The sequence below is a fragment of the Hyla sarda genome, chromosome 2 (genome assembly GCF_029499605.1).
Source record: "Hyla sarda isolate aHylSar1 chromosome 2, aHylSar1.hap1, whole genome shotgun sequence".
Taxonomy (NCBI): domain Eukaryota; kingdom Metazoa; phylum Chordata; class Amphibia; order Anura; family Hylidae; genus Hyla; species Hyla sarda.
In genome coordinates this window covers 220,568,479-220,818,862 of record NC_079190.1, presented here as the reverse complement: position 1 = coordinate 220,818,862, position 250,384 = coordinate 220,568,479, and the positions used below count along the sequence as shown (strand labels likewise).

Below are 250,384 nucleotides of genomic sequence, written 5' to 3'. Positions count from 1 at the left end.
CAGTGGTCTTGCAATTCTTCTGTGATTTTTCCCCAATATTTATTATTAACAGCTTACCAATTAATTCAGGTCTCAGGTTTTTCCAGACTGCAGTGCGGCCGAGACATGATATCACTAGTCAGGTGTGCAAAGAGAGCCTGTCCTGCTTCAATGGGTGGAACAACCGCTTGGTGGGAGAGTATTATTTTGCAACAGCTGGAGGCCTGGTTAGAAAACACTGGTCTTTTCAATGGGTGGGTGACTGATGTGTGGGAGGGATTAAAGTGACCTCACAAACAATAAACTATGGGATTTTTAGTTTGAGAGAATTAACTCCAACAGGAAATAGATAGCCACAGCATTATGGTAATGTCACAAAATAGCAATTTAGCCCAAGACATGCACAGATCGTTCCTAAGAGTGTCCATTACTGTCTGGCATGTCTGTACTAAAATCCCCTTATGGGGGATAACCCCTTTAATTATGGTTTTGCATATTCTATGCTGTCACATATTTTTAAAGCATTTTTTTAATAAATATAAAATTAGTATAACTTATCATCTGCTATAAAATATATTTTTAATTATTTGCTCTAACCCTTTGAACTATTCTCTTATTACTGCCTGGGATGCACTTTTCTATGGTTAATTAATTAATTAATTTTATATGAGTGCATACATAATCTTTTGATGGCCATGACTAAGAGCTATGCATTACCTCGAAACACGTCAATGTTTCACTACTTTTTATTATGACCTGTCTACTTTTGTGTTTGATTTTTAAATTGATATATTAAAGGATATGTTTTAACTGTTCCATTCCTGTGAGCTGAACGCCATTTTGTTTTGCATTCTGGACTTCTACATAGGATGCTGCCCATAGCCTGTTGTCTTTCTTATGTGGTGTGAGCTAACCTTTTATTGCTTTTTCTTTTTTCCGTAAATGGGAATGGGTCTTCTCAAAGGGGTGGTCTTTTCGGTTTCTCTGCACTTTATAAATGCTCCAATGTTTTATTAAACATAAAAAAAAAACATGATATACTTTGGGGTATGGTAACTGTCTGACAATCTTTACTTAGATCATTTTCATAGAAAATATACCAATAAAATGTATGCAACCTGGGGCATAGGTAAAGGTGTTAGCAGAGCATATTTTCTGGTTGCAGGGTCTATGGAAGGCACAAACAAGCCATTCTGCCTTTGACAAAGTATTTAAATACAAGACTAGGGTAGTATAGAGAATTTTGCCAGTCAATAGAAAGTCTAACTATGACCCTGAATGTAACCATATACAGAATGAAAGAGGTTATCCAGGAAAAAAAACCTTTTTTTTGTGTATATATATATATATATATATATATATATATATATATATATATATCAACTGGCTCCAGAAAATTAAACAGATTTGTAAATTACTTCTATTTAAAAAATCTTAATCCTTTCAGTACTCATGAGCTGCTGAAGTTGAGTTGTTCTTTTCTGTCTAAGTGCTCTCTGATGGCACCTGTCTCGGGAACTGTCCAGAGTAGAAGCAAATCCCCATAACAAACCTCTTCTACTCTGTTCAGTTCCCGAGACAAGCAGAGATGTCAGCAGAGAGCACTGTTGCCAGATAGAAATGAACAAAACAACTCAACTTTAGCAGCTGATAATTATTGGAAGGATTAAGATTTTTTAATAGAAGTAATTTACAAATCTGTTTAACTTTCTGGAGCCAGTTGAGATATATATATATATATATATATATATATATATATATATATATATTATAAAAAGTTTTTCCTGGAATACCCCTTTAAGTCATTCTTATTTTGCAGTGTAGAAAGTGATGGCTGGTGAGATCTGAACCAGGTGTCAGATGGTGTCCTCCCAAAGTCATATGTCAGAGTAGAGAAGGATCCAGCATACTGAATTCAACTGTCTGAACCTTGTGTTCTTGGGGAAATAAGGCATTGAGAGGTGTCTGTCAGTGGCTAAATCTTTTTTCCCTATTCAGGGGAGATTAGGAGAGATAGCTGTCAGTTGATTAAGTGCCCACTAACAGCTATCTTACATGTGTACAGCTTTATAACTGGCACAGCATAATGAGGACAAGAAGAGGGACATGGCTGAGCTTCTGGGACAGGAAAACATTCTAGGTTGTGATGTCATGATCTTAAAATCAGCCTCTTGCAACGGAGAAAAAACATTGTATATGGCCGATTAAGTCCCTTTAGTACCCTGTTCTTTCAATATTTGCAGGTACTTGGGTTGGCAAGCTACTACATTGCACAGGGCAAGCCTGACTCTTGGTTGAAGCCTATTATAAACTCAGTGCTGCTACTGCCAAGGTATGCTGTCCCATAATTTATGTTCATTAAAGTACACCTACAGGCACTGACATATACTCCACAGGCTATATAATTGAAAGAGCAGAAGATAACACAAAATGTCCAGTGCACACCCGAATAATCTAGACTGTACAAAAAAAAATGTACACAGACGCAGACCCGTGGCTAATAGCGCGCGGCATTGATCGCGGTGCCGCTCGCTATTTTTTTTTTTTAAATCACCTGGTGCCAGAAAGTTAAACAGATTTGTAAATTACTTCTATAAAAAAAATCTTAATCCTTCCAGTACTTATCAGCTGCTGTATGTCCACAGGAAGTTCTTTTGTTTTTAAATTTCTTTTCGGTCTGACCACAGTGCTCTCGGCTGACACCTCTGTCCATGTCAGGAACTGTCCAGAGCAGGAGAAAATCCCCATAGCAAACCTATCCTGCTCCGGACAGTTCCTGACATGATGACAACAGAGGTGTCAGTGCAGAGCACTGTGGTCAGACTGGAAAGAAATTAAAAAAGAAAATAACTTATAAGTGCTGGAAGGATAAAGATTTTTAAATATAAGTAATTTACAAATCTGTTTAACTTTCTGGCACCAGTTGAAAAATTCCACTGGAGTACCCCTTTAAAGTGTAGTTCCAATGATGGCTCAGAAGTAGGATATCTGTTTAAGGGTGCATTCACACACTATTACTAGCAGCGGGTTTCACGCTGCGGGAAACCTTCTGCTAGTTACGCTACCATTGATTTGAATGGGTCCACAGACAGTCCGCAATAGTGTCAGATTTGCGGACTGTCCGCGGACCCATTTGAGTCACTGGTAGTGTAACTTGCAGCAGGTTTGCCGCAGCGGGAAACTCTCTGCTAGCTACTAGTATGTGAACGCACCCTTAATCTCCCAGCAGCTTTGTGGCCCAATACTTGCCTGGAACTAAAGTGATCAAGATACGGATTTGTTGGAAGTCCCATAAATGTGCATGTAACTTCCATCAAATCCGTATCCTGATCACTTTAGTCTCGGGCAAGTATATGGCTACAAAGTTGTCGGGAGATTTAAACAGATATCCTGCTGCGAGTCATCATTGGTGTAATCATTGGTGTTATGCTTAAAAACAATTAAAAAGTACAATAAGAGGTATTTACTACATTATAATGGAACTGTGTGAACAAACACCCTCAGGGAAACACATGACATATATACTTTGTGCATAATTATTACTTAAATGGGCACTGTCATGAAAAATAATTTTTGATATGTTGTAGTACTCAAGTACTACAACATATCTCTAATATACTTTTATTAAAAAAAATGCTTTTAAAATGTTTTAAAAGCAATTTGAAATTCGGCCACTAGGGGGCGCCCTCCTAGTGGCCGAATGCAGTGCAGAGTGACGTCACAGCAAAATTCCGACTGATTCCGGCAGGGCATCAGTCGAAATTTTGCGCAGGCGCAGTAACAGCCAGGGCTCCGCATCGGCTGACGGCCCTGCTGCAAGGTGCGGGCGGCGCGTGGGGGTTGGCTGCTACAGCAAGGTGCGTGGAGTGCTGCTCTAAGGTACGGGGGGGATGGGGGGCGCTGCTGCAAGGTGCGGGGGGATGGGGGGCGCTGCTGCAAGGTACGAGCGGGATGGGGGGCGCTGCTGCAAGGTACGGGGGAGGATGGGGGGCGCTGCTGCAAGGTACGGGGGGGGGGGGGGGGGGGTGTTTGGGTTTACTTACCGAGCGGCAGGAAGAGTCTCTCCCGCATCCGTCCCTCCCGCATCGGCTCCTGGCTCACTCCTTCCCCCATGAAACTCCTGTCCTGGGTGCCTCCAGTTGTTTTACCACTACAACTCCCAGCATGCCCTGACAGCCAATAGATGTCAGGGCATGCTGGGAGTTGTAGTGGTGAAACAGCTGGAGGCACCCTGTTGGGAGAACTAAGGGCGGAAGTCCCCCCCCAGCAGGCATCAGTGACGTGGTGCCTGCTGGGGAAGTCTGCCTGGTAGTGAGCACACTACCAGGCAGACTAAATGCCATTTTGAAAATAGTAAAAAAAATTAATAAAGGCAGGGAGGGTGTTAGGGATAGAAGGGCAATAGGCAGGGACAGAAAAAAAAAATCATGATGGTGGGAGCTACCCTTTAAGTACTTTGACCATGTCACCATTTTATGCATATTTGTAATCTCCAAGCTGTATTAACAAGAATGCTTATTGGATTTAAGCATATCAGGTGATGTGTATATGTGTAATGAGGGATGGTGTGGTCTATGGAGATGAACACCCTATATAAAGGTGTGCATAATTATTAGGCAGATTCTGCTCAGGGAAAAAATGGTCCAAAAAAGGAGATTTAACTGCAGTACTCTTGAAATTGCTTAGTTATTGGGACGTGGTCACAAAACCATCAAATAGTCAACAGGGTCACAATAAATGTGTTAAGAAAAAAAAAATGCAAATGAACTTACAAAGATCTGAGAAGAATCAAAGGTGAAGCCACTAGGAACCCATTATCCTTTAATGCTGTCATATTCCAGGACTGCATCTGTTCATCTGTTCCTTTTATTATTGGTGTGCTCCGTTATATGGACTGACTTGCAAACCTAATGGATAATTTTATTAAAGACAAGACGCTCCTATTATGCTTTTTAACCTCTTTTCCTAACTCAGCAGAAGAATGTATAGGTACAATATACAGAAAAACTTTGAAACATAAAGCATTACATTACGTAGCCAAATAGCAATTACATAGCCATTACATAGCAAATCAGAATACAGTATAATATATATAAATAACTGTTAATAATATCTCTTCCTTCTTTTGCTGCTCAGCAGTAATTACAGATTAGTATTGCTTTTGTCCCTTATATTTCCTATATTTTCACTGTTTTATATATTTGCATATGTGTTTTTTCACTTAATTGTTATTTACATTATTAAATAATTTTTTATATATATATATATATATATATATATATACATATATATTTCTTTTGTATTTTATATTTTCATTCCCGTATTTTTATTTGGCTCCATTTATATACTTCGTATTTATTTCTTATACATATATTTATTACCCCCTTTTCCCCCTTTTATTGTACAGTTTCCCCATTTTCTGCTTATTCAATATATCCTCTCTTTTCAATTGCTTGTTGCCTGCTTATTTATCCATTACCTATTCCTGTGACCATTTCCTTCATTTCTCCTTTCCCTCTTTACTGCCGAAACCTTTCCTACCCTCCGCTCTGTCCTCATCTTCTTTTATTTCTTCCTGTGTCACTTGCGCCATCTTCTGTGCTCTTCCGTTGAGTCCCGCGATATCTGCGCAGCAGAGTATTTATCACTTGTTGTGCAGAGATGGGAATCCTGTCACTCGACGGGCTTACAGTGACGCAATAACTTCGTCTCCTCCTCCCTCATATCCTATTGGTGAAATTTGGCTATTCACACCCATTTAGAAATTTTCTTCATTATTTACATCCCTTAGCCTCTGCTGCAATCTAGTGGTTGTTTTACAAACTGATTTTATAAAAGCAATTATTTTCCCTGTCACCTTTTGTGATTTCTATTATTCATATTAGCCTCATATATATATATATATATATATATATATATATATATATATATATACATATACATATCATTACCAGTTGGATATTACTGAGGACTCCAGAAATCTCACCAGAGATATATGTTCTCAATCTTTGACATCTGATATTATCACCCGTGACCACCTAAAAAAATTTGGTGGATGACTCTGTGGCCTGTTCTGTTCATACTGCAGTTCAATCCGCAGTTTCTATGCTACAGGATAGCATATCTAAGTCTGTATCTATGGCTCTAGCATGCCCTAGTCATGTTATCTCTACTCCTACTATCCCTTCTCCTTCAGATCAATATTGGTCTCCAGAAACTTCTGTTTCTAAATTGGCCAAGGGCTTCAATATTCATAAGAAAGCTACTTCTAAAAGACATAATTCCCATGACGGTAATGTTCCCTTTAAATAACATTCCAAAGGGGTTCACCAAGACACCTTAAATGATGACAGACCTATATCAGGTCATTATGAAAGTGTTGCTCCAGCACACAAACTACCCTCTGCCCAAGAGAAAGATCATAATAAACTGGCTCTGAAAACCGCAAAGCGGTCAAAACCAAACTCTTTTAACAAGTCTATTTCTGACAATTCCGCTGATTTTCAAATGGATGATGCCTTAGATGAATATGAATATGTCTCTGATGAGAGCGGAGAAATTATAGAGGACCCTGATACCCAGGAAGATGTTGTATTAATGGATTCGGATCCCTCATATTTTGATCTATCCTTAATCCGCCACCCCAGGTCTGGGGAACGGCTCCCCAACTCTATTGTTGCCAAATTTCTTTCAATCCGGGTCAACAAGAGTTTGGACAAATCTACCCACAATAAACTTAAAGCGGAATGTCCAACATCTACCCTCCCTCATAGCTCTTCCATCACTCCTGAACTTGACCCTATCTTAAATAAGTTCCTAATGAAAACTGACAAGAACTCTAAAAAGGGGATTGACATAAGCTTCCAAGCCTGTCAAGATAAGCTACTTGATATTCTTGGCCCGATATCTAAAATTCATGATTTGATTGAAGACTCTTCTGCCACCAATAAACCATTGACACGGAAGTTCTACGTGGTTGGGCACAACATGCCGTATGCTTCCTAGGCAATGCTAACACAGCCTTGTCAACCGAGCGTAGACGCTCAATTATTATGAAGATCGACCACCAACTTACTAACCTTGCCTCCAATGATCCTTCTCGCCACCCAGAAGACATGTTGGGAAGATTTTATACATGAGATGGGGAAATATGTAGGACTTTTCTCCTCTATCAATAAAGCATGGACCTCCTTAAAAAAGGTCTTCTCAAACCGGGTTTTTGGTTGGGCTGGAAAAGGGAGGAGCCACTTTTCCGTCCGCTCTCTCCCACCCAGACACCATACAAGAGGCTCCTACCAGTCATGCCAACAACCCTACACAGCTCCAACTTCAAACCCCCCACCATTCTTTCCCTACCGAGCCAGACCCTGGCGCGCTAGAGGACAACGAGGAGTACCACAAGCAAGATCCTTTTCAGATAAGTCTTCCTCTTTCTTCCAAAGATGTTCCATTAGGCGGAAGACTCATCCATCAGATTTCCTAAAAGAATTTGTATCTCAACCCATCCAATATTCTCTTCCTCACCCCATTCAATTTTCTTTAACAGACCAAAATCTGATCAATTCAGAAGTAGAGGATCTTATTACAAAGGAAGCCATTATATCTGTCCCTCTAAATTCTCCAGGTTTTCTCAGCAACCTTTCTTGTGAAAAAGAAAGATGGAGGTCACAGACCTGTTATCAATCTAAGACTACTCAACAATTTTGTTCTGTACTGACATTTCAAGATGGAAGGTATCCATCTATTGAGAGATATACTACTGAAAGACAATTGGTTAATCAAGATAGACCTGAAGGATGCCTATCTGACTGTTCCGATTCATCCTTCTTCCCAAACCTTTCTATAATTCCTTTGGAACAATCAAAAATGGCAGTTCACCTGCCTCCCATTTGGCCTATCTTCAGCCTCATGGTGCTTTACAAAACTTTTAAAGCCAATCGTTGCCTTACTAAGAAGTCAAGGAGCCTTATTATTTACCTCGACGATATTCTCATTATGGCACAATCCGAATCTCTTCTTCTCACTCAAAGAGATTGGACTCTATCTCTTCTTACCAATCTGGGTTTTCTAATCAATCACAAAAAATCAATTCTTCACTCAAGAGATAGAGTTCCTAGGATTTATGATCAGCACTCGATCAACCACGTTGAGTCTCCCTCACAGGAGACTAAAAACTATTTGGAAAGAAATTTGCCAAGTTCTTCACAAGGACCTTATTTCTCTGAGGACTATCGCTCGGATTGTGGGCCTTCAATCAGCATCCAATGAAGCTATCTTTCCGACTCCTCTACATTATCGAGACCTTCAATGTCTGAAAATTTGTCATCTGAGAAAGGTCTGGGATATTCGGATGAAGTTCGTCTATCCTTAGACGCCAAAGGAGAACTTTTTTGGTGGTTGTCCCACATTCAAACATGGAACAGCAAGACTATTTTCCATCCAAATCCAGACATCATTATAGAATCAGATGCAAGTCTAATTGGATGGGGAGCTCGCTGCGACTCCCTCTCTACTGGAGAGAATTTGTCTCCTTCCGAATCCAAATTACACATCAACTGCTTGGAGCTTTTGGCCGTGTCCTTCGCACTAAAGAGCTTTGCAAAGGATTCCTCACATTGCTGTGTTTTACTATGCATGGACAATATCTCGCCTGGCCAATATATAAATCATCTTGGTGGAACGACTTCAAAAGCCCTTGCCGATATTGCCAAAGATTTTTGGCATTTTTGTCTAGAAAGATGTATCACTCTGAAGGCAGAATATCTTCCAGGCATTTCCAACTTAATCGCAGATTGGAACTCCCGCTTCCTGACAGATTTCAGCGATTGGAAACTCCATCCCATGATATTCCAACATATCAACAAACTGTGGGGTCCTCTTCAGCTAGACATGTTCGCTTCTCGTCTGAACTGTCAAATCCCTCAGTTCTTCAGCTGGGGACCAGATCTAGAAGCCTTGGAAATAGATGCCTTCTTTCAATTTTGGCCTCAAGAAATGCTTTACTCATTTCCTCCTTTCAATCTTATTTCATGAGTTCTTCTTCAAACCTCTCTTTGGAGGTCAACTATGGTTCTCATCACCCCTTGGTGGCCAATTCAACCATGGTTCCCTTAACTTCTACATCTATTAATATATTATCCTCACATTCTTCCTTCTATCCCGGATCTCCTCCAGGACCCTCTTGGCAACTTTCATCCTTTAATTCTATCAGATCAACTAATTCTGGTTGCCTGGTTAATATCAGGGCTTCCAAAACGGTCTCTCCACTTTCTGTCACAACTAGAGAACTACTTTCCGATGCTTGGGCTCCAGGTACCAGATCTGCTTACAGATCAGCCTCGAAATTTTGGCTTCATTGGTGCTCTCAACGGGATTTGGATCCCTTACAAACTTCTATCTCAAACATCCAAAATTTTCTTTCGGCATCTTTTGACGTATGGGTACGTCCTGTGTCCCAGTCCTGCGATATAACGCAGGGTCACACGGTGACCCCGCATCATATCGCGGCGGGCCCAGCGTTATAGTGAAGCCGGGACCCGCCTCTAATAGCGCGCGGCACTGATCGGCTAAAAACGAAAGTGAAAGTTGCCGGTTAGCTCAGGGAGCTGTTCGGGATCGCTGCGGTATAATCGCGCCATCCCGAACAGCTGTAGCACAGGAAGAGGTCTGCTTACCTTCCTTCCTGCAGTCCGATCGCCGAAAACACTGATTGATCCATTCCCATGGAGATGGATCACTCAGTGTAAAAGATCAGTTAATGCAATATTATAGCCCCCTATAGGAGCTATAATATTGCATAAAAAGTGTAAAAAAATCATTAACCCTTTCAATTATCCCTTCCCCCTAATAAAAGTTTGAATCACCCGGCATTTCCAAGAATAACAAAAACACAGTGTAAATAAAAATAAACATATGTGGTATCGCCGCGTGAGGAAATGTCCAAATTATAAAAATATACCGCTTTTTAAATAGCACGTTCAATGGCGTATGCGCAAAAAAATTCCAAAGTCCAAAATAGTGCATTTTTGATCACTTTTTATACCACAAAGTAAATACAAAGTGATCAAAAAGTCTGATCAGAACAAAAATGGTACCGCTAAAAACTTCAGATCACAGCGCAAAAAAAGAGCCCTCATAGCACCCTGAACACAGAAAAATAAAAAAGTTATAGGGGTCAGAAGATGACCATTTTAAATGTGTAAATTTTCCTGCATGTATTCATGATTTTTTTCTGAAGTGATACAAAATTAAACCTATACAAGTAGGGTATCATTTTAACCGTATGGACCTACTGAATAAAGATAAGGTATCATTTTTGCCAAAAAATGTACTGCGTAAAAACGGAAGCCCCCAAAACTTACAAAATAGTTTTTTTTTGTCATCAATTTTGTCGCACATTGATTTTTTTTCCCGTTTCACCATAGATTTTTGGGTAAAATGACTAAGGTCATTACAAAGTAGAATTAGTGACGCAAAAAATAAGCCATCATATAGAATTTTAGGTGAAAATTTTAAAGAGTTATGATTTTTTAAAGTTAAGGAGGAAAAATTGAAAATGAAAAAACGGAAAAAGCCCGGGTCCTTAAGGGGTTAAAACACAGAATTCTTTAACGTTTATGCCGTTCACTACATGGGATCATTAACATTATATTTTAATAGTTCAGACATTTCTGCACGTGACAATACCAAATATGTTTATTTATTTAAATGTTCTATGTTTTTTATTTGTAAAATGGGAAAAGAGCGTAATTTTTTTTTTGTGGGGGGCTCATTCACATTTATTAAAAAATGTTTTCCCACAGAGGACTTTTTATTGTAATATTTAACCTACTACTACTGATCAGTGTTATCTGTGATATACTTCTATGGCAGACTAGGGGAGAAGATTGTGTATGAGTTAACCAGAAGCTGGTTACCTCCAGCAGCCATCTTATCGTACCGCTACAATCTCGCTGCAAGTGGTTCAATGAGTACCTCCGAGTCCCGCATGAACTTAGTATTGATCCTGGTATCTGCAGGGTTAATGGCAGACATCAGCGGGATCACTGACGTCTGCCAGTATCCATGAGGCTCCCACCGTGTACGTCGCTGTGCGCTAAGTACCAGGGCACAGTGACTTACAGGTCCATTGCATGTTTTCTAAGGTTAACTATTACTTTAGTTTAACACAAAAAATACACATAAGGTGATTATGTGTATAAGGCAGCATCATTTCTTTTTTCTTTAATCTTTCTAAAATAAAAAGTTAAATAAATTAAATGCTAATGTATATGGTTAAGATATGGCACTTACATAAATTTCAAGTCATTCTTTACAACAAACATTAGCTATTTAGTTTATATCAATAATTTATATTTAATCATCCATAATTATTATCATTTTATAACAGTTTGACATTTCATATAAGTATCCACTGGGAGTGCGTTTAGGTTCACTCTAATGCATTTCCACTAGATGGCGATATTTCTTTTTGTCTGCAACCAGCAGTAATAGTATTACCTTTTCCCATATTTTGTTATATAGCTATACAACATATACTCCAAAGAAATAGGGCAACACTCCAAAATTATAATGAACATATAAATCAACTTTATTAAAGTACACACAATGTAAAAATGTATTAAAATGACTATCACAGGAAATAGATCACGGAATACATGCATAAAGGTAGGCCAGTAAAGAAACTAGCAGAAGAAAAAGGTATCACACCCTATATTCTACCATGTAAAATGTAGCAATCCAACAGTAGGAGTACATAGGCAGAGAGGGAGATAGACACACGATAAATATTGCACAAATACATAATGAGCCTTACCAAATACACATGCAATACCACTACATATGTTTCGCTCCGTTGAGCTTCCTCAGGGGGCGTATACAACATAGATACAAAGGTTTATAACATAGATACAAACGTTTAGCTTTGAAAATGGATTGGTACAATAATAGCATTTCTATTGTAAAATTTGGAGCGAAAGGCAGAAGGAAACAAAATATAAATAAAATAGGAAAACTGGATTATAAAAAGATTGTGACATAAAGATAAACTAGTAGAACGTTAAGGAGTACAATATATAACACTAAATGTGCCTCTAATCCTTCCAATATGGCACCATCTGCATCTGAGCAACTCCACTACTTAGAGCCAATAATGCACACTGAAGTTATTGCCCATGCTATTAAAGGGGTACTCCGGTGAAAAACAAATAGTGCCAGAAAGTTAAACAGATTTGTAAATTACTTCTATTTAAAAATCTTAATCCTTCTAGTACTTATCAGCTGTTGACATCAGCTCCAGAGGAAGTTCTGTTCTTTTTGAATTTTTTTTTTCTGTCTGATCACAATGCCCTCTGTTGACACTTCTGTCCATGTCAAGAACTGTCCAGAATAGGAGAGGTTTTCTATGGGGATTTGCTCCTGCTCCAGACAGTTCCTAACACAGACAGAGGTGTCAGCAGAGAGCACTGTGGTCACACAGAAAGGAAATTAAAAAAGAAAAGAACTTCCTCTGGAACATACAGCAGCTGATAAGTACTGGAAGGGTTAAGATTTTGAAATAGAAGTAATTTACAAATCTAAAAAGAAGAAAAATATGTGGATGTGTGCAGCTCACAACTATTACGCACCGAGGTCAAACAGGGCAAGCAACTATACCTTAATTGCTAAAAAAGGGAAACCAGAAAAATGCAATGTAGCCCGGACCTTCTAGGTGAGTATAAGATGGATATACAAGGATCGTGCTTCAATAATAATTATCATTTATTTATAAAAATAAAATTTCATCACTTCTCACAGGGCCCTTGTGAGAAGAGCATACATAATAAAAAGGCAACCTAACAAGATATTAGGCAATAGTATTAAAATTAAAATTCTACACTTGGCATAGAGTATAGAGTAATAGAATAAAATAGCAAAGTAAGAGCTGTACCATACAAATATATTAGAAAATTGCTCTTCTAGATGTTTAGGGTAAATATGTCCCTTTTTTTGGATACAGTGACAAACAGTCTGTATTGATAGCAATTGTTACCGGTCTGTCGATTGTGGCTCAGGCGGTAGATGTTGCTCCCGCAATAGCTAAGTGTCCGTAGTGTATACAGTCCACTGTGTGGTGCCTCCGATCATAAGCCTGGTCCAGTAGGGTCTAAGCGTGGTGGCAGTCGCTGTCGGATAAGGCGCTGGCAGGCGCCAAAGATCGTGATGGTGTCCGGGGACTGCTGGCGCTGGCGTGCGCTAAAGTTGATATTCCTCACCGCTTCATTAGTTGGAAAGCAGGACCATATACTGGAAGGCTGGAGGTTCACCTCGTGGTGCCGGCGTCTGACGTCAGAGCCGGGATGGTTACAGCAGAATAGTTGCACCGGGATGATTGCGCCGGGATGGATCTGAACCGCTGGACCGGGTGAACAGCAAAGCGTGAGCACAAATGGTGGTACAGTTCATAGAATGTAACTGGACATAGAATTTGGGCACAGTTTTGATACTACTATGCCAGTAGATAAAGACTAGACGCGTTTCAGGGTTGTATGGTATAACCCTTTCCTCAGTAGTCATAATGGTTGCCATAGATCATCAGTTGTTTTATATGGGCACAAATCCCACCCCTTAACACATTGATAGATGATAGTAAAAAACATGAATGAATTTAATGGATCGGTTCACCTAGAGAGCAATACTAGATATAGAGTAGTGTGTCAATTTTGTTGGAAAATTGTAGCGATGCGTTTTCAAATAAATGAGTTTTTCTTGTATAGTAAAGGAACATAGTATTGTATAACAAAGTGTTGGAAATAAATAAATGAGGGAATACAATGAAATACAATTAAAATAAAACAATATAATAAAACAAAATAAAATATTTTTTTTTTTATCTTTATTATTATTTTTATTTTTTCATTCATGTCTTCCTGTTTTATTTTATTTTGTTTTATTATATTGTTTTATTTTAATTGTATTTCATTGTATTCCCTCATTTATTTATTTCCAACACTTTGTTATACAATACTATGTTCCTTTACTATACAAGAAAAACTCATTTATTTGAAAACGCATCGCTACAATTTTCCAACAAAATTGACACACTACTCTATATCTAGTATTGCTCTCTAGGTGAACCGATCCATTAAATCCATTCATGTTTTTTACTATCATCTATCAATGTGTTAAGGGGTGGGATTTGTGCCCATATAAAACAACTGATGATCTATGGCAACCATTATGACTACTGAGGAAAGGGTTATACCATACAACCCTGAAACGCGTCTAGTCTTTATCTACTGGCATAGTAGTATCAAAACTGTGCCCAAATTCTATGTCCAGTTACATTCTATGAACTGTACCACCATTTGTGCTCACGCTTTGCTGTTCACCCGGTCCAGCGGTTCAGATCCATCCCGGCGCAATCATCCCGGTGCAACTATTCTGCTGTAACCATCCCGGCTCTGACGTCAGACGCCGGCACCACGAGGTGAACCTCCAGCCTTCCAGTATATGGTCCTGCTTTCCAACTAATGAAGCGGTGAGGAATATCAACTTTAGCGCACGCCAGCGCCAGCAGTCCCCGGACACCATCACGATCTTTGGCGCCTGCCAGCGCCTTATCCGACAGCGACTGCCACCACGCTTAGACCCTACTGGACCAGGCTTATGATCGGAGGCACCACACAGTGGACTGTATACACTACGGACACTTAGCTATTGCGGGAGCAACATCTACCGCCTGAGCCACAATCGACAGACCGGTAACAATTGCTATCAATACAGACTGTTTGTCACTGTATCCAAAAAAAGGGACATATTTACCCTAAACATCTAGAAGAGCAATTTTCTAATATATTTGTATGGTACAGCTCTTACTTTGCTATTTTATTCTATTACTCTATACTCTATGCCAAGTGTAGAATTTTAATTTTAATACTATTGCCTAATATCTTGTTAGGTTGCCTTTTTATTATGTATGCTCTTCTCACAAGGGCCCTGTGAGAAGTGATGAAATTTTATTTTTATAAATAAATGATAATTATTATTGAAGCACGATCCTTGTATATCCATCTTATACTCACCTAGAAGGTCCGGGCTACATTGCATTTTTCTAATTTACAAATCTGTTTAACTTTCTGGCACCAGTTTGTTTAAAAAAAATGTTTTTCACCGGAGTAAAGGAGCCATGACAGATCTGTTGTGTAATAGATCCTGACAGATTCCAATGACATCCATGGAGTTCAATCAGGTATTTGCTTTTAACTGAAAGCACAGTTGAATGCACAAACTATGTGCTTCTGGCAATAAAGTACTAACAGAATTAAGTGTACAAACATCACAAGATAAATAATGAAAAAAATCTATAGGAGCTGTATAAATACCTATACATTAAGCTTCCCTAGTGTTGGGGGACAACACACTGGCTGTATACCAGATCAGCAAGTGGTTGTTTTCATCCCCACTCATTGCATATGCTGCTGCCTACCGATCATAAACAAGATAAATATGATATAGGACTTTTTGTTTCTACAGTTTGTTTCTTTTTGTGCATGTGATTGTTTTGGATTAAAGAAACCACTTTAAAGTTGTTTAAAGGAGATGTTCGGTGCTCACTTTTCTTATTTTATCCGTTCCGGGCTGAAAAATAAAAGAAAACAAATTTTCTCTTACCTGCCTAGGCTCCCCCGGTACTTCAGTACAGGTGTTCGGTCCCCGGGCTGTATTCTTCTTACTTCCTGTTAGCCCGGCACGTCACACGGAGCTTCAACCTATCACCGGCCGCAGCGATGTCCCGCCTCGGCCAGTGATAGGCTGAAGCTCCGTGTGACGTGCCGGGCTAACAGGAAGTAAGAAGAATACAGCCCGGGGACCAAACGCCTGTACCGGAGCACCGGGGGAGCGTAGGCAGGCAAGAGAAAGCTTATTTTCTTTTTTTATTGCAGCCCGGAACGGATACAATAAGAAAAGTGAGCACCAGACATGTCCTTTAATACAAAAAGTATTGAGTTTTAGGGTTTACCCTTTTGCTGCCAACATCAAGCTCTGGATGTTTATTTTGTTGACTATATTATTTTATTATACTCACAAACGGCATTGCACCAAAGCCATTAGGTCTTCATGCAAAACACGTGACTCGAGTTTAGCCTGTTCCTATAGCTTGCTTGAGTCAGGTTGGAAACAAGTCAATTTAGATTGGAAGCCCTTATGGGGACAGGGGCCAATTTAAGTGATGACAAACTGCATAGAGCACTGTTTATTATATAAAAAATAGACTTATTTTTTTATTATTTACAAAAAAAAAATGGATGCCAAGCATTAACACCCACTAAAATGACCACCTGTAGGGTTATTATCATAAGACAACACCTTTAATTTTTTATGGAAATTGAGTACACGTTGTAGATCACTGTCTTTCACTATACAGTACTGTGGGCTATCTAACCCCAGGGAACACCACGCATAAAGGAAATGTCTTGATCATCAAACAAAAAATACTGTAAGGAAGTTCCCAGGATTTTATAACAAACTCAACATCACATGTATCACCCGGAGTGATGGGCCTTTGAAATGCAAATGAATCCAAATATATGCAAACATTTGGAACATTCTATTGAATCTTAATAAGGTGGCCCAATTATAGGAAAATGTAACAATGGGAAAATGTGTCTACAATACAAACAACAAAGGCTGAATAGTAAGCGAATCAATACATGTAATTAACATTGAAGACTGGATAAAGTAATCGGCCCCATGCATCTCTATCTGCTGTTATTAATTATTTTATCATTTCAATATAAAGCTTGTAATTCTCACATTTCTAATACATCCTGAGATTTATTAAGTGAGTAACTTCATAAAGTTTTAATAACTAAAATCATTTAATATATGTGATTAAACCTTGCATGACCCAACAGCAGGTTAAATGTGGCAAAATATGATATGCAAAGATAATCTTGCATTTAAAAGAAAAACTATGGGAAAAGTGATAAACTGTTTTGGTGTCGGACAGGGTAATGTGTAATTAACCTTATTGTGACGCCAGGGAGTGGTTGACCTATACACCACGTGAGGTACTTCAGCTTCACCTGTGCACAGGGAAAATAATCACTCCGACGCAAGGTTACGGTTAACTGGCTTACTTTACTGAGGTTAGAAAGATGGTACATTCCATTACAGTTCAGATTAGCGTGAAGGAGTTGCAGGCTGAACTTAGGGAAGCTTATCGGCTTGCTGGGACTTATAGTTGATTGTGCTGTATATAATTGACTTGACTGGTATGCAGCCCACGATATACTTTAGGGACTGGGACTTGACTAACTTGACTGAAGTAATCCCAGAGACTGTAGGCTTACCGCAAGGCTTTGACTTTCACCTGGATAGTGGGGTTAACTTGTAGTTGATGCATGGTTGCTGGACTAGGCCTCAGGCCTCCTTTCAGATCCACCTCACAGACAGACTTCACTCCTCACCAAACTGTACCTCAGAACAATCTCAAGAGAGCAAACTGAACTCTGACCTCACTATGAATGGGAGTAATTTAGAGAGATCCCATTGGCGGGATAAGTCAACTGGTTCACCTCTGCATACTCCCCTTAACAACAAGGTGCTTGACAACAGGTTTCTTATGGTAACAAGTGCATAGAAAATACAATACATTAACTCCTATGTAACATTACATTATTTAGTGCATTATGGAGAGTTCTAAGGAGAGTGGGCCCAAGACAGACATTGAAGCAGCATCTGCCACACAGGATGGGCAGGAGTACAGAAGAACACGTGATTCTGTACTGGGTCACCGCACTGTGCTACAAAGAGAGAATGTCTATGTCCTGCACCACCCTATAGGGCCGGCACTAGGTATAACATAATGGTTTTTTTTCAAAGAGGGCAAAAAAGCAGGGGCCTCCAGCTGCTCCAAAAAGGTGATGATGTAGTAGATTAAAACTTCACTTTTAATTAAAATTATTTAAAACCAGAGGATATCCATGGATATCCTCTGGTTTTAAATATTTTCAATTAAAAGTGACGTTTTAATCTACTACATCATCACCTTTTTGGAGCAGCTGGAGGCCCCTGCTTTTCTGCCCTCTTTGAAATTATTTCCCGGGAAATGGCCCGCTGTTTGCCTGCCCTCCTCTCCAAACCTACAGTGGATTTCCAGTCATCCATTACTCCACAGTGGTGAGCTGAATTTTTTCTACTTTTCCTTTGTGCTATAACATAATGGGGCAGATTTATTGAAACTGTCAACTACACTAGACAGTCTAACAATGCATCAGACTTACCATAGACACTTTAGTCTAGCTTTACACCACCTAGTTGTAGGCTTAATTTGCAATGGAATTTTTGCTAAAACTGTGATGCACTTTAACCCCTTAAGGACCCAGTCATTTTACACCTTAGGACCCGGCCATTTTTTGCACATCTGACCACTGTCACTTTAAACATTAATAACTCTGGAATGCCTTTAGTTATCATTCTGATTCCGAGACTGTTTTTTCATGATATATTCTACTTTAACTTAGTGGTAAAATTTTGTGGTAACTTGCATCCTTTCTTGGTGAAAAATCCCAAAATTTGGTGAAAAATTTGAAAATTTAGAATTTTCTAACTTTGAAGCTCTCTGCTTGTAAGGAAAATAGATATTCCAAATATATTTTTTTTCACATATACAATATGTCCACTTTATGTTTGCATCATAAAATTGACGTGTTTTTACCTTTGGAAGACACCAGAGGGCTTCAAAATTCAGCAGCAATTTTCCAATTTTTCACAAAATTTCAAAACTCACAATTTTTCAGGGACCAGTTCAGATTTGAAGTGGATTTGAAGGGTCTTCATCTTAGAAATACCCCACAAATGACCACATTATAGAAGCTGCACCCCCCAAAGTATTCAAAATGACATTCAGTCAGCGTTTTAACCCTTTAGGTGTTTCACAGGAATAGCAGCAAAGTGAAGGAGAAAATTCACAATCTTCATTTTTTACACTCGCATGTTCTTGTAGACCCAATTTTTTTATTTTTACAAGGGCTAAAAGGAGAAAATGTATACTTATATTGTAGCCCAATGTAGCCCAATTTCTCTCGAGTAAGTACATACCTCATTTGTCTATTTAAAGTGTTTGGCGGGCGCAGTAGAGGGCTCAGAAGCAAAGGAGCGACAATAGGATTTTGGAGAGTATGGTGCCAGAACAGCAAAAAAAAAACCACATGGCATACCATTTTGGAAACTAGACCCCTTGAGGAACGTAACAAGGGATAAAGTGAGCCTTAATACCCCACGTGTTTTTCACGACTTTTGCATATGTAAAAAAAAAAAAATTTCACTAAAATGTGTGTTTTCCCCCCAAATTTCACATTTTTGCAAGGGTTAATAGCAGAAAATACCCCCAAAATTTGTAACCCCATCTCTTCTGAGTATGGAGGTACCCCATTAGTTGACCTGAAGTGCACTATGGGCGAACTACAATGCTCAGAAGAGAAGGAGTCATATTTGGCTGTTTGAGAGCAAATTTTGCTCGGGGGCGTGTCGCATTTAGGAAGCCCCTATGGTGCCAGGACAGCAAAAAATACCTACATGCCATACCATTTTGGAAACTAGACCCCTTGAGGAACATAACAAGGAATAAAGTGAGCCTTCATACCCCACAGGGGTTTCACGACTTTTGCATACGTAAAAAAAAAAAAATTCACAAAAATGTGTGTTTCCCCCCAAATTTCACATTTTTGCAAGGGTTAATAGCAGAAAATACCCCCAAAAATTTGTAACCCCATCTCTTCTGAGTATGGAGGTACCCCATAAGTTGACCTGAAGTGCACTACGGGCGAACTACAATGCTCAGAAGAGAAGGAGTCATATTTGGCTTTTTGAGAGCAAATTTTGCTCGGGGGGCATGTCGCATTTAGGAAGCCCCTATGGTGCCAGGACAGCAAAAAAAAAAAAAAAAAACACATGGCATACCATTTTGGAAACTAGACCCCTTGAGGAACATAACAAGGGGTATAGTGAGCATTTACCCCCCACTGGTGTCTGTCAGATCTTTGGAACAGTGGGCTGTACAAAATTTTTTATTTGCACAGCCCACTGTTCCAAAGATCCGTCAGACACCAGTGGTGTGTAAATTCTCACTGCACCCCTCATTACATTCAGTGAGGGGTGTAGTTTCCGAAATGGGGTCACATGTCGGGTTTTGTTTTTTTTGCGCTTGTCAAAACCGGTGTAACTATCAGCCACCCCTGTGCAAATCACCTCAAATGTACATGGTGCACTCTCCCTTCTGGGCCTTGTTGTGCGCCCCCAGGGCACTTTGCGGCCACATATGTGGTATCTCCGTAGTCGGGAGAAATTGCATTACAAATTTTGGTGGGATTTTTTCCCCTTTTACCTCTTGTCAAAATGAAAAGTATAGGGCAACACCAGCATGTTAGTGTAAAAAATTTATTTTTTTGCACTAACATGCTGGTGTAGACCGCAACTTCACCTTTTTATAAGGGGTGAAAGGAGAAAAAGCCCCCCAAAATTTGTTAGGCAATTTCTCCCGAGTACGGCGATACGCCATATGTGGCCCTAAACTGTTGCCTTGAAATACGACAGGGCTCCAAAGTGAGAGCGCCATGTGCATTTGAGGCCTGAATTAGGGATTTGCATAGGGGTGGTCATAGGGGTATTCTACGCCAGTGATTCTCAAACAGGGTGCCTCCAGCTGTTGCAAAACTCCCAGCATGCTTGGACAGTCAATGGCTGTCCGGCAATACTGGGAGTTGTTGTTTTGCAACAGCTGGAGGCTCCATTTTGGAAACAGTGGCGTACCGGACGTTTTTCATTTTTATTGGGGAGGGGAGGGGGACTGTGTAGGGGTATGTGTATATGTAGTGTTTTTTACTTATTATTTTATTTTGTGGTAGTGTAGTGTAGTGTAGTGTTTTTAGGGTACAGTCACACAGGCGGGGGATTACAGCGAGTTTCCCGCTGCATGTTTGAGCTGCCGCGCAAAATTTGCTGCATCGCAAACTTGCAGCCTGATACTCACTGTAAGCCTGCCCATGTGAAGGTACCCTGTACATTCACAGGGGGGGGGGGGGGGAACCTCCAGCTGTTGCAAAACTACAACTCCCAGCATGCACAGTCTATCAGTGCATGCTGGTAGTTATAGTTGTGCAACAGCTGGAGGCACACGGGTTGGGAAACACTGAGTTAGGAAACAGACAATGTTTCCCAACCAGTGTGCCTCCAGTTTTTGCAAAATCACAACTCCCAAACATTCTCAGGCATGCTGGAAGTAGTAGTTCGGCAACATCTTTAGAGCCAGATGTTGCCGAACTACAACTCCCAGCATGCTTGGAGTTGTAGTTTTGCAACATCTGGAGGACTACAGTTTGCAGACCACTAATACAGTGGTTCCCAATCTGTGCCCTTCCAGATGTTGCAAAACTACAACTCCCAGTATGCCAAAACTGTCCAGGCATGCTGGGAGTTGTAGTTCTGCAACATCTGAAGGGCCAGATGTTACAGAACTACAACTCCCAGCATGCCTGGACAGTAAAGGCATGCTGAGGATGTGTAGTTTTGCAACATCTGGAAGGGCACAGTGGTCTCCAAACTGTGGACCTCCAGATGTTGCAAAACTGCAACTCCCAGCATGCCCAGACGCCAAGGGCTTTCTGGGCATACTGGGAGTTGTAGTGTAAGGGGACCAGATGGAGCTTTACGGCGGTCTGGACTGCGGCAAAGGTCCCGCAACGCCGCCGAAGATCCACTCACCTGTCGCCACCGCCGCCGTCTCCGTCTTCAGGGACGAGGTAAGTACCGGAGCCGGGCCCCAGCACTCCCCCATCCCCTGCCGCGTCCTCCAGTCTTCCTCCCGTTCTCTCCGGACTTCCAGGGGCCGGGCAGGGCGGGAGGAAGTAACCGCCCCCTGCGATTGGTCGGTTAGCTAACCGAAGAATCGCAGGGGATAGGAGGAGGTGGCAGGCTTGCCACCTCGCTCCTATACTTCAGCATGGTCCTGGCTGTTTGTGACTGCCGGGATCATGCTAAATTACCAGGTGGTCGGGTCCCAGAGACCCGATCAGCCCGGTATCGCCACAGATCTCAGGGGCGATTTCCCTTGTGATTTGCAGCGATCATGCGGCAGACATGGCCCCCCTCTGCGTTTGCCCTGGATGCCTGCTGAAGAATTTCAGCAGGCATCCGCTTCCGATCTCTGCCCGGGGCGCGGCAGAGACCGGAGAAACACCAGGACGTACTAGTACGTCCTGGGTCCTTAAAGCCCAGGCTGCCAGGACGTTCTAGTACGTCCTGGATCCTTAAGGGGTTGAGCCACACCCCTTGCCAGTAATGCCTCACCCATTTTCAGTCATGCCTTCTCTCTTGTCAGACAAGGCACAAAAAGTGGCTACGGCACATAATAAATGTGCATTAGTTTCTTCATGCAAATTGTATCAGAATTCTAGTAAATTGCGCACATTGTGATTTTAGTAGGTACCTGGAAGACAGTAATGGACATGCTTAGGAAGGATCTGCACTTGTCTTTGGGCTAAATGGCTATGTTGTGAGATTACCATAACACTGTGGCTAGCTGTTTGTGTACTGGTATTTCCTGTTTGACTTTTCTTTTTTTGACTACAAATCCCACAATTCCATCTTCCTTCCTCCCACACATCAGCCAGCCCACCCATTGAAACATAAATGAGCTGCATCCATTCAAATCAGTGTGGTTTTCAATCAGGGTGCCTACAGCTGTTGCATTAGTTGCAGATTGGTCTCTCTCCCACCAAGTGATCCCTCCACCCATTGAAGCAGACAGGCTCCCTGTCATCAGCGGTCTAGTGAGTCAGGTCTCGGCCGCATTGCAAGCTGGGAAAAATCTGAGACAACCGTCATTTTGTATACTGGTAAAAATAAATATTGGACTGAAAATCACATAAGAATTGTGAGAAAACCGTCACACACAGGTACAGACACTATATTATGAACTACACTAACTTTACAGCCACTGTAGCACAGTCAAATAAAAAAAAATCCTGGAATACCCCTTTAATTTTGTGTTCTTTAATCTCTTTTACATCATGCATAAGGTGAGGGAGTATGGAGCACACTCAGGAGCCAGGCTTGTGCCCTACCTGGCACATATAAGTCATTTGACTGTTTAAAAGCTGTACCTGTAGAGTGCCGATCTGAAAGACCAGTGTAATGCATTTGCCTTAGATTGATTTATATAAGCAATTGAATAATTGGTTTTAAAAAGGCCCTAGGGAGTGCAAAAAGTTGTTTAAAAAAAAAGTGAAAAATGTTTTTTTTTTAAATATAACCAGCACAATAAAATTCAATCACCCTCTTTTACGATTTTCCATCTAAAAAAAAAATATTTGGTATCGCCACGTGCAGAATTGTCCAAACCAATAAATTATCACAATCTCTATATTTAAATGTAAAAAATGATCCAAATTGGGATCGTACTGACCCATATATTGAATTTACCATGACGGTTTCCCCGTACAATGATCGACGAAAAAATGATTGCCCCACGAATTTGCGCACTACCATTTTTTTTTTCAATATTCCCCCTACAAATATTTTTTTTCTGTTTTTGGAATACCTTATACTGTATAGTACAATAAAAGGTGCCAGTAAAAAAGTTCAACTTGTCCTGCAAAAAAATCAACCCTAATACAACTCTTTCAGTGAAAAAATAAGAACATTATTTGTCTTAGACGGTGAGGAGGAAGAAGAAGTTAAAGGGGTATTCCAGAACGATTTTTTTATTTGAAAATGCTACAGTGGCTGTAAAGCTATTGTAGTTTATAATATAGTCTATACCTGTGTGTGACGGTGGTCTCACAATTCTTCTGAGATTTTCGCCCCAATATTTATTTTTGACAGTATACAAAATTACTCAGGTCTCGGGTTTTCACAGTTTGCAGTGTGGCCGAGACATGGCATCACTAGTCAGGATTGCAGAGGGAGCCTGTCCTACTTCAATGGGTGGAGTGACCACTGGGTGGGAGAGAGATCATTTTGCAACAGCTGTAGGCACCCTGGTTAGAAAACACTGGTCTTTTGAATGGGATTCAACTCATTTGTGTTTTAATGAGTGGGGTGGTTGATGTGTGGGAGGGAGGAAAAGTGACCTCACACTTACAAACAAAGAACTATGGGATGTATAGTTTTAGAGAACAAACTCAAACAGGAAATACAAAAAGATAACCACATCATTATGGTAATATCACAACATAGCCATTTAGCCCCAAGACAAGCACAGATCCTTGATAAGCATGTTCATTACTGTCTGGCAAGTACCGTATTTATCGGGGTATACCACGCACCGGCCTATAACACGCACCCTCATATTTCCAAGGAGTATCCTTGGTAAAATGAGGGTGCGTGTAGGTGCATGTATACCCCGATAAACTCTGGCCCCACAAAAGCCGCTGCAGTAACTGCTTTGCCCGATTCCCTCCCCACCCCCAGCTTTCATATTTACCTGTCCAGAGGCGCGCACCAACAGGCTCCAGTGGCATCCTACGCTGTCGCTGTGCGCTGTGCAATGACGAGTGACGTCACTCGTCAGTGCACAGCAACAGCGCAGGACGCCGCCGGTACCGGAGTCTGCAGGAGTGTGCCCCACAACAGGTAAATATGAAAGCCGGGGATGGGGAGGGAATCGGGCAGCGGCGGTGGGACTCTGACCCCGCAGAAGCCGCTGCAGTTACATGATTTAAAGCAGCCACTTTAAGCTAAGTGACTTTAAGCTAAAAAAATATTAAGCTAAAAATGTTATCTTAAAAATGCGTATTATACGCATTATGTAAGAGGCTCAAAAGATACCGTATATACTCGAGTATAAGCCGACCCGAGTATAAGCCGAGACCCCTAATTTCAACCCAAAATCCCAGGAAAAGTTATTGACTCGAGTATAAGCCTAGGGTGGGAAATACATCATCCCCCCCTGTCATCATCCAGACCCGTCATTAACATCCTCATCATCATCACCGCCTGTCATCATCCAGACCCTCATCATCATCACCTGTCATCATCCCCTTGTCATCATCCCACACATCCCCCCTTCATCATCCCCTTGTCATCATCCCACACATCCCCCCCTTCATCATCCCCTTGTCATCATCCCACACATCCCCCCTTCATCATAACCTTGTCATCATCCCACACATCCCCCCTTCATCATCCCCTTGTCATCATCCCCACCCCCCTTCATCATCCCCTTGTAATCATCCCACACCCCCCCCCTTCATCATCCCCACCCCCCTTCATCATCCCACCCCCCCACTTCATCGTCCTCTTGTCATCATCCCACACCCCCCCTTCATCATCCTCTTCTCATCATCAGCCCTCAGTGGTCTTCAACCTGCGGACCTCCAGAGGTTTCAAAACTACAACTCCCAGCAAGCCCGGGCAGCCATCGGCTGTCCGATCTTGCTGGGAGTTGTAGTTTTGAAACCTCCGGAGGTCCGCAGGTTGAAGACCACTGCGGCCTTCGACATCATCCAGCCCCCTCTCACCCCCCTTTAGTTCTGTACAGTACTCACCTCCGCTCGGCGCTGGTCCGGTCCTGCAGGGCTGTCCGGAGAGGAGGTGGTCCGGAGGGACAGTGGTTCCGGGCTGCTATCTTCACCGGGGGGCGCCTCTTCTCCGCGCTTCCGGCCCGGAATAGAGGCGTTGCCTTGACAATGACGCAGAAGTACATTGGCAATGAATGTACCTCTGCGTCGTTGTCAAGGCAACGTGACTATTCTGGGGCCGGGCCCGAAGCGCTTAGAAGAGGCCTCCCCGGTGAAGAAAGCAGCCCGGAACCACTGTCCCACCGGACCACCTCCTCTCCGGACAGCCCTGCAGCACCGGACCAGCGCCGAGCGGAGGTGAGTACTGTACAGAACTAAAGGGGGGTGAGAGGGGGTGGGATGATGTCGAAGGCCGCAGTGGTCTTCAACCTGCGGTCCTCCGGAGGTTTCAAAACTACAACTCCCAGCAAGCCCGGACAGCCGATGGCTGCCTGGGCTTGCTGGGAGTTGTAGTTTTGAAACCTCTGGAGGTCCGCAGGTTGAAGACCACTGCGGGTGGAGAGTTCACTCGAGTATAAGCCGAGGGGGGTGTTTTCAGCACGAAAAATCATGCTGAAAAACTCGGCTTATACTCGAGTATATACGGTACTCAAATTGTGATGTAAATATGAAAACAGGAAACATTTTCAGTTGTAGTTTAGTTTCAGGCTATTGAGACGTTTGAATGCATTTTTTTTTAACTGCACTGTACCTCCATCGATCTTTATTAAAAATGTCCCTAGGTATGTAAAAAAATGCTGCTCAGTTTGTACCATTCGAAGTGAAATCCATTAGAAAAGCATACATCAGTTCAGTCTACAACTCCCTTCTCGCTTAAATGATCTTCCAGACCAGTGGTTCTCAAGCTTTTCATCGACCGTACCCCCAAGGCCTGAAAGTATGTCCGTAGCCACCCCCTCACGCGGAACTTGCACGCGAGGGGTACCTGCGGACAAAAGGCGTGTTCTTACCTTTATACTAATGCATCCCCCCTCTATCTTAATCCCCTTGTGCCATTATTCCCCCCTCCATTTTAATCCCCTTGTGTTATTATTCCCCCTCCATCTTAATCCGCTTGTGCTTTATTCCCTCCTCCATCTTAATCCCCTTGTGCCATTATTCCACCTCCGTCTTAATCCCCCTGTCCCACTATTCTCCCTTCCCTCTGCTCCCCTTTTGCCATTATTCCCCCTCCATCTTAATCCGCTTGTGCCATTATTATCCAATATGGCAAAAGGGGATTCAGATGGAGGGGGTAATAATGGCACAAGGGGATTAAAATGGAGGAGGAATAATAGCACAAGGGGATTAAGATGGAGGGGGGGGGGAGGGGGAAGATAATCAACCCCCCTCCATCTTAATCTCTTGTGCCATTATTCCTCCCTCCCTCTGATCCTCTTGCGCCAGTTTCCCACCTCTATCTTAATCCTTTTGTGCCATTATTTCCCCATCCATTTTAATCCCCTTGTGTTATTATTCCCCCTCCATCTTCATCCCCTTGTGCTATTATTCCCCCCTCCATCTTAATCCCTTTATGCCATTATTCCACCACCGTCCTAATCCCTCTGTCCCACTATTCTCCCTTCCCTCTGATCCCCTTTTGCCATTATTCCCCCTCCATCTTGATCCACTTGTGCCATTATTATCCAATATGGCAAAAGGAGATTCAGATGGAGGGGGTAATAATGGCACAAGGGGATTAAAATGGAGGGGGAATAATAGCACAAGGGGATTAAGATGGAGGGGGGGGGGAGGATAATCAACCCCCCCTCCATCTTAATCTCTTGTGCCATTATTCCTCCCTCCCTCACATCCTCTTGCGCCATTTTCCCACCTCTATCTTAATCCTTTTGTGCCATTATTTCCCCTTCCATTTTAATCCCCTTGCACCATACCCCCTTCCTCTGCTAACCTTTTTGCCATTTCTGATAATAATGGCACAAAAGGATTAAAATGGAGGGGGAGGGGGGAGTGGCAAAAGGGGATCAGAGGGAGGGAGGAAAAATCACAATAGGGGATTAATATGGAGGAGGGGGGAATAATGACACAAGGGGATTAATATGGAGGGGGGGGTGATAATTCCCCCCCTCCCTCTGATCCCCTTTTGCCATTGTTCCCCCCTCCATCTTAATCCCCTTGTGCCATTATTCCCCCTTCCTCTGATCCCCTTTTGCCATATCGGATAATAATAGCACAAGGGGGGATGGGATGGCAAAAGGGGATCAGAGGAAGGGGGAATAATGGCACAAGGGGATTAAGACAGAGGGGGGAATAATGTCACAAGGGGGTTAAGATTGAGGGGGAATGATAGCATAAGGGGATTATGATAGAGGGGGTTATAATACCACAAGGGGATTAAGATGGAGGGGGGGGGGATAATCAACCCCCCCTCCATATTAATCCCCTTGTGTCATTATTCCCACCTCCCTCTGATCCCCTTTTGCCATTTTCCCCCCTCCCTCTTAATCCCCTTGTGCCATTATTATCCGATATGGCAAATGGGGATCAAAGGGAGGGGGAATGGTGCAAGGGGATTGAGATGGAAGGGGAGAGGGATAATGGCGGAGGGGGTAGATGAGGGGGGATGGGGAGTAATAAAGCACAAGGCATTACATTTTAATGCCTTGTGCTTTAATACTCCCCATTCTCCCTCCACTATTATCCCTCTCCCCCTCCATCTTAATGCCTTGTGCTCCGTCCCATACATCCCCCCTCCGTCCCATACAGTCCCCCCTCTGTCCCATACAGTTGTTTTTTTTTTTACCTGGTGTCCTGCGGTCACCTAAGTGTTCCTTCACGCACCGCATCCCGTTCGGCGGGGCCGCACTGACGTGTGACGTCCTCCTGCGCTGTGCGGCAACTCCGCGCAACGTCAGGGTAGGTCACACGTCTCCCCGGCAACCACACAGCTCACTTACAGTAGCCGCGGCCGCAGCTCTGGCCGCACTGCTGTACAGTAAGCTGCTGCGGCTATGTGCTGGCAAATACTGGCGTGTACCCCCAAGCAACCCCTGGTGTACCCCTAGGGGTATACGTACCCCAGGTTGAGAACCCAGGTTCTAGACTGATTTATGACCAAAAATAAATGCAATAAAATAATGACCTACATGATTACATTTAAACTATGTTTATTGAGTTTAAAATGTTTTCCCAATGATTAGAGAATCTAAAACACTGCAAATGCCATATGGAATTTTTTTGTAGCATTGCTATGCAGTGGGTGGGTGGATAGCAGAGTAGAAGAGATTTACCAAAGTAATGCTATCCACCCACCAATGTAAGTTCATATAAATCCGCAGCACACAGGTCCAATATGGTGAAAAGGAAAAAACTTTATTCCATCATGTGAATGTCATACAGCGACATTTCTGCTGGCTCTCCCAGCTTGAGAAAGGCTGGGAGAGCCAGCAGAAACGTCGCTGTATGACATTCACATGATGGAATAAAGTTTTTTCTTTTTCACCATATTGGACCTGTGTGCTGCGGATTTATATGAACTTTCTGTGAATTGGGACCCCTGACCAAGGTCTGGTTCTGCGTGCACCCACAGATATTGAGCTCAAGGGAGTGCTGTTTCTCTTTGGATTACCACCCACCAATGTAACTATGCTCTCCTGATGACCATGTGACTTATGACATATTGTCTCTGGCCACATGGAATGCTGGGAAAGGTCAAGACAGTAAAATAAAAACATTTGCACTGCAGCACTTCATAGTGTGGCTTGAAAATGAGACAAAGCGGCACCTGAAGGTAATAAAAGCATATTACTCAGTATTATAACTTGGCATAATTGGCTTTAAGGCTAGGTTTCCACTTGTTTTTTTTTTGTACACCTAAAAAACGCCAGAAAAACTGCCACAAGTTTTTCCTGCGTTTTGGCAGTTTTTCTAGCGTTTTTTCTGGCGTTAGCCCCAGGCTGGCATTATTTAGGCTCGGGAGGGCCAGTAACAATGGTCCTCGCCCACCCTGGTAACGTCAGACTGTTGCTACTTGGTTGGTATCTGGCTGATACTGAAAATAGGGGTAGCAGCCTGTTACCGCCTTAGGCCCAGGAGCACCATCTTTGACGCTCCGGGCCTGTTAGTATCGGCTCTTCCCGGCACCCCTGTGGTGGTGGGTACTGGGGTAATAATTGGGGCTTAGCGCTAGCTGTTTTTGGGGCTAATGCTAAGACCCAGCTTAGTAATGGATTCCGTCTATTAGACAGCCTCCATTACTAAGCCTGAAAATTCAATAAAAAACACAACACATTGGAAAAATTATTTTATTTTAAAAAACACTCCCCCACAGCCCTTGTTAACCATTTTATTAAAATAAAAAAAATCCAGTTCATCCGTTGTAATCCATAAAATCCGCTGTAATCCTCTGTATTCACGGATCTGAAACGAGAAGGAAAAAAAACATAAAAAAAGGGGTTAGGAAACTTTTTGCGCTCTCCGCCTTCGGCTGTCTGGGCATGCTGGGAGTTGTAGTTTGGCAACAGCTGGAGTCTCCCTGTCTGGGTAGACACTGCCAGAAGGGTCTGTTCACATTATCCAAATGGACAATGTTAACAGAGCTTCAGACTTACCAGCCTGGATCCCGTCTGTAGCTCCGCCCCCTAATGACATCATCACTAGGGGGCGGAGCTAAATGGACCTGCAGGAACTGGATGGAGGTAAGGGGACTTCTCCATTTTCTGTATACACTATATACAGCTATCTATAGATAGCTGTATATAGTGTATACCACCCAAAGGGTTAACCTACACTGTCCAGCAGTGTAAGTTAACTCTTTCCTTGCCGGGCTGGCTTATTGTACAGCTTAGCAAGGGGTTAAGTGAGCCAGCAATGTGTATACTGTATACACATTGCAGGCTCACTGTAAGTTCTTGCTGGGCAGTAGGTATACGATGTATATCGACTGCTCAGCATCAGCTGTTCTCTCCGCTCTGTAGCCTTGAGAACAGCTGATCCCAACAGTCACTTCAGGAGGATTGCAGCGGGTGTCAGGAGAAGTGGCATCTGCTGTGATCTGTCCCTTACTGCAAGTACTACTACTGCCAACATGGAGCACACTCTGCACACTCTGCTCCATGCTGGGAGCTGTAGTACCTGCATTAATAGACAGATTGCAGCGAGTGTAACTTCTGACACCCGCTGTGATCCTCCTGTATAATGTATAGATACGGGTGGCTGCTCTTCTCTGGTCCCCTGCACTGACGTATATATACACCTATTCAGATATCCCACAGAGAGCTGTGATTGGCTGGAACCATCTGACCAATCACAGCTCTGCGGGAAATATGAATAGTTGTATATATATACGGCAGTGCAGAGGACCATAGAAGAGCATCCACATCTATACATTATACAGGAGGATCGCAACGGACCCTGTGATCTTTCAATTGGTACAGGCAACTACTACTCCCATCATGGAACAGTGTGTTCCATGCTGGGAGTAGTAGTACTACCTAAAAAATGTTTAAAAAAAAAAAGTAAAAAACACACACATACACACTACATTTTTATTATTGCTGGCTACATTTTTAGTGCCCTACCCGCCCACATAAATTGATCCCTGTTTAAAAATTAATTAAAATTTTGTTATAAAAAAAGATACATTTTGTTAAATACTATTTTTTCCATCACTACTGTATCTTTTTTATTATTATTTCTTAATGGTACCCTACTAAATTTTAAGAAAAAAAGGTATCACCATCACTTTTTTGGATCGCTAAAGTCCAAAAGAGAGTAAACACCCCCTGAAAAAACGCCAAAGTTAAAACTCACATGGCGTTTTTCTTGGCGTTTTTTCACTCCCATAGATTTTCCCGAAAAAACGCCAAAGTCTCGACAAGAGGTTGTTTTTTAAAAACTGCCAAGGAGCCCAAAAACCCCAAAAGGATTAAAAAAAAACGCCAAACTGAAAAACGCCAAGTGGATTTGGCATTTTGCAGTTTACTATTGACTTGCAGCTAACATCTGGCCACAGCGTTTTTTCACAAAAAAAACGCCATGCGGCAGAATGGGCGTTTTTATTGGCGTTTTAAAAAAAAAAAAAAAAACAACAACTGGAAACCTAGCCTAAGGCTGAAGAAAAATAAAACCTTGAATACTCTATTAGGTTAGCGTCACACGTGGCATATTTTGCTGTGTATTTGCTGCTCTGTATTTCTCCACCCATTCAAGTCAATCGGTAGCAAAATAGTTGACTTCAATTGGTAGGAAAATAAGCAGCAGAAAATACGCAGCAAAATACGGCATGGTGACCCTACCCTTAAACAGTCAACAGATGTTTTTCATGTATACTTACTATTTTTACTTTTTACTTTCTATCAATAAAAAATATGCTAGTTTGACCCTGGGTCAGCCTCATTCACTTTATTCTCATGACCAGACAACTGCAACAAATTATACTTCAGAGGTCTCCTCATTTCAGAGAGTTCCTGGATTTTTAAACTCAGGAAATTCCATGGATTTAGTGGCATAACCATTGCATTATATTCTGGAATTGCTGGAAACAATTAACTACTTAAACCACATTCAGCACAGCTAGGCATCCACCAAGTGGTATTATTCATATTCTGTGCAAAGTGCAAAATAAAAGCACATTTAGGCAATGTTTTACTGTGAAGAAACTTTGGTTTTAGGTGCTAAAACAGCCTTAAAATGGAAATTTTAAGTCTTTCAGTACTCATCAGCTGCTGTATGGTCCTGAGGATGTTGTGTAGTTCTTTCCAGTCTTACCACAGTGCTCTCTGCTGACACCTCTGTTCATATCAGGAACTGTCCAGAGTTGGAAAGGTTTGCTATAGGGATTTGCTCCTGCTCGGGACAGTTCCTGACAGGGACAGAGGTGTAAGCAGAGAGCACTGTGGTGAGACTGGAAAGAACTACACAACTTTCTCTGTAGTATAAAGCTGCTGATAACTACTGGAAGGGTTAGGATTTTTAAATAGAAATACTTTGCAAATCTATTTAACTTTCTGGCACCAGTTGATTTATAAAAAAAAACATTTTTGCTAGGCCAAATGTACTACAGACATCACTCATTTTACCACAAAATCTATGTGAGCAAGCTTTGTAAGAAGATAAATAGAGAAATACTTGATGACATTTAAAAAGGAAAACTGCAGGGGACACCTAATAAAGGGGGGAAGATACTAGCAGCAGAATATAGACTCTTTACATGGTGGCAGGTACTCTATAAGGTTACACTAACATTATATTTTAAAAGTTTAGACCTTTCCACATGTGGCAGTACCAATTATGTGTATGTTTATTTATTAATTTTTTATTTTAGCCCCCATGGGAGCCAATTTCATGCAATCTAAGGATTGCTAACACTGTTCGATGCTATGCCAAGTAGGGACCCCCCAACCATCATTCAGCTGATCGGGACACCGTAATTACCCCTCAATGGTTCCAATTAGCCCTCCTGAGCCCACCACTACCAGAATTGTTACCCATTAGATCCTGGGATCAACTTTGATTAAGAGATCTAAAGGGTTAATATAGAGCATCGGCTTATAGCAGCCATTCCTCAATGTCTGAGAAGCAAGTGAAGCTCCTATGCTCTTTTTGAATTTACGTAAATATACACATTAACATATTCCCAGCAATGATACATCATAGGGCTGTAAAGGGTTAAAGGAGTATTCCAGGAAAAAACTTTTTTATATATCAACTGGCTCCAGAAAGTTAAACAGATTTGTAAATTACTTCTATTAAAAAATCTTAATCCTTCCAATAATTATCAGCTGCTGAAGTTGAGTTGTTCTTTTCTGTCTGGCATCTCTGCTTGTCTCAGGAACTGCATAGAGTAGAAGAGGTGGATTTGCTTCTACTCTGGACAGTTCCCGAGACAGGTGTCATCAGAGAGCACTTAGACAGAAAAAACAACTCAACTTTCTGGAGCCAGTTGACATAATAAAAGTATTTTCCTGGATAACCCATTTAAAGTCTATAGTAGAATATAAAATGCACTGAATACAAAGCATTTTGGTTTGCAAAATTTTTGTGGCTTTTTGGGCCAGTGCGAAGCTCTTAGTAGTTACATAGTTACATAGTTTATAAGGTTGAAAAAAGACCAGAGTCCATCAAGTTCAACCTATATCCCTAATCAGTCCCTACTGAGTTGATCCAGAGAAAGCAAAATAAAAAAAACTCATACTAGAGGTAAAAATTCCTTCCCGACTCCAAATATGTCAGTCAGAATAAATCCCTGGATCAATGTTCTGTCCCTATAAATCTAGTATACATAACCAGCGATGTTATTACTCTCCAAAAATGGATCCAGCCCCTTTTGAACTCCTTTACAGAGTTCACCATGACCACCTCCTCCGGGAGAGAATTTCACAGTCTCACTGCTCTTACAGTAAAGAACCCCCGTCTGTGCTGGTGTACAAACCTTCTTTCCTCTAAACGTAGAGGATGCCCCCTTGTTATAGATACAGTCCTGTGTATAAATAGATCATGGGAGAGATCTCTGTACTGTCCCCTGATATATTTATACATAGTTATCAGGTCGCCCCCTGAGCCTTCATTTTTCTAAACTAAATAACCCTAATTCTGATAATCTTTCTGGGTACTGTAGTCCTCCCATTCCCTGTATTACTCTGGTTGCCCGTCTTTGAACCCTCTCCAGCTCCACTATATCTTTCTTGTACACTGGTGCCCAGTACTGTACACAATATTCCATGTGTGGTCTGACTAGTGATTTGTACAGCGGTAGAATTATTTTCTTGTCGTGGGCATCTATGCCCCTATTGATGCATCCCATGATTTTATTTGCCTTGGCAGAAGCTGCCCGACACTAGTCACTACAGCTAAATTTACTTTTAACTAAGACTCCCAAGTCCTTTTCCACGTCAGTCATCCCAAGTGTTCTGCCATTTAATACATAATCCCAGCCCAGATTTTTCCTCCCCATGTGCATTACCTTACTGTCACGATGCCGGCTGGCAGGTAGTGGATCCTCTGTGCCAGAGAGGGATGACGAGGACCGCGCTAGTGGACCGGTTCTAAGCCACTACAGGTTTTCACCAGAGCCCGCCGCAAAGCGGGATGGTCTTGCTGCGGCGGTAGTGACCAGGTCGTATCCACTAGCAACGGCTCACCTCTCTGGCTGCTGAAGATGCTGAAGATAGGCGCGGTACAAGGGAGTAGGCAGAAGCAAGGTCGGACGTAGCAGAAGGTCGGGGGCAGGCGGCAAGGATCGTAGTCAGGGGCAACGGCAGGAGGTCAGGAACACGGACTAGGAACAGACAAGGGAACGCTTTCACTAGGCACAAGTGCAACAAGATCCGGCGAGGGAGTGCAGGGGAAGTGAGGTGATATAGGGAAGTGCACAGGTGGGAGCCAATTAAGCTAATTGGGAAGATTGGGCCAGGCACCATCATTGGTGCACTGGCCCTTTAAATCGCAGAGACCCGGCGCGCGCGCGCCCTAGGGAGCGGGGCCGCGCGCGCCGGGACAGGACCGAGGGAGAGCGAGTCAGGTACGGGGACCGGGGTGCGCATCGCGAGCGGGCGCTATCCGCATCGCGAATCGCATCCCGGCTGAAGGCGGGACCGCAGCGCACCCGGTCAGTGGATCTGACCGGGGCGCTGCAACAACGAAGATGAGGCGAGCGCTCCGGGGAGGAACGGGGACCCGGAGCGCTCGGCGTAACAGTACCCCCCCCCTTGGGTCTCCCCCTCTTCTTGGGGCCAAAGAACCTGAGGAAAAAAAACTCAATTTTTCCGTGATGAGGTCCGATGCAAATTAGGAGGGGTTCTGTGTGGAAACGTACGAGACAGTCCAATCTTTTATTGTAAAAACAATAGATGTAGAGGGGTCTGGCGAGACTGGTCACAGGAACGTAGAACCTGTTGATGAGAGAGGCCAAAAAAAATTTTCCTGCAGATCCGGAATCCAAGAAGAGCATAGTAGAGAAGGAGAAGGTAGAGGCAGATATCCGCACAGGCACAGTAAGGCGTGGAGAAGCAGAGTTGACATCAAGAACTGTGTCACCTTTGTGCGGAGTCAGCGTACGTCTTTCCAGGCGGGGAGGACGGATAGGACAATCCTTCAGGAAGTGTTCGGTACCGGCATAGTACAGGCAAAGATTCTCCATGCGGCGTCGTGTCCTCTCTTGAGGTGTCAAGCAAGACCGGTCAACATGCATAGCCTCCGCGGCGGGAAGCACAGGAACAGATTGCAGAGGACCAGAGGAGAGAGGAGCCGGAGAGAAAAAACGCTTCGTGCGAACAAAGTCCATATCCAGGCGGAGCTCCAGACGCCATCCGGAAGAACGCATGTCAATGCGAGTGGCTAGATGAATGAGTTCATGTAGGTCAGCAGGAGTCTCTCGTGCGGCCAGAACATCTTTAATGTTGCTGGATAGGCCTTTTTTAAAGGTCGCGCAGAGAGTCTCACTATTCCAGGACAACTCGTAAGCAAGAGCACGGAACTGAATGGCGTACTCGCCAACGGAAGAAACACCCTGGGCCAGGTTCAGCAGGGCAATCTCGGCTGAAGAAGCTCGGGCAGGTTCCTCAAAGACACTTCGAATTTCCGAGAAGAAGGAGTGTACAGAGGCAGTGACGGGGTCATTGCGGTCCCAGAGCGGTGCGGCCCATGACAGGGCTTTTCCAGACAGAAGGCAGAACACGAAAGCCACCTTAGACCTTTCAGTAGGAAACTGGTCCGACATCATCTCCAAGTGCTGGGAACATTGCGAAAGAAAGCCACGGCAATACTTAGAGTCCCCATTAAATTTGTCCGGCAAGGACAGGCAGAGGCTAGGAGTGGCCACTCGCTGCGGAGGAGGTGCAGGAGCTGGCGGAGGAGAAGATTGCTGGAGAAGTTGCGACTGAAGTTGGTGCGAAATGGTGGACATTTCCGACAGCTGACGGGTTAGAAGGGCGATCTGTCGGGCTTGCTGGGCGGCCACCGTGGTGAGGTCAGCGACAACTGGCAGAGGAACTTCAGCGGGATCCATGGCCGGATCTACTGTCACGATGCCGGCTGGCAGGTAGTGGATCCTCTGTGCCAGAGAGGGATGACGAGGACCGCGCTAGTGGACCGGTTCTAAGCCACTACAGGTTTTCACCAGAGCCCGCCGCAAAGCGGGATGGTCTTGCTGCGGCGGTAGTGACCAGGTCGTATCCACTAGCAACGGCTCACCTCTCTGGCTGCTGAAGATGCTGAAGATAGGCGCGGTACAAGGGAGTAGGCAGAAGCAAGGTCGGACGTAGCAGAAGGTCGGGGGCAGGCGGCAAGGATCGTAGTCAGGGGCAACGGCAGGAGGTCAGGAACACGGACTAGGAACAGACAAGGGAACGCTTTCACTAGGCACAAGTGCAACAAGATCCGGCGAGGGAGTGCAGGGGAAGTGAGGTGATATAGGGAAGTGCACAGGTGGGAGCCAATTAAGCTAATTGGGAAGATTGGGCCAGGCACCATCATTGGTGCACTGGCCCTTTAAATCGCAGAGACCCGGCGCGCGCGCGCCCTAGGGAGCGGGGCCGCGCGCGCCGGGACAGGACCGAGGGAGAGCGAGTCAGGTACGGGGACCGGGGTGCGCATCGCGAGCGGGCGCTATCCGCATCGCGAATCGCATCCCGGCTGAAGGCGGGACCGCAGCGCACCCGGTCAGTGGATCTGACCGGGGCGCTGCAACAACGAAGATGAGGCGAGCGCTCCGGGGAGGAACGGGGACCCGGAGCGCTCGGCGTAACACTTACATTTATCAGTGTTGAACCTCATCTGCCACTTCCCAGCCCAAACCTCCAACCTATCCAGATCCATTTGTTACAGTGCACTGTCCTCTATTGTGTTTACCGCTTTACAGAGTTTAGTATCATCTGCAAAGATTGTTTAGTTACTATTCAACCCCTCTACAAGGTCATTAATGAATATATTAAATAGAACAGGACCCAAGACTGACCCCTTTAGTACCCCACTAGTAACAGTCACCCAGTCAGAATAAGTACCATTAATAACCACCCTCTGTTTCCTATCATTGAGCCAGTTGCTTACCCACTTGCACACATTTTCCCCCAGTCCAATCCTTCTCATTTTATGCACCAACCTTTTATGTGGCACCATATCAAATGCTTTGGAAAAATCCAGATATACGACATCCAGAGATTGCCCCTGGTCCAGTCTGGAGCTCACCTCCTCATAAAAGCTGATCAGGTTAGTTTGACAGGACCGATCCCTCATAAACCCATGCTGATACGGAGTCATACATTTATTTGTATCAAGATATTCCAAAATAGCATCTCTTAGAAAACCCTCAAACAATTTACATACAACTGAGGTTAAACTAACAGGCCTATAATTCCCGAGGTTACCTTTTGACCCCTTTTCAAATATTGGCACCACATTTGTCATGCGCCAGTCCTGGAGAACAGTCCCTGTTACTATAGAGTCCCTGAATATTAAAATAAGGGTCTGTCTATTACATTACTTAATTCCTTTAGAACACAAGGGTGAATGCCATTTTTGTAGGCAGCACTGTACTTCTTCCTGGGTTAGACAGGTGACCTGTACTGGGGAGTTTACCTTATCTCGCTGTATTTCAGTACAGTCCTTAAAGGGGTATTCCAGGCAAAAACTTTTTTTTATATATCAACTGGCTCCGGAAAGTTAAACAGATTTGTAAATTAATCAATTGGATATAGAATATGGATTACTGGGTCGTGCTCCAATGATAATTCAAAATGATTTTTTATTTAAAATATATTCTAATACAGTGCATTACTCCTCACAGGGCCCATGTGAGAAGAACACATATAATAAATATACAAATTCAGACAATCTTAAAATAAACAGATTTTTTAAATATAACACTGGCATATGTAATGGCTCTATATAGACATATTGTAACTCGATCTTATATATATCCTCGCAGTATTAGAATGATGCAATATATTTCTTAAGTGTCCTTTTATATATAACAGTTATGTATCAAGTTAAATACTGTGTTACCGGTCCTGTGATGGAATAGATGATTTGGCTCAGACAGCTCTTGTTGAGGCAATTAGGGTTGTTCCTATGCCCAGATATAGGAACTACAGTCGGCGGTCTCAGATGGTACTGTGGCTTTAGCTTGCAGGGTCCAGATGGATCGCGGTGGTGGTCGTCACAGGATGGTGGCGCTGGCAGGCGCCGATGGTATATTTGCCGGGAGACCGAGCGCTGGCATGCGCTTGTCATGTCGGTTTCCTCACTGCTGGACTTGGAAGAAGCCGGAGACCGCACGCTGAGTAGATGGAACTCGCCTCGTGTAGATGGCGTGTGACGTCAGCTGAGCCGGAGCTGGACAGGTAAAATCAGGACCGGACACTAGTCTGAATCGACTAATACGTAGAGAGTCCACAGTAAGTGATCGGCTTACTCCGTGGGTAATGGACACAGTTCATAAAGAGCATATGTGCCAGTGAGAAAAACTAGACGCGTTTCAGGGTTCTCATAATGCGACCCTTTCCTCAGTAGTCGCATTTGAGAACCCTGAAACGCGTCTAGTTTTTCTCAATGGCACATATGCTCTTTATGAACTGTGGCCATTACCCACGGAGTAAGCCGATCACTTACTGTGGACTCTCTACGTATTAGTCGATTCAGACTAGTGTCCGGTCCTGATTTTACCTGTCCAACTCCGGCTCAGCTGACGTCACACGCCATCTACACGAGGCAAGTTCCATCTACTCAGCGTGCGGTCTCCGGCTTCTTCCAAGTCCAGCGGTGAGGAAACCGACATCACAAGCGCATGCCAGCGCTCGGTCTCCTGGCAAATATACCATCGCGCCTGCCAGCGCCACCAGCCTGTGACGACCACCACCGCGATCCATCTGGACCCTGCGAGCTAAAGCCACAGTACCATCTGAGACCGCCAACTGCAGTTCCTATATCTAGGCACAGGAACAACCCTAATTGCCTCAGCGAGAGCTGTCTGAGCCAAATCATCTATTCCATCACAGGACCGGTAACACAGTATTTAACTTGATACATAACTGTTATATATAAAAGGACACTTAAGAAATATATCGCATCATTCTAATACTGCGAGGATATATATAGGATCGAGTTACAATATGTCTATATAGAGCCATTACATATGCCAGTGTTATATTTAAAAAATCTGTTTATTTTAAGATTGTCTGAATTTGTATATTTATTATATGTGTTCTTCTCACATGGGCCCTGTGAGGAGTAATGCACTGTATTAGAATATATTTTAAATAAAAAATCATTTTGAATTATCATTGGAGCACGACCCAGTAATCCATATTCTATATCCAATTGATTACACTACCTTGGAAGGTCCGGGCAACATTTTTTCTATACATATTTTCTAGTTTTTGCAACTGTGGTATAGTTGCATGCCCTGTTGACCTCGGTCAGTGATATCTATTAATTGTGATCTGCACTTACACTTTTTCTTTTTCTTTAGATTTGTAAATTACTTCTATTAAAAAATCTTAATCCTTCCAATAGTTATTAGCTTCTGAAGTTGAGTTTCTGTTTTCTGTCTAACTGCTTTCTGATGACTCATGTCCCGGGAGCTGTCCAGCTCCTATGGGGATATTCTCCCATCATGCAAGGGATATTCTACCATCATGCACAGCTCCCGTGACGTGACATCATCATTGAGCAGTTAGACAGAAAACTTCAGAAGCTAATAACTATTGGAAGGATTAAGATTTTTTAATAGAAGTAATTTACAGATTTGTTTAACTTTCCGGAGCCAGTTGATATATATAAAAAAAGTTTTTGCCTGGAATACCCCTTTAAGCTTTACACAGGTAAGTTGACTCTGTAAAATTTGCAGAGTCAACTTACCTGTGTAAAGCTTAAAGGGGTATTCCAGGCAAAAAAAGTATGTTCAAAATTACACTTAATAAAAGGCGATACAAATGATGCTTATAAAAGCATTTAAAAATGCTGTGTTTTTAAACACCAAAAATTCTTGCTCTGTGTAGAAGCCCTTAAAGGGGTATTCCAGGAAAAAACTTTGTTTTATATCAACTGGCTACAGAAAGGTAAACAGATTTTGAAATTACTTCTAGTAAAAAATCTTAATCCTTCCAGTAGTTATAAGATGCTGAAGTTGAGTTGTTCTTTTCTGTCTGACAACAGTGCTCTCAGCTGACACCTCTGCTTGTCTCAGGAACTGTTCAGAGTAGGAGCAAATCCCCATAGCAAACCTCTAATGCTTCGGACAGTTCCTGAGACAAGCAGAGGTGTCTGCAGAGAGCACTGTTATCAGATAGAAAAGAACAACTTCAGCAGCTGATAACTACTGGAAGGATTAAGATTTTTTAATAGAAGTAATTTACAAATCTGTTTAACTTTTTGGAGCCAGTTGAGATATATATATATATATATATATATATATATATATATATATATATATATATATATATATTATATATATGAAAAAAACATGTTTTTTCCTGGAATGCCGCTTTAACCCCTTAACCAAGGACCCATTTTTTACTTTAATGACCAGGCTCTTTTTTTTATTTAACATGTGTCCTTTTAAATGGTAATAACTTTAGAACGCTTTTTCTGAGCGGAGCGATTCTAATATCCTTTTTCGTGACATATTGTACTTTATATAAGTGATGCATTTTTGTTGACACATGCAGCAATTTTTTTTAAAAACTCCGAATTATTGTGAAAAACTGGAAAATTTCTGAAATTTTTTTAAATTATTTTTTTATGGTGTACACTGTGCGGTAAAAGTGATGTTATATTTATTGGGTCAGCACGATTATGGCGATACCCATTTTATATAGCTTTCTATGTTCTTTTTCCTTTTCTGAGCAAAATTATAATTTTTTTTTCTCGGCCGACGCCATTGAGTGAGGGCTTATTTTTTGTGGGATGACCTGTACTTTTCATTGCTATAATTTTTGCCATATGTGCTACCTTTTGATCTTTTTTATTCCGCTATTTGTACCAAAATTGGCGAATTTTGCGCTTTTTTGTTGTTGTTTTTTTTACGGCATTCACCGTATGGGATAATTTACATTACAGTTTTATAGTGCATGTCATTACGGACGTGGCAATACCTATTATGTATATGATTTGTGTTTTTGATCTTTTTTGGTGATAATACAGGGCTTTTATTGGGAAAGGGGCATTTTTTTTATTGAAGAAGTTTTAATTTTATTTTTTTACATTTTTACAGGTTATACTATGCTGCAATACATTTGTACTGCAGCACAGTATGACCTGATCAGCTGCACACTGTACAGCCTATGCGATTCAGCCTGTGGCTGGATCTCACAGGCTTCCTTAGCAGGCAGACAGGAGGTCATGATCTGACCTCCTGCTGCCATAGCAACCAACCGCGACCCGCGATCGTATCACGGCACTGCCGTTGGTGAACAGGGGGTGAACAGCGCGTTCCCCCTGTCGACACCATAGATGCCGTGATCAGGATTGATGACTGCATCTATAGGGTTAATGCTGCAGGAAATTGCGCTATCGCGGCTCTGGCAGCTGCGGCGGGACTCCGGCTGTGATTGACATCTGGGTCCCGTTGCCGATCTCCTACACTGCCCACGGCAGGAGATCGCTAGGATGTATGAATACATCCCAGTGCGCGAACGTGTCAGATGCTGGGACGTATGGACCCAGGGTTTTTCCGTTATAGCATTTTCATTTTTTCTTCCTTACACTTAAAAAATCATAACTTTGTAATGACGTTAGTCATTTTACCCAAAAATCTACGGCAAAACGGAAAAAAAATCATTGCGAGACAAAATTGATAAAAACAAAAACGCCATTTTGTAACTTTTGGGGCTTCCGTTTCTACGCAGTACATTTTTTGGTAAAAATGACACCTCATTATTCTGTAGGTCCATACAATTAAAATGATACCCTACTTATATAGGTTTGATTTTGTCGTACTTCTGAAAAAAATTCATAACTACATGAAGGAAAATTTGTACCTTTAAAATTGTCATCTTCTGACCCCAATAACTTTAAAATTTTTCAGCGTATGGGGCAGTATGAGGGCTCATTTTTGCGACATGATCTGAAGATTTTAGCAGTACCATTTTTGTATTGATCGGACTTATTGATCGCTTTTTATACATTTTTACATGATATAAAAAGTGACCAAAAATATGCTATGTTGGACTTTGGAATTTTTTTGCATACGCCATTTACCGTGCGGTTTAATTAACAATATATTTTTATAATTCGGACATTTCCGCACGTGACGATACCACATATGTTTATTTTTATTTACACTGTGTTTTTTTTTTTTTTTAAATGGGAAAAGGGGGGTGATTCAAACTTTTATTAGGGAAGGAGTTAAATGATCTTTATTAACTTTTTTTTCCACTTTTTTTTGCAATGTTATAGCCCCCATAGGTGGCTTTAACACTGCACACACTGATCTTTTACATTGATCAATGGTTTCTCATAGATGCTGGGACGTATGGATACGTCCCATAATGGGAAGGGGTTAAGGAGCCAGGGTTTTTCCGTTATAGCATTTTCATTTTTTCTTCCTTACACTTAAAAAATCATAACTTTGTAATAACGTTAGTCATTTTACCCAAAAATCTACGGCAAAGCGGAAAAAAAATCATTGCGAGACAAAATTGATAAAAACAAAAACGCCATTTTGTAACTTTTGGGGGCTTCCGTTTCTACGCAGTACATTTTTTGGTAAAAATGACACCTCATTATTCTGTAGGTCCATACAATTAAAATGATGCCCTACTTATATAGGTTTGATTTTGTCGTACTTCTGAAAAAATTCATAACTACATGCAGGAAAATTTATACCTTTAAAATTGTCATCTTCTGACCCCAATAACTTTAAAATTTTTCAGCGTATGGGGCAGTATGAGGGCTCATTTTTGCGACATGATCTGAAGATTTTAGCAGTACCATTTTTGTATTTATCGGACTTATTGATCGCTTTTTATACATTTTTACATGATATAAAAAGTGACCAAAAATATGCTATGTTGGACTTTGGAATTTTTTTGTGTACGCCATTTACCGTGCGGTTTAATTAACAATATATTTTTATAATTCGGACATTTCCGCACGTGACGATACCACATATGTTTATTTTTATTTACACTGTGATTTTTTTTTTTAAATGGGAAGGAGTTAAATGATCTTTATTAACTTTTTTTTCCACTTTTTTTTGCAATGTTATAGCCCCCATAGGTGGCTTTAACACTGCACACACTGATCTTTTACATTGATCAATGGTTTCTCATAGTATACCATTGATCGATGATTCTGCCGCTTGACTGCTCATGCCTGGATCTCAGCCACTGAGCAGTCATTCCACAATTGGACACCAGGAGGCAAGGTCAGGGACCCTCCTGCTGTCCTACAGCTGTTCTGGATGCCGCGATTTCACTGCGGCGATCCCGAACAGCCCACTTTCACTTTAGACGCGGCGTTCAACTTTGAACGCCGCATCTAAAGGGTTAATAGCGCGCAGCACCGCCATCAGTGCCGCGCGCTATTAGCCACGGGTCTAACAAAGGCCGGGCCACGCCTAGGCCCCGTATTATAGGACGGGAGCGGACTCAGGACGTACAGGTACGCTCTGGGTCCTTAAGAGGTTAAAAGGGTTTACTAGGCTGAAATTATCAATGGCCTATCCTCAGGACAGGGAATCAATTGCTGATTGGCAAAGTGCCACCCCTGCTGATCAGCTGTTTGGGAGAGCCACGACAACCTTTGCTATGCAGTAAGTAGGTCCAGAGGCGGCGGAAATTCAAATTCTGGACTTAAGGACACATTTTGCTCAGACATGCATTACCATCAGTGGTGACATTGACATGATGACATGGTCAAGTTGAACTCTTTCTGGCACACCTGCCATAACCACTGGCATCCCGACATAGGGGAATGATTGTTGGTGTGCTCCTGTTAGGGGCAGCTAAGACCCCTGAGTTGATAGGTGTGTTAAGATTTGCTGTTCCATTGATCTTAGTGCACAAAGACCTGCAAAACATCTGCTGACAGAAGTAGCTGTGGTCAAAAGTCTAAGATTGACACGAGAGGCAAAAGAGCACCATATTACAAAGTAATGAATGCAATGTATCAGCAATACATGGTAAAAACACTGCAAATATCCTACAGCCAACTTTTAACTCTTTGAGTGTAACAGGAACCTTTAGTTGGACACTGCATATAGAAATAGAGATTATTGATATTACCTTGTGTTAGGGACTTCATACATCTCATTTTAAACCCATTTGTCTCACATTAGTAACACATATGTAAGGCATATTGGGGTTAGAAATGCGAGGGACATATGGTTACCAGTTTATTAACCCCATATGCCATATGTCAAAGGACTGGTGAAAGAGAAAAAAAATACAATTTCTCCAACTTATCCTAGAACAGATAATGTCCAGCACCAGGATTGCAGTAAAACTCAGAGTTTTAATTTGTGCATATTCAGATGGAACAAATAATTTGCATGCGTTTCGGACCTTGCAGGGTCCTTATAATGCCATGCCAAAACACGTCAGTGTTTTTTGTTCCATGTGAATATGCATCAATATATGCAGCAATCCTGGTTCTGGACATTATCTGTTTTTTGACTCCTGGGGATTGGTGACATTGCTGATCACGCCCAAGCACAGGTGGAACAGGTGGAGCATGGAGTCGTGTGCTTCCAGTTACTGAGTTTTCCCACTAAGGCAAGGTTAACACGTTAGGAAAATGTGTGGAATGTGTTCACGCAGAAAACACGTGCGGACATTCCACACATTTGCCCAATGTGTGGAATGTCCGCACGTGTTTTCTGTGGGCGCTAGGACCGCTCGGAAATGTACACTACACCTTCTGTTCCCTGGCGTCCCTGCCGACCACAAGTCCTCCTGTGTTCTATGTTGATGTTCAACGGAATAAAGAACCTGTGCACGTTGATCGGGTGAGTGCGGTTTCTTTCTACATTGTCCCAATTGTGTCAAGCGATATGTGCTTTCTCTAACCAGCACCCCCACATAGCACACACCGTCCAGTCTCTACCTATACCTGAGAAAGCGGATACCATATTACCTAGTAAACTGCCTTCACCTGCATAGCAGTGCCTGACTTATACTCTTTCTACTTGCTCCAGATTTGTAAATTACTTCTATTAAAAAATCTTAATCCTTCCTGTACTTATTAGCTGCTGAATACTACAGAGGAAATTCTCTTCTTTTTTAAACACAGAGCTGTCTGTTGACATCATGAGCACAGTGCTCTCTGCTGACATCTCTGTCCATTTTAGGAACTGCCCAGAACAGCATATGTTTGCTATGGGGATTTCCTTTTACTCTGGCAGTTCCTAAAATGGACAGAGATGTCAGCAGAGAGCACTGTGCTAGTGATGTCAGCAGACAGCTCTGTGTTTCAAACGGAAAAGAATTTCCACTGTAGTATTCAGCAGCTAATAAGTACAGGAAGGATTAAGATTTTTTAATAGAAGTAATTTACAAATCTGTTTAACTTTCTGGCACCAGTTGATTTAAAAAAAAAAGTTTTTCACCGGAGTACCCCTTTAACCCCTTAACCTCTTCAGGACATAGGGCGTATGGATACGCCCTGAATCCCGAGTCCTTAAGGACCGAGGGCGTATCCATACGCCCGTGGGAATTCCGGCCCCCACCGCTAGCCGGTTGGGGACCGGAGCCGGATGCCTGCTGAAATCGTTCAGCAGGCATCCCGGCATATCGCCCAGGGGGGTCATTATGCCCCCCCATGTCGGCGATCGCCGCAGATCGCTGGACAATTCAGTCCAGCGATCTGCGGCGATTCCGGGTCAATCGGGTCTCCGGTGACCCGGTGACCCGGAATTACTGGCTGTTCGGGGCCGTCTCTGACGGCCCCGAACAGCCAGAGTCTGCAGGGGTTAGATGGCACTGGTGCCACCTCACGATCGCCCTGATTCGTCGGCCGGATTACCGGCCGACCAATCAGGGCGCCTGCTGCGGTTGTCACTCCCGCACCCGCTCCGCCCCTCTTCTGGAGGACGTGAGCGGGTGCGGGAAGACGACCCCCGGTGCTGGGGACCCCGATCCCCGGCGCCCCTGTTGGGATCGGGGCCCCAGGAGCAGCTGCGGCGGCGGGACTGACCTGCAGCGTCTGGATCGTTGGAGGTGAGTGACAGCCTCCTGCTGTTGCTTAGCAACAGCTCCCAGCATGCAAAAAGGGCATGCTGGGAGCTGTAGTTATGCAACAGCAGGAGGCAGACCACCACAACTCCCAGCATTGCAACAGCTGGAGGCACATTCTTTCTATGGAAAAGTGTACCTTCAGCTGTTGTCTAACTACAACTCCCAGCTTGCACAAACAGCTAAAGTGCATGCTGGGAGTTGTAGTGGTGCATCTGCTGGTTGCATAACTACAACTCCCAGCATGCCCGTTGGCTGTCGGTGACTGCTGAGAGTTGTAGTTTTGCAACAGCTGAAGGCACACTGGTTGTGAAACTCAGAGTTTTTTTTTACCTAACTCAGTGTTTCACGACCGGTGTGCCTCCAGCTGTTGCAAACTACAACTCTCAGCAGTCACCGTACACCATGCACCGTACATGCTGGGAGTTGTAGTTTTGCAACAGCTGGAGGCACACTGGTTGTGAAACACTGAGTTAGGTCACAAACTCAGTGATACATAACCAGTGTGCCTACAGTTGTTGCAAAACTGCAACTCTCAGCAGTCACCGACAGCCAACGGGCATGCTGGGAGTTGTAGTTATGCAACAGCTGGATGTCCCCCCCCCCCCCCCCCCCAAAGTGAACGTACAGGGTACACTCACATGGGCGGAGGATTACAGTAAGTATCTGACTGCAAATTTGAGCAGCCGCAAACTTTCTGCTGCAGCTCAAATTGCCAGCGAGAAACTACTGTGAACCCCCGCCCGTGCGACTGTACCCTAAAAACACTACACTACACTAACACAAAAAATAAAATAAAAAGTAAAAAACACTACGTATACACATACCCCTACACAGCCCCCCTCCCCTCCCCAATAAAAATGAAAAACGTCTGGTACGCCACTGTTTCCAGAACGGAGCCTCCAGCTGTTGCAAAACAACTCCCAGTATTGTCGGACAGCCGTTGACTGTCCAGGCATGCTGGGAGTTTTGCAACAGCTGGAGGCACCCTGTTTGGGAATCACTGGCGTAGAATACCCCTATGTCCACCCCTATGCAATCCCTAATTTAGGCCTCAAATGCGCATGGCGCTCTCACTTTGGAGCCCTGTCGTATTTCAAGGCAACAGTTTAGGGTCACATATGGGGTATCGCCGTACTCGGGAGAATTTGTGTTACAAATTTTGGGGGGTATTTTCTGCTTTTACCCTTTTTAAAAATGTAAAATTTTTGGGAAAACAAGCATTTTAGGTAAAAAAAAAAAAATTTTTTTTACATATGCAAAAGTCGTGAAACACCTGTGGGGTATAAAGGTTCACTTAACCCCTTGCTACGTTCCCCGAGGGGTCTAGTTTCCAAAATGGTATGCCATGTGGTTTTTTTTTCCTATCCTGGCACCATAGGGGCTTCCTAAATGCGGCATGCCCCCAGAGCAAAATTTGCGTTCAAAAAGCCAAATGTGACTCCTTCTCTTCTGAGACCTGTAGTGCGCCAGCAGAGCACTTTTCACCCCCATATGGGGTGTTTTCTGAATTGGGAGAAATTGGGCTTCAAATTTTTAGGGGTATTTTCTGCTATTACCCTTTTTAAAAATAAAAATTTTTTGGGAAAACAAGCATTTTAGGTAAATTTTTTTTTTTTTTTTACATTTGCAAAAGTCGTGAAACACCTGTGGGGTATTAAGGTTCACTTTATCCCATGTTACATTCCCCGAGGGGTCTAGTTTCCAAAATGGTATGCCATGTGTTTTTTTTTTTGCTGTTCTGGCACCATAAGGGATTCCTAAAGGTAACATGCCCGCCAAAAACCATTTCAGAAAAACGTACTCTCCAAAATCCCCTTGTCGCTCCTTCCCTTCTGAGCCCTCTACTGCGCCCGCCGAACACTTTACATAGACATATGAGGTATGTGCTTACTCGAGAGAAATTGGGCTACAAAAACAAGTAAAAATTTTGTCCTTTTACCCCTTGTAAAAATTCAAAAATTGGGTCTACAAGAACATGTGAGTGTAAAAAACCTTCACTTTGCTGCTATTCGTGTGAAACACCTAAAGGGTTAAAACGCTGACTGAATGTCATTTTGAATACTTTGGGGGGTGTAGTTTTTATAATGGGGTCATTTATGGGGTATTTCTAATATGAAGACCCTTCAAATCCACTTCAAACCTGAACTGGTCCCTGAAAAATACTGAGTTTGAAAATTTTGTGAAAAATCGGAAAATTGCTGCTGACCGTTGAAGCCCTCTGGTGTCTTCCAAAAGTAAAAACACGTCAATTTTATGATGCAAACATAAAGTAGACATATTGTATATGTGAACCAAAAAAAAATGTATTCGTAATATCCATTTTCCTTACAAGCAGAAAGCTTCAAAGTTAGAAAAATGCAAAATTTTCAAATTTTTCATCAAATTTACGGATTTTTCACCAAGAAAGGATGCAAGTATCGACAAAAATTTACCACTATGTTAAAGTAGAATATGTCACGAAAAAACAATCTCGGAATCAGAATGATAACTAAAAGCATTCCAGAGTTATTAATGTTTAAAGTGACAGTGGTCAGATGTGCAAAAAACGCTCCGGTCCTTAAGGCCAAAATGGGCTCCGTCCTGAAGGGGTTAAGGACTCAGCCCATTTTGGCCTTAAGGACTCAGACAATTTAATTTTTACGTTTTCATTTTTTCCTCCTCGCCTTCTAAAAATCATAACTCTTTTATATTTTCATCCACAGACTAGTATGAGGGCTTATTTTTTGCGTGACTAGTTGTCCTTTGTAATGACATCACTCATTATATCATAAAATGTATGGCGCAACCAAAAAACACTATTTTTGTGGGGAAATTAAAACGCAATTTTGCTAATTTTGGAAGGTTTTGTTTTCACGCCGTACAATTTATGGTAAAAATGACGTGTGTTCTTTATTCTTAGGGTCAATACAATTAAAATGATACCCATTATTATATACTTTTATATTATTGTTGCGCTTAAAAAAAATCACAAACTTTTTAACCAAATTAGTACGTTTATAATCCCTTTATTTTGATGACCTCTAACTTTTTTATTTTTCCGTATAAGTGGCGGTATGGGGGCTCATTTTTTGCGCCATGATCTGTACTTTTTTTTTTAAACCACATTTGCATATAAAAAACTTTTAATACACTTTTTATAATTTTTTTTAAAATAAAATGTATTAAAAAAGTAGGAATTTTGGACTTTTTTTTATTTTTTTTCGTTCACGCCGTTCACCGTACGGGATCATTAACATTTTATTTTAATAGTTCGGACATTTACGCACGCGGCGATACCAAATATGTCTATAAAAAATGTTTTTTACGCTTTTTGGGGGTAAAATAGGAAAAAACGGACGTTTTACTTTTTTATTGGGGGAGGGGATTTTTCACTTTTTTTTTACTTTTACTTTTACATTTTTTTACATTTTTTTTTACACTTGAATAGTCCCCATAGGGGACTATTCATAGCAATACCATGATTGCTAATACTGATCTGTTCTATGTATAGGACATAGAACAGATCAGTATTATCGGTCATCTCCTGCTCTGGTCTGCTCGATCACAGACCAGAGCAGGAGATGTCGGGAGCCGGACGGAGGAAGGAGAGGGGACCTCCGTGCGGCGTTATGAATGATCGGATCCCCGCAGCAGCGCTGCGGGCGATCCGATCGTTCATTTAAATGGCGAACTCCCGCAGATGCCGGGATCTGTATTGATCCCGGCACCTGAGGGGTTAATGGCGGACGCCCGCGAGATCGCGGGCGTCGGCCATTGCCGGCGGGTCCCTGGCTGCGATCAGCAGCCGGGATCAGCCGCGCATGACACGGGCATCGCTCTGATGCCCGCGGTTATGCTTAGGACGTACATTTACGTCCTGCGTCCTTAAGGGGTTAAAGTAGCTGAGTACCCCTCTTTTTAAAGGACTTTCTCATTATAAGCATTTTGGCATATCTACGGAAACATGCAGCAGGCTGCAAAAACTACCAAATTGTTCTAAAAGGCTACCATGGGCAATGGCTAAGGAGAACTTTAATCCCATGATATATTGTAATTTTATGAATTTTTCGGTATATTCACATGCAGCAGAAATTTCTGCACTTGCCCCACTCAAACGAATGGAGTTTGCATAAATCCATGTACGTCATGCAAATATCTGCAAAACTCTTTCGCATGCCAACATACTAAAGTATCAATAAAATTGCTAGGGTCTCCATGGACCAGAAAAGTTGGTGTTGTCTTTAAGAAAAAAGGTGCAAGTAATGTGCCAAATGTTAGAAAGCTGGGTATACTTTATATTTTGTTCTGTCCCATGTATGACAAAATAAAAAAAAACATTATCAAAAGGATTGTGATTAAGCAACTGGTTATGATTGTGCCAAAATATATTATTGATTTGTGGCTTTCATAATGGTAAGGCCATATTATTACTGCCTAACAATATTTATTTTTATTTCATGTTCTATGAAGAATCTGCCTATACTGTAGGACCTAGGTCTCCAAACTGTGGACCTGCAGCTGTTGCAAAACTACAAATCCCAGCATGCTCTGACGGCCAACAGGCATGCTGGGATTTGTAATTCTGCAACAGCTGAAGGTCTGAAGTTTGGAGACCACTGCTATAGGAACTTATTGGGGGTACTTTTAGGGGCGCATTTGGTAAAGTTGATGCCCTTATCAGGATGGTTACCCTAATCATAGAGGGACTGGCATCAGTGGTATATGGTGATAGAGATAATCTGCATATGGCGATACACTCATTCACAATGGATCCTGTCAGGCCCAAGGCCTGATTATGGAAACATACATGTGTTTTATAATTGTATCTGTGTATAAACTAAGACCTGGGGTTGAGAGGTCATTCAGACTGTGGGTTTGTGTATTGCATTTTATTGGGGGTCTGGCTGTTTGGTTTCTCCTTTGAAGTCATGCACTCTGGTCCCATCATATAATCAAACAGATAAGGGGTCAGGAAGAGAGATGCCCCACCTGGTGGGATCAGATGGGGGGGGGGGGGGAATGGAGTTTCCCTCCAAAGAAGCAGATAAGAGTTAAAATGCTGGACTCAACTGTGTTCAAGGCTGTGCCCAAAGCTGACAAGAGCTGGACTCTCACTCACAAAGGAGGGCTATACCATCATGATGTAAGAACTTCATTTTTGTTTTCTGAACTTGTCTTGCTAAACTCTTTTCTATATTGTTATACCTGTATGTCATTTGTTCCTGTATTTTTATATATTTAGCACTGTGATACCTTTTATCAGATTAAATCTTTAATTAATCAGCTCTGGTCTTTGATATCTAAATATAGGAGCTCACCTTTCTGAAGGCAGCTCTGGTGGAAACACGTTTATCTAAGGGTTAATTTGGTGACTTGCTGGGACTAGTAGTGTATACCCAGAGGTCTGGTGGCTTTAACCCTTGCACCATCACACTCTCTCTAGCGTCTTGGCTAGACCGATAGGGTGTGATCGTGACAGATCCAAACCACTTTTTTGTTAGGTATAAAAAACATGTTATTTAATCCACCTATTATGCCATTCGCTTTTACTAGGTGGATTTTATTGTCTTATTGTCACCAATTGTCTGACATTGATAAACTGTAACTGCTATTGAGCCATTTTGCAGCACAGTTGGTAAACCTGATGAAGAGAGCTGGACCCTCGAAACGCGTTGTTGTATGTATAATAAATAGAGTTGAGCAAATCGAATCTGACTAATCCAAATTCGTTACGAATTTCATGATAAATTTGATTCGTAATTAATACGAATATTGCTGCGATTCTATTGCGCAAATCGCTTCATTAAACTCCATTTTGTGAGGTCCAGGCTCCAGGGCATCTTAAATGGCAGATCCACATGTGAGGACATGGGGCAAGGAAACCTGGGAAGGGGGGAACAAGGGTAGGTGCTTTGACCCTGAATCACATGCAGGATGCAGCCTATCGACAGCCAGTCACCCCTGTGATGTCACAGCCCTATATAATCGACAGCCATATTCCGGCTAGTCACTTAATCCTTTCACTGCAAAGAGATAAGACAGACAGCGCTCTGTGTTACACAGAAAAGCTTTTTCCAGCAGCGTTTCACCTCCTAGTCACGTCAGCGTTCTGTTGGACCGAGAGCAGTGCGTTTTTCACAGAAAAGAATTCTTACTCCAGTGATTAACCTCCCAGTTACTGTCCATAGCATTGTATTACAGAGAGGGGCAGAGAGCTGTGTGTTGCCTCATACGTTTAAACAAGCTGGCTCAGCTGGAGAAACGTTAGGAGAGGAGGGAGGAGGGTGGCCACCGCCATCTAGTGACCACCGAGCACATGTTTTCAAACTCTCAGGGGCCTAGATACTGTGAAAGGCAAGGCAAAAGTACTCACCGGCTGGTGTTGTACTCAAATGTTTTTTTAAGTGTACTGTAGCGCATTTTTCTCCCCACATAAGTGCATACCACATACGTACATCTAAGTAGTGTACTATTTTGTAACTGTTACGTTCAAGGGCCTAGATACTGTGAACGGCCAGGCAAAATTACTTGCTGGCTGCTATTGTACTCAAATACTTTTTTAAGCATACTGTAGCGCATTTTTCTGCCCTCATAAGTGCATACCACATACCTACATCTAAGTAGTGTACTATTTTGTACCTACTAAACTCTCAAGGGCCTCAATACTATGAAAGGACAGCCAAAAGTACACACCTGCTGATGTTCTAGACAAATACTGTTTTAAGCGTAGTGAAGCGTATTGTACTCTCCTCATGTACGCACTAAGTATGTCAGGCAGAGAAGTGCAAGGACGTGCACAGAGGAGTGGCAGAGGCCTAAATTCATCAGGTGCGGGCAGGGGTCACAGCAGACCGCGAGTGGCAGCAGGAGTTGCAGCGAGAGGCCTGATCTCCTAGTATAAGCTAGCGGTCGTGTTTCGACCAGCAACCCATCTGTCGTCATCGATTGGTTAACACAGTCATCCACTTAATCACAAGTGACATCTGATACCCCCCCAATCAACAGTCGGTGGGTTCTTCAGACACAACCCTCAGTTGGCATGGCCTGGGAGCAGTCCCTGTCCTCCCACTGCCTCTGTCCTATGCCGTTCCCTCCCCTACAGAAGTATCTTATGCTGTGGGTTCAGCTCCACTATTTAGTGAGGATGATCTAATAGAGGATAGTCAGCAGCTACTGCCCAGCCAAGAAGTGGAGGAGACATCTGCCGCTTCCTCCGCTAAGCGGGCAAGTAGTGATGAGGAGAGTGACGTGGGAGGTGGTGTTGCGAGTGTTCAGGGTCCTGAAGCAGACACTGTTAAGGAACCTGAGGAGGACATCAGTGACAGACACTTGTTGATGATGATGAAGCCGATCACAATTGGGAGCCGGGTGCAGAAGGGGCTTCATCATCATCAGGAGAAGAGGGTTGCAGGTTTCCCTTGAGGCAGAAGCTGAGCCAACAAGGTGGTAGCATGGTTGGCAGTCAGCATGGTGACAGAAGTAGAAATTCTGGACCCAAACGTGCCTGGGGGAGACCACCTGCTTTGCGGCAGCCTAACTTCCCGGGAGGTAGTGAAACAGGGGTTCCTGGAGGCTGTGGCAGTAGCAGTCAATTAGTGCGGACTGTTGGTGGGAAAATCAGCTATTCGGCGGTGTGGCAGTTTTTCATCAAGCATCCGGAGGGCAGAAGATGAAGCGTGGCAAGGGTCCCAATGTTGGCACCACAGCCCTGCGTCAACATATGCTGCACCACCATAAAGCTGCCTGGGAGAACTGTGGTACCGAAGTGGTGGTCCAGCCTGCTTCATCACCCAGCTGCTCCCTCTTTCAGCCAGCCAAGGCTCCACAACCTAAGCATAAGGGAGCTGTGTGTCATACCCTCCTACTGTCGCTCCAGATGCTCCTGCTCCTCCTACTTTTAGTCAGTCATTCCGCCAGCAATCCATTGGCAAAGCCATGTCCAAGAGACAACAGTATGCGCCCACTCATCCAACGGCGCAGAAGCTGAATGTGCTCCTGCCCAAGTTGCTGGTGCTGCAATCTCTTTTCAAGTGGTGGACTCTGCACCTTTCAAAGAACTGATGGCTTGTGCCGAGCCAAGTTGGAGAGTCCCAAGCCATTATTTCTTTGCAAAGAAAGCAGTACCAGCCCTGGACAATTTTGCGGAAGAGAAGGTGGGCCAATCCTTGAGCCTGTCGGTGTGTACCAAAGTGCATGGCAGAACCGATGTCTGGAGCTTTAACTATGGTCAGGGACAATACATGTCCTTTATGGCCCACTGGGTGAATGTGGTTCCTGCACAGGCACATCACCAACTTGGACAGATCATGCTGCTTCCTCCTCCACGCTCTCAGGCCGTTGGTCCTGTGACAATGTGCGACTCTTCTCATCTTCCACCATGTCCTCAGCTTCCACTGCACGGACAAGTCTCAGTGCCCGCTCAGCATACCGGTCAGCAGACCAGTCCAGGGCACGGCAGTGTCACGCTGTTCTTCACATGGTTTGCCTTGGCGAACGGAGTCATACAGGGGAGGAACTGCTAAAATTCATTCATAAAGAAATCGGAGCATGGCTTACACCACGAAAACTGGAAATGGGAACCATGGTGACTGACAAAGGGAAGAACATCTTGTCTGTGCTGCAACATGGAAGGCTAAGCCATGCGCCCTGCATGGCACACGTGTTCAATCTGGTTGTTAAGCGGTTCCTGAAGTGTTCCCCCCATTTGCAAGACATCCTAACAATGGGAAGGAAACTTTGCATGCACTTCAGCCACTCGTACAACGCAAAGCACACCTTCCTTGAACTGCAGCGTCAGAACGGTATCCCCCAATATAGTCTGATTTGCAACGTTGCCACACGTTGGAATTCCACCCTCCATATGTTGGACCAACTATACAAACAGAGAAAAGCCATCTCCGATTTCTTGATGATCCAAGCGGATAGGGGTACTCCCCTCTGTAACTTCAATGTCAACCAGTGGCAGCTCATACATTACACCTGCCATTTGCTCCGGCCCTTTAAGGAAACCACATTATTAGTCAGTCGCCAGGATTAAGGGATGAACGACGTCATTCCTCTGCTTCATTTCCTACAACACGTGTTGGAAACGATGGCTGGTCAGGGCACTGGAGATGCACCTATATCTCACGGCCACATGAGCCCTGTGGGGGCTGAACTGGAGGAGTGGGAGGGGCACAATGGAGCACAGTTTAGGCTTTGCAAAATGGGTGGTTTTTCTAGTCATCTGACAGGAGAGGAGGAGCAGGAGCAGCCAGGGGAGCTAGAGGGTTTTGAGGAAGGTGAGACAGAGGACCCAGACACACCGTGGTAGTATGCTATGGAGTTGGGGTCAGGGAGTCCCTCCGAGTCACTTGCACAAATGGCACGATGCATGCTCACTTGCTTGCGTACTGCCCGCCGAATTGTCCCCATTTGGCAGCGGGAGGACTTCTGGCTCCACACCTTATTGGACCCTCATTTTCGGCACAAAATGGGGGCCTATTTTACACCCACTGAGAGGGAGGAAAAATTGACCTACTAAAGAGACATCCTACATAGTCAGTTGGCCGATGCCTATCGGCGCTATCGTCCATCCTCTCGCAGGTCTGACTCGAGGGGACCCTCTGCGCTCACCTTCCACTGCCATGGTTGTTGTGTGTGGGGTGGCAGGAGCAGTACCATCTCTACAGTCGCTGATGAGTACCTTTCTTCATCCGCATAGTGAAGCAACTCATCAGCCACAGGTAGACCTGGAGCAGGACCTGAACCAGCAGATGGTGACATACCTTGACATGACCATGCCAACACACCTTGAAGATCTGCTGGACTTCTGGGCAGCCAATCTTGATTTGTGGCCGCAACTAGCTGAGCTTGCCCAGGAAAAGCTGTCCTGCCCGGCCAGTAGTGTGCCATCAGAGCGGGTGTTTAGTGCAGCGCTGGCCATAGTCCCCCCAAGGAGAACTCCTCTGTCCACGAAAAAATGTGGAGAGACTGACCTTTGTGAAGATGAATCGGGCATGGATCAGCCAGGAGTAGATTGGCAATGGTGCCACACCAACACTTCACAAATATGGATAGTGGCAAACAGATTTAAGGTGCTGCATTCCTCCGCATTAGACCTTTTTTCACCCACCTTCATCACCGGGTACTGGTATTGCCACCCACCGCACCTCTCTGTCACCAGGTCACTTTCAGGACTCCTGATGCTGCTGCTGCCACCTCCAGGCTCTCTCTCTTTCTGCCACCACATGTTCTACTCATGCTGCCACCACCTCCACGCTGTGTCATTCAGACACTGTATGTTCTACTCATGCTGCCTCATTTACTTAGAAAATTGGGTTGTAAGTCTATGTTGCTTACCCGATTGCTTTTTTCCCCTGGTATTTATTATTATGTCGCATCCTGTTTGTCGCATGTGCGTCTTTTTGGCTTGGTTTCCAACTCCTCTGAGTTGTCGGGAAAAAATCCACAACAATTGAACAAATTCGGGTTGGAAAGCTCAGAAATGTCGGGTTACGCCCCTTTTTCGCGTTTGGTAGAATCCACATCGAGTCCGTCGTGAAAAAATGTCACATCGTGTCGCAGACTAGCGCACGATGTCTGCGACATGTCGCAGACAAAGATGCGACAGAAAAACCTGACAAAACAAGTCGGGTTTAGAATAGTAAATGAGGGCCTATATGTTCTACTCATGCTGCCACCAATTCCAGGCTGTGCCATTCAGTCACTATATGGTCTCCTCATGCTCACGCCAACTCCACGCTGTCATTCAGCCACTATATGTTCTACTCATGCTGACGCCAATTCCAGGTTGTGCCATTCAGCCACTATATGTTCTACTCATGCTGCCGCCAACTCCAGGCTGTGCCATTCAGCCACTATATGGTCTCCTCATGCTGCCGCCACCTCCACGCTGTGTCATTCAGCCCCTATATGTTCTACACATGCTGCCCCCAACTCCAGGCTGTGCCATTCAGCCACTATATGGTCTCCTCATGCTGCCGCCACCTCCACGCTGTGTCATTCAGCCCCTATATGTTCTACACATGCTGCCCCCAACTCCAGGCTGTGTCATTCAGCCACTATATGTCTCCTCATGCTGCCGCCAGCTCCACACTGTGTCATTCAGCCACTATATTGTTACGGTGCTGGATGTGGATCCTACTAACCAGTGTGACGATGACTCGGACCGTATCAGGGAGCGGAGTCTAAGGTGCCACTGGTCTTCACCAGAGCCCGCCGCAAGGCAGGATGGGCTTGCTGCGGCAGGTGACACCCAGGTTGCTACCAGACTCCCTTTCTTGGCGAAGTTCCTCACGTCATTCAGAGAAACGGATATCTATCTGAAAGCCAACTGTATGAGTTCATTCAGGGTAGCGAGCAATTCCCAGGTGGCAAAGACATCCTTGATATAGCTAGAAAGTCCTCTCTTGAAAGTGGCACATAGAGCTTCATTGTTCCAAGATAATTCTGATGCTAGGGTACGAAATTGAATGGCGTACTCGCCCACAGAGGTGTTGCCCTGCGAAAGACTGAGCAGTGCCATCCCAGCAGAGGAGGCTCGGGCTGTTGCGGCTGTTGTTGAGCAGTTAGCAACTGCTGCATCATGGCGGATAAATGGCTCAACTGCTGCGCCTGCTGGCCAACTGCTGTGACTGGAGCACCACAATAGACGTGAGATCCGGATTTTCTGGCAGAGGAACCCCAGCGGGATCCATGGGCAGATCTTACTGTTACGATGCTGGATGTGGATCCTACTAACCTGTGTGACGATGATGACCGTATCGCGGAGCAGAGTCTAAGGTGCCACTGGTCTTCACCATAGCCCGCCGCAAGGCAGGATGGGCTTGCTGCGGCAGGTGACACCCAGGTTGCTACCCCCTGACACAGCTGGACCACACAGGTAGCTGGGCAAGATGAGGTACCAGAGTATGAGGCAGAAGTGTAGTCAAACTTAGCAGGAGGTCAGGGCAGGCGGCAAAGGTGCATAGTCAAATAACGTAGCAGGAAGGTCTGGATACACAGGAAGAGGCAAACAGGCAAAAGGAACGCTTAATCTCAGGCTAGGGGCACTGAAGATCCGGCAGGGAAGTGGGGGAGGAGCTGGCATAAATAACATATGGGATGGACCAGACACCAATTAGTGGTGCGCTGGCCCTTTAAATCTAGAGAAGGTGCCGCGCATGCCCTAGGAGGTGGGTCCTTTCTTCTGAAAAGTGAGTGTTACAGTAAGATCCGGCCATGGATCCCGCTGAGGTACCCCTGCCTGAAGTCGCGGATCTTCCCTCTGTTGTGGTATGTCAGTCTCAGCAATTGGCGCAACAGGCGCAGCAATTTACCCAACTGTCTGCTATGATACAACATCTTTTGGCCTTGCAACAGCAGCAGCGCCCACAGCCTGTCCCACTCCCTCCTCCAGCTTCTGCAGTGTCTTCTGACTCCCAGCTACGTCTACCATTACCCTCTAAATATGTTATGCAGAGGCTTCGTTACACAGTGCTCCATGCATTTGGAGCTCCTGTCTGAACTGTTTCAGACGGAACGTGCTAAGGTGGCCTTTGTTATTAGCCTACCGTGCGGAAAAGCTCTGGCCTGTGCTGCACCCATTTGGGACCGCGGTGATCCGGTAGCTTCCAACTTGACGGCTTTTCTGGCAGAATCTTGCTGTGTCTTTGAGGAACCCACACGTGCCTCTTCTGCTGAGACAGCTTTGCTGAACCTATGTCAAGAGAATTCTTCCGTTGGTGACTATGTGGTTCAATTCCGCACTCTAGCCTCCGAGCTAGCATGGAATGATGAGGCCTTGTGTGCCACATTCAAAAAAGGACTGTCTAGCAGGATTAAAGATGCCCTGGCTGCACGCAATCCTCCTTCTTCTCTGACTGAACTTATCCACCTGGCCACACATATTGATGTGCGTTTTGCTGAGAGGCAGGAAGAACTGCGCTTAGAGAGGTAACCTGCTCGAACACGGAGATATCCTTGGCTTGCACCTGTGTTTCAATGTCCACCTCTACAGTTTCCTGCGCCTCTTGCCGAAGAGGCTATGCAAGTAGATTGTTCCCGTCTTACGCAACAAGAGAGATCACGACGAAGCAGTGAGAATTTGTGTTTGTATTGTGCTAGCCAGGAACACTTCCTCAAAGACTGTTCTGTTTGTCCACAGTATCCTGGAAAATGCTCGCACCTAGGGCACGTAGGAGAGGTGTCCCTAGGTGTGAATATCAGCTCTCCTCCCTTGATCATTTCTGTACAAGTCTTCGCTTCTGCCAAGTCTTCCTTCAGCGCAACTGCATTTTTGGATTCTGGATCTGCAGGTGACTTTATTGATGCTTCTTTCATCCACAAATATCATCTTCCTGTTACTTGGCTTGCCAAGCCTTTGTTCATCTCCTCTGTTAATGGACAAAATTTGGACTGTAAGGTACTATTCTGTACTCAGCCTCTCGTCATGCAAGTGGGTGTCTTGCATAAAGAAAAGATTGAATTCTATGTACTGCCTCACTGTACTTCTGAGCTTCTTCTTGGTCTTCCTTGGCTCTAACATCACTCTCCGCAACTAGATTGGAGAACTGGAGAAAATATTCGCTGGGCACAGTTCTGTCAGAATCTTTGTCTCAGTCCAGTCCAGCCTAAAGTTGTTTCTCGTCCTCTTTTGCTTGGTCTGCCTCCACCTTACCAATATTTCTCAGACATATTCTTCAAGAAAAAGGCTGAGTCTCTGCCTCCTCAACGTCCTTATGACTGCCCTATAGATCTTCTGCCTAGTACCACTCCTCCTTGTTGAAGGATATACCCTCTATCGGTTCCTGAGACCAAAGCCATGGCTGAGTATTACCCAGGAGAATCTCCAAAAGGGATTTATCCATAAATCCTCTTCTCCTGCTGGAGCTGTTTTTTTCTTTGTAGGGAAGAAGGATGGCTCACTCCGTCCATGCATTGGCTACAGGGGACTTAACAAAATCACGGTCAAGAACCGTTATCCACTACCTCTTATCTCAGAACTTTTTGACCGTCTACGTGATGCCAAGGTCTTCTCCAAGTTGGAAAATGGCATTAAATACATTTGACATTTTGAGTATCTCGTAATGCCTTTTGGTCTCTGCAATGCTCCAGCCATTTTTCAAAAGTTTGTCAATAACATCTTCCGTGATCTTCTGTACACCTGTGTTTTCGTATAACTATAGGACATCCTGATCTTCTCTTCCAACTTAGAGGAAAATGGTACTCATGTTCATCTAGTTTTTCAGCGACTATGGAAGAATCATCTATATGCCAAACTGGAGAAATGCCTGTTCGAGAAGTCTAGTCTTCCGTTTCTTGGCTACATTGTCTCTCATCGGGGCCTGCAGATGGATCCAGATAAATTGTCTGCAGTGTTGGATTGGCCTCGTCCTTCGGGCCTATGTGCTATTCAATGCTTTCTGGGATTTTCTAACAATTATCATCAATTTATCCCACATTTTTCGTCCTTGGTTGCTCCTATTGTGGCTCTCACTAAGAAGGCTTCTAATCCTAAATCTTGGCCTCAAGAGGCTGAAGAGGCCTTCTCCTGTTTAAAGTCTGCGTTTGCCTCTGCTCCCGTGCTTCCAAGACCTGATACGGAGAGGAACTTTGCTTTGGAGTTTGATGCCTCATCTATTGGAACGTGTGCTATTCTTACTCAGAAAAACGCCAAGGGCAAGACTGTAACTTGTGGGTTCTTCTCCAAGAAAATTCTCTCCTGCTGAGAGGAATTACTCCATTGGAGATCATGAACTTCTCGCTATTAAGCTAGCTTTGGAGGAATGGCGACATTTATTGGAAGGTTCTTCTCATCCTGCCAGCATCTACTCCGACCATAAGAATCTTCTATACCTTCAGTCTGCTCTGCGTGGTCACTGTTCTTTTCTAGGTTCAACTTCTTCATCCACTTACATCATCAGACAAGAACATCAGAGCAGATTCCTGCCACTCCTGCCGAAATTCAGCAAGTTCCTCTGTGAAAATCCTTTGTGCCTGCCAGATTGCGACGCAAGGTACTGAAATGGGGTAATTCTTCCTTGACAGCAGGACATCCTGGAATACGCAAGACTCTACTTCTAATCTCCCAGTACTACAGGTGGCCCCATCTCTAAAGTGATGTTTCGGATTTTGTTTGTTCCTGTGAAACTTGTGCCCATGACAAAACCCCTCGACAGAGACCTGCAGGACTCTTACAGCCTTTACCCATTCCGGAGACTCCCTGTTCCCATATTGTCATTGATTTAATCTCCGATTTGCCACCATCTCATAATAACACTGTCATTTGGGTCGTTGTAGATCCGTTTTCCAAGATGGCTCATTTCATTCCTCTACCAGGTCTTCCTTCTTCTCCACAGCTGGCAAAGTACTTTTTGCTGCATGTCTTTCGTTTACATGGACTTCCTCAGTATATCATTTCGGATCAGGGTGTGGCGAGCCCTTTGTAACCGTCTGGACATCAAGCTGGACTTCTCATCGGCCTACCACCCACAGGCCAACGGTCAGGTTGAAAGGGTTAATCAAATCCTTGAGACTTATCTTCGGCATTTTGTTTCAGCTCGCCAAGACGATTGGGTCGACCTTCTCCCCTGGGCTGAATTCTCTTATAATCATAAGGATTCAGAGTCCACGAGTTTGTCTCTTGTCTTTTTTGTTGTCTACGGGCTCCATCTCCATTCTCCTCTTCCTCTCCCAGTTTCCTTCGGTGTGCCTGCTTTTGATGAGCTGGTCCGTGATTTCTCCACCATCTGGCAACAGACCCGACAGTCGTTATCCCAGGCTTCTTCACACATGAAGGTGTAAGCTAATAAAAGACCTCCTCCATCCTTCTCTCCTGGTGACATGGTGTGGCTTTAATCTAAGTACATCCGCTTCAAGGATACCCTGTTACAAGCTTGGGCCTCGCTACCGTGGTCCCTTCCAGATTCTACGAAAAATGTATCCTGTCTCCTACAAACTCCATTTACCTGCTGCGTTAAAAATTCTCAATTCCTTCCACGTCTCTCAAGCCTCTTGTCATAAACCGGTTTTCTCAAAAGAATCTTGTCCCCACACATGTTGTAACGCTGAGCGCTCCGGTCCCTGTTCCTGGACCGGAGCGCTCGCAACGTCTGCCCCGGCGGGGTGCCCCTGTCGGGCTCTCTGACCGGGGACACTCCGTCTCTGCTCCCGTCGGAGACGCGGTCCGCGCTGCATGATGTCCCCGCTGCAGGATGTCCCCGCGCGCGCGCCCAGTGCCACTTACCTGTGCCCGCTCCGGCCCTCTCCTCTGCTTCCCGCTCACGTGACTCCCGACGCGCGCGTCCCTGCACTATAGGGCACGCGCGCGCCGGCAGTTTAAGATTTAAAGGGCCAGTGCACCATTGATTGGTGCCTGGCCCAATTCGTTCTTTGTCCCTCCTATAAAGGTGTCCTGCCCCTTCCTGCCCTTGCCGGATCTTTGTTGCCTCAGTGCCCTAGAGAAAGCATTTTGTGTATATCCTTGCCTGTTGCCGATCCCGTTGCTAACGACTACCGCCTGAGAACCCGTGCTGCCTGCCCTGACCTTTGCTACGTCTGACTACGCCACTGCCTGCCCCTTCTGTCCTTCACCTGTGTCAGCTGCCAGTGAGGTAGAGCCGCCATCGGAGGATATGACCTGGTAGTTACCACCGCAGCAAGTCCATCCCGCTTTGCGGCGGGCTCTGGTGAAAACCAGTAACTGCTTAGAACCGATCCTCCGGTACGGTCCACGCCAATCCCTCTCTGGCATAGAGGATCCACCACCTGTACCGCTTCCTGCTATTAGTCCGGATCCTGACAGTAAGATCCGGCCATGGATCCCGCTGAGGTGCCTTTGCTAAGTGTCGCGGACCTTTCTACGATTGTGGCCCAGCAGTCGCAGCAGATCGCCCAGCAAGGCCAACAACTGGCACAGTTGACCGCCATGTTGCAGCAACCACTACCTGCGCAGCAGCAGCCGCTACCTCCGCCTGAACCAACTTCACCACCGCAGCCTGCGGCCGCCTCCTCTTCTAGAGTCTGTTTGTCCATGTCGGCCAAGTATGACGATGATCCCAAGTTGTGCCGCGGATTTCTGTCTCAATGCTCTCTCCATCTTAAGATGTTGGCGGACCAGTTCCCCTCTGAACGAGCCAAGGTGGCCTTCGTTGTTAGCCTGCTTTCTGGGAAGGCCCTGGCCTGGGCTACACCGCTTTGGGACCGCAACGATCCTGCCACTGCAAGTGTCCAGAGTTTCTTCCAGGAATTCCGGAGTGTCTTTGAGGAGCCAGCCCGGGCTTCCTCTGCTGAGACTGCTTTACTGAACTTGTCCCAGGGGAGCTCATCTGTGGGAGACTACGCTATTCGTACCCTTGCTTCAGAACTCTCCTGGAATAACGAGACGCTCTGTGTTACTTTCAAGAAAGGCTTGTCCAGCACCATAAAGGATGTCCTGGCTGCACGAGATGTGCCTTCCAACCTGAGTGACCTCATTCAGTTGGCAGCCAGGATTGAGCTGCTTTTTGCTGAGAGACGAGAGGAACTGCTGCAGGAAAAGGGAAGTGCTCGCCACAGACGTTTTCCTCGTCTGGCTCCTATCTTCCAGCATCCACCTCAACCCTCTACTGGGCCTCCCGCTGAGGAAGCCATGCAAGTGGATCGGTCTCGCCTGACCACGCAAGAAAGGAAGCGCCGTGGAGACGAGAATCTCTGTATGTACTGCGCTAGTACTGAGCATTTCCTAAGGGACTGTCGTCTTCGTCCACCATGTCAGGGAAACGCCCGCACCTAGTCAATGTTGCAGAGGCGTTACTAGGTGTGAATATCTCTTCTCCACACATTACAGTATCCATGCGGATCTCTGTACCCGCCAAGACATCCTTTGCTGCCACAGCTTTTCTGGATTCCGGTTCTGCCGGTAATTTCATCGACGCCTCGTTGGTAAACAAGTTGAACCTCCCTGTGGTTCACCTGCAAAAGTCCTTCTTCATCTCCACAGTCAATGGAGAGAGACTCGACGGCAAGGTGCAGTTCCGTACGCACCCCCTCCAGATGGACATCGGAGCTCTGCATTCCGAGCGATTGGAGTTTTTTGTGTTACCCCATTGCACCTCTGAACTCCTCTTGGGTCTGCCCTGGCTCCAGCGCCATTGTCCAGATCTGGATTGGATCTCCGGAGAGACCGGAGCTGGGGCCCGGCTTGTCTTGGCAGATGCCTCAAGCCGGTACAAGTCAAGTCTGCACCAGTCGTCCTTCCTCCTCCTCCCGGTCTGCCTGAACCTTATGTGGATTTTTCGGACGTTTTTTGCAAGAGACAAGCGGATGTGTTGCCTCCACATAGGCCATATGACTGCCCCATTGACTTGCAACCTGGTTCTTCGCCACCTAGAGGAAGAATCTACCCTCTGTCTCCTCCAGAGACTCTTTCCATGTCGGAGTATATCCAGGAGAATCTGCAGAGAGGGTTTATCAGGAAATCCTCTTCCTCTGCTGGAGCAGGATTCTTCTTTGTTTCTAAAAAGGACGGCACCCTCAGACCTTGCATTGACTATCGAGGACTTAACAGCATTACTATTAAGAACCGTTACCCTCTTCCCCTGATTGCTGAACTCTTTGACCGCTTACAAGGCGCCAAGTATTTTACCAAGTTGGATCTCAGGGGAGCCTATAATCTCATTCGCATCCGAGAGGAGGATGAGTGGAAGACGGCTTTTAATACCCGAGACGGTCATTTCGAGTACTTAGTCATGCCCTTTGGACTCTGTAACGCCCCAGCAGTCTTCTAGGAGTTCGTAAATGACATTTTCAGAGACCTGCTCTATACCTGTGTCGTAGTCTATTTGGACGACATCCTCATCTTCTCTTCTAACTTGGATCAACATCGAACTCATGTCCGCTTGGTGCTCTCCCGTCTCAGGAAGAACCGCCTTTATGCCAAATTCAAAAAGTGCTTATTCGACCACACCAGTCTCCCCTTCTTGGGCCACATCATCTCCGCCAAGGGGCTTCAAATGGACCCTACCAAACTCTCTGCCATCCTGGAATGGCCTCGTCCTTCTGGCCTCAAGGCCATTCAGCGATTTCTCGGATTCGCTAATTGCTATAGACAGTTTATCCCGCATTATTCCACCCTTGTGGCACCAATTGTGGCCCTAACCAAGAAGGGGGCTAATCCGAAATCCTGGCCTCCTCAGGCTGAGGAGGCCTTCTGCGCTCTCAAGTCTGCCTTTGCCTCGGCTCTAGTTCTGTCCAGGCCGGACCCCACAAAGCCTTTCTACCTGGAGGTTGACGCCTCCTCTGTGGGTGCTGGTGCTCTGCTCATGCAAAGGACTCCGAAAGCCAAATCTATTACTTGTGGGTTTTTCTTTAAAACTTTCTCTCCCGCTGAGAGAAATTATTCCATTGGGGATAGAGAATTACTCGCCATCAAGTTGGCTTTGAGGAGTGGCGGCATTTACTAGAAGGTTCTGTACATCCCGTGAACATCTACACGGATCATAAAAATCTATCATAATTTCAGTCTGCTCAGAGATTAAACCCCCCCAAGCTCGCTGGTCTCTATTTTTTGCCAGATTAAATTTCCTAATCCACTTTCGTCCAGCGAGTAAGAACTTCAGGGCTGACGCCCTCTCTCGTTCCTCCGATGTCTCAGGGGATGAGGCCAAGCCACGACACATTGTGCCGCCGGAATGTCTTGTCACCGTGGCGACTGTAGACTTGCGCAATCTCCCACCAGGGAAGACCTATGTTTCTCCCTGTCTTCGTCTAAAAATTCTTAAGTGGGGGCATTCTTCTCTACTCGCAGGGCATTCTGGTGTCGGAAAAACTGTACAACTTATCTCCAGAAGATATTGGTGGCCGTCCTTAGAAAAGGACATCTCTGAGTTTGTGCAGTCCTGTTCTGTGTGCGCTAGAGACAAGACCCCTCGCCAGAGACCCGCCGGCTTTCTCCAGCCACTTCCTGTACCAGAGACCCCTTGGTCCCATATCGCTATGGACTTCGTTACTGATCTACCACCCTCTCACGGAAAAACAGTTATTTGGGTCGTCGTGGACCGCTTCTCTAAGATGGCGCACTTCATCCCATTGCCAGCCTTACCATCTGCGCCACAGTTGGCCAAGCATTTCTTGCGACACATCTTCCGGTTACACGGCCTCCCTTCGCATATTGTCTCCGACAGAGGGGTCCAATTTGTGTCCAAATTCTGGAGGGCCCTTTGTGGACGGCTTAAAATCAAGCTGGACTTCTCTTCATCTTACCACCCCCAAACCAACGGTCAAGTGGAGCGGGTAAATCAAATTTTGGGCCACTTCGCCACTTCGTCTCCTCCCACCAAGATGACTGGGTCGACCTCCTCCCGTGGGCGGAGTTCTCGTATAACCACAATGACTCTTCCGCCACCAACAAGTTTCCCTTCTTCGTGGTTTACGGTCGTCATCCTCTGCCTTTATCCTCCTCCTCCGGAGTACCTGCAGTGGACGACCTGGTGCGGGACTTTTCCTCCATCTGGCGCGAAACGCGCCTCTCTCTTATACAGGCCTCATCCCGAATGAAAATCCAAGCGGACAAGAAACGTCGGCCTCCTCCTGTCCTGGTCCCTGGGGACAGAGTTTGACACTCCTCCATGTACATCCACTTCAGGGTCCCTAGTTACAAGCTTGGTCCTCGCTACTTGGGACCCTACAGAGTCAAGAAAAGGATCAATCCTGTGTGTTATCAGCTTCATCTCCCTTCCCCTCTTAGAATTCCCAACTGTTTTCATGTTTCCCTCCTCAAGCCTGCTGTCTTTAATTGCTTTTCCCCCCAAGAGTCTTCCTCCCACACCTGTTTCCGGTACCACTGATGTCTTCTCCGTCCGGGAGATATTGGCCTCTAAGTTTGTCAGGGGGAGAAGATTTTTTCTGGTTGACTAGGAGGGTTGCGGTCCTGAGGAGAGATCATGGGAGCCAGAGGAGAACATCTTGCGCCGCAACCTCATCTTCAGGTTCCTGGGTACCAAGAGGAGGGGGAGACCAAAGGGGGGGGTACTGTAACGCTGAGCGCTCCGGTCCCTGTTCCTGGACCGGAGCGCTCGCAACGTTTGCCCCGGCTGGGTGCCCTGGTCGGACTCTCTGACCGGGGACACTCCTCTGCTCCCGTCGGGGACGCGGTTCGCGCTGCATGATGTCCCCGCTGCAGGATGTCCCCGCGCGCGCCCAGTGCCACTTACCTGTGCCCGCTCCGGCCCTCTCCTCTGCTTCCCGCTCACGTGACTCCCAGCGCGCGCATCCCTGCACTATAGGGCACGCGCGACTGCAGTTTGAGATTTAAAGGGCCAGTGCACCATTGATTGGTGCCTGGCCCAATTCGTTCTTTGTCCCTCCTATAAAGGTGTCCTGCCCCTTCCTGCCCTTGCCGGATCTTTGTTGTCTCAGTGCCCTAGAGAAAGTGTTTTGTGTATATCCTTGCCTGTTGCCGATCCCGTTGCTAACGACTACCGCCTGAGAACCCGTGCTGCCTGCCCTGACCTTTGCTACGTCTGACTACGCCAGTGCCTGCCCCTTCTGTACTTCGCCTGTCTCAGCTGCCAGTGAGGTAGAGCCGCTATAGGAGGATACGACCTGGTAGTTACCTCCGCAGTCCATCCCGCTTTGCGGTGGGCTCTGGTGAAAACCAGTAACTGCTTAGAACCGATCCTCCGGTACGGTCCAAGCCAATCCCTCTCTGGCATAGAGGATCCACCACCTGTACCGCTTCCTGCTATTAGTCCGGATCCTGACACCTGTCTCCGGCTCTTCTGATGTCTACAAAGTTAAACAGATTCTTACCCCTAAAACCGTGAGAGGTAAACAATTTTTTCTGGTCAATTGGGAGGGTTACGGTCATGAGGAGAGATCTTGGGAGCCTGAGGAGAATATCCTGGACCGTGACCTTCTCAGGAGTTTTCTGAGTCGTAAAAGGAGGGGAAGACCAAAGGGGGGGGGGGTACTGTTAAGTTATGCGCTCCGACCACACACGCTGGCTGTGAGCACATGATCCCATTACCTGCTGCTGCCGTCAGGGGCTGGGATTCACATAGTGGGACACGTCCGCATGTGAATCCCAGTCCGTCACTCACCAGGTCGTTCTCCAGCCCCTGCCTCTCTTTAAGATTTAAAGGGCCAGTGCACCCATTAGTGTAGTACATCTGTGGCTCATAGAAAAATTCCTCCTCCTCCCACACTTCCCTGCCGGAACTTTGCTGCCTTGTGCCTGAGAGAAAGCATACCTGAGAGTTGCCTTGCCGTGTATCTAATCCTTTGCTCTGTGACCTGACCTTGCTCCTCTGGAGCCTGCCTACTGACCTCCTGCTACGTCCTGATTACGCTACTGTGCCGCCTGCCCTGACCTTCTGCTATCCTGACTACGAGCTGCCTTATCCCTCCTGTGCCTCGCATCTCCTAAGCCGTCTGTGTGCTCGAGTCGTGCCAGGGGTAGCGACTTGGGTGCCGCCTGCCGTAGCAAGTCCATCCTGCTTTGCGGTGGGCTCTGGTGAAAACCAGCGGCACCTTAGACTGCGCTCCCTGGTACGGTCCGAGACATCTGCCACAAAGGTCCAGCGGATCCACATCCTGACTTCTGAGACATGAGTGTTACAGTCTCCTCATTCTGCTGCCAGCTCCAGGCTGTGTCATTCAGTCACTATATGGTTTACTGATGCTGCTGGGCCTGGGACATTACCTAAAACATTTTATGGTAGCATTAGCTACCATAAATCATCAATTTAAATTTGAAAATTAATCTTTTAATTTTAGGGATTGTGAGGCCCTATGGTCTCCTCATGCTGCCGCCAACTCCAGGCTGTGTCATTCAGCCACTATATGGTCTCCTCATGCTGCCGCCAGCTCTAGGCTGTGTCATTCAGCCACTATAAGGTTTACTGATGCTGCTGGGCCTGGGACATTACCTAAAAAATGTCATGGTAGCACTAGCTACCATAAATCTTCAGTTTAAATTTGAAAATTCATCTTTTAACCTGTTAAGGACCAAGGGCGTACAGGTACGCCTTTGCTCCCTGGTACTTAAGTACCAAGGGCGTACCTGTACGCTCGTGGGAATTTCGGTCCCCGCCGCACGCTGGGGACTGGACCGGGGTGACTGCTGATATCGATCAGCAGGCACCCCGTGCAAATGCCCAGGGGGGTCATCAGACCCCCCCATGTTGGCGATCGGCACAAATCACAAGTGAATTCACATTTGCAATTTGCGCGATTCCGGGTCATTACGGGTCTATGGTGACCCAGAAAATAAGGGGGATCACATTTGTCCAAGACACCCACGATCCCCCTGAAGGGATAGGAGTTAGGTGGCAGGGGTGCCACCCCTCCTATCCCTGCTATTGGGCATCTAGAAGCGACGTCCAATAGCAGATCGGGGGCGGGGGGTTAACTTTCATTTTCCCCGTTCTTCCCACCCACAATAGGCGGGGCAGGATGGGGAAACGAAGGGGACCGGCGCCGAAGATCCACTTACCCTGCGGGCGAGGCTACGGGCGCCGATCGGTGTCGGTGATCGGCGCGGTGGGCATGTCATGCGGTTGGCTCCCTGGATCCGACAGGAGCTGATAAGTTGCTTAGCAACATCTAGGGGACTACAGTTTGAGACTACTATACAGGGGTCTCTACACTGTTGCCCTCCAGATGTTGCAAAACTACAACTCCCAGCATGCCCAGACAGCTGTCATGCTGGGATTTGTAGTTTTGCAACAGCTGGAGGGTCACAGTTTGGAGATCACTGTGCTGTGAACTGTGGCCCTCTAGATCTTGCAAAACTACAACTCCTAGAATGCCCACATAGCAGTTTGCTGTCTGGGCATGCTGGGATTTGTAGTTTTGCAACATCTGGAGGTCCACAGTTTGGAAATCACTGTGCAGTGGTCTCTAAACTGTCTCAGCATGCTGAGAGTTGTAGTTGCATACCTCTAGCTGTTGCATAACTACATCTCCCAGCATGCATTTCAACGATCAGTACATGCTGGGAGTTGTAGTTTTGCAACAGCTGGAGGCACACTGGTTGGAAAATACTGAGTTAGGTAACAGAACCTAACTGAAGGTTTTCCAACCAGTGTGCCTCCAGCTGTTGCAAAAGTACAACTCCCAGCATGCACGGTCTGTCAGTGCATGCTGGGAGTTGTAGTTTTGAAACAGCTGGAGGTTTGCCCCCCCCATGTGAATGTACAGGGTACATTCACACAGACGGGTTTACAGTAAGTTTCCTGCTTCAAAAAACGTTGCCGCTGCGCAAACTCCTAGCGGTAAGCTCACTGTAAGCCTCGGCCCGTGCGAATGTACCCTAAAAACACTACACTAACACAAAATAAAGGGTAAAACACTACTTATACACCCCTCCCAATAAAAATGAAAAACTTATTGTTCAGCAGTGTTTCCAAAACGGAGCCTCCAGCTGTTGCAAAACAACAACTCCCAGCATTTCCGGACGACCACTGACTGTCCAGGCATGCTGGGAGTTTAGCAACAGCTGGAGGCACCCTGTTTGGTAATCACTGGCATAGAATACCCCTATGTCCACCCCTATGCAATCCCTAAATTAGTCCTCAAATGCGCATGGCACTCTCTCACTTCGGAGCCCTGCCGTATTTCAAGGAAACAGTTTAGTGCCACATATGGGGTATTTCCGTACTCGGGAGAAATTGCACTCCAAATTTTGGGGGGCTTTTTCTCCTTTTACCCCTTATGAAAAGGAAAAGTTGGGGTCTACACCAGCCAGTTAGTGTAAGAAAAAAAAGAGGTAAAAGGAAAAAAAGACCCCCAAAATTTGTAACACAATTTCTCTTGAGTACGGAAATACCCCATAAGTGGGCTTAAAATGCTCTGCGGACGCACAACAAGGCTCAGGAGTGAGAGCGCACTATGTACATTTGAGGCCTAAATTGATTATTTGCACAGGGGTGGCTGATTTTACAGCGGTTCTGACATAAACGCAAAAAACATAAATACCCCATTGACCCCATTTTGGAAACTACACCCCTCACGGAATGTAACAAGGGGTATAGTGAGCCTTAACACCCCACAGGTGTTTGACAAATTTTCATTAAAGTTAAAAAATAAAAAAAATTTCACTAAAATGCTGGTGTTACCCAAAATTTTTCATTTTCACAAGGGAAAATAGGAAAAAAGCCACCCAAAATTTGTAACTCCATTTCTTCTGAGTATATCAATACCCCATATGTGGATGTAAAGTGCTCTGAGGGCGAACTACAATGCTCAGAAGAGAAGGAGCACCATTGGGATTTTGAAGAGAAAATTTGTCCGGAATTGAAGGCCACGTGTGTTTACAAAGCCCCTATAGTGCCAGAACAATGGACCCTTCCCACATGTGACCCCATTTTGCAAACTACACCCCTCACGTAATGTAATAAGGGGTGCAGTGAGCATTTACGCCCCACAAGTGTCTGACACTTTTCTGGAACAGTGGTCCGTGAAAATGAAAAATGTAATTTTGCATTTGCTCAGCCCACTGTTCCAAAGATCTGGAGTGTAAATACTCACTGCACCCCTTATTAAATTCTGTTAGGGGTGTAGTTTCCATAATGGGGTCACATGTGGGGGGGTCCACTGTTCTGGCACCACGGGGGGGCTTTGTAAACGCACAATTGCGCTCCTCCTCTTCTGAGCATGGGGTATTTCCATACTCAGAAGAAAGCGGGTTACAAATTTTGGGGGTAATTTTCTCCTATTACCCCTTGTAAAAATGTAAAATTTGGGGAAAAACCAGCATTTTAGTGAAAAACATTTTTTTTTAATTTACACATCCAACTTTAACAAAAAGTCGTGAAATACCTGTGAAGTGTTAAGGCTCACTGTACCCCTTGTTACGTTCCTTGAGGGGTGTAGTTTCCAAAATAGTATGCCACGTTTTTTTTTTTTTCCTCTGCTGGCACCATAGGGGCTTCCTAAATGCGACATGCCCCCCACAAACCATTTCAGCAAAATTTGCTTTCAAAAAGCCAAATGTGACTCCTTCTCTTCCGAGCATTGTAGTTTGCCCGCAGAGCATTTTACGTAAGACAAAAAACCCAGGAGGAGGAGGGGGGGCAGGAAACATCGAAAAAGATCCTTCACGCCTTCGCAGTCAGGCTCGGAGGAACTAGCGGTGATGAACCTGTCTAGCAGAGTTCTCTCCCCGAATCAAATCTCATTACTTGCCAGGGGGTTGAATTTTTCACCGGTCAATGGACTTAATGTGTTTGGCACCCTTTGTGAAATAAATCGTTTTGTACGCAACCTCACTGTCAGAAAACATTTTTTCAGTGAGGACTCTATTGACATAGTTGATTCTCATTCCCATATGCATGCTAATAATGAATTTCAGGGACAATCATTTCCTGACCAGATTACTTTGAGTCAACTCACTGAGCTGAATGCTCATAATGTTGAGGTTGTATCCAAAAATTTCATGCATGTCAACAAAAATCCCTCATTTTACCCCCTGTCCTCCCGCACTGACGGTATGGATCTGTTCCAGGCCGCGGTAGAGGAGGATCTCATCTCCCTTGGTAACACCGCTTCTGCCACTCCCCCCAGGTCAGACAACCTTACTCGTAAGGAGCGTACCGCTCTACAAGAATTAACCACTTATGATGATATTATCATCAGGATGTCTGACAAAGGGGGTTTGGTAACGGTTATGAATAAGGATATGTATGTTGAGGGAATCAATACCCTGTTGCGGGATCACACCACATACCAAAAACTTACTGCTGATCCCACCATGAAATTTCAACTTGAGCTATCCAAATTACTAGATGAAGGTGTTGCACTGGGGGGTCATCACTGGGAGGGATAGAGATTATCTCTTTGTGAACGAACCAGTAATTCCGGTTATGTATGCCCTGCCCAAAACCCATAAAGGGACGATCCCTCCACCCATGAGGCCCATTGTTTCCAGCAGTGGGTCCTTGTTGGAGCGACTGTCCAATTGGGTTGATTTACTACTGCAACCTCTGGTACAACGTGTTCCGGGATATCTCAGGGATTCTAGGGACGTTTTGAGGGCCATGGAAAATGTACAGTGGACATCAGGCGCATATTGGCTCTCCTGTGATGTAGTGTTTCTGTACACTAATATACCTTGGGTAGTTGCCATGACTGCTCTTGAATTCCACCTTAATATCCACAGCCAATATTCTTCAGATCTTAAAGAATTTATCAAAATGGTCATCTGGTTCCTCATGTCCCGCAACTATTTCATATTTGATAGAACATTCTACGTACAGACTAGTGGTGTTTCCATGGGAGCCAAACACTCACCATCCCTGGCTAATTTGACTATGTCCTTTTGGGAGTCTAATTACATCTTCACTACTGATAATCCATTTGCCAACAGCATACAGTGGTACGGTCGCTTCATTGACGACCTCCTCCTCATTTGGAAGGGGGACGCCGCGACCGTACCACTGTTTGCTGCATATCTGAATGATAATCCATATAATCTTAAATTTACATACCAGTTTGATTCACAGACCATGGCATTTTTGGATTTAACCTTCACCACCAACTCATCAAGTCAAATTTCCACCTCAACTCACCGCAAGCTCATCTCCGGTAACACTGTCCTCAGAGCTGACAGCAATCATCCATTACACACCACCAGATCCATACCAGTAGGGGAGTTCACTAGACTCAAGAGAAATTGCTCCGATATGACCACATACAAATCTCAGGCCGAGGATTTAAAGAATATGTTGTCTAATAGGGGTTATTCCCATCATACCTTAAATAGGGCTGAAGGTATTGTAGCCAACAAGGATAGAAGTGCTCTTGTTAATCCACAACACGCACCAACAAAACAAAGTAAAAAACCCATTGTGGCACTCACTTATTCACCCTATTTCAATAACATCAAACAAATTATTAATAGACACCTTCACTTCCTCAGGAGGGATGAAACGCTATCATCCCTTCTGAGTGAGGGATGCCAAGTAGTGTCCAAAAGAGCCCCCACACTTGGTGATCAGCTATCGCCAAGTGTGGTGGTGAGTGAAAGATCCAGTCACTCACACTGGTTAGCCCAAAAGGGTTTTTTCAAGTGCGGACAGAGAATATGCCGCACTTGTAATTATGCAAAACCCACAAAAACTTTCACCTCTGCCGACGGCACCAGGACTTTTTCCATAAAGTCATATATTAATTGTAATTATACCAATGTGGTGTACATCATAGAATGCTCACTCTGTCAACTTAAGTATGTGGGTTACACAACCAGAAAGTTAAAAACCAGAGCGTTAGAGCATTTGAATGACAGTACCACTACATCGAGCAGACACAGATCAGCTGCATCTGCTCACTTTCAAACTGTGCATCATGGTAATACGAGTGGCTTTACCATCTATGCTATTGAACTTGTTAAATCTAACATTAGAGGAGGATGTATCAGGAAAAAATTAGCTGACAGAGAAGCTTTCTGGCAGTTCACTTTAGGAACACGCAGTCCCACAGGGTTAAATATCCGACGGGAACTGTTGTTTCATTATTAATTTCCCATATTTTGTCCTGTTAGTCCTGTTACCCTTTGTTAGTTTTTAGCCTTTTTGGTATGTGGTATTATACATTTTATTTATGTATTTTGATACACTTTTATATATATACTTCTTTTGTATTTTGTATCCTGCATGTGCATTTTACCTGTATACCTCGATCCCTGTCTATCAGTGTGATGTCAGGTACATGGGCGTTGTTTCACCTTGCCCCACCCTTTGAATTGGGTATATAATGGCTCACCTGTGCTCAAACTGATGTCACCGAGGAAGAGCGTTCGCGCTTGAAACATGTCTGACTAGTGTGCTTTTAATGCTTGCTCCTCACACAATAAAGCTGCCTTCACTGCAGTGCTGGACTCCTTCTTCATTTCTAGTATCCGGGGCGCCTGGCCGGGCACCGGTCCGTGCATAGCACGACACGGGAGGTGAGCTGGACTCTCTTCATTCCTTTGCCATTTTACGTCCTAACATGGGGTGTTTCCATACTCAGAAAAGATGGGGTTACAAATTTGGGGGGGCATTTTCTCCCATTACCCTTTATAAAAATGGTAAATTTGGGGGGGAAAAATGCACTTTAGTGAAAATTTATTTTTTTAATTTACACATCCGACTTTAACGAAAAATCATCAAACACCTGTGGGGTGTTAAGGCTCACTGTACCCCTTGTTACGTGCCTTGAGGGGTTTAGTTTCCAAAATGGTATGCCATGTGGGGGGTTTTCTGCTGTTCTGGCACCATAGGGGCTTCCTAAATGTGACATGCCCCCCAAAAACCATTTCAGAAAAACTCTACAGTGCCCGCCGAACACTTGACATTCACATATGAGGTATTTCCTTACGCGAGAGAAATTGGGTTACACATTATGAGAGGATTTTTCTCCTTTTACCTCTTGTAAAAATAAAAAAAACTGGGTCTACCATAACATGCGCGTGTATAAAATGAAGATTTAGAATTTTCTCCTTTATTTTGCTGTTATTCCTGTGAAACACCTAAAGGGTTTTTATAATGGGGTCATTTGTGGGTATTTCTAATAGGAAAACCCTTCAAATTCACTTCAAACCTGAACTAGTCCATGAAAAATTCCGATTTTGAAAATTTTGTGAAAAATTGGAAAATTGCTGCTGAACTTTGAAGCCCTCTGATGTCTTCCAAAAGTAAAAACACGTTAATTTTATGATGCAAACATAAAGTAGACATATTGTATTTGTGAATCAAAGTATAATTTATTTGGAATGTCTATTTTCCTTACAAGCAGAGAGCTTCAAAGTTAGAAAAATGCAAAATTTTCAATTTTTTCATCAAATTTGGGAATTTTTCACCAAGAAATGATGCAAGTATCGACAAAATTTTACCACTGACATAAAGTAGAATATGTCACGAAAAAACATTCTCGGAATTAGAATGAAAGGTAAAAGCATCCCAGAGTTATTAGTGACAGTGGTCAGATGTGCAAAAAACGCTCTGGTCCTACAGTGAAAATTGGCCCGGTCCTTAAGGGGTTAATCTTAGGGATTGTGAAGCCCTATTGTCTCCTCATGCTGCTGCCAACTCCAGGCTGTGTCATTCAGCCACTATATGGTTTACTGATGCTGCTGGGCCTGGGACATTACCAAAACATTTTCATGGTAGCATTAGCTACCATAAATCTTCAATTTAAATTTGAAAATTCATCTTTTAATCTTAGGGATTGCGAGGCCCTATGGTCTCCTCATGCTGCCGCCAACTCAGGGTTTTGTCATTCAGCCACTATATGGTCTCCTCATGCTGCCGCCAACTCAGGGCTTTGTCATTCAGCCACTATATGGTCTCCTCATGCTGCCGCCAGCTCCAGGCTGTGTCATTCAGTCACGGAGGACCGCCAGCTCGATGCTCACCAGAATGGGTAATCAAAAAATGTAAATAAATTCAAATTAAATTAAATAAAAATGACATTAAAAAATCTGTCACAACCAGACGCTCTGCGGCAGTGATTCTAATAGCGATGCCTGTAATCTGCATGTCATACTGAATAACAGTAGTATTTCCCTAACACAGCACACTCCCTATGCTTGTTAGGACAAGGCAAAGTGTTCTACACCCCTATTGAGCCTCTCTGTAGGCCAGACATAGCCGTTTTTATTAGCGATTCGCCACGAATAAATTCAGTCCGAAGCAAATTTTTTCAGAAAATTTGGCGAATCGGTCAAATCAAATTTTTCAGAAATTCGCTCATGTCTAATAATAAACCTTTATTATTTTTCAATTTGTTAGATCTTTGCTTTTAGAATATTCCAGTTGGCCAGTGCCAAACCACAAGTCTGATTTCTTCTGAGGACTCCTGTGGTTCTTCTGCCACAACCGTGGATTCCAGAGGGACCCATCTTCTGCTCTGACATACCGTCCGTTACGGTGGGACGTGGGCTGCTTCAGATTATTCACACATGCATATGTACGCACCTTGGGGTGCTAAGTGCAAGATGGCGTTGTGCTTATAGCGCAGTGTGCATGTCTGTTACCATTGTATACTTAGAGTGCATTTTCTGTGTTTTTTGTTTTTCCATTTTATTTAGGATGGATTTGGCACAGGCAGTCATGAGGTGTCAGAAATGTACCGTATTTTTCGCCGTATAAGACGCACTTTTTCTTCCCCAAAACTGGGGGGAAAAAGTCGGTGCGTCTTGTACGGCGAATACACCCCTATCGCGGCGGTCCCTGCGGCCATCAACGGCCGGGACCCGCGGCTAATACAGGACATCACCGATCGCGGTGATGCCCTGTATTAACCCTTCAGATGTGGCGATCAAAGCTGACCGCCGCGTCTGAAGGGAAAGTGACACTAACCCGGCTGTTCAGTCGGGCTGTTCGGGACCGCTGCGATTTCACCGTGGCGGTCCCGAACAGCCCGACTGAATAGCCAGGTTAGCGCTTACAGGACACAGGGAGGGACCTTACCTGCCTCCTCGGTGTCTTCTCCGTTCAGGGCTTAAAATGCTCTGCGGACGCACAACAAGGCTCAGGAGTGAGAGCGCACTATGTACATTTGAGGCCTAAATTGATTATTTGCACAGGGGTGGCTGATTTTACAGCGGTTCTGACATAAACGCAAAAAACATAAATACCCCATTGACCCCATTTTGGAAACTACACCCCTCACGGAATGTAACAAGGGGTATAGTGAGCCTTAACACCCCACAGGTGTTTGACAAATTTTCATTAAAGTTAAAAAATAAAAAAAATTTCACTAAAATGCTGGTGTTACCCAAAATTTTTCATTTTCACAAGGGAAAATAGGAAAAAAGCCACCCAAAATTTGTAACTCCATTTCTTCTGAGTATATCAATACCCCATATGTGGATGTAAAGTGCTCTGAGGGCGAACTACAATGCTCAGAAGAGAAGGAGCACCATTGGGATTTTGAAGAGAAAATTTGTCCGGAATTGAAGGCCACGTGTGTTTACAAAGCCCCTATAGTGCCAGAACAATGGACCCTTCCCACATGTGACCCCATTTTGCAAACTACACCCCTCACGTAATGTAATAAGGGGTGCAGTGAGCATTTACGCCCCACAAGTGTCTGACACTTTTCTGGAACAGTGGTCCGTGAAAATGAAAAATGTAATTTTGCATTTGCTCAGCCCACTGTTCCAAAGATCTGGAGTGTAAATACTCACTGCACCCCTTATTAAATTCTGTTAGGGGTGTAGTTTCCATAATGGGGTCACATGTGGGGGGGTCCACTGTTCTGGCACCACGGGGGGGCTTTGTAAACGCACAATTGCGCTCCTCCTCTTCTGAGCATGGGGTATTTCCATACTCAGAAGAAAGCGGGTTACAAATTTTGGGGGTAATTTTCTCCTATTACCCCTTGTAAAAATGTAAAATTTGGGGAAAAACCAGCATTTTAGTGAAAAACATTTCTTTTTAATTTACACATCCAACTTTAACAAAAAGTCGTGAAATACCTGTGAAGTGTTAAGGCTCACTGTACCCCTTGTTACGTTCCTTGAGGGGTGTAGTTTCCAAAATAGTATGCCACGTTTTTTTTTTTTTCCTCTGCTGGCACCATAGGGGCTTCCTAAATGCGACATGCCCCCCACAAACCATTTCAGCAAAATTTGCTTTCAAAAAGCCAAATGTGACTCCTTCTCTTCCGAGCATTGTAGTTTGCCCGCAGAGCATTTTACGTAAGACAAAAAACCCAGGAGGAGGAGGGGGGGCAGGAAACATCGAAAAAGATCCTCCACGCCTTCGCAGTCAGGCTCGGAGGAACTAGCGGTGATGAACCTGTCTAGCAGAGTTCTCTCCCCGAATCAAATCTCATTACTTGCCAGGGGGTTGAATTTTTCACCGGTCAATGGACTTAATGTGTTTGGCACCCTTTGTGAAATAAATCGTTTTGTACGCAACCTCACTGTCAGAAAACATTTTTTCAGTGAGGACTCTATTGACATAGTTGATTCTCATTCCCATATGCATGCTAATAATGAATTTCAGGGACAATCATTTCCTGACCAGATTACTTTGAGTCAACTCACTGAGCTGAATGCTCATAATGTTGAGGTTGTATCCAAAAATTTCATGCATGTCAACAAAAATCCCTCATTTTACCCCCTGTCCTCCCGCACTGACGGTATGGATCTGTTCCAGGCCGCGGTAGAGGAGGATCTCATCTCCCTTGGTAACACCGCTTCTGCCACTCCCCCCAGGTCAGACAACCTTACTCGTAAGGAGCGTACCGCTCTACAAGAATTAACCACTTATGATGATATTATCATCAGGATGTCTGACAAAGGGGGTTTGGTAACGGTTATGAATAAGGATATGTATGTTGAGGGAATCAATACCCTGTTGCGGGATCACACCACATACCAAAAACTTACTGCTGATCCCACCATGAAATTTCAACTTGAGCTATCCAAATTACTAGATGAAGGTGTTGCACTGGGGGTCATCACTGGGAGGGATAGAGATTATCTCTTTGTGAACGAACCAGTAATTCCGGTTATGTATGCCCTGCCCAAAACCCATAAAGGGACGATCCCTCCACCCATGAGGCCCATTGTTTCCAGCAGTGGGTCCTTGTTGGAGCGACTGTCCAATTGGGTTGATTTACTACTGCAACCTCTGGTACAACGTGTTCCGGGATATCTCAGGGATTCTAGGGACGTTTTGAGGGCCATGGAAAATGTACAGTGGACATCAGGCGCATATTGGCTCTCCTGTGATGTAGTGTTTCTGTACACTAATATACCTTGGGTAGTTGCCATGACTGCTCTTGAATTCCACCTTAATATCCACAGCCAATATTCTTCAGATCTTAAAGAATTTATCAAAATGGTCATCTGGTTCCTCATGTCCCGCAACTATTTCATATTTGATAGAACATTCTACGTACAGACTAGTGGTGTTTCCATGGGAGCCAAACACTCACCATCCCTGGCTAATTTGACTATGTCCTTTTGGGAGTCTAATTACATCTTCACTACTGATAATCCATTTGCCAACAGCATACAGTGGTACGGTCGCTTCATTGACGACCTCCTCCTCATTTGGAAGGGGGACGCCGCGACCGTACCACTGTTTGCTGCATATCTGAATGATAATCCATATAATCTTAAATTTACATACCAGTTTGATTCACAGACCATGGCATTTTTGGATTTAACCTTCACCACCAACTCATCAAGTCAAATTTCCACCTCAACTCACCGCAAGCTCATCTCCGGTAACACTGTCCTCAGAGCTGACAGCAATCATCCATTACACACCACCAGATCCATACCAGTAGGGGAGTTCACTAGACTCAAGAGAAATTGCTCCGATATGACCACATACAAATCTCAGGCCGAGGATTTAAAGAATAGGTTGTCTAATAGGGGTTATTCCCATCATACCTTAAATAGGGCTGAAGGTATTGTAGCCAACAAGGATAGAAGTGCTCTTGTTAATCCACAACACGCACCAACAAAACAAAGTAAAAAACCCATTGTGGCACTCACTTATTCACCCTATTTCAATAACATCAAACAAATTATTAATAGACACCTTCACTTCCTCAGGAGGGATGAAACGCTATCATCCCTTCTGAGTGAGGGATGCCAAGTAGTGTCCAAAAGAGCCCCCACACTTGGTGATCAGCTATCGCCAAGTGTGGTGGTGAGTGAAAGATCCAGTCACTCACACTGGTTAGCCCAAAAGGGTTTTTTCAAGTGCGGACAGAGAATATGCCGCACTTGTAATTATGCAAAACCCACAAAAACTTTCACCTCTGCCGACGGCACCAGGACTTTTTCCATAAAGTCATATATTAATTGTAATTATACCAATGTGGTGTACATCATAGAATGCTCACTCTGTCAACTTAAGTATGTGGGTTACACAACCAGAAAGTTAAAAACCAGAGCGTTAGAGCATTTGAATGACAGTACCACTACATCGAGCAGACACAGATCAGCTGCATCTGCTCACTTTCAAACTGTGCATCATGGTAATACGAGTGGCTTTACCATCTATGCTATTGAACTTGTTAAATCTAACATTAGAGGAGGATGTATCAGGAAAAAATTAGCTGACAGAGAAGCTTTCTGGCAGTTCACTTTAGGAACACGCAGTCCCACAGGGTTAAATATCCGACGGGAACTGTTGTTTCATTATTAATTTCCCATATTTTGTCCTGTTAGTCCTGTTACCCTTTGTTAGTTTTTAGCCTTTTTGGTATGTGGTATTATACATTTTATTTATGTATTTTGATACACTTTTATATATATACTTCTTTTGTATTTTGTATCCTGCATGTGCATTTTACCTGTATACCTCGATCCCTGTCTATCAGTGTGATGTCAGGTACATGGGCGTTGTTTCACCTTGCCCCACCCTTTGAATTGGGTATATAATGGCTCACCTGTGCTCAAACTGATGTCACCGAGGAAGAGCGTTCGCGCTTGAAACATGTCTGACTAGTGTGCTTTTAATGCTTGCTCCTCACACAATAAAGCTGCCTTCACTGCAGTGCTGGACTCCTTCTTCATTTCTAGTATCCGGGGCGCCTGGCCGGGCACCGGTCCGTGCATAGCACGACACGGGAGGTGAGCTGGACTCTCTTCATTCCTTTGCCATTTTACGTCCTAACATGGGGTGTTTCCATACTCAGAAAAGATGGGGTTACAAATTTGGGGGGGCATTTTCTCCCATTACCCTTTATAAAAATGGTAAATTTGGGGGGGAAAAATGCACTTTAGTGAAAATTTATTTTTTTAATTTACACATCCGACTTTAACGAAAAATCATCAAACACCTGTGGGGTGTTAAGGCTCACTGTACCCCTTGTTACGTGCCTTGAGGGGTTTAGTTTCCAAAATGGTATGCCATGTGGGGGGTTTTCTGCTGTTCTGGCACCATAGGGGCTTCCTAAATGTGACATGCCCCCCAAAAACCATTTCAGAAAAACTCTACAGTGCCCGCCGAACACTTGACATTCACATATGAGGTATTTCCTTACGCGAGAGAAATTGGGTTACACATTATGAGAGGATTTTTCTCCTTTTACCTCTTGTAAAAATAAAAAAAACTGGGTCTACCATAACATGCGCGTGTATAAAATGAAGATTTAGAATTTTCTCCTTTATTTTGCTGTTATTCCTGTGAAACACCTAAAGGGTTTTTATAATGGGGTCATTTGTGGGTATTTCTAATAGGAAAACCCTTCAAATTCACTTCAAACCTGAACTAGTCCATGAAAAATTCCGATTTTGAAAATTTTGTGAAAAATTGGAAAATTGCTGCTGAACTTTGAAGCCCTCTGATGTCTTCCAAAAGTAAAAACACGTTAATTTTATGATGCAAACATAAAGTAGACATATTGTATTTGTGAATCAAAGTATAATTTATTTGGAATGTCTATTTTCCTTACAAGCAGAGAGCTTCAAAGTTAGAAAAATGCAAAATTTTCAATTTTTTCATCAAATTTGGGAATTTTTCACCAAGAAATGATGCAAGTATCGACAAAATTTTACCACTGACATAAAGTAGAATATGTCACGAAAAAACATTCTCGGAATTAGAATGAAAGGTAAAAGCATCCCAGAGTTATTAGTGACAGTGGTCAGATGTGCAAAAAACGCTCTGGTCCTACAGTGAAAATTGGCCCGGTCCTTAAGGGGTTAATCTTAGGGATTGTGAAGCCCTATTGTCTCCTCATGCTGCTGCCAACTCCAGGCTGTGTCATTCAGCCACTATATGGTTTACTGATGCTGCTGGGCCTGGGACATTACCAAAACATTTTCATGGTAGCATTAGCTACCATAAATCTTCAATTTAAATTTGAAAATTCATCTTTTAATCTTAGGGATTGCGAGGCCCTATGGTCTCCTCATGCTGCCGCCAACTCAGGGTTTTGTCATTCAGCCACTATATGGTCTCCTCATGCTGCCGCCAACTCAGGGCTTTGTCATTCAGCCACTATATGGTCTCCTCATGCTGCCGCCAGCTCCAGGCTGTGTCATTCAGTCACGGAGGACCGCCAGCTCGATGCTCACCAGAATGGGTAATCAAAAAATGTAAATAAATTCAAATTAAATTAAATAAAAATGACATTAAAAAATCTGTCACAACCAGACGCTCTGCGGCAGTGATTCTAATAGCGATGCCTGTAATCTGCATGTCATACTGAATAACAGTAGTATTTCCCTAACACAGCACACTCCCTATGCTTGTTAGGACAAGGCAAAGTGTTCTACACCCCTATTGAGCCTCTCTGTAGGCCAGACATAGCCGTTTTTATTAGCGATTCGCCACGAATAAATTCAGTCCGAAGCAAATTTTTTCAGAAAATTTGGCGAATCGGTCAAATCAAATTTTTCAGAAATTCGCTCATGTCTAATAATAAACCTTTATTATTTTTCAATTTGTTAGATCTTTGCTTTTAGAATATTCCAGTTGGCCAGTGCCAAACCACAAGTCTGATTTCTTCTGAGGACTCCTGTGGTTCTTCTGCCACAACCGTGGATTCCAGAGGGACCCATCTTCTGCTCTGACATACCGTCCGTTACGGTGGGACGTGGGCTGCTTCAGATTATTCACACATGCATATGTACGCACCTTGGGGTGCTAAGTGCAAGATGGCGTTGTGCTTATAGCGCAGTGTGCATGTCTGTTACCATTGTATACTTAGAGTGCATTTTCTGTGTTTTTTGTTTTTCCATTTTATTTAGGATGGATTTGGCACAGGCAGTCATGAGGTGTCAGAAATGTACCGTATTTTTCGCCGTATAAGACGCACTTTTTCTTCCCCAAAACTGGGGGGAAAAAGTCGGTGCGTCTTGTACGGCGAATACACCCCTATCGCGGCGGTCCCTGCGGCCATCAACGGCCGGGACCCGCGGCTAATACAGGACATCACCGATCGCGGTGATGCCCTGTATTAACCCTTCAGATGTGGCGATCAAAGCTGACCGCCGCGTCTGAAGGGAAAGTGACACTAACCCGGCTGTTCAGTCGGGCTGTTCGGGACCGCTGCGATTTCACCGTGGCGGTCCCGAACAGCCCGACTGAATAGCCAGGTTAGCGCTTACAGGACACAGGGAGGGACCTTACCTGCCTCCTCGGTGTCTTCTCCGTTCAGAGATCCCCTGTATGGCCGGTGCTCTCCTTCCTCGTCATCACGTCGTCGCGTACGTGCGTCAGCGTGCGTAACAACGTGATGGCGGCGACGGAGAGCAAGGATACCCGGCCGGCAGCAGAGACGTTCAGCAGCAGGCCGGCAGCAGAGCGACGGGGACACGGCGACAGCGATGGAGCGACATCCAGGGCAGCGGTGACGGGTCCGGAGCGGCAGGGACACGTGAGTATTACCTCCTATGCAGTGGTCTTCAATCTGCGGACCTCCAGATGTTGCAAAACTACAACTCCCAGCATGGCCGGACAGCCAACGGCTGTCCGGCCATGCTGGGAGTTGTAGTTTTGCAACATCTGAAGGTCCGCAGGTTGAAGACCACTATTGGGTTCAAAATCTTTATTTTTTTAGATTTGGCCCCTAAAAATTGGGTGCGTCTTATAGGACGAAAAATACGGTAAATATTTTATTATTTTTATATTATTATGCAATACATTTGTAGAAATTTGAACCAAATTCAATGTTTCCCTTTTCCTTCTTATACTCTAGAATCTAGATACATTAGTTTCTGATATTCATTGTCACAGTGAAGAGTAAGAATGACTAAAGTTGTTAGCTGTGGAAAGGGTTAAGAGATGGGCAGTGTCATGGGTGACAATATAATCCTAGCCCCGGGTACAGGAGCAGAGATGATCTGCAGACTGTGGTGTGGTGGCTGCAGTATAACCCTGCCCACTAATCTGTAATCTGGAAGCACCCCCTCCATGTACCCAGCAGTGTGCCAGCCCCAGCCCTGAGTGCCTGGGAAGCTCGGCATAAACAGTGTGCCCGCAGGTGCCCCCCTGGTGCAGGTTCCTGACAGTAATGGAGACAGCAGTACAATCTGCCTCCACCTATCCCCTTTCTTCTTTCTGTCTTCTCTGGCTCTTTCCTCTTTCCTCCTTGAAGCTGGTTTGTTAATCCTGTATGTAAATTACAGCCAATAGATGTTGTTGTTGAGCAGGGCTGGGATTAGAGACGGGGCGAATGGCTTTCAATCTTACTGGGATTATAGAACAAAGGGACTCCTGCTCCACACACATATACCCAGGCACACACAAAAAGGGGGTTTATCCTGGGAGGGGGTGGGCACAGCTCTGCCCCCACTGCTCCACAAGCCTCTCTGCAGACAGGACTACGGGGGGCTCACACCGCTCACGTCCGCCGCTATTTGCACTGCGGATTGGGGGGAGTCGGCCGCTGCTCGGGGACGAATTACCGGCTGCACCGCACCACAGCCCGCTCCCGCCACCGAGCTGGAGGCTGCCGGGGAGGATCTCACCCACCAGTGCTGGCACCTCTCCTGGTAAGGGAAACGAAATCCAAACTTTGTGCCTCATCCATCACACCGGCGGCACGTGACTCTGGTGTCACTGTGGACTGGTATATGTGTGAACGGGGCTGTGCCAGGGGTCAGATTATAGGATATGTGGGCAGAGCTGTTCCAGGAGTCAGATTATAGGATATGTGTGGGCAGGGCTCTGCCAGGGGTCAGATTATAAAATATGTGTGGTCAGGGCTCTGCCAGGGGTCAGATTATAGGATATGTGTGGGCAGGGCTATGCCAGGGGTCAGATTATAGGATATGTGTGGGCAGGGCTGTGCCAGGGGTCAGATTATATGATATGTGTGAACGGGGCTGTGCCAGGGGTCAGATTGTAGCATATGTGTGGGCGGGGCTGTGCCAGGGGTCAGATTGTAGGATATGTGTGGGCGGGGCTCTGCCAGGGGTCAGATTATAGGATATGTGTGGGCAGGGCTCTGCCAGGGGTCAGATTATAGGATGTGTGGGCAGGGCTGTGCCAGGGGTCAGATTATAGGATATGTGTGGGCAGGGCTATGCCAGGGGTCAGATTATAGGATATGTGGGCAGAGCTGTTCCAGGAGTCAGATTATAGGATATGTGTGGGCAGGGCTCTGCAAGGGGTCAGATTATAGGATATGTGTGGGCAGGGCTATGCCAGGGGTCAGATTATAGGATATGTGTGGGCAGGGCTGTGCCAGGGGTCAGATTATAGGATGTGTGGGCAGGGCTGTGCCAGGGGTCAGATTATAGGATATGTGTGGGCAGGGCTATGCCAGGGGTCAGATTATAGGATATGTGGGCAGAGCTGTTCCAGGAGTCAGATTATATGATATGTGTGAACGGGGCTGTGCCAGGGGTCAGATTGTAGGATATGTGTGGGCGGGGCTGTTCCAGGGGTCAGATTGTAGGATATGTGTGGGCGGGGCTCTGCCAGGGGTCAGATTATAGGATATGTGTGGGCAGGGCTCTGCCAGGGGTCAGATTATAGGATATATGTGGGCAGGGCTGTGCCAGGGTTCAGATTATAGGATATATGTGGGCAGGGCTATTCCAGGGGTCAGATTATAGGATATGTGTGGGCAGGGCTGTACCAGGGGTCAGATTATAGGATGTGTGTGGACAAGGCTGTGCCAGGGGTCAGATGATAGGATGTGTGTTGGCAGGGCTGTGCCAGGGGTCAGATTTTAGGATATGTGTGGGCAGAGCTGTGCCAGGGGTCAGATTATAGGATGTGTGTGGGCAGGGCTGTTCCAGGGGTCAGATTATAGGATATGTGTGAACGGGGGTGTGCCAGGGGTCAGATTATAGAATATGTGTGGGCAGGGCTGTTCTATGGATCAGATTATAGGATATGTGTGGGCAGAGCAGTGCCTGGGCTCAGATTATAGGATGTGTGTGGGCAGGGCTGTGCCAAGGGTCAGATTATAGGATATATGTGGGCAGGGCTGTTCCAGGGGTCAGATTATAGGATATGTGTGGGCAGGGCTGTACCAGGGGTCAGATTATAGGATGTGTGTGGACAAGGCTGTGCCAGGGGTCAGATGATAGGATGTGTGTGGGCAGAGCAGTGCCTGGGCTCAGATTATAGGATGTGTGTGGGCAGAGCTGTGCCAGGGGTCAGATTATAGGATGTGTGTGGGCAGGGCTGTTCCAGGGGTCAGATTATAGGATATGTGTGAACGGGGGTGTGCCAGGGGTCAGATTATAGAATATGTGTGGGCAGGGCTGTTCTATGGATCAGATTATAGGATATGTGTGGGCAGAGCAGTGCCTGGGCTCAGATTATAGGATGTGTGTGGGCAGGGCTGTGCCAAGGGTCAGATTATAGTATATGTGCGGGCAGGGCTGTGCCAGGGGTCAGATTATAGGATATGTGCGGGCAGGGCTGTGCCAGGGGGTCAGATTATAGGATATATGTGGGCAGAGCTGTTCCAGGGGTCAGATTATAGGATATGTGTGGGCAGGGCAGTTCCAGGGCTCAGATTTTAGGATATGTGTGGGCAGGGTTGTGCCAGGGATCAGATTAGAGGATGTGTGGGCAGAGCAGTGCCAAGGGTCAGATTATAGGATGTGTGTGGACAAGGCTGTGTCAGGGGTCAGATTATAGGATATGTGTTGGCAGGGCTGTGCCCGGGGTCAGATTATAGGATATGTGTGGGCAGGGCTGTGCCAGGGGTCAGATTATAGGATGTGTGTGGGCAGGGCTGTTCCAGGGGTCAGATTATAGGAAATGTGTGGGCAGGGCTGTGCCAGGGGTCAGATGATAGGATGTGTGTGGGCAGGGCTGTGCCAGGGGTCATTATAGGATATGTGTGGGCAGGGCTGTTCCAGGGCTCAGATTTTAGGATGTGTGTGGGCAGGGTTGTGCCAGGGATCAGACTATAGGATGTGTGGGCAGAGCAGTGCCAGGGGTCAGATTATAGGATGTGTGTGGACAAGGCTGTGCCAGGGGTCAGATTATAGGATATGTGTTGGCAGGGCTGTGCCCGGGGTCAGATTATAGGATATATGTGGGCAGGGCTGTGCCAGGGTTCAGATTATAGGATATGTGTGGGCAGGGCTGTGCCAGGGGTCAAATTATAGGATGTGTGTGGGCAGGGCTGTGCCAGGGGGTCAGATTATAGGATATGTGTGAACGGGGCTGTACCAGGGGTCAGATTATAGGATGTGTGGGCAGGGCTGTGCCAGGGGTAAGATTATAGGATATGTGTGGGCAGGGCTGTGCCAGGGCTCAGATTATAGGATATGTGTGGGCAGGGCTGTGCAAGGGGTCAGATTATAGGATATGTGTGGGCAGGGCTGTGCCAGGGGTCAGATTATAGGATGTGTGGGCAGGGCTGTGCCAGGGGTAATATTATAGGATATGTGTGGGCAGGGCTGTGCCAGGAGTCAGATTATAGGATATGTGCGGGCAGGGCTGTGCCAGGGGTCAGATTATAGGATATGTGTGGGCAGGGCTGTTCCAGGGGTCAGATTATAGGATATGTGTGGGCAGGGCTGTGCTAGGGGTCAGATTATAGGATATGTGTGGGCAGGGCTGTACCAGGGGTCAGATGATAGGATGTGTGTGGGCAGGGCTGTGCCAGGGGTCAAATTATAGGATATGTGGGGGCAGGGCTGTGCCAGGGGTCAGATTATAGGATATATGTGGGCAGGGCTGTTCCAGGGGTCAGATTATAGGATATGTGTGGGCAGGGCTGTACCAGGGGTCAGATTATAGGATGTGTGTGGACAAGGCTGTGCCAGGGGTCAGATGATAGGATGTGTGTTGGCAGGGCTGTGCCAGGGGTCAGATTATAGGATATGTGTGGGCAGAGCTGTGCCAGGGGTCAGATTATAGGATGTGTGTGGGCAGGGCTGTTCCAGGGGTCAGATTATAGGATATGTGTGAACGGGGGTGTGCCAGGGGTCAGATTATAGAATATGTGTGGGCAGGGCTGTTCCAGGGATCAGATTATAGGATATGTGTGGGCAGAGCAGTGCCTGGGCTCAGATTATAGGATGTGTGTGGGCAGGGCTGTGCCAAGGGTCAGATTATAGGATATGTGCGGGCAGGGCTGTGCCAGGGGTCAGATTATAGGATATGTGCGGGCAGGGCTGTGCCAGGGGGTCAGATTATAGGATATATGTGGGCAGAGCTGTTCCAGGGGTCAGATTATAGGATATGTGTGGGCAGGGCTGTTCCAGGGCTCAGATTTTAGGATATGTGTGGGCAGGGTTGTGCCAGGGATCAGATTATAGGATGTGTGAGCAGAGCAGTGCCAAGGGTCAGATTATAGGATGTGTGTGGACAAGGCTGTGCCAGGGGTCAGATTATAGGATATGTGTTGGCAGGGCTGTGCCCGGGGTCAGATTATAGGATATGTGTGGGCAGGGCTGTGCCAGGCGTCAGATTATAGGATGTGTGTGGGCAGGGCTGTTCCAGGGGTCAGATTATAGTAAATGTGTGGGCAGGGCTGTGCCAGGGGTCAGATGATAGGATGTGTGTGGGCAGGGCTGTGCCAGGGGTCATTATAGGATATGTGTGGGCAGGGCTTTGCCAGGGATCAGATTATAGGATGTGTGGGCAGAGCAGTGCCAGGGGTCAGATTATAGGATGTGTGTGGACAAGGCTGTGCCAGGGGTCAGATTATAGGATATGTGTTGGCAGGGCTGTGCCAGGGGTCAGATTATAGGATATGTGTGGGCAGAGCTGTGCCAGGGGTCAGATTATAGGATGTGTGTGGGCAGGGCTGTTCCAGGGGTCAGATTATAGGAAATGTGTGGGCAGGGCTGTACCAGGGGTCAGAGGATAGGATGTGTGTGGGCAGGGCTGTGCCAGGGGTCAGATTATAGGATATGTGTGAATGGGGCTGTGCCAGGGGTCAGATTATAGGATATGTGCGGGCAGGGCTGTGCCTGGGGTAAAATCATAGCATATGTGTGGGCAGAGCTGTGCCAAGGGTCAGATTATAGGATATGTGTGGGCAGAGCTGTGCCTGGGGTCAGATTATAGGATATGTGTGGGCAGGGCTGTGCCAGGATATGTGTGGGCAGTGCTGTACCAGGGATCAGATTATAGGATGTGTGGACAGAGCTGTGCCAGGGGTCAGATTATGGGATATGTGTGAGCAGGGCTGTGCCTGGGGTAAAATCATAGCATATGTGTGGGCAGGGCTGTGCCAAGGGTCATATTATAGGATATGTGTGGACAAGGCTGTACCAGGGGGTCAGATTATAGGATATGCGTGGGCAGGGCTGTACCAGGGGGTCAGATTATAGGATATACATGGGCAGGGCTGTGCCAGGGGGTCAGATTATAGGATATGCGTGGGCAGGGCTGTACCAGGGGGTCAGATTATAGGATATGTGGGGGCAGGGCTGTGCCAGGGGGTCAGATTATAGGATATATGTGGGCAGAGCTATTCCAGGGGTCAGATTATAGGATATATGTGGGCAGAGCTGTTCCAGGGGTCAGATTATAAAATATATGTGGGCAGGGCTGTTCCAGGGGTCAGATTATAGGATATATGTGGGCAGGGCTGTTCCAGGGGTCAGATTATAGGATATATGTGGGCAGGGCTGTTCCAGGGGTCAGATTATAGGATGTGAGTTGGCAGGGCTGTGCCAGGGGTCAGATTATAGGATATGTGTGGGCAGAGCTGTGCCAGGGCTCAGATTATAGGATATGTGTGGGCAGGGCTGTACCAGGGATCAGATTATAGGATGTGTGTGGGCAGGGCTGTGCCTGGGGTAAGATCATAGCATATGTGTGGGCAGGGCTGTGCCAAGGGTCAGATTATAGGATATGTCCGGGCAGGGCTGTGCCAAGGGTCAGATTATAGTATATGTGCGGGCAAGGCTGTGCCAGGGGTCAGATTATAGGATATGTGCGTTCAGGGCTGTGCCTGGGGTAAGATCATAGCATATGTGTGGGCAGGGCTGTGCCAAGGGTCATATTATAGGATATGTGTGGGCAGAGCTGTACAAGGGGGTCAGATTATAGGATATGCGTGGGCAGGGCTGTACCAGGGGTCAGATTATAGGATATATGTGGGCAGGGCTGTGCCAGGGGTCAGATTATAGGATATGTGTGGGCAGGGCTGTGCCAAGGGTCAGATTATAGGATATGTGTGGGCAGGGCTGTACCAGGGGGTCAGATTATAGGATATGCGTGGGCAGGGCTGTACCAGGGGGTCAGATTATAGGATATATGTGGGCAGGGCTGTGCCAGGGGGTCAGATTATAGGATATATGTGGGCAGAGCTGTTCCAGGGGTCAGATTATAGGATATGCGTGGACAGGGCTGTACCAGGGGGTCAGATTATAGGATATGTGGGGGCAGGGCTGTGCCAGGGGGTCAGATTATAGGATATATGTGGGCAGAGCTGTTCCAGGGGTCAGATTATAGGATATATGTGGGCAGAGCTGTTCCAGGGGTCAGATTATAAAATATATGTGGGCAGGGCTGTTCCAATGGTCAGATTATAGGATATATGTGGGCAGGGCTGTTCCAGGGGTCAGATTATAGGATATATGTGGGCAGGGCTGTTCCAGGGGTCAGATTATAGGATATGTGTGGGCAGGGCTGTTCCAGGGGTCAGATTATAGGATATGTGTGGGCAGGGCTGTGCCAGAGGGTCAGATTATAGGATATGTGTGGGCAGGGCTGTGCCAGGGCTCAGATTATAGGATATGTGTGGGCAGGGCTGTGCCAGGGCTCAGATTATAGGATATGTGGGGGTAGGGCTGTACCAGGGATCAGATTATAGGATGTGTGTGGGCAGAGCTGTGCCAGGGGTCAGATTATAGGATATGTGTGGGAAGGGCTGTGCCAAGGGTCAGATTATAGGATATGTCCGGGCAGGGCTGTGCCAGGGGTCAGATTATAGTATATGTGCGGGCAAGGCTGTGCCAAAGGTCAGATTATAGGATATGTGTGGGCAGGGCTGTACCAGGGGGTCAGATTATAGGATATGCGTGGGCAGGGCTGTACCAGGGGGTCAGATTATAGGATATATGTGGGCAGGGCTGTGCCAGGGGGTCAGATTATAGGATATATGTGGGCAGAGCTGTTCCAGGGGTCAGATTATAGGATATGCGTGGACAGGGCTGTACCAGGGGGTCAGATTATAGGATATGTGGGGGCAGGGCTGTGCCAGGGGGTCAGATTATAGGATATATGTGGGCAGAGCTGTTCCAGGGGTCAGATTATAGGATATATGTGGGCAGAGCTGTTCCAGGGGTCAGATTATAAAATATATGTGGGCAGGGCTGTTCCAATGGTCAGATTATAGGATATATGTGGGCAGGGCTGTTCCAGGGGTCAGATTATAGGATATATGTGGGCAGGGCTGTTCCAGGGGTCAGATTATAGGATATGTGTGGGCAGGGCTGTTCCAGGGGTCAGATTATAGGATATGTGTGGGCAGGGCTGTGCCAGAGGGTCAGATTATAGGATATGTGTGGGCAGGGCTGTGCCAGGGCTCAGATTATAGGATATGTGTGGGCAGGGCTGTGCCAGGGCTCAGATTATAGGATATGTGGGGGTAGGGCTGTACCAGGGATCAGATTATAGGATGTGTGTGGGCAGAGCTGTGCCAGGGGTCAGATTATAGGATATGTGTGGGAAGGGCTGTGCCAAGGGTCAGATTATAGGATATGTCCGGGCAGGGCTGTGCCAGGGGTCAGATTATAGTATATGTGCGGGCAAGGCTGTGCCAAAGGTCAGATTATAGGATATGTGCGTTCAGGGCTGTGCCTGGGGTAAAATCATAGCATATGTGTGGGCAGGGCTGTGGCAAGGGTCATATTATAGGATATGCGTGGGCAGGGCTGTACCAGGGGGTCAGATTATAGGATATATGTGGGCAGGGCTGTGCCTGGGGTCAGATTATAGGATATGTGTGGGCAGGGCTGTGCCAAGGGTCAGATTATAGGATATGTGCGGGCAGGGCTGTACCAGGGGGTCAGATTATAGGATATGCGTGGGCAGGGCTGTACCAGGGGGTCAGATTATAGGATATATGTGGGCAGGGCTGTGCCATGGGTCAGATTATAGGATATGTGTGGGCAGGGCTGTGCCAAGGGTCAGATTATAGGATATGCGTGGACAGGGCTGTACCAGGGGGTCAGATTATAGGATATGTGGGGGCAGGGCTGTGCCAGGGGGTCAGATTATAGGATATATGTGGGCAGAGCTGTTCCAGGGGTCAGATTATAGGATATATGTGGGCAGGGCTGTGCCAGGGGGTCAGTTTATAGGATATGTGGGGGCAGGGCTGTGCCAGGGGGTCATATTATAGGATATGTGAGGGCAGAGCTGTTCCAGGGGTCAGATTATAGGATATATGGGGGCAGAGCTGTTCCAGGGGTCAGATTATAGGATATGTGTGTGCAGGGCTGTTCCAGGGGTCAAATTATAGGATATGTGTGAATGGGGATGTGCCAGGGCTCAGATTATAGGATGTGTGTGGGCAGGGCTGTGCCAGCGGTCAGATTATAGGATATGTTTTAACAGTGCTTTTCCAGGGGTCAGATGTGTGTGAATAGGGCTGTATGGGGGATCAGATTATAGGGTGCGTGTGAACAGAGGTCAGATTATAGGGTACGTGTGAACAGAGGTCAGATTATAGGGTGCGTGTGAACAGAGGTCAGATTATAGGGTGCGTGTGAACAGAGGTCAGATTATAGGGTACGTGTGAACAGAGGTCAGATTATAGGGTGAGTGTGAACAGAGGTCAGATTATAGGGTGCGTGTGAACAGAGGTCAGATTATAGGGTACGTGTGAACAGAGGTCAGATTATAGGGTGCGTGTGAACAGAGGTCAGATTATAGGGTGCGTGTGAACAGAGGTCAGATTATAGGGTGCGTGTTAACGGACTGTGTCAGAGGGCAGAGTATAGTATGTGTGGGGACAGGGCTGTACCAGGGATCAGGTTATAGGATATGTGTCAATGGAGCTGTGCCAGGGGTCAGATAATAGGATGTATGTGTGAACAGAGTTTAAATTATAGGGTGCATGTTAACAGTGGTCAGATTATAGGATGTGTTTAAATGGGGCTATGGCAGGGGTCATTTTATAGGATGTGTGTGGGCAGGGCTATACCATGGGTCAGATTATAGGATGTGTGATAACAAGGCTGTGCCAGGGGTCAGATTATAGGATATGTGTGGTCAGGGCTGTATCAGGGTATAAATTGTAGGATGTATGTGAATGGCCCTATTGTGCTTTCTTTTATAAATGTCAATGTGAACAGAGTCTGACGCTACAACAGGGCCAAATTTTTAGTCTGATTTTAGTAGTACCGAATTCCAACTGCTTTCCTATTAGTCTTCATCTTGATGCTGCGGATGCGCTGATGACTGCCCCCTTCTGTGCCTGTGTGTCCTGCGTTGTCTACTCGCAGGAGCAATCTGCCGCTACTAGCAGAAACACAAGAATCTGCAAGTCACGCGCACATGCTCAGTTTACGCAAAGACATCGCGGTCGCTCCACCTGTTCTCTGAGCTAGGCCGAGAGCGGCCTCAATGTCTGTGAGTAAACTGTGCATGCGCTTTACTACATCCTCGCAGATCCCTGTGTGTCCGTGTAGTGGCGGATTGCTGCTACAAACAGACACGCAGGACACATGATGCGCTATGTGGGACCTACCCTTACATTGCTTCTTTTGCGCAATGCATTTACACTCATTCAAGAAAACAACTTGAACGTAGTATAGCATGGTCGCAGCTCAGGGAATTATAAACTGCGACCTCCAAAAAGTTGCAAATATACACCAGCCAAGACATGGTTTAGATTTTTATTGTGTGTAGAAAAGTTGCAATTTTTTTATTGCAATTAGAAATTTCAGGAAATGTATAACTGTGCAAAATGTATCAGCTAGCTCCAGAAAGTTAAACAGATTTTTATATTACTTCTATTAAAAAAAATCTTAATCCTTCCAATAATTATCAGCTGCAGAAGTTGAGTTCTTTTCTGTCTGACAACAGTGCTCTCTGCTGACATCTCTGCTTGTCTTTGGGAACTGCACAGAGTAGAAGAGGTTTGCTATGGGGATTTGCTTCTAATCTGGACAATTCCTGAGACAGGTGTCATCAGAGAGCACTTAGACAGAAAAGAACAACTCAACTTCAGAAGCTCATTAGTACTGAAATGATTAAGATTTTTTAATATAAGTAATTCACAAATCTGTTTAAAGGGGTAGTCCAGTGGTGAAAAACGTATCCCCTATCCTAAGGATAGGGGATAAGTTTGAGATCGCGGGGGGTCCGACCGCTGGGGCCCCCTGCGATCTCTCTGTACGGGGCCCCGGCTCTCCGCCGAGATAGCGGGTGTCGACCCCCGCACGAGGCGGCGGCCGACACGCCCCCTCAATACATCTCTATGGCAGAGCCGGAGATTGCCGAAGGCAGCGCTTCGGCTCTGCCATAGAGTTGTATTGAGGGGGCGTGTCGGCCGCCGCCTCGTGCGGAGGTCGACACGCCCCCTTCCCGCGGGCTGTCGGGGCTCCGTACAGGAGATCGCAGGGGGCCCCAGCGGTCGGACCCCCCACGATCTGCAACTTATCCCCTATCCTTAGGATAGGGGATAAGTTGCTCACCACTGAATCACCACTGGACTACTTTAACTTTCTGGAGCCAGTTGAGATATATATATATATATATATATATATATATATATAAGTTTTTTTTTCCTGGATAACCCTTTTAATGCTGTGACACTGAGATCTGTTTATAACTTGTAGTCTGAGAGCTGGAAATCTTCTACTTTTACTGATTTGTTGACTTCTTTATATTTTGTTATGGAGAATGTCTGTTTCCTTGTAGAGGAATAAAAATGTATTCTGTAGGGGAGGCTGTAACTGGGTGCTCTAGAGCATAATTTCCCAAACAGGGTGCCTCCAGCTGTTTCAAAACTACAACTCCTAGCATGCACGGACAGCCAAAGGCAATTTTGCAACAGCTGGAGGCACACTGGATGGGAAACATTGCTCTAGAGACTAAATAAGTGCTTGACTGCATTAGAATATTGGCATTTTTGGCCCACCCTGAATAGATTTAGTGGTCTAAATTCTGGTATATCACACGTGCCAGTGTCAGAACCTGTTTATCTGTGAACACAATATATATATATATATATATATATATATATATATATATATATATATATATATATAAAATGTATTTCGTTCATGTGTGTTGTAACTGCAAATAGGAAACCATGCTAGAGTTACAAGAGAAAGTAAGTGAATCGTTTGCAATGTGGTCTAATTATTTGCACTTTTTGATTGATTTTTATGATTTATTTTGTGATATTTGATTACGCCATTCACAGTGGCAGGATCAGTAATGTTACTTAATATTTTTTTTGCTACATTTTATTTGTAAAATGTGAAAAAGGGATGATTTGTATTTTTTTTTCTGTTTAAAAAAAAGGAATTTTTTTTTCCAGTTTTATGTCCTCCTAGAAGATTTTTATAAGCAACTATAGCATTGGCCAGTTAAATTTGCGCTCTGCTAGTACAGTGTGCCTGAGACAGCCTGTACAAGCAGGTCTACTATGGCAGATATTAGTAAGCCCTTTGCCAGCTCTAAAAACCCATCGGCACCCAGCGATCGCGCTGCAGAGGTAACGATCAGGCAGCCTACACCCTGCAGCAGTAGTCATTTTGCCATTTAAATGTCGCAGTCACTATGATCATGGCATTTAAAGGGTTATATCTTAAGTTCTTGTAAAATGAAATCTGAGTGTGATTGGTTGTTATGGGGAAAGCCAGGCAGTTTTGGTTTTAGACAGATTGATAAATCTGGGCCAATGTTAGGCTGGGTTCCCATTACGTTTTGTCCCATACGGGAGCGCATACGGCAGGGGGGAGCTAAAACCTCGCGCTCCCGTATGCCTTCGTATGCGCTCCCGTATGTCATTCATTTCAATGAGCCGGCCGGAGTGAAACGTTCGGTCTGGTCGGCTCATTTTTGCACCGTATGCGCTTTTCCCCCGGACCTAAAACTGTGGTCAACCACGGTTTGAGGTCCGGTCGTAAAAGCGCATACGGCGCAAAAATGAGCCGACCGGACCGAACGTTTCACTCCGGTCGGCTCATTGACATGAATTACATACGGGAGCGCATACGAAGGCATACGGGAGTGCAAGGTTTTAGCTCCCCCCTGTCGTATGCGCTCCCGTATGGGACAAAACGTAATGGGAACCCAGCCTAACAGAAGTGGTCATTTTTTCTTCCACATTGAATGATAATAATTTAAGTGATCTGTAATTTTTTTTCTCTTTGTGATGTAAAAAACATATGCAATTAAAGAAATAGACTTTAGTTTCATTTGTTTGACATGTTTCATGAACAATTAAGATGCAAATCATAAAATGTTGCAGTATCATGTAATACCTTTTTATTGGACTAACATCATTTTATAGAGACAAGCTTTCGGGATTCCTCCCTTTATCAAGTCCAAAGCAAATCTAAGCTCACAAGCAGAAGACACAGGTTACATAGAGACAAGCTTCATCAAAATTTCTTATAACCTGTACTGGATTCTCTTTTACATCTCATTATGTCCTGCTTAATTTCCAGTCTCTCCCCTGCTCCCCCCTCCCCTCCCCCTTTTTCTCATCCTTATCTATTCAGTCTATGTTCCCATAACAGGACAATTTATGGCCCATCTTAGTGTGAATTCTCCACATCTATTGTCTTAACCCCCGCATATTTGTGAGATGTAACCTGTGTCTTCTCCTTGTGAGCTTAGATTTGCTTTGGACTTGATAAAGGGAGGAATCCCGAAAGCTTGTCTCTATAAAATGCTGTTAGTCCAATAAAAAAGGTATTACAAGATACTGCAACATTTTATGATTTGCATCTGCATCACTGGACTAATACGGCTACTCAAATTTACTACATGAACAATTAACAAACTGGGAAGTAAAATGTAACCTTTAAGGAAAATAAAAATCAGCAAGATATGTGCACACATTGAGGGAGATTTATCAAAACCTGTGCAGAGGAAGAGTGGTGCAGTTGCCCATAGCAACCAATCAGATTGCTTCTTTCATTTTCCACAGGCCTCTTTAGAGGCCTGTGGAAAATGAAAGAAGCGATCTGATTGGTTGCTATGGGCAACTGCACCACTGTTCCTCTGCACGGGTTTTGATAAATCTCCCCCATTGGCCCTGATTTACTAAGAGTGTTGTGTAGGTTTCTTTGTGGGTTTTAATTCCCTACAATTTATTTTCCACGGTATTTACTAAGGTTCCCTACATTTTCCACTTTCCCTACACTTTGCTTTTTTTACACATGCTCTGATCTGTCAGGTTTTCCTCAGCTGAAATCCACCACATTTTTTGTGGAAACTTTAGTAAATATGTTGGGTTTTTGTGAAAATGTCGGGAACACGCCCCTTTTCTGTGACCACGCCCCTTTTCGGGTTTTCTTAGCAAAATGGAGAGTTAGTTGGGGTTTCAGGCGCAGACAGAAGTTCGGCCGCAATGCGCCCGAAACTGGTGCACAACCCAACAAAACATGTCGGGTTTGCAAAAGTAAATAAGGGCCATTGTTGCAATCTATTTCATCCAGGGACCAAGTCAATGATCGCTGGGTAAAGGGCATATAGGAAGAGGAGTAAACTCTTTTCATGCAGTTAAAAATATCTATAATTTGTCATGTATATTATTAGAGATGAGCAAAGTTTCAGTGATTAGATTCATCACTAACTTCTCAGCTCGACAGTGGATGACCTTAGCCTGCATAAATTAGTTCAGCTTTCAGGTGCTCCGGTGGGATGGAGACTCTCTCCTAGGACTGTATCCACCTTTTCGAGCCCACCGGAGCACCTGAAAGCTGAACTCATTTATGCAGGCTAAAGTCAGCAATTGCCGAGCCGAGAAGTTTGTGACAAATCGAATTGCTGTGAGTTCGCTCATCTTTATATTTTATAACAACCTTATGTATTTCACACCACACTTCCTACACGTTTCTGTCACAAGATGGACGTGACATCATCAGGGGACTTTCCAGCAGTGAGTTAATACAAGAAGTATCCACAGCCTGTAAAGTGGACAAAAGGAACCCTGATTATGTATCAGGCCTCAGCCTGGTCATGTGTAAGGGAACCGTAGTGTACACATAACCAGGTGATAGTCTACGCAAGTGCCGTCTGCCGGCCACTGGTGTCCATGATTTGATAAAGTTTGATATACTAAGTCAGCGGATACCCTTATGGATACTCCACCACCTATACGTATGTTTTATGAATCCAGAATGTTAACCTAATAAACATTTATTTGGGGGGGGGGGGGACTTAGTTAGCCATTTAAGGCCCCTTTCACACTACCGTTATCCTCCTGTAAAAACCTCCATCATTAACTCCCATCGGAAAGTCCATAAAGTGGTCATCAAAAAATCCCATTCATGTCAATGGTTTTTTATGACCATCCTAGCATCAGTTCTGTCCTGTTGTGACTAACGTCCGTTATTTTTAACGGGGCAAATAATGGTACATTCACAAATTTTTGTCCCCTCAAAAATAACGGTGGAATTAAGGACATCAAGATTTTAACATTGAAGTCTATAGGTGACGGATGTTCACAAATAACATCCGTTATTGTCCGTTATTTTTATGTTCCGTTATGATCCGTTATTGCTACTGAGCATGCCCAGTACAGCGTCACAACCAGGAAGTCACATGAAAATAAAATAACGGATTATAACTGGTGATAACGAATGGCACATGTCTGTTATTTTGACAGAATGTCCATCAAAATTAGTCATCAGTTATCATCCGTTGTATTTAGTTATTTCATCCATTTTTTTTCATGACCCGTTATTGCTGAATAACAGATGTCAGAATGCAGGAACATAACCGTAGTGTGAAAGGGGCCTTAACCAGTTTTCTGGTGAAGATCATAAGTGCAAAATTTGGGGACTTTAATTTTCTTGTTTTACTATAATGTCAAACATTGATTTGTATTTCTGGCCCGCTCTTTGTGATTTGTGTATGGACTATGAAGTAAATAAGCTGAGTGATTGTAGCTTTGAGCAGAGTGACTTTAATTTCATGTGCTATGAAAAGAATATAGACACTGTATATAGGATTGCAGGTATTTCACTATTTATTAGTTCAAGTACATGAAACTTCTTTTTAAAAAGCAATATGTGACCTCAGGTGCCTCAGTCAAATAGATGGACAGCGTTTAGTGTCTGTCTGTGCATCACAGCAGCTTCATTCCATTGAGGACATATAAGTGGCTATAAATGAGGCCTTTATTCTACTGACCGCACTAGGGGGATCTTAAAATCCCCCAATGCTTATTTCTTCTATTACCCAAATCACTCCCATATGTCAAGACACCATAGCATTAACCCCTGTAGGAAACAAGACATACCTTGGCTTCCTGGTACATACCTTGGCATCAGGATGTACATGTACGCCCTAACAGGACTAAGAAGCGAGTGCAGAAGCTGTGTTTGCTTTATTGACTTGTGGTCCTGCTGCTAATGACAGACATCTGCGATCCTGCTGATGTCTGTTATTAACTCTTCAGATGTGTAATCAATATATGAAGCATAAGGGTGGCTTAGAGACTCATCGGACCAAATGTGGCGTGATCATGGGGGTGCGAAGAGTTAAGTTTGGCGGCCAGAGCTCGAGACCAGAGAAGTAGATCGCCGATAACATTGATCAGTGATACTCCTATGCATAGCATCTAACAGTAAAAACAATAAATAAGATTGCTATAAATAGCCCCTATGGAGACTTAACCCCTTAAGGGCACTTTTCAGTAAAATTGACACCTTATCTTTATTCTGTAGGGCCATACGATTAAAACGATAACCAACACATAATATGTTTGATTTTGTTTTACTGCTTTTAAAAAAATAACTTGAGTACATTTAAAATTGTCCTCTTTTGCCCACTTTATTTTTCCATGTACGGGGATGTGTGAGGGCTAATTTTTTGCGCCATTACCTGTAGTTTTTATCAATACCATTTTTATTTTGATGGAACTTTTTGATCGCTTTTTTTACTTTTTTTTTTTTAGGGTATACAAAGTGACCAAAAATATGCAATTCTGTTTTTTTTTGTGTATACGCCATTGACCATGGGGTTTAAATAACATTATATTTTTATAGTTCGGAGATTTACGCAGGCGGTGATACCACATATGTTTGTTTATTTTTGTATACATATTTTTTTTTATGACAAAAGGGGGTGTTTTTCAAAGTTTTATTAAGGAAGGGGTTAAACCACATTTATTATGATTTATTATTATATTTTTTTTATTTTTTTCAATTTTTTAGTCCCCATCAGGGACTATTATATGCAGTCATTATGCCATGGCATAGCATTGATTAGTGGTATCTGACACAGGTTCCGGTGGCGTGTCAAAGAAGGGGAGCGGGTGCATCCAAAATTGATATATGCAATAAATACTACAGATCATGGCACATAAAGTGAGCCTTCATACAGCCCTGTATATGGAAAAATAAGAAAGTTTTGTAGGTTAGAAGAAGACCAATTTAAACAATTTTAATATATTTTTGTAGAGCCTTTATATGTATTGTGCCAACGAGAGATAATCTCAGGAAGATCAGAGGGGGGGGGGGGGGGGGGGATTTATCATTGTCTGTGTTCTAACTTAAGATAACCCCCCCCCCCCCCCCCATGTCAACTGGCCAGCTACAATGCAGCTGTGTGAAAGTCATTTATGTGTCTATACGTTGACCTGGCCCCGGTTCATTGTGATGTACAGCCTTTTAGGCTACAGGGATGCAATATGTTGAATTGACCGCAGATCTAGAATATTTTCCCCCATACTTGATATATGCTATACATAAAGGTGTCCACTGTCTTGTTGATAAGGCAGTTGTTCTTAAATGCAGCTTCCTGTTCCTATTAAGAAATATTGATGTAAAACTCCTGCACTTCCACATGATTTATTGCTATGTTTACCTTAGCAAGAAATACAGATAGATGAAACAACTACGGTATATCCATTATTACCATTTTTTCCACTTGGAATCTCTTTACTTGTAGCAAAACACAACAGACAGATTTAACTGTATAACAGTAAAATGTCTAGCGAAAATATCTCCATAATACAGTAACTGATGGAGTATGTCTTTGTCTTTTTCTCTCTTTATTATTTACAATAACATTTTAGGCATACAGAAGCCTAATATTACTGCATACACCCATCCCCCTTGTGGCATCTTAACAGGTCAGTCCTGTTAAAGCATGGACTCTGCAATTCCTCTAAAGGTGTCAGCAACATGTGCTATGAAGGGGTTGTAAGGACAAATTTAAAACAATAAAAGAGTGCATACTTACCTCCCCTGCTGCTCACGCTGTCAGATCTTTCCATTCCCGCTACAGTCATTTTCTGCCAGCTTCCAATTGCATCCCATTCCCCATTCAGCCAATCACAGAGCTGAGCGGACAGTGCTTGTTGAAGCAGGACATAATCGTTAGCTGACAAAATAGGAACTCAGTGGACTTTGGAACATGTGACACTGAGAGCAGTGAGGAAGGTAAGTATGTGACCTTGCATTGCTTTACTGCATGAGAATGTCTCCATGGGTCAAACCTGCTTTTCCAGTTTATCCCTCAAATGGTGGTTGGAGAAATGTATTCATCTGATAGTCGCTGGTCCACAAATGATCAGATACCAGACTGAAGGTGCATTCACACCACGTCGGGTTTTGTGGCTGGACTGAAAACTGTGGTATGCTATGGTTCTTTAGTCCAGCCACAAAACCTGATATTGGGCAAAAAATGAGCCGACCTGATAGGGCTGGGCGGTATACCGGTTCATACCGAATACCGAAATTTTTGTGCTGCACGATATGAATTTTTCCCCATACCGCGATACCGGTTTGGCCCCTCCCCCTCGGGAATGAATTATCAGCCCAGCGCTGCGCTGTCCCCATCGGAGAACTAATTATATGTGACCCGCAAGCGCTGTTCTGCCCCCCCCCAATTAATTAATTATTAGCGCTGCGCTGTCCCCATCTGGGTACTAACATATGTCACCCGCGAGCGCTGCCCTCCTCGTCCTCCTGTTTGTTGCGGCCGCCAGCGCTGACACTCCATACAAGTGGTCTTCAACCTCCAGATGTTGCAAAACTACAACTCCCAGCATGCCTGGACAGCCGTTGGCTGTCCGGGCATGCTGGGAGTTGTAGTTTTGCAACATCTGGAGGTCCGCAGGTTGAAGACCACTGCTCTATACTGTATCCCTATGCCCAAGCTGCAAAAGGTAAACAAAATAAACTTTAACTCACATTCCCCGTCGGTCCGGACCAGCTTCCCAGGCAATGGAACGTTGGAAAGCCGCCTGCCTATCACCGGCCGCAGCGATGTTCCGCCTCGGCCGGTGATAGGCTGAGCCCACTGTCATGTAAGAAGCAGGCTTCTTACATGACAGTGGCTCAGCCTATCACCGGCCGAGGCGGAACATGGCTGCGGCCGGTGATAGGCTGATGACTGTCCGACGTTCCTGTCCCCAGGAAGAGCGTAAGGCCAATGTAGGAACATGCGTTAAAGTTTATTTTTGTTTACCTTTTGCAGCCCGGGCATAGAAATACAGTATAAAGTGTCAGTGCCGGCGGCCGCAACAAACAGGAGGACGAGGAGAACAGCGCTTGCGGGTGACATGAGTAGTACCCCGATGGGGACAGCACAGTGCTTGGCTAATAATTCATTTTGGGGGGGGATACCGTTATATACCGTGGAACCGCCATAAGTTACAAAAATACCGCAATACACACATTTGGCCATACCGCCCAGCCTTGCGACCTGAGTCACTACCGCATCTGACTTCGGTCGGCTCATTTAAATGAATGAGATTCGGTGCTGGCCCAGCTGGGATACAGTAGCGCCCGGTTTTGTGTCGCATCTGGCACCTGGATCTCATAAACATAGTGTGAATGCAGCCTAAGATGGAGAAGGCTAAGAGGAATGGACACACCTGTGACATTTTGGCAACTCTGGTTGTTTCTACAGCTTACTGAAAGTCTTGCAGGCCTATGTAAAGGAGATATTTTTAGGTATGTGTTTATTGTTTGTTATTGACAGATTAGTGTCCCTTTAAAGGGAACCAATCATCAGATTTTACCCTATATAACGCTTGGCAAAGTGTTACATAGGGTAAAATCTTTATTTTCGCAGTTCCTGGGGGATGCTGCTGCCCCCAGGGATGGTGAAGATATGAAGTTATAAACTAGTCACTGCCGCCGTAAGTAGTCACCTGGGCGGGGAGCTCTTCTCATCTACTTCCGTTCTTCGGCCGGCAGCGACGCCCCCTCCGCTTGATTGATGGGCCGCGTCATCGTTCCGCTCACTGAACAGACGGAGCAGAGTGATGACGCGGCCCGTCAATCAGGCGGAGGGGGCGTTGCTGCTGGCCGAAGAACGGGAGTAGATGAGAAGAGCTCCCCGCCCAGGTGACCACTTACGGCGGCGGCGGTGACTAGTTTATAACTTCATATCTTCACCATCCCTGGGGACAGGAGCGTCCCCCGGGAATGGTGAAAATAAAGATTTTACCCTATATAACACTTTACCAAGCATTATATAGGGTAAAATCTGATGATTGGTTCCCTTTAAGTAGCAGGGGTAGTGTTGTAATTTCATGCCAGGTTTCCTATGACCATGATGTTAAACCATCCTTAATAAAATGAAGACGTGAGCAGTAAGAGAAAGACAGCTGAAGTGTACTGTACATGGCTCTGAACTATATACATTGCTTATGTTCTTGTTATGTGACTGAACTATACATAAATGTTGTGTCCCGTGCTTTGCCAGCGGGCATAAACTAGTCAGATGGCAAAGCTTCACTGAGAAACCAGCGCTGGCATTCTGAAGTATTTAAATTAGTTCAGCTCACTTCTCTATAATGGCCAATAAAACCGTGCAAACCTGGGGCAATGTTTCGAGAGGAAGAAATGCTAATTCATGGCAGCTTTGTGGACATGCTATTCTTGGCAGCGTATATCATGTTATGTAAGATATTATGGCTACAATGTGGGTAAAAATCTGAAGCTAGCTATAGACATAGCATTTTTTTGCACTGAGGCTCTGTGACACCTTCCCGACTCACACAGTAGGATGATTGATAAGCCAGGAGCCTGCACAGAGCCCTGCTTGTCCTTCCCTCACTTCCTGTATTTGGTCTCTGCATAGAGACACAGGTAATAACTGCAGGGATAGCATTTTTTTCACCCAAAAATATACACATTTTTTAACTGTTATGTATTACAAATATACTTATAATGGCATTACCTACATTATCTTAAAAGATTTTGCAAATGACAGATACGCTTTGATGAGGCATGCCGATCCAAACGTGCAGACTGGTCAAATTGTCTATTCTGCCTCTTGTCCACTGCCAACAGTGCCCACAAGTGACTAGTGGGCATCAATAGGTTTCATTCTACCAGAGCCCACTGAGATATGAAAGCTGAGCTGTGATTGTTTTAATAGGAAAACCAGACAGTTTTGGTTTTAGGCAACTTGATAAACCTGGGCCAAGGTTTCAATAGTAGCAGTTGTGAAAGTTGTTGTCTGACGCGTTTTAGCTGTACATAGCCTGGTGCAAGGAAGACACTTCCCTGAATGTAAATCGCTATGCAGACATTGATCTAGCAGAGAATGCAGGGAGAATTAAACCCTGAAGTCTGCATCTTTACAAATGCAGGTCTGTTATAGACTATTGGATCAATAAATGATATGTAATGTGCTTACGAAATTATGTTAAGAGTAAATTATGTTCAGAGGTGCAGTGTGCTTTAATATGAGGCACAGCGCTGCATATGATGGACATATCGGTTATTGTTCTCACAAATTTATGATCAAGTAACATTCATGTATATTGTGGCGTAGGTGATAGCTAGTTATTATAATCTAAATAAACTATATTCCGTTCATGCAGATATGCAAGACAGTTGAATATGTTTTAGTTATGTTTTTGTACATTATTTGTAAAAAAATTTGATTTTAGTATTAGGTCCAGTGACTTTTGTACAAATATGTGTTATTCTGTGACATCCATAGTTTTATTCTACAAATGTGTTCTTTCTGGTCCCTCCTTTATTTATTTTCAGGGACTCTGCCCTGAAGCCGGCGCTTCAGCCGGGGCTGTGCTCAGTAGGTGGAGAGGGAGGTCAACTGCCTCCTCATCCGGTTGCAACCTCTTGCGCTGGGGAGATGAGCCGACCGCTCCATCTCCCGGTGTAAAATTCTCCATCTGGGGAGCCGCACCGTCTGTGCTTGCTCCTGTGCTGTTAAACAGTCTCTGTGGATCCATGCCAACTGCCTGCGATCCAGGGTGGACTGGTAGAGGTATCACTGACCCCTCTGCAGCTGTAGAGCTGGCACTGGTGTCTGATGCTGGACAGAGTGTAGCAGAACTCAGCCCTAATTCCGGCGCTTCCACCCTGGTGTCCTGACCGGATACTGCTAGAGCGTCGCGGTCCGGTGTGCAATCCATACGTCAGCCAAGATAGATCCAGTTCCAGGTCCGGCTGCGGCAGCATCTCTCTCCGCTTGTCCTGGATGTCCCAGAGTCTGTATGCCTCGGTACGGCCAAAGTCGTACCGCTCCTCGAATGCATCCCACAATAGACCAGGCCAGCCGAAGTCTGTACCTTCCGGAGAACAGGCTGTGTTTGGCTCCGACTGCCTGCAGCTTGCCCACCAGTAATGAGCCTCGAGCTCCATTTCTTTCTGCACCAATCTGTGCAACTCAACCATTTTGCTGCCCGTGGGTTGCTCTCTGAGGTAGCTAAGCCGCAAGTGGACCTGTTCCCTGAAGCGCTGTTCTGGGGTGGGCAGGACTTGTGCTCGGCTTTTCACCAACTCCTCAAGAACAACTTCCCAAATCTGCAATCAAATTAAGGCTCTTTCTCGCATGGACATCTCTTCCATGGCATACTGCAGCTTCGCTATACGGAGTTGTGTCAGCTGTGTAAGGACCCTGTTCACACTCTCTCGTGGAGGATCTTTGAAGAGACCCAGGAACCATTGTACCTCTCTTCGGAAATCCTCCATCCTTACAGGCTCTTCCTCGCCAGGGTAAGTTACTGAGACCGGGGTCAAGCCATCGGCTGTATCTCCCCCAGCTGGGCTGGTCTCCGTGTCGATCCTGGAGAAGTCAGATCCCACCGCTGCCACCAATTGTGACGGACTGACTCCGTCAAAAGTGACTTCTCCTTCCCGATGACAAGCCCCAGCATATCACAGGCAATATCCCCAGGCAGAACTAGAGATTATTGTATCCTTGTACCCAAAGAACCAGGCAACACCAGTCTTCAGGTATAAAATCAGAACCTTTATTGTGGAACAAGTGTCTTCTTTTATAGGAAGGACATCACAGGGGGAAGGGTCAGTAAGGACAATACAGGTGACAGTGAGTCTGGGAGATAATCCAATAAAGGTGATTAGCTCTCCCTATACAGTGCCTTGAGTGCAAAAGGTGGAGATGTGCAGAAGTTGGACTGTGTGCAAAAAGGAGAAGCATGTGTAGAATTAGGGAATTGTACAAAAGGTGAACCGTGTGCAAAAAGTGGACCGTGTGCAACATGTGAACCATGTGCAAAAGGTGTATTGTGTAAAGGAGGTGGACAGTGTGCAAAAGGTCGACAGTGTGCAAAAGGTAGACCATGTGCAAAAAGGTGTATTGTGCACAGAAAGTGGACCATGTGCAGAAAGTGTATGAAAACAGTTAATAAAAGTATTTTAACTCTGAGCTTGATGTCCGTCCAGATAGGTAGGGTGACTCTAGGATCCGTCACATACACCTTTTAAGGGTCAGTGAGATTTACACAGTGCTGTACATATATATTTGGTTCAAATATTCTTTACAACACTTTAAACTTGACACGTGTAGGGGCCATAGGCAATTGTATTGTATTTATTGTTGTAGAAGTTCTGCCTGAGAGGGGTTCATGGCCCTCTTGGTTGTGGAGTGAGCTGTCATTCTGAGCTTTTTTAAGTGTTTCCTCAGATTCTGAGCATTTTTAAAAAAGCTATAGTTTTCATTTTTAGTTATAATAAAAGCTTTCTTTGCATTAAATACTCTGGTGTTAGCCACTTCTTTTTTTTTTTTTTTCCTTTTTTTCTAATATAATTTTGTACAATTTGCTTCTAATGCTAGGACAGACCTTGACTGGATATACATTTTAGACTGTGTAGGTTAACCCCTGTGCCTGTTTATTTGACAAGACTTAGTCTAGATGATCACGTTTTTAAGGTTCTCTTATCGTGACTCAATGAGCTGTCTAAATAAATGACTTTTTAAATAGTTACTTGAACTCCCTTAAAGTGTCTGCTTTTTAGCTACTTGGAGGGTTTTCTGCAGAGAGGCTTTACAGAGGCCTCTCCAAGCCTGTCTCTCCAATGGCTCCCTGGGGTTCTCTGTGCCGCATCAGCATCCTGGCAGCATCACTGGTCGGTGACTGGCTCTTATTAGTTGATTGCTTACAGCCCGGTTTGTGGGTACTAACTAGGAAATGAATTCTGAGGCCCAGATAGCATGGCTACAAGGTCTGTTGCTTTGATCAGGGCAAACCTTTTCTAGGTTATAAACAATATTGATTTTTGCCTGTCTGGGGGGAATTGGATGCAATTAGGTACCGTCTGATATGTAAAGAGCAGGGAGATGGAAGCATCATTAACTGCTGGTGTGCCAGGACCTGCTTTGTGAAGTATCCAATATCTATATTTACCCATCAAACAAAGAAGCTTTATTGAAAAAACAAAGCAAATCACATACAAAATAAGCATAGTGAATAACCGAACAGGGTCTATCGACCCAGGGAGAGCTGAACAACCAGGTACAATCGGGCAAAAGACATAAGTTAACTCACAGAGACACAGCATAGATAACATACAAAATTTGTGCGGCGCCACATAGTCAATAAGGGCTACGTACAATATTGGAGCATGAAGGAAGCTACACATCCAGGGTTAAAGACATGTATGAAAGCATAATCAGTATAGAGACAAACCATTACTCATATCAGGACAATAGGTGGACAGGAGCCATGGTTCCCAGACCAAGTGGAAACGGTCCACTTCGTCTTCCCTTATGGCAAACAGTTTTTCATTTAACATAATGACATTAATTCGTTCTATCACCCTGTGCAGGTGCAATTCAGGTTTTCTCCATTGGGAAGCTATGTGGATACGGGATGCCAACATAACAAACTGGAACAACTTAAAAACTCGATAAGGCTTAACTCGTGGCATGGTAAGGGCCCATTGAGTCTCCATCTAAAGGGGACCAAAGCGCGATCCGCCAGATTAAAAACCACCTGCACTATATCATGGTCGGACCATGCCGACGGTACATGTCTAGCATAGAGGAATTTTGGTAACTGGGAAGTATGGGCTAAGATCCAGTCTATTCGGGTATAGGAACGTTGCGAGGGGGAGTAGTATGTATAGCCTCTTGTTTCGCACGAGGCGTTTTTTCTCCCCGGCTCCTCTCTCCTCTGGTCCTCTGCAATCCGTTCCTGTGCCTCCCGCCGTGGAGGCTATGCAAGTTGACCGGTCTCGCTTGACACCTCAAGAGAGGACACGACGCCGCATGGAGAATCTTTGCCTGTACTATGCCGGTACCGAACACTTCCTGAAGGATTGTCCTATCCGTCCTCCCCGCCTGGAAAGACGTACGCTGACTCCGCACAAAGGTGACACAGTTCTTGATGTCAACTCTGCTTCTCCACGCCTTACTGTGCCTGTGCGGATATCTGCCTCTACCTTCTCCTTCTCTACTATGGCCTTCTTGGATTCCGGATCTGCAGGAAATTTTTTTTTGGCCTCTCTTATCAACAGGTTCAACGTCCCTGTGACCAGTCTCGCCAGACCCCTCTACATCAATTGTGTTAACAATGAAAGATTGGACTGTGCCGTGCGTTACCGCACGGAACCCCTCCTAATGTGCCTCGGACCTCATCACGGAAAAATTGAGTTTTTGGTCCTCAGGTTCTTTGGCCCCAAGAAGAGGGGGAGACCCAAGGGGGGGGGGGGGTACTGTTACGCCGAGCGCTCCGGGTCCCCGTTCCTCCCCGGAGCGCTCGCCTCATCCTCGTTGCTGCAGCGCCCCGGTCAGATCCACTGACCGGGTGCGCTGCGGTACCGCCTCCAGCCGGGATGCGATTCGCGATGCGGGTGGCGCCCGCTCGCGATGCGCACCCCGGCCCCCGTACCTGACTCGCTCTCCGTCGGTCCTGTCCCGGCGCGCGCGGCCCCGCTCCCTAGGGCGCGCGCGCTCCGGGTCTCTGCGATTTAAAGGGCCAGTGCACCAATGATGGTGCCTGGTCCAATCTTCCCAATTACCTTGATTAGTTTCCACCTGTGCACTCCCTACTTATACCTCACTTCCCCTGTACTCCCTGGCCGGATCTTGTTGCCCTTGTGCCTAGTGAAAGCGTTCCCTTGTTTGTTCCTAGCCTGTGTTCCAGACCTCCTGCCGTTGCCCCTGACTACGATCCTTGCTGCCTGCCCCGACCTTCTGCTACGTCCGACCTTGCCTTTGTCTACTCCCTTGTACCGCGCCTATCTTCAGCAGTCAGAGAGGTTGAGCCGTTGCTAGTGGATACGACCTGGTCACTACCGCCGCAGCAAGACCATCCCGCTTTGCGGCGGGCTCTGGTGAAAACCAGTAGTGACTTAGAACCGGTCCACTAGCACGGTCCTCGCCAATCCCTCTCTGGCACAGAGAATCCACCTCCTACCAGCCGGGATCGTGACAGTAGATCCGGCCATGGATTCCGCTGAAGTTCCTCTGCCACTTGTCGCCGACCTCCCCACACTGGTCGCCCAGCAAGCCCGACAGATCGCCCAACGAAATCACCAGCTGGCATACTTGACCTCCGTGACACTGCAACTTCAGTCACAGATACAGCAGCTTCAGTCACAATTTCAGTCACAGCTACAGCTGCAACAACCATCTCCTCCGCCGGCTCCTGCAACTCCTCCGCAGCAACCGCCCGTTCCTAACCCCTGCTTGTCCCTGCCGGACAAATTTGATGGGGACTCTAAACTCTGCTATGGTCTCCTTTCTGGAAAGGCCTTGTCTGGGGCCACACCACTCTGGGACCGCAATGATCCTGCCACAGCCACAGTCCAGTCCTTCTTCGCTGAGGTCCGTGGTGTCTTCGAGGAGCCTGCCCGAGCTTCTTCTGCCGAGACTGCCCTGCTGAACCTGGTCCAGGGTGTTTCTTCCGTTGGCGAGTACGCCATTCAGTTCCGTGCTCTTGCTTCCGAGTTGTCCTGGAATAGTGAGGTTCTCTGCGCGACCTTTAAAAAAGGCCTATCCAGCAACATTAAAGATGTTCTGGCCGCACGAGAAATCCCTGCTAATCTACATGAACTCATTCATCTTGCCACTCGCATTGACATGCGTTTTTCCGGATGGCACCTGGAGCTCCGCCTGGATATGGACTTTGTTCGCACGAGGCGTTTTTTCTCCCCGGCTCCTCTCTCCTCTGGTCCTCTGCAATCCGTTCCTGTGCCTCCCGCCGTGGAGGCTATGCAAGTTGACCGGTCTCGCTTGACACCTCAAGAGAGGACACGACGCCGCATGGAGAATCTTTGCCTGTACTATGCCGGTACCGAACACTTCCTGAAGGATTGTCCTATCCGTCCTCCCCGCCTGGAAAGACGTACGCTGACTCCGCACAAAGGTGACACAGTTCTTGATGTCAACTCTGCTTCTCCACGCCTTACTGTGCCTGTGCGGATATCTGCCTCTACCTTCTCCTTCTCTACTATGGCCTTCTTGGATTCCGGATCTGCAGGAAATTTTTTTTTGGCCTCTCTTATCAACAGGTTCAACGTCCCTGTGACCAGTCTCGCCAGACCCCTCTACATCAATTGTGTTAACAATGAAAGATTGGACTGTGCCGTGCGTTACCGCATGGAACCCCTCCTAATGTGCCTCGGACCTCATCACGGAAAAATTGAGTTTTTGGTCCTCAGGTTCTTTGGCCCCAAGAAGAGGGGGAGACCCAAGGGGGGGGGTACTGTTACGCCGAGCGCTCCGGGTCCCCGTTCCTCCCCGGAGCGCTCGCCTCATCCTCGTTGCTGCAGCGCCCCGGTCAGATCCACTGACCGGGTGCGCTGCGGTACCGCCTCCAGCCGGGATGCGATTCGCGATGCGGGTGGCGCCCGCTCGCGATGCGCACCCCGGCCCCCGTACCTGACTCGCTCTCCGTCGGTCCTGTCCCGGCGCGCGCGGCCCCGCTCCCTAGGGCGCGCGCGCGCCGGGTCTCTGCGATTTAAAGGGCCAGTGCACCTATGATGGTGCCTGGTCCAATCTTCCCAATTACCTTGATTAGTTTCCACCTGTGCACTCCCTACTTATACCTCACTTCCCCTGTACTCCCTGGCCGGATCTTGTTGCCCTTGTGCCTAGTGAAAGCGTTCCCTTGTTTGTTCCTAGCCTGTGTTCCAGACCTCCTGCCGTTGCCCCTGACTACGATCCTTGCTGCCTGCCCCGACCTTCTGCTACGTCCGACCTTGCCTTTGTCTACTCCCTTGTACCGCGCCTATCTTCAGCAGTCAGAGAGGTTGAGCCGTTGCTAGTGGATACGACCTGGTCACTACCGCCGCAGCAAGACCATCCCGCTTTGCGGCGGGCTCTGGTGAAAACCAGTAGTGACTTAGAACCGGTCCACTAGCACGGTCCTCGCCAATCCCTCTCTGGCACAGAGAATCCACCTCCTACCAGCCGGGATCGTGACACCTCTAAGCTGGCCGTTATGTTCTCTCCAGACATCAGCTACATTACAATCCTCAAACAACTTAAGTACCTGTCGTTGTTGGGTCCCTGATCTGTGAAGAAGTTAAAATCTCCAGCCCAAATCAGCCAATTGTAGTGCAGGGAGCCAAGCAATGTACACATACGTCTGAAAAAGCAACAGGAGCATCAGTATGGGCATTGGAATTAACCAAACATAACTTTTTATCCCCCATCAATCCCAGTAAGACCACATGTCTACTATCTGGATCAATCAAAGTGTATTCAACATTAAATAAAAAGGAGTCAGGCAATAGAATAAGTGCCTGCCTACTCTAAGTAGCATAGGTAGACATGTAGTAGCGTTTATAGGATTTATGAAAAACATTGGAAATGAAGAAGTAAAATGCAATTCCTGAATACAAATAATGTCAGGATGCAATTTAGCGTAGTCCCTGAAGGCCTTCCCTCTTTTATGTGGGGAATTAAAGAGGTACTCCACCCCTAGACATCTTATCCCCTATCCAAAGGATAGGGGATAAGATGTCTGATCGTGGGGGGGCCTGCCACTGGGGACCCCCTGTGATCTCGGGTGCGGCACCCCGCTGTCATCACTGCTCAGAGCAAACTCGCTCTGTGCGTAATGACGGGCGATACAGAGGCTGGAGCATCATGATGTCACGTCTCCGCCCCCTCTTGACATCACGGCTCCACCCCCTCGTGACATCATTGCCCGCCCCCTTAATGCGTGGGCGGGAAATCACGATGCTCCAGCCTATGTATCGCCCCTAATTACGCACAGAGCGAGTTTGCTCTGTGTAGTGATGACAGCGGGGTTCTGCAGCCGAGATCACGGGGGTCCCCGGGATCAGACATCTTTGGATAGGGGATAAGATGTCTAGGGGTTAAAGTACCCCTTTAAAACCCTGTACATTATGCGATATCAATTTACACATAATTGCGTATGGAAACGCTGAGGCAGCTGTAAACAAGGGGAAGGCCTTCACAGAGTCCATAGTAAATGGCAATGTGAGTATGTCATCATAATTACAGAAAAAAATGTGTACCTGGTAAAAACAAAAAAAAAACACAAAACCAACAGCAAACAAGACAAGACAGACGAACATATAGATAAACAAAAGTGTCCAGTTGAGAAAAGACTGGTCCGGGAACTCCACAGCCCATCCTACTTCCTTGCCCCAATTCCGGGATACGAGGGTTACACTATTCCGATCTGTATATAGCCACTGCTGGAATTAGGTAGTAGACATACATCCGGAGCAGCAATAGTCCCCAGTGTCTCAGGAGACCGTCCATGAAAATCAAACGTAGTAGCAGAAAGTATAAAGCTTGTAACAGAACCAACGTTGAGGGGTTCAACAGTCCATTTAGGGAGATGCAGATGTGGGTCAATTATATTTAGCGTTTTTACGTGCGGGACTTGCCGGAGCCCACAGGTCTCTGCGGTTGCGGGGGTAGATCAGCCCTTTTTATGTTTTCATTGGCAAGGACCTCCTTCTGTGTGCGAACCACATAAGAGTGTCCATTGGCCTGAAATGCCAGCGAAAATGGAAAGCCCCATCTATATTTAAGCTGTTTCTGTATGAGGGCTAAAGTAATCGGCCGGAAATTCCCATCTGCGAGCCACGGTGGAGGGAGCTAGATCTGAGTAGAGCTTGGTTGTCAGGGGCAGACCCGGCATGGCTGGAAGATCTCTAGCTGCTTGGATGAGCGAATCGCGTACCTCCGGGTAATGGAGCTTGAGTATGATGTCTCGGGGGAGATCAGTATTTTTAGGCCTAGCCAAGGCCCTATGGATTCTGTTAAAGCGGAGCAGTTCTGGTTCAAGATAGGGTGCCAGCTCATGAAACAAGGAGGGGAGTACCTTAGTGTGGTCAGTTGTTGTCTCTGGCAGTCCCTGCAGCCGTAAGTGCGCCCTCCACAAGTGATTCTTGATATCCTCAAGCTTGAGCTTGAGGGTGGCCATTTTTTGTGCCGGTTCGTCGATATACTGGCGATCTGCCTCCACTTGCTTGTCCACCTTGAACTCTGTGTCTGCCACGTGCTGCGTCAGGTCTTGTAGTTGGGCGGTGAAGTCTGACACTGCTTGTGCCAGTTCCTTCCGGAACATAGCCTGGATGCTGCGAAACATGGCCGCCGGCGTCAGATCATTTGATGATGCCTAATGTTGATCTTCAGAATTCTCGTCTGCCATGAGGGATCTTGCGGCGGCCATCTTGGATCTAGTCCCCGCTCTGAAAATATCAGGAATAGACTGTGAAAGTCCTTGTGAACGTAACTGAAACTTCTTCCGGGAGGAGCGGGACATATTCAGAGGGATTTGGGTAGGTTCTCTGGTGTCGGCACTATAAGTTGCTTTTAAGGCACGGCCAGCACGGAGCTCACATCAGATGCATCCGCCTCAGTGAGCTGCACGCGTGCTCCCCCTCCAATATCTATATTTAATCTGTTACGTATACTTCTGTATACCTCTAGCATATTCATACTGCTGGTTAATAATAGCTTTCACAGACACATTTTTTCCACTTAAGCATTGCAGTATTACTGATTCACTTTTGAGCCCACTTTTAGGGATAAAATAGGGCCTCTGCTACATGACTGGACAGGTCAGAAATCAGTGTTCTTATTTCAAGGGCAGTTTCACATGAGTGTACTACATGTGCATTTTTGCATCTGTATTATGGAAGCAAGTCCCAACCTGACAATGTTTCTGATTGCCCGTTTGACAGCTGTCTGTTCAGGTCGGATCAGACCCGTGGTCAGGTTGGGACTTGCATCTGTAATATGAAGGCAAAAATGTGCATTTAATACATTCGTGTGAAACCGGCCTAGTGACAGATCCACACTGCAGGCTGGGATTTGTGAGCCTAGCCTTACATGTCATGTGAGTTCAATGAGCCCTCTTGGGTAGTTGATGCAGTTCCTCCCTTGTCTGCTTGGTAAAAAATAAATAAAAAATCAGCCCCCCCTATAATAATGAGTATACTCTGAATACATGTATTTTTGCAGCAGTTTTATTCCAGTTATAGCAAAAAACATGTACTTTAATGTGGGTTTGCAGTGACAAAGTAGCTGCGTAAGAAACTACTCCTTATGGATTTTAGGGAGAAATATCATATAAGCCTTAATACTTGTAAAACAAATGCTGAAGTGTCTGCGGGACACCCAGAGAGAATGAAAACCACTTGAAGACCTGCATATTAGGAACGCTTCCAATCGGCAGCAAATATTTTGCAGAATTCTGTACTGAATTGTTTTATTTAAAGGGAATTTTCACATTGAGAATTCATTCTGATCTCTCAGCATCATGTTATAGATCAGGAGAAGCTGAACAGATTGCTGGATAGTTTTCTAGGATTGAATTCTATACAATTCGGAATCTATTTTGTTTAAATTCCTGCCCATTTAAAGTTCAGGAGTCCAGTAGGTGGTCTTATCAGTGACTGACAGTAAACTTTGTATGTATACATATACAGAGAGGACTGTCACTGAAGTCCTAATCCCTAAATGAGCAGGAACTTAAAGGGGTATTCCAGGCCAAAACTTTTTTTTATATATTCAACTGGTTCCGGAAAGTTAAACAGATTTGTAAATTACTTCTATTAAAAAATCTTAATCCTTCCAATAGTTTATTAGCTTCTGAAGTTGAGTTGTTGTTTTCTGTCTAATTGCTCTCTGATGACTCACGTCCCGGGAGCTGTGCAGTTCCTATGGGGATATTCTCCCATCATGCACAGCTCCCGGGACGTGACATCATCATTGAGCAGTTAGACAGAAAACTTCAGAAGCTAATAACTATTGGAAGGATTAAGATTTTTTAATAGAAGTAATTTACAAATCTGTTTAACTTTCCGGAGCCAGTTGATATACATGAAAAAAGGTTTTGCCTGCACGTTTTTAAATAGGAAAAGAGGGATTTGAACTTTTAACATGAAAGGGGTTAATGTGTCTATTAAACTTTTATCAAAACTTTTTTTTTTACACTTTACTAGACTTTTAGGAGGAATCATTAGATTCCTCATACAGATGAATATAGTTCTATTGAACTCATTGGTCCAGCCACGGGACAGCAGTGAACAGAGGTAAGCCCTCCGGCTACCTCTATAGTGGATCTCAAGCCAACCGGCACCAGAACCCCCCCCCCCCCCCGCGTGATCACACTGCAGGGGGGCGATCCACCCCACTAGCTCACCTCCCTGGCATTCAAATGTCCCTTTAGATGCGCTGTCAGCTTTGACAGCGGCGATCTAAAGGGTTAATAGCCAGCCGTGGCGATCGTCGCATGCTGGCTATTAGCGGCGGCCCCTGGCTACTGAAAACAGATGGGGGCTGCAGAGTATGGAGCGGCCAGGAGTCGGGAGCCCGCTTCATACAGGCTGTTGAGCTCCGCATGCTGGCTATTAGTGGCGGTGTGAGGTGGAAACTTTCTCCCTGTGCAGACTTGCGTCCGCTCCTCCCCTCAGCTCTCCGAAGCTAGAGCTGTGTGGAGCGAAGGCAGAGGACGCAGGTCTGCATTGGGAGAAAGAAGGCAGAGCAGGGAAGAGAGGACATACACAGCTTCTTATCTCCCCCCTCCTCCTGCTCTGCATGCGGGGGCTACAGAGTATGGAGCGGGCAGTGAGTCGGGAGCCCGCTCCATACAGACTGCAGAGCGCCGCAGCGCTTGTCAGGTCTGGCCCTGCTTGCCCGAAGCTGGGCTAAGGGCCGGAAAAATTCACCTGCCCGGAGCCCGGAACTGCATGTCCCGGGCGTTGGGCGATAGGAATTCCACATCCCTGCATACAGTATTCTGCGCAGGATTTTCTGCTGCAGATTTCAATGTAAACTAAATGACTGAACACAGCATAAATCCTGCGCATCAGATCTGCGCAGAATACTGTGTGTGAATAGACCCTAAGGGTACGTATTATCTACGTATTATGCTGAAGGACCGCTGTATGTTGCCTTTACAGGTGCCTGCTCAGAGCGGCAATACGCCACTACATGCAGACACACTGAAGTGTTGTGCGAGTCGCTGCGCATGCGCGGTGTACTCGCACACATCGCTGCCGCTCCCCCTACTCTAAGAACTAGGCCGAGAGCTGCGGTGATGTGCGAGTATACTGCGCATGCGCACGGCAACTCGCACATCGCAGTGTGTCTGCTCGTAGCGGCATATTACCACTCCAAGCAGGCACCTGTAAAGGCAGCATACAGCGGTCCTTTAGCGGCGGTTCCGCAGGATAATACGCTCGTGTGAACGTACCCTAAGGGTGTATTCACACACACAGTATCTTGCACATATTTGATGTGCAGGATTTGATGTGTTCATTTAGTTTAGATTGAAATCAGCAGTATAAAATCTGCAGCTTCAAATCCTGCTCATCAAATATGCACAGGATACTGTACATGTGACTATTCCATAACTTTTATTTTTTTTATTTTTATATTCACAGACCCGTATTACATAACCAATTGTACTTTGTAAATAAAATGTTTGCCGCAACAGAAAAATTATTACTTGTGACGAAAAAGTGAAAAGAAAACCATGCAGTGCAGTACACTTTTTGGTAAAAAGGACATGTTTTATTTATTCTCTGGGTCAAAACGAATAAAACTATACCCATGGTTACATGTTTTTCTATTATTGCAATGCAATGCTTTTATTAAATTTTTTTCTGGGAAGTGATGTGACCAAAAAATCAGCAATTTTGGACTTTTGTATTTTTTTATGTTAGTGTTGTTGTTAGGATTCAGCTAGCAGGATGTGGATCCTCTGTGTCAGCGAGGGATTGGCGTGGACCGTGTCGGTGGACCGGTTCTAGGGTTGCTACTGGTATTCACCAGAGCCCGCCGCAAAGCGGGATGGTCTTGCTGCGGCGGTAGCAACCAGGTCGTATCCACCGGCAACGGCTCAACCTCGCTGACTGCTAAAAAGGCGTGGGACAGAAGGACTAAGCAGAGGCAAGGTCAGACGTAGCAGAAGGTCGGGGCAGGCGGCAAGGTTCGTAGTCAATAGCAACAGCAAGAGGTCAGGTACACTGGTAAGGCAAACACTGTAACGCTTTCTCTGGCACAAAGGCAACCAGATCCGGCCAGGAAGTGAAGGGGAAGTGAGGTAATATAGACAGGGATCAGGTGGAGGCCAATTAGACTGATTGGGCCAGGCACCAATCATTGGTGCACTGGCCCTTAAAATCTTAGAGAGCTGGCGCGCGCGCGCCCTGAGGAGCGGAGCCACGCGCGCCAGGACGTGATAGCCGGGGACCGGGACAGGTGAGTGACTTGGGATGCGATTCGCGAGCGGGCGCGTCCCGCTATGCGAATCGCATCCCCGCCAGCAGAGTCAGTGCAGCGCTCCCGGTCAGCGGGTCTGACCAGGGTGCTGCAGAGAGAGGAACGCCGCGAGCGCTCCGGGGAGGAGCAGGGACCCGGAGCGCTCGGCGTAACAGTTGTTCTGTGTACAGGATCGTTAACATTATATTTTAATAGTTTAGACTTTTCTGAATGTGGCGATACTGAATCATTTTTTTTGCTTGTTTCTTTTTTACATTTTTTCATTTGTAAAATGGGAAAAAGGGGTGGTTAAATTTATTACTGGAGGTGAGTCTTTTTTTGTAAACTTTTTTCTTTTTTTACATTTTTTAAGTCCACAAAGGGAACTATTTATAGCAATCTGTTGATTGCTTTTACTGTGCTGATCCATGCGATCCGCTTGTGTAGCCAGCCAGAAGGCAGACCATTCAGAAGGATCTCAGCAGAGCGGCATGGAGGAGATCACAATCACGCTGTGGGTGGTCTGCTGACTCTCACAGAACACTGCTGGTACGTTAGATGCCATGATCAATATTGATCAAGGCATCTGAAGGCTTAATTGTGGACATCAGCGACGGAGACCCCGACCATTCAAAACTTTAGACATGTCTGTATGACTTGTCAAAAGTTTTTTTTTAAATTACAGTAATGCTTTAAAGGAGAAGTATCATAAACAAAAACGTATCTCATATACTCAGAATAGGGGATATATTTTAGATCGGGAGGGGAGAGACGAAGATAGCTGAATGGCTCTCCCACAAAGATATATGGAGGGGGGGTGTCGGCTGCCGCTTTGTGCAGGGTCAAATCGCCACGTTCCTGGAGAGAGTTGGGGTCCTGTACAGGAGATCGAGGGGGTCCCAGCGGTCAGACCACCCGTGATCTAAAACGTATTCCCTATCCTAGGGGCTATCTCCTTTTGAGCAATTTTTTAATATCTTACAGTGCCTTTGAATGTGGGATAATACTTTAAACCTGTGTTTCTCAAGCACGGACCTCAAGTCCCCCCAACAGGTCATGTTTTCAGGATTCCCTTGGTCTTTCATATGACTGTGGTGATGCCTGAGTCGCTGACCATAATATATCACCTGTGAAAGAATAAGGAAATCCTGAAAACACGATCTGTTTGAGGGGGTCTTGGGGACTGCGCTTGAGAAACACTGCTTTAACCTGACATATAACAGTAAAAATGTCATACTCACATTTATCTTATCATATTTTGTTTATCGTATAATTTCACAAATATTTTACTATGTACCATTTCATGAGTGAAATGCTTTTTTCTGCACTAGCCAAATACAGATATGCTTGGATAACTCTAGTCACCATGATAAATGACAGAACATTTTTGAAAATATAGCATTAATGGTATTGTAACTGATCATTTATAGCATACATTTTACATGACATTAGAACTCACAGGTGTGTTAAAGGGGTACTCCACTGGAAAACTTTTTTTTAAACCAACTGGTGCCAGAAAGTTACAGATTTGTAAATTACTTCTATTAAAAATCTTAATCCTTCCAATAGTTATCATCTGATGAAGTTGAGTTGTTCTTTTCTGTCTGTGCTCTCGTCTGACATCTCTGCTTGTCTCAGGAACTGCACAGAATAGAAGAGGTTTGCTATGGGAATTTGCTTCTACTCTGGACAAGTCCTGAGGCAGGTGTCATCAGAGAGCACTTAGACAGAAAGAACAACTCAACCTCAGCAGCTCATAAGTACTGAAATGATAAAGATTTTTTAATAGAAGTAATTTACAAATCTGTTTTTATATATATATATATATATATATATATATATATATATATATAAAGGGGAAATGGAGCAGCACTCTCAGAAGCAAGAATATACATACATATATATATATATATATATATATATATATATATATAAGTTTTTTCCTGGATAACCCCTTTAAAGAGTACCTGTCATTTTTTTATCCTGCCTGTACACTCTCACCATGATGATAAACCACCCTCTGCCTATATTTTTACTACTTTTACATTTCTACCTTGATATTGTTCTGCTCAGTCTCTGTGAGCTCCACAGACTTGAAAAGGGACATTCCCTGGCATGTGTGATATTATCTGAGGCCCTGCTGGGGAGAACTTCCTCACTCTTTCCACACAGCCTAAAGCAGTCCAGTGTGAGATGGGCTGTGATTGGCTGAACCCCTCCCCCCCTTCTCAGCTCTCAGCATTAAACTCTACAGAGTGTCAGCTCTACCCAGCAGCTTGCAAATTGAGCAGAAATATTCAGCACAATATTCAACATTTTGCACTGAAAGCATCATGACCGGGTTATAGTGCGGGTGAACAGGAGACCGATGCGGGGTCTAAGACTGCTATACCTACCTGCAGTCTGGAGCCCCGATCCTCCAAAGGTCCCCCTCTTCCAGGACTGACTTGCACTCTGGAGGCGGGCCCGCCTGCCAGATTAAAATATTTGTTAGCGCCGGTCACGCGAGTGCTCAGTAGGCACAAGCGCTCACGTGACCAACACTCATGAATATTTAAATCCAGCCGGCGGGCCCACCTCAAAGCGCAAGTCAGTGCTGGAAGAGGGGGACCTTTGGAGGATCGGGGCTCCATACTGCAGCTAGGTATAGCAGTCTGTGACCATTTTAATTTGAAGGGGTACTCCGGCCCTAATACAACTTATCACCTATGCAAAGGATAGGGGATAAGACGTCTGATCACAAGGGTCCCGTTGCTGGGGACCCCCGCAATCTGTCATTCAGCACCCACCTTTGCGAGCTCTCCGCAGCGCTGGAGGCTCCGAGTGTGCAGCGTGATGATCAGGGGGCCGGAGTATCATGATGTCACAACTCCGCCCCCTCGATGCAAGTCTATGGGAGGGGGATAAGATGTATTAGGGCCAGAGTACCCCTTTAAAAGGAAAGACAGCTGAAATATTCAGCTCTATACTCTCAATTCACTGTGCTGAGCTGAGGTCCCACCTGCATTTCCAGACTTCTACAGGAGACAATCTGCAGGCAGGACCAGAAGGAGGACTCCTGGTGGCCAAGCTTTTAGAGGTTAATTTAACACATAAATGTTATTAAGAAGTATATAAGAAAAGTAATTCATATAGGCTAATCTATATTATATAAAATGTTATTACTAATGACTGGTACTATTTAAGCAGGACGTTCTTACATCATAGTGTTCCCCACACTCTCCTCTTCCATTTAACCCTTGTCAATAGCTCAGTGTTCTTATTTGGAAACAACGGCATGCCATCACTAAACAAGCATGGCTTCCAGCGGTGAAAAAAATCCGGAAAACAAAACCCCATCTGAGTCATCTGCTATTTTAAGCCCTACAGGCAATAACCAGATTAAAAAGAAACGTTTTATTTTACATGCTGTGGTGAGTTATTATTATGCACAAAGTGGCTGGACAGCTAAGCCCCCTATGTGCGAGGCTTCAGGCAAACCTATTAAACGTCTCTGATTTGTAATTGACATTATGTTGAAGACTGAATAATGTTGCTACGTTCTCTAAGCAGGTACTAGGATGAGTCAATGACAGCAGGGTTTGGGATAGAAAATATGAAATATCGATATCTAGATATTCCTTAATGTCAAATGTTTAATGACGACAGTAAACAAGCAGTAAACAGCAAAAAACAAAAACAGTGATAGGAGTACAAACCGAAAATACAAATACACAGCTGACAACAAGCCTAAATTTCCTAGCTCCAAATGTTCCCAATACAGCTTGTTCTACATCTGAGTACAATGCTTTTTCTTTATTAGGGTACATTCACACCAAGTTTTTGCAATACAGTTCCCGTATACATTTTCAATTTGAAAACTGTATGCATTGACTCTCCATTGAAAACCACATGCCAAACGATCGATCCGGGTTGCATCCGTTTTGCGTCTTGTACGGTTTTGTCAATTTTTTTTCCCCCGTACCCAAAACCTTAGCCTACCACGGTTTTTGGTCCGGCTGTAAAACTGTTTAGGTTTTTTTTAAACATGGGAGTCAATGGGAACCATACAGAACCTTATGTGCGTATGGTTCCATCTGGTTTGCACCATACGGTTTTTGACTTTGCACAGTTTTATATTTTTTCTTGGAATTTCAATCAAACAAGTGAAACTTTATTTATAATGGAGTGAAAGGTTAAAAACATATGTTTTTTTCATTAAGAAAAAAAACGGATGCAACGGGACATAATTTTTCAAACTGTATACAGATTAAAATTTGTACACACGTTTTGATACAGTTTAGTCAGGTTTTGAGGAATCAGTTTTTCATCAACAACCTGATACGAGAACTGTATTGCAAAAACGTTGTGTGAATTCACCCTTACTGTATATTGAAATGTCTATATTTGTAGGCTGAAGAAAACAAAAAAAAGGAGAAAGGGGGAAAAAAATGTATATTTAACAGCTGTCACTGTGATTACATTGGCACTGGCCATTAAATAAAGCCATCTTTTTCCCCCTATTCACATGTACAGTCAAACAAAGGGGAAAACTTGACTGTGCTCCTGAACCTTTATGGCAGCAACAGCGTAGAACAGTGTTTGCCAATCAGTGTTTGGCAAACAGTGTTTGCTGTCCGGGCATGCTGGGAGTTGTAATTTTGCAACATCTGGAGGCACATTGCTTGGGAAACACTAGCGTAGAGTCTTTTTTCTTCACAGAACTTCAACCTTTATGGTAGTACCTGATGGCTACTGTTGTCAGTACTTTTTTTTTTTTTTTTACAAAGCAGTGTCAGTACGTGTGAATTCAAAATCTGTACTGCAGATTTTCTGTTTGGATTCCATAATGAAAATCTGTAGTCATCATCCGCACTATACATTTGGATGTTTTTTTTAAATTAGCCAACTGTCTATGGTAAATAGCAGTCTCCTGACTCTCCACCGTCAGATGATGTTGTGGAGAGAAGGGTCGGGCATGTTAGATTTCAACTACCCAACCCTATTGTGAGAAGAATAGGACCACACCAGAGCTGTCTGGCTGCGGCTTACCCTTCTCATCCCCTTAACGTTCTGGTGACAGTTACTGAATATGTATGGCCACCTTTACAGTCACTGTTGCATGAGTAAAGAGTAGCTTTACTTCCAGAAGGAATTTAAATGGGCACTGTCAGATACAAAAACTTTTGATATCTTGTAAAGCATACAAAACCAATAGGTTTTGCAATTGCTTTCATTAAAACATTTTCAGTATTTCATACTGTACAAGCCAGTCAAACAACTGCCCCCCCCCCCCCCCCGCCTGCTTGGAACATACTAGTCCTGCTGTGTCCATGCGTCATCACCTATGTCATGGACACACTTCCCTGATTGACAGCTGTGAGCGTAGGGCTCATAGCTGGAGGAAAAATCCTCCCACTGTCAGCTTGTGTCCCACTACTGTCAGTGAGGACAAGCTGTGAGTTTTAGTTTTGCTAATGCTAGGGGAGATGTGAGCAGACAGCATACTGAGGGAGGGGGCGGAGACCTGCACAGTTAGGCAACGCCCCCTCCCTTTGAGAGGAATTCAGACTAGTGAGCTAAATTAAAAGTGTAATAAAAAAATAAATATGACACATAAAAATTAGATGTACATGGTCAGGATTATTGTTGGATCTGACGAGTACACTTTAAAGCATTACTGTTGTTAGAAACAATTTTTTCCATTTACTTCCTTAAAAACTAAGCATTTTTCTAATATACTTCATTAAATATAATTGCTACAGATGTGAAAAAGGGTTTAAAAATGGCCACTAGGGGTCTCTGTCTTTTTAATTTTGCAAACAAACCTTGCAAATCCAGCCTTTTTGAGCCATCAAAGAAAAGGACCAACATATCTGAGGGAAGGGGGTGTGGTTATCTCCATTCTGTGTCCCAGATCCAGACAACTTGTAGTCTTTAAGAAGAGAAGCATTTACATGCACAGTGACAAGCAATACAAGGTGCTAAACTATTATTTATATGCAAAATGGTTTATCTTTGGTCATTTTATAAACGTATTTCTTGTGTATTTGCTCCATATAGGTTGCACATGGCTGCTTTAGGATTATAAAAAGCATGCACAAAGCTGAGGTCACAAAGCTGTGAAAATGAAAAAATCTTAATTTTTTGGCATAAAATTTAGGTTTTTCTTCTGTCCTTGCACCATATAGTTCCACATGGCTGCATTAGAATTATATAAACCTCCTTATGACAGGAAAGGGGGGAGAAGAGGAGCTCATCATATTCCAGGGGAAACGTCCCCAGCCTCTCAGATAAATTCAGAAAGACTCATTACCGTAATACAACAATCAAAAGGTATTTTACATATTAACACATGCATATAACTATGCATACAGGTCTTAGGGCACATTACTACTGTGTTAAAGGGGTTATCCAGGAAAAACCCTTTTTTATATATCAACTGGCTCCAGAAAGTTAAATGGGCACTGTCACCAACTTTATTTTTTGATATGTTGTAGTACTTATGTACTGCAACATATCTCTAATATTCTTTTATTATAATTTTTTTCATTAAAAAGGTTTAATTTACATTTAAAAACCGGCCACTGAAAAAGGACTGATTTTGGAGTGGCAATCAGTCCTTTTTCAGTTAGGCTGCACTCGCTCCCTGCCTGTCAATCAGACAGGCGGGAGCGAGCGCAGTGGCTCCCCGGCCACTGGCTGGGAGGCCACTCCTGCCGCACATCGCCGCCGCCTCGTTGCCGCCGCTGTCCCTGCACGCCCGCTGCCGGACTCTGCAGTAACTGCAAGTGTAATGAGGGAACAGGGTATGCGGGGCGGGGGGTTGGGGGGGGAGTGAACGGGGGAGTGAACGGGCTAGTGCCGTAGCGGGGGGGGGGGGGGGAATGGGCTAGCAAAAAATAAAAATAAATAGGATGGTGGGAGCTACCCTTTAAACAGATTTGTAAAGTAATTCTATTAAAAAATCTTAATCTTAATCCAGTACTTTCAGTACTTATGAGCTGCTGAAGCTGAGTTGTTCTTTTCTGTCTAAGTGCTCTCTGATGACACCTGTCTCAGGAACTGTCCAGAGTAGAAGCAAATCCCCATATCAAACCTCTTCTACTCTGTGCAGTTCCCGAGACAAGCAGAGATGTCAGCAGAGAGCACTGTTGCCAGACAGAAAAGAACAACTCAACTTCATCAGCTGATAATTATTGGAAGGATTAAGATTTTTTAATAGAAGTAATTTACAAATCTGTTTAACTTTCTGGAGCTAGTTGATATATATATATATATATATTTATTTATATATATATATATATATATATATAAAGTTTTTTCCTGGAATACCCCTTTTTAAGCATCTTTTTTTTACATTTTCTTACTAATGACAGTAACGCTTTAATATCCCTAGTCATATTGTCGGGCTTTTAGAAAAAAAAAATTGGTGTAGCTACCTCCAGATGGTGGCACTTATGAGACATTTTTGCAAATGTGGCTAATTTTCATATTTCTTACCCATGGCACATCTACTGTAGGGCTTCATACCTCCATCCATAAGTGAAAGAAATCACGTGGAAGGTTTTACAATTGGTCGAATTGTCTTTCAGTCAAAAAGTGTTGAAGGGGCTATCCAGTAGCGGGGGCGGGGTTCAAAAGTATGTCCATTGTTTGGTATATAACTAAACAAACCTTTACTCACCTCTGGCACAGCTATTCACTGAGCAGCAGTATGACACATTGGGCATGTGTGCTGCCTGGGCCCGACAGTCACGTTGCAGCTCAGAAAGACTATTGCTGCAGGGACTGGAGAAGAGGCATCATGAGAGCGCTGGAGGTAAATAAAGGTTTGTTTTGTAATGTACAAAACAATATGAATACTTTTGAATCCCCCCCCCCCCCCAACACACACCAAGCCGCTTGATAACCCCTTTAAAGATCAGCGGCCCCCTATTGAATGCACCGTTCTGTTAAACATAGTGCCCACTTATGATTTTCATATTGTTGAACCAGTGACTATTAACCCCGTAAGGACATAGGGCGTATCCATACGCCCCCGTTTCCAAGTCCTTAAGGACCGAGGGCGTATGGTTACGCCCTGAGCATTTCCGGCCCCCACCGCTAGCCGGAGGGGAGCCGGAGCCGGATGCCTACTGAAATCGTTCAGCAGGCATCCCGGCATATCGCCCAGGGGGGTCATTATGTCCCCCCATGTCGGCGATTGCCGCAGATCGCTGGACAATTCAGTCCAGCGATCTGCGGCGGATTCCGGGTCAATCGGGTCTCCAGTGACCCGATGACCCGGAATTACTGGCTGATCGGGGCCGTCAGAGACGGCCCCGAACAGCCAGAGTCTGCAGGAGTGAGGTGGCACTGGTGCCACCTCACGATCGCCCTGATTCGTCGGCCGGATTACCGGCCGACCAATCAGGGCGCCTGCTGCGGGTGTCACTCCCGCAACCCGCTCCGCCTCTCTTCCGGAGGACGTGAGCGGGTGCGGGAAAACGATCCCCGGTGCTTGGGACCCCGATCCCCGGCGTCCCTGTTGGGATCGGGGCCCCAGGAGCGGCGGCGAGGGACAGTCCTGCAGTGTGGATCGTTGGAGGTGAGTGACAGCCTCCTGCTGTTGCTTAGCAACAGCTCCCAGCATGCAACAAGGGCATGCTGGGAGCTGTAGTTATGCAACAGCAGGAGGCAGACCACCACAACTCCCAGCATTCCCTTATGGGCATGCTGGGACTTGTAGTTTTGCAACAGCTGGAGGCACATTCTTTCTATGGAAAAGTGTACCTTCAGCTGTTGTGTAACTACAACTCCCAGCTTGCACAATCAGCTAAAGTGCATGCTGGGAGTTGTAGTGGTGCATCTGGTGGTTGCATAACTACAACTCCCAGCATGCCCGTTGGCTGTCGGTGACTGTTGAGAGTTGTAGTTTTGCAACAGCTGAAGGCACACTGAGTTAAGTAGTAAACCAGTGTGTCTCCAGCTGTTGCATAACTACAATCCCCAGCATCCCCAGCCAATGTAGTATGCCTCCGGCTGTTGCATAACTACAAGACCCAGCATGCCCTTCCGCTGTCCGTACATGCTGGGGGTTGTAGCTTTTGCAACAGCTGAAGGCACACTGGTTGCAAAACACTGAGTTTGTTACCAAACTCGGTGTTTCACAACATGTGTGTCTCCAGCTGTTGCAAAACTACAACTCCCAGCATGCACTGATAGACCGTACATGCTGGGAGTTGAAGTTTTGCAACAGCTGGATGTTTCCCCCCCCCCAATGTGAACGTACAGGGTACACTCACATGGGCGGAGGATTACAGTAAGTATCCGGCTGCAAGTTTGAGTTGCGGCAAATTTTCTGTCGCAGCTCAAACTGCCAGCGAGAAACTACTGTGAACCCCCCGCCCATGCGACTGTACCCTAAAAACACTACACTACCACACAATAAAATAAAAAGTAAAAAACACTACATATACACATACCCCTACACAACCCCCCTCCCCTCCCCAATAAAAATGAAAAACGTCTGGTACGTCACTGTTTCCAAAACGGAGCCTCCAGCGGTTGCAAAACTACAACTCCCAGCATGCACTGATAGACCGTACATGCTGGGAGTTGTAGTTTTGCAACAGCTGGATGTTCCCCCCCCCCCCCCCCCCCCCCAATGTGAACGTACAGGGTACACTCACATGGGCGGAGGATTACAGTAAGTATCCGGCTGCAAGTTTGAGCTGCGGCAAATTTTCTGCTGCAGCTCAAGCTGCCAGCGAGAAACTACTGTGAACGCCCGCCCGTGTGACTGTACCCTAAAAACACTACACTACACTACCACAAAATAAAATAAAAAGTAAAAAACACTACATATACACATACCCCTACACAGCCCCCCTCCCCTCCCCAATAAAAATGAAAAACGTCTGGTACGCCACTGTTTACAGAACGGAGCCTCCAGCTGTTGCAAAACAACTACTCCCAGTATTGCCAGATAGCCACTGACTGTCCAGGCATGCTGGGAGTTTTACAACAGCTGGAGGCCCCCTGTTTGGGAATCACTGGCGTAGAATACCCCTATGTTCACCCCTATGCAATCCCTAATTTAGGCCTCAAATGCGCATGGCACTCTCACTTTGGAGCCCTGTCGTATTTCAAGGCAACAGTTTAGGGCCACATATGGGGTATCGCCGTACTAGGGAGAAATTGGGCTTCAAATTTTGTGGGGTATTTTCTGCTATTACCCTTTTTAAAAATGTAAAATTTTTGGGAAAACAAGCATTTTAGGTAAAAATTTTTTTTTTTTTTACATATACAAAAGTCATGAAACACCTGTGGGGTATAAAGGTTCACTTAACCCCTTGTTACGTTCCCCGAGGGGTCTAGTTTCCAAAATGGTATGCCATGTGTTTTTTTTTTTGCTGTCCTGGCACCATAGGGGCTTCCTAAATGCGGCATGCCCCCAGAGCAAAATTTGCTTTCAAAAAGCCAAATGTGACTCCTTCTCTTCTGAGACCTGTAGTGCGCCAGCAGAGCACTTTTCACCCCCATATGGGGTGTTTTCTGAATCGGGAGAAATTGGGCTTCAAATTTTGGGGGGGTGTTTTCTGCTATTACCCTTTTTAAAAATGTAAAAATTTTGGGAAACCAAGCATTTTAGGTAAAAAATAAATAAAAATTTTCACATATGCAAAAGTCGTGAAACACCTGTAGGGTATTAAGGTTCACATTACCCCTTGTTACGTTCCCCGAGGGGTCTAGTTTCCAAAATGGTATGCCATGTGTTTCTTTTTTGCTGTTCTGGCACCATAGGGGCTTCCTAAATGCGGCATGCCCCCAGAGCAAAATTTGCTTTCAAAAAGCCAAATGTGACTCCTTCTCTTCTGAGACCTGTAGTGCGCCAGCAGAGCACTTTTCACCCCCATATAGGGTGTTTTCTGAATCGGGAGAAATTGGGCTTCAAATTCTGGGGGGTATTTTCTGCTATTACACTTTTTAAAAATGTAAACATTTTGAGAAACCAAGCATATTAGGTAAAAAAAAAAAATTTTTTTTTACATATGCAAAAGTCGTGAAACACCTGTAGGGTATTAAGGTTCACATTGCCCCATTGTTACGTTCCCCGAGGGGTCTAGTTTCCAAAATGGTATGCCATGTGTTTTTTTTTTTGCTGTTCTGGCACCATAGGGGCTTCCTAAATGCGGCATGCCCCCAGAGCAAAATTTGCTTTCAAAAAGCCAAATGTGACTCCTTCTCTTCTGAGACCTGTAGTGCGCCAGCAGAGCACTTTTCACCCCCATATGGGGTGTTTTCTGAATCGGGAGAAATTGGGTTTCAAATTTTGGGGGGTATTTTCTGCTATTACACTTTTTAAAAATGTAAACTTTTTGGGAAACCAAGCATTTTAGGTAAAATTTTTTTTTATTTTTTTTACATATGCAAAAGTCGTGAAACACCTGTGGGGTATTAAGGTTCACTTTACTCCTTGTTACGTTCCCTGAGGGGTCTAGTTTCCAAAATGGTATGCCATGTGTGTTTTTTTGCTGTTCTGGCACCATAGGGGCTTCCTAAAGGTGACATGCCCCCCAAAAACCATTTGACGCTCCTTCCCTTCTGAGCCCTCTGCTGCGCCCGCTGAACTATTAACATAGACATATGAGTTATGTCCTTACTCGAAAGAAATTGGGTTTCAAATACAAGTAAAAATTTTCTCCTTTTTACCCCTTGCAAAAATTAAAAAATTGGGTCTACAAAAACATGCGAGTGTAAAAAATGAAGATTTTGAATTTTCTCCTTCACTTTGCTGCTATTCCTGTGAAACACCTAAAGGGTTAATACACTTACTGAATGTCATTTTGAATACTTTGGGGGTGTAGTTTTTATAATGGGGTCTTTTATGGGGTATTTCTAATATGAAGACCCTTCAAATCCACTTCAAACCTGAACTGGTCCATGAAAAATAGTGAGTTTGAAAATTTTGTGATAAATTTCAAAATTGCTGCTGAACTTTGAAGCCCTCTGGTGTCTTCCAAAAGTAAAAACTCATAAATTTTATGATGCAAACATAAAGAACACATATTGTTTATGTGAACCCCAAAAAAAAATATTTTGAATATCCATTTTCCTTACAAGCAGAGAGCTTCAAAGTTAGAAAAATGCAAAATTTTCATTTTTTTCATCAAATTTGATGATTTTTCACCAAGAAAGGATGCAAGTTACCATAAAATTTTACCACTAAGTTAAAGTAGAATATGTCACGAAAAAACAATCTCGGAATCAGAATGATAACTAAAAGCATTGCAGAGTTATTAATGTTTAAAGTGACAGTGGTCAGAATTGCAAAAAACGCTCCGGTCCTTAAGGTGAAAAAGGGCTCGGTCCTTAGGGGGTTAAGGAAACCTCAGATTATATGAAGTACAGCATATCTTTCATCACATCGAAAAGCTGCTAGTATTTTAGTAAATTTAACTTCGGCCCATGAACAGAATTGCCCCCTCTTCCTGCCTGTCATAACCATTTAGAAATAACAGAGTAGAATGCTACTGAAAATATTATCAATCTGCTGAAATATTTATTTATGTAATCCACCATTTAGCATTGGGAGCGTTCCAAGGATGCACATGGCAACAGATTCTCTCCGACTCATCCGATACTCTTGTAATCTGGGCCCTTTTTGCAGACGACAGGCTTCTCTCATCTCTAGTCTGTTGAAGAGACTTTAGAAAATATATGTTTCCTTACAGTCATATTCCAGTTTTACAAAACACTTGTTATTTAAGAAATGATGAAGCTATTGGAATTCTACTGTAATAGGCTTACTATAATAAAATGTATAGAGACAGTAAAGCTGGTCTAAAAAGTGTGCTGTGTTACCAGTCCTCACATATCTTGGTCAGGCTTCCGGAGAAATTTGGCTGCTGCTGAACAAATTCTAGAGTTTCAAGAACAAGCCAACAATTTGCATTGCAGTAGCGTAAGGTAACTGGGCCACAATGAGCATTGACTGACTTACGGCACTCTTATTCTTCTCTGCAAGGCTTCTTGCTATTTTGAGTGTGTATTTAGTACGAAAAGCAATTTGTAGTATATTCCTCTACGTGCATCAATATTTGCAGCTTTCTATGACCTAATGTCATTGACTGACTTATTCTATTCAAGTTTGGCATGCCATCCATTGACTATCTAGTGTACTCCTATGCTGCCTGATAGTCCCTAGTTGTTATCTGTCAGAAAAAATAAATAAGGGTGCATTCACACCACTTTTTTGCAATACGGCAGCCGGAATCGGCTGCCGTATTGCGTGTTGGATTTTGCGTGTTGGATTTTAACATCCTCAATCCCTTGTTCGACCCCTTTTACACTGTCGTTGCTACCCATCTAGAATTGCCATTAAAGTCTTTCTTTTTTTTGTGACTTTAACAGCCGTTCTCATGACGGGCAACAACGGGTCCCAAAGGCTCCCATTTACTATAATGGGGACTGTCAGGCACCGTTATTTTTTTGACGGTACTGGCGGGAGAAGAAAAATGGCACATGCAGTCAGTTTTCTGCCACTATTTCCCCAGGCTTCCCTGACAGCCGTCACACTGCCATGTGTTAACGGCCATGTGAAAGCAGCCTTCCTTTTGGAGATAAGCAACATTAGAGGTATCCACCAGTAGGTTGTTCCCCTCTACTAAATGAAGTAAAGGGCTGTTATATGTTAGTATATAGTATTTTTTTTGCTGTCTGGAATGGGGCACAAACAAGTTAAAATAACATACAGTATATGGGTTAGTACACTGTGAATATAAAATAAATATACAGTTATATTGAAGATTAAAATGTATGGTAAGATCCATCAAAACCTATTTCTTGGTATTTTTACATATTTGATGATGTAATGATTTTTCTATGTCTAGCAATAAAAGCAGAATGCCGTTTTGGTAGACTCAATGCCTGTGAGCCTGGTATTATTTCTAGTTTTGGTCTTATAAATAGTTGTAATGAGTAGAAAAGGAATTGTTTACACTACATGATTATATATTTTCTTACTAAATCGGAATCTGCGCTTCCGCTATTACAAAGATAATTCATTGCCTTTCAGAATCAGCCAGTTACATAGACCAAGATGAAAGTGAATCACAAGTCAATGAGAGAAAGTTATTACGCTTGATTTCTAATTCTTGCAGCTATTGAGAGACACAGCAGGAAAAAAAGCTGTTTACAGTGATGTAGGGAGCACCATAATAATTTTATTCCTCTCATGGTTTATAGCTGCAGCTTAAAGGGAACCTGTCTTCAAATTTTACCATATATAACATGCAACGCTTTATTTATAGTAAAATCTTCCTCCCCATTCCTGGAAAACATTCTTGCCGGCTGGAATGGTAACGATATGATGCTTGAAAGTCTTCCCCGCTAGCCCCGTAAGTAGTCCCCTGGGTGGGGAGTTATCCTCACCTAATCCCATCTTCTATGGCTGTAATCATGCCTCCTCAGTATGATTGACAGTCCAGGAACTGTCAGTGTCATCGCTCTGCTCCATCTGCTTAGGGAGCAGAGGGAGGAAGGGGGCTGTCAATCACGCTGAGGGGGCATGATTACAGCCTGAGCATCGTGACTAGGTGAGCTTAGCTCCCTGCCCAGGACTACTTATGGGGCCGGCTTAGAAGACTTTTAAACTCTTAAGGATGAAGAGTGTACCTGTATGCCCTTGTCCCGCTCCCTTTCTATGACACACTCAGGAGCTAAGCGCAGGTCATAGCAGGGTGGTCTATCTACCGCCAGGACTCATCGTTAATGGCAGACTTGACCGATCCTGGTAATTCGTGGCATTAGCCCCTTAGACGTCGCAATGAATGTTGATAGCGTCATCTAAAATGTTTAAAACCACTTCCCGGCTTCTCAGCAGTGTTGATCGGGACCACCGTGGTGTCCCGATCAGCTGAGAGGATGGCGGGAGAGCCCTTACCTGCCTCCTCACCATGTGATCGATGATCCAAAGCTCCAGTTAGCCATGGCAGGCTGGAGCAATGAAGCACCGATAACACTGATCAATGCTATGCTATGGCATAGTATTGAACAGTGTATGCAATCTGATTATTGTTTGTAATAGTCCCCTATGGGGACTATAAAATAGTGTAAAACATTTTTTTTTTTATTAATTAAAAAGTTAATAAAAGGGATTTACCCCTTTCCTAACAAAAGTTTCAATCACCCCCTTTTCCCATTTAAAAAAAAAAAGTAAACAAAAATAAACATAAACATAAGTGGAATCGCTGCATGCATAAATATCCAAACTATAAAAATCTAATGTTACTGTAACCGCACGGTCAATGGCCACTTTGTATACCCTATAAAAATTTAGAAAAAGTGATCAAAAACTAAAATGGTACGATAAAAACTACAGATCATGGTGCAAAATATTTAACCCAGGACAATTTTAAACATGCAAATTTTTGGACAAAAAGTTTTATATAAGTTGGATATCATATAAGTTGGATATCATTTTAATTGTATGGACCTACAGAATAAAGTAATTTCCCTCCTATAGCCTATTGCCCTCCTATAGCCCATTCCCCTCATGTTATTTAACCATTCCCCTCCTATAGCCCATTCCCTCATGTTATATAACCATTCCCCTCCTATAGCCCATTCCCTCATGTTATATAACCATTCCCCTCCTATAGCCCATTCCCCTCATGTTATATAACCATTCCCCTCCTATAGCCCATTCCCTCATGTTATATAACGATTCCCCTCCTATAGCCCCTTCCCCTCATGTTATATAACCATTCCCCTCCTATAGCCCACCCCCCTCCTATAGCCCATTCCCTCATGTTATGTAACCATTCCCCTCCTATAGCCCATTTCCCTCATGTTATATAGCCATTCCCCTCCTATAGCTAATACCCTCATGCTGTATAGCCCATTCCCCTCATATAGCCTATTGCCCTCCTATAACCCATTCCCCTCATGTTATATAACCATTCCCCTCCTATAGCCCATTCCCCTCATTTTATATAACCATTCCCCTCCTATAGCCCATTCCCCTCATGTTATATAACCATTCCCCTCCTATAGCCAATTGCCCTCCTATAGCCTATTCTCCTCATGTTATATAACCATTCCCCTCCTATAGCCCATTCCCCTCCTATAGCCTATTGCCCTCCTATAGCCCATTCTCCTCATGTTATATAGCCATTCCCCTCATATAGCCCATTCCCCTCATGTTATATAACCATTCCCCTCCTATAGCCCATTCCCCTCCTATAGCCTATTGCCCTCCTATAGCCCATTCTCCTCATGTTATGTAGCCATTCCCCTCCTATAGCCCATTCCCTCATGTTATATAACCATTCCCCTCCTATAGCCCATTCCCCTCATGTTATATAGCCATTCCCCTCCTATAGTTAATACCCTCATGTTTTATAGCCCATTCCCCTCATATATCCTATTGCCCTCCTATAACCCATTTCCCTCATGTTATATAACCATTCCCCTCCTATAGCCCATTCCCCTCATGTTATATAACCATTCCCCTCCTATAGCCCATTCCCCTCATGTTATATAACCGTTCCCCTCCTATAGCCCATTCCCCTCATGTTATATAACCATTCCCCTCCTATAGCCCATTTCCCTCCTATAGCCTATTGCCCTCCTATAGCCCATTCTCCTCATGTTATATAACCATTCTCCTCATGTGATATAGCCATTCCCCTCATATAGCTAATACCCTCATGCTGTATAGCCCATTCCCCTCATATAGCCTATTGCCCTCCTATAACCCATTCCCCTCATGTTATATAACCATTCCCCTCCTATAGCCCATTCCCCTCATTTTATATAACCATTCCCCTCCTATAGCCCATTCCCCTCATGTTATATAACCATTCCCCTCCTATAGCCTATTGCCCTCCTATAGCCTATTCTCCTCATGTTATATAACCATTCCCCTCCTATAGCCCATTCCCCTCCTATAGCCCATTCCCCTCCTATAGCCTATTGCCCTCCTATAGCCCATTCTCCTCATGTTATATAGCCATTCCCCTCATATAGCCCATTCCCCTCATGTTATATAACCATTCCCCTCCTATAGCCCATTCCCCTCCTATAGCCTATTGCCCTCCTATAGCCCATTCTCCTCATGTTATGTAGCCATTCCCCTCCTATAGCCCATTCCCTCATGTTATATAACCATTCCCCTCCTATAGCCCATTCCCCTCATGTTATATAGCCATTCCCCTCCTATAGTTAATACCCTCATGTTTTATAGCCCATTCCCCTCATATAGCCTATTGCCCTCCTATAACCCATTTCCCTCATGTTATATAACCATTCCCCTCCTATAGCTCATTCCCCTCATGTTATATAACCATTCCCCTCCTATAGCCCATTCCCCTCATGTTATATAACCGTTCCCCTCCTATAGCCCATTCCCCTCATGTTATATACGGTAACCATTCCCCTATTGCCCTCCTATAGCCCATTCTCCTCATGTTATATAACCATTCTCCTCATGTGATATAGCCATTCCCCTCATATAGCCCATCCCCCTCATGTTATATAACCATTCCCCTCCTATAGCCCATTCTCCTCATGTTATATAGCCCATTCCGTTCCTATAGCCCATTTCCCTTGTGTTTTATAGTCCATTCCCCTCCTATAGCCTATTGCCCTCCTATAGCCCATTCTCCTCATGTTATATAGCCATTCCCCTCATATAGCCCATTCCCCTCATGTTATATAACCATTCCCCTCATATAGCCCATTCTCCTCATGTTATATAGCCCATTCCGTTCCTATAGCCCATTTCCCTCGTGTTTTATAGTCCATTCCCCTCCTATAGCCTATTGCCCTCCTATAGCCCATTCTCCTCATGTTATATAGCCATTCCCCTCATATAGCCCATTCCCCTCATGTTATATAACCATTCCCCTCATATAGCCCATTCTCCTCATGTTATATAGCCATTCCCCTCATATAGCCCATTCCCCTCATGTTATATAACCATTCCCCTCCTATAGCCCATTCCCCTCCTATAGCCTATTGCCCTCCTATAGCCCATTCTCCTCATGTTATATAACCATTCTCCTCATGTTATATAGCCATTCCCCTCATATAGCCCATTCCCCTCATGTTATATAACCATTCCCCTCCTATAGCCCATTCCCCTCCTATAGCCTATTCCCCTCCTATAGCCCATTCTCCTCATGTTATATAGCCATTCCCCTCATATAGCCCATTCCCCTCATGTTATATAACCATTCCCCTCCTATAGCCCATTCTCCTCATGTTATATAGCCATTCCCCTCATATAGCCCACTCCCCTCATTTTATATAGACATGCATAGTATGAGGGGAATGGCTATATGAAATGGGGGGATTAGACATGAAATGGTGGGGATTGGACATGAAATGGGGGATTTCACCATTGTTTTTTTTTATATATCGAAATCGCAATATTTAACCCCATGATCGCAATTGCACATTTTCCTCAAATCGTGCAGCTTTAGTAGCAACGTTTTCCCCACAAATAACACTAGAGGTGGACATCGGAATGTCTGAGAAGCTCTTCAGACTCTTATCTCATGCTGCAGGGTATTTGTAGTTTCCAGACTGTGTACTCATGGTTGTGTGGTTAGGATGTCCTCACAAGTTCCTCCTCCTTTAGCAGCATAAACTGCACTGAAAATACAGGACATTATTAGTTTCTACTTTAGAGGTCCTGCTTTGCGCCAGTGTCATGTACTGTCTGTGACCCACCACCTCACCAGTCAATGAGTACGCGCTGTAGATAGGATGTTTGATGGAATTTTCTAGTTTTAGGGAAGGGTCACACTGGGTGGAGGCTGGCCGGCATAACTGATAGCGGGGAATGCCCTGCTTCTAGCGCATACACAGCGTATTTCTGGCCGTTCGGCAGATATCTCGCAGTGTCAGATACACTGTGTATCCGACAAGTGTGACCCTAGCCTTAGTCCTGCAGGACTAATGGAAACAGGGTTCCTGGTGTGGAAATAGTGCAGGAACTCCATTCCCATGCATTACTGTATATATAAAGTTCTACTGCTTGTAGTTATTGAATGGGAACATTTTGTCATGATCATGTGATAAGTATACAGATGCTTAGCTATAAGAATTGTACTTCAAGCTTTTATAAGCTGTCAGCCATGCACCCGCGTACATTTCCCATTCAATGTCCACAAGCAGAGATCTTACAAAAGTAAAAAAAAAAAAAAACTAAATGCAGTAAAAACCTGGTTAGTAATAGACTTGTTCTGTACACAATATTTCAGTATTTCAGAGCTTACATTAGTAAGGTTATTGTGTGATACACATTTGTCAGAAGTAACCATAACCTAAAGAGAAGTGTGTTTGCTATAGATTAATATGCACGGCATCAGATGCATACATAACCCACCATTTTTTTTATTTCATAGCTCTCCCTCTTTCCTTTGTTTCCTTTTTCGCCGCTTTCTATATCAGATCCCAAGAAGAGTTTGAACGTTTGCAAGATTAAACGTCTCTTTTTAACATTGTTCAAATACCACGAGATTAGTTTCCAAGGAGACCAAAGACGGTTGCCATAGGCACCAGGGGCCCAGGAATTAGGATTGCGATATTTTTTTTTTTTAACCCAGTCACGCATGTAACAGCTAACCAAAGCCATACTGCAGCCCTGCTAATAAACCAAATTTATATATATATATATATATATATATGTATACTGTTATAGCCTCATAAATTCGGTCTCTTCACCGTTGAGGTGCCGGTCAAATAACTGAGACAATTCTGGAATGATTCTAATTTAATATAGCATTGATAGCATTACAATACACACGCTGACTCTTTGTATTTAGCTGGTATGTTCTGGTTAATACAAGAGCAACAAGACTGACAAACACAAGATAGAGGGCACTGCTGAAAAGAGGGACCGACACCTATGCCCAGCTGTATAACAGCATTTAATAAGGATCCTAACGAACTGTCACTGTGGCCATGCGGAGTCCTGGTGCCCTTGAATCGGGGGGTGCTGGGGACCAAGAAATCCAAAGTCACTGAACAATATACAAATGAAGACAAACAGGTACCCGCACTCACCGTGAGGAAACAGCAAACCAACTCTCTTGGACTCCAGGAAATTCCCGGCATCAGGCTGGTAGCAGGGCGCTCAGAGTGGAGGCAACTGCCGGCAAAGTTTCGCGCAGGACGCGCTTCTTCCGGCCTCGTTACGAGGCCGGAAGAAGCACGTCCTGCCCGAAACTTTGCCGGCAGGTGCCTCCACTCTGAGCGCCCTGCTACCAGCCTGATGCCGGGAATTCCTGGAGTCCAGGAGAGTCGGTTTGCTGTTTCCTCACGGTGAGTGCGGGTACCTGTTTGTCTTCATTTGTATACAAGAGGAACAAGGACTGGCAATTTTTTTTATTCAGTGAATTTTTATGATTTTGAACTTAAACTTACATCTGATTCCCAGTTTGCGTTTAGTAACCATATGTTTTTTAGGGCTTGTTCCATTCTTTCTAAAACAGCAACATGTTCTATATGTGGTATGTAGTGATGCATGTGAATATCACAATCATATATTTAACACACTGTTTTCCATAGCAGCAGTGTTAGGAACATACATTTTCCATATGTTGAAAATGTGTGGAAAGTCCGCACATGGGCGTACTTTCTGAACATTTGAATGTTCCAGCGAGCGCTAGGACCGCTCGAAAATGCATTTACCAGCGGAATCCAAAACAGGAATTTCCTCAACGGAAACATATGCAACGAAAATCTTGCACAGTGCATCAGAATCCCATTAAAATCTGCTGCACTGAAATTTCCGTGCGGAATAATCCTGCGGAATTACGCTTAGAAATTTTGCCTTCTGAAAATAGTCAAAATTTACTGCCCATTATTTTCAATGGGATTCTACTATCCCATTTACAAAGCAGAATTTCTGTGGCAGAAATTCCACAGTCTGTAAAAGACCTGTCTTTAAATTTTGTGGATTTGCAGGCGGAATCTCATTTAACCCTATTGGGCTTTGAATTTCAACTGGATTCTATGTTTTGAGCGCACGGATATTCTGCTGAATTCCGTCCAAATTTTGCAAAACTGTGAAAATTCGGCAGTCTTCTTTTCTATGCAGAATTTGAACAAATTGGCAGAAATTCCGCCATGTGAACATAGCCTTATCAATAAATAAATTCACAAACAATGGTCATATTCAGGCATATGAATATTTCTACTGAAAGTTGAAGGTCAACCGGTAAACAATAACATTGATTAGCTAAATTCAGTTTCCATGTTTGTGACTTGTGGTATATTAGCGTAGATAGAGATCTTCATGGGGATTAATGATCTCTGTAATAGTCCTAAATCACTTAAACCAAGCTACTCCCTGAGATGCTGGGGAGAAATCTGGGAGAGATCAACTTAAAAAAAAAAAAAGACCCAGTAGTTATCTTCATGTTTTATTCTTATATGAAGCTGGATATCCACCCGTGATGGGAGAAACAAATCCACAAGTAGGTAAGCAGTGTGTGGCAGGGAGGCATGCAGGGGGGGGGTTTAGACTCCTCCCTATCTGCACACCGCACCGCTTACCTACTTGTGGATTTGTTTCTCCCATCACGGGTGGATATCCAGCTTCATATAAGAATAAAACATGAAGATAACTACTGGGTGAGTGCATTGCGTTTTTTCCATTACCTTTCTGTTGGTTACCTAAAGGTGGACTTTGCATACACACGCAGCAACACCCCCAGCTAGGTATAGCGGTTTTACCATACACCTGCCAAACACAGCGTATCATATCTTGCAGTTCCTAGGCTATCTTTCATATTGTTACCTTAGTCAATGGACTTCCATTTTTTTAATGTCACAATATTTAAGCATCATTTTTCTGCAAACTGCCCTTTTTTTCTTTCATTGTTTCGACATTGTGTACTTTTTCTGTAGGTTTATTTTTTATTTAGTTTTTTTATGTGTAATTTTTTTTGGGAAAAAACGCAATTGAGTACAACAGTACAAAAATAATGGAGAAGCCAAAAGTAACAGTAAATAATCGTTAAAGAGCATAATGAATACAGGGGGGAAAAAATAAACAGTACGTAAACAAAAAGAATGAGTAGAGCCTCAAAACCCTCTTGTCAGTTTTATCAGATAACAGCTTGATATGTAACCACATGTCTGCTAATAACTATTAGCATGTCAGAAAATAAGTCGAAAAAATTTACGTATTCAATGGCAGATTATGTATAAGAATTTGTTTTGTTTACACAGATTATAGTTATGACTTACATTAATTATGTATTTTAAATTCAAAATAATAACTTTGTGGCTTATTGAGCAAATATGACAGGTGTGACCCTTCAGGGTAGGCGTATTTTACACGGCGGATCCGCCGGTGACCCATCCCATAGTGTGCCTCTAGCTGTTGCCACCCCCTGCCTCGCCCCCACCTCCTGGCCTGTTTGCAGCGGCAATCCGCCGCTCTGAGCAGTTACACAGGGGCCTGTGAGTCGCAGAGTGCACTCGCAGCCGCTATGTCTGAGTACACTGCGCATGTGCGTGGTGGCTCGCAGGCCCCTGTGTGGCTGCTTACTGTATGCTCACTGATGACTACTGTTCTTCACAACCACACAATATAAATATGTCAGAGGGTCTGTGGAGCTGTGAACGCTTAATACACTGTGGGTGCCAACTGCTATCTGCAGCAGACAGCTCACAAAATTTGCTGATTTATACCTCTTTTTTTTTCTAATTTACGCCATAAATAATTGAACATCGCAAATATATGTGTCACGATGCCGGCTGGCAGGAGGTGGATCCTCTGTGCCAGAGAGGGATTGGCGTGGACCGTGCTAGTGGACCGGTTCTAAGTCACTACTGGTTTTCACCAGAGCCCGCCGCAAAGCGGGATGGTCTTGCTGCGGCGATAGTGACCAGGTCGTATCCACTAGCAACGGCTCAACCTCTCTGACTGCTGAAGATAGGCGCGGTACAAGGGAGTAGACAGAAGCAAGGTCGGACGTAGCAGAAGGTCGGGGCAGGCAGCAAGGATCGTAGTCAGGGGCAACGGCAGGAGGTCTGGAACACAGGCTAGGAACACACAAGGAAACGCTTTCACTGGCACAATGGCAACAAGATCCGGCGAGGGAGTGCAGGGGAAGTGAGGTATACATAGGGAGTGCACAGGTGAACACACTAATTAGAACCACTTGTGCCAATCAGCGGCGCAGTGGCCCTTTAAATCGCAGAGACCCGGCGCGCGCGCGCCCTAGGGAGCGGGGCCGCGCGCGCCGGGACAGGACCGACGGAGAGCGAGTCAGGTACGGGAGCCGGGGTGCGCATCGCGAGCGGGCGCCACCCGCATCGCGAATCGCATCCCGGCTGGAGGCGGTATCGCAGCGCACCGGGTCAGTGGATCTGACCGGAGCGCTGCAGTAGCGAGAGTGTAGCGAGCGCTCCGGGGAGGAGCGGGGACCCGGAGCGCTCGGCGTAACAGTACCCCCCCCCCCTTGGGTCTCCCCCTCTTCTTAGAGCCTGAGAACCTGAGGAGCAGACTTTTGTCTAGGATATTGTCCTCAGGTTCCCAGGATCTCTCTTCAGGACCACAACCCTCCCAATCGACCAAAAAAAAAGTTTTCCCTCTGACCTTCTTGGAGGCCAGTATCTCCTTTACGGAGAAGATGTCCGAGGAGCCGGAAACAGGAGTGGGAGAAACAAGTTTGGGAGAGAAACGGTTGATGATGAGTGGTTTAAGAAGAGAAACGTGAAAGGCATTAGGAATACGAAGAGAAGGAGGAAGAAGAAGTTTATAAGAGACAGGATTAATCTGGCACAAAATTTTGAAAGGACCAAGATAGCGTGGTCCCAATTTGTAGCTAGGGACACGGAAGCGGACATATTTAGCGGAGAGCCATACCTTGTCTCCAGGAGAAAAAATGGGGGGAGCTCTTCTTTTCTTATCAGCAAACTTCTTCATGCGTGATGAAGCCTGTAAGAGAGAATTTTGGGTCTCTTTCCATATGGTGGAAAGATCACGAGATATTTCATCCACAGCGGGCAAACCAGAGGGCAAGGGAGTAGGGAGGGGGGGAAGAGGGTGACGGCCGTACACCACGAAAAATGGGGATTTGGAGGAAGATTCAGAGACTCTGAAGTTATACGAGAATTCGGCCCATGGTAGAAGATCTGCCCAGTCATCCTGGCGGGAGGAAACAAAATGCCGTAAATAATCACCCAGGACCTGGTTAATTCTTTCTACTTGCCCATTGGATTGAGGATGATAGGCAGAAGAAAAGTTTAATTTAATCTTGAGTTGTTTACAGAGAGCCCTCCAGAATTTTGACACGAATTGGACGCCTCTGTCCGAGACGATCTGCGTGGGCAACCCGTGAAGACGAAAAATGTGTACAAAAAATTGTTTTGCCAACTGAGGCGCTGAAGGAAGACCAGGAAGAGGGATGAAATGTGCCATCTTGGAGAATCGATCAACGACCACCCAAACAACAGTGTTGCCACGGGATGGGGGTAAGTCTGTAATAAAGTTTATACCAATCAGAGACCAAGGCTGTTCGGGGACAGGCAGAGGATGAAGAAGACCAGCGGGCTTCTGGCGAGGAGTCTTATCCCGGGCACAGACAGTGCAGGCTCGCACAAAATCCACAACATCCGTCTCCAGAGTCGGCCACCAATAGAAACGAGAGATGAGTTGCACGGATTTCTTGATGCCCGCATGACCTGCGAGATGGGAGGAGTGACCCCATTTGAGGATTCCGAGGCGTTGGCGTGGAGAGACGAAGGTCTTCCCTGGAGGAGTTTGCCTGATGGAGGCTGGAGAAGTGGAGATCAGGCAGTCAGGAGGAATGATGTGTTGCGGAGAGAGCTCTACTTCCGAGGCATCCGAGGAACGAGAGAGAGCATCGGCCCTAATGTTCTTATCGGCAGGCCGAAAGTGAATTTCAAAATTAAATCGGGCAAAGAACAGAGACCACCTGGCCTGGCGAGGATTCAGCCGTTGGGCAGACTGGAGATAGGAGAGGTTCTTGTGATCGGTGTAAATAATAACTGGAAATCTTGATCCCTCCAGCAGATGCCTCCATTCCTCAAGTGCTAATTTAATGGCTAGTAGCTCTCGATCCCCGATGGAGTAGTTCCTCTCCGCCGGAGATAAGGTCCTAGAAAAAAACCCACAAGTAACAGCATGCCCGGAAGAATTTTTTTGTAGAAGGACCGCTCCAGCTCCTACTGAGGAGGCATCAACCTCCAATAGGAAGGGTTTAGATGGGTCAGGTCTGGAGAGCACGGGAACCGAAGAAAAGGCAGACTTGAGCTGTTTAAAGGCGTCTTCCGCTTGAGGAGGCCATGACTTAGGATTGGCATTCTTTTTGGTTAAAGCCACGATAGGAGCCACAATGGTAGAAAAATGTGGAATAAATTGTCTGTAATAATTGGCGAACCCCAAAAAACGTTGGATAGCACGGAGTCCGGAGGGGCGTGGCCAATCTAAGACGGCAGAGAGTTTGTCTGGATCCATTTGTAGTCCCTGGCCAGAGACCAAGTATCCTAGGAAAGGAAGAGATTGACATTCAAACAGACATTTCTCCATTTTGGCATAAAGTTGATTGTCACGAAGTCTCTGAAGAACCATGCGGACATGCTGGCGGTGTTCTTCTAGGTTGGCAGAAAAAATCAGGATATCGTCCAGATACACAACAACACAGGAATATAAGAGGTCACGAAAAATTTCATTAACAAAGTCTTGGAAGACGGCAGGGGCGTTGCACAGGCCAAAGGGCATGACCAGATACTCAAAGTGTCCATCTCTAGTGTTAAATGCCGTTTTCCATTCATCCCCCTCCCTGATGCGGATGAGATTATAAGCACCTCTTAAGTCCAGTTTGGTAAAGATGTGGGCACCTTGGAGGCGATCAAAGAGTTCAGAGATGAGAGGTAGGGGGTAGCGGTTCTTTACCGTGATTTTATTAAGACCGCGGTAGTCAATGCAAGGACGTAGGGAGCCATCTTTTTTGGACACAAAGAAAAATCCGGCTCCGGCAGGAGAGGAGGATTTGCGGATAAAGCCCTTTTTTAAATTTTCCTGGATGTACTCAGACATAGCAAGAGTCTCTGGGGCAGAGAGAGGATAAATTCTGCCCCGGGGTGGAGTAGTGCCCGGGAGGAGGTCAATAGGACAATCATAAGGCCTGTGAGGAGGTAGAGTCTCAGCTTGTTTTTTGCAGAAAACATCCGCAAAGTCCATATAGGCCTTAGGGAGACCGGTTACAGGAGGAACCACAGGGTCACGGCAAGGAGAACTGGGAACCGGTTTAAGGCAGTCCTTGAAACAAGAGGAACCCCAACTCTTGATCTCCCCAGTGGACCAATCCAGGGTTGGGGAATGGTGTTGAAGCCAGGGTAGTCCGAGGAGAATTTCGGAAGTGCAATTGGGGAGGACCAAAAACTCAATTTTCTCGTGATGAGGTCCGATGCACATTAGGAGGGGCTCCGTGCGGAAACGTATGGTACAGTCCAATCTTTCATTGTTAACGCAATTGATGTAGAGGGGTCTGGCGAGACTGGTCACCGGGATGTTGAACCTGTTGATGAGAGAGGCCAAAATAAAATTTCCTGCAGATCCGGAATCCAAGAAGGCCATAGTAGAGAAGGAGAAGGTAGAGGCAGATATCCGCACAGGCACAGTAAGACGTGGAGAAGCAGAGTTGACATCAAGGACTGTCTCACCTTTGTGCGGAGTCAGCGTACGTCTTTCCAGGCGGGGAGGACGGATAGGACAATCCTTCAGGAAGTGTTCGGTACCGGCACAGTACAGGCAGAGATTCTCCATGCGGCGTCGTGTCCTCTCTTGAGGTGTCAGGCGAGACCGGTCGACCTGCATAGCCTCCACGGCGGGAGGCACAGGAACGGATTGCAGGGGACCAGAGGAGAGAGGAGCCGGGGAGAAAAAACGCCTCGTGCGAACAAAGTCCATATCCTGGCGGAGCTCCTGACGCCTTTCGGAAAAACGCATGTCAATGCGAGTGGCTAGATGAATGAGTTCATGTAGGTTAGCAGGGATTTCTCGTGCGGCCAGAACATCTTTAATGTTGCTGGATAGGCTTTTTTTAAAGGTCGCGCAGAGGGCCTCATTATTCCAGGATAGTTCAGAAGCAAGAGTACGGAATTGTACGGCGTACTCGCCAACGGAAGAATTACCCTGGACCAGGTTCAACAGGGCAGTCTCAGCAGAAGAGGCTCGGGCAGGTTCCTCAAAGACACTTCGAATTTCCGAGAAGAAGGAGTGTACAGAGGCAGTGACGGGGTCATTGCGGTCCCAGAGCGGTGTGGCCCATGACAGAGCTTTTCCAGACAGAAGGCTGACTACGAAAGCCACCTTAGACCTTTCAGTAGGAAACTGGTCCGACATCATCTCCAAGTGCAGGGAACATTGAGAAAGAAAGCCACGGCAAAATTTAGAGTCCCCATCAAATTTATCCGGCAAGGATAGTCGTAGGCCTGAAGCGGCCACTCGCTGCGGAGGAGGTGCAGGAGCTGGCGGAGGAGATGATTGCTGAAGCTGTGGTAGTAGCTGCTGTAGCATCACGGTCAGTTGAGACAGCTGGTGGCCTTGTTGCGCTATCTGTTGTGACTGCTGGGCGACTACCGTGGTGAGGTCGGCGACAACTGGCAGAGGGACTTCAGCGGGATCCATGGCCGGATCTACTGTCACGATGCCGGCTGGCAGGAGGTGGATCCTCTGTGCCAGAGAGGGATTGGCGTGGACCGTGCTAGTGGACCGGTTCTAAGTCACTACTGGTTTTCACCAGAGCCCGCCGCAAAGCGGGATGGTCTTGCTGCGGCGGTAGTGACCAGGTCGTATCCACTAGCAACGGCTCAACCTCTCTGACTGCTGAAGATAGGCGCGGTACAAGGGAGTAGACAGAAGCAAGGTCGGACGTAGCAGAAGGTCGGGGCAGGCAGCAAGGATCGTAGTCAGGGGCAACGGCAGGAGGTCTGGAACACAGGCTAGGAACACACAAGGAAACGCTTTCACTGGCACAATGGCAACAAGATCCGGCGAGGGAGTGCAGGGGAAGTGAGGTATACATAGGGAGTGCACAGGTGAACACACTAATTAGAACCACTTGTGCCAATCAGCGGCGCAGTGGCCCTTTAAATCGCAGAGACCCGGCGCGCGCGCGCCCTAGGGAGCGGGGCCGCGCGCGCCGGGACAGGTACGGGAGCCGGGGTGCGCATCGCGAGCGGGCGCCACCCGCATCGCGAATCGCATCCCGGCTGGAGGCGGTATCGCAGCGCACCGGGTCAGTGGATCTGACCGGAGCGCTGCAGTAGCGAGAGTGTAGCGAGCGCTCCGGGGAGGAGCGGGGACCCGGAGCGCTCGGCGTAACAATATGTAATTTTTTTCTTTTTTTTTCAGTTTCACTGTAAATTTTATGCTTGAATGAAAAGTGTTAATACTAAATACAATTGGTCCCACAAAAAACAAGCCCTCATATCAGAATGAAATCAGACATCCGTATGTGCAGTAGGGCTCTAATAAATTCTTTAAATCATCTCTATGCAACTTCTAGGTTGTATGGAGACATATAAGATCTATATGCATTAGGCCAAAGTAAATGCATCATTCAAAATGTGAAATTTTTTACTTTTCACTGTTATTGTAGGGTCACTCGTGCCATATTTTGCTCCATATTATCTGCAGGTGGTTTTGCCACCCATTGACATCAGGGGGTTGGAGAATACACAGCGGCAAATATGCAGAAAAATATGTCCCTTGAAACCCTATTCTTAATGTTCTTTATCTTGCTGATACATTTAACACATTGTTTTCTATCATCAGAATAATAGCAGATTATAATCTGGTTTCGTTTTTTTTTTATTGTTTTCTGTTTTCAAAGTGTAACAAACTCCTCAGTAGAAATTTCACTTTTGTTGCCTATGGAGCCAAAATATATAAAGAAAAATAGGGTCTAATTTAATATTGAAGTCCTTTCTCGCAATGGAGGGACACATGCACCCCCTTTGATATAGATCTCCCTGTTAATGAGGTTTACTTGACAGGGCTGCAGTAAACCCGCTCATTGATTTCCTCTTGAAGGCTCAGCAGGTTTCCACAGTGATTGTGTAGAAAGTGCTGTTTTCAGGCTCTGTTTTCATTCCTTGGCTAGGTGCTGGACACTCAGTGCCTGCTGAACACTTCACATACAGCAAAATCCACTTTGCTGTCTTGGAGGTCAATGCCAAGTAATTGTGCTGGTGTTATTTGTATCCAATAGTTAAGTGAGAATTCCTTTTCCTAGTTGAGATGCCGGAGTGGATGTTATGCATTGTACTCCGGTTACTTGCTGATGTTTAGATTTACAACCTTTTGTTATCTGTGTTTCTGGAGCATATCTCATAATGCATGACAACTATAAACATCCCTGTATATAGTTAGAAACAGTTATCAATAGATATAAAAAGAGAATATGCCTAAGTGATTGGCAATGCCACTTTTCCCTGTTTGTATGTAATAATTATGCCTCCTAGGCTCATCTGAGTGTTCATGTTTATAAGGGAATTTTGGTATTCCAGGATTTTTTTTTATTTGACTATGCTACAGGGGCTGTAAAGTTAGTGTAGTTCATAATATAGTGTTTGTACCTGTGTGTGACGGGTTTCTCACGATTCTTATGTTATTTTCACTCCAATATTTATTTTTAACAGCATACAAAATTACTGTTGTCTCAGATTTTTCCCAGGTTGCAATGCAGCCGAGACCTGACCTCACTAGTCATCTGATGACAGTGAGCCTGTCTGCTTCAAAGGGTGGAGAGAGCAATCTGCAACTAATACAACAGCTGTAGGCATCCTGATTGAAAACCACAGGTCTTTTGAATGGATGCAGCTCATTTATGTTTCAATGGGTGGGGTGGCTGATGTGTGGGAGGGAGGAAAATGGAATTGTGGTATTTGTAGTCAAAAAAAGAAAAATTAAACAGGGAAAACCAGTTCGCAAAAAGCTTGTCACAGTGTTATGGTAATCTCACAACATAGCCATTTAGCCCCAAGACAAGTGCAGATCTTTCCTAAGTATGTCCATTGCTGTCTGTCAGGTACCTAGTAAAATCACCTTATGGTGGATAACCCCTTTATAGGGGTACTCTGCCCCCAGACATCTTATCCCCTATCCAAAGGATAGGGCATAAGATGTCTGATCGTGGGGGGTCCCACCGCTGGGGACCCCCGTGATCTCGGCTGAGGCACCCCAGACATCCGGTGCACGGAGCGAACTGGCGCTTGATGACTGGCGATTCCGGGCGGAGGCTCGAAACATCACGGTCACGCCCCACACTTTACATCACGGCCACGCCCCCTCAATGCAAGTCTATGGGAGGGGGGGCATGACCGTGACATCACGAGCCTCTGGAGCTGCACCTGACACTTTAAACAAACGCCGGGTGCAGCAGGGAGTTTGCGGGGGTCCCCAGCGGCGGGAGCCCCACAATCAGACATCTTATCTCCTATCCTTTGGATAGGGGATAAGATGTCTAGGGGCGGAGTACCCCTTTAAGGCTCTGTTCACACTGGGGTCTAGTCTTCTGTGGTCCCTGATAGTCAGTGTAGCCTAGTCTGTTTTGCTATTCTAGCCAGTTAAGAAGACAAAAATAAAATAGGTGGAACCACTAGGCTGATTCAAATACCGTAGATTCATTATATCTGAAATGAATCTTTGAAAGATACAACCCATACTGTCCGGTTGTGCAGTTCTCCAGCAGGTCATGTGATGGCAGTCTTCATTTCTACTTCTACTAGTATCGAGTACACTACATCTAGCATGCATTGGAGTGCAGTGTACGGATGTCAACTCCAATCTAGATATTGGGCGTACCTTGTTCTTCTCATACTGGGCATGCTTTGTCAAAAGTAACATACTTATCCGTATGCTGTGTATGTAATGTCAGCCCAAGGCCAATGGTGTGATTGGACCGTTTTGAAATCTAAATCCTTTGCAATGTGACTTCTTTTCATGTGTCTATTATGTGTAAATTTAAACGGCGAGGGGCATTATGAATCAGACAACCCCTTTATCACCCAGGTTAGCCATTACATGTTATTCTATGAAAAATAGCAGTATTTACTAAATCATGTGGTGACAGGTATGCTTAAAAAAGCAGAAATATTAGTTAGTTATATATTTATTGCTAAAACCTCTGCTTTATTAATATGATTTAGACAACAGAAAGGGGTGGTCACCTTATCTTATCTAGATCACACCTAGTTATAAATAAAGGGAAATCATGTCAGGCAAGGAATAGTGCAGCCCTGATCTCACCCTCAGCCACTTTTCCTGCTTACTTGACAATCTGCCTTAAGCAACAGACTGCCCCAACCAGGGCCTGCTCTAGCCATAGGCAAAATTGTCCGTCGCCTAAAGCGCTCCTCTATCCGGCTGTCAGGAGCGCATTATTACTTTGTATGTGATGTGATGTGGCAGTGCTGCTCCTGTTGGCCGGATAGAGGAGCCAGCGCAGCACGAGCGTTGCACGCTCCTCCTCAGCACGATTATCCAGGACTCAGTCACCTCTGTAGTAAGGTGATTACATGAGAGGTTTTGTTACAGTGTGTCACCCTAGTAGTAAGGAGATTACATGAGGAGAGTGTTTGTTACAGTGTGTCACCCCAGTAGTACGGAGCTTACATGAGGAGAGTGTTTGTTACAGTGTGTCACCCCAGTAGTTAGAAGATTACATGGGAAGGAGGTTTGTTACAGTGTGTCACTTCAGTAGTAAAGTAATCACATGAGGAGGGGGTTTGTTACAGTGGACCCCCCTAGTAGTAAGGTGATCACTTAAGGAGGAATTTTTGTTTTTTACAGTGTGCCACCCAGTAGTAAGGTGATTGCACGAGGAGGGGGTTTGTTACAGTGTGTCACCCCAGTAGTAAGGTGGGGCATGTTAAAGACGGAGCCAATGGGCAGGGTCAAGGGGGCAGCAAAATTAGCTTTTGCCTAGGGTGGCAAAAATCTTTGCACCAGCCCTGGCCCCAACTGGTCTAAAGTCCTTATACTGGATAAGTGCAGGGCATAGCAGTGACAAAATTATAAGGCAAAACACAGTCCAGAGGTCAGGGAACAGTTTGGGTCACAAAGGGTTAACTAAAGCACAAAACAGCAAATTGACAAACAAAGCAAATTCAGGCAGGCAAGATCACAACCAAGATAGTCGCAGGAAACAGAATCAGATAGCAAGAGATTCGTCAGGTTACAAACCAAGGAACAAAACGAGGAGGACTACAAAGTACAGAACAGCAGGAAAAGAAATAGTCAAGAGCTAGCAGAAGTCAGATACACCTAACAAATGGGCAGGAACAAACAATGGTGAAAGAGCTGTGAACTGCAATCATGAGCATTGGCTGGGCAGAGATTTATATATACCAACATGGGGGTGTAAGCAGTGATGCTGCAGCTGACTGGTCTGGCACCTGCAGCTCTTGAGTGGCCAAAAGGCAGCATGTGATACCTAGCCAGGTTGACTGTTGCAGTTAGGCTGTGTTTTGATGTTGCAATTATATTACACTTTTGTTGCAATTTTCATGAAATCTGCTGCAAAAACAGTATTATCACAATGTGAGAACATAGCCTTATGTATTTAAATACAGTTATTCATGATAATGTCATAATATGTAAAAAGTGCCCCCAGAGTGATGCTTCTGTTTCAGTAGGCATAAAATAACAAAATCCAGGTTCAAGCTCACATTTTAGAACACAGGTACCTTCATGAAGAGGACATGTGAACTGAGTGGCAGAGTCTTTTATTCGGTAGTTTGGGCATCTGTTGTGTTAGCAGAAGATAAGCACGTACATTAGCTTTTTTGTGCCTCTTGCAGTTACGGACACATCCAATAAATAGTCTGTTCTGATTTTATTTAGTTAGTATTGGACACTGCAGTAATTTTCTCTACTCTTTTAGTACGTAGGATCAAGATCTCAGGAGTAAAAACTCTTCTTTCCTTTCACGGAACAGAGGCCTATTTTTTGCACCCATGCTTGAGTAGGAATATAGTAAAGGCTATGGTTCTATACTGATAAGCATAGATCATCATTTTCATCTTTTTAATAATTACACAAAGGATTTTTTTTATGTAGGCCTAAAAACTGTCAATGAAAACAGTATCCTGCTTAAAGGGGACTCCACTTTAGATAAACGTATACCCTATCCATAGGGACCCCTGTGATCTCCAAAACAGAGCCCCATCTCTCACCTCTGAGTGCTGCTTCACACCGCCGAGCGCTACACAACACCTTCCCAAATGGCATCCTCATGGTAAACAGTGACTCCCCACTCAGCCAATCACCAACTGAGTCTGGAATGGGATTCTGCGACATAGTCAACTATTTGAAGAGTAAAAACTATTTGTGCTTCGTCACCTGGTTATCCAACCTGTAAAATATTATACAAAGACCCCTCTGTCTCACCTTCATTTTCTTTATTTGTAACTTCTGTATTTTTAATGTACAATTAGATTAATATTTAGTGTGTAATAGTGTAATGCATAATACTTTGTCTTTGTTTCCTTAGAATTGTAAAGTGCAGCAAAATCTGTTGGCACTATAAATAAATATTATTAATAATAATAATAATGTTAATAATAATACACATGGGAAAAACATGTTTTGAGCTACTTGAACAAACTTTCCAGTTATTTTATATTTATGTGTATTAGTGTACTAAAATTTGTTGCTCTTTATGACCAGTAGCTTTACCATGGCAATTTTGTTCAGTTTAAATACTGTAATTTGTTTTTTATTTGTACGTCTTAACAGCTGAGGATTACTTTTATGACAAAGACAAGGCAGCACAAATATGTCATTTCTCTCCGCAGGAAAACAACATCGCTGGTGGAATCAATAAAAAAGCCCTCACAGAGTGCTGAGCTGAGAGTGTTTTGAATTACTGTAATAGAATATATTTCTTCTAAAATATATAAAATATACATTTTTTGGGGGGGATTTACTAAGACAAACATTTTCAAAGTAAAACCCCCCGAGTGCAGAATTGTAGTGGATCGAAAGGCATACAACTCTTCATAAATGCAAGCACATCTGATACTGCTCCATGTGGAAGTCTCAGAAATCTACACGAGCTCGGTGCTTTGGGGTGGCCAGTCCCTCTTCACACAACACCACGCCCATCTGTGTCAAGCCCCACCCACATGGATAGCGCAGCGCAGATCTGGGAAACATCGCAAGTTTTTGTGCAAACCAAGTTTGCAAGAATGTGCGACTTCTCCCTGATCTTGGCCTGGTGCAGACTTTTATAAATCCCCCCCTTATTCAAGTTTTGTGCATTTATAACTAGAGATTTATAACATATAAGGTTTTATGTACAACAAAGTCCTTTATGCAATGCTCACTGTTTAATCTTTATACACATACTGTACACTGATGGGCATTATGTCTTTTGTCTGTCTTTTTTGTGCACCCTATGGGGGAGATTTATCAAAACCAGTCCAGAGGAAAAGTTGCCCAGTTGCCCATAACAACCAATCAGATCGCTTCTTTAATTTTTAACAAGGCCTCGGCAAAATGAAAGAAGCGATCTGATTGGTTGCTATGGGCAACTTTTCCTTTGCATAGGTTTTGTTAAATCTCCCCCTATTTTGGAAAATTTGACTGACTTGATGTTAGTTGTGCTATTGCAGAGCATCACAGAAACATTGTTTTTATAAGAGAGGGTGTTACCATATGTCCATTTTTTTTATATATCCATCATTTGTTGATTTTTTGTGATTATGTAGATCTTATTTCATTCCAGAGTAGTTTAAAGCGCTGTTGTACTTTCATTCTAGAATATGGCACTTGCAGGAAAGCAGTATGAAGGACCCGTGAACAGCTCAAGACATGATATGTGGATTTCGACTGCTCGTAATGGAAAAGATGAAATCATCACAAGCCTTGTATCTGCCTTAGATTCAATGGTAAGGACCTTATTCGTACTGTAGTAATTTACAAATCTAGGTACGATAGGCACTTTGTTCTTGTTTGTTATAGTCATTGTTGCACATGGTTGCATCACCAATGCATACATCACTACAGCTATATCACTGGTCACTTTGACTATACATAATTATCAGTAGTCATCTTGTAGAATTTTCCAATTTATATAACAAATGCAGGGGAGACCCCATAATGGGGCAAAGTTACCGTATTTATCGGGGTATACCACGCACCGGCCTATAACACGCACCCTCATTTTACCAAGGATATTTGGGTAAAAAAAGTTTTTTACCCAAATATCCATGGTAAAATGAGGGTGCATGTGTGCGCGTGTATACCCCGATATACCCCCAGGAAAGGCAGGGGGGGAGAGGCCGTCGCTGCCCGCTTCTCTCCCCCTGCCTTTCCTGGGGTCTAGAGCGCTGCTGTCGGCCCTTCTCACCCCCTGGCTATCGGCGCCGCTGCCCGTTCTGTCCCCCTGACTATCGTTGCCGGCGCCCCATTGCCGGCGCCGATAGCCAGGGGGAGAGAAGCGGCGCCGACAGCCAGGGGGAGAGAAGGGGCAGCGGCACCCATTGCCGGCGCCGCTGCCCCGTTGCCTCCCCCCATCCCCGGTGGCATAATTACCTGAGTCGGGTCCGCGCTGCTGCAGGCCTCCGGCGTGCGTCCCCTGCGTCGTTGCTATGCACGGTGCGGCGCATGACGTCATGCGCCGCGCCGTTCAGCGCATAGCAACGACGCCGGGGACGCACGCCGGAGGCCTGCAGCAGCGCGGACCCCACTCAGGTAATTATGCCACCGGGGATGGGTGGAGGCAACGGGGCAGCGGCGCCGGCAATGGGTGCCGCTGCCCCTTCTCTCCCCCTGGCTGTCGGCGCCGCTTCTCTCCCCCTGGCTATCGGCGCCGGCACCGATAGTCAGGGGGACAGAACGGGCAGCGGCGCCAATAGCCGGGGGTGAGAAGGGCCGACAGCAGCGCTCTAGACCCCAGGAAAGGCAGCGGGAGAGAAGCGGGCAGCGACGGCCTCTCTCCCCCTGCCTTTCCTGGGGGTGTATCGGCGTATAACACGCACACAGACTTTAGGCAAAAAATTTTAGCCTAAAAAGTGCGTGTTATACGCCGATAAATACGGTATATCTGTTCTTCTGCTTTAAAGAAATTAAGAGAACCTGAACGTTTAGAAGCATTTGTAAGGGTAAATGTCCAGTGTGAATGAAGGGTCTATGATAAAAAAAAAAAATAAGCTTTTCTTTGTGCTGCTGTAAAATTATCATTATATCAAAATATATATCTACATAGGACATTGCTGTCTCGTGAAAGCAAGAGCAGACAATAGGCAACAATATAAGGTTGTATTTTTGTAATACAGAATGACATTTGTACAAGTTGTCTCAAATTTGGGAAATATTGTGTAGGTTAAAATATATAGAAACATTCACCTAAAGGAGCTGATTTTCTTCCTGCTTCCAGTGCACTGCCCTATCCAAACTCAATGCTGAAGTGGCCTGCATAGCAGTTCATGAGGACAACTCCTTTATAGTTGGAACCGAGAGAGGGAAAATATTTTTGAACTCCAGAAAAGAGTTGCAAACAGATTTCCAGAGATTTTGTGGTGAGTTATTTTAACAAATAAATATTAACATTTAATTATATAGTTTATTTAATTTTTAATGCAGTACGAAATGACAAATAAGTATGTGATTACTGCCCTTTAACCCCCTTAATGACGCAGGACGTATATTTACGTCCTGCGTCGGCTCCCACGATATGAAGCGGGATCGCGCCACGATCCCGCATCATATCGCGTCGGTCCCGGCGCTCATCAACGGCCGAGACCCGAGACTTCTAAAGGGTATTAACCCTTTAGAAGCGGCGGTCAAAGCTGACCGGCGCTTCTAAAGCGAAAGTGAAAGTGACCCGGGTGCTCAGTCAGGCTGTTCGGGACCGCCGCGGTGAAATCGTGGCGCCCCGAACAGCTGACAGGACACCGGGAGGGCCCTTACCTGCCTCCTTGGTGTCCGATCGGCGAAGACTGCTCTGTGCCTGAGATCCAGGCAGGAGCAGTCAAGCGCCGATAACACTGATCACAGGCGTGTTAATACACGCCTGTGATCTGTGTAAAAGATCAGTGTGTGCAGTGTTATAGGTCCCTATGGGACCTATAACATTGCAAAAAATTTTTTTTTTTAAAGTGTTAATAAAGGTCATTTAACCCTTCCCTAATAAAAGTTTGAATCACCCCCCTTTTCCCATAAAAAAAAATAAAACAGTGTAAAAAAAAATAAACATATGTGGTATCGCCGCGTGCGTAAATGTCCGAACTATAAAAATATATCAATAATTAAACCGTACGGTCAATGGGGTACGCGCAAAAAAATTCCAAAGTCAAAAAAAGCGCATTTTTGGTCACTTTTTATACCATTAAAAAATGAATAACAGGTGATCAAAAAGTCTGATCAAAACAAAAATCATACCGATAAGATCTTCAGATCACGGCGCAAGAAATGAGTCCTCATACCGCCCTGTACGTGGAAAAATAAAAAAGTTATAGGGGTCAGAAGATGAAATTTTTAAACGTATACATTTTCCTGCATGTAGTTATGATTTTTTCCAGAAGTGCGACAAAATGAAACCTATATAAGTAGGGTATCATTTTAAACGTATAGACCTACAGAATAATGATAAGGTGTCATTTTTACCGAAATATGAACTGCATAGAAACAGAAGCCCCCAAAAGTTACAAAATGGCATTTTTTCTTCGATTTTGTCGCACAATGATTTTTTTTTCCGTTTCGCCGTGCATTTTTGGGTAAAATGACTAATGTCACTGCAAAGTAGAATTGGCGACGCAAAAAATAAGCCATAATATGGATTTTTAGGTGGAAAATTGAAAGGGTTATGATTTTTAAAAGGTAAGGAGGAAAAAACGAAAGTGCAAAAAGGGGTTAATTATGTAACCAAGAGGATACAAATATTACTTGCTAGATATAGATGACAGATTCAAGAAACCGGTGACCTCATCTTGTGAAGTGTTGTAAGGGTTTTATTCACACGGCAGAATTTCTGCTTGCGGAATTCCGCCTCAATTTGAGGCGGAATTCAGCAAGCAGAAATTCTGCTATGTGCATAGACCCTAAGGTTTCTCTGGGAGGAAATCACTGCCTGAAGGACAAAAAATACCTAAATATGATCATTTCATATCTTTAAATGAAATCATACTATCAAAGGCTTTTGTGCCCCCTTTGTTGTGTGCTAAAATACATTAGATGGCAAACAGTTCAGTGTACACGGCTTTATTGTGTGTCCACCAAACATTATGCCTAACCATAAGCATTTTAGCAAAAACTGGCAAATAAGAATGGTGGACCCCTCAGATTTTTGCCTGAATTAGCAAGATCAAGCATGTTCAATATATCCAATCCTCTGTCTCCCTCAAGACATAGGGGTAGAATTATCAAAACCTGTGTAGAGGAAGAGTGGTGCATTTGCCTATAGCAACCTGTCAGATTGCTTCTTTCAGTTTTAGAATTGTTTCTGAAAAATAAAATTACAGTCTGATTGACTACTACCTTTAACCCCTTCTCACAGTAGGACACATGCATAAGTCCAAGTTGCTAGTTAGTTAGTGCAACTGGACGTATGCCTATATCCTAGCGATCTCCTTCACAGCGCGATGTGCTGCAGGAGATCACTGATGGGGCCTGGCTGTCCAGGGTCTCGCTGCTGAGACCGGGATCGCACCAATTTCGGCAGCATTTACCCCATAGATGCCGTGATCAGTCCTGGTTGCCATGACAGCAGTAGGCCAGCTGATGGCCTCCTGTCTGCTTAGTACAGCAGCCTGTGAGGTCCAGCCATAGGCGGAATCGCACAGGCTGTTACTCAGTGTAGTACTGACTGTTATACTGTGCTGCAGTACAGATGTACTGCAGCATAGTATAACCTGTAAAAAGTGAAAAGTAAAAAAAAATGTTTTTTTAAATAAATTAATAAAGAGTAAAAAAATTTAATAAATGCCCCTTTCCCAATAAAACCCTATATTATCACTCAAAAAAAAAAACGCCCAAACCTATACATAATAGCAACAGCAGCAACAGCGATCGGCACTTCCCTTTAAGGCTAGTAATGAGGTATATATGACCCACTAATGCGAACAGGAGAAATATCCCAGTCCGTGCGGTGCACTGTTCACTTTCAGTTGGTGCTACCACCCCTTTGTGCAGATGAAAGCGAATTCAAACAATGCTAGTAGAAAAGAAATATGCGGGGGAGCACTCACTAAGTTCACTCACGGTTATGGTGCCAAGGATATCTTTATTCGGGTGCAAGTAAAACATCAGCCGGACGCCAGGTTCCCGTGACAGGGGTAAGCAGCTTTCACGCCCGCTCAAAGGGCGCTTCTTCAGACCACTCCCGCTGTCGTCACCTGACCCAGGTAAATACACCTGTCACGTGACGACCAGGGGGCGTGTTTACAAAAACTTTATTAAAAACACACAAAATCGGTATGCGGACTAAAATCAATGTACAAAAATACAAAAGCACAAGATATAAGATTGTATCAAAATCTGCATGCAACTGTCATAGATATACACTCATGTCGAGTCTATCATTAAGCCCAAGACCGCCCTGGGTGTTAGTCCTGAGGATCCACCGCCCTTCTTTCTGAAGCAGTGTCTTTCTAGTGTCCAGACCTGCTGCAGTGTGAACGCGCTCTATAGTGCGAACATCGCTATTGTGGACCTCACCTATATGCTCGATCAGTCGGGGAGAACCCTTCCCCGTCCTGATCGAGTTCACGTGTTCTCGAAAACGTACGTTCACTGCTCGTGTAGTGCAACCGATATAAAATCGGTTGCAGCAACACTGGATCACGTAAACTACATTTTTTGTCCTGCAATAGAAAAAATCTTTACACATTACATCTACTCCTCCTATGTTAATGTGCTTGTCTGTACAGTAGAACCTGCACCAATTACACCCTCCACACTTAAAGTTGCCTTTTGGCATATCCTCAGTTAACCATTTAGTACTGGGGTTTTGTTTTTTAAGGAGCTACTGACTAAAACATTTCTAAGATTTTTGCATTTTTTAAACGTAATCAGCGGAGGTTTTTTAGTGAAACTCTGGAGGTCCGGGTCATACTGCAATAAATTCGAGTTGTTGTAAATGGCTTTTTTGATTTTTTGGGCTAACGGGCTATAAGTAAAGGCAAAAGAAAATCGGTCCCGATTATCTCTATAAGATCTATCTCTTGGGTTACCTCTGCTTGTTTTTCCCCTAAAAGGGCATCTCTGTTTTTGGACCTGGCCTTATTAAGGGCCACGTCCAAAATGTTTTTAGGGTACCCCCGCAGCAGTAACCTGGCATGCAACTCTCCTGCCTGCACCTCAAAGTCCCTTTCCTCGGAATTAATTCTCCTTAGTCTAAGGAACTGTCCATAGGGGACAGCCTTCTTCACATGTTCGGGGTGATAACTTCTGAAGTGCAGGAGGGAGTTGCATGCCGTAGGTTTGCGGTAGCCCTTAGTAACCACCTTACCCTCCTCGATGCCAATCTCCACATCTAGGAACTCCAACATTGGAGTCCCTACTTTCCAAGTGAACCTAAGGTTCATGTTGTTTTCATCGTTCAGGGCGGAGACGAAGTCCACAAAGGTGTACTCCGTACCCGCCCACCTATTTTAGTCCGCATACCGATTTTGTGTGTTTTAAAAAAAGTTTTTGTACACACGCCCCCCCGGTCGTCACATGACCAGGAGAGGTGTGTTTACCTGGGTCAGGTGACGACAGGGGGAGTGGTCTGAAGAAGTGCCCTTTGAGCGGGCGTGAAAGCTGCTTACCCCTGTCACGGGAACCTGGCGTCCGGCTGATGTTTTACTTGCACCTGAATAAAGATATCCTTGGCACCGTAACCGTGAGTGAACTTCATGAGTGTTCCCCCGCATATTTCTTTTCTACTAGCATTGTTTGAATTCGCTTTCATCTGCAAAAAGGGGTGGTAGCACCAACAGAAGGTGAACGGTGCACCGCACGGACTGGGATATTTCTCCTGTTCGCATTAGTGGGTCATATATACCTCATTACTAGCCTTAAAGGGAAGTGCCGATCGCTGTTGCTGCTATTGCTATTTGCATTTGTCTTTTCTTTGGAGCTGAGCACACCCTAATTATGGCTGAAGGTACTAGTGTGACAATGGAAACAGAGTCGGAAGGCTCAGAGAACGACTCCCAGGAAAAAGCAGAGGGTGCATTTTCAGCTGGACGCCAGGATGCGGACAGCTTCTTTTCTGCATGCAACTTGAAAGATGCGCTCCAGGTTATGAGCATAAAAAGCCTGGAGCAGAAAATCACATCTCTCTCAGAGAGAGAGACAAGATTGTTCTGGACTTTTCAGTCCTTGAGGTCTTACGAAGCCCTGCAACTGTGTGCCACGCGGTTTACGCAATTACAAGCAACCCGCGCAATATCTGGAGGACGCAGAGTTTCTGCAAACATGGCACCAAATCCATCTGGACTATTCCATAAACATGATGAAGGCTATTATAACACAGAATGAGAAGGAATACTCATCTGTCACCGTGGATCTTATGAAGGCAAAGACTGAATTAAGAGTGAGACTGTCTGATCAACAAAATCTCACCTTTAATAAAAAACTGGAGAAGAAGTTGACCTTCCTTCAGGTGTCCCTTAAGGAAAGCAAGAAAGACAAATATCTCCGCGATAAGCTGGACTTCGACAACAACCAGGTGTTCTCTTTCGCCAAGTCGGCCAACAGACGTCCACCAAGAAGAAATAAGAACAGAAGGAAGAGGTCCGACTACTGGACCACAGATTCCGAGTCCAGTGGCTCGGATGAGAAGGGGACATCTAATCCTAAAAAGGGAAATAAATCTGATCCAAAAACGGCGCAGAGCTCTGGTCCTTCCCGTTTAGGAGGAAGACACGAAGAGGGGGGAGAAGAGGCAGTCGGAAAAGGACTGGGAGTGAAACAAAAGGGGGTGACATGGAAGAACTGAATGGACAGGGTGGCGAGGCACATACACAGGACTTAAAAGTCATCAACCTGTCTAATTATAACCTGGACAACGCCACCATTTCTTTACTCTCTAAAGGGTTACGTTTTTGTGTAGTGGAGGAGTTTGATCAGGTGGCCTTTGAAATCGACTTTTTCAAAGCTGTGAGAAAGGTTGGTCTCAAAAAGCTATTCTGTAATAATAAAAATACTGAGAAGCAATGTATCGAAGGTGATGTGCCTGTCAGTATTGGAGCACTGGGGTTTAGTGTGTTTCGGGAGGCCCCTCAATCAGAAATTGATTGTCTGCACACTCTCATGGATCTCCTATCTGAAGAAGATAGTGGTGATTCAGAGACCCTAGAAGTGCCCAAATTGACAGGAGGAAAAAGATCCACCTTTTGCCCTCAGATAATACCCGGGAGTGGCCTTGACCTATTCCAGAAAAAGGTGCTGGAAGAGGTGAAAGCCCTCTGTTACCCCCGAGACCCAGACAACATCTCTAGAGAGGAGAAAGATGCGTTAGGTTGAGAAAAGCAGACAACATAGTGGTAAAAAAAATCTGATAAAGGGGGCAGCATTGTCCTCATGGACAGAGGGGAATATTTGAAGGAGGCTTATAGGCAGCTCAATAACCCCCAGCATTACACTAAATTGCGAAGTAGCCCCCTCAAGAATCAGAAAGGCAGATTACAAACCCTTTTAAGAAGATATGTTGAGCAGGGAGTCTTGTCGAAAAAAGTTGCAGAGAGGTTGCTACCGGATACCCCTAGGGAAGCGGTGTGGTATTTCCACCCCGAAGTCCACAAAACGTTGGAGTCCCCACCCGGGAGACCTATTGTCTCCAGGGTGGGGACTCTAACGGAACCCATCTCCCAGTACATATACTGGCTACTCCACCCCCTGCTAAAAGAAATCCCGGCTCTTGTAAAAGACACTAATGACTTCCTGCAGGCACTGGAGGACCTCCTGGTGCCAGATAATTGCATTCTAGTGTCAATCGATATCAAAAGCCTCTACACTAGTATCCCGCAGGAGAAAAGTGTAGGGGTCATCAGGGGTTTTCTCCAGTGTTCGGGGCGGAGCATTGGATACATTAATTTTATTTGACTCCCTGAACCTCTTCAGGACATAGGGCGTATGGATACACCCTGCATTCGGAGTCCTTAAGGACCAAGGGCGTATCCATACGCCCGTGGGAAATCCGGCCCCCACCGCTAGCCGGTTGGGGACCGGAGCCGGATGCCTGCTGAAATCGTTCAGCAGGCATATCGCCCGGGGGGGTCATCATGACCCCCCATGTCGGCGATCGCAGCACATCGCTTATCAATTCAGGGCGGGGATCGGAGCCGGATGTCTGCTGATTTCAATCAGCAGACATCCCGGCAGTGTGCCGGAGGAGGTCCGGAGGACCCCCTATACCGGCGATCGCTGCAGGACGCCGGTAACTACTTAACGGCGTTCTGAAGCGGTTCCGGGTCATCAGGGTCACGTGTGACCCTGTGACCCGGATATAGATGGTGACTGATGGTGTAGTATACACCACCAATCACCATCCGTGCTGTACTGGGGGCTGGCATTGTGGCCACCCCCCTCAGTACAGTTGTGGTTGGGTGGCCAAAGTGTCCCTAAGCGTGTGTGCAGACCCTCTTAGTTATAAAAGAGCGGTCCGCCACCGTTTGTTAAAGCCCACCAGCTGCTGATCAGTCCTGTAGTACTGATCAGCGTTTTTTTTTTGTGGTGCCGGCGCTTTTTTTCCGCGTTTTCTAGCACTTTTTTGCACCCATAGACGGTCCGTGCCACCAGTAGCAGGCGTGTACTGTGTGGCCGGACCTTACCTGTGTGTGCGGCGTACCTCACCGCTGTCAGTGATTTATCACTGATCAGCATTTTTTTTTGTGGTAAAGGCACTTTTTTCGGTTAATGCGTATTTATTTTTGCACCCATAGGCGGTCCGTGCCACCAGTAGCAGGCGTGTACTGTGTGGACGGACCGTACCTGTGTGTGCAGCCTGTCCCACCGCTGTCAGTGATTTATCACTGATCAGCGGTTTTTTTGGGTTCAGGCGGGTGCATTTTTTCGGGGTTAAGCGTTTTTTTTATTTTGTTTTTCGTGTTTTTTGTGTGGGGGTCTGTGTACAAGCCACCAGCCACTGTTCTGGGCTGAGTGGACGGACCCCCCACTGACTTTTGCGCCCCCTGCCGCCACAAGCACTAATCAGTGCGCACACCACTGATTAGATATACGCTTTTTTTTGGCGCAGGGCTTTTTTGCGCCAGAAGTCCCCTTTTTTTTTTTTTAAAGTCCCCTTTTTATTTTTTTTATTTTAGGGCGGGTTAGTTAGGTTAGGTTAGGGAGGGTTAGGGCGGGTTAGGGAGGTAGTATCGCAGCACACACACCAATAAAGTTTACCCCCCCCCCCCCCCCCCCACACACACACCCGTATCCCCATTAGAGTAGGGAAATGGCCCGCAGAGCATTTTTGGCAGAGGAGGCATATGCCATAATTGCCTCCGACACCGAGAGCGGCTCAGAGGATGGTGAAGACCCCACCTTCCTTTCATCGTTCTCCTCATCATCTAGTTCTGATGATGAGCCACCAAGGCGGCGGAGACGCCGCCGTGCGGCGCCGCAAACCTCCTCTGTCCTTAATCCTGTGCCCCATGCTAGTATGAGTCCCCCTGGTGCTCATACTAGTGAAGCCCCCCTGCCTAGGTCACTTGTACCTCATACCGGAGAACTTGTCTGGGCTGAGCCAGCGGACCACGAGCCCGTGATTCCTGAGTTTGTTGGCGACTCCGGAATCAAGATTAACATCGCCAGGTTCACTGAAAAGGAACGTCATTTTTTCAGTGACGACTTTGTTAATCTAATGGTTACACAGACGAATCTGTATGCCCAACAGTTTGTCGCCGCTAACCCGGGATCACTTTTAGCTAGATCCGGCGGCTGGACTCCAGTCGATGCAGCCGAAATGAGGACCTTTTGGGGCCTCGTGCTGCATATGGGTCTAGTTAAAAAAACCAGTGTCAGGCAATATTGGAGTGGGGACGTCTTTTACCAGACACCCCTCTACAGTATGGCCATGGCATGTTCCCGGTTCGAGGCCATTCGGAGATGTTTGCATTATGCTGATAATGCGGCATGTCCCCCCCCCGAACTGATCCCGCGTATGACCGCCTGTATAAAATCAGTCCGGTCATCAATCACTTCGGGGTCAGATTTTGGGAGGCCTATGTCCCTGGAAGGGAGGTCGCTATTGATGAGTCTCTCATCAGCTTTAACCCCTTAAGGACGCAGGACGTAAATGTACGTCCTGGTGAGGTGGTACTTAACGCACCAGGACGTACATTTACGTCCTAAGCATAACCGCGGGCATCGGAGCGATGCCCGTGTCATGCGCGGCTGATCCCGGCTGCTGATCGCAGCCAGGGACCCGCCGGCAATGGCCGACGCCCGCGATCTCGCGGGCGTCCGCCATTAACCCCTCAGGTGCCAGGATCAATACAGATCCCGGCATCTGCGGCAGTTCGCGATTTAAATGAACGGTCGGATCGCCCGCAGCGCTGCTGCGGGGATCCGATCATTCATAACGCCGCACGGAGGTCCCCTCTCCTTCCTCCGTGCGGCTCCCGGCGTCTCCTGCTCTGGTCTGTGATCGAGCAGACCAGAGCAGAAGATAGCCGATAACACTGATCTGTTCTATGTCCTCTACATAGAACAGATCAGTATTAGCAATCATGGTATTGCTATGAATAGTCCCCTATGGGGACTATTCAAGTGTAAAAAAAAATGTTAAAGTAAAAGAAAAAAAAAAGTGAAAAATCCCCTCCCCCAATAAAAAAGTAAAACGTCCGTTTTTTCCTATTTTACCCCCAAAAAGCGTAAAAAACATTTTTTATAGACATATTTGGTATCGCCGCGTGCGTAAATGTCCGCGTGCGTAAATGTCCGTACGGGATCCGTAAAATGTTAATGATCCCGTACGGTGAACGGCGTGAACGAAAAAAAAATAAAAAAGTCCAAAATTCCTACTTTTTTAATACATTTTATTAAAAAAAATTATAAAAAATGTATTAAAAGTTTTTTATATGCAAATGTGGTATCAAAAAAAAGTACAGATCATGGCGCAAAAAATGAGCCCCCATACCGCCACTTATACGGAAAAATAAAAAAGTTAGAGGTCATCAAAATAAAGGGATTATAAACGTACTAATTTGGTTAAAAAGTTTGTGATTTTTTTTAAGCGCAACAATAATATAAAAGTATATAATAATGGGTATCATTTTAATCGTATTGACCCTCAGAATAAAGAACACATGTAATTTTTTCCATAAATTGTACGGCGTGAAAACAAAACCTTCCAAAATTAGCAAAATTGCGTTTTTCGTTTTAATTTCCCCACAAAAATAGTGTTTTTTGGTTGCGCCATACATTTTATGATATAATGAGTGATGTCATTACAAAGGACAACTGGTCGCGCAAAAAACAAGCCCTCATACTAGTCTGTGGATGAAAATATAAAAGAGTTATGATTTTTAGAAGGCGAGGAGGAAAAAATGAAAACTTAAAAATTAAATTGTCTGAGTCCTTAAGGCCAAAATGGGCTGAGTCCTTAAGGGGTTAAGGGGAGACTCAGCTTCCGGCAATACATCCCTACCAAGCCAGTGTGGTATGGCGTGAAGATGTATAAACTTTGCGAGAGTACCTCCGGGTACACTTGCAAGTTTATGATGTATGATGGACGAGATTCCCGCATTGAACCCCCAGATTGTTCCCCCACTCTGGGTGTTAGCGGGAAAATCGTTTGGGGCCTTTTGCACCCATTGCTAGATAAAGGTTACCACCTTTACGTGGATAACTTTTATACTAGTATCCCTCTCTTCACATCGCTCGCCGCCATATCCACGGTCGCTTGTGGGACAGTCCAGAAGAATCAAAGAGGCCTTCCTTCCTATCCCCTGCAGACTCCTATCCCCCGGGGTGAGTGCCTTTTCCCATGAGAACCTGTTGTTGGTCCGGTATAAGGACAAGAGGGATGTCCTTATGCTCACCATTATTCACGGGAATGGCAGCACCCCTGTCCCTGTGCGAGGTACCGTGGGACCGGTCCTCAAGCCCGATTGTATTCTGGACTACAATCGGTATATGGGGGGAGTTGATCTTTCTGATCAAGTCCTCAAGCTATATAATGCCATGCGGAAAACAAAGGTATGGTACAAAAAAGTTGCGGTCTACCTGGTACAGATTGCCATGTACAACTCTTTTGTACTGTACAAGTACGCTGGCAACACAGGGACATACCTGGAGTTCCAAGAGGAAGTTCTAAAGGCCCTCATCTATGGTGACCGCCAAAGAGCGGGTCAGAGCACCTCTGGAACTTCAGGTCCCCGGATCGTCCCCGGCCAACACTTTCCAGGTGTGATCCTGGAAAGGGACGATCTCAGAAGAAATGCAGAGTGTGTCGCAAGAGCGGGATTCGGAAGGTCACCACCACTCAATGCGACACTTGCCCAGATAATCCGGGCCTCTGCATAGGCTGCTTCAGGGAGTATAACACTTCCATGGAGTACAAAATTTTCCATCCTTTGCCCTAATTTTCATTCCCCACAATTCGACTCCAATGTACCAGCCCAGGGTACATTGTCTTCCAAACCGTCAGCTAGTGATATGCCATAGGCCACAAATACAATCTGACCTCTATGACTTCTGAGCCTTGTTGTGCGCCCGCCCAGCACGTTACCCCATATGTGGATGTATTTTCATAGTCAGGGGAAAAAGCCCTCCAAAATTTGTAACCCAATTCCTCATATTACCCCTTGTGAAAATGTAAAAAATTGGGTAATCCCAGCATTTTAGTGTAAAAAAATCTAATTTTTCAATTTATGGCCCACTTCTCAAAAAACCTGCGAAGTATTATTTCCCACTGTACCCCTTGTTACGTTCATTGAGGGGTGTAGTTTCTAAAATGGTGTCACATGTGTTTTTTTTTTTTTTGCTGTTGGGGGCTTTATAAATGCACATGACCCCCGACTTAAACAAAATTTTCACTCCTATTCTGAGCATTGCAGTGCGTCCACAGAGCAATTGACATCCACATATGGGGTATTTTTTTTCTCAGACAAAATTGTTCTACAAATTTTGGGGGCATTTTGCCCTATTACCCAATGTGAAAATGAAACATTTGGGGTAACACTATCAATATAGTGCAAAAAACTTTTATGGCCCACTGTTCAAAAAACCTGTGAGGTGTAAGTACTCACTGTAACACTGTTACGTTCCCCGAGGGGTCTAGTTTCCAAAATGTAATGCCATGTGTTTTTTTTTTTTTTGCTGTCCTGGCACCATAGGGGCGTCCTAAATGCGGCATGCCCCCAGAGCAAAATTTGCTTCCAAAAAGCCAAAATGTGACTCCTTCTCTTCTGAGACCTGTAGTGCACCAGCAGAGCACTTTTCATCCCCATATGGGGTGTTTTCTGAATCGGGAGAAATTGGGCTTCAAATTTTGGGGGGTATTTTCTGCTTTAACCCTTTGTAAAAATGTAAAAACCAAGCATTTTAGGTAAAATATATATATATTTTTTTACATATGCAAAAGTCGTGAAACCCCTTTGGTATATTAAGGTTCACTTTACCCCTTGTTACGTTCCCCAAGGGGTCTAGTTTCCAAAATAGTATGCCATGTGTTTTTTTTTTGCTGTCCTGGCACCATAGGGGCTCCTAAATGCGGCATGCCCCCAGAGGAAAATTTGCTTCCAAAAAGCCAAATGTGACTCCTCCTCTTCTGAGACATGTAGTGCTCCAGCAGAGCACTTTTCACCCCCATATGGGGTGTTTTCTGAATCGGGAGAAATTGGGCTTCAAATTTTGGGGGGTATTTTCTGCTTTAACCCTTTGTAAAAATGTAAAATTTTTGCAAAACCAAGCATTTTAGGTAAAAAATATATATCTTTTTTTACATATGCAAAAGTCGTGAAACCCCTTTGGTATATTAAGGTTCACTTTACCCCTTGTTACGTTCCCCAAGGGGTCTAGTTTCCAAAATAGTATGCCATGTGTTTTTTTTTTTGCTGTCCTGGCACCATAGGGGCTCCTAAATGCGGCATGCCCCCAAAGCAAAATTTGCTTCCAAAAAGGCAAATGTGACTCCTCCACTTCTGAAACCTGTAGTGCGCCAGCAGAGCACTTTTCACCCCCATATGGGGTGTTTTCTGAATCGGGAGAAATTGGGCTTCAAATTTTGGGGGGGGGGGTATTTTCTGCTATTACCTTTTTTTTAAATGTACATTTTTTGGGAAACCAAGCATTTTAGGTAATTTTTTTTTTTTTTTTTTTACATATGCAAAAGTCGTGAAACCCCTGTGGGGTATTAAGGTTCATTTTACCCCTTGTTACGTTCCCCAAGAGGTCTAGTTTCCAAAATGGTATGCCATGGGGTTTTAGTTTTTTTGCTGTCCTGGCACCATAGGGGCTTCCTAAATGCGGCATGCCCCCAGAGGAAAATTTGCTTCCAAAAAGCCAAATGTGACTCCTTCTCTTCTGAGACCTGTAGTGCGCCAGCAGAGCACTTTTCACCCCCATATGGGGTATTTTATGAATCGGGAGAAATTGGGCTTCAAATTTTTTTTGGGGGGGGGTATTTTCTGCTTTAACCCTTTGTAAAAATGTAAAATGTTTGGGAAACCAAGCATTTTAGGTAATTTTTTTTTTTTACATATGCAAAAGTCGTGAAACCCCTGTGGGGTATTAAGGTTCACTTTACCCCTTGTTACGTTCCCCAAGGGGTCTAGTTTCCAAAATGGTATGCCATGTGGGGTTTTTATGCTGTCCTGGCACCATAGGGGCTTCCTAAATGCGGCATGCCCCCAGAGCAAATTTTGCTTCCAAAAAGCCAAATGTGACTCCTTCTCTTCTGAGACCTGTTGTGCTCCAGCAGAGCACTTTTCACCCCCATATGGGGTGTTTTCTGAATCGGGAGAAATTGGGCTTCAAATTTTCTGCTATTACCCTTTTTAAAAATTTAACATTTTTGGGCAGTTTAGGTAAAAAAAAAATTTTTTTTTTTTACATTTGCAAAAGTCATGAAACACACTTTATCCCATGTTACATTCCCCAAGGGGTCTAGTTTCCAAAATGGTATGGCATGTGGTATATTTTTTGCTGTTTTGACACCCTAGGGGCTTCCTAAAGGTGACATGCCCCCCAAAAACCATTTCAGAAAAATGTTCTCTCCAAAATCCCCTTGTCGCTCCTTCCCTTCTGAGCCCTCTACTGCGCCTGCCGAACACTTTACATAGATATATGAGGTATGTGCTTACTCAAGAGAAATTGGGCTACAAATACAAGTAAACATTTTCTCCTTTTACCCCTTGCAAAAATTCAAAAATTGGGTCTACAAGAACATGCGAGTGTAAAAAAAGAAGAGTTTGAATACTTTGGGGGTGCAGTTTTTATAATGGGGTAATTTGTGGGGTATTTCTAATATAAAGACCCTTCAAATCCACTTCAAAACTGAACTGGTCCTTGAAAAATAGCGAGTTTGAAAATTTTGTGAAAAATTGGAAAATTGCTGCTGAACTTTGAAGCCCTCTGATGTCTTCCAAAAGTAAAAACTCATCAATTTTATGATGCAAACATAAAGTGGACATATGAATAATAATAAAAAAAATTGGAATATCCATTTTCCTTACAAGCAGAGAGCTTCAAAGTTTGAAAAAGGCAAAATTTTCTATTTTTTCATGAAATTTTGGGATTTTTCACCAAGAAAAGGATGCAAGTTACCACAAAATTTTACCACTATGTTAAAGTAGAATATGTCAGGAAAAACAGTCTTGGAATCAGAATGATAGATAAAAGCATTCCAGAGTTATTAATGTTTAAAGTGACAGTGGTCAGATGTTCAAAAAACGCTCTGGTCCTTAAGGCCAAAATGGGCTTAGTCCTTAAGGGGTTAATTTTGTGTTGTCCTGCAATTCCTTTAAGTTCAATGGCGACTGGTTCATACAGACCAGCGGGGTCGCTATGGGGACCCCGGTGGCCTGTGCTCTAGCCAATCTTTATGTGGAAGGCTTTGAACAGAAATAAATTTTTTCCAGTAGGAATAAGTTCATAGGCCATATCGTACAGTACCACGGATTTGTCGATTATGTTTTCATCATGTGGGCGGGTACGGAGTCACCCTTTGTGGACTTCATCTCCGCCCTGAACGATGAAAACAACATGAACCTTAGGTTCACTTGGAAAGTAGGGACTCCAATGTTGGAGTTCCTAGATGTAGAGGTTGGCATCGAGGAGGGTAAGGTGGTTACTAAGGGCTACCGCAAACCTACGGCATGCAACTCCCTCCTGCACTTCAGAAGTTATCACCCCGAACATGTGAAGAAGGCTGTCTCCTATGGACAGTTCCTTAGACTTAGGAGAATTAATTCCGAGGAAAGGGACTTTGAGGTGCAGGCAGGAGAGTTGCATGCCAGGTTACTGCTGCGGGGGTACCCCAAAAATATTTTGGACGTGGCCCTTAATAAGGCCAGGTCCAAAAACAGAGATGCCCTTTTAGGGAAAAAAACAAGCAGAGGTAACCCAAGAGATAGATCTGATAGAGATAATCGGGACCGATTTTCTTTTGCCTTTACTTATAGCCCGTTAGCCCAAAAAATCAAAAAAGCCATTTACAACAACTGGAATTTATTGGAGAACGACCCGGACCTCCAGAGTTTCACTTAAAAACCTCCTCTAATTACGTTTAAAAAATGCAAAAATCTTAGCAATGTTTTAGTCAGTAGCTCCCTAAAAAACCCGACCCCCAGTACTAACTAGTTAACTAAGGATATGCCAAAAGGCAACTTTAAGTGTGGAGGGTGTAATTGGTGCAGCTTCTACTGTACAGACAAGCACATTAACATAGGAGGAGTAGATGTAATGTGTAAAGATTTTTTCTGTTGCAGGACAAAAAATTTAGTTTACGTGATCCAGTGTTGCTGCAACCGATTTTATATCGGTTGCACTACACGAGCAGTGAACGTACGTTTTCGAGAACACGTGAACTCGATCAGGGCGGGGAAACGTTCTCCCCGACTGATCGAGCATATAGGTGAGGTCCACAATAGCGATGTTCGCACTATAGAGCGCGTTCACACTGCAGCAGGTCTGGACACTAGAAAGACACTGCTTCAGAAAGAAGGGCGGTGGATCCTCAGGACTAACACCCAGGGCGGTCTTGGGCTTAATGATAGACTCCACATGAGTGTATATCTATGACAGTTGCATGCAGATTTTGATACAATCTTATATCTTGTGCTTTTTTATTTTTGTACTTTAATTTTAGTCCACATACCGATTTTGTGCGTTTTTAATAAAGTTTTTGTAAACACGCCCCCCTGGTCGTCACTAATTGTAGTCCAAATTGTGGAATAAAAATTATCAAACGGTAGCATGAATTGCAAAAATGGTACCAATAAAAAGTACAGCTTTTCCCGCAAAAAATAAGCCCTCACACAATGCTGTTGGACGAAAAATAAAAAAAGTTATGGCTGCCAGAACATGGCAACACAAAAAAAGGGGGAAGAGGATTTAGTTGAGAAAAGGAAAGAGAACATAAAAAAGCTATATAAATTAGGTATTGCCATAATTATACTCAGAATAACAATAACATCATTTTTACCAGCATTTATCATTGTAGTGTAAGTGAAGCGTTTTTCTACATTCTACATCGTTTTTTGTGTGCTGGTAATGTGTAGGAGCACCACATTTATTAAATGGTCACAGAGCATTTGATACTTTTTGTGCAGGTCACATTTTCTGAAATTTCTTTCTTCACATACACCAAAAAGCTAAGCTAAGTCTGGGCTGGAGTAGTTTTAGAGAATTTTCAATGGTTTTGCGCCTTTTTTGCACCTTTTCACAAAATGGCGCACTTCATAAAACCCTTCCATATCATGTGTATTTCCAAAATTAGTGGATTGCAACTTACAATCTGCAGAAATGTGTAAACCAAAAGGTGCAAAAAAAGCGCAAATAAACCCTGCTTGCGCCTTTTTGTGCCTTTTGTAGACACAAAAAACAGTCTAAAGACAGTGATTAAATGTCGGCCAATATGTCACAAAAAAATTAAAATCTCAGAATTGTGTCGTTAAGTCGCATGTGAGAGGTATTACCACTTAAAGAGACATAGGACAGATAAAAAAAAATTGAGCTTGGTCATTAAGGTAAAAACAGGCGGTGTCCTCAAAGAGGTACTCCGGTGGAAAAAAACATTTTCTTAAATCAACTGGTGCCAGAAAGTTAAACAGATTTGTAAATTACTTCTATAAAAAAATCCGTACCTTTCCAGTACTTTTTAGCAGCTGTATGCTACAGAGGAAATTCTTTTCTTTTTGAATTTCTTTTTTGTCTTGTCCACAGTGCTCTCTGCTGACACCTCTGTCCATGTCAGGAACTGTCCAGAGCAGCATAGGTTTGCTATGGGGATTTTCTCCTGCTCTGAACAGTTCCTGATACAGGTATCAGGTGTCAGCAGAGAGCACTGTGGACAAGACAAAAAAGAAATTCAAAAAGAAAAGAATACAGCTGCTAAAAAGTACTTGAAGGGTAAAAACTTTTAATAGAAGTCATTTACAAATCTGTTTAACTTTCTGGCACCAGTTGATAAAAAAAATAAATAAAAAAAATTCCACCGGAGTACCCTTAACGATGCAGGACGTAAATGTACGTCCTGGTGATGTGGTACTTAACGCACAAGGATGTACATTTACGTCCGGAGCATAACCACGGGCATCGGAGCGATGCCGGCATCATGCGCGGCAGGTCCCGGCTGTGGATCGCAGTCAGGGACCCGCCGGTAATGGCGGACACCCGTGATCCCGCGGATGTCCGCCATTAACCCCTCAGATGAGCGATCACGGCATCTGCAGCATTGCGGTCACTTAACAGGATGATCGGATCGCCTGCAGCGCTGCCGCTGTGATCCGATCATCCTGCACCGCAGACGGAGGTCCCCTCACCTGGCTCCGCTGCATTCTGGGAGTCTTCTGCTCTGATCTGCCTTCCTGCAGACCAGAGCAGAAGATGACCGATAATGCTGATCAGTGCTGTGTTCTATACATAGCACTGAACAGCATTAGCAATCGAATGGTTGCTATAAATAGTCCCCTATAGGGACTATAAGAGTGTAAAAATAAAGGTAAAAAATTAGGTAAAAAAAATGTGAAAAACCCCCTCCCCCAATAAAAACGTAAATTGTCCCATTTTCCCTATTTTACCCCCCAAAAGTGTAAAAAAAATTATTTTATATACATATTTGGTATCGCCGCGTGCGTAAATATCCAAACTATTAAAATAAAATGTAAATGATCCCGTACGGTGAACGGCGTGAACGTAAAAAAAAAAAAGTCCAAAATAGCTGCTTTTTTATAACATTTTATTCCCCAAAAAATTAATAAAAAATGTAATAAAAGTTTTGTATAAGCAAATATGGTATTAAGAAAAAGTACAGTCCACGGCGCAAAAAATTAGCCCTCATACCACCGCTTATACGGAAAAATGAAAAAGTTATAGGTCTTCAAAATAGGGGGATTTTAAACGTACTAATTTGGTTAAAAAGTTTGCGATTTTTTTTAAGCACAACAGTAATAGAAAGTGTATAATCATGGGTATCATTTTAATCGTATTGACCCAGAGAATAAAAAACATATGTCATTTTTACCATAAATTGTACGGCGTGAAAACAAAACCTTCCAAAATTTGCAAAATTGCGGTTTTCTTTTTAATTTCCCCACACAAATAGTATTTTTTTGGTTGCGCCATACATTTTATGGTAAAGTGAGTGATGGCATTACAACGGACAACCTCATACTAGTCTGTGGATGAAAATATAAAAGAGTTATGATTTTTTGAAGGGGAGGAGGAAAAAACGAAAATGTAAAAATAAAATTGTCTTAGTCCTTAAGGTCCAAATGGGTCCTTAAGGGGTTAAGGGGTTATTACTTGGCCTCTTTTCAATTCATTTTAACACTGATGTATTTTTTCAGATGTCTTCTTTTAGGGAAATCTATGGGGAAAAAATCTGAATAAATCGCCATACCTAAAGCTTGCTTACTATTACTGCAGAAAAAACTTTAGGAAAAACATACTTTACTGTAACTTTCTGAACCATTAAAACAATACATGTAGAGTTCCCTTGTATATGGAATTCATTGAGATAATTGAATGGGCACTGTCAGATACAAAAACTTTTGATATGTTGTAAAGCATGCAAAACAAATAGGTTTTGCAATTGCTTTCATTAGAAAATTTTCAGTATTTCATACTGAAAAAGCCTGTCAAACAACTGCCAGTCAAATCCTACTGTGTCCATGCGTCATCACCTATGTCATGGACACACTTCCTTGATTGAGAGCTCCCACTGTCAGCTTGTGTCCCGCTACTGTCAGTGAGGACAAGCTGGGAATTGCAGTTTTGCTAATGCTAGGGGAGATGTGAGCAGACAGCATACTGAGGGAGGGGGCGGAGACCTGCACAGTGAGGCCACGCCCCCTCCCTTTGAGAGGAATGCAGACTAGTGAGCTAAATTAAAAGTGTAATAAAGAAAAAATAAAGGTGGTAGACACATAAAAATGAGATGTACATGGTCAGGATTAGGTACTGAGTGATATATTAAAAACATGTTTTTTTGTTGGATCTGACGGGTACGCTTTAAAGTATTGGAAAATGAACATTATCTGTAACTGGCAAAGGTAAAATGACAGATATATTCTGAGTCCAGGTATACACATTCCTCATGTTCATTGTAATCCAGTCATCTTTATTCTGTTGTTTGCAGTGGGTGCTCTTAGGACAGAACAAGAAACATATGGCCAAAGAAGAAGCAGGGATTGTATCCGGAATGTGCAGAGAGTATCCCCAGGACCAAGTTCTGATATCTACCTTCTCAGGAAGATGGTTGAAGAGATCTTTGATGTGCTCTATAGTAAGAAAAAAAAGCCACGTTGTTTGCTGTGTAACCTTTTTGTTGGCGTTCATATTTTATCACTGCTTCAAAAATAATTTTAAGTTGTTTTTGACTTAAATATACTAGACGGTTTAAACTGTCCTAGAACCGAAATATGACTTTAATTTCAGTAATTACATTTAAGCATAAAGATGATAATGAGTTTATTTAAATGTAGTCTTTATTTAATATTGTAACTCTTTGTTATTTGTAACACCATCCTTGGGGCTTTCCATATTGAAGACACATCATTTCATCTTGTATTTTTGTATAGACAGGCACAGTGCCATTTGACAGAAAAAATGCCCTACACTATTAGAGAATTCAGTAAGTGGTGGACTGTAGCCCCTCTCCCCAGAGAACAGGGAATGGCAGAGGAGTGTGGGAAATAGACCAAAAAGTAGTCACTGGTTGACTTTGTTCAGTCCATTAAACTCAATGGGCTGGCTGCCATTATACCACAATATATATAAAAATATTGGGGAGAAACACAACCCACAGTCCACAAAGATAATCTAGTAGTATTAATTCTGATATAGACAGTAGAGTACAGGTGGGGTGACTACTACCATTCTGTAGTATAGGTGTGTGAGATATATAGTGGGGCAAAAAAGTATTTAGTCAGCCACCAATTGTGCAAGTTCTCCCACTTAAAAAGATGAGAGAGGCCTGTAATTTTCATCATAGGTATACTTCAACTGCGAGAGACATAATGAGGAAAAAAAAAATCCCTAAAATCACATTACTTGATTTTTAAAGAATTTATTTGCAAATTATTGTGGAAAATAAGTATTTGGTCAATAACAAAAGTTAATCTCAATACTTTGTTATAAACCCTTTGTTGGCAATGAGAGAGGTCAGATGTTTTCTCTAAGTCTTTACAAGGTTTTCACACATTGTTGCTGGTATTTTGGCCCATTTCTCCATGCAAATCTCCTCTAGGGCAGTGATGTTTTGGGGCTGTGGCTGGGCAACACAGACTTTCAACTCCCTCCAAAGGTATTCTATGGGGTTGAGATCTGGAGACTGGATAGGCCACTCCAGGATCTTGAAATGTTTCTTACAAAGCCACTACTTCTTTGCCCGGGCGGTGTGTTTGGGATCATTGTCATGCTGAAAGACCCAGCTCGTTTCATCTTCAATGCCCTTGCTGATGGAAGGAGGTTTTCACTCAAAATCTCACGATACATGGCCCCATTCATTCTTTCCTTTACACGGATCAGTCGTCCTGGTCCCTTTGCTGAAAAACAGCCCCAAAGCATGATGTTTCCACCCCCATGCTGCACAGTAGGTATGGTGTTCTTTGTATGCAACTTAGCTTTCTTTCTCCTCCAAACACGACAAGTTGTGTTATTACCAAAAAGTTCTACTTTGGTTTCTGACCATATGACATTCTCCCAATCCTCTTCTGGATCATCCAAATGCTTTCTAGCAAACTTCAGATGGGCCCAGACATGTACTAGCTTAAACAGGGGGACACGTCTGAACTTAATGATTTGAGTCCCTGGCGGTGTAGTGTGTTACTGATGGTAGCCTTTGTTTCTTTGGTTCCAGCTCTCTGCAGGTCATTCACTAGGTCCCCCCTTGTGGTTCTGGGATTTTTGCTTGCCGTTCTTGTGATCATTTTGACACCACGGGGTGAGATCTTGCGTGGAGCCCCAGATCGAGGGGGATTATCAGTGGTCTTGTATGTCTTCCATTTTCTTATAATTTCCCCCACAGTTGATTTCTTCACACCAAGCTGCTTGCCTATTGCTGATTCAGTCTTCGCAGCTTGGTGCAGGTCTACAATTTTGTTTCTGGTGTCCTTCAACAGCTCTTTGGTCTTGGCCATAGTGGAGTTTGGAATGTGACTGTTTGAGGTTGTGGACAGGTGTCTTTTATACTGATAACAAGTTCAAACAGGTGACATTAATACAGGACAAAGTTGCAGGTCTGTGAGAGCCAGAAATCTTGCTTGTTTGTAGGTGACCAGACACTTATTTTCCACCATAATTTGCAAATAAATTCTTTAAAAATCAGACAATGTGATTTTATGGATTTTTTTCTCATTATGTCTCTCATAGTTGAGGTATACCTATGACGAAAATTACAGGCCTCTCTCTCATCTTTTTAAGTGGGAGAACTTGCACAATTGGTGGCTGACTAAATACTTTTTTGCCCCACTGTGTATACATATATATATGTATACTTATAATATATGGGGTTTTCTGTTCCAAAAGGTGTGGTTTAAGGGGGTAAAAAGCTATAAATATAACACCAAGGTTAAAACAAAAAGGAAAAGGAAAGTTTATACATTAGTATTGAGTCCATAGAATATAAAATTGACAGATTATTAAAAGTATAGATAAACAGACCACAGTGCCATTGTGGCTGTCCAAATAAATAGTTTGGGAAAATGATTTATTATGAAAAACAATATCATATAACATAGAAAAACCTAACATCTAGTGATCCACCTGTAATCATAAATCCTACTGTATAACCAAGTTCATGTAAACAATTTCATGTAAGCATAAGACTTCTATCCCATAAGATATCAGTCAGTTAATTTCCTTTTCCTTTTCCATTTAACAAGTAAACTCTCTGTTGTAATAGATAGTATGTTATTGCAACAAAGGTATTTGCTGTTATTGCAACAGACATACCGTATTTTTCGTCCTATAGGACGCACCGGCGTATAAGACGCACCCAATTTATAGGTGCAAAATCTAAAAAAATTAAGATTTTGAACCCAATAGTGATCTTCAACCTGCGGACCTCCAGATGTTGCAAAACTACAACTCCCAGCATGCCCGGACAGCCGACGGCTGTCCGGGCATGCTGGGAGTTGTAGTTTTGCAACATCTGGAGGTCCGCAGATTGAAGACCACTGCATAGGAGGTAATACTCACGTGTCCCTGCCGCTCCGGACCCGTCACCGCTGCCCTGGATGTCGCTCCATCGATGTCGCCGTCGCTCCGGAACGTCTCTGCTGCCGGCCGGGTATCCTTGCTCTCCCTCGCCGCCATCACGTCGTTAAGCATGCCGACGCACGTACGCCATGACGTGATGACGAGGAAGGAGAGCGCCGGCCATACAGGGGATCCCGGCACGGAGCAGACACCGAGGAGGCAGGTAAGGTCCCTCCCGGTGTCCTGTAAGCACTATTCAGTTATTTAGTCGGGCTGTTCGGGACCGCTGCGGTGAAATCGCGGCAGTCCAGAACAGCCCGACTGAACAGCCGGGTTAGTGTCACTTTCCCTTCAGACGCGGCGGTCAGCTTTGATCGCCGCGTCTGAAGGGTTAATACAGGGCATCACCGCGATCGGTGATATCCTGTATTAGCCGCGGGTCCCGGCCGTTGATGGCCGCAGGGACCGACCCGATAGGGGTGTATTCGCCGTATAAGACGCACCGACTTTTTCCCCCCAGTTTTGGGGAAGAAAAAGTGCGTCTTATACGGCGAAAAATACGGTAATTATAGGTATCCTTATTGGCAATTAAGGAAATAGACAGTGAAAGTATTTGGATTTGGTGGTACTTATAGTCATATTGGCTGTAAATATCTCTTACACCTATACCTATATAATTTATCAACCTAGAGAACAGTGTACACAAAATATGTAACATATATGTTTGCAGACCATGTATTACTTGGGGAAAAGCGATGTGAAAATATTAACTAGTGTACTCAACTAATGCCAGAAATCATTGCACGTCTGACCAAGACTTTGTTTTCCAATTTCATATTCATTTTGTTTATTTCCATTGTCATTTACCTTTTTTTTTTTTATTTATTTCAGGTGAGGCTTTGGGAATGTCGAATGTTGTTCCAGTGCCATATGACAAGATAATGAATGATCCTGGTTCATTGGCGGTGATTGGTTTACCTGATGGCATACTGTTCCAAAATCCTTCTGAATATTCCTTAAAAAATCTGATGCTTATTTTAGAACAAAGTCACCACATCCGATTTAAAATTCAAAGGTAATCACATTATGTCTTTTCGTCTTTCTTAGACCTGATTCTCAAAATAGGCTAACAGATTTGAGTGACAGCTTTGTGAAGTGTAGAAAAACCTATAAGACTAGGTTTTCACACAGGTTTTTTTCTGGCGTTTTTGTAGTTTTTAGCCAAAGCCAAAAGTGTATTCAAAAGGAAGATTTATATTTCTTCTTCCTACTGGATCCATTTCTGGCTTTAACTCAAAAACTTTTGTGGCAGTTTTCCCAAAAAAAGCCAGAAAAGAATATGTGGTAACCTAGCCTTAGGCTGGGTTTCCACTTTCTATTTCTTTTGAGAACTGCCACTGCAGGTTTTGAGCCAAAGCCAGAAGCGTCTCCATCTGAAAGAAGTATAAATTATTCCTTAATATTTCCCATTCCTTGACAATCCCTTTCTGGCTTTTGCTCAAAAACAGCAGTGTCAATTCTCCAAATACCTGGCAAGTGGAATTCAGCCTTAGAAAATTCCTTTTTTTTTTTTTTTTTACAGCGGGCAGATGAAAGGATGCCATGGCACAGTGCCCACTTCATGTTCTTGAAAAAGGAGTGCTTCAGTTATTTGTGAATTATAAACAAACAAATTCTTAAATCCATCACTAACAGAACAGATAGATCATCAAACATTCAGAAATTTGTAAAAAGCCATTCAAAGGCCTGAGAGACCCATCTCATACGAGACCCTATATTAATTATTAACATGCTTGAAGGGCATTACAGGGGTACTCTGGGTACTGTAATTTTAAATGTAAGGGATAAGTCTTTGATCAATGATCGGAGTCTGACTGCTAAGACTCGGGGCTCCATCTTTTCCTGTACATGAAGTGGCACGCATATCTATGGGAGCGCCAGAGATACATGGTTTAACACAAGTGAAAATATAGAATGAAGGTTTTGTTTTTGTACTTGACCTGTGATTTAGTTTGGGAAGTTAAACATTTTTTTTTATATGTAATATGAGGGCACACTATAGATGCGTATTTCTGTTTACTACACATCTCCAAATTTGTAACCTGTTTTTATGTGACTTTTTTACTTATCGTGTAGATCTATTGAAGAACCCAACAGAGAGTCCAAAGTTTGTCTGGATTTTAACTGTTCACCTGTTACAACAACAAAGGTTGTTCCAGACACTGGTCCTAGTGCCAAAGTCCCAAAGCCACCTGCCCATGAAAATACATCAAATGCATCAAACTTTATATACAATGTCTCTCTACCCAATCAGCTATGTATGGAGTTAAAACAGGAGATTCACACAAATATCCCTGTACACAGTGCTGCCAGTGATGTACTGAGTCACACATCCCTAGGAGAACAGGCACAAGACTATTCAGATTGTTCTGGTAAGAATTGTCATGTGTGTTTTAGAATATATATGTGGCTAGTTCCTGTGGTATAAGATGTTGTTTTTTTAAATCAGATAGTTTTTATTGACTTTTTTTTTAAGAAACACAGAAATAAAGAAACACACAAACAACCCACTGCCCACCCCCCGCCCCAACAACCCCCATCCCCAAACAAACAATCCGTCTCAACCCTTCAATCCTAACCCAGCAGGCCATAGCAGACAGGCAAGGAATTGTAGTGTGTAAGTCACGGCCTCCCAGGGGCAGATAGCAGGGAAACAAATGAGAGGGGAAGGGCACAGCAAACTCCACATCGTCAAACAGCTATCACTCAAACCAAACAGGAGACATTTAGACCAGTCAGACAAATAGGCCAAACAACAATCCCACCCACACACATGCAAGAAGTAGAGAAATTAGCAATTATGTCACAAACTTCAGAAGGAGTAAACTTCCTCACCCAGGGACCCCATATGCCTTCAAACGTCCGCTTCACCTTTTCGTTTAACGTAGATCCCCTTTTCCAATCGAACTACAAATTTAATCTGAGCAATCAAATCCGCCACATCCGGAGGAGTAGGCCTAATCCAGTATTGCGTTATTAGTTTACGAGCCTGATATAGAACTCGTAGCATGCCTGTCTCCACTAGAGAGGGTTCCTGTCCGCAACCGATAAGACCCAGTAGACATATTTTATGGAGTCGAGCTAAGGTCACCCCATACACTGTCTGGATAAGAGTGAGCACCTCCTTCCAATAAGTGTCTTGGAGTGGGCAGTCCCAGATCATATGCAGTAGATGTGCCTCCAACCTACCACACTGTGGGCACATAAAATCAGGTCGCACCCTCATTTTATGCAAGATCACTGGAGTTTTATAAATTCTGTGCAGGAGACAGCCTATTAGATTCCGACAGAGAAATAGGTAGTAAGTGCCAATACGGTGGACCATTCCTCATCACTCATAACACCAGTATCCCTCTCCCATTTACCACGAATAGTCTAAGGGAATTTATCATGATGAAAGCTCAACAGTTCTCCTCACACCCATGAGATGATTTCCACCGACTCCCTTTTCGTGACCACCAAGTCCTAAACCCTATTAGAATGTATTTCTAACGAGAGGGACCTACTTTGTGTTTGAAATACATGGCAGAGCTGTAAGTACCTATAAAAAGAAGAATGTGGCAGAGCAAATTCCTCCTTTAAGTCCTCAAAGGTCCTAACTACGCCCTGGACAGCTAATGCCTCCAAACTACACAGTCCCTTCCTCTCCCAAAAGCTAGCATCTATAAAAGAATAGAAATCAGGCAAGCCAGGGTTACGCCACAGCGGGGTAAATTAAGTGCAACCAGTAAGTCCGAGTAATTTTCACGTGTGGCCCCAAAGCCTGCACAATAAATGGGTAGTGGGAGAGGAGTCAGGAGGTCTAGTAAGGGTGCCTATCTCAAGTATGTGGAGTGGTGTTCATCCCCCATTTCTGGCCATGAACAATCGTCTCATGGGACCTGACATACTAACAGTTGCCCAACCCCGTATCTGATGCAATTGGGAGGCTAGAAAATACAACCAAGGATTGGGAAGGGCCAAGCCCCCGGAAGATTTATCCCTTTGAAGACTTTCCAGTCTGATCCTAGCAGTGCCCCCCCAGACCAGCTGTCTAAAAAGATGCTGGATGTGTTGAAAGTGGGCCATCGTAATCCACACCGTGGAGTTCAGCATTATATATAGTAGTTGAGGCATCAAAACCATTTTGGCCAGGTTTGTTCTACCAACCACTGTGATGGGAAGCTTACACGAAACTGCCACTTTCTGGGAACTCCTATCCAGGAGAGGGGTCAGGTTACGAGGAATAAAGTCATGCAGAGACGGAGTAATAGAAATACCCAGATATTTAAAACTAGTCACCACCTGAAGCCTGGAAGCAGCAATATGAGGGATAACAGGCAGAGGGCCAATAGGCATCAGTACAGATTTGTCTCAGTTAATTAACAGACCAGACATGAGAGGAGCCAAGGAGAGGGCCGTATCCCCCCAAAACAGCAGCATGTAATCCTCATAAAGCGCTACCCGCTCCTCAATGGACCTATATCGAAATCCCAACACATTAGCAGAAGATCTAATTAAGCAAATAGCAGAGGCAACAGGGGCACCCCTGCCGTGTGCCCCGCTGCAGAGGAAAGGACTCTGACAACTGGCTATTAACCCTTAAGCAACCGGGTCATGGTACAGCAATTGAACATATGAGAGAAACCGAGGTCCAAAACCCATAGATCTCATCACCCGCCACAAGTAGTCCCATTCAACGCTATCAAAGGCCTTGGCAGCGTCCATTGAAACCAGTAACCTAGCTCCATCCCCTTCTTGTGTCATCTACAAGTAAAGGAAAACCCTACGAATATTATCCACCCTGGATTTGTCGAGCATAAACACAGTCTGGTCCCCATGAACTAGCAACAGGACAACAATAGAAAGTCTGTTAGCCAGTACCCGAGCCAGCAGCAATAGGCTTGTAGGAGCCCGCAAACAGCGGATCCTTACCAGGTTTGGGAAGGAGAACAACAATTGCTTCCATCTTGGAACAGGGCAAAGCACCCACCTCCACCGCTGCCTCGAATACTCGCTGCAGTTCTGGCAAGAGCTCACCCTGAAATTGTTTATACACTTCACTTGACAGACCATCAGGTCCCGGGGACTTCTTATTAGCCGGATCTTTTCAAGAGCTATAAATGTATTTTTATTTTTCTGTGGACATGTGAGAGTTTGCCTTGTGCAGAACAAGTTCTCTTTTTTTTTCAAGACCCCATTTAATGTACCATATCATTTATTGAGAAACTTGTTTTGTAGTGAGGCAGGGGAAAAAGTAATTCTTTCATATTTTGGGTTTTGATTTTTTTTTCTTCAAATTTTTGGGGGAGGAGACTAGAAAACAGCAGTTCTCACATACAGAGGATGAATAATGTGATATTTTGATTTCAGACCCTAATGGACACAGCAATACTAATTATGCTTTTTTATTTATCATTTTTAAAATGTAGTATTCTTTGTTATTGGGTTTCTTGTTTGTTTTTCCTTTTCTGTTAAACTTGCTTTTACGCTATTTTTTTTTTTTTACTCCCATGAGGGGCCATGAGCTTGCAACTGCTTGACTACTGCACATTACACTTCACTTTATTATGCCAGATTACATTCTCCTATTAAGTCCCGGCTCTGGCAGCACCTTATAGAGTTGCCAACATGGCAGACCTTGGGGCTTTTAAAAGGCCCCTGGGTGCCATGACAACCCCATGGTATCTCCAGATCATGTTATGGAGGAATCAGAGGGGTGATTGGGTGACAGAGAGGTGGTTAAATGGCTGGAATTTGAGTTTTTGTGAATATCTGACTCCCACTGCATGTGAAGCAAGTTTTTACTGCCATCTTCTAAATACATACACAGTGGATGTGATATAACCGTGGCTATTCAGTGGAACTAGACATTCAGTGGAACTAGACATTGTGCATGCTGTTTGCACAAATTCTTGAATAGTTAACACCATCTGTCAACCACTGGTTACAAAATATAAGTGTTATGGCTGCTTGGTATTTGGTAAGTTTTACAACTAATCAGTAGATATTATGAACAATTCTACATATAAGATATATATATATATATATATATATATATATATATATATAGTAAATTTGAGTAGGCGTTAGTCCAGTGATGCAGATGCAAATCAAAAAATGTTGCAGTATCTTGTAATACCTTCTTAACCCCTGCATATTTGTGAGATGTAACCTGGGTCTTCTGCTTGTGAGCTTAGATTTGCTTTGGAATTGATAAAGGGAGGAATCCCGAAAACGTGTCTCTACAAAATTCTGTTAGTCCAATAAAGGTATTACAAGATACTGCCAGAAAGGAAAGGGCCCTCTGTAGCTTCCTGCTAATTTATATAGGGCTGGGCTGAGGGGGAGGAGTGGAGTGCAGACCAAGTAAAAACAACAACAAAAGAAAGGGATAGAAAACACAATGTGTATTCAAGTAGAGAAAACAGACATGGTCGCCCATCCACAATATGCATTTTGATCTACTTGCTTCTCAGCATAAATTCAAAAACAGGTTGTTTAGTATACATTTTGATCAAAAGGTACAAGCCCACTCTCCACGTCTATGCCACCTATTTAGAGTGGGTCCCTAACATCCCTAGCATAAAATGGCATAGCACTGAGCGGCGACCACCACTGCAGCAACACCAGTGCCCATATATATATATTTATACATATATAATGTAGAATTGTTCATAATGAATGGCATTCTCAAGAGAAAAACATTGTACTCAAATTACCCTTTCCTCTCAATGCAGGGCAGCTATCTTCCGCAGCAAGTAGTAGCCTTAGACAGAATGTACATGCCTCAAAACGGTTGCTGTTTTCAATAGTCCATGATAAAACAGGTAAGGGTTTTATTAAAACTGACTAGATTGATACATGCATAGGTGTTATACATAAAAATGGATGCATAAATTACAGGAATTATAAATAAGCAATAAAGACAAATATCAAAACACTTTATAGGCATAGAGTTAAAGCGTACCTCCAATGCTTTTTTTTTCAATTTTAGGAAAAATGACTATAGTACATCACTGTTCTCTATAGCAAATTTTCTAAATTACTTTGATTTAAAAATTTGGCATTGGAACAATTTTTCTGAGTGCCCGTTCTCCCCTGCATTAGGAGACGGAGCCTTCTGCTAGATCTCTATGGTATCCATTTCCACTGCAAGACCAAGCACCATACCATCACATTCTGCTAGGTCTAGCACTGGAGACTATGGGGGAGATTTATTAAAACATGTGCTGGGAAAAAGTTGACCAGTTGTGCATAGTGACCAATCAGATTGCTTTTTTTATTTGTAAAGAGCCATGTGAAAAAAAGAAAGAAGCGATCTGATTGGTTGCTAGGGGCAACTGCACAATTCTTCCTCCACACAGGTTTTGATTAATCTCCCCCAATGTCTCCTAATACAGAGTAACATGTGATGGTGAACAGGGTGAGCATGTGCTTTGTAAGCTTTTCTGTCTTTCAAAATGAAAGTAATTATAACTTACTACATGAAAACATTATTTATTTTTTTAAATCAACTGGTGCCAAATTGTTAAATTCCTTCTATTTAAAAATCTTAATCCTTCCAGTACTTATCAGCTGCTGTATACTACAGAGAAAGTTGAGTTGTTCTTTTCAGTCTGACCACAGTGCTCTCTGCTCACACTTCTGTCCATGTCAGGAACTGTCCAGAGTAGGAGAGATTTGCTATGGGGATTTGCTCCTACTCTGGATAGTTCCTGACATGGACAGAGGTATCAGCAGAGAGCACTGTGGTCAGACATAAAAGAACAATACAACTTCCTCTGCAACATACAGCAACTGATAAGTACTGGAAGGATTAAGATTTTTAAATTAAGATTTTGAAGTAAATTACAAATCTCGGCACCAGTTGATTTAAAAAAAAAAAAAAAATGTTTTCCCCCGGAGGTATATTTTAAGCTCTAGTAGGTTGCACACAATGTTAGGCACATTAACAAACTAACTTTTTTTTGTAGAAAATTGTATTTTGTTGCATTAAGTTACATATTACATAAATGTCAGGATCCGGGCTGGCGGACGGTGAGGACACTGGAAGTGGATCCTCTGTGCCAGAGAGGTGATGGCGTGGGCCGTACCAGAGCCCGCCGCAAAGTGGGATGGACTTGCTGCGGCAGGTAACCCCCAGGTCGTTCCACCCGGTAGCGACTCAACCTCTCTGGCAGCTGAGATGGCGCAATACAAAAGAACAAGGTAAGGCAAGGTCAGACGTAGCAGAAATGTCAGGGCAGGCGGCAAGGTTCGTAGTCAGGGGCAACAGCAAAGATTCTGGAAACACAGGCAAAGGACACACTGGAACGCTTTCACTAGACACTAGGCAACAAGATCCGGCAGGGACAGGAAGGGGAAGTGATGTTTTATAGGGAAAACAGTGATTGGACTTGATTGGGCCAGGCACCAATTAGTGGTGCACTGGCCCTTTAAATTTCAGAGAGCCGGCGGGCGCGCACCCTAGAGAGCGGGGCCACGCGGGACGGGACAGGGGGCAGGTGAGAAGAGACATGGGATGCGATCCGTGAGCGGGCACGTCCCGTCCCGCGGATCGCATCCCCTCCGGTGACAGGGTAGCAGCGCTCTCGGTCAGCAGCGCCGACCGGAGCGCTGCAAGCAGAAAAACGCCGCAAGCGCTTCGGGGAAGCAGCGGGACCCGGAGCGCTCGGCGTTACAATAAAGTTGCATGTGTGAATTTTTTTTATTATGAGATGAAGCAAATCTCTGTAGCTCACAGTTTTCTTACAGTCACTTGTAAATTGCATTGTTGTGAGTACTACATTGGGCTGTCCTCCAAGAAATGCTTGTTCAGGTCAATACTTAAAATAATAAATTCATGGCTTTCCGCTATCCAAAAAAAAAAAAATAATAATAATCTGTCGAGGAATATTAGTATTAATAATTTATTTTCATTTCAATATTTTGGTAGAGAAATGGGACAATTTCATTAAGGAAACAGAAGATATTAATACCCTCAGGGAGTGCGTGCAGATCTTGTTTAACAGCAGATATGGTGAGTATTGGTTGCTCATCTCTGATACATCTGTGCATCCCTTACATCTGTATTCTATGCATTACATGTTGTTTTCTGGACTTTCTTCATTTAAGTATTGGTATGAAATTAGTGTCCAGTCTAAATGAACTGCCTCATGGGACTGCAAACCCCAGAATAGTAATGTGTAAAATGTTATAAAAAATTCTATGAAAAACACACTTATAACTCCAACAATACAGCAATAATAGTGCAATACAGTTCCAGATAAACTAATTCCAGCCATACAAATACATATGATATACAAACAAAATATAGTATGTGGTATTAACCCCCTCCCCCCCAGAGGAAACAGTCTCAGACTAGGACTAAGTCCACATGCTGCTTCTGACTTTATATAGTAAACACTTTATATAGTAAACACACAAGGCAAATAGAGTCCTGTATGGATTGTGACTAAATAATGTATCTCAAAATAAAAAAAAATGTTCCCTTCCAGCTGAAGCTTTAGGCCTTGATCACATGGTACCCGTACCATATCGGAAGATTGCTTGCCACCCTGAAGCAGTGGAGATTATTGGAATTCCAGATAAAATCTCTTTCAAAAGACCATGCACTTATGGAGTGCCTAAACTTAAGAGAATCCTGGAAGAGCGGCACAATATACATTTTAAAATTAAAAGGTAACATGATGCATTAAAGTAGTTGTGATAGCACAATACAGTGGAAATGGCAGCATTATTTATGTATATTTTTTTTCCTTATTTACAGTATGTTTGATCAGAGAATTTTTGAAGGTAAGTTGACTATTAAATCCTGTTTTTGTCTACTTTTCGTGACTGAAAGCTGAAGTTTTACTTCTAGCTTAAAATAAGTTTTACATATGAGACATATACAATATTCACCGGGTATACCATAAATGACTTATGGATGGGTTCTCAATTTTGGAGCCCCAAATATAACAGGAGAACATGGGCCTCCTCAACAGATGAGGTCGCCAGCAGTGGCAGTAGCCATCCACAGACTAAATTTAAAGGTGTTTTGTACAAATAGGCACACAGTGCGTTATCAGTAACTTTACCTTTTTTTATCCAAATCCTCTTTTATCCTTTGCATTGTAGAGGAAGTTTTTGTGGAAAACTTTTATTCACTAGTATTAGAAGATTTTCGGAAAATAAATGTGGTGAATTATATACCTTCGCAAATGGATAATCTGTCCAAAAAGGAAAGATTGGGTCTCAAATCCTTTAGGAATAATTCAGATTTAATAATTAGTCTTGCGGATAAAGGGCCCTACTGTTTTACTAGACAGGGAGCAATACATAATGGAAGCAAAACGCATTCACGGATATTAATTATTATAAAGTTCTCAATATTAACCCGCTTGTTGAAGACTTTAGGGAAAATGAAAAATTGATTTCTGAACAGGTCAAGAATGACTTATTAAATAAAAAGGAAAAAGATTTCTTGGTGATTAAAAACTATCAATTACCTGTATTTTATTATTTATCAAAGGTCCACAAGTCTGAGGCCAATCGTCTGGGTCGCTCTATTATTTCTGGAGTTAAAGGGGTTATCCAGGAAAAAACTTTTTTTTATATATCAACTGGCTCCAGAAAGTTAAACAGATTTGTAAATTAGCAAAAATAGATTATTAGTCCTCAGCTCAATATCAAAAAGATTGAATGGTAGATGTCTGGTATCAAAAATAGAGAAAAAGAAAGATAATGATTGGACTGATAAATAATAAATTGTTTATTAGAAAATATAAAATATGCGTTACCGCAGGGCCCTACGGTAGCGCACAAATGGTTAAAAGGTACAATAAAATATATAAGAGCAATTGGGTGTTATACTACCTGAGCGAACATGAATAGTATTGGTGATACTCTCAATTACATAGGTTGATGTAGCCAATGTATCTACTATAGCTGCCAGCTATATAGTAATACACTTATGTTACTGTTGCATATAATGCTACACTTATCAAAATGATAGTGTAACTGGTGTGCACAAAAATGAGGATCTAGGCATGAAAAATAAAAAATGGAGACGTTCCTCCTAGAAAGAAAATCTGTTTGATATGCTTATTGATCAAAACAAAACCTTCTATGCAATGAATATTCAATGATTAAATATCCTGTAAATGATAAATGAATGGCAGTCTTGTAGATGGTAGAGTTATATCCTGTAAAGTAAATAAGTATCGTGAAATTGTCCTGAAAAAAGGTGTCCTGTAATATAATAATGTCCTGTAAGAGGTATAGCGTACAGATCAGTTTGTATAGTGGATATTGAAGCTGGATCGCTATTACCGGGTTTTCCACTCCACATTCAAGTTGTCTGCAAAAGAAATATAATGTCTGGCATAGTTGTGCCACTCACCGCACCGCTGGTAAGTAGATGGAAGATGGTCAGATGCGCTCTAGCCGGGGCGGCGTGATGGTCGTAAGATGTGCAGCCACTCTCACCGGCGAGCTGTCCCTTGGCGTCTGACGTCAGAGGTCAGCTGATGGCAGGTCAGCTGACCTTGTGCAGGAGGCTGGTAAGCACTGGATAGCGTTGGATGCAGATAATTGATACGTGCAGATAAAAGTATAACTCCAATGAACTTTAGAGCAATATTCCAGTAGTGGAGGGTTCTGTACCGGTTTAGCAAATGGATTTCAATGCGGATCCATAAAGAAGGTGGATAATAGGTTATAAATGGATAAAGTCTCTCCAGAAAGGAACTCTCCAATAAACGCTGTGTAGCCGCAGCTGTAGTGTGAACTGAATATAACTTGCAAAGGCTCAATCACAGTCACCAAACGCGTTTCGGGGTTCAAAGCACATTAGTAGTACCCCTTCTTTCTAGGAGGAACGTCTCCATTTTTTATTTTTATTTTTCATGCCTAGATCCTCATTTTTGTGCACACCAGTCACACCATCATTTTGATAAGTGTAGCATTATATGCAACAGTAACATAAGTGTATCACTATATAGCTGGCAGCTATAGTAGATACATTGGCTACATCAACCTATGTAATTGAGAGTATCACCAATACTATTCATGTTCGCTCAGGTAGTATAACACCCAATTGCTCTTATATATTTTATTGTACCTTTTAACCATTTGTGCGCTACCGTAGGGCCCTGCGGTAACGCATATTTTATATCTTCTAATAAACAATTTATTATTTATCAGTCCAATCATTATCTTTCTTTTTCTCTATTTTTGATACCAGACATCTACCATTCAATCTTTTTGATATTGAGCTGAGGACTAATAATCTATTTTTGCCACTTTTTCCTATCTCTCTGTGGGGGAGAGCTTTTAGTTAACCTCGCTCATTTTATTGTGGTTGAGCTACACACATCTGTTTACAAGATTTGTAAATTACTTCTATTAAAAAATCTTAATCCTTTCAGTACTTATGAGCTTCTGAAGTTAAGGTTGTTCTTTTCTGTCTAAATCCTCTCTGATGACACCTGTCTCAGGAAACGCCCAGTTTAGAAGCAAATCCCCATACCAAACCTCTTCTAAACTGGGCGTTTCCCGAGACAGGTGTCATCAGAGAGGATTTAAACAGAAAAGAACAACCTTAACTTCAGAAGCTCATAAGTACTGAAAGGATTAAGATTTTTTAATAGAAGTAATTTACAAATCTGTTTAACTTTCTGGAGCCAGTTGATATATATATAAAAAAAAGTATTTTCCTGGAATACTTTAATTCTATTTCTTCCCTAACTATATTGATTTATTTTTGCAAGAGTATGTGTGCACTTTATTTGCGTTTCTTAAAGGGGTACTCTGCTGGTCAGCATTTGGAACAAACTGTTCCAAATGCTGGAGCCGGCGTCAGGAGTTTGTGACGTCATAGCCCCGCCCCCTCATGATGTCACACCCGCCCCCTCAATACAAGTCTATGGGAGGGGTGTGGCATCATGAGGGGATGGGGCTATGACATCACGAGCTCCCGGCTCCAGCGTTTGGGACAGTTTGTTCCAAATGCTGAGCAGCGTAGTACCCCTTTAATGATTCTACACAGTTAATTCTTGAGTTGGGTAATATTGCGTTTCCGAGGGATTTTTTATTTATTACACTTGATGTGAGTTCTTTATATTCTAATATTGTAGAGAAAAAAGGCCTGATGGCTGTTTCTTATTTTTTGGATGGTGACCCCACTTTATCCATATTTTAAATGACAGTGGGGGACATTTATGAAACTTTGCTTTAGTAGTCAATTCCCCCCCACGTAAGCAAAAGCTGTAAGGTAAGCGCCGGAGATAGCTCTGCTGTTCCCTTGTTAGCTACAGAGGTGGTTCTTTGCTATCCTCACTTGTTTATCTATTAATTATTATTTAATTATTTATTATAATTATCTAATAATGGCCTACGTCCCATTGCATTGTTAAGAACGACAGAAGCATAGTACAATTCCTGTTAAAGTATAAATAAATGTAATAAGAATGTCTAGAAGATGTTTGTTTCATTTATAATGGCAATTCAATTAAAGAATACATAATTACATATGTATCGTTTTTTGCTTTCCTCATATTGTGAAATTTGGCAAAGCTCTTTTGCGTTTTTAAGTAAATAAAAATGTTCTCATATGCGTTTTTTTTGTCATTCTTTTTAGTTTTAAATTTGAGTAGAAGAGGTTGATTATGTCAATCAGTGTGAAAAGACAAAAGTAAAAAAAAAAAAAAATCACAGACAGGGAAAATAATCATGTAATAACAAAGAATATCATTTATAAAAGAGGACAATTCATTTTAGAGGATGTAAGGCATTTTAGTAAGCCAGGAATGTGCTGGAGTAAATTCAAGCAAAGTTTTCCACTATAGCGACTTTTTAGTGACAGTCGCATTTGTTAAGTCTCTTACTACTGCAAGTTAATTTCTAAAACTTGCTTACATAAGCAAAAATACATTTTCTTGCTTTTCTCACTCTTAGGGGTGATTGTCGCACAGAAAATTGCGTAGACGCAGTTGCAACTTTTTTGCAAGAATTATATGAAAGAAAAAATGGGTAAATGCTTTCATAAATGTCCCCAAATGTGTTGACATTCAATGGGTTGTTGTATCGCCAGACCAGTGGCTGTGCGATGGGCACTCGATACGCCCCCAGTTATGCAAATTTGTTCATGGGGGTGTTCAAATCCCAATACATTGCACAGTCACAGTGGTCTGACGATATTTTAATTAACCATAGATTTATTGATAATTTGTTCTTTGTGTGGACAGGGATCATGGATGCGGCTTTAGATTTTATCACACATTTTAAAGGAGATATCCAGTGCTGAAAAACTTATCCCCTATCCTAAGGATAGGGGATAAGTTTCAGATTGGGGGGGGTCCGACCGCTGGTCCGACCCCTGCGATCTCCTGTAGGGGGCCCCGGCAGCCCGCTGACATTACCCCCCAATACAACTCTATGGCACAGTCGGAACGCTGCCTTCAGCAATCTCCGGCTCTGCCATAGTGATGTATTGAGGAGGTGTGTCAGCCGCCGCTTCGTGCTATCTGGCCAGCGAGCCGGGGCCCCGTACAGGAGATCCTAAGGATATGCCATAAGTTTCAGATCGTGGGGGGTCCAACCGATGAGGCCCCCCGCGATTTTAAACTTATCCCCTATCCTTAGGATAGGGGATACGTTTTTCAGCACTGGACTACCCCTTTAATAATAACACTTGGGGTCTTTCTTTTACACCTATTATTTCTGATTTAAGTATGGTGTTTTTGGATTTGGAGATATTCAGGGACCCGGAGGATGGTATTCAGACAAGGACCCACTTCAAGAAATTGGATGTTAACAGTCTTTTGGATGCAGGTAGTTGTCGTCACCATAAGTGGATATATAATATCCTTTATGGTCAATACTGTAGAGTACATAAAAACTGTACCTCGGATCAGGATTTTATTCATCAATCGAGAATTTTACAGGAGCGTTTCTTGGAGAAAGGTTATTCTAAACATATATTAAAAAATGCTTTAAAAAAACAACAAAAAAAACCCTTCCTTTTATAACAATATGACCTAGTTAAACCCCAGGAAAAGACAGATTAAAAAGAGTGACCACTTCTCATACTCAGAAATTTTGTTACAGTTTTATTACCAGCTGTAATAGCAATAGAATTAAACAAATCTTGCTGAAGCATTGGGCAGTACTGAAGTTGGATCCGATTAAAAAAAAAAAAAAAAACAGATTCCCTCTGACCCTGGTATAATATTCCGTCAGGCTAAGAATCTAAAAGCATTAAAAACTCCTAGTAGATTGCGGACTCATTCAAAGAATAATCATGCACTACGTTGTAGTACTGAAACATCACGTGATCACACTCATGTGACCCAATCAGGTGACCATCAGGTGGGTACCTTCCAGTGCAGCTCCAGCCATTTTTTGTGCTGCTGTTGGATTTTCAGGACAGGGAGACAAACATTGCAGTCCAATGCTACTGGACAGAGGTTCAGGGTAAGGCTGGGTCCACACTACGTTTTGTCCCATACGGGAGCGCATACGGCAGGAGGGAGCTAAAACCTCGCGGTCCCGTATGTGACCGTATGCGCTCCCGTATGTCATTCACTTCAATGAGCCGACCGGAGTGAAACGTTCGGTCCGGTCGGCTCATTTTTGGCCGTATGCGCTTTTACAACCGGACCTAAAACCGTGGTCAACCACGGTTTTAGGTCCGGTTGTAAAAGCGCATACGGCGCAAAAATGAGCCGACCGGACCGAACGTTTCACTCCGGTCGGCTCATTGAAGTGAATGACATACGGGAGCGCATACGGTCACATACGGGAGCGCGAGGTTTTAGCTCCCTCCTGCCGTATGCGCTCCCGTATGGGACAAAACGTAGTGTGGACCCAGCCTAAGAGAGAGGTTCAATTGTGCATCCCAATATGTGATCTATTTGTTGACATGTGTGTTCAGGATTCAGTATATTGGACGAACTGTTCAGACTGTCCGTCAAAGGATGAACAAGCACTGTGCCAATATACTGAATTCCTTCATGAAGCATAGCGTTTCTCGCCATGTCTGTTTGAAACGTGGGGGAGTCGCGAGTGTGTTATGTTTACCTGTTATTGAAGCTGTATCATCTGATGTGGTTAATGGGTTTCAGGCTCTCATAAATAGAGAGTCATATTGGATTTTTATGTTTAATACTTTGTTGCCGGGGGGACTTAATGAAGTGATTTTAATTCTGATATAATAATTGTTTATGATGGGATCTTTTTGGGTTTATTTACTTTGTTTTATTTCTGGTCATGTGACATGATCAGCTGCTATTTATTCTGATTGTGATGTGATTTGTGTCGTACCTGAAGAAGAATCTGGTCCGGTTTTGTAAAGCGCAGTACATCTTTTTGATAAATCTTTTTAAATAATTTTTAAAGAATTTTTGGACTACCTCATTGGCAGCGCCCTGTGATCCTCCAGTGGAGAGTGGTGTGTGATATTATGGTCTATTGTACACGCCTGGGAGCGTGTGGAGGAAGGAGCAGCAGCCTTATATGATAAAATGTTTAAATGTGTATCTTGCTCAACTATTTTAGGTGAGTTGGTCCTCGGCTCACTGATTATTCACTTGAAAACCTGAAGGTGTTACACCAGGAAGCACTCCTGTTTCTCTTTTGTTATCAGTAACTTAGAAAGACTTGAATAGAGAGAGATGGTTCTTCACTCTGGAATAGGATGCAGCATGTGTCACCTTGTGGAATAATAGCATTGTTATTCTCCATTCTTTTGATATGTGGGGGTACAAGTGGTAAGACCCTCACAGTTCACACAATAATGAAGTACAAATCATACCTTTATTAAAATAATAATAGCATACAAAAATGACAAACATTAGTGGACTTCAGGGACCTAGTCAAACTCCCATCCAGGAGGCAGAACTAGGATCAGGAATCTCAGTCATGAACATGCTTGAAGATCAGAGACAGACTGAACTGTTACAAGTTAAATAAGCAGGGCCCAGCAGGGAAGGGGCTGGCTAGTTAGCAGGTAGCCAGGGTAATAAGACAGTTCCTTGATATCAGCTAAGGTGTTACTGTCTGCTGAAAAACAAGTAGTGGAGCGGAGGAGGGAGGAAAACCCTGACATCTTTTATTTTATTTCTGAAGTATATATGTTTTAGTAAATTATGTTATCCCTGATGTTCCTTTGTTCTTCCTGCTTTAAATGTTCAAATACAAAAATGTATTGCCATGTATTGTGTCTAAGAATGTGAAATTATTATACATTACATTACAAAAATGGACGTCTATCTGTAACCAGGTGCTAAGTTTACCAAAGACGCGTCAAAGTCAGATGTGAACAGTTCAGGAGAAGAAGCATGTGGAGACACTCAGAATGTAGCAGCTGCAGACATGCTTGGGTACCGGTGAGTATTATTTTTGATATATGTGTAAAGAATCCTCACTTTATATGTGTTCAGCTTTTCCCCAATCAGACTGATAATTATATTGGATATTTTGCTACAAATGAAACCAGATAAATTGTTCCCCTTCCAGCACCACACGGGTCCTTTAACATGGGCAGATAACTTGCCTAGAATGAGCTCCAGTTTATGATATAATATCGATTGCCACTTGTTTTCTTTCATTAGCATGTCAATTATTGGAAGGGGTTAATGTGTGTTGGTAGCACATTCCCAAGGTGAGATATGCTGCTGACAAGCAATGACTTTTATGTCGACATAAAAGATTCGACCAGCCAACAAACAAACTTTGCTCAATGGGATGTTTACATGGGTTAATGATTAGGAACAAACACTTAAACGGGGACTCTGGAGGAAAAAAAATTCAAATTTCAAATCAACTGGTGGCAGAAAGTTATACAGATTTGTAAATTACTTCTATTTATAATTTTTTTTTTTTACTTCTTAATCCTTCCAGTACTTTTCAGATTATGTATGCTTTAGAGGAAGTTGTGTAGTTCTGTAGTTCTTTCCAGTCTGACCACAATGATCTCTGCTGTCACCTCTGTCCATGTCAGGAACTGTCCAGAGCAGGAGCAAATCCACATAGCAAAACTCTCCTGCTCTAGACAGTTCCTGATATGAAAAAAGATGGTAGCAGAGAGCACTGTGGTCAGACTGGAAAGAACTACAAAACTTCCTCTGGAGAATACAGCAGCTGATTCTCCAGAGGACTGGAAGGCTTAAGGTTTTTAAATAGAATGAATACAGTACAAAGCTGTATAACGTCTTGGCACCAGTGTTGTGGTTCTAGGGTGGTATTCCTGTCTGCATCTCCACTTATTGTGGAAACCCTGCTGACCACCTCAATTGTGGTTTAGAATTAGAGTACAACAAAACATGCCCCTCCCCCGACCATGTGCTTTCTTTGTTAGAGCCCCCAAAATGGCCATCATTTATTTGAAACGGAAGCAGGAAGAACAGGCTACATTTATAGGGCCTAAATATGTTTGTAAACACCCAGAAACACTGATTTAAGTTTTGTACAACTAAGAAATAATTGTACAAAGTATTTTGGCAGAAATGTCTTGTCCCAGCAGTGTATCCCACCAAATTAACAATCACTCGGTAAACAGCAAAGTTAATAACATTTAATAAAACATTAATTAGCTAAACCAAATAAGACATACATACAAGCATTAATACAATAGTACATACTCCTTGTTTAGCAAACTAGCATAAATCTACCTGTGTGATATAAATATTTAGTGTAGAAATTATACAGCAATATACTTATCCATACCAGGCTATGGTGTTGAGTAGAGATGAGCGAAGTTATAGTGATTCGATTCGTCACGAAGTTCTCGGCTCGGCGGTTGCTGACTTTAGCCTGCATAAATTAGTTTAGCTTTCAGGTGCTCCGGTGGGCTGGAAAAGGTGGATACAGTGCTAGGAGAGAGTCTCCAGCCCACCGGAGCACCTGAAAGCTGAACTAGTTTATGCATGCTGAAGTCAGCAACCGCCGAGCTGAGAAGTTTGTGACAAATCGAATCACTGTAACTTCGCTCATCTCTAGTGTTGAGGAGCAGATGCTTCCCTCTTGCAGGAAGTTCAAGGAGACCAATAAGAGCCATTTCTCAGACTATTATCCCCTAATGCCCCACCTTGTGGCTTAGGCTGCACATACTTCCCTCACTTAAAGCGGAAAAACAGGTTCTTTGGCCACGCTTACTGTGGCTGTGTTTGACACTAAGCTTTAGACCGCGGGGCAGGGAAACATATACTAAATGGTATATCATGGATGTAAAAACACATAATTTCAATATCCATAACAACCAGTTTATTTGAAAACCTTTTTATTCCTCTGTAGTACCCCTTTAACACTAGGAACGTTAATGAATGCGCTGCGGAATCTGTAGGCGCTATATAAATAAATTATTATTAACCTAATCATGGTATAAAAAGCACTTTAAAGGACAGTACAGACAGGTAGTGCAGGTGACACTGATGACAACCATACTTACCTGATCTTGTTCTGTGCTCCGGTTCTCCCGCTATCTTTCTCCGTATCTTCTGTTCCGGGGCCGAGTTGGAGTATGGGTGGAGCTTCCTAACGTTACCGCTGTTGTTTGCTAGCAGCAGGAGCCAGCAAAGAAGCAGCAGTGGTGATGTAAGAAGGCTCACCCATGCTTCAAGTTGACCCAGGAACGGAAGATACAGAGGAAGATAGTGGGAGAACTGGAGCACAGAATGGGATCAGGTAAGTATGATTGTCATCAGTGTCACTGCACTACCTGTCTGTACTGACAGGTTAGTCCAGGTGAAACTGATGAAAGATTTCCTTTAATCCTTGCTATTGTCCATAATAGGCACATAGGTACATATAGTAATGCTTTCAGGGGCCCTCCTAAAAAGGTACTAGATATGATCAATATAGCCATTATCACATAATACTTACAACTTATTGTTCTTAGTAAGTTAATATGTAATTTATTTAGGGAATTTAGACTAAACTGGCAGGTTAGGGAGATAGTTAAAAAAAATTGGCTAGCACAGAGTAAATGATCATGTCATTCATGTGGATTTTCAGATAACAATGTCTGAAAACATCCACATAACATTTTTTGGTGGACAGTAGTCTGCTGTTGGCCATCACAAAAGATTATGTATATTCTTCACACAGTAGTTGACCTAATGCTCAAAACCATCATTTATGATTTGACTTTTATGTGTATGAGCAGCTGTAAGTCCAGGAAAAAAAGATACTGATTCTCATTCTCTATTAGTTACCCAAATCTTACAAAGATGGTAAATTCAGACTGTTGAAATGTTAGGGTATATTGACATGTGACAAGCTTAAAAAATGTAAAATCTCTTCTTGAATGGTGTTGTTTGGGAAGTAAGCACATGGATTTCTGCAAGCCCCTTTCAGAATTTAGAAAGTCATAGAAATGTCTTCAACAAATTTGCTGTGTGTGAATATACCCTGATTTCTGCTCCTCTTCTAAAACGTGCATTAGATTTGTTTAAGGCAAATCTGTGTCGTGTGACCGTGCCATAACTCTGAGCCACTGGAAAATAGAAAAGCAGTGCCTTTTATAAAATAATATAAAATAAACTTGGGGGGCAGTATTTCTATAGAAATTGTTGTCTTTCAAAATAGATTTATCCGTATGTCATATCTCCATTTATTTCATATTTTTAGGTCTGAAACAAGTAACATATCTGAAGAATGTGAGCCAGGTAAAATATAATTTCTTTGTGGCTATGTCTGTGCTGGCTCTATGAACTGTTTAGTTAATTTATGCACCTCACCATGTTAAAATTGTATCAGTAAAGAGCTACTCTGCCCCTAGACATCTTAGGATAGGGGATAAGATGTCTGATCGCAAGGGTTCTTAGCGACAGGACCCCCGCGATCAGACATCTTATCCCCTATCTTTTGCTCTCCTGCAGCACCCCGTGTCATCTACTGCACGGAGCGAAGTTCCCCTGATGACGGGTGATACAGGGGCTGGAGTATAATGATGTCACGGCCCCATATCTCACCCATTTTAATAGGCCGGGTCATATAGACCCAGAAAACCCCTTTAAAGGAGTTATCCAGGAATTGAAAAACAGAGCTAGTTTCTTTCAAAAACCGCTACCCATGTGTCTCCAGGTTGGGTGTGGTTCTGCAGCTCAGTTCCATTGAAATGAATGGAGCCAAGTGGTAATACCACACACAACCATGAGCAACTTTACAATACATTTTTCCATATAAATTCTAGCAAGGGTGCTTTCACACCACGTTTTCAGCCTACGGCTGCCGGATCCGTGCGCTCGTGTAACTCAGCCGGAAATCAATTGACTTTAATGAGCCGAACGGAGTCAAGGTTTGACTCCGGTCTGCTCATTTCTGCCCGTGTATCAGAAAACTAGATATGGTCCAGTCAGAAAACCTGATATGGGTCGAAAATCAGCCGACCGTAGTCAAATGGTGACTCCGGTCGGCTCATAAAAGTCAATGGATTTCAGCGCCGGTCCGGCTGGGGTACAAGAGCACACTGTTTTCCCCACCCCCAGACGGATCCGGCAGCCGCAACATATGTTGTTTGAAATAATATGTTTTTAATACTTTTTTCAGATATTGAAATGTACTTGATGGATCACAAAATCATGATGTGAACAGTCTCTAAGACTGTATCTAAAGTGAATGTTATCATTTAAAAAATGTTTAATTTCATTTAATTATAAAACCTTTTCAAACCAGTTAAAAGGCAGCAAGGATTGTTTTTTCCAACTGTATTAAAAGGGTTGTCCCACAAATATTATATTTATCTTTTAGATAACACGAAACATAGGACAATTTTTTTTTAAATAATTTAATAAAACATGTTCCTGTGTCTAGATATTGCTATTACACACTACTTGTAGTACCCCTGGTGTTATTTTGATTCTATCTAGAATGTTCCTCTAGTTTGTCTGGGGCATGCTCAGTAGCTCAGTACCATTATTATTGTATCCTTACTATGTAACTATGCAACAGCCCCTTTAAATACTATGGACACATTGAAAAGCATTTTTTTTATTCTTGCTTTGTACTTAGTTTATATTACAGTTTTGTTTAGTTTCTCTTTGTGGATTCTGCAGCTAGCTGTATAAGCTCTGTTTTTTCTCTATATTTGTATACAATCTATATTATTTTCTACTACATACTGCCTTTTGAATATGCCCAGGCTGCCTTTTAAATATGCGCAGGCTGCCTGCATAAATAAAAAAAAAAGGTACCGTATTTATCGGGGTATACCACGCACCGACCTATAACACGCACTCTCATTTTACCAAGGATATTTGGGTAAAAAAGTTTTTTACCCAAATATCCATGGTAAAATGAGGGTGCGTGTGTGCGCGTGTATACCCCGATACACCCCCAGGAAAGGTAGGGGGAGAGAGGCCGTCACTGCCCGCTTCTCTCCCCCTGCCTTTCCTGGGGTCTAGAGCCCTGCTGCCTGCCCTTCTCTCCCTCTGGTTATCGGCGCCGCTGCCCGTTCTGTCCCCCTGACAATCAGTGCCGGCGCCCCATTGCCGGCGCCGATAGCCAGGGGGAGAGAAGCGGCACCGACAGCCAGGGGGAGAGAAGGGGCAGCGGCACCCATTGCCGGTGCCGCTGCCCCGTTGCCTCCCCCCATCCCCGGTGGCATAATTACCTGTTGCCGGGGTCGGGTCCGCGCTGCTGCAGGCCTCCGGCGTGCGTCCCCTTCGTCGTTGCTATGCACGGCGCGGCGCATGACGTCATGCGCCACGCCGTGCAGCGCATAGCAACGACTCAGGGGACGCACGCCGGAGGCCTGCAACAGCGCGGACCCGACCCCGGTATCAGGTAATTATGCCACCGGGGATGGGGGGAGGCAACGGGGCAGCGGCGCCGGCAATGGGTGCCGCTGCCCCTTCTCTCCCCCTGGCTGTCGGCGCCGGCAATGGGGCGCCGGCACCGATAGTCAGGGGGACAGAATGGTCAGCGGCGCCGATAACCAGGGGGAGAGAAGGGCCGGCAGCAGGGCTCTAGACCCCAGGAAAGGCAGGGGGAGAGAAGCGGGCAGCGACGGCCTCTCTCCCCCTCCCTTTCCTGGGGGTGTATCGGCGTATAACACGCACATAGACTTTAGGCTAAAAATTTTAGCCTAAAAAGTGCGTGTTATACGCCGATAAATACGGTACTTACCTTTCATGCCCCCATGTAGCCTCCGATATCACAGCACCTGCTGCATTCCACTTCCTAATTCTGGGGGTCAATATCTCACATTGCCATTCAGCAATGTCTGATCGCGGGGGTCCCACCGCCGGTAACCTCCACGATCTCTCCTTCGGCACCCTGTGTCATCTGCTTTATGGTGCGAACTTCGCTCTATGCCTGATGAAGGGCAATACAGGGGCCGGAGTATCGTGACGTCACGGCCAGCCCTCTGAATGCAAGTCTATGGCAGGGGGTGTGGTGACCGTCACGCCAACTTCCATAGACTTGTGTGGTGTCGGGTGAGGATAATGTGTGAATTAACCTTTTTTGACTCAAGGTTATGGATAACTGGCTTTACTGAGGTTGAAAGATGGTACAATCCCTTACAGCTCAGATTAGCATAAAGGAGATGCAGGATGAACTTTGGGAAGCTTATCGGCTTGCTGAGACTTATAGTTGATTGTGCTGTATATGACTGACTTGACTTATATGCAACCCACGCTAGACTTTAGTGACTTGAGCTTGATTAACTTGACTTGAATTGATCCCTGGACTTTAGTGCTTACCGCCAGGCTTTGACCTTCACCCAGGCGCAGTGGTTAACTGGTAGTAGATATGTGGTTGCTGGACTAGGCCTCAGGCCTCCTCCAGAATCCCCTCACAGACATACTTCACACTTCTCTCAAATGTACCTCAGAACTGACTGAACTGAACTCTGACCTCACTATATATGGGAGCAATTTAGAAGGGTCCCATTGGGCAGATAAGTCACATGGTTCACCTCTGCATACTCCCCTAACAACAAGGTCCATGACAACAGGCTTAAAGTTTAAAGAGACAAGTACATAGAAAATACCAATAACTTAACCATAATGTATAGAGTCCTGAGGAATGTGGGCCCAAGACGGACATTGAAGCAGCATCTGCCACACAGGATGGGCAGGAGTACAGAAGAACACGTTATTCTGTACTGGGGGGGGGGGCGTGACGTCACAAGGGGCAGGGCCGTGACGTCACTATGCTCTGTATTCCCCGTCATCAGGCATGGAGCGAAGTTCACTCTGTGCAGCAGATGACACAGGGTGCTGCAGGAGAGATCGCGAGGGTTCCCAGCGGCGGGACCCCCGCGATCAGACATCTTATCCCCTATTCTTTTGGATAGGGGATAAGATGTCCAGGGGCGGAGTACCCCTTTTAAGCAGTGGCGTCTCTAGGGGGGGGCCAGAGGGGGCCATGGCCCCCCCTAGATCAGGCCGTGCCCCCCCTTGTGCCCCCCCCCCCCCCCAATTTAAAATAAATAGGGATGTCCCGATACTAGTATCGGGGCCAGGGGCGGACTGACCAGCTGGGTAAAGAGCCCGCTGCAGCTGCTGGGGATATCCCTGCGCTGCTCCTGATCTGCGTATCATTAGCAGAGACAGGCAGAGCAGGAATGAAGGTACCTGATGATGGCTCCGCCCCCAGCACAGGAGAGGACGGGGTCGAGAGCTGACAGGCCTTCGGAACACAGAGCAGCTTCATGTGAGGTGAGTGATGTCCCGTGTCCTCCCTCTCTCCCCCCTGATCAGCAGTATATCCTGGGGCTTGGTCATGTGTATAGTAGCAGACCAGAGGGGTCACTTTCCCTCCTTCAGTGTCCACAGGTCACTTTATCAGAACAATTTTCGGGAAAAATCACTGTAAAATTGCGCCGTTTTACCGTGGTTTTTCGTAAATCGCGGTAAAACCGCACAACTTTTGCCGCAATTTTTCCATAAATTGTTCTGGTAACGTGACCTGTTGGAGACCTGTGGTCACTGGAGGAGGGAAAGTGACCCCTCTGGAAGGACAACATGTGAACACACTGCTAGTTTATCATTAACCCCTTAAGGGTACATTCACATGTACAGGTTCAGCTGCATATTTTTGCTGCATATTTTGTATAGCTGATTTTGCAAGCCATTAGCTTCAATAGGTAGCAAAATCAGCTGCAGAAAATATACAGCAGATCCTGTACGTGTGAACGTACCCTAAGGGCTCATTCAGGGATGGATCCACAGTATTTTATGCTGCAGATCCACCGACAATGGACCCTACAGTGCTGCCTCCATCTGTGCCTGCTCATAATGGCAATCGTCCGCTACGAGCAGACATGCTTTTGATGTGTATACTCGCTCACGTCATGGCCGCTCCTGCTCTCTGAGCTAGGCCGAGAGCAGCCGCGATGTGTGCCAGTATACACATCAAAGCGTGTCTGCTCGTTACGGAGGATTGCTGTTTTGAGCAGGCACAGATGGAGGCAGCACTGTAGGGTCCATTGTCAGGGGATCCGCAGCGTAAAATATGCTGGGGATCCATCCGTGTAAATGATCCCTAAGGACGCAAGGCGTATATGTACGCACAGTACCTGCTCCCACTGTGTTGTATAAATCATTAGCTAGAACCCTTGGCTAATGCCAGACATCACCAATCATGCTGATGTTTGACATTAACACTTTAGATGCCGCTATCAAAGTTGATGGTAGTGTCCAAAAGTTTTAACGCCTTAAGGACATAGCGTTTTTCTGTTTTTGCACTTTTGTTTTTCCTCACCTTTTAAAATCATAACCCTTTCAATTTTGCACCTAAAAATCCATATGAGGTAGCTGACTTGATGAAATCACCTTTTAAGTCCATCAGAAATGCCACCATTATGAAGTCTCCAATGGTCCCTGAGTGCTCATCAATTTTAATTCATGTTAAAAAACAAAGTTTACAGAAATTGAAAGTAATTATCACTACATTTGCAGATAATAAATTAGGAAATACCACAGCATAGCTAGGAAAAGACCTTGTTCCTTCTGATAATATTAGCCAAGAGGGGATATTCTTCCTTACACACAAGGGAAAATTTACATTTTGAAGACTTGGACCAGCAGCAGATGCACTGCTTATTTTCACATTCATTTATTTCAAAAGTATTCAGATCGACAATTTTGGCACACTCTTTAATGCACCAGTAGAGATTTAAAATTTCCAGAAATTTTGAAGCCATGGAAAAAAAAACTGGGGTATTTTTACATTTTTGAAAAAAAAAAATAGTTTTTACAAATTGAAAATAATTTCAATGCTGGATTATTGGTCTTACCAACATGCAACATGAAGGAAAATAAAACTAATTTACTAGTAAGCCAAAATAAAATATGGGAAAAACATTATCTGTAATGGGGGAGCACATTATCTGTGATGGAAGAGCACATTATCTGTGATGGGGTGGAGAACTTTAGCTGTGATGGGGGTGCACATTATCTGTGATGGGAGCTCATTATCTGTGATGGGGAGCTCATTATCTGTGATGGGTGGAGAACAGTATCTGTGATGGGGGGAGAACAGTATCTGTGATGGGGGGAGAACATTATCTGTGATGGGGAGAACATTAATGGGAATCAGATGAGATATGGAGGAGGCCGTAGGAGGACAACAACTCATCAGCAGGACCGCTACCTCCACCTTTGTACAAGGAGGAGCAGGAGGAGCACTGCCAGAGCCCTGCAAAATGACCTCCAGCAGGCCACAAATGTGCATGTGTCCACTCAAACGGTCAGAAACAGACTCCATGAGGGTGGTATGAAGGCCCGACGTCCACAGGTGGGGGTTGAGCTTACAGCCGAACACGGTGCAGGACATTTAGCAAATTGGCAAATTCACCACTGGCGCCCTGTGCTCTTCACAGATGAAAGCAGGTTCACACTGAACACATGTGACAGACGTGACAGAGTCTTGAGACGCCGTGGAGAATATTCTGCTGCCTGCAACATCCTCCAGCATGACCGGTTTGGCAGTCGGTCAGTAATGGTGTGGGGTGGCATTTCTTTGGGGGGCCGCACAGCCCTCCATGTGCTTGCCAGAGGGAGCCTGACTGCCTTTAGGTACCGAGATGAGATCCTCAGACCCCTTGTGAGACCATATGCTGGTGTGGTTGGCCCTGGGTTCATCCTAATGCAAGACAATGCTAGACCTCATGTGGCTGGAGTGTGTCAGCAGTTCCTGCAAGAGGAAGGCATTGATGCTATGGACTGGCCCGCCCGTTCCCCAGACCTGAATTCGATTGAGCACATCTGGGACATCATGTCTCGATCCTTTACACCATGTTGCACCACAGACTGTCAAAGAGCCGTCCGGAGTGAACTGCAGCCTCCGGTCGGCTGCTTTTTCGGCCGTATGCGGTTTCCCGACCGCAGGCAAAAACGTGGTCGACCACGTTTTTGCCTGTGGTCGGGAAACCGCATACGGCCGAAAAAGCAGCCGACCGGAGGCTGCGGTTCACTCCGGTCGGCTCATAGACATACATTAACTACGGTTCCCGAATACGGCTGAGTGCGGGCGCCGCGATTAAGCCCCGCCCACCCCTCCTCCCAGCCGTATACGGAAACCGTAATGACAAACCGTAGTGTGAAACCAGCCTTACAAAGATTCTCAGATGTCTTTCATGAAGGTCTGATGTTATATAGTTTGAATGCCATGTTATAAGAAGATTATTTATCATTACAAAAGAATATATTCTATGCTTCATTTCTTTACCCAAATTTTCCGGGGGGGGGGGGGGGGGGGGAATACAACAAAAAACAGCTTTGGAAAAAAAATTGGCCCCCAATTTTTATGTTTTTTTCCAGGCCTTCCCATCTCAATGAGCCAATAATATATACTGTATTGTTTTTACATACACATATTTCTTTTTTCCAATTATCCTCTCATTTACAAAGGTGGCCATACATCCTCAATAGCAGTAGGCTGAACAGCTATTCCCTCCTGTCCTCCCAAAGCACATGCATTCCTGGCCAAACTGAATGTGCATGTGTTCTTGATGGGAGGAGGGAAATAAGTCACTGCAAGAGACCTGCTGTGGTGGCTCATCTTTCTAGAGAACGGAAAGATCAGGCATTATAAAGATGCCAAATTTTATTTTCTTCACCATCATCTGTTGGGGAAAGAGTCAGCACATCTTTCTATACATATAGGGGGAGATTTATCAAAACCAGTGCAGAGAAAAAGCTGACCAGTTGCCCATAGCAACCAATCACATTTCTTCTTTCATTTTTGAAAAGGCCTCTGCCAAATGAAAGAAGCGATTTGATTGGTTGCTATGTCCAACTGGGCAACTTTTCCTCTGCACAGGTTTTGATAAATCTCCCCCATAGTCCCAGCGAAGTTTAGCTGACTTTGCTCTTATGTGTACATTATAGTACTTCCGATTTCGGGTAACTATATAGCATAAGTCCATCAGGTTTACACTGTCTGGAGTCAGTATAATAAAATAAATATTTTAATTTAACAGGTACTTCAAGTGAACAGAATGGATTTAAACAAATAAAACTGGAGCCTGAAGATCAAGAAATAATCCAAGTTACAGTTCCAGGTAGATATGACTTGTGCTGTATCTATATTGACTGCTTATAATGCATGTCCATGTGGGATTATTTCAGGCAATAGGTTGTTATAGATTGCTTTTGTCAGAAGTTCCTTTTGTGCTAACCACTCATTGATGAGAATTTCTATTTGCTTAAAATTAGGTTCTTCAGCAGCTGCAGCATGTATTATACAGTGCAGCTATTATACATCCTAATACACACCTTGGCTGCTGCAGGACTTCATGAAAAGTATATGAGTTTCCTACCAATTAATATCATTGGACATTGACTCTTTGGACAATCCCTACTTGCTAGAAGGATCACTTGACAAGAAACTAATCTTGATCACTATATAGTATAGTATAGTATTCTCCTCCTGGGACTTTAGGCAACCAGCTGTAATGTAATGTGGGAAAAACTTGCAGCAAATATTTCTGGCAGCCCCATCACATGGGAAATAAAGCATTACTCGGTTTTCTGGTTCTCCATACTAACCTGGAGATGAGGCTCCTGAATAAGGGACCTCAGTGACAGGAGCTGTGTGCCTGCGCTATCACTTGTATTTTATGGTCTCCACCTTGCTCTAACAGTTGGGACCAAAGGTACCTTAGATTTCGAACATTTAATCCCCTAGGAGCAACTATGTCAGTAGCAACTATGGCATCTGAGGAGTTTAATAGAGGGACAAGTCTATTGATCCCCCCCCCCCTCTTCCTTGAGGGGGGATTGAGTTGCCATGGTAACAGGGGGCCTAACAATCGCTGAGGACAATATTCTGTATGTCAGAAGAATACTGACAATACAAAAAAACAAAACCGATCAGCATCGCCAACTGAAGTTTCACATGTGCACCGTGTACTCTGCCACCGCCGCAACACAAATGGGAGAACACACAAAATAGAGATTTACATGGCAAATGTTAAGACATATGGGAACATTGAATATTTGAATTATTTTCAGTTGCATTCATGTTGCATATATTTACTGTACATGTAAACCAGAGGTTGTTAGGGCACATTTTGGTCAAATTGCTTAAGAGCACCTGTAGTGTCAAGACCTAATTTAAAATGGAAACCTACACTAAACAGACTCATATCACCTGGTCCTAACACCTACAATATTTACTTAGGACAGGTAGAATCCAGCTCTGTATTCTGATCCACACATACAGTGCTAAAAAACACCTCCAACGAAAATAAAATAAAAATGCAAAGGTGTACACTGCAATGCAAATGCAGACACATAAATTACATGTGTGAATATCAAGCATACGAAAACAACCTCATACCAGATGGGAACCTTTAATAAACAGACTCGCATGGGCCTGAACCTCAAAAATGAACTCAGGGTATATAAGATCTAGCTATATACAGCTGTACACCAGCAATTCTCCAGAGCCTGAGCTACCTTTATAGCCTCTTATGGTGTAATGTAAGTGTAAGACTGGCTTACAGACAGTGCTGTGCAGCGTAATATTGTGTGAATTCTGCACCCATGTGGTATTGCTACATAACGTTAATCTCGCAGAATCACATGACCAGCACTGTCTGTAAGGCAGCCTTACATTGTTAGGACAGCAACAGAGGGTGTAAGCTAGCTCCACCTCTGGAGAATCACTGGTGCCCACGTCCTCTTGGCTAGACAGCGCATTTTCATATTAGGTGTCAAGTCCTCTTTAAGGTGCATCAAACTATGTTACAATGATGTGTGATGACTGTGTATGTAGGTGCCCGTCAGTTCTATTCTGTAATTATTTGTTTTGCCAACTTCTAATACGCGCATTCTTCCCTTCACAGAACACACGTTTAATTCCAATGAATTGACTGACTGTTTGAAGAGTCAAATAAATACAGAAAATTCCACTTATGTGCTAGACACAGGAACAGGTACAGTATGTTAGCAGCAGATGGTACACTGTATACAGATGCTTGTTTATTGCTTCATAGAATCTACTGATTAAGAATGGATCTAATAAAGTGAATGTATCACCTATAGGGTTTTTATAGTTTAGAGCCAGATACTGAAACATGTTTTTTTTTTCTTATCTGTTTATTTCATTTAGTATTTACAATATATTTATGGGGCAGCCATCTTTCCTGAGCTGTTTTTAAGAGCGTTTTGACATATGCTTTACAGCAAGATTCATGGAAATAAACACAATAGACTGACCCAGACCATAATAACATAAGTATGATCAATTACTAGGCATGCTCTGTGACCTGTGAAGAGGTCATTCCTTATGGAGAGGAGGCTGAGCTCCTAGCTATTATGAAGATTGTGTCTTATTGATATACTGATGTCATAAACCCATGCAGTGGTTGTATAGATCACTTCCCTGCATTACAGGTGTTGTCTGGAATCAACTTTGTTTTAACCTCTTCAGGACGCAGGGCGTATGCATACGCCCTGCATCCTGAGTCCTTAAGGAAATAGGGCGTACAGGTACGGAAATCATTCAGCAGGCATCCCGGCACATCGCCGAGGGGGAGATCACCGCAAAGCGCCAGTCAATTCAGACCAGCAATCTGCAGCGATTCGGGGTCATACGGGTCTCCGGTGACCCGGAAAATTAGGGGGATAAGGGGAGTCCAAGACACCCCTGATCCCCCTGAAGGGATAGGAGTGAGGTGCCAGGGGTGCCACCCCCCCCTATCCCTGCTATTGGTTGGTCAGACCAATAGCAGATCGGGGGGGTTAAAGTTCGGTTCCCCCTTTCTGCCCACCCACGGTGGTCGGGGCAGAACGGGGGAACAGTAGTGTGACCGGTGGTTTAGGGCCACATTTAGGGCCACATATGGGGTATTTCCTTACTGGGGAGCAATTGAGTTACAAATTTTGGGGGGCTTTTTCTCCTTTTACCCCTTATGAAAAGGAAAAGTTGAGGGCTACACCACAAAAAGAAAAAAAATTACACTAACATGCTGGTGTTGAACGAAATTGCTCCCTGAAAAATTCAGATTTTGAAAATCCTCCTATTTGCTTAAAATTAGGTTCTTCAGCAGCTGAAGCATGTATTATACAGTGCAGCTATTATACATCCTAATACACACCTTGGCTGCTGCAGGACTTCATGAAAAGTATATGAGTTTCCTACCAATTAATATCATTGGACAGGTTCAGCAGCTGAAGTGGTATTAGAAGGAGTACTGTATTTCTCTACCATCAATTTCTATAAGTGACTCTTTGGACAATCCCTACTTGCTAGAAGGATCACTTGACAAGAAGCTAATCTTGATCACTATATAGTATAGTATAGTATTCTCCTCCTGGGACTTTAGGCAACCAGCTGTAATGTAATGTGGGAAAAACTTGCAGCAAATATTTTCTGGCAGCCCCATCACATGGGAAATAAAGCATTACTCGGTTTTCTGGTTCTCCATACTAACCTGGAGATGAGGCTCCTGAATAAGGGACCTCAGTGACAGGAGCTGTGTGCCTGCGCTATCACTTGTATTTTATGGTCTCCACCTTGCTCTAACAGTTGGGACCAAAGGTACCTTAGATTTCGAACATTTAATCCCCTAGGAGCAACTATGTCAGTAGCAACTATGGCATCTGAGGAGTTTAATAGAGGGACAAGTCTATTGATCCCCCCCCCCCCCCCTCTTCCTTGAGGGGGGATTGAGTTGCCATGGTAACAGGGGGCCTAACAATCGCTGAGGACAATATTCTGTATGTCAGAAGAATACTGACAATACAAAAAAATAAAACCGATCAGCATCGCCAACTGAAGTTTCACATGTGCACCGTGTACTCTGCCACGGCCGCAAGACAAATGGGAGCACACACAAAATAGAGATTTACATGGCAAATGTTAAGACATATGGGAACATTGAATATTTGGATTTTTTTCAGTTGCATTCATGTTGCATATATTTACTGTACATGTAAACCAGAGGTTTTTAGGGCACATTTTGGTCAAATTGCTTAAGAGCACCTGTAGTGTCAAGACCTAATTTAAAATGGAAACCTACACTAAACAGACTCATATCACCTGGTCCTGACACCTACAATATTTACTTAGGACAGGTAGAATCCAGCTCTGTATTCTGATCCACACATACAGTGCTAAAAAACACCTCCAACGAAAAGAAAAGAAAAATGCAAAGGTGTACACTGCAATGCAAATGCAGACACATAAATTACATGTGTGAATATCAAGCATACGAAAACAACCTCATACCAGATGGGAACCTTTAATAAACAGACTCGCATGGGCCTGAACCTCAAAAATGAACTCAGGGTATATAAGATCTAGCTATATACAGCTGTACACCAGCAATTCTCCAGAGCCAGAGCTACCTTTATAGCCTCTTATGGTGTAATGTAAATGTAAGACTGGCTTACAGACAGTGCTGTGCAGCGTAATATTGTGTGAATTCTGCACCCATGTGGTATTGCTACATAACGTTAATCTCGCAGAATCACATGACCAGCACTGTCTGTAAGGCAGCCTTACGTTGTTAGGACAGCAACAGAGGGTGTAAGCTAGCTCCACCTCTGGAGAATCACTGGTGCCCACGTCCTCTTGGCTAGACAGCGCATTTTCATATTAGGTGTCAAGTCCTCTTTAAGGTGCATCAAACTATGTTACAATGATGTGTGATGACTGTGTATGTAGGTGCCCGTCAGTTCTATTCTGTAATTATTTGTTTTGCCAGCTTCTAATACACGCATTTTTCCCTTCACAGAACACACGTTTAATTCCGATGAATTGACTGACTGTTTGAAGAGTCAAATAAATACAGAAAATTCCACTTATGTGCTAGACACAGGAACAGGTACAGTATGTTAGCAGCAGATGGTACATTGTATACAGATGCTTGTTTATTGCTTCATATAATCTACTGATTAAGAATGGATCTAATAAAGTGAATGTATCACCTATAGGGTTTTTACAGTTTAGAGCCAGATACTGAAACATGTTTTTTTTTTCTAATCTGTTTATTTCATTTAGTATTTACAATATATTTATGGGGCAGCCATCTTTCCTGAGCTGTTTTAAGAGCGTTTTGAGATATGCTTTACAGCAAGATTCATGGAAATAAACACAATAGACTGGCCCAGACCATAATAACATAAGTATGATCAATTACTAGGCATGCTCTGTGACCTGTGAAGAGGTCATTCCTTATGGAGAGGAGGCTGAGCTCCTAGCTATTATGAAGATTGTGTCTTATTGATATACTGATGTCATAAACCCATGCAGTGGTTGTATAGATCACTTCCCTGCATTACAGGTGTTGTCTGGAATCAACTTTGTTTTAACCTCTCCAGGACGCAGGGCATATGCATAAGCCCTGCATCCTGAGTCCTTAAGGACATAGGGCGTACAGGTATGGAAATCATTCAGCAGGCATCCCAGTGTCACGTACCGGCTGGACTGGTAGTGGATCCTCTGGACCAGAGAGGCGATGGCGCGGGTTGTACCAGAGGACCGGTTCTAAGTGATTACTGGTTTTCACCAGAGCCCGCCGCAAGGCGGGATGGTCTTGCTGCGGCGGTAACCACCAGGTCGTATGCTCCAGTAGCAACTCAACCTCTCAGGCAGCTGATATGGCGTGGTACACAGGGAGCAGGCAGGAGCGTAGTCGGACGTAGCAGAGGTCAGGGCAGGCGGCAAGGGTTCACAGGCGAGTAGGCGGTAGCAACGTGTTCGGCAACAGGCAAGGCAATACACACAATAGGAACGCTTTCTCAGAGGCACTAGGGCACAAAGATCTGGCAAGAGCAGGAAGGGGCAGGTGCCTTTTATAGGGAAGGCAGGGGAAGTGAGGAACCAGCGCACCAATTACCGGTGCGCTGGCCCTTTAAATTTACTGAAGGCGGCGCGCGCGAGAAGGACGGAGCAAGGAGCGGGGAGCCAGGTGAGTGGAGCTGGGACGCGGCGCGTGAACGGGGGCCAGCCGTCACAACAGCCGCGTCCCCAACACAAGGTAACCCGGGCTCTCGGTCGGGGACCGGAGCGCACGCTTTAACAGTACCCCCCCCCCTTAGGTCTCCCCCTCTTCTTGGTGCCCAGAAAAGAGAGAATGAGACTGCGGTCCAAGATATTCTCGTCAGGCTCCCAAGACCTCTCCTCAGGACCGCAACCCTCCCAATCCACCAGAAAAAATATTTTCCCCCGAGAGATCTTGGTCGCCAAGATCTCCTTAACAGAAAAAATATCGAAGGTACCGGCAACAGGGGTGTGAGAAAAAAGTTTGGGAGAGAAATGGTTGAAGGCAGCAGGTTTAAGAAGGGAGACATGGAAAGAGTTATGGATTCGGAGGGAGGGAAGAAGATGGAGCTGGTAGGAGACCTGATAAATCAGACTCTTGATTTTGTAGAGTCCCAAGTAGCGAGGAACCAACTTGTAGCTAGGAACCTTGAATCGGATGTATTTCGAGGAGAGCCAAACCTTGTCACCTGGGCGGAATTCCGGAGGAGCTCTGCATCTCTTGTCGGCTTGGACCTTCACACGAGCAGATGCCTTGAGGAGAGCCATTTGAGTATCATGCCAGATGGTGGAAAAGTCCAGCACTAGATTGTCAACAGCAGGTATAGAAGAAGGGGTGGAAGACTGCGGCAGAGGTGGAAGAGGATGTTGGCCAAAAACTACAAAAAAAGGAGATTTGTTAGTAGCAGAGGATTGTTTGTAATTGTAAGAAAATTCCGCCCAGGGAAGGAGATCCACCCAATTGTCATGGCGGGAGGATACAAAGTGGCGCATATAGTCGCCCAAAATTTGATTCACCCGTTCTACTTGGCCGTTGGACTGAGGGTGGTAGGAAGAAGAGAAGTCCAATTTGATCCCAAATTGCCCACAAAGGGCCCTCCAGAACTTGGAGACAAATTGTACCCCACGATCCGAGATGATATCTTCGGGGAGGCCATGGAGACGGAAGATGTGTTGGAAGAATAGTTTGGCTAACATGGGTGCCAAAGTTAGACTGGAGAGAGGTACAAAGTGAGCCATTTTGGAGATGCGATCTACCACAACCCAGATAACAGCCATGCCATGGGAGGAGGGAAGGTCTGTAACAAAGTCCATGGCAATGTGAGACCAGGGCCTTGCAGGAACGGGCAGAGGCAAGAGAAGACCCGCTGGTTTCTGAGGGGACGATTTATCCTGGGCGCAAATCACACAGGCGTGGACAAAGTCCGAGACATCCTTCTCCAGAGATGGCCACCATTATCTTTGGGAGATCAGCTGAAGGGATTTTTGTATCCCTGGATTCCCGGCAAAAAGAGAAGAGTGGCCCCACTTGAGTACCTGCAACTGCTGACGTGGTGGTACATAAGATTTGCCGGGAGGAAGAAGACTCAGGTCCACGGGAGCTATGGCAATCAGCCGTTCAGGTGGGATAATATGTTGAGGTGTTAGTTCATCGCCCACTACATCAGAAGAGCGAGACAGAGCATCTGCTCTAATGTTCTTGCATGCAGGACTGAAATGGATTTCAAAATTAAAGCGGGCGAAGAACAAGGACCATCGAGCTTGGCGGGGATTTAGTCGCTGGGCGGACTGGAGATAAGCCAAGTTCTTGTGATCAGTGAAGATGTTCACAGGGTGTGAGGCACCCTCGAGTAAATGCCTCCATTCCTCCAGTGCCAATTTAATGGCCAGCAGTTCTCTGTCTCCAATCGAATAGTTTCTCTCTGCGGGGGAGAATGTTTTAGAAAATAAGCCACAAGTTACTGTTTTGCCCCCGGGAGACTTTTGGGTAAGGACAGCTCCAGCGCCCACCGAGGAGGCATCCACTTCGAGAGAGAAGGACTTGGTGGAATCTGGCCTAGAGAGAACCGGTGCAGAGGCAAAGGCAGCTTTCAGTGACTGGAAGGCTTCTTTGGCTTGAGAAGGCCAAGATTTGGGGTTGGCTCCTTTTTTTTGTTAAAGCCACGATAGGAGCCACGAGAGTGGAATACTGCGGAATAAACTGTCTGTAGTAATTAGCAAAGCCCAGAAATCTTTGTATGGATCGGAGTCCAGAGGGGCATGGCCAATCCAGTACCGCAGAGAGCTTGTCTGGATTCATTTGAAGTCCTTGAGCTGAGATAATGTATCCCAGGAAAGGTAGGGAGGACCGTTCAAAAATTCATTTCTCAAGTTTGGCGTATAGGTGATTGCTCCTAAGGCGGGTGAGAACTTGACGCACATGGACCCGATGTTGAATCAAATTGGAGGAGAAGATTAGGATGTCATCCAAGTATACAACCACGCAGGTATAGAGTAGGTCTCTGAAGATGTCGTTGACAAATCCTTGGAAGATGGCAGGTGCATTACAAAGGCCGAAGGGCATCACCAGATACTCAAAGTGCCCGTCCCTTGTGTTGAAGGCGGTCTTCCACTCGTCCCCCTCTCGAATGCAAATCAAATTATAGGCCCCCTAGTAGGTCCAATTTGGTGAAGATCTTTGCCCCTGGGAGGCGATCAAACAGTTCCGAGATCAGGGGCAGAGGATAACGGTTCTTGATGGTGATCTTTTTAGGTCCTCTGTAGTCAATGCAGGGACGGAGAGAACCGTCCTTCTTAGTCACAAAGAAAAACCCGGCTCCAGCAGGGGAGGAAGACTTTCTAATAAATCCTCTCTCTAGATTCTCACGAATATAGTCAGACATGGCAAGAGTCTCAGGAGGTGAGAGAGGATAGATCCTACCCCAAGGTGGGGTTGAACCGGGCACCAGGTCAATAGGACAGTCATAAGGCCTGTAAGGAGGAAGGACCTCAGCTTGCTTCTTACAAAAGACATCCGCAAAAGAATGGTACGGCTTGGGCAGAACAGGAGGCGGAGCGACTTGCAGGACCTGTTTGACAGGAGGAGGCTTGAGACAACGGCCAGAACAAGAGGAGCCCCAATGCAGGATTTCACCGGAGGTCCAATTCAGGACGGGACAATGTCGTTGTAGCCACGGCAAACCCAGGAGGAGTTCAGAGGAGCAGAAAGGGAGGACAAAGAACTCTAAGGTTTCGGTATGGAATATTCCAATGTCCATCTGCAGAGGCTGGGTACGGAACTGCACCGTGGTAGAGAGTCTCTCACCGTTAACTGTAGAAATGAGGAACGGCTTAGGAAGACGGGTTACTGGAATATGGTACTTGTCAACCAAGGAAGCATGAATGAAATTGCCAGCTGAACCGGAATCCAAGAAGGCGGAAGCGGAGAAAGAGGACATGGAAGAGATGAACAACTGCATGGGTATGAGTCGTGGAGAGGAGGAATCCACACCTAGCAACGCCTCTCCCACGTTTACTAGGTGCGAGCGTTTCGCGAACGCGGTGGACGGAGAGGACAGCCTCGTAGGAAGTGCTCAGTACTGGCGCAGTACAAACATAGGTTCTCGTCTCTGCGACGGCTTCGTTCCTGCGGAGTCAGGCGTGACCGATCCACCTGCATGGCTTCCACAGCGGGAGGCCCGGAAAGGGGTTGAGGTGGACGCTGGAAAACGGGAGCCAGACGAGGGTAACGTCTAGGTTGAGCCTTTCCTTTTTCTAGAAGAAGTTCCTCCCGTCTCTCTGCGAAACGCCTGTTGATTCTAGTGGCCAGCAAGATGAGGTCACTAAGGGTGGAAGGTAGTTCATGTGCAGCCTGAACGTTCCTTTACTTCACTATTAAGTCCCTTCTTGAACGTGGCACAAAGGGCTTCATTGTTCCAGTTCAGTTCTGAGGCTAGGGTGCGAAACTGAATGGCGTAGTCGCCCACGGTAGAGTTTCCCTGGGACAAGTTTAGTAAGGCAGTCTCTGGGGAGGTAACCCGGGCCGGTTCTTCGAAAACATTCCGGAACTCTTGGCGAAGTTCTGGACGGAGGAGGTGGCTGGATCTGCGTGGTCCCACTGCGGTGTAGCCCAGGCCAGGGCCTTCCCGGAGAGCAGACTGAGGATAAAGGCTACCTTGGCTCGCTCGGAAGGAAACTGGTAGGACAGTAGCTCGAGGTGGAGAGAGCATTGTGAGAGGAACCCTCAGCACTGCTTTGGATCTCCGTCATACTTGTCCGGCAGGGATAGACGGACTCGGGAACCGGTGATAACTGCAGGCGGTGGAGATACAGCAGATGCAGGAGGAGGAGCTGGCTGTTGCTGAGACGGCAGGAGCTGCTGCATCATGGTGGTTAGCTGGGCCAGCTGCTGACCTTGCTGGGCCACAATGGAGGTGAAGTCCGCTAGGCTTGGCAAAGGAACATCAGTGGGATCCGGTGCCGGATCTTACTGTCACGTACCGGCTGGACTGGTAGTGGATCCTCTGGACCAGAGAGGCGATGGCGCGGGTTGTACCAGAGGATCGGTTCTCAGTGGTTACTGGTTTTCACCAGAGCCCGCCGCAAGGCGGGATGGTCTTGCTGCGGTGGTAACCACCAGGTCGTATCCTCCAGTAGCAACTCAACCTCTCAGGCAGCTGATATGGCGTGGTACACAGGGAGCAGGTAGGAGCGTAGTCGGACGTAGCAGAGGTCAGGGCAGGTGGCAAGGGTTCAAAGGCGAGTAGGCGGTAGCAACGGGTTCGGCAACAGGCAAGGCAATACACACAATAGGAACGCTTTCTCAGAGGCACTAGGGCACAAAGATCCGGCAAGAGCAGGAAGGGGCAGGTGCCTTTTATAGGGAAGGCAGGGGAAGTGAGGAACCAGCTCACCAATTACCGGTGCGCTGGCCCTTTAAATTTACTGAAGGCGGCGCGCGTGCCGGGAGGCAGAGAAGGACGGCGCAAGGAGCGGGGAGCCAGGTGAGTGGAGCTGGGACACGGCGCGTGAACGGGGGCCAGCCGATACGGCAGCCGCATACCCGACACTAGGGAACCCGGGCTCCCGGTCAGTGTCACTGACCGGGATCCAGGGGCAGAAGGCCGAGGGGGCGGACGCTCCGGGGACGGGGACCGGAGCACACGCTTTAATTCCCGCACATCGCCGAGGGGGAGATCACCACAAAGCGCCAGTCAATTCAGACCACCAATCTGCAGCGATTCCGGGTCATACGGGTCACCCGGAAAATTAGGGGGATAAGGGTAGTCCAAGACACCCCTGATCCCCCTGAAGGGATAGGAGTGAGGTGCCAGGGGTGCCTACTCCCCTATCCCTGCTATTGGTCGGTCTGAAGCGACCGACCAATAGCAGATCGGGGGGGGGGTTAAAGTTCGGTTCCCCCGTTCTGCCCACCCACGGTGGTCAGGGCAGAACGGGGGAACAGTAGTGTGACCGGTGGTGGAGGTCACTCGCGATCGGCGGCGGGCGGCGTTCCTCTCCCTGGTGCAGCGTACGGCAATCCTGCAGACTACGGAAGACGGTGAGTTGCCTAGCAACATCTGAAGGGCTACAGTTTAGAGACCACTATACAGTGGTCTCTAAACTGTAGCCCTCCAGATGTTGCAAAACTACAACTCCCAGCATGCCCAGACAGCTGTTTGGATACAACTCTCCTCCAAATAAAAGCAAGGTAAAATCAAGCGCTGAGACCAGGATAAAATTCAGGGTGTTTAATTACCCACAATGCAACGCGTTTTGCGGGAGTTCCGCTTCTTCAGGCAACTGTTTGGGCATGTTGGGATTTGTAATTTTGCAACAGCTGGAGGGCTACAGTTTGGAGATCACTGTGCAGTGATCTCTAAACTTTGGCCCTCTAGATCTTGCAAAACTACAACTCCCAGCATGCCCACACAGCAGTTTGCTGTCTGGGCATGCTGGGAATTGTAGTTTTGCAACATCTGGAGGGCCACAGTTTGTAGATTACTGTGCGGTGGTTACTAAACCGTGGCCCTCTAAACCTTGCAAAACTGCAAATTCCATCATAGAATCTTCAGCTGATTTTGACCAGATCAAAGGTCAGCTTTGGTGCAGTCATAAATCAGCTTAGATAGAAGCACCTTCAGGAGAACAGAAAAAGGCTTATAATAGGCACGTAAGTTAAAGGCTTTAGAAGGGAACAAGACGAAAGTTTTTTTTAATAAAAACCTGTGGCGCTGACAGGATACTGCAGGAGGCTGTAAATAAAAATCTGTGGAGAAGTTGTTTTTGTACCAAAGATAGAATGCATTTAAAAAATGTCATAACCTTTAACATGCATTGCCTGTGTGGCATTAACCCTTTTCAACTGTGCAGAATCTGACAACAATCTAACTGGACATTGCTCAAAAGCATATCTGTAAACCAGTATTAAAAAGGTAGAATTTTTATTGTTCCTAATCTCTAGGCTATGTTCTCCAGTTGCAATTGTTAAATGCAAAGACAGGAATGGATTTGAAAAGAGAAGTATCGGTTCTTCCTTTAAAAGTATCCTACACAGGCTTTGCATTTAACAATTGCAATTAAAAATCTGAAAGTGTGAACACACCCCTACTTCCCTTAAGAAACACGATGCCAGATATTCCTGCTGGCTGTTTATCTCCAACACCCTATAGAAGTACAGTACCTGTTGTGCTGGGATAAACAGACATGTTATTGAATGTAGGAAGAATATAGACGGCACTCATCAGGGTAGTTGCATAAAAATTTCTTTAATGTGCAGACAGTAGTGCGGTGTCAGGCAGGTGTCATGGCAGGAACACCGAGGACCTCAGCGTAGAGATAAAAGCTCTGTCGTACTTTTGTAATTTTTCAGACCATACACGCCCCAGGCGTAGCCACCAGTGATATACCTGCGTGACATCATCAAGGGGCGGGAACTACAAAGGTGCAGTATCATAAACATGTGTATTAAAAACAATTAAAAACACAAATCTTCTGCTGAGAATGAACACTGGCAATGCATATATTTCAAATAAAGATACTTCAATCCAATTTCTCATATAAGCCCAACTTTCCTTGTGCTTCATTCAGTACGCATGATCCAGCGAGCTCTGTCTGTAAAAGGGTCTTACGTCTATCCATTCCATCATGTCAGAACACCCTTTCGATGCCGAAAAAGCATAATGCTGATGGCTCCCCATTATGCCTTTCCCACATATGTTGAATAACTCTAGGTGAGCCCTTTTTAGTGCGTAATGAGTAGATGTGCTCGCGGAATCATCATGTGCATGGGGTGTATGGTGCTTCCGATATAAAATCGTCCGCACTCACATCTCAAACCATACACAAATTAAGTTCTTTTACAACAGAAAAAATCTTTACATTGGATGCATACTCACAAATGAGGGCACCACTAAGGTACCACACTTAGGATTACCTCTCAAAGTTAACCAATAATTTTTTTCTTCTTTGTCATGGCTTGAAGAAAATTTACTGCAGGTAAGGGTATCACCTACATTTTTCACTCTCCTGAAAGCTATCATAGGATTATGTTGCTTCAGATCTGTTAAAGCGGGATCATTCTGTATTAGGAACCAGTACTTCTGGATTACTGATTTGATAGTGCTGGTCATTGGACCATATTTAAAAGAGAACATAAATCTACCAGATTGTGGGCCTCTCTTGTTATTTCTTTTTTTAGTTGTTTTAAGAAGCTGATTCCTATCTTGTAATAGTGCCCGACTATATGTTTTTTCCAAAACCTTATGGGGATACCCCTATCCTCTAGTCTTCTAGCCAACTCCACAGCTTGTTTTAAACCCAGAGTCTGTGCCGTTAATTCTCTTGAGCCTTAACATCTGCCCATATGGTATGGCTGATTTTACATGCTCTGAGTGGTAACTGCTGTAGTGCAGGAGGGAATTACCCGCCATAGGTTTTCTATAACCAGTAGTTACCAGCCCATTATCGCCAACAAACACAAGCACATAAAGGAACTCAAGCTGTGTAGTACTGGTGTTATAAGTGAAGCTTAAATTCATATTGTTATGTGTTATGTGGTGGACGAAGTCTGCCTTTGAGCCCGACCAGACGATCAAAATATCGTCCACAAACTGGGTGTATCCCTTAAGCTGAGAAGATAAAATCCCTCTCAAAACATGCCACGAATAAATTGGCAAAAGTACAGGCCACCGGAGTACCCATAGCCACTCCAGAAGTCTGCCTATACCAAACGTTATCAAACGTAAATGCATTGTTCGCAAGGATCAGGGACAATGCCTCACAGACCAAGTCCACCACCAGTTGACTCCTGTCGAATTTTTTAAGTAAACCACGAATACAATTTACCCCTAGTTCTTGAGGGATACTTGTATAAAGTGACTCTATATCAATAGACGCCAATATATCTCCCTTTTCACACTCTTGACCACTGAGTACAACTAACAACTCATTTGTGTCCTTATCCAAAGTATCTTTTAACATAGGTCTTAATAAAAAATCTACATATTTGGAGATACTCAGTTATGGAGCCCACCCCGGAGACACAATAGGGCATCAGGGGGGCTTCCAAACATTTGTGTATCTTGTGTAAAAAGTACCAAGATGGATATTTGGGAAATGCTGGTATAAATTTAGAGGCCATCTCTTTGGATAGGATCCCCTTTTCCGCTGCACCCCTAAGGAGGGTTTGTAACTTGGATTTAATCTTACATGTTGGATTGATTTTAAATTTTTCATAGTAAACCAGATTTTCTAGTTGTCTTTTCGCTTCCTGTATTTAGTACTCCTCTGTTAGCAACACAATATTGCCGCCTTTATCGGCTTTTTTAAAGATGACATTTTTAATTGATCTTAACCACATCAAAGCTTCCTTTTCTTCCTTACTCAGGTTATTAGCATCTACAGGATACCTTAAAGCCTTCATTTCCTCCATCACTTTGTAGTAGAATAAATCTAAATTACTGCCCGGAGCAATAGGGGGGCAGAGCTGAGATTCAAAAGGGTACTCTTTTTTTTTAATCAACTGGTGCCAGAAAGTTAAACAGATTTGTAAATTACTTCTATTAAAAAATCTTAATCCTTCCAGTACTTATTAGCTGCTGAATACTACAGAAGAGTTTATTTTCTTTTTGGAACACAGAGTCTCTCTGCTGAATCACGAGCACAGTTCTCTCTGCTGACATCTCTGTTCATTTTAAGGTCAGAGATGTCAGCACACACAAATCAACCAATTTTATTGCTGCCAGGCTACTTGTTTTTTCCGTTTGTAATTTCTTTTTGCGGTTTTGGTTCTTCCTTCCACGGCCTCTTCTGATGCGTCTCCTTCAGGCTAAGTTTGCACTTGTTTTTTTTTTCTGGCAGTTTTCCAAAAACTGTAGTTTTTGAGCCAAGGCCAGAAATGTATTCAAAAGGAATAGGACATATAAAGGAAGGACTTATATTTCTCCTCCCTTAAAGATCCACTTCGGACTTTGGCTCAAAAACTGCAGTGGCTGTATTCCAAAAACTGCCAGAAAAAAAACAAGTGGACACTTAGCCAAAGGGAGCTCCTTTTCTTGTTCCATCAAAACAGCTCCAGCATTAGTATCCAAAATTGCAGATCTGGATTGTCCTGATTCATCTGAGTTACTCGACTCTGACTCAGTGGTTAGAAAATCTGTTTTCTTCGTTACATTTTTGTGTTGTTGTTGAGATTTAAAGTCCTGTTTATGTTCAGGGGGATTTTTGCTGCCTCCTGCTTTCCATACCTTTTTTTTTTAAAATAATTATTCTGTTTAGAAACTCTTGTATATCCTGTGAAAATTTTACCGGTATCAAAATCTGTTTTGTCACAAACAAACTTATCATGTTTTTGTTCCTTGATGTTTGTTTGCAGGGTGATGTTTTTTTTTCCAATTTTTTATTAAAGCTGTGGAATTGTGCTTCAGATAGTCTAGTTTGTAGCTCTCATTTGGCTTTGCATAAGGCATTTGTTGTTGTTGTATATTCTGATTCTTTCCACTTTCGCAGTAATGTTATCATATCACGATAGTAATTCAGGTGAATATCCTTCCAAGCTTGTACAAACGTATCATCTTCCAAAAACTGGGAGAGCTCCTTGTAGTTTCTGAGACCTCGTGGGATTAGATTGCATTCTTCATATGATTTAAGAGACTTTACTGTCCAGTATATGCGCATTTCTTCATCAGCTAAATGCAGAATTTTCTGTTCCAAACTTTTGATGCTCATAATATGCAGAACATCTTTTGCATTGCATACAGTGAAAAAGTCCTCGGTGTCCCGCCGACACCGCATTGAAACTTCCATATTCACACCTGCGTTATCTGCATCTTCATCCATTATAAGGTGAAGTGATTGCACACTCAGGTGCAAAAATAAAGCCGTGTAAAGAGGACTGCAAGTCCCAGCGTGCTCAGGAACATACAAGATGTGAACAACGTAGAATATTGTAATCACGGTGCATACACAGAGGCAGGTGAGTTGAATGAAGCAACCTTGGCTGTATAGGTGGTCAGTCTAGAGAACGGCAAGACAGTTCCAAACTTGGATTGGATTTAAGTATCTTTATTTGAAATATATGCATTGCCAGTGTTTATTCTCAGCGGAAGATTTGTGTTTTTAATTGTTTTTAATACACGTTTTTGATACTGCACTTTTGTAGTTCCCGCCCCTTGATGATGTCATGCAGGTATAGCACTGGTGGCTACGCCTGGGGCGTGTATGGTCTGTAGAAGAACGGAAGTACGACACAGCTGTTACCTCTACGCTGAGATCCTCAGCGTTCCTGCCATGATACCTGCCTGACAGCGCACTACTGTCTGCATATTAAAGGAACTTTTAAGCAACTACCCTGGTGAGTGCCGTCTATATTCTTCCTGCATTGAGACATGTTATTGAGTTGAAAAATTTGTGGTCAGCTGACAGTTCTAGTATCTCTGTGGTCTGTGAAGTGGAATAGAAATTATTTATAAAGGGCCTGAAGCAGTAACTGAACTAGGAGGAAGCTATAAACAGGTGCTGGTCATGCTGCTAATTGTAAAACATGAACACTAGGCCTTACGGAGGGAGCAGGCTCAGAACTGGTGTAATCTGACATGGTTCATGCCTTCAGTACACAGCCTGCTTGTCGCATTCACTTCTATCTCTACAGAGGGCTGGCATTGAAAACATAGGATACATTGCTTCTTGAATCAATGTGAACAATATGCAATATGGGAAAATCAGCCAGTATATGGGTCATTACCATTAATTCTGCATTCTTTGCAATTATAATTTTATATGAAAATGACAAACAATACAAACATTGGGCCCTTGCATATATGCTTTATGTGATCTTTTTTTCTTTTTGTCTTCATTTAGTATCTGAAAAAGGAATAACTGATGACTCCAGATTTAACAGAGTGGAAGAGAAACGCCTAGATGGTAAATATATTCTGGGTGTTGCATACGCAGTATTAGGACTTTTTTTAAAAGAAGTTTTATGTTTTAAATCCTTAACAAAAATGATCACTAGACAGACCTCTATTAGAAGGAGCTTTAGGGAACCTGTCACCACTTTAATACTGCCATGAGTCATCACGGTGGTCCCTGCTGACTTCTGCGTACCCTACTGGTCTTGGTTGATAGATCTCTCCCTATACCTAAATAGGGAGACATCTATTAAAGGAGATATGCAGTGTAAAACTTTTATGTCCCCTTGTGCCCGGGCTGCAAAAAAAAAAACTTGAACTCACCTTCCTACGTTCCCCCGTTGCCCTGGTATCAGCATCCCGTTCCTCCGCTGCTGCTCGGCTCCGTGCTTCTTAGGCTTGAAATGTCACACTACAGTCAGCGTATCGCCGGCTGCAGCGATGTCCGATACCGGAGGAACTTAGGAAGGTGAGTTAAAGGGGTATTCCAGGCAAAAACCTTTTTATATATATATATATATATATATATATATATATATATATATATATAAAATCAACTGGCTCCGGAAAGTTAAACAGATTTGTAAATGACTTCTATTAAAAAATCTTAATCCTTCCAATAGTTATTAGCTTCTGAAGTTTTCTAACTGCTCAATGACGATGTCACATCCCGGGAGCTGTGCATGATGGGAGAATATCCCTTGCATGATGGGAAAATATCCCCATAGGAGCTGCACAGCTCCTGGGACGTAAGTCATCAGAAAGCAGTTAGACAGAAAACAGCAACTCAACTTCAGAAGCTAATAACTATTGGAAGGATTAAGATTTTTTAATAGAAGTAATTTACAAATCTGTTTAACTTTCCGGAGCCAAATGATATATAAAAAAAATTTTTTTTGCCTGGGATACCCCTTTAAAGTTTTGTTTTTGCAGCCTGGGCACAGGGGGACTTAAAAGGTTTACGCTGCATATCTCCTTTAACCAAGGCTGGTGGGCAAGGAGAAGCTGCCGAGGACTGCCGTGATGACTCTTAATTCATGCAGCATGAAAAAGATAACAGGTTCCCTTTAAGATGCCCCTTTTGAACAACATCAGGGGATAATATTGCACACTGTAGCATATATTAAAGGGGTTATCCACCATAAGGTGACCTTAATACTTACCCGCCAGACAGTAATGGACATGCTTAGGAAGGATCTGTGCTTTTCTTGGGGCTAAATGGCTGTGCTGTTGCTTTCTTTTTGTGAAAAGACTATTTCCTGTTGGAGTTCCTTCCCTCCAACTACAAGTCCCAGGATCCCTTGTTTGTAAGTGTGAATTCTATTTTCTCCCTCCCACACATCAGTCTTCAGCACAGCTGAGCTCTGCATGCTGTTCCTCAAACTACAATTCCCTGCAGCCCTTTGGAGAATGATCTCCTTCCTACCCAGCGGTTGCTCAACCCATTGTAACATAGCCATGGTCCCTTTCAACACAGTGATGTAATGTCTCTGGCTGCACTGCAATGTGGGAAATCTTAAGATGACACAAATTTTGTTTGCTGCTTAAAATAAGCATTGGGGGAAAGATCACATAAGAATTGTGAGACCAGCCATCAAACACAAGTACAGACACTATATTATGAACTACACTAACTTTACAGCCCTTGTAGCACAGTCAAATCAAAAATTCCTGGAATACCCTTTAAAGCACAACTGTCATCAGATTTTGACCCCCCAGACCACTATAATGGTGTTCCAGATGATTATAAGGTGACTGCAACCATACCTTTTATTGCTGGTTGTTCTTCTTTTCTTACTAATAAAAACCTGTTATCCAAAAGTCAGGCACAGTCGGATCACTGGCACCGCAGTGTCTTACTACACAGTGCAACCACAGCGCATGCGCCAGTCCTGTTGGCTCTATCGCGCGTGCGCCGCGTCCTGAATTGACAGAGCGAGCACTCTCTCCCGACATTTATGCGCTCAGTGCGCATGTTCTGGCTGTACTAGAGGCAGTGAGCGGAGGAGCGTCTGCCTCTAGTACTGCACATACTGCACGTTAGAGCCGACAGGACGGACGCATGTGGTGTGGATCCACTGTGTAGTAAGACACGGTAGTCCCAGCCTTTATAACACATAACCCATATTTACATTAGATGTAAGGTTTCATTTTATCTTTTTAATAAAAATAGAAGAATGGTGTTAACTGTACATATGATATTATAGGATCATGTTAGTGCCACATAGTTTTTAATGACATAGATAGTTACATAAATACATAAAAAAGCATTGTGAAATAGTATCAAAAGGATGACCCTAAGATTAATAGATCATAAAAGTACATAGGATACTGACCAACAGAAGACCACTCTCATAATGAAAGAAGCTACAGGACAAGCATGGGTCCTCCATTGTGTGTTAGTATACAATGTAACCATGGGATGTTTTTACCGTAGGCTTGTTCCTTTCATACCTGTACAAAAGGAACTTTATTTACGTAACTATGTATTCTGGGATTTACTGTTTAATGATAGAGATTTAAAGATGTAATAAATTAAGTTATTTATGTATTTATTTTTTCATGCATTAAGAAGGCATTGGGGACATTATTCGCCAACTAAGAAAACGAGTTGAAAACATATTTAATAAAAAATATGGTAAGTAATATTCTCATTTCTACTGTGTACTGTTTACATCTTCTCACGATGCGAACACCTTTGGAAAATCTATGTGGGATAATGAGTGCTGACAAACTATAGAAATTGTAAGGGTGAAAATACACACAGTGGCCCACATTTATCATTGTCTTTAGACAGTTTTTTGTGTCTAAAAAAGGCGCAAGCAGGGTTTTTTGCGCCTTTTTTTGCCCCTTTTTGTTTACACATTTCTGCTGATTTTGAGTTGCAATCCACTGATTTTGAGTTGCAATCCACTGATTTCGGCAATACACATGATATAGAAGGGATTTATCATTGTGCCTTTTTGTAAAAAGGAGCAAAAAAAGACTCAAAGCCATTGAAAAGTCTCTAAAACTACACCAGCCCAGACATTGTGTAGCTTTTTGGTGTATGTGTAGACAGAAATTTTAGAAAATGTGGACCTGCACAAAATTTATCAAAGCTCTTTTACCTTTGTAATAAATTTGGTGCTCCTACACATTATCAGCACACAAAAAAAAAAGGTGTAAAAAAATGCTTAACTTGCACTGCAATGATAAATGTGGGCCAGTATTAGCAGCCGCAGGTAGTGTGCACTGTTACCACCAGCTGCCATGCTGTACCTGAACTTGAAGTGGCAAGTCCAGGTGCAGCGTTAAAGCGTGAGCATCACCCATGTCCACAATTGCTATTTTCCGCTTTAAATTTAATAGGACAATTGACAATTCACATGTAGTTTTTTTTCTGTCTGTAAAAATAGTGCATGGTATTCATTTCTAATGTAATTTGACAATTTTATGTCGCCAAAAACTAACTTTCCAAAAAACATACTGTATTGTGGACATAAACACTCTAAAAAGAATGTAAAAAATTGGGAAATCTGAGGCTTTTTTAGTTTGAACAACAATCAAAGTAGTGGATACATAAGATAGTAGAACTGGGACATTTCCAAGTAGGTCAATGTTGTTTGAAATAAAAACTGGGATTGCCTTTACATGTACATGTGCAGTGCTCTGCTCTCTCTTATGATCCCATAGACAATAAATAGGAGCGTGCATGCTCGACCTGCCCCTCCATCCCGAGGTGCGACTCAGGTCCCCATTCTTATTGTCATGGTGGGTCCCAGTGGTTGGATCCTGCACAATCTGACACTTATCCTGCGGACAGAGGATAAGTGTTCTGCGTTACCCCTTTATCTTAAAAAAAAAAACACAATATTGTGTAGATTCAAATTAGTTCTAATCCATTAAAGGGGTTCTCCCCTAATGTAAAACTTATCCCCTATCCACAGGTTGGACCCCCACTATCTCCTGAACAGGGCCCCTTCTCTCCCTGAACATAAAGCTGAGTGTCGGCACAGCTCTATGCATTTTCAATAGAAGTTCCAGAGATACAAGAGCAATGTACTCTGATATATCTGGCACTTCCATTGACATTGTATAGAATGTCTAATGACAAGCTGCTGGAGTTCTGGAGATCGCGGGTGGTCCCAGAGGTCTTCTTCCCTGTGATCAAACACTTATCCTCTATCCTGAAAACAGGAGATAAGTTTTTAAGTAGTGGAGTACCCCTTAGGTAAAGGTATAGAATTCACAAGATTTCTGAATGTGTCCAGCATAAAATTTTTCTGCAATTTTGCTCTACAGTTCCTCTTTTGTGGAATTGGATCAGACAACCTTTTCACCTGCTTGCTGGCTGCCCTTCCTTGGACCACTTTTAGTGAATGCTAACTACTGCATTTCAAGAAAAATCCATCACTCTTGTTGTTTTGGAGATGTTCTGACCCAGCCATCTAGCCATTACAATTTATCCCTTTCAAAGTTTTTCAGATTGTGCCACTTGCTTATTACTTTTGCTTATAAAAGATTAGCTTTGAGTAGTCATAAGATAATCAGTGTTATTGACTTCGCACCAGAGATGTTAATGTTAGGTCTGATGAGTGTGTATGTTTTATATGTATATATATGTGTGTAATCTTTTCTTGTAATTTAACACTTTTAACACATGTTTTTTTGAACAGCAAAAGCAATTGGTGCTTCACACCCAGTTAAGGTGCCATATTCTAAATTCTTGATGTACCCAGAAGATCTGTATGTTGTGGGCCTCCCAGATGGCGTTTCGTTTCGTCGGCCCAACTGTTTTGGAATTGCAAAGCTCAGAAAGATATTGGAAAACAACAGTGCCATTCAGTTTGTGGTAAAGAGGTAATGCTGAAATGTAACATGTCTTGTTAATAAATCTGCTGCACTGTCAAACTTCACTTCTCCTGTGTATCATTACTTAGTAGCATAAGTCATTAAACCAGCATCCATTAGTCTAGGGCTTACACTGCAACTTTATGTGGTGCTACCAATTTATTTTAACTATGAAATGACATCTGCAGTCCACAAGACTGAATATTTCTGTGGACTGCAGCTGTAGCTCCGTAGTTAAAATGAATTAGTAGTGCTACAGAAAGTTGTAGTGTAGCCCTTGCCTTAATTTAAAACTATTAAATATCAACATCAACATTATATTGTAGGCCTGAATTGATTTCTGAAGGACTTAAAGAAAGTATGGCTGACACCACTGTTCCTGTAGGTAAGTCATAATACATAGGATTTCTGCATGCAAAAGTATTTTCATATAATGTACGTGGATCAGCTATTGTTTAAAAGTAACATACATATGACTACTGCTAACAAGCCTAAATATCAATATTATATCCAAATGTTATAAAGTAATCCCCAGTTTGAATCAATAAAACATTAGCCGTGCCGTCTACTTTGTAGTATGTGAATTTGGAGTAAAAAAATACTGCTCAAATCTTTTAGGGGTCGGTGAGAAAGATTGTCAAGATCCTACATTGGATGAAAGCACCAAGAGACCTAGTTTTCAAGGTAAATGTCTTTTTCTTTTAATAAACACATATGAAAACATATTATTTCTGCCTTATTTAAAGGAAACTGTCACCCGTTTACCCGCACTATAACCCCATACACCGGGTTATAGTGCGGGTGAGCAGGAGACCGATGCGGGGTCTCGGACTACTATACTGACCTGCAGTCCGGAGCCCCGATCCTTCGAAGGTCCCCCTCTTCCAGCGCTGACTTGCAATTTGAGGCGGGCCCGCTGGCTGGTTTTAAATATTCATAAGCGCTGGTCACGTGAGCGCTCATGCCTACTGAGTGCTCATTTGACCGGCGCTTATGAATATTTAATTCTAGCCGGTGGGCCCGCCTCAAAGCGCAAGTCAGAGCTGGAAGAAAGGGACTTTTGGGGGATCGGGGCTATGGACTGCAGGTAGGTATAGCAGACTCCGCATCGGTCTCCTGTTCACCCCACTATAACCCGGTGTATGGGGATATAGTGCGGGTGAACGGGTGACGGTTTTCCTTTAAGGCCTCTTCACTCCATATGGGTTTTATAGAAGTAGAGTTAAAGGATCATGAGCATGACCATGAGTAAATGATTTATTTATTTTTTATTTTTCATATTTTTATACACACTACACTAATATTTGTTCATTCCATGAGCGCTCCAATGTGGAAATCTGAAACAGGTAATTCTGGAACAAGTTTCCTTAGAACTTTGCATTCTGGCGTTCCTCTGTTATTCCTAGAAATGTATGAATTGCGTGTGGTATCAATTGGGGTGTGGCTAATAGTACTGTCCAATCAGAGCGGACAGTGCCAAACTGTAGGGACACACCTTTTTCATAAAGTGAATGGTAACACCCAGTTGTCACTTTATTCATACATTTTCAGGAGGTATAACAGGAACAGCTTAATTCATTGGAAGAACTTTTCTTAAAATATGTCAGATACGTGCATTATTTGTGGACATACACTGTAATATGTTGAGACATCCAGTTGTTGTGGTTTCAAAAGCTAAGATTATAAAACAGCCATATTGCCAAATGGAATTTTTTTCCCATATGATATCAAATCAGAATCTTCAGACTCCTTATCACCAACAATGAAGTCCAAAAGATTTTAGCAAACTCCTTGTCATTGTTAAGGAAAATAGGGATATTCTTTTACACTGTGTTAGGCAGCTTACAGCCAAGTCCATTTAATGCAAACACCAGGACAGGTCCCCGCACATGTGTTTAACCCCTTCACCGGTAGCGGTGATCGGGCCGGGATGACTGCTGTTATCTAACAGCAAGCATCCCGGCACATCGCCGAGGCGGGTCCTGAGACAACCACCCACCCCCCCAGCATGACCGCGATGGGCGCAAATCGCAGGTCAATTCAGACCTGCGATTTGCGCGATTCCGGGTCATACAGGTCACTGGTGACCAGGTGACCCGGAAAATAAGAGGGATCGGGGAGACACTCTCGATCCCCCTGAAAGGATAGGAGTTTGGTGGCAGGTGTGCCACCCCTCCTATCCCTGCTATTGTTCGGCCGGAGCGACCGACCTATAGCAAACCGGGGGGGTTAAAGTTCGGTTCCCTCGCTTTGCCCACCTATCGGTGTCCGGGCAAAACGGCGGAACTGTCCAGGGACCGGCGCCGAAGGTCCCTTACCTGGATCCCGGAGCGCGATCCTCCATGCGGGGATCTCCCACATGCGGCGGCAGCAATTCATCCGGGTCCTGCCAGGTGAGTTGTTGCCTAGCAACATCCGGAGGGCCACAGTTTACAGTGGTCTCTAAACCGTGCCCCTCCAGATGTTGCAAAACTACAACTCCCAGCATGCCCAGACAGCTGTTTGCTGTGTGGGCATGCTGGGACTTGTAGTTTTGCAATATTTAGAGGGGTTCAGGTTGTAGATCACTATGCAGTGGTCTCAAACTGTAGCCCTCCAGATGTTGCAAAACTACAACTCTCAGCATGCCTCAGTTTGCTGTCTGGGCATGCTGCGAGTTGTAGTTTTGCCACATCTGGAGGGCCACAGTTTAGAGACCAATGAACAGTGATTTACAACCTGAACCCCTCTAAATCTTGCAAAAATACAACTCCCAGCATTCAGGAACAGCATAAGGCTGTCTTGGCATGCTGGGAGTTGTACTTGTGTGCCTCCAGCCATTGCATAACTACATCTCCCAGCATGCCCTTCCGCAATCAGTACATGCTGGGAGTTGTAGTTTTGCAACAGCTGGAGGCACACTGGTTGGAAAATACTGAGTTAGGTCATAGAACCTAACTCAGGGTTTTCCAACCAGTGTGCCTCCAGCTGTTGCAAAACTACAACTCCCAGCATGCATGGTCTGTCAGTGCATGCTGGGAGTTGTAGTTTTGACCCCCCTCCCATGTGAATGTACAGGCTACATTCACACTGGCGGCAGATTACAGTGAGTTCCCCGCTTCAAGTTTGAGCTGCGGCAAATTTTCCGCCGCAGCTCAAACTCCTAGCGGGAGACTCAGTGTAATCTGCCTCCAGTGTGAATGTACCCCTAAAAATACTACACTACACTAACATAAAATAAAGAGTAAAACACTACATATACACACGTACACTGCCCCCCCTACCACCCCCCTTCCCCAATAAAAATGAAAAACCTATTGTACGGCAGTGTTTCTAAGATGGAGCCTCCAGCTGTTGCAATGTTGCAAAACAAAAACTCCCAGCATTTCTGGACAGCAATTGACTGTCCAAGCATGCTGGGAGTTTTACAACAGCTGGAGTCACCCTGTTTGGGAATCACTGGCGTAGAATACCCCTATGTCCACCCCTATGCAAGTCCCTAATTCAGGCCTCAAATGCGCATGGCGCTCTCACTTTGGAGCCCTGTTGTATTTCAAGGCAACAGTATAGCTTCACATTGCCTAACAAATTGCCTAACAATTGCCTAACAAATTTTGGGGGCTTTTTCTCCTTTTACCCCTTATGAAAAGGAACAGTTGGGTCTACACCAGCATGTTAGTGTAAAAAAATAAACATTTTTACACTAACATGCTGGTGTTGCCCTATACTTTTCATTTTCACAATAGGTAAAAGGGAAAAACACCCCTCAAAATTTGTAACGCAATTTCTCCCAAGTACGGAGATACCCCATATGTGGGCGCAAAGTGCTCTGGGGGCACACAACAAGGCCCTGAAGGGAGAGTGCGCCATGTACATTTAAGGTGATTTGCACAGGGGTGGCTGATTGTTACAGCAGTTCTGACAAACGCAAAAAAAAAAACACACCCACATGTGACCCCATTTTGGAAACTACACCCCTCACGGAATGTAATAAGGGGTGCAGTGAGAATTTACACCCCACAGGTGTCTGACGGATCTTTGGAACAGCCCACTGTTCCAAAGATCTGTCAGACACCAGTGGGGGGGGGGGGGGGGGGTAAATGCTCACTGTACCCCTCAGTACATTCTGTGAGGGGTCTAGTTTCCAAAATGGTTTGCCATGTGTTTTTTTTTTTTTTTTTGCTGTCCTGGCACCATAGGGGCTTCCTAAATGCGACATGCCCCCCGAGCAAAATTTGCTCTCAAAAAGCCAAATATGATGCCTTCTCTTCTGAGCATTGTAGTTCGCCTGCAGTGCACTTCAGGTCCACTTATGGGGTACTTCCATGCTCAGAAGAGATGGGGTTACAAATTTTGGGGGGTCTTTTCTGCTATTAACCCTTGCAAAAATTTGAAATTTGGGGGGAAACCCACATTTTAGTGAAAACATTTTTTTTTTTTTTTTACATATGCAAAAGTCGTGAAACACCTGTGGGGTATTAAGGCTCACTTTATCCCTTGTTACGTTCCTCAAGGGGTCTAGTTTCCAAAATGGTATGCCATGTGTTTTTTTTTTTTTTTGCTGTCCTGGCACCATAGGGGCTTCCTAAATGCGACATGCCCCCCGAGCAAAATTTGCTCTCAAAAAGCCAAATATGATGCCTTCTCTTCTGAGCATTGTAGTTAGTCTGCAGTGCACTTCAGGTCCACTTATGGGGTACTTCCATACTCAGAAGAGATGGGGTTACAAATTTTGGGGGGTCTTTTCTGCTATTAACCCTTGAAAAAATGTGAAATTTGGGGGGAAACCCACATTTTAGTGAAATTTTTTTTTTTTTTTTTACATATGCAAAAGTCGTGAAACACCTGTGGGGTATTAAGGCTCACTTTATCCCTTGTTACGTTCCTCAAGGGGTCTAGTTTCCAAAATGGTATGCCATGTGTTTTTTTTTTTTTGCTGTCCTGGCACCATAGGGGCTTCCTAAATGCGACATGCCCCCCGAGCAAAATTTACTCTCAAAAAGCCAAATATGACTCCTTCTCTTCTGAGCATTGTAGTTCGTCCGCAGTGCACTTCAGGTTCACTTATGGGGTACTTCCATACTCAGAAGAGATGGGGTTACTAATTTGGGGGGTCTTTTTGCTATTAACCCTTAAAAAAATGTGAAATTTGGGGGAAAACCAACATTTTTGTGAAATTTTTTTTTTTTTACATATGCAAAAGTCGTGAAACATCTGTGGGGTATTAAGGCTAACTTTATTCCTTGTTATGTTCCTCAAGGGGTCTAGTTTCCAAAATGGTATGCCATGTGGTTTTTTTTTTTTTTTTTGCTGTTCTGGCACCATAGGGGCTTCCTAAATGTGACATGCCCCCCATTTCAGAAAAACGTACTCTCCAAAATCCCCTTGTTGCTCCTTCGCTTCTGAGCCCTCTACTGCGCCCGCTGAACACTTTACATAGACATATGAGGTATGTCCTTACTCGAGAGAAATTGGGTTACACATACAAGTATACATTTTCTCCTTTTACCCCTTGTAAAAATTCTAAAATTGGGTCTACAAGAACATGCAAGTGTAAAAAATGAAGATTATGAATTTTCTCCTTCACTTTGCTGCTTTTCCTGTGAAACACCTAAAGGGTTAAAACACTTACTGAATGTCATTTTGAATACTTTGGGGGGTGAAGTTTTTATAATGGGGTCATTTATGGGGTATTTCTAATATGAAGACCCTTCAAATCCACTTCAAACCTGAACTGGTCCCTGAAAAATAGTGAGTTTGAAAATTTTGTGAAAAATTGGAAAATTGCTGCTGAACTTTGAAGCCCTCTGGTGTCTTCCAAAAGTAAAAACTCGTCAATTTTATGATGCAGTCATAAAGTAGACATATTGTATATGTGAATCAAAAAATAATAATATTTGGAATATCCATTTTCCTTACAAGCAGAGAGCTTCAAAGTTAGAAAAATGCTACATTTTTTCATCAAATTTGGGGATTTTTCACCAAGAAAGGATGGAAGTTACCACAAAAAATTACCACTATGTTAAAGTAGAATATGTCACGAAAAAAACAATCTCAGAATAAGAATTATAAGTAAAAGCATTCCAGAGTTATTAATGTTTAAAGTGATCTCCTGTACAGGCCCTCTGCTTTCCATTGCTTTCCACTGGAGCAGCGCGACGCCTCTTCCATATATCTCTATGGGAGAGCCTAAGATAGCCAAACAGCTCTCCCATAGAGATATATGGACAGGGGTGTGGCGCGCCGCTCCAAGGGAGAGCAGAGGGCCCATACAGGAGATCGCTGGGGGCCCTAGTTCTCGGACCCCCACGATCTAAAACTTAGGGGATAAGTTTTCTTTTTCCATGAGACTACTCCTTTAAGTAAAAAACATTTTCATATAATTTTCCTTGAATTCCTTTGCCTATATATATATATATATATATATATATATATAATCCTATTATAATCCTTTTTTTTCTTCTAGAAAATTACGATGCCAGGCTTTCCAGGATAGATATTGCCAATACTTTACGTGAGCAAGTGCAAGATCTGTTTAATAAAAAATATGGTAGGTACATGTAAGTTCTGCTAGACACACAGATTTTTTACATCAGATCTTAGATTCCTTTCATGAATTGACTATGTTTTGTGCCTGGGGGTTATATTGTTGACCAGACTGTATCTCTTATCACTGACTAACTGTCAGGGGCGCTGTCATGAGGGGAGTTGATAGACTCGCCTCAGGTGGTTTCACCTAGCAACAAGGGGGGGGGGGTACAGCAGTTACCATGTGTCATGCTTGACAGTTAAGCATTCTGGTTCAGCTCTGAGCTAGGATGTTTATTATATATAGCCACCAACAAGGACACAGTAAAAGGGCAGGTGCCACGTGTGCCCTGGAGAAGAGAGCAGCCAGAAGTGGAGGACACGGCAGCAGATACCTATTCTGTGCAAAGCTTCTTCCTGATCTCCTTTAACCTCTCCGATCCCCTGCTACCATTACACAGCATGATTAGTTGCAGGCAAGGCCGCACAAATGATTGCTAAATCATTCATGCATCCATTTTAATTCATTGTAGGTTGTACATCCCTTGTTTTTACAGAGCAATGTGTGGATGACAAAGATTATTTAAGTGACCTGATTGAAATCCAATCAGATAACAAATGCTTGTTCGTTGGCTGATCATTTCCCCCTTACACAGGCCACTAATCAGGAACAAATGTTCCTTTGAACACTCATTTAGCTCATAATTTGCCCATGTAAAAGGACCTTTAGACAGTCGAGGGGAGGCGTTTTTATATTCACCTTTAGGCAGCAGATCAGCTAGCTCCCTCCTAACTGTGCATATACTCTTAAAAATAAAATGTGCCTTTTTTCTATCAGCAAAGATGTAATTAAATATTTTTGTAATTGTAAGCAACAAAACAATAACTTAGTTACATATTTATAATAAAAACCCTTTATTTCACATGTATACAGTAAAAACCCATGTAATTTGTTCTAGGTGAAGCCCTTGGAATCAAGTACCCAGTCCAAGTACCCTACAAACGCATTAAAAGTAACCCTGGCTCTGTTATAATTGAAGGCCTGCCTCCAGGGATTCCTTTTCGTAAACCCTGTACCTTTGGATCACAGAATCTAGAAAGGATACTGGCAGTGGCCGATAAAATCACGTTTACGGTTACAAGGTATGTGCATGAATGTATAGCTAAAAATTTTCTTTCCAAAACAAATTACAACATATTAAATGGGTAGAAGCCTGGTTGTACATATTCCTATTTAGATGTTTATAATCTGTACAATTGGACAATTTTACTACTTTATTCAGTCAAATCAAAGAGAAATTGACAGCGCTCTACTCAGAGAGCAAAGCGCTCACCTCGGAAGGCTAGTAAAGACATTTGCATATTCATCATGTGGGTGGGCCAAGCGGGGAATATTAAGGAGGCAGGGGAGCTAGGCGAGCCAGCTCCCCCCTCCATTGTGCATAGGAGCGCAATAGCAATAGAAGAATACATTCCCATAACTACTCCACAGATGAAAGTAAGTGATGATTTTTTTTTAAGCTGTTCACTCGCTCTATAGCCAAGCATCTTGGGTTTAGTGATGGTGAACAGGCTGTCAGTTTCTCTTTAAATTACATTTATGTAAGACAGAAATGACCATGACAGGATACAGTGGCCAACAATGGTAGAAAACTAGAGTGTCTTTTGGAAGATTAAGGAGGAGATTTATCAAAACCTGTCCAAAGGAAAAGTTGTTGAGTTGCCCATAGCAACCAATCAGATCACTTCTTTCATTTTTAACAAGGCCTCTGCAAAATGAAAGAAACGATCTGATTGGTTGCTAAGGGCAACTCAGCAACTTTTCCTCTGGATAGTTTTTGATAAATCCCCCCTGTAAATCTTTTGGATTACTATCAGACATGGGCCCAGATTTAACAAAATGTGTGAGATAAAAAATTTGGTGATTTTTCCACAGCAACCAATCACAGCTCAGCTAACGAGCTCTGGTAAAATGAAAGCTGAGCTGTGATTGGTTACTGTGGAAAAAATCACTACATTTTTTCCTCTCACACAGTTTGATAAATATGGGTGTTTCCTAGACTGAAGTGGATTCGATGGAGATTCTTATTCTTCATCTTTCAACCCCAGGACAGGGATCTGTACTGGGGTTAAAAGATGAAGATCTAAACTGAATGAAATGTATGCAGTCTGATAACGGCATAGTAAGCCTGATAAAACATGAAGAGTTGTATTGCTTGCTCTCCATAGTCAGTGCAAGGCTCACTGTTCACAAGTTATATTTCTAATTTAAAAACGGTCTAATTTCTAAGGTTTGTTTAGTTATCGAACAAACTTTAATAATTTAAAGAGAGCAATCTTGCCCCTCTAAAACATTTTAATTATTCTTTCTTTATGTTCTAGGCCATTTCAAGGACTCATTCCAAGACCTGGTAAGATGCTAATTTTTGTTTTGTATAATTATACTCTGAGTAAAATATTTGCATACACTACACTATTGTGATATAATACTATAACATTTTGATGTGTACAGTTTGTGGAAATAACTAGTAACTATCCACTATTAATATGTTAGTTATTATCAATTTTGGGAAAAAATTACAGGGAAAGTTTTGATCACTTTGGGTCTCAGGAGTAGGACCTGCTGCTAATGCTGGTTATAAGCTGGGGAAGCATGCAGCATCACACTCAACTCCCCAGCTGGCTGCCAGATCCAACCTTTTCACTGCATAGACTTATATAGCGAATAGGTCAGATTTGATTGACAGCCAGGGAGCGAGGCACACATTGCTGCGACTTCCTCTGGCTTATAATTGGCAATCACAGTGGGTTTTAGGAGTGAGACCTGGTGTGATCAAAACTTTTGACATGTCTAGACAACATGTCAAAATGTTTTCAAATAATAGTAACCCTTTTAATTTGTAGTATGCTACCATATGAAGTCAGCTCACTCTAGATTATATTATTCTTTCAGATGATGAAGATGCCAATAGACTGGGAGAAAAAGTAATTCTTCGGGAACAAGTAAAAGAGCTCTTTAATGAAAAATATGGTAAGTCTATAATATTATAACTATGTATTCCAATGTCTGTACAATATTCTTTTCTGCTATTTATAAATTGCTTTGACAGTGATGACCTTTGATTGTTGCAGGTGAAGCCCTGGGGTTAGGACATCCAGTACTTGTACCTTATAAGTTAATCAGGGATAATCCTGATTCTATAGAAGTGACTGGTCTGCCAAATGATATACCTTTCAGGAACCCAAATACTTATGACATAACACGGCTGGAAAAAATAATAAAAGCACGGGAAAGCATACATATGGTGATAATAAACCAATTGCAGTAAGTACCTTGTACTAGAATAAAACTGTCTAGATCTAACTTCACTTTGATTTGATAAACTCGGTTTATGCTTTTCTGTCTATAGCCACAACTTTAATACATTTACTATTTAAAACCACTGAATAACTATCTCACTAAACCTTAACCTCTTAAGGACGCAGGGCGTATGGATACGCCCTGCATTCCGAGTCCTTAAGGGCGCAGGGTGTATCCATTCGCCCGTGGGAATTCCGGTCCCCACCGCTAGCCGGTTGGGGACCGGAGCCGGATGCCTGCTGAAATCATTCAGCAGGCATCCCGGCATATCGCCCAGGGGGGTCATTATGCCCCCCCATGTCAGCGATGGCCGCAGATCGCTGGACAATTCAGTCCAGCGATCTGCGGCGATTCCGGGTCAATCGGGTCTCCAGTGACCCGGTGACCCGGAATTACTGGCTGATCGGGGCCGTCTCTGACGGCCCCGAACAGCCAGAGCCTGCAGGGGTGAGGTGGCACCTCACGATCGCCCTGATTCGTCGGCCGGATTACCGGCCAACCAATCAGGGCGCCTGCTGCGGGTGTCACTCCCGCACCCGCTCCGCCCCTCTTCCGGAGGACGTGAGCGGGTGCGGGAAGACGACCCCGGGTGCTGGAGACCCCGATCCCCGGCGTCCATGTTGGGATCGGGGCCCCAGGAGCGACGGCGGCGAGGGACAGTCCTGCGATGGAGCAGCAGCAGGAGGTGAGTTACAGCCTCCTGCTGTTGCTTAGCAACAGCTCCCAGCATGCAAAAAGGGCATGCTGGGAGCTGTAGTTATGCAACAGCAGGAGGCAGACCACCACAACTCCCAGCATTCCCTTATGGGCATGCTGGGACTTGTAGTTTTGCAACAGCTGGAGGCACATTTTTTCTATGGAGAAGTGTACCTTCAGCTGTTGTATAACTACAACTCCCAGCTTGCACAAACAGCTAAAGTGCATGCTGGGAGTTGTAGTGGTGCATCTGCTGGTTGCATAACTACAACTCCCAGCATGCCCGTTGGCTGTCGGTGACTGCTGAGAGTTGTAGTTTTGCAACAGCTGAAGGCACACTGGTTGTGAAACCCATTTTTTTTTTACCTAACTCAGTGTTTCACGACCGGTGTGCCTCCAGCTGTTGCAAACTACAACTCCCAGCAGTCACCTTACACCATGCACCGTACATGCTGGGAGTTGTAGTTTTGCAACAGCTGGAGGCACACTGGTTTTGAAACACTGAGTAAGATCACAAACTCAGTGATACATAACCAGTGTGCCTACAGCTGTTGCAAAGCTAAAACTCTCAGCTTGTACAGTCTGTCAGCGCATGCTGGGAGTTGTAGTTTTGCAACAGCTGGATGTCTCCCCCAATGTGAATGTACAGGGTACACTCACATGGGCGGAGGCTTACAGTAAGTATCGGGCTGCAAGTTTGAGCTGCAGCAAATTTTCTGCAACAGCTCAAACTGCCAGCAAGAAACTACTGTGAACCCCCGCCCGTGCGACTGTACCCTAAAAACACTACACTACACTACCACAAAAAATAAAATAAAAAGTAAAAAACACTACATAAACACATACACCTACACAGCCCCCCTCCCCTCCCCAATAAAAATGAAAAACATCTGGTACGCCACGGTTTCCAAAACGGAGCCTCCAGCTGTTGCAAAACAACAACTCCCAGTATTGTCGGACAGCCGTTGACTGTCCAGGCATGCTGGGAGTTTTACAACAGCTGGAGGCACCCTGTTTGGGAATCACTGGCGTAGAATACTCCTATGTCCACCCCTATGCAAATCCCTAATTCAGGCCTCAAATGCGCATGGCGCTCTCACTTTGGAGCCCTGTCGTATTTCAAGGCAACAGTTTAGGGTCACATATGGGGTATCGCCGTACTCGGGAGAAATTGTGTTACAAATTTTGGGGGGCTTTTTCTGCTTTTACCCTTTTTAAAAATGTAACATTTTTGGGAAAAGAAGCATTTTAGGTAAAAATTATAATTTTTTTTTTTACATATGCAATAGTCGTGAAACGTCTGTGGGGTATTAAGGTTCACTTAACCCCTTGTTACATTCCCCGAGGGCTCTAGTTTCCAAAATGGTATGCCATGTGTTTTTTTTTTTTGCTGTCCTGGCACCATAGGGGCTTCCTAAATGCGGCATGCCCCCAGAGCAAAATTTGCTTTCAAAAAGCCAAATGTGACTCCTTCTCTTCTGAGACCTGTAGTGCGCCAGCAGAGCACTTTTCACCCCCATATGGGTGTTTTCTGAATCGGGAGAAATTGGGCTTCAAATTTTGGGGGGTATTTTCTGCTGTAACCCTTTGTATAAATGTAAATTTTTGGGGAAACCAAGCATTTTAGGTAAATTTTTTTATTTTTTTTACATATGCAAAAGTCGTGAAACACCTGTGGGGTATTAAGGTTCACTTAACCCCTTGTTACATTCCCCGAGGGCTCTAGTTTCCAAAATGGTATGCCATGTGTTTTTTTTTTTGCTGTCCTGGCACCATAGGGGCTTCCTAAATGCGGCATGCCCCCAGAGCAAAATTTGCTTTCAAAAAGCCAAATGTGACTCCTTCTCTTCTGAGACCTGTAGTGCGCCAGCAGAGCACTTTTCACCCCCATATGGGGTGTTTTCTGAATCGGGAGAAATTGGGCTTCAAATTTTGGGGGGTATTTTCTGCTATTACCCTTTTTAAAAATGTAAAACTTTTGGGAAAAGAGGCATTTTTTTTTTTACATATGCAAAAGTCGTGAATCACCTGTGGGGTATTAAGGTTCACATTACCCCTTGTTACGTTCCCCGAGGGGTCTAGTTTCCAAAATGGTATGCCATGTGGGTTTTTTTGCTGTTCTGGCACCATAGGGGCTTCCTAAAGGTGACATGCCCCCCAAAAACCATTTGACGCTCCTTCCCTTCTGAGCCCTCTACTGCGCCCGCCGAACAATTAATATAGACATATGAGGTATGTCCTTACTCGAGAGAAATTGTGCTTCAAATACAAGTAAAAATTTTCTCCTTTTTACCCCTTGCAAAAATTCAACAATTGGGTCTACAAGAACATGCGAGTGTAAAAAATGAAGATTGTGAATTTTCTCCTTCACTTTGCTGCTATTCCTGTGAAACCCCTAAAGGGTTAAAATTCTTACTGAATGTCATTTTGAATGCTTTGGGGGGTGCAGTTTTTATAATGGGGTCATTTATGGGGTATTTCTAATATGAAGACCCTTCAAATTCACTTCAAACCTGAACTGGTCCCTGAAAAAAAGCGAGTTTCAAAATTTTGTGAAAAATTGGAAAATTTCTGCGGAACTTTGAAGCCCTCTGGTGTCTTCCAAAAGTAAAAACTCATCAATTTTATGATGCAAATATAAATTAGACATATTGTATATGTGAATAAAAAAAAATTATTTGGAATATCCATTTTCCTTACAAGCAGAGAGCTTCAAAGTTAGAAAAATGCAAAATTTTCAAATTTTTCATCAAATTTTGGGATTTTTCACCAAGAAAGGATGCAAGTTACCAAAAAATGTTACCACTAAGTTAAAGTAGAATATGTCACGAAAAAACAATCTCGGAATCAGAATGATAATTAAAAGCATTCCAGAGTTATTAATGTTTAAAGTGACAGTGGTCAGATTTGCAAAAAATGGCCGAGTCCTTAAGGGGTTAAGGAAAATGTTTAACTTTATAGGAAAAAAAGTTAAAAAATAATGTGGTCTACAGCTTTCCTTGGTCAGTCAGGTTTTTTGCATGAGCTTTCTAGTAAATTATTTTTAAAAATGCATTTATAGTGAACATGGTGACATGACATCCTTAGAGACAACATATGACTGTCACAGAGATGATATTTCATGAAGAATTAAGATAGATGAACAGATGTTTTTTGTGAAGTGATGGAAAAGTAATTATAATAATTCATATGTTTTCACAGGCCGTTTTCAGAGATATGTATCGAGCCACCGCCACAATTACGTAAGTGTTTTTTTAAAGTTCTAGGATTGTTTTCCACAGACATTCTTTGATCCTATTGATCTGATGTTTTGAAAAGTTGGAAATGCTGTATGTACTATTAGTAAGGTTTTAAATGTTGTGGTTAGATTTCAGATAGTAGGAGTAGTGAGTAGATAGTAGTGGGCTAGAGAGCTATAGTTTCCAAGAACATAATGGGAACTTAGTGGGTCTTACAGATACGATATAAGGGTTAGGCTGTGTTCACACAGTGTGGCTTTTCCAGCATTTTGCCTTGATTTTGTGGGAAAAGAAAATTTCACCACAATAGTCTATTTTTCCTGCTATTTCTCTTAAAACACAGAAAAATTACATTGTGCGAACTCAGGCTCAGGGAAGACCTTATATCAGCAGTGTGTAAACCATTCTGAGCTTTTCCATCCAATGTAATGTACAGTTTGACTCATTCCCAGGGGATACCTTTTGATTTTTACTACCTTTTATAGAACTATCTGTTGCTTCTTTTTGGTTATATCCTCAATAGTTACCTCAAACACAATTTACTGTTTTATGTAGTTATTATCCTTTATATTGTTATTTTTTTATGCAGAAAAAGACAGCCTTGCTCCCAAGCGGAAAAAGAAGCGGATTTCTGAAGGAAACTCTGTGTCCTCAACATCATCCAACTCTTCATCATCCTCATCTTCTTCTGCTTCTAATATAGAACCCATTTCATCAGCACATCAAATGTCACTAGTGGTGAGTGTGTATACTCTCTACTGCATTTTCTACATAGTGAGATATTGTTTGCACCTTTTACAGTAAAGATACACTTAACACAGTCCTCACACTCACATACTGGGTAAAGGCTAAAAGAAATCTTTATGAGAACGTTATTTCAAGAAAGATTTTTATGGGTTAAAACATATTTCATCTTGGCAATTTTTATTTAATTGAACTTGGTCTGTAAGTGAGCTAAAACATCCGTTTGTTAAATTTCAGCATAAAAATGAACAATTTTGTTTGAAGTTGTCCCTTCACTAAAGGGGTACTCCAATGTTACTTTTTATTCCCTTTGCATAGGTTAGGGAACAAGTGTCATATTGCAGAGGATCAGACCCCTGTGCACGGAGCGGGAACAACTCTTCTTTGTACATGAGGATAGACAAGATGACAGGGGATAGAATAAGGGATAAAAAGTAAAAACGCTGCAGTACCCCTTTAACTTTATTCTAATGTGTATGGGTACAAAAGTCCCAAAGGCCAGATCTTCGTTAATGCACTTACCTATGTGTTTGCTGAGCTGGGTACTGAATGGTCCTGTTTCCTTGAACATACAGTATCTGCTTCTGTTGATCAATGATGTAGCAGTCAATGTGGAAGCAAAGAAGTACACATTAACCCTTTCCCTCACTAGGACTTATGCATACGTCCCAGTTGCTAACATGTTAGCGCAACTGGACGTATGCATACGTCCTGGCAATATCCTGTGTGTATGTGTGTGTATATATATATATATATATATATATATATATATATGTTAGGGATCGACCGATTATAGGTTTGGCCGATATTATCGGCCAATATTCACGATTTTGGACGTTATCGATATCGGCAATTACCTATACTGCCACAGTATATAACTTATCCTCTACCGGCAATAATCCGATAATGCACCCCCCGCACCGTCCCCACCGCACCCCCACCACGCCGCCCCGGCCAGAGACCACCGACGCCGCTGCCCCATTGCCTCCCCCATCCCCGGTTTTATAATTACCGGGGCCCGGGCTACTTCTGGCTCCTGTGCCGTCCTGTGTTATGCTGTGCGCTGTGCTGCACAATGACGAGTGACGTCCTCAACGCGACGTCACCGTCAGTGCGCACAATGACAGCTCAGGAGGACGGCGCCGGAGCCAGAAGAAGTGCGGACCCCGGGAACAGGTAATTATAAAACCGGTAATGGGGGAGGCAATGGGGCAGTGGCTGCAGTGGTCTCTGGCCGTGGCGGTGCAGGGTGTGGCGTGGTGAAGGGGGGGGCGGTGGCGGTGATAGGACTCAGGAGGACCCCAGGACAGACGGGGGAGAGAAACGGCTGGCGGTCTCTGGCACCGCAAAAGCCGCTGCAGTTCATTGATTTAAAGCGCCCTAACCTCCACCGAGTATCGGTATTGGCCCTAAAAAATCGATATCGATCGATCCCTAATATATATATACATATATATATATATATATATATATATATATATATATTAGGGCTGCACGATATATTGCAAAAGCAATCGAATCGCGATTTTTGCTTTTTGCGATATAGCGATACGGCCCCCCCGGGAAAACATGCGATTATCTGCTCGGACCGGCTCCCGTGGTGTGGCCAGCCAGAGCAGGTAAAAACAAATGTAAATCCCCGTATTTATTGGCGTATGACACGCACCCCTGCCTGCATGTTATATGCGCATAAATCTTCTGCTTACTAATTTAAAGCGCCCGCAGTAGACATGGGGGGGAGGCGATTAGAGGGACTGATAAAAGGGGAGGAATGATGTGACACTGGAGGGGACGGGACCAAACTGAGGTGCAGAAGATATCAAAGTTGGAGGGATGATGTGGCACTTAGTCCAAGTAATTTATAGTACATTTATTTATTTTTTTACTTACATTTCCCTGTTAAAATGTGTGTGTGTGTTATATGCCAGTGTGTGTGTTATACACCAATAAATACAGTACTAAAAGTCAGTGTTTCCCAACCAGGGTGCCTCCAGTTGTTGCAAAACTACAATTCTCAGCATGCCCGGACCGGCAAAGGCATGCTGGGAGTAGTAGTTTCACAACAGCTGGAGGCACCCTGATAGAAAAACACTGAGCTAAGTAAAATGGCGCAGGGAGAAAAAAAATATCTGCTCACCTACTCCCGTTCCCTGCAGATGCCGTTCCCCTCCGTGCGGTCCGGGGTGTCCTCTCTTCACCATTCAACTAGTAGGACCTTTCCCTTTTCAGTCAATCACTGGCCGCAGTGGTGTCACGTGTCAAGCCATTGATTGGTTGATGGGGAAAGGTCTTTTTTTGCCCGCAAACAAACTAGGTTTCACGCAGAAGATTTGAAAACCGCCCGGGAAACCTAGTGTATTGCTGCAGTATAAGAATGTGACAAGGGGGAGGAGAATGTGACAGGGGGGGAATGTGGCAAGGGAGGGGGTGGAATGTGACAAGGGGGAGATGTGAAATGGGCGGTGGGCATAAAATGGGTAGGTAGTTGTGAAATGGGGGCAATTGGACATGAAATGGGGGGATTTCACCATTTTTTTAATTATATCGCATTGTATATCGAAATCGCAATTTATAGGCCCGCAATCGCACATTTTCCCCATATCGAGCAGCCCTAAGATATACATATATAAATATATATATATATATATATATATATATATATATATATAAATTGCTTTTATGTCTGTTTACATGACAGGTTTAAAATATTGCCTATTGGAGTCACTGCTAGAAAAATAAACTACTCTAAACAAGCTACCTTACAATGCATGTCTGATATTCTGTGCTTTTTTTGTTACAGCAATGGCCCATGTATATGTTGGACTATGGGGGTGTGAATATGCAGATTCCTGGACAAATGAACTACTAGTCTCCTCAGATGAATGGATATATGTAATTATTGTATAAAAATGTACATGACAATATTTAACAATGCCTTTTAGTTTTTTTTCCAATCATTTTTACAGTATGTTACTGCCATCCAAGACGGCCTTTTTGGAATAAAATGTGTTGCCTTGTTCTGATCTCTGTTTCATTGTTATGTATGGTGATATAAATAAATACTCAGTATACAGCCAATTTCCCATGTATAGGTAGAAGATCAGAGTCAAACAGTAATGTGTATTTTTCAAAGAAATTTGGTACTTTGGAATGAACTCTACTGCTATACTATAAGATTCCACAGAACTAAAGGGCATCTGTCTGCTCTGCAGACATCATGTTATAGAGCTAAGCAGATTCATAAGGAGATTCGGTATATCTTGTCAATTATTCATGTAAATCTCTGCTCGTTCTGGGCTGTGGGTGGTCCTACTCAGTGATTGACAACTCCCTCTATATGCACAATTATACACAGATAGCTAGACCGCCCACTTGACTACTTAGCTCACAGAGAGCAAGGATTTACATAAATAAGTGACAAGTTATCCAGGAAAATGTCCAATATCAATTTGCTTATCATTTCCTGCCTTATAGTGTGATGCTGGCAAATTGAACTGCATTTTCAACATAATCTAAATCTTTTCCCATAAAACTATATATCGATCAGCCCAGCTCCCCCTTAGTGTATAACATGACCTCCGCAAATTGGACTGTATTTTCAATGTATCAGACGCCCTTTAACTCTTTTGGTGACTGGCACTTGAAATTGATATATAGTTGGGAAAAGTTCCAGGATAACTTGTGATTTATTTATGTAATTCTTTACTCATTCTTGACTAAGTAGTCAAATGGATGGTACTAATAACTGATTGACAGCTGTCTGTGTATAGTATGCATATAAAGAGAGATACCACTCACTGAGTAGGACTGTCCATTTAATATTATTCTACATAGTTCAGAATGAGTAGAGATTTACATGAATAAATGACAGGTTATCCTGAAACTTTTCCCATAAAACTGTATATCAAGCTGCTTAGCTCTATAACACGATGCCTGCATATTGCACTGCACTGCCGCAGTATATAACTTATCCTTTATCTGCAGGAGAGTTGCAGCAGAGCCAGGGCCCCGTACAGGGGATCGCACAGGGTCCCAGTGGTCGGACCCCCCCCCCCCCCTCAATCAAACACTGTTGCAGAACTCCTTTAGGTGATTGCAGTGACACATTCGTTCAAGTTAAAAGAGGCCACAATAAATACTACAGAGAATACTAGTGGTCAGTATAGATGAAAGTTATCAGTCTGTTACAGATTGTTGACAACCACATAGGATAACATCTGACATCATATGCACTTGAAGACCTTTCTATCATGTGAAAAATAAGGGCCAAACGAAAATCATCTCAGAGAGCTTTATAGAGCCTTTTTTATACTATTCTTTTCAAAAGTTTGGGACTCCATGTCAAATTTTATGTTCTGTTTATTTTCTAAATGAAAGGAAGTTAAAGGGGTAATTCAGCTTTTAAAAACTCCTGTAGATGTGGAGGGGGTCTTACTGCTGGAACTGCCCACAATCTCCAGAACAGGGCCCGACTCTTGTGGATGAGCACTCCTGCTCCTTCCTTATAAGACAAAGCGGTCTTGGCATTGGCTGCCCGCTTAGCCAAACACCAACTGAGGCAAAACATGTGGGCCAAAGCGGTCAGAGGGAAGAGTCAGGCATACATTTCAGCATTTCAGCAAACTTTTATATACCTATTAGTGATTACTTACTGAATTGTTACAAATAATAAAGCATGACATGTGTAAACATTCAGTAATCTTTCCAAATAATCAAAAAAATGTATTATCATTTGCAAAATCAGAAACCTTAATGTGGTTTTACAGCCAAATCTAATACATAACCCTATGCATTCCTGTGCATGAAAAAAAAAATATAAATCAGCATACTTACCTCGCCAGCTCCTCTGGCAAAGCTGTATCTTCAGATCCCTGTTGTGGTCCCGTTCTTCCTCCTATTAATGATGTTCCATTCCTGCTCAGCTCTGTGATTGGCTGTGGGCAGTAAAATATGTATGGAATGAGAAAGAACAAGACCACAGCGGTGGGCATAATATCTGACAGAGGCATAGCCGAGGTAGAAGGGGAGGTAAGTTCGCAGCCTTTATTTTTTTGAGTACACAGGAAAGCATAGGGTTAAATATTGGATTAGGCAACCCTTTTAACACTTGTTAGACCTAATACAAGGCAGTAGTAGACAGGTATAGAACATAATTCAAGTGTTATGTGCTTACACTGAACTGCTATGGGCTCCTCTTAGCAGCTGACCACTGACAATATCCATTCATACAGAAGATGAGAAAGATAGACGCGGATTACTCACCACGGTTCCAATGCTGTGTTCTGTCCGGAGCGACTGCGCCATTTCATGCACTCTGGGCGTTTCCTCAGGCCCAGAATTGACATCATCTCACAGGTACTGCCTATTTTATATAGTCCATGTATAGTATAAGTCGCAGTAAAAAACATACTAGTGCAAAAAATATATGCATACTACCTAGTACATATAAACTATATAAAAGCAGTGGACTGAACCTGAAATTTACAGAAAAGCAGAAAACTCATTACGTTCATTCAGACCGATTGCACCTGTGGCATCTAGCTCAGCTATCCAGCGGACTTCCCTCTGTAGCAGTATTCTATGTCTATCTCCTCCTCTTTCATTAGGATCTACTCTTTGAGACCAGCAAATCTTATCTGTTTAATCTCTTCACTGTGTGCATTTTTTACATGTGTGATAAATCTAGTAGCCCCTTGACCTGTTCTTATCGACCTCACATCTTCTCTTATTCTTTCAAACAGCCTGTGTTTTGTCTTCCCGATATAATAATAGCCGCATGGGCATATCAGACAATAAACCACAAAGATCGTTTTACAGGTGATAAGGTGACCTCAACCATTTTTGGTCCTAATGTGAATAATTTCTTACATAGATTTAAATCACACATGGAACAATTCCCACATTTAAGATTCCCCTACGGTCTTTTATCTGTTAGCCAATCTGTTTTTTTTTCTTGGTTCTCTTTTTGACTGTACTTTTGATGAAATCTCCTATTGTTCTGTTGCATTTAAATGTGATAGTTGGTCTTTTTTTCTGCTATCTTTTTTAAATCTTGATCCTGTTCTAAAATGAACCAGTTTTTGTGGATGATATTAGTCAGTGTTTTATTTATTGGGGAGTTACAGAATGAACATTTTTTTTTCTCTGTTTCTGTCTGTACTGGAAAGAGATTTAGTCCTCACTACAAGTAATCCATATGTACAAAACATCAAACTGTTTAAACGGTTTGTGGATGACATCATAGTAGCGTGGGAGGGCACACAAGAGTAATTTGGTGATTTTGTTGAATATCTCAATAAAACCAACACGTTAAATATGACATTTACACACCAATTTGGTGATATGTCTCTAGAATTTTTAGATATTGAGATATTCATCGAGTACGGTCAAAATGGAAACAAAAGGCTTCAGAAAAGGGATAGCAAAAAATGCACTACATTACATTACACCAGCTCTCATCCAAAAAATATGAAAGATAGTATACCATACAGCCAGTTCATCAGATTGAAGAGGATCAATTCTAGTAAGGATACATATATACAACATGCAGATGATTTAAAAAAAAAAAAAAAAACTGCTCCAAGTCAGAGGTTATCCTGCTGGTGTTATAGAGAAAGCTTTTCTGAGAGCAGACCAGAAAACCAGGAGAGAGTTACTATATAAGAACAAAAAGAAGAAAGACATTTTTTTCTTTTCATCCCTGTAACTCCCCAAAAAATAAAACACTGACTAATATCATCCACAAAAACTGGTTCATTTTAGATCAGGATCAAGATTTAAAAAAGATAGCAGAAAAAAGACCAATTATCACATTTAGGGTACGTTCCCACCTGGCTTATTTTGCTGCGTATTTGCTGCTGTGTATTTTCCTACCCATTGACTTCAATGGGAAATAAAATACACAGCAGCAAATACACAGCAAAATAAGCCAGGGGGAACATACCCTTAAACGCACCAGAACAATAGGAGATTTCATCAAAAGTACAGTCAA

At 44.2% G+C, this 250,384-nt stretch overlaps 1 protein-coding gene across 4 annotated transcripts; it reads left to right on the top strand.

Moving 5' to 3' along the window:
- Positions 1-18,021: 18,021 nt before the first annotated feature.
- Positions 18,022-246,412, top strand: GTF2IRD1 (GTF2I repeat domain containing 1). Of its 4 annotated transcripts, none has more exons than XM_056556430.1 (28): positions 18,022-18,141; positions 154,339-154,467; positions 155,958-156,099; positions 175,317-175,463; positions 179,270-179,453; positions 180,515-180,810; positions 185,158-185,247; positions 187,356-187,439; positions 187,918-188,101; positions 188,190-188,215; positions 195,684-195,789; positions 199,031-199,068; positions 206,835-206,915; positions 208,704-208,793; positions 211,599-211,688; positions 223,964-224,026; positions 226,586-226,651; positions 228,672-228,855; positions 229,173-229,231; positions 229,465-229,530; positions 235,292-235,375; positions 236,313-236,496; positions 237,736-237,764; positions 238,307-238,384; positions 238,486-238,678; positions 242,612-242,652; positions 243,239-243,387; positions 246,194-246,412. In XM_056556430.1, the coding sequence occupies exons 2-28, from the start codon at positions 154,342-154,344 to the stop codon at positions 246,260-246,262; spliced, it is 2,949 nt and encodes a 982-aa protein (XP_056412405.1). In that variant the 5' UTR covers positions 18,022-18,141; positions 154,339-154,341; the 3' UTR covers positions 246,263-246,412. The 4 variants fall into 4 exon arrangements, with proteins under 4 accessions (XP_056412405.1, XP_056412406.1, XP_056412404.1 ...); XM_056556431.1 differs by lacking the exon at positions 18,022-18,141 and adding an exon at positions 85,229-86,045 and having other exon boundaries at positions 226,589-226,651; XM_056556429.1 differs by lacking the exon at positions 18,022-18,141 and adding an exon at positions 85,230-86,045.
- Positions 246,413-250,384: the final 3,972 nt, after the last annotated feature.

What these genes read in the sequence shown, in the direction of transcription:
- GTF2IRD1 (XM_056556430.1), top strand. Translation starts at nt 154,342, where the DNA reads ATGGCACTTGCAGGAAAGCAGTATGAAGGACCCGTGAACAGCTCAAGA. An exon ending in AGATTTCCAGAGATTTTGTG is followed by an intron (nt 156,100 to 175,316) that starts GTGAGTTATTTT and finishes TGTTGTTTGCAG; the next exon opens with TGGGTGCTCTTAGGACAGAA. An exon ending in GCTCTTTAATGAAAAATATG is followed by an intron (nt 238,385 to 238,485) that starts GTAAGTCTATAA and finishes TGATTGTTGCAG; the next exon opens with GTGAAGCCCTGGGGTTAGGA.